Source organism: Haliotis rubra, unplaced genomic scaffold, assembly GCF_003918875.1.
Source record: "Haliotis rubra isolate DU_JTF1 unplaced genomic scaffold, ASM391887v1 Scf376, whole genome shotgun sequence".
NCBI classification, from domain to species: Eukaryota; Metazoa; Mollusca; class Gastropoda; order Lepetellida; family Haliotidae; genus Haliotis; species Haliotis rubra.
In genome coordinates, this window is record NW_025767053.1 from 762,099 (window position 1) to 1,050,456 (window position 288,358).

The following is a 288,358-nucleotide window of genomic DNA, read 5'->3' on the forward strand; positions in this document are numbered from 1 at the left end:
ACAATGTAGCTAGCAATGAATCAGTAACTACCACCTCTCAAATACCACGACATAGATGGCATGATAGGTCATATATTCCATACCGTGAAGACCCGGGTTAGAATATTGATCTTTAGTAACACATGCTTGTCATAAGAGGCGACTTACGGGATCGGGTGGTAAGGCTCGCTGACTTGTTTGACACATGTCATCGGTTCCCAATTTCGCAGATCGATGCTCATGCTGTTGATCACTGGATTCTCTAGTCCAGATTCGATTATTTACAGACTGCCACCATATAGCTGGAATATTGCTGAGTGCGGCGTAAAACTAAACTCACGTACTCACTAATAACGTCCAAATGTTGAATATTATATATTACGGTAGGTTGCACGTATATAACAATGGAAATATTCTATGTAAGGGCAAAACCACATCGTTATCATAAAAGGCTAGTAAAGAACTATGTCTTCAGTTTAACAGTGCTACATGCAAAACATGTGTACATGTTCTATATTTGTAGCAACTTCTGCTGGCAAACCGCCAAGCACAGAATACAGAAAGATTTCACTATCGTTCCAGAGGCTAGTGAATGTTTCTACATCCAACAAATCAATAACACTCTCAACAAGATGATCTCTTTGTCTTTGAGCATGTGTTTACAAACTGAAGTGACATCTGTATCATTTCTCAATGGTGGAAGAAGATAGTAAATAGGACGGATGAGTACCGTCTCATGCCACGTGTGGTAATGTGCCAGCTATACGGCGGTGGTACCAAGTACGGCTTTCATCCATGTTGTGAATGTGTACAGTCGAACCAGGACCTTCTGACGAGAGCAAGGTTTAGTGTTTCACGATCCCATACCTTGTTCTCTCTTTCAGTGTGGAACTGAAGGTTATGTCATTCACGTAGGCGATTAGTTCCAATTTCTAAGAGTGAAACTGATATATTGATACCAGAGGCGCCTCTGATTGTGCTGTACCTTACATTTTGAAGATTAAATATCGATAAAACAATTGTTCTGATTCCATGGCAATATAGTTAACACTCCTTTAATTTGATATGATACCTACTTACGTGTAGTGAGTGAGTGAGTATGGTGTTATGCTGTTTCAGAAATATTCCAGCAATATCAGGACAGAGACCACCAGGAATGTTCTTGAGACATGGTACCTGTAAACGTTATTAACTTAAACGTTAACTAAACGGCACTCCAAGTGCATACACACTTACACAATTATTAAAAGTGGTAAATTTGATTCCAAGAATGTGAAACTTGGTTATCGTAGTTAACTGGAATTTCACGAAACGCGAAAGTCTTCGATCCAAGTTGAAATTACATTCAATATGCAGATAATAAACACCATTTGTGTAATTAATGCAGTATATCCGTAAAACTGACTTGATATCAGCATCGCCTGGACGAACAACACCACGTTGACTGTTGTTAACTTCACGTGTACTGGATAACTGCCGGTAATCTGCAAATGTTTGGTAGGGGGAAGTATTGCAACAAACTGGATACACACAAACATCATTGCTATTTAGTTCACTCCAGATACTTCATGTGCTCACATAAACGTAATGGTGGAATCAGTTTATGGATAATGTATATTTAACAACAAATGGATGTAAGGTGAGACGCTGTCAGATGAAATGAAGTGTTATGTGAGATAGCATCCACAACGCGCCCGATTCCAAATATGATTCCTGTATTTCCACTAAGGGGGAGTGAGAATGCATGCGCAGAGTGAGAATGATGTCATAGTACCGAGTGAATTGATAGAGAAGCACAGTATTACGTCATTGTGAGATCAAGTATCCAATACTGGTTGAACTTAAGTGGTCTTGAATCCCAGGATGAGACCACATAAGACAGGATCGGTGCACTGCACTATGTACAGAAGCATTGTTATTCTAACTATTTCACTGGGGGTAGCCCCGCTGGTCACTGGTGAGAGTCGGGGTCCTATTGGCCCCAAACTCTGTGTGGAACTTTGTAACCAGAAGAAAAACTGCAAGGCTGCATTCTACGATTCACAGAATCTTGTTTGCCATTTTGAAGAGCCGAAGTCTTCAAGTAGGAAGGAACATATCACCCAGCTCATGACACGACGGGTGAGTTTCTTTAGAATATATGTCTGTTATTTGAACAGGATACATAACCTACACTGAGGAATATTACCAGTTATGTTACTTTCATAAAATCACTTCGGTGCAAACACTTACGGGGCCCATCCCAAAATCAACACATTTTTCATTTCTTATGTTCGTGGTCCTGTTTACCAAGAAAATACTGCACGAAAGAATACCTCCACTACTTTATGGGGGATTTTTTATTAAAATATTTGATGCATTCTTTAGATATAGTTCCAGTCCCAAGCACCCATCATCATACACAGATCAATCGTTTCATTACAATCAAGCTGTCAACACTGATATTTACTATTATTTGCACGCATACTGAGGACTCTTAAAAACATTGGATTATCTTGCGACATTCTAGTTTTCGAATCTGAAACAAAACGATTTAACAAGTTTCTAGTTATAATGTAATTTATGTGACCACGGCGCCCTTTTGGTAAGGTTATCTTTCCTTTCTCTTGTGCCGACTTTGGCGTATATTTTGTTGGATTATCATTTGTCTGTATACTTAAAAGGCACCCGTGATTTTATTGAAGTTGTTCCTCCTGTACGTTATCCGTATATGCTATATGAAGATCTGTGGTGTCACGTTATCACTCGGGCGTAATTTCGACCAAGACAAAAACTTAGCAAACCTTGAAAAGATTTGGTGTGTGAAGGCCGTCCACAAATTTAACCAAAATGATGGCACATAGTATGTGGAGGATGCCACGTGTTCCACTGTTAGTGAGTGAGTTAAGCTTTACGCAACTTATAGCAATATTCCAGCAATATCACTGTGGGGACACAAGAAATGGGCTTCACTCATTGCACTTGTGGGGAATCGAACCTGGGCCTTCGGCGTCACGAGCGAACATGTTTCGCTTGGACATTAACAAACATATTTGAACTAATTATTGCAGTACGTTTGAACCCAACAAGCTCATCCATTCACAATATATACTCTCCCAAAACAGTTATGTTACACCAATTTTCCAAACAATTTATTTACATGAAAATTACATCATAAATAGACGAATGTAATGAACATATAAGCAATGTAATCACTGTACATGATCACGGCTGTTCATGACTTTTTTGAAAAAGCAAACACTGAATACCTTGAAGTCAAGCATAAAGGGGGTACTCATTTCTCATCAGCGATTTTGACCCCCGCCGGCGTTGATAACGACAATGCATCACTGGCGTATTGAGGACACTAGTGTTTGAATGGTGCGTTGTGGTATATTCTGCCACTCATCCTGCAACGCTTGGAAGAGTTCCTGCAAAGTTTGTGGTGGTAGATTCTTGTTTGGATGTGTCTATCCAAGACGTCCCATAATGTTCAGTCGGCGCCAAACCCGGAGAACAAGAAGGCTTGAGCAACACATTCACATTGTTTCGTTGCAGGAAGTCCTGGCATACACGGGCAATGTGAGGTATTGCGTTGTCGTGCTGAATGATTCCGACATTGACGTTCATAAGCGGCACAACGTGTCGTTGCAGAATCGCGTCTGTGTATCGCAAGCAGTTTAGTGGCCCCACAATCTGTACCAAAGCAGTGTGACCACCATAATGTATACCACCCCCCACACCATCACACTGTCTCCACCGAATCTGTCTCTTTCTTGCACGCAGGTCGCAGAGAACCGTTCGTTACGGCGACGATAGACTGAATCTTGACTCGTCACTGAAAAGGACAGTTCTCCACTGACGGTGACGTCAAGCCCGATGTTCTTGACATCATTGTAGCTGTGCTGCAACATAACGTGGTTGCAGAATATGACGTCGAAGCGGTCGCATTGCTCGTAACCCAGCTTGCCTGAGACGGTTCCCGACAGTTTGGCTGGAGGCCCTGCGCAGTCCTGGGATCTGGTTCGCAGTACAGCTGGCTGTCTTGAATCGAATCCCGAAGGTGAAGTAACCAAATTTACCCATCCTGGGCTGGCGTTGTGACTCTGGGTCGCCCTGACCTTGGTCTGTCTCGGGTACTTCCGGGCATGTAGCTGGACCAAAGCCGGTTGGTTGTGCCCCCGCAGACACCTATTTGCCTAGCAACATCAGTTTGGCTAGCTCCCATCTGCAGACGCCCAGTGGCATTGTGTCTTTGCTCCTCCGTCAATTTTGGCATGTTTAGAAAGTCTCGGACACGGTTATGAAGAATGACAATGCTGATTTCACGTTTGCCTTATAGCCCATGTCCTGACGTCACAGCATGCATGACAAGAAATTTCCATATTTCACGTGCAAGTGTTTTTTTCTCAAGTTATTGCGTTTTCAAGTAACGTCAGTCTTCCGGTTGCGTTTTGGCGTCTTATTCCTTTTTCTCGTTTCTGTTTTTTTCGTTAAGCATTGAGTTGCTCACGGGGTCATATTATGTTTATCTTTTTATTTGCTTAATTTTGCCCATGTGTAACAAAACATTTTTGGGAGAGTGTTATCCATCATGTACAATGGCTGTGTAAATATGTGTGTAAATTGTACTGAGATACATCAAAACTTACATAACTGTAACATTGTGGAACAAAAGGGCTAGTGCGTATGTTATGGTCATCGTCATCAGGAAAAGCAGCATTAGAATAAAATCACTACATTAATGTCATGTATCTACAGACACAGACACACCAGAATGGAGTCCTTATCCAGACAAGAAAGAAGGGACCAAAGATTATTAATTTAATTACAGAGCAGCCATCTGGACATGGTCACACTTTGACAGGTACGGTTGATTGCATTGCATAAAATACATAACGCTCGGTTATTGTGTCCGGCTAGAATACAGGTTAATAAGGCATAAAGACAGGACACCGATATGTCGACCTTTGGAGGATTTGGGGACAGATATCAGGGGAGTGAGACAAGAAAAAAATGCGTATTGTCGAAACACAATCGTCATATTATTACTGCTTATTACATGTGATCTGACTGACTGACTATGGCTTTACGCCGTTTTTAGCAATATTCCAGCAAGATCACGGCGGGGGGACACCAGAAATGGACTTCACAGATTGTTCCCATGTGGGGAATCGAACCCGGGCCTTCGGCGTGACGAACGAACGCTTTAACCACTAGGCTACCCCACCGCTCCACATGTGATCTATTTTGAACCTTGATTAATAGAGTAGTAATTTATTTCGGTAAATCAGGCCACAGGCCCATTTTACAATTATAGTTTGACAAAGATGTTGATGTCACGCCACCAGTGCGAGTAGCAATGTTTAAGTTCTGCAAGTTATATCTAGTACAATATACATGTGACTATAAAATATGTAGGTTATTTAATGGACAATTGCTTGCTCCTAATTTTCAGAGCAAAGAAAGTAAACTTGACGAGGTTATTTAGCATGGAAGTATTTTTGGTGGTAAATACAAGTTTACATTTACACCCTGAAGGGAATTTGTAGTAATAACATGGCAAGAAATTTCTTCTAAGGTCATTATAGAATGGACACACTAGACAGACATGGTATTCTGTTTCTACATTTGGGATGATACAGAATGGACAAAGTCTTTCACGTCTAGCTATGCCTAATTTTCTACCCTGTGATATCATAAGATCACTACAGGATGTACGAAATTGGGAAAGAGTAATCCTAAATGCATCAATATTCACAGCATTTAGATAGTTTTCATATTCATTGGATAACTTGATTGTTTTGTAAAAATACAAGGAAGATAACTTGTCAAACGATTCAAAGAGAAACTGATTATCGATATCAATACACCGTGTTCTAAAAGTTGATAGAAATAGTTGAACGGAGGAAACAGATTGCCGGTTCCAAATTTCACCAAATCCATATGAACATAAAAGGTGTTTAACTTTAAGTGGCCAACAATCCAGACCCTTTTCAGCTCGGTTATACTGATATACATAACTATAATGAAAATTACTGTTTTCACTCTGGGATAATAAACGTAACCAATACTTAATTATTTTCAAATGTTGGTTTACCTTTAATGAGTACCTCCCCAGTTCAGCTCTCGCAACTATATTAGGGACAGGTCTTCTTAACTTTAATATGAGTTTACAGAATTTGTCATGAACATTCAAAATATCTTTAGAGGGATGGAATCCGCATATTTCTGAACCATATAATAGTATGGGCAGCACTTTAACATCAAAGATATGAAGTAACATTTTCAAGGGAAGTTTATGAAAATTATACACATTTGATTGTAACAAAAGTATTACTTTCCAAGCCTGATGAGACAATACCTTCGAGATTTATACCATGAACCAGAGCTAGACAGATGAACCCCAAGGTATTTATAACTGGGAACAATATCAAGCGGGCTTCCATTAAGAGAAAACTTTTCGTACTTTTTAAGCCTACCCGACTTACGAAACACAATAATTTTACTCTTGGATGAATTTACCTTTAGTTGCCACTTATTACAGTAATCCGTCAGTTTATCTAGTCTTTTTTGTAGACCAATAACAGTGCTATCGAATAAGATTATATCATCAGCAAATAAAAGTATGAAGAGATCAAGTAAGTCTAGATTAACACAATATTGCTTATCTATGCTCAGAAACTCTGCTATATCATTTACAAAGAATGAAAACAAGAAAGGTGATAATTGGCACACTTGACGTACACCAAAGAGGCAATCAACCATTGTTTACCAACACACATGATTTCACATTTTCATACATATTCTTGATAAGTCTTAACATTTTCCCCTTTACATTACCAGTCCACAGTTTGTAAAATAGGGATGGTCCATGCACCGAGTCGAAAGCTCCTTCAGATCTATGAAAGCGCAATAAGGTCTACCTTTGTAAAGTGATAAGTACTTATTAATGAAGGTGTCAATTACAAAAACATTATCAACCGTTTGAAAGCCTTTCCTAAAACCTGCTTGTTCAGGAATAATGATATTCTGATTATCAGTCCATTTCGAGAGTCTGTTACATAGGATTTTAGAAAAGATGTTACCAGAAGCCTCAAGTAGAGTAATTGGCCTAAAGTTTGCTGGATTATTACTCGGCCCCTTTTTGTGTATAGGAATAATGACACCTAGCGTCCACTGAGAAGGGTAAACACCAGTTGACAAAATCATGTTATAAAGTACTCTCAACATATCCAAGCATTGCCTAGGAGCATACTTGAAAAAATATATTGGGACGCCACTGTATCCAGGGACTTTCCCACAATGCATACTTGAGATTGGATCCTGAATTTCGTAAACAGAGATGTAATGATCAAGGCCATTATCGACATCAATAGTTGCATCAATGAGATTGTCAGTTATACCCGTGACAAAATCATTTACAGAAACATAGAAATTAAGTTCATTTGGATCATAGTTTGTACCATTAAACTGTTCTTCGAAGTCTGCAGTCCACGCAAGTGATGTAATAGTTCCAGACTGTGATTGTATCTTCGGTCTCAATAAGGACCAGAAAACTTTACTGTTATTACTCTGTAGCGATTGTTCCAACTTGTTCACAAACACATCGGTCGAGGCAGCCGATTTACGCAGGCAGAGTTCCTTATAGTGTTTCCGTGCCGAGATGTCGGTCAGTCGGTCGCATTCTTCATTGCTTGCATGAAATGCACGCAGCAATTGACGAGCTGTCAAAACCTGACAGAGTTTCAAACCTTTTTTCGCCCGTCCAAGCATGCAGCGCACATGCGTCAACATGGCGCATCGTCTTCGGGCTCGCTTCAACAAGAAGGATACATAGGTTGTCACAAAGCACCCTATTCTGGCCCTGTGGGCGTTCAAATCACACGTCATTACTTTCTTCGTTTGTTTGGAGGTTTCATGAAGGCTTTTCACACTTCAGTCATCATTAGCAGACTAGTAATTTCAAAGTTTTGCAGAGCTCTCCAAGCATACAACTTGTCTCGATACCCGCCAGGTGGCGCCCCTCAACCTTGATTAATGTAACTTAACAAATGATGTAATGAGTCAATCTAGTAATACTGTTTAAGATAGATATAATATTCAACAGAGTCATAGTGCAAATAAATGGATTCCCTTTGTGTAACATAAACTTAATTCGTTTCACACGACATCATCCTGTATGGACGTTTCAGAAATCAGAAGCAATCAATATATCCATTGGCCATCTTTCTCATGCCCAGTTCCTTCCTTGGGATGTCTAGTATCTTTACTGTCCTTCGATGAAAGGTTTTTACGTTCTAATTGTATTGATATGAATATAGATTTTAATTGTTCTCGTCACAATATGGCTGCAATATTGCCGATGTGACGCTAAATATTAACTCACTCAATCACACTCCTCGGAATGTCAATCCCATGTGAGCTGTCTACTGTATTGGTTAGATGACATGTGGAGACTAGTCATTTATCCATAATCATGCCATGTTTATTGTCATTTACCCCATGGTTACAGTTGACGATTTTCCCGAACCTGGATAAATTCCTTCCCTATTAAACTCTACCGTCCACAACCCCTGAAGTTAAAACGGGTATTAGATTTAGCCGCAATGCTTTAGAAACGTGATGACAGTGGGATGGCAATTCGTCAACTGACAATACCAGGACACACTGATACCTGCTTAAATCTGCTTCCTCGTTCCCTGCCTAGTTCACATAGAGAATGCAATTATGAATGCAGAATGCATCCAGACTGATATTGACGTATATATGACAGGTTGCGCATGTGCATGATAATTACCATAAGGACAAAACTTCCTTTGAACCATTTAATGGTTGCACAACATGTGACACTGCACAATTTTAAATTCCTCGCCCTTTTACCCTTGAGACAGGTAAGGTGAATGTGTAACGTCGGAGTAATGATATCCAGCCTCGACTGTCCTCAGAAGTAGGAAGATTTGGGCGTAAAGAGTTAAGTTGCTGTGAAAATAAATTCAATGGATGAAAAACACCAGAAACCTCTCAATATGTTCTGGAATAATTTTCCCTGACAGTAAAGTTTGTCACTTTAGAATTTAATGCAATCAGTTTCATGAACCGAAGGTATGATCTTGACTTCATAGAAGTGTAACACTAAATGTACAAACTCAGATATTGTTTTCGGTGCTACCTTTAAATGTCGGAGATTTTGTTTACAGAGGATGAACTCAAGAACAGTGGTTACAGAAGACCGATTACTCTCCCACGTGAGTGGCTTAAGTTGTATGCTAATGAACATACATGGTCTAATGCATTAGCACGCTGCAGAGCGGATGGGACATCACTGGTAAAAGCGGAAAACAACTTATTTGAAATAGGTATGGAAGTACGTCAATGTCAACACTGTGCAACGAATGGATTCATAGGTAAGTCTGGCTCATCAGAATGTTTGTTTAACTGATGTGTAATATTCAACTGGGCCTGAAGAATAGGCTACTGAATTCATCCACTTAGGAGATAAACATCATGTGTTGGCCAATTTCCGGGTGTTATTGAGTATTTGAAGCACGGGAATTCATTTGCAACCGACGGCGTCAGGCGGAGGTTTCAACTGAAATATTCCCGAGCTTCAAATACTCAATAACACCCGGAAATTGGCCAACAAGTGATGTTTATCGACAATGTAAACACAAAAGTAAGGTCCACACACGTTTTTGTGTCTGCACTCATTGACATCGAGTACGGGTACAGCAGTGAAATGTCATCAGACGCCCGTATCGGCTGTCTCCCATGGTAGCATCTGGAACTTCTCATTTGTGACGTTATTTGGACTTTACGTCACAATATGATTTTAATGACGTCATCACAGCTGACGACGTAACAATACAATGGTGTGAGCGATGTTTGTATGTATAAATACGCAGCGAATTTCCGGGAATCTAATACCATTTGATCACGTTTTTCAACCAATCAGATTAAAGAACACAGTGGCTTTTGGTTTACAATGCTGAATAATATGATTTAAACTGGGGCGGAGCATTACACACTTTGAAACCACACGACAGCTTAGAAGGTCATTTTGGAAGGAGATGGGTCAACATTCTAATGTGATGACTTATGACACTTACCAATGGAAGGGTGTCGTGTCCTCTCGTACAGGTTCTCAAAATGTTGTATGGATTCTTTATTTTGTACAGTTAAATAGCATATTGAAGTTGTTTGACCACCAGAACATCATTTGGAATTACTAGTTACCAAATGTTTACAAAGTAACCCACATGTGCATCGCAAGAACATTGGGCATTAAATCAAAGTCAAAAGTCAAAAGGAGTATATTTGTAATAAGGCCAAGGGCCTATGTACAAGAAATACACAACATAGTTAACAGAAATATACTAATGAAGTTTAAAGTGTTTCTAAAAACATCTTTCTTTTTATATAGGCATGGTAATGTAATACTGTAACGTTTGATAAGATTCTTCTGAGGTGTACATAATATACTTATAAAGTTATAAATCATTGTACAAGTGACATATAAGAGTGAAATGATACTCATCCTCTATAGAGGTGTTGCAAATGAGACAGAAACGTAAACCAGATTCAATTGATTGCCATCTACCTGCATTACAACGTAGTGGCAAGACATTGCATTACAAGTCACACTGACAATAATATTCATTTCACTACTCTTCAGTATAGGTTGGAATAACAACGTAGAGCTATTTTCCACACGTGTATTAACAAGTGTGTCCCGTATACCGTCCGTTTGAGTGGCCCTGGGTTGGACTGTTGCTGTATGTTTACATGCATGGACACCTATTATAACATGGATGTTTTGGATTGGTAATCTTGGGTATGAATGAGATTTGAACCAGTTAACGTGTGTTTTGAAATGGTCGATGAAACACAACCAATTATGCAATTGCACGAGAGATGCAGGATGCAGGACTCATGAAATTTTCAAAAAGCAACGACCAGTATGATCCTCTTTAAATGAAAAAAATAGAATCTTTTCATTTCTACTCAAAGGAAATCAATTAAAACCTCTTAAGTAAGAAATTTCATATTCATTCATTGTTCTCAAACAAGTTCTACATGCCAAGCCTCGGGGAAAATGACAGATGGAAAGCCATTGGTCTGCTTCAGGCTGGTACCTCTCATTGTTTGCACTAATGGCGACGGTTTCAGCAAAACAATCGAGTGTTAGACCGTCCCCGTAGTGGCCGGGCACCAGCAACAACCCCACGTGAAGACCGATGGATTCGAACCATGCACCTGCGACACAGGTACCAGCCAGAAACACTCACAGCCCGTACCTGGAAGCAGAGATGTATCTGTGAGAACAGTACAAGACGACGACTACGGAATCCATGCAAGAGGCCTAATCTGAAAACTTAGGAACTCCGCCAAATCATTCCTCGGACTTTCATCCATGCGAAGTGGCTTAAATGTGTCGGACGCGCAAGATCAATGTGTGTCAAGGCACATGGTGGACAATATAAACATGATTGAACCCCATGTTGTGTTCTCAGGGACTGTTTGTCGTTATTGTACCTTGAAACATTAGTCTTTCTTTTGAAGATATGCACGGATGTGTGTGTGTCGTTTACTTTTTTAGGGTGTGTGTTTGTTTGTCTGTAACTGCTGTATTTACATATATTTACAAGTGGGTGTCGTTTACTTCTTCTTAGACAATGCCTGGGTTGGTCTGAGGTATTCACAAGACAGAGGGGAGTTTGTATGGATGGACGGAACACCTGGACCTCATCTCAACAGAGGGCCGTGCAAAGATCAATGTTGTGGAGTCTTCAAAAAGATGAGAAGACGCGTTCTTGCAACATACTGCAACGCTTCACATCCGTTTGTGTGTGGATCTGGATAACATTTAAGCTTTGCCAACACTGGAATTAGCCAATTAGTCAAATATGCATGTCTCTTTTCTATCTGCATGTTTAACCTAAATTCAAAATGCGAGAACGTGACAGTTGCTAAGGTTACCAATGCTAAGGAAGGAAAGTGTTTGGCTATTGTGAACTTCGTGAAAGAGATATCAACAGTGTTCTTAGTTTATTCCTGACAATCGTAAAAGTACAATTCGTTAGTACATATACAGTTAAAATCGCAGTCCAGGAATAGAACATGGCACCAAACAGCGTGGTGAATTTTGTATGTTCTAATGTCAAGTATAAAAACTGAGAGAGAGAAAAATAAAGGATCACAGGAAAATTCAAGCTTTCCTTTATTAATATCCAGTTTTCATCACCACACCGCTATTCAAAGCTGGAATGAAAACTGGAAAATATTAAAGGAGCGCTTGGACTGTGATCCCTTATTTGTTTCTCTCAGCATATTATTTACATAGTTTATTTGTATATTCAAGTGTTATGTTTGATTGTTCAATGCGTTAAGACCATGACGTTCTTCTCAGTTTAGATTTAGACTATCAGCTGACATAGAAGATTCAGAATGTCCCTGTTGTACAATGTTCCTGTATTTGTATATTCATTTGTATGCTGTATGCATTAACACCATAACGGTATTCTTCATCCACAACAGTTTCAGATTACACTATTAGCTGAAGATTCAGAATGTACCTGTTGTACAATGTTCCTGTAGTTATTGTTTGTGAGAATGAATGATACACGATGTATGATGATATGTGAATGGGATATGATTTCCCAAAGATAAAGTATATGCCTGCTGGTGTTCAATAAAGTATTCCTTGGAATTTGGATTTTTGTGTTTTCACACAACATCGATTAATTATCATAAAGGGAAATAACTCTGGTTTCTCGTTTTCGTCATAATCTATAAGAACGTCGAGGTTATAGAACTGTAGCTTGTCATGAAATACAATATTTCAATAACTGAGAATTCAGACAGCAGAAGTAAACATTTCTTTGTGTGAAACTATTTGTGTGTTTAATACTAGTATTTTCTGCATTGTATTGTCGTCAGTCAAGCTACCAGCGCTACTTTAGGACTTGTTGTAACAGCGCTATTCAACAAAGAAAATGTGTTATTATGTGTCTATGAATAAATTCCGACAAAAGTGATTTGGCGTCTTCATTTCCCTTAAATGCTCAGTTTTAATGCGGCCCTGTGTTCCAACAGGTGCAAACGGAGGATCAAGTTTGCAGTAGACGTAAAACTGAAAAGGACTACTCACATAGAAACCTCATGCCTAGAACCAGAACAGACACTTCAAGTCATTTAGTACTGTTATTACGCCGACATGCATGTGCGTGTTGATGAACTGACTTACACAGGTATCAACTTAGGTCACATAACCAACACCAGTGAAGACCCGATAACCTACAGTGACACCAATAACCAACAATCAAGTACCGTTTATCCAACACTTGATAAGCTAACATTCGTTTCATCCATCATTAACAGAGGAAACTGATTAAAACACAAGTATTGAGACCTGGTAGTCACACAGTCTCATTCTCCAACACATATACTTGGAAATGGATGACAGAAATCACTTACAAGTCTCATTACCTAACCCAGCGACCAGCTAAGTCCGTGGTCATCTGAAATGGATGACAGAAATCACTTACCAGTCTCATTACCCCTACACAGGTCTGAAGCAAGACCAAAGAAAACATTGGAATGAGACCAGATTAGTATACATATATGTGCATATTTTTGTCTGTCTCCCTATTCTTGCATTATATTGAGACATTTCTTCATCGCGAAACGATCGTGCAGCACGCACTTCCGACCACGTGGCCCCATTATAAGGCCTTGGTACACGTGTCACTACACACACAATTCCGGCAACTCAAGTATGGATTCAGATGATTTTGTCACATAATCGGAAATTGTAAAGCCCATAGAAGAAGATAGTGATAGTATTGATTTTAATTAGCCTTTGACGACTCCTTGTCCGAAGCTGAATTAGAAGCAAGAATTGCTTAGGGGGTACCACAATCTACCAGATACACGTATGATTGGGCAATTTCCGTCTTCCCTAGGTGGCAACAGGAAAGACGAAACCGTCAGGTGAAATCGAACCTTAACATGCTAGTAGCATTTTTAGTAAGAATTGTCATGAAATGAGTGCAGAACATCTTTATGTTGCATTGAAATATTCTGTGTTCGAAGCCAGGAAGCACAATGGGGATTTATACCCATCTGAAACTGTGCATTCGTTATATGCGACTCTGCAGTCGTACCTGAGGGCCGAAAACATACGAACGGATCTCTTTGTTGGTGAAAAATTCATTCAGTCCAAGGCTGCGTTGGATGCTGTAATGAAAGAAAGGTCAGCGATTGGTCTGGGGATATCCAGTAGAAGCCAACTGAGGTATCTGCAGACGATGAAGAAAACGTTTTGTGGGAGAAGCGAGTACTCGGGGAAGAGACACCACATCAGTTGTTGGATAGTTTTGTATTTGACAGGTACGCTGACTGCTGATTTTTTTTATTCAAATATTTAAACCTCGAAAACTTAATTTTACCTTAAATATATTGAAACTATTATAACATTTACATTAATAATTTGTAAGTTATGCCCCTTGTTTACGATTATTTGAAGGCATATTTAACTTTGAATAACTCTTTGACGAATATTTATTCAAACCCTCCTATAATAAGACAAAAACTTAAAATTGCCGCGTCTTGGCACGGTAGCTACAATCACACAAAGATGACGCTTTGGAAAGAAATAGTTTGTTTGTATTGTTTTTGCCGCAGCAACATGAGTCCAATATTCTCAAAATCACCTATGCGTTTCTCTTTTTTAAGTGTATTTGTGAACAACTACATAATTTCACTGTAACGAACTGCAAACGAAAAAGATGCCCATTTCTATATTTCAACTCATTTTAGTTAAATACCAAATAGTTTTCTGTTGTTTTTTTCTAAATCATGAGAAAAGCAGTGTCCACTATGTGGTTTCTTTCAACAACAGCATGAAGCTATTAAAGCATCACTCATTTAACACATAACTGCAATGCGTGAAATTCCCGTTGTGGAAATGTCCACAAGTGATAGCTCAATTTTTTTTTATGATGGGATATTTATACAGTCACACATAGTCACAGTACTTTTTCCAAGTTTACTGCAAGTTGCTATACCCGCAACTGCGTGTTTGCTTCTATTCGTGTGGCCACCATATGGTCAGTTACCAATGGATTCGTTGGTTCTTTTAAGTGCATACGGTTGTGTACTGTACACTAAGGGTTGTGACAACACTGAAAGAGTCTGCACACAAAGTTGACTCCAAGGATTTTAAACCCGGTCACAGGTGGGCTCGATCCCGGCACCTCAAGCTGGATCACTAGCCTGGCGCCCTTAGCCAGCTCGCCCACCATGCCCCGATACTCAGCTGTCGCCAGTGGGAACTATGTGGAGAAAGTACAGATTAACAACCCATAGCTGCATAGTTATTTCCATCAATTAAACATGTCATTTAACGTATCACGCTTATGGAATGTATACTAATGCTTTTGAGCTGATCACATATTGATGTATTACGTATCAACAACTTTGAATGATTTCAACTGGAATGTGTGTCTATAAAATCACTTTTCTTCTATGTCGTCAAGCATTCCTGACAGGTGGAACACAGCCTTATGTCAAGGATATCTATGACTTCCCACGCTTCTAAATACAGTGAATGGGTTAATTTGATTAAACGCCGCTGTGAACACTATTCACGTTATATCACGATGTGTCGGCTTGCTGATGGAGTAAAGCACGAAGTGATGCTGTCTGCACACGTTTAACATTTTGGTGAGACCACGCACACAGAACAGAGAAGTTACGGTATAATCTGACTTGGCTTTAAGCAAGTGAACTTTATATCTAGGAAATCAGGTTCTTTAGACTGTTTCTTTCGAAGTTCGACTCTAAAGTATAAAAAAAATCTGACTTCACATACGACAACGCATTATCTGCTTTTGTTGTTAATACAATCTTAGTTGTTAATACAATCGTAGTCGTTAATACAATCGTAGTTGTTAATACAATCGCGTGTTACGTCATTTACTCATGCACGATTTTCCACAAAGGTATCATTCGTGAAGCCCATTTCTGCTGTCCACTGCCGTGATATTGCCTGAATGTTGCTTAATAGTGACGTAAACCATACTTACTCACTCACTCCGTAATAAAATGGTTGAAATACTTAAGAACATCTGTAGAAATGGAACTTTTTCGATGACTCATTTCACTCTAGAGACAGAAGAATGATAATGCCCTGCAGTATGAACTGAGTGAGTGTTATTTTATCTCACTTTCGTTAATGTGACAAAAATATACCGTGGTGGAAACTAGGTACAGGTTTCACACATTGTAACAACGTGTGAAGTCGTAGTATAGTTAAAATCTTACCAATTTAATATTCCTCATGCGCAACATCCTCGTCGTTAGTGAGTGAGTGAGTGAGTGACTCGGTAAATGAGTATGGTGTTACGCTGCTCCAGTACTATTCTCGCAGTATGAGCATCACCAGATTTGGGATTCAGACATTGTACCTACACGGCACTAAACGGTGCAATGAGTGCATGCAGACTTACATACTGTCACATGTGGTTCACTGGATTTCGAGGAAAGACGAAAAGTCAAACTTAGCAGTCCGAGTTGACTAGTAGTTCATAATACGAGAACGTTAGATTTTTCAATTCCAAGTTGACATTACTTTGAATATGCACATGCTTATCAACATTCCAATAATAATTTCCGGAATATTGACATATATTTCATCACTAATATGAACACTACCAAGCTGATTGTCATGAACATCATTCATTCATTCTATCGAGATTCTACCATAAAACCTTTGACAAAATCAAAACTGCATTCAACCAAGTAAATTAGCTTACAACGACATTTCAAATGTGTCAAAAAAACCTGAGTCAAAATAAAAACTTCACAATTCATATTGTAAATAAAAATATAAATTGTTATAGTAGACAGTTTTCGGGTATCATAATTTTAATCCCCAAGTATCGACCCAAGAAACCACAGTACATTTAAGTCAATCCAAACATGGACAATGGGCTGCAGCCGTCGGACTGTTTATGATTTACAGACTCGACTGCAACAAACTGGCACCACTACTGATCACCCAAGGCATGGTCGACCACGTGTGACGTCACAGGCGGATGACTATCAAATTATGTTACGTCACATCCGTAACCTTTTTTGACGGCAACAGGAAATGAGAAATGAGCTGTTTAGGGGTCGATTGTCCGCACAAACCATCCGAAACCGGCTGCGAGCTGCTCACCTTCGTGTTCGACGACCATATCGCGACCATTTTGACGCCATCACATCGAAGTCGGCGGACTTGTCATGGTTTGTAGTGCTTTCTTTGGGATTGCCTAGGCCTGTTGCCGACTTCTGGTCATCCGTGGGAACCTTAATGCTGCAGGTTACTGCGACCAGATGCTAGCACCGATCTTATTCCATTCATGGCAGTACATGGTCCAGGTCTGCACTTTCAACATGATAATGCCAGACCATATACAGCCATCATGATCAGGAACGCAGGATTCAACGTTCATGGCCGTCAAGGTCACCTGATCGCAATCCAATCGAACACATATGGGATGCTCTTGGCAGACGTCTGCGCACTCTCAGGAATAGATAAAGTCTGTAACCACATTTTTGGCATTGTGATTATTCTCCGTTCATCATATCGACCTAAACAGATAAACGATGACTTCTGTACCACATTCTTGTGCCCTTTCTTCAATAATAAAACCACCTCCGTGGTGTAGTGGTTAGAGCGTCCGCCCGGAGAGTGGGAGGTCGCGGGTTCGATCTCCGACTGCGTCATACCAAAAGACGTTAAAATGTGGTACTTGTTGGTACCTGCCTGACGCTCGGCATTTATGGGTACAACAAGGACTGGTCGGTTCGGAGTCAGTATTGGGGTGGGGTATTCATGCTTCACTGCGGTATGGTATCTCAGTGAGCTAGCACTATAAAACCAGCTTCAGTCTGGGCTAGTACAAGCAGCCGCACATACACATAAACACGCATGCACGTCGTCATATGAGCGAAATATTCTCAAGCACGACGTTAAACCCAATTTCACCTCACCTCTTCAATAATATATGTTATTTGGTATATGGTTGTGAAATGTCTAGTTTGACTCAGTATATCACAACCCCTTATGGCTGTGAACGTACACTGCAATGTCTCCTTTCAAATTGGCAGGAGCTAAAGACACACATTGCCCAACCCCAAACACCCCCTTTCTGCTGTACAGGATACAAGATTATCAGCGAAACTGCCTTTAAAACACCAGGTTGAGAATTTCAACGACGCCACCATGGCAGCTTGGGTTTAAACATCAAAACCTTCCTTGACTGCAACAAATGTGATATACCCACACCTATCTTCTTTAATCCTGGATAAATACCTCTTTATAAGATACTAATTACAACTGATTTAACAATACTCTCCGAGCAATGCAGCCCAGATTACACTTTTTAAATGATACCTAAAAGAGCAAACAAACATTATTGTGATACATTATGTAAATTCCGAACACACTGGGGAGACAACAATAATCACATTTTGGTAATCGGTCCACCAGCATCTCCTATGGTCGACCTCAAAAACCTACAACAATGGACCTTCTTCAAATAACTACAACTCTGTCTATACAACTAACTATACCCGGAGTAACGACCATTGGCCAATCACAATATATAATTCAGCACTTGTATTATCCACCCAAACTCACCACTGCAAACAGTAGACCAAACCTTATCATACAATGATTACATTGACAAAAACACAGTATTGGGAATCATCGTGCAGACCTAGCGGCCAAACTTGTAACTCACAACCATCTCCTCAGCTAAAGCGTCACACACGCAAAATACAATCTAAAACAGTAGTATTACATCAGAATTCACACTTTTACATTCATATTCAATATTGTGAATGCTCGTAGAGAAATCGTTTCACAAAACAACAATAAATGTTCCCCGTGTCCAAGATCACAAACAACACTCTGACCGTCATATAACCAGCTAGCCCAGGTTACTACTCCTTAAAACGTACCTGTATGTGTAGGTGTATCCCTCTAGCTTCAGGCCTTATTGTAATTATCAGCTCAAATAATATACTTCATCCTCCAGAGGAAGATAATTCTATTCATTTGTTAAAAGTTCATATTCACGCATGTCTAGTTTGCCAATTCCTGACATTATTTTTTAACAACTAACAACCAACGGTTACATTCAGGGGACACGTTTGTTTCCAGATTTTCTCTACCCTGCATATTTAGAACCATTTCTGCCACTGACCATTGAACAACTAAATTACATTTGTGTTGATGATTGTAACGACGAAGAAGAAAAAGATGTCCAATATATATTACACGCTGTTGTTTCTTTGTATTTCTTTATGCAAAACAGGATCGTGCAGTGAGGTACACACGCACACACACACACACACACACACACACATACATATATATATACGCACAAAATGTCCAGGTAGTACAGGTGTTCAGTCATAAATATTACATAGATAAATAAAAACAGAATGCCTTTTCCTCAAACATGTTTCGTTCTTTACTCTTCAGGCAGAGTAAAGAACCCTGAAGGGTAAAGAACGAAACATGTTTGAGGAAAAGGCATTCTGTTTATATTATATATATATATATATATATATATATATATATATATATATATATATATATATATATATATACTCTTAAAAAAGAAACTTGGCATAGCAAAGGTTTGAATTATATTAACATATTTGACACAAACCAATCCATGCTGAATTCCAGCATGTTGGTGAATGGTTGCCGACGACAAAACGTGTGAGAAAAGAAACGTTTAACAAAAACGTAACGTTACACTCACGCCTGCAGTGAATACTAAAACGCACCCCACATGAAATGCACGAGGGTCATGAAATATCACCCTGAGCGAAGCCTTTGACTGTAGGCTTCAAAAAGCCACAAAGACTGACAGAAGCTCAACGACACAACGCCATCGGCCGTTCACAAGGACGGACATCGCAGCATGATCCAGCCTGTCCAGGCAAACCATCTCAAACCTATGTGTTAATGACAGACCCAGGTCAGGTCGACCTGGAGATACCACCGCCTCCCAGGATCGCTATATCAGGATGAGACATTTTCGTTCAAACACCATGGCCGCATCATCCACAAATCCAAATCCCTGGACTGCTCCGAATCTCCGACCAGACAATGCGCAATGGGCTATGGAAAGCCATACTTTTTGCTAGAAGACACTTCAACGTCACGTCGTTCCCGACATTAGCGTGGTCTTTGGACCATGCCAATGCTCGATCTCACGATGCACGTGTTTGACAGGTCTTCCTCCATGAAAAACAATGTTCAGTAGTTGCCTTGGCCTTCTCAATCACCGGATTTGTCCCCCATTGAACATCTGTGAGATACTCTTGATCCTCAGACACTACAATTCAATTCAATTCAAAGTTTACTCTCATGAGTCGTATACATGAAATAGAGTAAAACAAATACATGTGCAAAACAATGAAACACATACATATTACATCAACAGAGCGTACGCAAGCCCCACTTCACAAAAAGAGCAAGTTTGACAAGTATTGGTTTGTATGTGATAGACATTAGTGAAATATATTTATCCACAGTGAGATGTTTACAATACTATGGAATTCGTAATTCGTTTAACTCATTGCATTCTAACATAAATTTCTAACCCAATTTTACTCTTGCATGATGTACACAATCTATTTTCTTTATCAATTTTATGCCATCTACCAGTTTCAATAGGGAGTCTTCCTCAAGGAAATCAATGTTCAGTTGTTACTTTGGCCTTCTCAATCACCGGATTTGTCCCCCCATTGAACATCTATGGGATACTCTTGATCGCCACCTCAGTCACTACAAGAACTGCACACAGCAATTCAGCAAGTGTATCAAAACATTCCTCAAGACAGCATTTGGCATCTCCTTTCTTCTTCACCGCTGCCAAGCTGTTATCAATGGCCAATGTGGTCTCACCAGATACTGACATTTTTACTCAGTGACCAAGTGTCTTACATAGCCCTCTGTGGTTTTACCAAACACTTTCTGGATAATCATGTTTTGGAAATTTGTAAAGTGATGAGTTTACTGTAACTGAGCAATGATGTCATGTTTGAATCAGTTATACGCACTCAGTAAGTAAGTAACTCCAAAACAGCATGTCAAGTTGGTTTTTTAAAGAGTATATATACCTCCTATTATACCTCATCATGTACATTTTCTGAATATTCACATGTCAATATATCACTTTAATCGAGCAGTAAAATCCATATAAAATCCATATTTGTTGCGCAATATATATTACTTACAGATTCCACCATATTAACATTACCACATCATGTAATCCATATGCAGGGCATCCACAGAGTGATGTGTACCGTGTTGGCTGCATTGCTAAACGGATACATTGATCGAGACAGTAATACATTGTAGCAAGACTATTCAGAGGAGGACCGTGTAATGTCATTGTCAGATCAAGCAGTATACACCAGATATCTATTACTGGTTGAACTTAAATATTCTTGATTTCCAGGATGAGACCATAGTCCACTATGTATAGAAGCATCGTTCTTCTAGCTTTGTCACTAGGGTTAGCCCCACTGGTCACTGGCGAGAGTCGGGGACCTATTGGTCCCAAACTCTGTGTGGAACTTTGTAACCAGAAGGGAAACTGCAAGGCTGCATTTTACGACTCGCAGAATCTTGTTTGCCATTTTGAAGAGCCGAAGTTTTCGGGTGGAAAGGAACATATCACCCAGCTCATGGCCCGACCTGTGAGTTTCCTTTGGAAAAAAATGTTTGTTATATAAAATCATTTGAACAGGATATATTATCAGTCTCCGAGTTTTTGTAGTTAGGAATATTTATTAGTCCTATTACTTTCTTGAAATCATCTTAATTTCTTAAAACCACTTGCTTGCCCATCCTCAAATCAACACATGTTTCTTATCGTATGATCGCAGTCCTGTTTACCAAGATAATTGAAACGAGTAAAAAGTATTGCACGAAAGAATACTCCCCACTACTTTATGAAGAAAACTCGATTGATGTATTTCACAAATATTCTCATAAACCCCACCAATCACTACATTTCAAGGCTTTTTGAAACATGAAATAACTGCACTCCATTGGGAACTGTTCAAACGACATTGGGGAATGTACTTAGAACAAGTTAACGTCATTCAAATTGTTCAAACGACGTCAACATGGATTCTACTATTATTTACCACCATTCTACTATTATTTATGTACTGTCAGGAACAGTCTCCCTATAATTCTATAACTCAACCCCACCGAACTCCTATGTATGTTGTAAAAAAGTCCAAGGAGACAAATGGACGACTGTACACAATCTTTTTGTAACGAATGTGGGAGAGAACAGTTTGCAACATGCCATGTTTCACACAGATTTTCCAGAATCTGTCATTCTGTGTAAAAAAGAGCAATTAAGATTAAACCAGGATTTGGCCAAAGTTTAATTTCATTTTACAAACCACTTCATGACCACTGGACGTTTTGGGGTGAGGTTCTGTGTAAATCGTCATCAGAGCAAACTGAATACATGAGGAGTGTTTATCTAAACAGGTAGAGAAAGAACAGAATGGGGTCCTCATCCAAACCAGAAACAAAGGATTGCAGATTGTTCCTGCAACGAGAGGGCAGCCCTCTGGACACGCCTGCGTCCTGACAAGTACGGTTGAATTCATTGCATTGTCTGAATACACAAAGCTACATTTTATTCCAATCCAGAATCCAAATTATTAGGGCAAACAGCATGGATACCCTCGAACTACTTTTTTGTCAAACGCGTGGAGAATTGAGGAAAAGTTCGAATTATGAATGATTAAAAAAGCAACAATGCCTATTTTCAAGAAATGATTACAATAGTCTCGTTATGCTGTCCATTATTCATGCATTTGTAACAATCAATGCTGATGTTAGAATCATAGCTCGAAATCCTACATAACGAACGTTTTCACATGTGAGAACACTTCACTTTGTTAGGAAGCATCCGGCTTTTAAGGTAATATGATGGACTGCTTTGAGGCTGTTGGTTGCTGATCCTCTTCCAACATCATCCGTCCGAGGTCAAATTCTTTGGGAAGATGTGCCACTTTTGCTAATTACTGAATTGGTTCTTTGAGGTCAAAGTCATGGCTACAAATATTTCATGGAAAACCCACCTTGAGTTTTCCACGACCTTAACTTTTGATATTCTAACACCGTTGCGTTTTCTGATTTGGAAACTATTGGCCATATTTGGTTTGATTCAGGATACCCACTAGCAGGATTCTTTGGAACCCGAGAATATTCACGATCGGGATGACCTTCTCAGTTACAGGAAGTGTAGCTTGATTATAAATCGACCAACAAAATCAGCTCCGTCTGCTTTAATGCGATGTATACACATGAGCACGAGATGTGATTAACCAGAGGCGCTTCTGATCAGAAAGCAAGCAGTGTATCCATTTGGCCATCTTGCAATGTTAGGTCCCATGAGAGCAGTTTACTGTATTAGCCAGATTACATGTGTTGAGTCGTCGACCAACCACAATCATACCATATTGTTTGGTCATTTGCCTTGGTTACAGTTCAGGATTAGTTTCCTGAACACCACTGTTGAACTCCACTGTCCACAATCCCAATAGTTAAAATGTTGTCCGTAAATGGATTGCTGTTAGACTTAGCCTTTTCAGCTTGAGAAATTTGAAGACAGCGAGGTTGCCTTTTTCATCAACGGGGAATGTGTTGGCACTTTCAAGGGATGTATGCGTGTGTCTGGATCACATACAGCCTGAAAGTATAGACAAAAGACATTCATTCTGTGTAGGCTCTGAAGGGATGAATATGTAACGTTGTTCCAAAGGATACCTAAACTTGACTTTCCTCAAACGTCCTCTGATGTAAAGTTGGTGGGATAGTTAGCTGTTTTGTTTAACTTAGCAATATTTCAGCTATATGGCGGCAGTGTGTAATCAATCGAGTCTGGAATATACAGTCCAGCCATCAACAGCATGAGCATCGATCTACGCAATTGGGATATGATGACATGCGTCAACCTAGGCAGCAATTCTGACCACCTGATCCCGTTTGTCGCCACTTACGGCAAGCATTCACGGGTACTCTTTCACAAAGAGTAAGATAAATGAGAAAATGAAATCAACGACCAGGGTTCCTAAAACCTGTGATAATGGATTGAAATTATTTTGCCCTGAACGTAAAATCGTTAACATTGGAGTCTAGTGCCAACACTTGCATAAACATTGGATATTGACGTCATAGATATCATAACACTATGTGTACAAGTTCAGATTTATTTTAGATGATACTCATCTACTTAAGAAGTTCGGGCAATTTGCTTTCAGATAAGGAGCTTGCAAACAAAGGTTACAGGAAAATATATCCGAACTCACGACTGTGGCTGAAGGCGTATGGAAAATCCCAGACATGGTTTGATGCACTGGCATGCTGCAGAGCAGATGGGGCAACACTGGTAAAAGCGCAGGACATGAGGACCCGATCGCGAATATCTAGTGCTGTTGCGGGTGGAGGTAAGTAGGGTTCATAAGTTGGGTTGTTTACGTCACTTGCTGGTCTGGTCTGAATTAATGGGGGGTTGGGTGGGGGGTGGTGTATGATTGCTGATTATTCTCACTGTACTCAAATGATGGCTTAAGATGTGATTTCATTTTGTGGCAGCGTTGATTAGACATTTGTGGGAAAGTATTTTGTTGTGAATTTAATCACATGTACAATGGATATCATGTTTTCTTGTTCTGTACTTTAGTTTCACAACAATTACACAATTCCTTGAATATGCAATAATTATGATTTCTTGTTTGGCTGAAAGAACCGTCAGATCCGAATCTATCATCCACTTAATTTCCAAATTTAACCACATCAAATTCCCTGAAGTTGTCATCTGTATTTCACTCTGGCCCGTGTACTCAGGTCACTATTTAGTCAATGGGCATGACACATGTATTTCCGAGAATCGGACAATTCACATTATGCAGCATATCCATAGTCCACTGAACCCCACTCCCATATTGTTTGTCAATGGACGACCTTTTCAAATATACCATTCCATTTCCATTCAATAACCTGTCAAGTAGGCTGGCTCGACCTTAAAGTGACATTGCATGTATGATGTTGGATACGAACAGTATTTGTTACTATCACAACAGTTGATAACCGGTAAAACCTTCACCTTAATGGTGCATGTTCAAATGTGTATGGTCCTACAATCGCTCGACCTACATATACACATAGCAAGAAATTTACATAGTTGTCATACTAATTATATGTTACTATTTACCACAGAAACGGTGCTTATCAAAACCTCAGTTTACCTTACCAGATAACCAGGTGTTAGAGAAGCACGTGCACAAGTGCCGACAACGTTATGGATTCATAACTTGTACTGTGCCGTCTCCATCCTTTCTCGCACACCTGGCTGTCCCTTTCTCTGCACTCCTCCCTCGTAACTTATAGTGAATTGTGTCGCTATTTTAATGATAGTTTGTTAAACAACTTGTTTATTTTTAGGACATAAATTCTACAAACATATCACAGAGTAGGTCTGATGTTTTGATTATGATCAGCGTTTCATTGAGTATCATATGTTTATTTGTTTTCGAGTTAGACTGCAATTCATCAGTCCGCTTTTGAGCCAAACGGACTATATATGGGGGTAAAAATGTTGCGGGATTTCATGACTGCATATCTGCTTATAATAAACCACGTGGTCGTTGTCCAAGGTGTACTTAATGTGTTGATCTTTGTGGTATATATGTATGCATGTGTGCGAAAGATGTGGAACAATTAGTGCAATTGAAGGCACTGACGAATATTGTCATGAACTACATATGGTAATGTTAATAAAATGAAATCACTCAAATCCTTTTTTGACATTTGAAGGGGTTTGATGTGGTTGTTGTATTTAATGATCGCATGGATGAATGGTAGACATTTAAAATTTTGCTGCCCATTATTACCATGAATACTTGGCAGTTATAATACATTAATGTATATTTTATGGCGTGTTTTAAGATTTGCATTAGTCTGTTTGATATTTTTGTGACACAGAAGAGTTTATATATGAAGAGTGATTTTGGATGATAATGATATGATATGGGGAGAGAAAAGAGTAGAGTGAGTGAGTGAGTTAAGAATTAAAGTCTAATCGGCAATATTTCAGCCATATCGTGACTAAAAACAAGCAATAATTCTAGAATAAATAAAAGGTAAATTTAAAAAATAAACTGTCAGCGAAGGACAGTGAAATCAACTAGAATATCACAGATATGAATACAAAACTAAGAGTAGAAGAGTAAACAAATATATACAAAACACGATATCCATTGTACATAATTCATAGCAACACCATTCTCATGATGATCACATTGACAGAAACTCTCTCTCTCTCTCTCTCTCTCTCTCTCTCTCTCTCTCTCTCTCTCTCTCTCTCTCTCTCTCTCTCTCTCTCTCTCTCTCTCTCTCTCTCTCTCTCTCTCTCTCTCTCTCTCTCTCTCTCTCTCTCTCTCTCTCTCTCTCTCTCTCGATTTTCCATGTTATATTTCAATGACAACCTAATTATACTAATTTTTAATGATGCACGAAAGGAACAAAATACCTCTGATAAATGTGTACCTTCAAACATGTTTATGTGTGAAAGAAAATCCCTTTTCAATCCCTTTGAAGACAAATCTTCAAAACAAAATAACAGCTCTCAATTGTTATCTTCAAGGTGACAACTGACACTCACAAAGACCTTCTTTCTAGTAAGGTCTCCCGTGACAGTGTAGTGACATACTGTGTTTATATTACCCTCTCAAACCTTTATATGGCAGCTTTACAGATGAGGAATACATGTTTTCCTTATGTACCAAAAAGTATGCTTTTGGAGATGCATTCACGTCTGTCCACAATGAATTGCTAAACCAATAGAGCACTCTAGCTAGCATCTAACATTATTCATGTTAACACTCTAGTACTTCTTTCGTGCTTGACAATGGTATAAGAATCTGTACTAACACGTTGCATCATAATATAATAAAGAAACGTCCTGTACTATTCACTATATCAAAACTAACAATGACCTAAGGTGGTAACAAAAGCAGTGTTCTTACTCCTCAAGTGGTATTTGCCAGTATCCTATTGCTATGTCCAACTTACTAAATTATTTCCTTTTATATTTTTTAAAGAGATCTTCAGGAATAGGCTGAAGTTTTCATCAAAGACAGTGATTGCATACTGTTTACGGAAATCAATACCGAATCTCAGTAACCAATCTGATTTACAAGGTAGAACAATTTCTGAGGCATAGTTAGATGTTGGAGTTCTACGACTCCAAGCTTGAGCATGTTCTCTATCTCCCCATCGATATGCTCTTCGCTGTCATTAGGTACTGTTTTCTTGAACATAAGTATGTATTTAAACCAAATTATCCCATCCACTTCTCTCTAGACTTTATCTGGGTTGGTCTAAGCTACTCACAACGCAGAGGGAAATTTTTATGGATGGACGGAACACCAGGAAATCAACTGAAGACAGCAGGACACACAAAAGACGGTTGTGGAGCCATCGGCGAGTATGAAATCCGCGTTTTAGTGAAAGATTGCAATGCTTTATATCCGTTCGTGTGTGGACTGAGTACTTCTGAATAGTATTGTAGTAAATCACTGAGAACTTGCCAATTCTGAATGTTTAGATTCATGTCTCTCTTTCAATGTCCGCGTTCAATGACAATTGTAAAAGTGAACAATCTGATTGACACTGAGAAATATAGTGTGGTAAGTGTGGGTTTATTCTGGAACTCGTCACACAGATATTCATATTGTTCATGGTGTGTTCATGTTAATCATAACATTGCAGTTCTTAAGTACATTTGAATTTGTTTTCTTGCAACTGGAAGAAAAGGACGAGACATACCCATTAGAACAGATAGTCAAGAAATAGACAATTTGTATGTACTAATGTTATGGAGTCTATATTATTTATATAGATTATTAATATATTCAAGCATTATGTTAATTTCTTGTTTGCATTAAGTCATTAAGGCCGAGAGAAGCACATGTGCGACAAATTAATTAGCTTCTCACAGCGAGAGCCGCACATGTGCAAGAGCAGAAAGCACCTCTTATTCAGCGAGAGCTGCACATGGGCGACAACAGAAAGCGCCTCTTATTCAGCGAGAGCCGCACATGGGCGACAACAGAAAGCGCCTCTTATTCAGCGAGAGCCGCACATGTGCAACATCAGAAAGCACCTCTTATTCAGCGAGAGACGCACATGTTCCTCGTACTTTTAAAAATTGCACTGTACCTATTATTTCAATCAGTTTAGTAGTACTGAGAAAAGATTAGCTGTTCGTACGAGAGTTGCTACCTTTAGCGTTAATCAGAAGAAGTATTTAAAGTGTTTTGATAGCAATTGCTAATCATTATCATAGGCTTATACAACGTTTGGCAAATGAACACATGTCGGCGAGAAAGGGGGTTATGAGATGTTTTTACAGAGGAAAGTGTCTGGTACTCTTCATTGGGAGTGCATACTAAAATGCTTCTTATGCACATTGATTGAATTAGATGTGATGGTTTAGAGGTTACTGAAGATTATAATTTCTTCAACTAACTGATAAATTGAAAACAATATAAGAAATTTCAAGGACATACAAAGAATTCAAACACAATAGAATAGTTTGAATTTACTTTCTAGGTCTTATTACGTTGTCATATTTCATATAATGAATCATAAACACAAATAATTATACATCAAAGCTCGAGTAGATTAGACATAAGTTACTAATTTAAAGCTTACTGAATTGTAACTAATTATTTTTCATAATCTAAAGTTGATAATGTTACGAAATCGAATATAAAGTGATAACTCGCGCCTTTGCATCGAATATATATACATGTCACTGAGAATGTTTACTACGTTTGTTACAAAACACAGTAGGTTTGTAATTCAGAAATTTCTTACACGTAGACAGAAGTAATATCATAACTTATTACATGTAAACCATACAAAGGTATTTCAAGGATCGTTGTTCAAGCTGATGAAAGTTTCATGTTGATTTGAATTGTCAGTTTTCTATGCAAATTACATGAGCATTGTGTAAGAACTTTTGTATTTGATCTCTGTAATTATCTGATCCGGTGTCATTATCACGTGCACCAATGAACTAAGTCTCTATTGATTCATCGTCAATATAAGCTGGATAGTATATCAGTTACGGTAACGATACACATGCGTATAATTATTCAATCAAATTACAGTAATGAGATAATTGAACACCTCTTTCGACATTGAAATAGCAGCCTCCGGCAGAATGCATATGTAGTTACGCGCTTGTTGAAAGGTTTGTCCCGTGACAAGTGTAAATAAACAGATGCGATGTTCTGTCATTGGACAACCTGCTTTATGGAGTCACGCCCCTCTCTGTAATGTTTATGCATGCATGCAAATCTGTAATCTTATGAACCTCGTTTACATTCAGTATGAATATAGGCACGCCCATCTTCATAAATATTTGGGGGGATTAAACTGCAAGTTTCTGCATTATAATAATTCAGTATCGTGTCACTTTTTGAATTCTATAACACGTGTACTTTAATTCTGATATTCATTCGTATCAAAGTGAAGATTATATTTACATGTACAGCAAACCATCATGTTTCATGTACTAGTTGTGTGCGTAAAATGTATATGAAAATAAATGCTATATCTACTCAATGGTTGGATTTCAATCACTTTGTTTTACTTATCAAAAAACAATGAAATGTGTTTTCGATCTCTGAGATCTATCTACTCCTATTTGTCTTATATGTATATTTCATACATCGTTACGGTGTGTATGTTACAATACACAAACTGTTACATGACAGCTTGAGTTGATAAAGCCGAAACCCAGCATAACCACTGATCAACGGTATAGCCAATAATCAATCTCTATCCAAGCTGTTGAGTGACCAAACGTGCTCTTCAGAAATTTCGCCCACGCCCCATCACCTGTCCTTTCCTCTCTGACAGGTATCTCATGATATGATTGGTCACAGATAACAAATGATCAGCCACTATATTGAACAGCTGAGATGCCGAACGTTCTATTCGGGAAATTTGATGACGCCCTATCACGTGACTCTTTGTTTTATGTCTATACTAGGAATATGTATTATACAAATTGTATATGTGTGTACGTATGATAACGTATGTTTTGTGCATTACCTCTAGATGAAACAAAGTGCCAAGCTATGAATGTGCTCTATGTTAGTCACAGACTAGCGTGATAGAACTTTCCTTAAAATATTCAGTATACACTAGAAATGTATCGGCAAGAACGCTAATATCGTACAAGTAATAAATCATGTAAGTAAATTCTTCTTTACAGTATGTCACTGTCATATATGTTTTGTAAACTTAAACCTCACACAATGATAGAAAGAAAGAATGTGTTTATGTATGTCACGTTTCTTACATACAAAAATACACACATATGTTGATAAAAAATAAATGTACAAGCCGCCTAAAGTCTACAAAAGAAACTTGCAATAAAATTACATAAAACCTTGCAATACATAATATGTATTCACACCTGCTTTCTTTTAACTTACATCTTTACGGCACAATTAAACATTCAGAGCTTGATTGTACGACTAGACAGTTTCCTGTCATCCCCGAAACCTACCAGGGAAATCAGGTGTGAACAGCACTAATTAGCCTCGCAACAATGAGCCGGGCAATCAGCGAAGGGATCCAGGTGTTGAGTGGTGAAGTGTCTCTCAGGCTTAATGAGTTAAGACCATCATGTTTTGTCGTCATTCATACCAGGCTCAGATTTAACCTAGCATGATGAGATGGAAGAGTCAGAAGCTACCTGTTACCATATAGCGTTAAACAACAAACAAAAGCTTCTGACTTAGTATTGATGTATTTTGAGTAATCATATAGGGAAATAGATTTTTCGTTTGCATCATAATCTACAAGAATACACGAGGTTATAAAATGGTGACTATGAAATGGTAATGAAATGCTATATTTCAAGGAGAGAAGAGTAACATATAGCTAACTTTACCAATAATTGTGTAAAACTATTGATATTTAATACCAGTATTGTCAGCACTGCATTGTTGTTAGTCAAGCTACCAGCGCTACTTTATGCTATGTTCACACTATCACGATTCGCGCAACGATTGAACTCGTGGTCTTACTCGGGGACTAATCCTGTTTAACCTATCAGATCTTATCAGATCTTGAGGTTAGTCATGGCAATCTTGTTGATCATAGACAAATTTTGGACGGTTCAAAAATTTTCTACGATCAACACGATTAATTGTCAATCGTGATCATCGCATCAGATCGTATTGCATCATACCAAAGCACAACTTATCGCATCAAATCATGGTTCTAAATCGTGGTGATCGGAATCAATCATGGACAAGACAAACACCACGCTCTGTTGAGTATGGAATCCTGGAAGGGACATTGTCGCGTTGTCGCCCTCTCAGAAACAAGGAAAATGAGGCAAAATTAATGAAGGTGCGACAATGCAGCATTTCGATCATTTGTCGCATTGTCGCATGTCACGGTTTGAATAATATTTGTCTATCCTTCAAATTGGCGACAATGTGACATAGCGACAATTTTCAAGGTCAAAATATGTCACGTTGTTGCATTGTCCCCCCCATCCAAGATGTGTAAAAAAAGCCTAAAATTGCATCACAATGCGATAGCGCGACATAATGAATATGTCGCCTTGTCACGTTGTCGCCCTTTTCTATTACTGGTGCGCATGTGTAGGAAGTCAATTAGTCTACACATGCGCAGAAAATGTTATACTCTATTTGGGACTTCACTGGTCATTTGGTACCTCCAACGGTTTTTTAAAATGGAGTCGCACTCGTATGGCAATGGGGGCCTGCTTTCCTTGAACCTAATGCAAATCTTTCATTGTAGCTTTGAAAACTATTTCATATATTGTAAATGTATTTAGCCAATCAAGTGTGTTTTAGCAGCAACACAATTTATGACCGTCACTTTACATTAAATGCGAGTAGATACGAGTTGATACGAGTAAATGCGAGTATTGACCCTTTTTCACGGATGCTCAGGATCTACTACGAGTTACTGCCGCCTCCACTATATCCTTCACAGTGTTGGGCTTCTGCTCTTGAGTCCTGAGGAGACACTTAAATCTATTGGGCAGGATCCCAAAGCCATTTTCCACCACTCTCCTACCCTGGAGAGTCTGCAGTTGAAAATCCTCTCTTGGACATCCTTCTTCTGCTGTATGGCTTCATGAGGTAGTTCCTGAGTGCAAAGGAGTCATCCCTCAGGATGAAGAGGGGCATGTGTTGGTGGTGATCAGGGTTTGCAGTCAGAGGGCAGTGTGGGGTGGAGTCTTAGGTCTTCCTCTTCCTTTCAATCAAGCTCGACCCACGAAAACTTGTTATCTGCATCCACCAGAACTAGGAGTGGCATCGAAAAGAGTGAGTGAGTGAGTTTAGTTTTACGCCGCACTCAGCAATGTCCCAGCTATATGGCGGCGGTCTGTAAATAATCGAGGCTGCCAGTTTGGGGTTCATTTCTGGATGGTAATGTGTTTGCCATCGAAGAGCTGTGGTGTTAACCTTGTTTAGTTTTGGAACGCTACTGGATCCTCCAGCCTCAAATGGGTTTGTAGGAGGCTGGAAAACTGACCAAACTGTTGTCTCCTCTCCTCTGTGAGCCATGGTCGCACCCAGAAGTGCCAGACTGCAACTCTCCTGGACCCTCGTGGTTGGAGCTGTAGCTGGTCTGGCTGGGGCTCGTCTTCTTCCTCTCTGGTGATAATGTAAGCATACAGTAATACTGCGAATGTCACGTTGTCATCCTCAACTCCTGCCATCATCAGTGGTTGTGGGATGTAGTGTTCACTCTGTAGAGGTTAAAGAAACAATGAAGTCCATGGTCAGTCGTGCTGTATATATACCCGTCGGGGTCTGATCGTAGCTCAAATCATGATCATCCTCGATCGTGAAGGTAAAAGATATCACGACCACAATCGTAACCTACCGCAACAGAGCGCATCACTTCGTGATGAACGTATCGGTATGTACCTGCACATACCAGATCGTTTCAAATCGGTGACTCCCATCATGATGATCGTGTCAGATCGCAACCCAATCGGGACAATGCTATCGACAATGACTCGATCGGGACAATGCTATCAGAACGTATGTGATCGTATTTGAACGGGAGACCAGATCGTGACAGATCTTGTCACCTTAAATTGACCAGTCGCGACACTATCGCATCCAAGTACAACAAATCGTCTCAGAACGTATCGACTCTCATCACCTCGTATCCAAACCTGAAATTTCAGAGAAGTTCCACAATATGCTACGAATAGCCAATCTTGGCGTTCGTAACGGATCGCACGACAGTGTGAACAAAGCATTAGGACTTGTCGCAATAATGCTTTTCTACAGAGAACATGCTTTTTTATGTGACTATGAACGAGAATAAATTCCTGAATGAAGAGTGATTTTGTGTCTTCATTTCACCTAAAACACTTTAAAATACAAATTATGATATGCTATCACAACGGCATCATGCATGTGCGTGTTGATGAACTGACACTCAGGTCTGAACCTAGGTCACGTAACTGACACCAGTGAAGATTTCCACTTGGATGGGACGCTGTTAACCTGCAGTCAATTACGACGAATCCAACACTGGAAAAGCCAATAATCGTCTTTATCCGTCACTAATGATGGAAACTGAGGGTATTGAGACCAGGTATCACCACAGTCTCTTTGTCCAATATTTCTGCTTTGTCGGGGATTGCAGAAATGACTTATCAGTGTCAGAACCCAGTGATCAGCTAACTCCGTGGTCATCTGTCAGGGAGAGCGCAGGCTGCAAATTGCAATGGTAGTAGAAATACACATGCTTACCAATCAACAGTTAATCAGTTAAACCAAACCGGTTTAATGACTTGTTATCACTGGTGGTGTACAGGTGCTTTTTGGTAGTTTTTGATTTCTGAATAATATTTTTGTTGTTTTTTCCGTTTCAAGAAGTTTGACTTCGACAGTAGTCAGTGTTGGTGCTCTTTTCCAGTGCAAACTTTAGAACTGTTCAATGTTTCTTCACCAAACTTGGTACATAGATAGATCTGGTGGTGAACTGCATTTCGATGGCAACAGGTTTGACTTCGACCCGATTTCGTGGTAGTGCTACTGTCTGGAGCAGAACTTAAAAAAAACTTTCAATGCTCTCCTTCCACTTTGCTATATGCACGCCAAAACATTTGACATAGTCATGGCTAGCTGACATATTCATATAAAGTATTTTGTCATTTTGGGGGATGTTGATGACTTTGTCTTCATTTTTACATTAATTTGGATATTACTTAAGTTCGGTACATGACGGGGTAACTTAACATGGATCATAGTCTTGCAATAAGTCAGGCTTTGTGTTATAGATGTGGTGTTATAGATGTGGTGGTAATTGTGCAGACAGTGCTGCATCTGATAAACATCCTACCCAAGACAACGTAAAGCATTACGCGAAGAGCTTGTAGAATATTTAAGCAAACTAAACACCCCAGTTGGAAAAGGGTTGTCTCAAAACTGAGTACTTGCAGTCCTTTTAAGAAGGTGTGGGAAAGAAGGTAAAAGGTAAAGGATCCACAAAAAATACATAAGATCTAATGATAAAACAATAAGATACAATATAGATATTGCTAATAAGTTGGAAGAAACAGAAAGCTATGATCCTCAGCTGCAGAAACATTAAACATCAGGAGGAAAAGAAAACTCTTCGTTTTACATCAAATAATTCTTGCTAAGGTTTTAAATAAAAATATCAACGATAATAACCTTTCATTCATGGGTACAAATATGAACACTGTTGAAAGACACAAGTGTTCCAAGGAAAACGGGTTTACGTTTTCTACAACTAAAACATGTTGTGTTCATGAATGCAATAAACGGTAAATTTACAGTGATCTAGAATTGCTTTTTTAATAAAACCCCAAAGAGGTTGTCAAATCAACCAAATTCTTTAGCATTATGCTGTATAGTAGTGTATCCTTTACCCCGCATGGAAAATCTAAAAAAGTAATGCTTAAAGGCACTGGATATTCTGAAAGTTGTGTCAAATGTTACATGGTGTGGGTGATTTAATTAGATCTAAACTCGATTATGGGTGGTTTTTTTACGAGTCAGTTTGCACATAATATCTATATAACATCAAGGTCTGAGAATATGTTTAAGTGCTTTCAGAACTTACCCCGTGGAATGTATGTAAGTGGAAGAACACGATCTATGTTTTTGTCTAAGAAGTCCGAAGCTTGCACTTCAATAATTACCAAACTTAAATCGAATCCCTCTAATCCAGCTTTTTTTGCATACTCAGTATCTGGACCTATATCTCAACAGGCCAATTACAATTCCTCCTGGTGTATGAGTATGAGAACAAAATTTGATAGTCAGATATGAACTTAAACGTGAAACTTGAAACGACATGTTGGAACATGCATTGAAGCAAGTGATTTTCGTTGAGTTTGAGTGAAATGAAACATTGTCAAAAATAGCGAAAAACGAGGGTTTTGAAACACACCAGCACCATGTGTGATTCCATGTGTGTTTTTCTGAGTCTTCGAGAGCGAGGTCTGTCCTGTACTCTACCAGTCGTCTGGAACCTGTTCCTCAGTCTGTGAATGACAGGAGACACCTGAAGACCGCGAGCAGCACTTCTTATGGATTCACCATCCTGTAACTATGCAATGGCCCTGCTTCGGTTGCGGGCGCTTAACAGTCTGCGCTGTGGCATGGTGAAGAAGTGGCTTCAATAATATCTGTAGCTTCTTTTAGAAGAAACGTTGTCACAAGCTGCATGGGAAGTCTGTCTTCCACATGCACAAGGCTGTTTGGTTTGGGGGGGTTGTATCAAACATGGTGGTGGTGTGTTTCAAAACCCTCGTTTTTCGCTTTTTTTGACAATGTTTTGTTTCATTTCACTCAAACTGAACGAATATTGAATCACTTGCTTCAATGCATGTTCCAATATGTCGTTTCAAGTTCCCATTATGCACACACAAAGTTGCATTTACCTTAGAGTATTAATGACCTCACGACATTTAAGTTTATATCGGACTATCATATTTTATGGTGTTCCCATACTTTTTGTTGGTAGTATATATACACAAATGGCTCGACAGAATATATCAGCTGCTGCTGTTGTGAATGATTGCACCCTCTCACTTAGGCTAAGAAATGGAAGTTATTTTCACTGCCGAAGCAAGGGCAGCTTTCATAGCCTTATAAACATATCAATAATTCTAGTAACAGACCATTTATCAGTTTTTATCTGACTGTGTTCCTGCTTGCAAGCGATTAAAGGTCGATAAAATGAACATCCATTTTGAATGAGATATTAGATTGTTACCTTGTATTATCAATGGCCGACAATGATATTGTTCTGTGTTGGATTCGAAGCCATATCGGACTAAACGGTAACAGTTAAGCTGACGTTGCAACAAAGATGCTCTAGAGAAATCAGTATCAAATACGCATCTGTATTATACTGATTGTGAACCTACTATTAGGTTATATGTTAATCATTGTTGGCAGTTAATTTGGATAAATAAACCAAACATTCAGCCATTGAACGATCCTTCCAATATTAGTGTCCCCTCCAATGTAGATAATGTTGTGTTACGTCTGTGCCGAATAGGGCATTCTCACTTTACCCATGCTTTCTTCCTACCCATGCTCCTTTGCGCATTCTTTGCCAATGTCATGTAACCATGTAACATCTACCATGTTGACGTAAGGCCCAAATTATTAATTCATTCAATTTCTTCTCTACTGAAATACCATTTCTCATAAAAGCAAGGCAGACAACAATTCCTAAAGACAGTCACTTTGGTTTTGTTTAGATTACCTGCATGCCTATTTAATTTACTTTATACGTAATGAGTTACAAGTATCTGACAGGGCTAAACCATGATTAGCAAACATTGAGGCAAACATTGCTAAAAGCAGGTGTAAAAATCTTCAATGCCCTGGACATTAATGATTCATGGTACTTCCTTTTAGGCGTTCAAAATTACATCATGTTTAAGAGAGCCAAATGCCTTGGAAAACCAATAAACAGACAATACATGTACATTTTTACCTCATATAATACAAAGTACCTTGCAAGGTTCACATTTGTATGTTTTAGAATAGTTTTTCCTGAATACAGCCTGACATGCACAAATTATATTGTTCCATTTAGAATGGAGGTGTGTACCAAACATGGTAAAGATACGCCTCTACATTGTTTTGGTTGTTTCTGTCACCGGATCAAAAGAATAGGCATTTGGAACTTGTACCCCAAATGGAAGGGAAGTCACTTCGATAGATTCTGATGAAGAGAGGAATGAGAAATGGGACAGTGAACTGTTTGGATATGTTTGTTTTTTTTGTTTTTTTTGCAATGCCATCCGATCTAGGGGGTGTATCTTTGAGTAAATTATCACTTATATATTTAGTACTTTCTGCTGAGATGTTTATTTACAGAATGCTGCCTGTAACTAGTGCTAGAGGCTCAACATGTTGCTGGTTATTGTGCGGGTAGTTAATGGAAATCTGGTTATGGTAGAAACAGTCCGTTTACTGAGTATTTACAGGCTCTCGTTATATAGCTGGAGTATTGCTGAATGCGAACAGCAGGTATTTATGCATGTTAATTACCAATCTTATAAAGAAAACATTGATAGACTATCATCTCTCAAAATATGCATATTTCAATGGAAGCTTAAGATGTCCTTTCATATATCACACGTATGAAAAGTTTATAAATGATTTTATGCTGATGATATATATTTGTGATGTCAAATGGGATACTTCAGTAAATGTTATGTGCATTCCTTGACGTCTGAGATACGATAGGAACATCTATAGTCTAAAATGAGGGATAGCGCTACACTACATAAAGGCGGACTGGTATTGCTGACAATGTCACTATGATATTTTGTATGGGTCACCAGCAGTCTCCCGTCCGTCTATAAAACTATTTTTCACGGAAACTACTAAACATATCAACATTATTTTTTTTCCGAAAACCATCCCGACGTTTCTTGCCATTACTGGAGCAACTTTGTTGGTTATTAAGGGAAAATATAGGTACTTCTACAGTCCGTTTGAGACAAAATGATACCGATTAATTTCAATCTCTAATACAAAAACAAATAGAGATAAAGGAATCAAACCAACGCGGAGTGCAATAAAAACAACAGACCAACTCTAGAAAACAATTGCAGAAGTTCTGTCACAAAAATAAAAAGTTGTTTAAGAAACTGTCATCATATATTTGTGCTTTTCCCCAGTTTGTTACAAGGGCGCAGTGGTAACTAAAGGAACAGCGCGAAAAGCAAGATGCACGTGCAACAAACTCTTGAGCTTTTGAGATGACATCCAAACTGCACCGGCCGTGCGCTGTATGATGTACTTAGTAAATTCCATACTTGGGTCTCCACCTGTCATTTTCTTCCTTGTTGAAATCATAGACTTTGTAAATCATAGACTGTATGTCGGGAACAAATTTCATTTTCTCTCACTTTATCAATCATCAGTAATCACAAGTCTCTGACGTCACTAATGCGCGTGCATCTCGCGTGCATCTCGCTATTAGAGCTGTTCCTTTAGTTGCCACTACGCCCTAGTCACAAACTGGGAAAACGCACAAATAAATGATGAAAGTTTCTTAAACAACTTTTCTATTTTTGTGACAGAAATTCTGCAATTTTTTCTAGAGTTGGTGTGTTGTTGTGTTGCCTCCGCGTTGGTTTGATTCTTTTATGTCTATTTGTTTTTGTGTTAGATTGCAATTCATCGGTATCATTTTGTCTCAAACGGACACTAACTAGCATCAAGGTATATATTGTCAATGCCGGGGTTTCAGCATTTTGTAAGAGGAAAGGGTTGTCAACACACCAGATTCATTTGAGGACGAATTCAACAATAATCTCTGTCAACACCCCCAAATTATTCTACTCGCATATTGTACACTGTACACAGTCCTGTTACTACTGCAATTTTAAACTGTTTGAGTGAGTGAGTGAGTGAGTTCGGTTTTACGCCGCACTCAGCAATATTCCAGCTATATGGCGGCGGTCTCTGTAAATAATCGAGTCTGGACCAGACAATCCAGTGGCCAACAGCATGAGCATCGATCTGCGCAACTGGGAACCGATGTCATGTGTCAACCAAGTTAGCGAGCCTGACCACCCGATCCCGTTAGTCGCCTCTTACAACAAGCATGGGTTACTGAAGATCAATATTCTAACCCGGACCTTCACGGGTATAAACTGTTTGAGAGGCATTCTAGAAGTTGTAAGCAATAGGAACGACATTGTCTTTGTTAGCCCTCATGCACCCTATATAAATATGGACTTTCGATTACCTGTTACTTGACGACTTACTGAAAGATGTCATTTAATGTATCACGCTTATGGAATGTATACTAATGTTGTCGAGTTGATCAAGTATTGATGTATTATGTATCAACAATGTTGGGCGATATAAACTGGAATTTGCGTCTATTAGTGTCACTTTTCTTCACAGTCGTGAGGCATTCCTTTCACGTTCAACACAACCTTATGTTAGGAGAATGTTTGAATGTTTATAATTTTTCATGCTAATAAATACAGCGAGTGAGTTAATTTGATTAAACGCCGCTGTGAACAATATTCAACTTATACCACGGTGTGTCAGCTGGCTGATAGGGGAATGCCCGATGTAATGCTGACTGCCGACATGTACTTTTTTGGTGAGACATGGAGACAGAGCGATTGAGCCATGGCTTTAACCCTGAGAGAGTGTAACTCTGACTATCTGACTCTCCAACTTCTCAAAATGCCACTTGCGAAGCTCGAGTGGGTAGGGCACAACGTGTCGAGACAATTGTTGCACAGGAAACAGTAAAATTGCATGGCTGTATTGAGTAATTGGGGGTCAATTACCATGGGATTATAAGTCAGAACAAATGGCATATTCTGGTTGACAGAAACATATGCTTTACAATGATTCCAAATTAAGTAAATTGTATATTTGTTTCATCGAGATGTATTAGATTAAGAATTGACGTCACTTACAAAAGATTGGCTTCTTGAATTGGGATGGGCTTTTGCATCAAGGGTGTAAGCACAGATCATGTTAGAAACATGATACTTGCGAAGTGGCAGTGTCCAAATATACTGCAAGCATCATCAACCACGAAAATATACCGAGGTTTGCAAATACTGATTCAAAACATGGATTTGAAAAGAATTTGACATTAGGATGTACCTTTTCATTTACCGCGGGTATTTGCATTCAAAGAATTGGCAACGGTTTATCTGGAAAATAACACATACTTCCAGCATACAGTCAGGAATACATCGGTACTAAGAATCTCAGCTGCTACTTTATACTATAATCAAATACCATTTATCTATTTACAATACGTATTATTCAACATTTATCTGACAATTCTATTTCTTTGAAAAAAAGAATTGATAATTGATATGGTTAAAAATACACTGACATATTGATCCCTTGTGATGGAAAAATCAATAGTCAAGTAAGGCATGCTTGAGCAGGATTCCTTCATCAGAAGGGATACAAAATGGACGATAAATCAATCAATCAATCAATAAATGTTCATGGATATATCTGCTGTGGCCAATACGACATCGTCGAATGATGACAAATATTGTCAAAGCCATATTTGATTTTAGTACATTTAGTGGGATCTGACAATGGAATTGTGTGTTTATGCGTATAAAATAACGAAAATAACTCGAAATTAGGAATGGTGAATATCCATAAGTCATATACTATATCCTGATATTTTTGTGACATGACACGTAAGAAAGTACACAATGGTATCTTTACAAAAGATGTGATGACAGGGAAGTACGATTTTAGTACAGCAAACGTTTGCGAATATTTTGTTTCAGAAATAGTTCCCAATATGAAAACGCATTCCACATTCAAGCACATAATCTATATGTGAAACTAAAATATACAAGAACCACCTATGTTGAAATTTGGGGAAAGGTTGTGTTTTACATTTTTTCTCTATCCTACATATTTATTCCCATCTCGTCCACTGCCCGGGTCCACGAACTGGAAAGTCAAGAGCTGCACGTTGAACAACTAAATGATGATGATGATGATGATGATGAAGTTCGGATTCGCTAGCAAGCATACCGTATATACAACACAGGAACTGATCAGCTAAGATATGTAAATGATATCCCAGCATTTCATTCACTTACTGCATCGTTGGGCTACAACACTTACGCAACCGAACGCTGCAATATTTCTCTGGGTGTTATGTTACAGTCAGTCGCGTCGTTTGCTGAACTCAGTTTTCAATAAGATTATGCATATTTCCTGAATCTTCATCTGCCATTGTCTCGCCCTAATCGAGCAGTAAACACCGTTTAATATACATTAATTATAAGCAGATTTCACTATGTTTATATAACCACTTGCATCTTCTGCACGAAGAGCATGCGCATAATAAGATTGATGTGATAGTGTTTTGTGTACAGCATTGGTAAACATATCAGTTGCTTGAGAGAGTATGTGAAGTGTAGGAATAATGCGTTCAGAGACGAAGCGTGTTATGTAAATGTGATCAAGTAATACACACCTTATATCCAATACTGGTTGAACTTAAATCTTCTTCATTCCCAGGATGGGACAACTGAAGACAGGTTCGGTACACTGCACTATGTACCGAAGCATTGTTATTATAACTATTTCACTGGGGGTAGCCCCACTGGTCACTGGTGAGAGTCGGGGACCTATTGGTCCCAAACTCTGTGTGGAACTTTGTATCCAGAAGGGAAACTGCAAGGCTGCATTCTACGATTCACAGAATCTTGTTTGCCATTTTGAAGAGCCGAAGTCTTCAAGTAGGAAGGAACATATCACCCAGCTCATGACACGACGGGTGAGTTTCTTTAGAATATATGTCTGTTATTTGAACAGGATACATAACCTACACTGAGGAATATTACCAGTGATGTTACTTTCATAAAATCACACATCGGTGCAAACACTTACGGGGCCTATCCCAAGATCAACACATTTTTCATTTCTTATGTTCGTGGTCCTGTTTACCAAGAAAATACTGCACGAAAGAATACCTCCACTACTTTATGGGGGAATTTTTATTAAAAAATTTGATACATTCTGTAGATATAGTTACAGTCCCAAGCACCTATCATCATACACACATCAATCGTTTCACTACAATCAAGCTGTCAACACTGATATTTACTATTATTTGCACGCATACTGAGGACTATTAAAAACATTGGAATATGTTGCGACATTCCAGGTTTTTCGAATCTGAAACAAAACGATTTAACATGTTTCTATATGGTTGTATGGATATAATGTAATTTATGTGACCACGGCGCCCTTTTGGTAAGGTTATGTCTAAACAACACAATAGCCTTGTTCATTTCTCTTGTGCCGACTTTGGCGTATATTTTGTTGGATTATCATTTGTCTGTATACTTAAAAGGCACCCGTGATTTTATTGAAGATGTTCCTTCTGTATGTGATCCATATATGCTATATGCAAGAGCTGTGGTGTTACGTTATCACTCGGGCGTAATTTCGACCAGGATAAAATCTTAAGAAGACCTTGAAAAGATTTGGTGTGTGAATGACATCCACAAATTTGACCAAAATTATGTCACGGAAGCTGAATTTTAAGTCCAATAGTAATAGACACACGCACTACAGCTATTTTGTAAACAACTTGAACTTCTTCGATAGAATACTACCGCTAATGATAATATCTGTCAAGTATTGGTTAAAACTGTTAAATATGCATCCATATCGTTTACCGAAAAAATGTTATAATATGATGTTATTGTATGATGAAAATGGACAAATAAAGTGGACATCTCATGTTGAGAACTTCTTATTCTCTATTGGCTTCGGAAACGTTTGGAATGCACAATATGTGGAATCTCATACGTCATTCATTCAGTCGTTTACCATAAGACTTAAAAACATATATCTCCAAACGAGGTGTGAGAAAATGTTTCATTATTCAAAATTTAGAAGAAAAACAATCTATTTAATGAAGGATAATAATCATGTGTAAGTATAAATAAATTTAGGCGATCACAAGCAAGATTCTGATGTTCATCTCACGATTTGTTGATTGAAAGCGGCAGATATAAAAATGTTAAAAAAGAAGATAGAATATATTTATTTATGTAATTCCCCATCATATATGTATATGTACCATAGGCCTGTGGCCTCTTCAGTACGAAATAAAGTTTGATTGACTGATAATAATAACAATAAGAACTTGTGGAAAACATATTTTAGCATAATTATAATCAGCTGCTGATATTATATGTTCAAATGAATAAAAGGAGTGATAATATATCTGGTCAGTTTAACTTAACTTCATCAGAATAACCAGACATTTTAGAATCACAAATGTGATTTTATTTTTCACTTGAATAGACAAATAGAATACTATTTGTAAGGTACACAATTGCCAGTACAAGAACAAATATACGTGCCTATTTTGGTTATCCTTTAAAATTTATCATATTTGTTTTCCTCAAACCAATTTTGTCAGTATTTATTGTAATATTTTGATGAAAAGAGCTACCTTTAAATTTGAATCATTTAGAACATACAGAATAATGTGAGTTTCGTTTTATGTGAAAAGGCAAAGTTTAGCAGTTTACGTTAGGACACATATAAGGAAATCCTCAACATATTGAATTCGTGGTGTGCCTTTCTTTGTATTGTTGTAGAGCATGCCTTGTGGCGATGTATAACTCAATGTACTATGATACCCTTTGGTTATTATTCAGTTGTTGATTATTTTGTACAGTTACATATGGACTATTACATGTATGGAGCAAGAGGGAGGTTATGGCAACATGGGGTTTATGTAATGAGACAACACGGATAATTCTTAAACAGGGAGGTTGTACAATCAAAATCAAGTGTACCCTCCACGTACTTGAAAGACTCCCTGTACCCTAAGACGCGAACGCACGCACGCACATAACACACAAAAACAACAACCAAAAGACAACGTCAGTCGACGTAACCACTGCAGAGTGAAAAGGTCGCCATTATTTCTGCAGAGCTACATCCAACTCACGCATAGTTTGAACCGGTGGTACATGTTCTTGTATCCGTCGTAATGCTACATGTGCTCCAAAAGTTCCTGTCTGTACTCACGGCGGGTGACGGAACGTGAGTCACTGCATTATTCTGAATGGAAGCTGTCACTGCACGAGAACGGTGTTGTCACCCATAAATACAGGTCTTGTTGCAACAGCTTGAATATCAAAATGGAGAAAGGAGAACAGCTTGGTCATGGGAAGTATTACTCAGACTTGGGACTCAGGATATGAGAAAGCTTCTTTAATCAGATACATGAGCAAAATGTCGCTTGACGATGATAAACAACGGCACTGGTTACAACTTTTTAACCTTGCTGTTGTACACCTGGCTGCCACCGGGCAGATGACTTTCGTTCTTGACGCCTTACGCCAAGACATCCTCTTGAACAGTTTAACAATATGAGTTTTGGGAACTCCTCTTTCTGACATACAAATCAAATGTAAATGTGTCTTGTGCATGCAAGTTTTGGAATATGGTCAACAAGTCTGTGCACCCAACAATTCTGTGCGCCCACCCTTCTGAGAATTTCAGAAGACATCAGTGATAGAGATGGCGCAACAAGAAGTGTTGGCAAGAAACATTTTGACAAACAGTTGCAAACCCACAGGAGTATAAATCTGTGTGAATCCCAATGTAGGAACAAACCCGGGACCCAACTCAGATGTGGTTTCAGGTTTGTGACTGAAACGTACTCACCGTCTGGTTGGAATCGAGGGTCTGCAACGCTGTCCATACAACTTTTTCTTGTGTATCATGTTCTTTGTTTAATTTGTTTATCAACTGCTAAATTACATCCACTAAAATATAGTTGACATTGACGCAGGAAATAAATGTCAAATAAATGTGTCTGTCTGTTTTGTTTTTGGCTTGGACATTAATAAACAGATATGAACTAATTATTGCACAACATAAATATTGTGTCTTTCTCTAAACAGACAGTGACAGAGCAGAATGGAGTCCTTATCCATACAAGAAACAAGGGGCCAAAGATTGTTCCTGCAATTACAAAGCAACCCTCTGGACATGGTCACGCCTTGACAGGTACGGTTGATTGCATTGCATTCAATACACAACGCTTGGATATTTTGTCCGGCCAGAAAGTAGGTATACTAAAAATAGGATACCAATATGTCGAACTTTGGAGTATTTGGGGACAGTTCTCAGGGAAATGAGACAAGAAACAGTGCATATTTTCTAAAGCCAATCATTATATCATTGCTGTTTATTACATGTAATCTATTTTGAACCTTGATTAATGTAATTTAACAAATGATAAAATAAATAAATCTGGTAATACTGTATAAGATACCTGTAACATTCAACAACGGTTTAAGAGTCATAGCGCAAATAAACAGATTCCCTTCGTGTAACATGATCTTTATCTGTTTCACACGACATCATTACCTTACATTTTGTGCAAGTTAAACTTATCCACAATACTCGATTCGATAATTATATGTTAACCTTTTATATTTAAGTTGATATTGAAGACGCAACGGCAGGAAGTCTAGTTAGTTGTGTATGTGTGTGTGGGGGCGAAAGGGGAGCCGAGTCCGGCACTAAACAAATAAAAGCAATTTGTACTCTCCATCGCGTGAAATAATCATTAGACAGCCATAATTACGAGAGATAGCTGAAAATCGATGTTGGCTCCTAATTATATCCTAACATAATCCCTTCGAGACCCAATTCACTACCGCCATTCGTATTGTAATTTGTAAGAACATAGGATCTGTACTATGATTTTTACACAAGATGTTTAGTGGATATGCAGAAACATTACCCCTTGTATCCCATCTGAGATGCACACACGACGCCGGACCGCCTGACACTGGTGCTAGAATGCTTTCCTCAGACACAGTAAAGATTCTCCACTTTAACGTCGTTTTTGTAATGCTTACAAGACAAGCTTCGGACGAAGTGCCACTTTTGGCGACGTCAAGGTCATGATGACAACTGATTGGTGCACAGGCATATGTTCCAGATAATATTGGTCTTTAATGGTCTGAGCAGGCCTCGCTGGAATCACTGAAATTAACCTGTACCGCCATGTTAGCTCTCTCTCTCTCTCTCTCTCTATAGGTCAAGCTGCGTGTGGACCAAACTTCCTTTGAGGCTTGCACAGCATTTTGCCACTGCGCAAATGTGACGTCAGTGTGTTGATACCGAGTCTTGACTGTCCTCGGAAATAGAGTGATTTGGGCGTAAAGAATTACATTGTTGTGGAAATGAAATCAATGAACGAAAGACACCAGATATTTGCAATATGTTCTGGAATAATTTTGCCCTGAGTGTAAAGTCTTTCACTTAGGAATCTACTTCAAACAGTTCCATAAACCTAACACAGGATATTGACTTCATAGAAATTATAACACTAAATGTACAAACTCAGATATTGTTTATGGTGCTATCTTTAAATATCGGACATTTTGTTTACAGAGAATGAACTCAAAGACAATGGTTACAGAAGACCGTCTTCTCTCCCACGTGAGTGGCTTAAGGTGTATGCGAATCATCAGACGTGGTCTAATGCCTTGGCACGCTGCAGAGCGGATGGGACATCACTGGTAAAAGCGGAAAAGAACAGCTTTGAAATACTTGATGAAATAACTGACTGTCCGGCCGTTGGAAGGATCGCATTTATAAGTAAGTCGGCCTCATCAGAATATTTGCTTAACTGGTGTGTAATATTTAACTGGGCCTGAATAGGTGAGTGAGTGAGTTTAGTTTTACTCCGCTTTTAGCAATATTGCAGCAATATCACCGCGCGGGACACCAGAAATGGGCTTCACCCATTGTACCCGTTTTGGGGAATCGAACCCGGATCTTCGGCGTAACGAGCGAACTCTTTAACTACCAGGCTACCCCGCCGCCCCGGGCCTGAATAGGCTACTGAACTCCTTTACTGTGAAATAATATGTGTGTTGTATTCAGTATGCATTAGATTGGGGGCCGGACGTTTGCCACACGATCGTTTAAAAGGTCAATTTGGAAGGAGATGGATCAATATTTTAGCGTGATGACACATAACACTTATTTATGAAAAGGTTCACAAAATGCTGTAAGAATTCTTTGTTTTCTGGGTTAAATGGCATATTGAAATTGTTCAACCACCAGAACATGAAGTGAAATTACTAGTTATCAAATGTTTACAAAGTAACTCACACGTGTATCACAAGTACATTGGCAGTTCTGTTTGGTTGTAGAGGGTATTTTTAGACCGACTGGTTTCCTGACATACGATTCAAAGCTCAAACGATAAACCTTGGCTTGTGAATACAAACAAACTTATACCCGTGCTACGTATATACCACCACTGATGACCTCTCCTGGTACACATACACTGCACCTTTTGAATAAAAAGGTACAAGCAGTGCGTCAACTAACAATATCCTGTGGCACAAAGATTCCTAAAAACCAAATATGTGATAGCTAAGTCTTATAGTACAGCCTCAATCCTTCAGCCATAGCACATGGCTTGTATGCATTTATTTTCCACTTTCGCCTTCATCTTCATACTACGTATTTGACACATTATCGGATAGGGTTCCCACCTGTTCCTGTGATTTCCTGAACTGTTCTGTGGGTAATTATGATGCTAAAATCATTAATCAAACTCACTGCATGAATGAAAGCAGTTTCATTTGACATACATGTGAAGCAGTATAAAAGCATTCGTGTGGCATACATGCAAAAACGCCTATGGCATCCTGTCACACTCATTAACCTTTGAAATAATTATGCGCTTAATATGCAAATTTTATGATCTTAACAGTTTGCCTGGAATATAATTCCTTCAACAAAAGGAAAAGATTCAGTCTTGCTTTGCATTTGTGAGCAAAAATGCTTGCACAAAGTAGCTCTTCACGCAAAATCTAAACGTCGCTCCATAAGGGTGATATTTGCAAAAATACGAATTTTTCAATTCAGCATTTCCATGAAATCCAACATTTTGAAATCCTGTGGTAGCATTATTAATCAATATATTGTAAAATGAGTTCATTGTATGGATGGAGAATGATAAATAAAACACATTTTTTTAAATATGAAATTTGCACCCATTGACCTTTGACCCCAACTTGTGACCTAATAAGGCATTTTTGAGCTTAACAAACAACAGATTCGTATAAACTACCCTAGAAAATGCTGTTTGCTTGCTTTTACTAAAAATGCCTCATGATTCACATTTCTGAAAACTTTGACTAGTCTATAAACTAGATTATAACTGTTTGAGACCTGTGCTTTCATGTAGAGTGAGTGAGTATGGTTTTGCGCCGCTTTAAGCAATATTCCAGCAATATCGGGGCGATTTCAATGTTAGAACTATAATGTGAAGGCAATTTATTTTTGCGAATACGCTAGCTTTGCCCCTGGTAATGAAATATTTTTAAGGTATTATTAAGATAACTGTATTTTCCAATGTCTTGTATATTTATTCAATGCAAATATGTTACATGTACAGTTAAAGTTCCACATTCATTCTCCTGAATGTGTAGTACATTTCGTTCTTAAAAACTATTTGTTAATTATGTTTTGTAAGAGTTCAAACAAGGCTGTCTTTTCTTTGCTCTCTAGCTCCATTCCCTGTTTCCTCTCTTCTCAAATCTTTCTCTCTCAAGTTTCAGTTCCTCCTTCTTCATATCCAGTTCTTGTCTTCTCAGCTATGCCTCCTGCTCTGACCTAGTTTTGAGGTAGTCTAACACGCTGGTACTACTTCTCCTCTTAGTAGGCGTTGTCTCATCCGAGTGATCTGACTTAGTATTGAGGTAGTCTAGTACGCTGGTACTACTTCCCCTCTTAGTAGGGGTTGTCTCATCCGGGTGATCTGACTTAGTATTGAGGTAATCTGATACTCTGGTACTACTTCTCCTCTTAGTAGGCGTTGTCTCATCCGAGTGATCTGGAATTAGAGAACACAAATAAATATTTAACACCCTACATGTCAAAAAAAGAACTAAAACATCGATAAACCATTGTTACTTTGCATAATGTTACCTAAATTCAGATGTTTCAGATTTTATATTTTATATTCATGAAAGAATCACTAACCTTTACCCCTCTTTCTGATTTCTTTTCCTTTATTCTCAATCGCAATTTTCTTCGACTTTTCCTCCTCACGATATCTATCCTCCCTCTCCTTGAGTTCTGTTATTTCGTCCAAGACAGCAATTTTTTCATCATATTCCTCAGTGTTGCCAGAGCTGGAAAACAATAATTATTATCAGAGGTGTGATATTGTAATGATCTACTAAACTTTAAATATCGATAAAGGATTACTCTAAGATTTCCTATTTAATTTAACTTGAATTAATTAGTGATTTCAAATTTAATGTAAAGTTTTAATCATAAATATCCTAGTGAAAACATGCAGTACTCTTTTTACAACCGTTTTTTTTGCATTTTTCAAAATGTATTGCGTCGATGCGTGGATTTAAAAAAAATAATATTAATATAAATAAATAGATTCGGGCTGTTTTTGTTATATTGGCGGCGGATTTTAACTGATCTACGTTTTAATTCAAATTTTATAGCCTATACTATGCATATGATGATTAGAATTTGATGTTAAATATACTGAAAGCCATTAAAAATGCAATTTGACATTCATACTTTCTTTACTCACACTAAGTTCAACATATATAAACCTAACTGGCAGATATGTGTAAAGTGAACATCTGTGAATACTTCCATGTGAAAATGTCCAGTCAACAACAACATCAGTGACGCAACAACGACATCACACAAAGGATGGGTCACTTGCAGTCAATATCGTGTGTGTCCACCGTGCGCTGCAAGACATGCTCGCAGTCTTTGGGGCATTGAAAGACACACATTTCTCAGGAACAGCTGTTAGATGGTCTGCAGCCTCTGATGGTCTGTGGTCTGATCATGATACCACCCCCTCCAAAACGATCATGTTCAAGGACACAGTTTGGCGCATGTCTTTCTCCTTTACGTCGATAAATCTGTTGACGTTCATCTGCAAAGGATAAGTTAAACCTGGGTTCATTTGAAAAAGTGACATCTGGCCATGTCCTGTTGCCAAGATTGGCCCCATTTGCTACCCATCGCTGTCTGGCAAGTCTGTGGCGATGCAATAAGGTTGGACCACGGTACGGGTGACGACACCGGATGTTGAAGGCAGCAAGGCGTCCTTGCACCTTTTGGGCGCTGAAATGACGTTGACTTGTCCCAATCGTCCTCCTTGCCTAATCATCAGCTGTTTGGAACCGACTTCTCAAGTGTGAAACTCGGATATTGCGGTTTTGTCGAGCTGTTATCACAGGTGGTGCACCAGGTCGCGGACGATCAGCAACACTTCCGGTAGCCCGAAAACGTTGTCTGAGTCGACTAACAGTGGATGGATGCACATTAAAGTGCCTGGCAATCATCACATCTAAAGCACCTTGGCTGACCATAGCGATAGCCTGATTCCTTTCGTCTTGTGTCAAGTGTGGCATTTTCTCAAAGTGATTGAGTTCCACAATTCCTTGTGCTTTTACAGGGCCTTGGTACAGGTAATGCATGTGCACAACGTGTATCATAAATGTGGTTGTGTTTACGAGGAATGTCTAAGGTTCAGTTTTAAGTATCAAAGTTCATGACAGAGGAATGCTCCGGGACTCGAACTCGAAATGGGCCAGAATAACAGCTTTCTATCCCTACATCCTCTGTATCGCAGGAAAAAATCTTCAATAGAACTTTTGTAAGTTTCAGGACAACAAATACCAATTGAGTTTTAATGGCTTTCAGTATATCATTTATTACCTTTTCAAATCTTCCGCAGTTTTTTTAATTGGTCTAACATCAAGTGCGTCCTCTCCCTAACTCCCCTAGCATCGACTCTGAAGTCTGACCGTGTGCTTGTCAAGTTGTCTGCTGCTGTTAGCCATTTTCCCTCGTCTTTGAACGGGTTGGCAGCCAACACTTCCCTCAGCAATTTAACATCGTCTTTTTCAGAAAACCTGACTTGCGTTTTGCGTTGTGCCATACCGAAATACGAAATTATTCACTAATGTACTGGTCACTAATGTATTACTGAATGATACCTTGATACTTATTTTAACATACTATCTTCACGATACAACAGACTATTCAGCTGTTTTTTAAAACAAGGTCACAAGTTTTCATTTACGTATAACATTACAGCAATCTTTTCATCATATCCCTCAGTGTTGCCAGAGCTGGAAAACAATTATTATTATCAGAGGTGTGATATTGTAATGACCTACTAAACTTTAGATATTCAGCTGTTTTTTAAAACAAGCTCACAAGTTTTCATTTACGTGTATCCTTCGAAGAAGGCGACAGTGGGAACTTGTAGGATGACAGGTCAGTAAATAGTGATGACGTTATACAAAGGTATTTTGCCCACGTGTATTTACGAGTGTGTCCCGTATAACTTTCATTTGAGTGCTCCTGGGTTGGACTGTTTGCTGTATTTTTACAGACATGTACACTCCGAGGGGCAGCTGTTGTAGCTTGGATACTTTTCATTGGTAATCATGGGAATGAAGGAGATTTGAACCAGTTACCGAGAGTGTTAAAATGGTCGATGAAACGCAACCAAACGGCTGCTGTTGCAATTGCACAAAAGCTGCATGATGTAGGAATCATGACGTTTTTAAAAAGAAATGTCCAGCATGGTTCACTACAAAGGAAAAAACGAATCTTTTCATTTCCTCCTATTGCAAATCAATTAAAAGCTCTTAAATCAGAAAATCATCTTCATTCATTGTTCTGTAACAAGTTCTACATGCCAAGCCTCGTCATTCATTGTTCTGTAACAAGTTCTACATGCCAAGCCTCGGGAAAAATGACAGATGGAAGTTCTCGTCACCAATGACTCATGTTCTTCCTCGAGATGACGGCAGGACACATGTCTTCAGACGCCAATGTTTCTGATTGAGTGAATGCTGTAAGTGCGTCAGAACAGCCCTGGTGTGACGTTTCCTCACGATAAAGCCACGACACATGTTGCTCGAGTCAGCATATTAATCTGAAATCGACATTGAAATCGACGAATGGTTCAATTATTTTCAGTCATTATTCTCTACCTCTGATAGCAAACCGGATCCAAAAAGACAAGACTGTATGGACGATACTGAGTCTATTCACCTTTCAGATGTCGCTTCAGACATACTGGATGCCCCAATAAGTAGAGATGAAATGTTAAACAGTATACAACTTCTAAAGTGTAATAAACCACCAGGAATATTTTACTTCCATATCTTTAGTCAGCATTATTTTCGACATTGGCAACTTTCCTGAATCTTGGTCAGTTTGCATTCGTGTTCCAATCTACAAACAGGGTGACCATAAAGATATCAATAACTACCGTGGAAGAACTGTACTTAGTATATTTGGCAAGTTATTTACTTATATTATCAACGACAGATTAGATAAATGGGCTGAAGTCATGATCAGATATACGAGGGTCAGGCGGGATATACAACAAACAGATAATATCTTTATGCTGCATGCATACAAAGATATTTCAGCTCAAAAGGTGGAACGTTCTATGCATTATTCGTGGATTTTGCAAAAGCTTTTGATTCTGTGCGGCGGAATAAACTATGGGAACTTCTGCAATCGCACGGTCTTACTAGTAAAATAAATAATATGTTGAAGAGTATATACAAAATTGTTAAAGTGTGTGTAAGGAATAATCATGAATTATCTGAACTTTTTATTGGTGTTAGACAAGGCTGCATTTTTAGCCCTTTCCTTTTTTATGTTTTTCATTACGTGATTGGCAGTGCAACAATGTGACACGTGTGCGAATGGGATCCAACTACACCTAAATACAATACAACTATTTCTGCTACACTTTCCCGATGATATTGCATTATTCTCTAGTACTGTTAGCGGTTTACAGAAAGCAGTCGAATTAGACGCATTTTCTGACCCATATAAATTGTGTGTAAACAAAGACAAAACCAAAATTATCGTCTTTAAGAAACGTGGACAACATTCTAAATGAGAAAAATGGTATTATAAAGGGCAACTACTCCAAAGTACCAGAGTTTATAAGTACCTTAGCGTATATTTCTCTAATAGCCTTTCCTGGTCCATACACAAAACAAGCGTCAGTACAAGCACTGACAATTTGGTGTTTGTGAAAATATGAGATCTTTAGAAGAAATGTCCTTTAACACATTCTTTAAAATCTCCGATATGAAGATAAGTCCAATACTTTTACATGGCTCTGAAATATGGGGATTACAGCAATGTGACAGTATTGAAAGAGGTCATTTATATGCATGCAAAAGGTTTCTTGGTGTAAAACCGAACATGTTGGTTTGCGGAGAATGAGGTAGATTTGCCTTGTATATATATTCTTCTATTAGAGCCATAAAGTATTGGGTAAGATTACTGCATATGCCATGCCACGGATTTCCGAAAACATGTTATGATATGATGAAATTGTATGCCGAAAATGGGAAAAGAAATTGGGTGATGGATATTAGAGCATTTCTGTACAAAACTGGTTATGGTTATGTGTGGTGTGATCACAATGTTCAGTGCCATTCAAATTTTATCATATCATTTACACAAAGAATGAAAGATATGTGTTTCCAATCTTGTTGGAATGATTACTTCTATCCACAAAATGTTTATACTATAATCAATGGAAATCGGATATACGTTTTGAAGACTATTAAGCCAAAATCGACGTAAAGAAGTATCGATTAGCTCTCTCTCTCTCTCTCTCTCTCTCTCTCTCTCTCTCTCTCTCTCTCTCTCTCTCTCTCTCTCTCTCTCTCTCTCTCTCTCTCTCTCTCTCTCTCTCTCTCTCTCTCTCTCTCTCTCTCTCTCTCTCTCTCTCTCTCTCTCGATTTCGTTGCTCTTCCCATGAATTATTTATTGAAACTGGCAGGTATGCAGGTATACAAAGAGAAAACAGAATACGTCAATTATGTATGTATTAAGATGAATACTGTTGAATGGAGATATGAATGGAGAGATGTTTACGACGTCATCCAAGGCCTTCAAAAACGATGTAGGAACTCCCCTAAATCGTTCCTCGGATATGAAATGATCTTCCCGGGACTTTCTTCCATGTTGAGTGACTTCAATGTGGCGGTAGTGCAAGGACAACGTTTATCAAAGCACAAGGTGGACACACTCGCTACTGGCAATGTGAACATGATTGAACCCCATGTTGTGTTGTTCTCATGAACTGTTTGTCGTTATCATTCTTTTGGATATGTGCACAAGTGTGTGTGTATGGCGTTTACTGTTCATTAGAGCGTGAGAGTGTTTGACTGTAACTGTTGTATTTACATATATTTACAAGTGGGTCTCGTTTATTTCTTCTTAGAGTATGCCTGGGTTGGTCTGCGGTATTCACAAGACAGAGGGGAGTTTGTATGGATGGACGGAACACCTGGACCTCATCTCAAGAGAGGGCAGTGCAAAGATCAGTGTTGTGGAGTCTTCAAAGTGATGACAAGATACCTTGTTGCAACATACTGCAACTCTTCACATCCGTTTGTGTGTGGAGTGGATAACATCTAAGCTTTGTCGATCACTGGAATTAGCCATTTCTGAATGTTCATATGCAAGTCTCTTTTCTATTTGCATGTTTAACCTTAATTCAAAATGCGAAAAGGTGACAGTTGCTAAGGTGAACAATGCTAAGAAAGGAGAGGGTTTGGCTATTGTGATACCTTGTGAAAGAGATATTATCATTGCTCTTAATTTATTCCTGACAATCGTTAAAGTACAATTCGTTAGTACCTATACAGTTAAAATCGCAGTCCAGGAATAGAACATGGCACCCAAAAGCGTGGTGAATTTTGTATGTACTAATGTCAAGTATAAATACTGAGTGAAAAAAATAAAGAATCACAGGAAAATTCAAGCTTTCCTTTATTAATATCCAGTTTTCATCACCACACCGCTATTCAAAGCTGGTGATGAAAACTGGAAAATATTAAAGGAACGCTTGGATTTTCCTGTGATCCTTTATTTGTTTCTCTCAGTACATTATTTACATAGTTTTTTGTATATTCATGTGTTATGTTTGATTGCTGTATGCATTAACACCATAACGGTATTCTTCATCCATCCTAGTTTCAGATTTAGACTGTTAGCTGAAGATTCAGAATGTACCTGGTGTACAATGTTCCTGTAGTTATTGTTTGGAGGAATGAATGATACACGATGTATTGATGACATGTGAATAGGATATGATTTTCCAAAGGTAAAGTGTATACCTGTTGGTGTTCAAATTAAAGAATTCCTTAGGACATGGATTCGTGTGTGTTGACATAACCTCGATGATTTATCATAAAGGGAAATAACTATGGTTTCTCGTTTTCTCCATAATCTATAAGAACCCCGAGGTTACAAAAATGTAGCTTGTCATGAAATACAATAGTTCAATAACTGAGAAGTAAGACACAGCAAACGTAACCATTTCTTTGTGCGAAACCATTTGTATATTTAATACTAGTATTTTCCTCATTGTACTGTCGTCGGTCAAGCTACCAGTGCTACTGTACGACGTCATGTAACAGCGCTATTCAACAGAGAATATAATATGTATTATTATGTGAATAAATTCCGACGAAAAGTGATTTAACGTCTTCATTTCCCTTATACTGAATTGTTTTTGATGCGGCTCTGTATTCCAACAGGTGCAAACTGAGGCTAAAATTTGTAGGAGAAGTAAAAACATAACCAGAATAATAAACAAACATAAATTTTAATTTATTAAACACTATCATGATGCCGCCATGTATGTGTGTGCTGATGAACTACTCAGGTCTTAACTTAGGTCACATAACTGACACCATTGAAGACCTGATAACCTACAGTGACACTGATAACCTACAGTGACACCGATAATCTACAGTGACACTGATAACCTACAGTGACACTGATAACCTACAGTGACACTGATAACCTACAGTGACACTGATAAACTACAGTGACACTGATAAACTACAGTGACACTGATAACCTACAGTGACACTGATAACCTACAGTGACACTGATAAACTACAGTGACACTGATAAACTACAGTGACACTGATAACCTACAGCCAAGTACATTTTATCCAACACTTGATAAGCCAACTATCGTTTTTATCCATCATTAATGATGGAAACTGATGGAACCACAGGTATTGAGAACAGGTATCCCCACAGGCTCTGTCTCCAACACATCTACTTGGTCAGGGAATGCAGGAATGACTTGTCCCAGTGTCATCTGACAGGGAGAACACATCACCGTGTTTTGATGCGAGGCTAATCGGCTCGTGGATGCAAATCGCCATGGTGGTGGAGAGAAAAATTGCTCACCAATTGACAGTTAATAATTTAAACAGACAAAACATGATTAATCATTTGTTAAAAGTAATGCAAGAAAACCTGACACACAAGATAGAAACCAAACGAAACAGTGGAATAAGATCAGATTAATATGTGCATGTTTATAAAAGCAGACGCAATTAACGCATTTTCTGACATTCAGTGATAGTCAAACTTTTGTGTCATGAGCCTTAATTTGTTTTAAAGTTTTGGCTTTACTGTCTACAAATCGCTGGTTAACAGATTGATGGCGCAAATCCAGCTGGGATACTATGCGTGAAGGGTAAGTACCATAAGCCCCATGGTCCAAATTTGTATAACATTCATATGTAACTGTATAACGTGATCAAGACACAATATGGCTGAAAAACTGCCGACATGACGTAACGTAAACTCACTCACCCATTGTCTGCTGTCCTTGTCTTGGTCAACAGCCGCATATTACACCCCACACCATGACACTGTCTCCACCGAATCTGTCGACCTGTCGATTACAATTTGGGGCAAAACGTTCACTTCCCCGACGGTAAACACTGTGACTCTCATCTCGCCGTTGAAGAAGAAGTCGTGATCCACCCAGTCCCGGACACTACGTCACCATCACAAGTGATTGCGCCGATGGAAGTCTCTTAAAACATGGGCGACAACAAACCTTCTTGGTCGAATCCCCACTTCACGCAATCGATTCCTGACAGCTTGGTCGGAAATTCTCCTCAAACCAGAGATGCATTGTGCAGTTTCCACGACAGTGGCAAGACGATGACACAAGTTAGCAACCCGGGCATAGCGGTCCTGGGCTTGGGTGGTAACTCTTGGACGGACGCTTCCCGGGCGATCTCGGGTGGAATAGGTCACATAGTGGTGCTCTCATGAATGCTGAAATGTCGGGCAACTGCAGACTGCGACTCTCCAGCTTCAAGGCGGCCTATGGCGATGTTTCGATTGGCGGCACTCTGTCGTGGCATGATGATTTCATCTTTTCCAGGCAAACTGGAATGACAAAATTAAACACAACGTTTGCCTTTTTATAGTGTTCGACACCACGTGCTTTTTCGCTTACTTGCACGTGCATTTTCCTTTGCATGTTTGTTTTTTATTGGTGACGATTTGGCGACTATTTCTTCAAAAGCTTATAAAACAAGAGAAAAAGTTAAAATTGCCGCATATTACAATCACAAACACAAAATGACTTTTTGGAAAGAAACAGTATGTTTGTATTGTTTTTGCCGCAGTTACATGAATCCTATATTCTCAATTCCCAATGTGTTTTTTTTTTGAAGAGTGTAATTGTGGACAACTACATCGTTTCACTGTAACGAACTACAAACAAACAAGAGACCCATTTCTATACTTCAATTCATACATACATAATTATACTTCTTAAATATCAAATAGTTTTCGGGGTGGGGTGGTGGTGGTTAATCATGAAAAAAGCAGTTTCCAGACAACCTTTAGATGCAAGTACGATTGTAAACAGTTCATTGATATTGTACATCAGAGTACCGTTAGTATTAAGTTTTTGTCATTCAATATATCTATATTATCCCGAGAGGGGTATATATCCTGAAAAAGCAGTTACTTAGTTCTAAGGTTACATACGATTTCCTGGTCAATATATTCGGAAAGATATATCGTGTTACATTGAACTGGTGTAGAAAATCGGAATCACATAGTGTGACGACATGACAGTGTTAGGGAGTCCTAAACTTTGTGGTTTCCTTCATTATGAACACCATGTAGCTATTACGTATCAATTGTTTTACACAAAACTGCAATTGCTGAAATTCTCGTTGAGTAAATGTCCACTTGTGATAGCTCAATACTCGAATGTCTCCAACGTAGTGAATGTGTGGACAGATTACCAATCCATAACTTCATGATTATTGACAAATTAAAAATGTCATTATCACGCTCGTGGAATGTATACTAATGTTTTCGAGCTGATCATATATTGATGTATTTCGTATCAACAACTTTGAATGATGCCAATTGGAATTTGTGTCTATTAAATCACTTTTCTTCAGTGTCGTCAAACATTCCTGCAAAGGTTAACACAACCTTATGCTAAGGGAATGTCTATGATGTCACAGTGAGTGAGTCAGTTTGATTGTGAACAGTACTCAAGTTATACCACGGTATGTCAGCTGAAGGAAGAAAGCCCGAAGTGAAGCTGTCTACATATACGTTTAACATTTTGGTGAGACCAACGACCATGGCGAGTGATGGACACAGAGACGTTACGACATAATCTGACTTGGCTTTATGCAAGTGAACTATAAATCAAGCAAAACAGGGTTTTTTAGACTTTCTTCGGAAGTTCTACTCTAGTATGAACACTCTTGGTTATTTCCGACTCTTGAATTATTTCCTGGCATTTGTCCTTGGTCATTGCCCCCAAATGTGTCCGACACCCCGTGAAGATCCTGGTTAGAATTGTTATTCAGTAACCTATGCTTGTCGTAAGAGACTTCTAACCTGATCGGGTGGTCAAGCTCGCTGACTGGGTTGACACATGTCATCGTATCCCAATTGAGCAGATCGATGCTTATGATGTTGATCATTGGATTGTCTGGTCCAGATTCGATAGTTTACAGACCGCCGTCATATGGAATATTGATAAGTGCGGCGTATACTAAACTCACTCGCTAACATGGAAACCATATAACCAGAACTCTGACATTTCAGGAAACATTGGCCACTCGATTCTGTGATGAGATTAAAGTCAACATTTTCCTTTGGACCATTATTCCCAATAAAAAACAGACATCTTTATTATCTTCTTAAACTGCCTATCTTTCGTCCACCGTGACGTTCAATAATTTCGTTTCGGTAACGTAAACCTGTCATTGACAATAACGACTTCCGTTCGTCGACGGTGTGACCGCCTCCGTGGTGTAGTGGTTAGAACGTCCGCCTGGAGAGCGGAAGGTCGCGGGTTCGATCCCCGACCGCGTCATACCAAAAGACGTTAAAATATGGCACTTGTTGGTCTCTGCCTGGCGCTCAGCATTCATGAGTACAACAAGGACTGGTCGGCTTTGAGTCCGTATAATGTGTCTGAGTGGGGTATTCATGCTTCACTGCGGCATGGTATCTCAGTGGGCTAGCACTATAAAACCAGCTTAAGGCTGCTAGTATAATATACGCAAAATATTGTCGAAAATGTGTGACATTGTGCCCTTAACCCACAGCATTCAGCAGCTTATTCCTCTCTGTTGCATATTTTTACAAAACCAGAACATACTTATCGCGACCAATAATTCAGCATTGTTGGAAAATTCTGGAAAGATATTTAGACTATATACAGGATAATGTGCATGGCTGAACTCAAACTACATCAAGATGAGCTGTATGACAGTTAGTGTCACCCTGGGTATCCAGCAGGGTTTGTACAGATTAGCAGCCATCACATTTAGTACCATTTAGGGCCTTTTCAAGGCACAATCAACAACTTTAAGGCTTTATAGAAATACATATAAAACATACGTATTGGAATAAACACGGCATCGGTGGAACCAACCATCAAAGATAAGTATGTTTTAACTTCGTCGCTGCCCTGGGAACGTTTACTTTTGCACATTGATTTTGATTAACACATATTGTCATCGCAAGGTATTTGTATAGTATGTAGCTTCCTGAACAATCATAACTTGACACGTTTTGCAGAATGTATGGCGATTCGTGAATCATCATTGTTCAAAATGTCCAGCTGTATAGTTACAAGTACACAAGTGCCAGACAGTGGCTGGTGTAAATTTGTTGATACAATGTGCCAGATCCGACCTGCCTATGATTACAAGTTTTCATAAGAAGTTTCCATAATTCCACTACAGTTAAAATTCAACCAACCCAATACATTTATTTCTGAATTTATTTAGCTTCATATTTACATCACACATTAAAAATATCACAACTAGATGCATTAACTGTACAGAAAACTAATACAAAACTGACTTGGAAGATACTGTTGTTTTCAGTCGACCTCCCGGAAATTATGTCTACAATTCGTCATATCACAGATTTTATATATGTACAAGTTTGAGACCCTCATTGTCAGAATAGGTGTTTAGTTAAATTCTTTAAATTTTTTCCAACCGAAATACTCTGATCAGTTCTTTTGCATAGTTTTAATTCATAGAGTTTCTGAAGTTCATTTTTCAAAGCATCTCCCTAAGAACCATGTTTTCATTCTAAAATTTCTAAAACCTGATGTTCCCAGAACCAAACCCCAACACTGTAACCACAGAGATTCACTGTAATCCAGAAAGGCATTTCTTCATGAAACTTCACACAATTAATCTGCATCATATTTGGTTACGCTACCATCAGGTGAGCTATCCAGATAACCAGCACATACATAATGACGACTTTCATCAGTCACCAAACTAGCTTATAATACCTTAAGGTAACAATAAATGGTTCATGCATTAAATGAGTCTGGACTGGTGTTCTAAACTGACACGATACAGTATAGCATCCACAGGGCATACATGTTGCCATAATACCAAGTTGTGTACACCATGACCAATATTATATATTAATTCTTCAATTAAGAAATTATGTTCCAGACTGTATAGACTTCTTTTCGCCTACATATATCAGGTGCTCAAGTCAGAATAGTGCCCATCTTATGTCTCATGTTGTCCATGACTTGCAATGTTCTAAGACCTCGCTGAGCTCAATGTCACAAACTGTCCAGACTGCCTGGTTCCTTGTGTATTGGGTGTGTCCACCTCAAAGATAGTGCTCAGTTCATGTCCTATGTAGTCTGTGGCTATCTCACCGGACTTGGCTGCATCATTCTCATCAGGTGACACACCAGGAACCCCTGTCAGCAAATTGGACCATGTTATCTTGTCATTGGCAGATTCAGAACCTGTCATGCTGACCTTACTCTCTGGGGATAAGGACTCCTCTTCCAGGGATAGGGATCCTGCATCAAATAATCGGTCTGGTAAAGCTACAGGAGGAGACCTACTTCCAGACACCAAGGATTCCTCTTCCAGTTCCATTGAGAACAACTTCGACTGATCTGTCAATGGCTTCTCTGTCAGAGAAGAAAGGCTGTCTAACTTTGCTCCAAGAGAAGCACCTGCAGTAGGTGTGGAGTCCATAAGATTAAAACGTTCGAATGTTTTAGGGAAATCAGAGGAAATAGAAAATTCTCTCAAAGCTGAAGGAAGGACTTGGTCAGTGGATGCTGAACCATACAGGATTGATGCTGCTGAGTCTCTTTGTGAATCAACAAAGGCTGCTCTTGGGGCAGGACGGATGTTTCCATCTGTTGGCAAGGATGCATAGGATGAGTCAGGACCACTGAAAGATGACTTCCATGTTCTTGACATGTCTTGGGAAAAGCCAGAAGTGTCCAGCTTAGAATTCAGGTTTGTCTTTGAATCCTGTATTCTCTGTTGCCCCAGCTGGTATCTCTCCAGAATCTCCTGTTTCTGTCTCTGCACTTCTTCTAACTGTTTCTTTAGCTCCTGCTGTCGCCTGTCAAACTCGTTCCCCGTTTCTCTGGCTCTTGATATCAAGGACATGCCTCCTGTTGATCCATCTGACCTCACAGACTTGCTTAGATTTGGACTTCCACGTTCAGAGGAAGACGTTAGAGTGATGTCACCTTCATCAAGGTCAGATGGTGCCAGAAGGGATATATCCCTTCCTGGAGTTCTGGTCAGTGATTCATCTGGATCCTCAAATAATAATGACTTCTTCACTCTTTCAAGTTTAGATTTTGACGTGTTAGCTGACATTTGGGACAAGTTCCTGCTATTGTCTTGGAAGTCATGCCTTAACACATCATGTACCAGAATGTCGCCCGTGTCAAGACTTCTTGGTCGCAAAGGATCACGTATATCAGCTAAAATTCTGTCAGCAAGAGAGTCATGCAAAGATCCATCTTGAGACCTGGTATCTAGTGAACTTGATGCCAGAGTAGATGTCCCCTTGAAAGTGTCAGTCCTTCCCATTGTCAGTGGATACTTTCTGTATAGCTCTTCTCGCTGTCTTTCAATATTAGCTCTGGTTTCCTCCAGAAAGTTCCTTCTCTCAGCATTCCCCACGAGAATTTTCTTCTGGTATTCCTTCACTTTGCTATCCAAATCTGAATTAGTGCTGGTGCCAAAAGTGGACGACAACCCTGAACGCAATCCTGTCTGAGACAGAGACAGATCTCTCTGACTTGACTCGATGATCTTCTGCTGATATTCCCTAACCTTCCTTACATGGTCAGCCTGCTGAGCCAGGCCAAGGGAGTGAGTAGCCATGTTTCGGGCACTCAGACTTGACCCTTGTGTGGAGCCAGTAGTAACACCACCAGCCCTCAACCCTTGGTACCCACGAAAGGTAGCACCTGGAATACCAGAGTAGTAGCCACTCTCCCCTACACCAAATCCCTTTCCATCTATCTGAACTGGCACAGCATGAAAGACACCATTGGGGATGGCTTGACCTCCAGAACCAAACCGATGTGATGCCAATGTCTCATTTCTATGATCTCTCTGATGATCTGGGACGAGATGTGGTGCACCAGAAGTGGCCTGGTTTGTGGTAAATTTGCTGATCCCATGTTGAGACATTAGTTGGTCAACATGAAACTGCACTTGTGTTGGGGGGATAGTTGATGGTTGTGGCCCTGTGGGAACTTCAGTGTTCTCATTAATCCCTGAGATCTGTTTGAATTTGTTGATCAGTCCATCAAGCTCCTTCTGCTTTTCTCTGCAAAAGAAAAAGGATACCTGTAGGTGCAGTTAAGTGAGCTTATAGTTTGGTTTTAGAGTAGTTCAGATTAGATTGTGTACAGACAGATCACCTATAGCTGCAATATTGCCCTGTGTGTTGTTAGAAGAATCTTGAAGGTACAGAATGCTACAGAACTTACTCTAACTTGACAACAATGACATAGTCCAAGTCACCATGTCTAACCTATGTAGGTCATGGGGAACATGGTTGGACTATCTGAAGCATCTTGAAGGTACAGAGGGCTAGAGAACTTACTCTAACTTGACGATCTTGTCTTGCCAGGCCTTTCTCTCCTTGTCTGTCTGCAATGGAGGACCTGCATCTGTCTGAAAGGGAGTCAACACCAGCACAGGTTGTATTAAGCTTTCAATATTAACATGAATTATACGAGGGAGTCAATACCAGCATAGGCTGTATTAGGCTTTCAATATAACATAACATAAGTATATAACAATATAACGTAAGTATCCCTGTTATTTTCATTTTACCTGAGTGTCTTGAAATTGATCTCGAGGTGACCTGACCACAATGTGGACCTGTTGGGGAGCATAAGTCCTTGAGGTTGGACTGTGGCCTTGAACAGTAGTGGATGGCAGGGGAGCAGGTCTCCAGGGCAGAGTACTCTGACAGTGGGGAGAGACCTGAAAGAATGAGTGAGTTTGAGTTGAGTGAGTGAGTGAGTGAATGAGAGAGTGAGCGAGTATGACAGCGAGCGAGCGAGTGAGGTTTTAAACAGATACAGCTAAAAGACACTAGACAGATGGCTTCACTTATTGTATCCATGTTGAAAAATGAACCCAGGCCTTTGATGTATTGATATATGAAGGCCTTCAACACTAGGGTAACTAGTCAGCAATGGCAATCTGTAACATGAACATGCTGTCTACACAATTAACTCCATATTGAGAAACACCATGATTAACTCCATAATGAGACATCACAGATATCTGAATACAACCTGTATTACACTGATAACACAAATATTATGAAGAAGTTTTAACTAATTCCTCTGAACTGATGAAATTAATAAAGCAAATTTCAGAGGTCCAGTTTAGAAATTATGGATACTTACCTGACTTAGCTACAGGGCTACTGAGAGACACTATTTGCATATGAAGGAATGGAAAATTGGCCTTCAATATGACAGGGCAGTGTATCAGCAAGCAAGCTTACATGCTTTACACAGCCATATGACTTTGACGAAGCATCACTCACCATTTGCAAGCTGAGCTGGAGGTTGAGGAACACCAGGCTTGACAGTCTCACCAACTATCTGACTGGTCTCAATGGCCGAGCGGCTGGCATGCTCATCCTTTTGTTCTTTAATACGGTTGAACAACTTCATGAGCGCACCATCTGTAACACAAACTCTGACTGGAAAGGACATCGTTACTAATATGGAAAATCCACTGACTCACATCTCTACAATATTCGGGATTATTCAGAGTGTTACATCTCCATATTACCTAAAGCAAGTATCTAGGTACCAAACGGGCATTGAGATGACAGAGTAATCTTCCTCATTCCTCTCCTATAAACTGTTGTGGTCGGTGTTCACCTCTGGGCCCATCATATATCAGGGCTCCAGATAATTTTTCAACGTCAGAGTACGTACTCCTTATTTGTTCAATATAGGAGTACTGGAAAACCTTAAGTGTACATTTAGAGTACTGAATGGAAATTAATGGACTATCAGTAATCTTGTGTTTCGTTTCATATACGCACCACAATATTGCTACTCTTTTGTAAACAGGTCAATAAACAATAAAACAATATTACTTTTTTCAGATAAATATGTCTGTAAAAGATTCTAAGACCGTACACCATTGCTGTGGTGCGTATCTGCTACGTTTTCTAAATTATTTCCTACTGTATCGTGCATATTTTTTATCCGTACATATGCCGATACGGCCCTTATCTGGAGCCCTGATATATAATGTCAACCAGTGGGAAATGTTTAAGAACCTATAGCCCAGTGATGGTGGCAACCATAATAACCTTTCTAATCATAGTTCCTTACCATTTTTCTTGAGCTTGGCTGTCTGATCTGAGATAGTGACATTGGTGACATCTTTGAGAGCTGTGACATCAGTGGATGGTTGCCGTAGCGACAGAGTGGTGGGTTGCTGGGATGGATCATGTGACTCGGTACTGTTTGGTGTGTCTGGGGGTGTCTGAGTGTCGAGCGACATAAGCACCGGTGGATCTGAAAGAAACAAAAGACTGAAGAAACACTTCAGAGAACCTGGGCTCATTCCTCCCTAGTTTACAAATGGTCCTGTATGTCAAAGCATCCCCATTCCCTATACTTAGACGAATCTACCAATACAATGTCATGCCAATTAAGATACGTGTCATCCCAGAGATAAGTTAGCTAGATGTCGTCATTTCAAGGCTGGCTATGACTCACGTTGGTCGGCCAAGTACATATCCTCAAAGGCTTTCTCCATGTCCCTCTGCTTGTTTTCCTTATCTTCCTGGCGTCGGTCTGGCGGCAGAAACACCTGCTTCTGTAACAGAAATACAACATTCAGCTCTACTCTGCAAAGATCCACTTCCACAGGGTATAACACTGTTGGCACACAAAGTAGTGGAGCTGGAGCCGACAATGACAATTTATAATGATTGATTTATCGAAAACAAATGCCAATCTTTGGGCCGATAGTTTGTTAGAACTGTTGAACAAGTGACACTTGTCCGATGGAAACAGGGACAACAATGATGATACAAAACATCACCGTTGTGGCTTTTTATGTCGTCCACTAAAACCTACTGGCAGATCAGCAACTTCCTCCTGTCTCCGTCGGCGGTCAGCTCTCTGCAGAAGGCTCAGGTCTTGAAGCATGTTACTGTACTCCTGAAACAAGATGTTGTACTGAATCACATAATGGCCTATCTTGTTAACGAAACTTATCATTCAAAAGACTTGGTGTCATGATCCAAGAGGTTTCCGATGTGTCACTTTGTTATTGAAGACAAACATGGTGGTAAAACATAAGCATCATATAACTTGGGTAGTTGACTGAAATACAAACAGTGCCCAGTTACAAAATCTACTTCAGTGAGTGAAACTACTTCGAAAACAATTTTAAACATTGTAACAATGACATCATGCAATGAAAAGACTGCAGTGAAATTGGGTTTAATGTCGTGCTTGAGAATATTTCGCTCATATGACGATGTGGATGTGTGTGTATGTGTAGGTGCGGCTGCTTGTACTAGCCCAGACTTAAGCTGGTTTTATAGTGCTAGCCCACTGAGATACCACGCCGCAGTGAAGCATGAATACCCAACTCAGACACATCATTCTGACACCGAGCCGACCAGTCCTTGATGTACCCATTAATGCCGAGCGCCAGGCAAGGACCAACAAGTACCATATTTTAACGTCTTTTGGTATGGCGCACTCAGGGATCGAACCCGCGACCTGCCGCTCTCCGGGCGGACGCTCTAAGCACTACACCACGGAGGCGGTCTACTTGTTATGATTATGTCAAATGTGTTGGTGTGTACATGGCAAAGTGAAAGGAGAGCACTGAAAGATTTTTAAGATCTGCTCCAGAAAGGAACACTACCACCAAATTCAGTTGAAGCCTAACTTGTTGCCATAGAAATGCAACAAGATGACATCCTCATAGTCACAGCCTAAGTCAAGTTAAAGGGGTGAGAAAAGGGGTGAGTATGAGATTGAATGAGTGAGTGGATGATTGAGTGGGTGTGGCTGGGGGCATGAGGGTTGAGAGGGTGAGTGAGTGGAGTGGACGGGAGGTTGAGTGACGGGGGTGGGGTGGGGGTGGGGTGAATGAGTGAGTGGTTCTGGCTGGTAGTGGAGAAAGGTGGGGTGAGTGAGAGGGTGAGAGAGTGAGTGGGAGAGTGTGTAGGGGTGGAGAGTGAGAGAGAGCTATCAGCCTGCATTGGTTTACCACATACAAGTCTCGTTTAGTTCTGAATTACTTACATGTCTCAGGTGCTCTTTCCGCAGAGCTTCATTTCCACGGATACGAGCCCTGACAATCCTGTCCTGGTCTGTGTGACGTTTCTCCTTCAACTCAAGCTTGAGTCTGAAGTCTTCTTCTTCCGCAGCATGACGGGCATCTGTCTGCAACATCATCAACAACAGAGGGCATAACTCACACTTCATCTCAGTACTTCCATGTGAACATACTCAGTCATCCTGCAAGTCGGAACTAAATGATTGTAATTCAGGATCAAGAAAATTCATATCATGTTCCCAAGTCCGTCTTGATCATATTTGACTGACAGGGTGCTGATTAGCAATGAAGTCAGAAATAGCTGTCTGTCAAAAGTCAGTGTCGGTAAACATCCACACTATAACGCTATCAGGTACCCTGTGTCATTCAGTTAACCAAGTCACAATCCTGACTACAAACTCCAATCAAATCACATCCTATAACATCATGACAGGCCATGGGAAATGAGAATCTTATCTTATCATGTTATAGTCTTTATTCATGTGAATGTAGGCCATCGGCCCATGGTACAACGTTATACATTGGCAGCCTTCAAGCTGTAGCGACGACGATTGTTAGCATAGAAGATGAACATGGCAAGATTTCTTAAAACATGAGGAGTAGCATTACTCATCAGTCGATTAAATTTACACAAGGTTGGAAGGGTGAAAGCATCGACAGGGGTAAAACATTTACATAGATCATCATAGGCAGTACAAATCAGTAAAATGTGGTACTCATTTTCTACATATTTACAGGAATACATTTCACACAATCTTGAGTTTTTTTGGTTTAACAGAATCTAACGGGAGTCCTCACATATTTATAAAGTAGAATGAATGAAACAGACTGAAACAGCTGAGAGAATTGGCATTTGACCAAATTGAGTCAGTTTCAAACACAATTCACAAAATCTAATATTTCTGATATTTCCCCCCCTCAAAAATTGAAAGCCTGTGGGAACATTCCTTTCAATGTGTTCACAGATATTGAAGCATAATGGAGCCATGTGATCATCTGAAAGGGGGTCAATCTATAGGGTCAGAACACACATTGTGTACAGGCCATTTTGCTCCAAGTCTTCAATCGCTCTCAGACAACATAAAGACCCATTATGCAATTTCATGTTTTATTTACTTGAAATGCGGATTAATATGCAAAATTAAAGGCATAGAATTAATTTTCAAAATAATTTCAAGGCAGAATCTAGAGTCAAGGCTTTTTAAGACAGACTTCAATTCTCGAATGAGGCCTGATATAAACAGAATACCTGTTCTTGAGGCGCGGCCTTGACAACAGCGTAATCTGGTATGTGATAGTGTGTCGTGGAGAATGCGTTCATGTCCGTCATCGGCACAGCTTTGGCTGAAACAAGATGAAAAACTGTCCTAATACAAACTGTCCAGCCTGAATATCCAACAAATTTGGAGATGTGTCAATTTCAGTATCTCCAAGCTGAAAGTAAACCCATATTTCACTGAGGCCTCACACAACAAGATCCAGCAGGAGTTTATTCTAATGCTTTTCATCTGACCAGCATAATTCATGAGGCCAGACATTTTCCCATAACTTGTTCCAGACAGTTTAAGTGAGGCCCTTGACATGCAAGAAAGGGAAGTAACTCTTTGAATTACAGCACTCACAGGGGAGAACCACAAGGACAGAGACAAAACATAAATGGACAAAATGGCAACAAATTGATAACAACGATGAAAGTGAGGAGGAGGAGGAGAAGGAGGAGTATAGAGATTAAAAATATATTCAGTTTCACGACTGTGTCACGTACGTTTAGCCTGCAGTGCCTCCTCCCAGGGGTCGGCTGGTGGTGGGGGGAGTGCAGCAATCTCAGCTGCCCTCAGTGCCTCTGTCTCAAGGGCTGCATGTCTGGGAAGGAACAGTACTGTGGGTCAGTTTCAACAACAGTATTACAGTATTGTAAAGATAGGGCAATAAATATCTGGATATGATGCTCCTGTATCGCAATACAACAATCAATAACATCACCTACAAAGATGTAATAACATGTGTATAACAACAGGAACTCTTCAAGAACCAGTAAAAGCAAAAGGCAAGGAAACAAGAAGTCTAATGATTATGTGATGTAAAAGAATCAAGTCTTGACCAGACAATCCAGTGATTGACATCTGAAGCATCGATCTATGAAACAAATACAATAACAATCAATAGTCAGCATGCCCGCTCCACGATGACATTTGTCGCGTACAATTACAAGAAACAGTTGCTAAGGATCAGTTCAAACTGAGCTTCATGTGTATCTCTTAACATCTTTTGGTACAGCAGCCATCATATCAGTGATCTCTGAGCAGACACTACATCCACTAGATCACAGAGGCAGTCACAAATATGACAACAGTCAGAAGACAAATGAAAAGTTTGCTGCACCTTCTACTATATATGAAGCTAGTTTCCATGGTTACCGTGCAATGATGTGTTTGTTATCATCGTAGTCCTTCAGTGCCTTGTCTTTGCGGAGATTCTTCAGCGCAGCCTGATAACGGCGGTTGGCTGCCTCCTTCCGCATCTGACCCTGTACAGCCTTCTCCAGCTCACAGTCTTTCTGTAATGAAAATTTAGAAGTCTAAATAATCAATGGAACATAGTCTTTTACTGTGGCAAGGTGAGGGAAATATGGTTTAATGTCACATTTCATGAATAGTACTTGGGCTCGCTGAAAACATCGATAATCAGAAATATCAGAATAATTATTAAGGATTATCGATGTTAAAAGTGATGTGAAATGTGTTAATATCTTTAATACTTGTGGGGTACTTTCGCTCAAATTTACTTTTCCGATATTTGTTGATAATCGATCGATATTTAGCTAATGATTATTGATCTCTATGATCCATATGGATATGTTATTTTGTAGTGACATGCATGTCAGGGTGTTTGGCTGTTGGGGTCAGTTCAGATGACTGTCTAAAAGTACCCTCAGGGGTTCAAATAATTTTGTAAAAGTCACTTGCCACAGAAAGTAACTTGTCCTGACCAATTTTCCACTTGCCCTGATTTTATGAAACAATAATGACAATGTAATTATGAAAGAATAAATCAACATGGTATTTGATGTTAATGTTTACTGGACTATTTATTGAAAAGTGATAAATAAAGAAAGATAACTCTACTTTATTATCATTGCGAAATTTAATAGCTACGTTTAAGCAGATAGGAAATTAAATCCAAGTTTATTTGCAGTTTGAAACCATAAGTGGAAATTATATAGTAGCCCACGGACAAGTAAGATACCATTATTTGATTGCCCCGAAATGAAAACTGACTTGTCCCGGGCGTCGGGCAATGGGATTTTTGAACCCCTGACCCTGTGGATGCTGAGATACCAGGCAGCAGTTTAACATGGATGTCCCATTCTGTGAGACTCCAGGCTGACCAGTCCTTGTTTTATCATCTTACTACCAGGCTGGGCTACAAGGACCATCTGCCAATGTCTTCTGGCATCACACAGTTGGGAATAGAACCACCAAATTTCCTCTCTATCAGGAGTGAGTGAGGTTAGTTTTACCCCGCTTTTAGCAATATTCCAGCAATATCACAGCAGGGGACCCCTGAAATTGGCTTCACACATTGTACCCATGTGGGGAATCAAATCCGGGTTTTCGGGGTGACAAGCAAATGCTTTAACCACTAGGCCACCCCACCTACCCTCTCTCTATGAGGACACACTCTATCAACTTGACCTAGTAGGAGCTCTATTACCCCTATGGAGAGTCAAAGATAGATCTTACTCAACACCTCTATTGCTTCTGGGTTAATTTCCAGCACTGTTATTCTTTTTTTTCAACATCTTTCTAATTATCTGTATTGTTTCTTTGTGTGTTTGTTGGTTAATGCCGCGCTCAGCAATATTCCATCAATCTGACCCTGGTCTGCAGATAGCCAAGTCGGAACCACACAATGTCACAACTGACATCATGACGGACATTGATGTACAATGATCTGCATCAACCGAGTCAGTGAGTCTGATCACACAAATCTTTTAGTTGCCCCATACAAAAAGTGAAGTAAGGTTGCCATTAATGAGTGAGTGAGTGAGTGAGTGAGTGAGTGAGTGAGTTTTACGTCAGCATCACTGCAGGGGACACCAGAAACAGGCTTCACACATTGTACCCATGAGAGGAATAAAACGCGGGTCTTCAGGGCGATGAGCGAAGGCTTTAACCACTAGGCTAACCGACAGGAACGCCTTTAATGACAAGCCTGGGTTGCTGAAGCCGTTCTAAGCCAGATCCTTATTGGGCTAATCTGTACGGTTAATGATCAATGAGTCTTACAACATTCCTGGCCGCCTTGTGTGCGGTGCCGATGCTCCTGAGGGAGTTTTCATACTGTTGCTCCAGACGATGCAGCTTTTCCAGTTTTTCTTTCTCAAGGTTATTCTGTAACCATGTCAACATTGTTTAGGACAAAAATGAGTTCACAAAAACAAAAAAGAAAAATGCCTGACACCTGAAAGTAAGTAATAGGTTTACTGTTATTAACCCAGGCTTTCAGTATTTGGAGGGCATGCTTTAACCACTCAGCCCACTATATCACTTGATACATGTAAACAAACATCAAACTTGATGAATTTCTTCTTAATCGACAAAAGCTACATTTAACAGTGCAATGATAAATACATTTTTTTCCAGTTTTTGAGAATTTAATGGAAGGATAAGTAAAACATTTATCAAATAAACTGCTACCTTTATTTCTAACATGGAATATATTCAATGACATGTGCCACAGACTTTCAGGGTTTTACATGATGATTCTTGCGTATTTGATGCAACAATTTTCTGAAAGACTCTCAATATATCATCATACAAGTCAAGCTTGATGCAAGTTTTATGAGTGACCCTCAGAATTCAGTTCAATGAAATCGATTTGATAAGTAAACGAAAATAGTTTATCACAAACTGCGCTGAAAATGCTCGTGTTATTAACAGACAGTACGGGAAGACCGAGTGGTTAAAACTAGAACTGTGCTGCAATGTGGTAAAGATAACAGCAAATAACATTTGAGTACGTTATTGCTATTATTAGACAGCCAATAGCAGTTGAGTACGTCATCCACTATATTTAGAGTATGTTTTGGTCATTTAAGCATTATCGGTCCTGCTCAGAAACAGGGGTTGCTTGACTCCTTTTTCATTAATGAAAGCAAGAGAAGCAAATCTCCTTACGTTTCTAATGATGATGCAAATAAACTGAGCCCTAAAACCAACTGCAAATCAGAGTCACTAAAATCATGACCTGTGATATGTGCATTCAGGCAAAAAAATAAAACGAACCCATTTACATTTATACTGGGGTTTGTTATGATTGAATTGAACGGTGAAATGTATACCGTATATTACCGTAGAAGAGGGCGGCTTATGTAGGGGTAACACTTCCGTCAAACTTTTTTTGTGGTGGCCAGTAAGAAAATGACATTGTATTCTTTCGCGTGAACGAAGCAGAGAAAACGACTTTGTCGGTGAAGACGTCAAATTTGCAATTAAACATCACTGGACAAGATTGTTTACCTTTTCAGTTCTAATTTGTTTTTGCTAGGCATTGTATTATGCAGGGATTAAGATTATCGTGTGTATTTGTCTCGTATATAGAGCCGGAAATAGCAATCAGCTGTGCACATGTTTCCCGGCGATCTAGTTAAAACATACCCAATAATATAACGGTATGAATTCTGATGCAGTCATTGGTAAAATATAATGTCTAAAACTATTATTTTATCAACAGAAATATATCCTAGCATTGTGTAATTCAGGTTTTACTCTATAAATACAAAATATGTATAATCAATACTAAGGTTATACGGACCCTCACGAACATGGTAAGCGGAAGTTGTACACGCATGTAATGAGGTGCCAGTTTGTTGACATGTGATCGTGCAGCTACAATAAATATGGCATTTAGGGAAACAATATATGTATCCATTTTCTGTCAACTACACTTCATTTTGAGGCGAGTAGACGCCATATGATTGTGATTTCTGTGTGTGACGTGGACTGAAGTTATAATTATCAGTAACTGTCAGTTGTCTGTGGTCTGAGTCGGCCGCGATTAGGACCCCATCGCGGAGGTCGGCTTATGTACGAAACATACCATTTTGATACTGATTTTAAGGGTCAAGGGTACTATTTATGAACTTATCATATAAATCACAATACAACACAAAACAACAAACTCTTTGCAAAACTCTTGCTTTTTTGATTTACACAAAGTACCACTAAAATTTTCATGACTCCCAAATATTGAAAATGACTCCCAAAAATAGATACTGTGAGTCACCATGACTCCCATTTTTCAAAGTCTGTGTAAAACCCTGGACTTTGGGCCACAATTAAGCCTTTGAACAGCTTCAGACGTTAAAGTCCCTGAAAGTAAGACAATATGAAAATGTAAATTTCATTTAGGGGTAGTGTTTTGTACTCGCATGTATAAATCTGTGATGCACTGAATCATTGGTCAACCTTGACAACACAATTGGCACCCCTGATCTTGGTGATGCTTTCTCACCCCAGCCAAGAGTTGTCGTATGACTAACACGTTACCATGGAAACACCCCAGGTACTCACCTTCACCTCACAGGTCAACTTGTCTACAAGTTTCGTCTTCTCCTTCCTCACATCGTTCCGGATCCTGGCTGCGTTCACCTTTGCCTGCTCTCGAACCTGATGTAGGAAAAAAAGTATTGTGCTTATTCGTTGTTTAACACAGCACTTAGCAATGTTTCAGCTAAATGGCAGTAGTCATTAAATAATTAAGTCTGGACCAGACAAATCAGTGATTGCCATATCTATCTACATGTAGTCAATTGTCTGTGATGACATGCATCAACCAAGGAAGCGAGGGTTGCTGAAGTCAAATTCTAATCATGCTAATCCCTATCTTCACGGGTTCATTGCATCATGACCGTAACACCAAACCGTTCAACCAGCTACACCATCCCCCATCATTCCACTTTGTCCTCAGTCTGTTTGATGCTAAGTGAGAGAGTGAGTTTAGTTTTACGCAACATCACGGCGAGGAACACCAGAAATGGGCTTCACACATTGTGCCCATGTGGGGAATCGATCTGAGGCTAAGAGTATGAGATATCTATACCTAACTTACTGTGTGCAACAGCAACTTAATCAGGTTGGCTGGTTGGTTGCTTTGTTGTTTAACGCAGCTATAACCAAGGTATTGAGTTAATAATCAGCTTTAAAATCTCTTGAATTTTCCTGTTTTACCAACAGTTGTTTTTCAACCATCAGTGAATTACTTGAATGATGCTGTGACCAGACAATCCAGTGATCAACAGTATGAGCATCAATATACATGTTGACATGTGTCAACCAGGACAGCGAGCCTGACCACCCAATCCTGTTAGTCGCCTCTTTCGACAAGCATAGGTTACTGAAGACCAATTCTAACCCGGACTTCATGGGTCGCGCCTTACCTGAACAAGTCGTAGCTTGCGTCGCCGTGCAGTCTCCTCCTTCGACAACTGTTCCACTTCATTAGGACTGAGTCGATACCTAATTTTGGTACCTCCCTTGTCCTTCATAGCAATGCTAAAAAGGTCATGAAGAGTTTATTCCAAACACATATACTGAGTGGCATGATAACTTAGTAACGCTGCTGGTTATATTGTTAAAGTACACTCAGCAATATTCCATCTCTATATGATAATGGCCTGTATATGTGTAGTAGGCCATCGAGTCACTTTGTCAGCTTGTCATTGACTGGGTTCACCATTGCAATTGGGACTTAACTCTCAATAAATTAAAACTTCTGTGACCATGGCAACCACAGACATAAAACAATTGTTATGCTCAATCATCCAAATCAAGCTGACATGGATTATGAAACGAAACAAAAATCTAAGGAGATTTCCATTGAGGTAACAATGACATGACTGCATTTAATTGTAAATAAATGTCTTAAATACGTAAACAACAGCTGATAATACCCTGACATCTGTGTGTTAACAATATCCAGTGACAAAAATACAACTTCAAATTGTGCGCTTAGATCTATTAATTCCATGTTGAACTCTTATTGATTTTAAATCTAATACATATTGAAGTGCAAACAGATCTCCGTTTGGATCATATATGGTAAAATCAACTTTTGATCACGTTATGCTTTGATTACCTGTTATACGACAGCAGATTGACAGTTTATTATGTTAATCGACAGTAGGGCACTTCAACTAGTGGGATGAATTTTGGCCGATATTTCCATCAATTAGTAACCCGAATTGAAAGAAGAGTATAACTGATGCCATGTGTCTGGTTGCATACGTATACATGCATCAATTATTCAGAAAAGACAGAAAGGGAACTGAAATACATACCAAGAGAAGAAATTTCCGCTAGCCGCTAAAGCACCAAACAAGTCCAAACATAACAAGTTTCAATTTCGCCGCTTACGGAAGTAGATCGGTTTCTGACTTTTTGTTTACAACATTCATATAATCATGAAAACGTATCTGATATTTTACGTGAAGGCAGTAGAAACAGGATATAACTACTCGTGGATGGGAAGAGTATTTTGTACAGAAGATTATGATGATTAGCGCGTTGCTGTCACAGAGCAGCGTTACGACATATGGTGTTGTATTTGCGCGCAACAAACATCGTTCCGGAAACAATGTTTACGTTCTAAGAATCGCGAGTTGCCCGAAGAAATCGTGACAGATTCGTCAACCTGTGGGTGATGTCGGATCGGGAACTCGAGTGATGTCTCCTTCTCATTTTTGCCTTAAATTATCTTGCAAACATCATCCATTTTAAAGTTTAAAAGATATTAAAACAGAACAACTGTTTAACCTATCGGGGTTTCTAAAATAAGAATGGCGGTGGGGTAGCCTAGTGGTTAAAACTTTGGTTCGTCACGCCGAAGTCCCGGGTTCGATTAATTCCCCACATGGGCACAATGTGTGAAGCCTATTTCTGGTGTGCCCCGCCGTGATATTGCTGGAATATTGCTAAAAGCGGCGTAAAACTAAACTCAGTCAGTCAGCCTTAAATAAGATCGGCAATTCTGACACCTCATTGTTGATGCGTTTCAGCAGGAGACTCTATAACATATAGTCTCCCTGGTTTCAGTAACATTTGCAGCAAACCCTTACCTGCCGACTCGCACGACTTTGGTTTGAGATTCACGCTTATATTACACATGTCACGCTCTCACGTCAAACTAGGCACTCACTCACTCAATCACGTCAAACTAGGTTCATATTAAAAAATGCACATTTTGACCACTTAAAATCACACTAACAGGTCTGAATCAGTATGCGAAATACAGGTACAACCAGAAATTATTGAGAATTTAAAGATTGTAATTTTGTTTGTTTTTTCACTCATTACTCACGTATTAAATGTGAATATTAGCAGAACATAACTCCAGTTCAAAGACAGGTGAACAGTTAGTATTTTGTCAAGTCACCATGGGCAGCAATGCAGGCTTGTATGCGGCGGGGCATACTACTGATCAAAGAAGTAAGAAAGTCGTGGTCCATGCTGTCCCAATATCGGACCACCTCTTCTTTCATTTCAGCAATATTTCAACCTTCGCTTCTTTTGTTCAGGTTTCATGCTTGGTGATGGAATTCCTCGACATTTCTGCCAACCCATTGCATGCAGCCCAGTTCTAATTGTCTCCTTACCGCCAGCCTCAGTTCCTCTATCAATCATATCCAGCCTTAAGTTTTCTAAACTCCTACGTTTGTTTTTAGAAACAAGGATACCAAGGCGCCTCCTGTCACCGACAGTAAATTTTCTGGGCCTACCTGCGCCTCCCAGGTGCTCAATGCCATATCCATTTGCAATATTTTTTCAAAACACGATAAACAGTGGACAAAGGATGCCTGTTCTACTTGAAATCACTTTAGCTTATCTGATGTCCTTGTTATAATACTCTAAAATCAACTTCCCTCTTCTCTAAATCATCGATACTGATCGAGGATCACTGAAAATGTCGTCTGCTAGCAAGTAAACAAAGGGGGATAACTCTTCACAAGCTAATGAAAAAAGGATTAACGGAGTTGCCTCTCTTGAATGAAACCAAGCACTTGATTTCTGGTCAAGGTTGTTTTATACTAGAAATCCAATTAGACATATTCCTAAAATTCTCAATAATTTCTGGTCATACTATAGTTTCCAAATTTTGCTAGCCAGTCGGGCTAGCTATGCCTGAAAGTTGCTATCCCACAAGATAATTCACTAGCCCAAAATTTGACTGTAGAAACTAAGCAAAGATTACAAAAATAGATGAGAATAAGATATTGTCGGCGCTGACACGGATTTCATTATTAAGCTGCGGATATGATGAACATTTTTCATAAGGCCATAATCTTGCATGATTTGAAAAGTGTATTATAACTCTAGCAAGTCGGAGAGAGTTATATGTTTACAAAATGACCCCATGAAAATTCACTAGCCAGTCGGACTGTGACTGTGGAGATTTACTGGCCAGACTGGATTTTTACTAGCCACGGGCTAGCGGGCCAGTGGCTATTTCGCACTGATGTTCTGAACACATCGTTGTCAGTGACTTTTCTGAGACGGGAATTTGTAATTATGCGTTCCACCCTGGACTCGGCGGAGCTTGCGGCCCTTGAACCACGGCATCTAGATCTCAAGCTCTTTTTCTATCTCTTGGGGTTGGAAGCCCTGCAAGCATATTCTCTATTCATTTATCCCTTCTTCCACAATGACAAATGTCAACCCGTTAAAAGAGACGCATTGTCCAAGTGCTTCAGTTGCGATTGCTATATGGCAGAGCAATAAATGGGTATGTGATAAAACGGCGTAGTCTCCAAATGCTTACAGTGACAAATGCCTACAGTGTAGTATAAACACAAGTAATGCACCAATGATTTCAAGCAGCAGTATCTTCTCCCCATTACATAAATGGAACATTCCAACAGACAAGGTGGACAAATGCCTGCTACACAATGAAAACATTCTGGGGGTTTTCATATATTTGTGAAATGGAACAATAATTGAATTCATATCTTTACATCTGACAGGGTCAAATATCTTTACATCATCTTATGCATATTTTGACTGGCAAAAATCTGAGAATTTGTTTTACTCCATCTTCACTAGTCGACCAACAGCACTGAGAAATACGCCTCAGGATCCTGGAGATAGACATCAGTGAACTTAAGTTCTTGCACCTTCCTCCACAGAGCTTGTGAATAGTGTGGCAGTAGCAAACCACGGACAGCACTATTTCGGAACACTGCTTCTGTGGCTCTGATGGCGGCGATTTCAAAGTCTGTTTGGATGCTAGTTGGCTGAAGTGGATGTCCAGTGGTCTGCAGTACTTTCTCACTCAAGAGTCTGTACAGACGTTCATACGTGCGGCGTTGTCGGTTTGGCAATAGACAAAACACTAACTGAGAGTCATCTTAAGGTGTCAATGAGGCCATGGATAACATACAGCTGGTCCCAGAGTGCAGGGCAGGAGTAAAAAGTTCCATCTATGTAAAGTGTGTCCACAACGTTGAGAAGCCTGAGCCGATCACTTGTTGCAAAACACACAGGATTCTGTCTTCTTCGCCATCAACACATAAAAAGGCTGTCCATCTACTGTCTGCTTGAAGATGTCTGGAAGACTGACGTCAGCAAGGAGTCAGCCTGTAACTGTACCTGTTATTCAGCCTGTACCTGTAGCCATCTAACACAACTTGCTGCCCACCTTTCTGGGACGTGTAGTACTCTACCTTCTTTGGATTCGCCATGATTTGAACCAAACTATGCAGAAATCCCATTTTATTTAAACATGTTTCCTTCTCAAACTTACTCGAGTACAAAATCTATTGCATGCTAAACAGAAGTAATTAAATTGCTTTTACATATATAGTTCCTGTTGAGAAAGATAGACAAATTGTATTGAAAACAATCAAAAAGGATACATATATAAGGCATTGCTTGTGCTGATATGATCAGATAATCTCTAGGAAGTTCTCATAGTGTAAACAGGTTAAACTCATTAGAGGTGGAAGTGACCACTTGTGTGCAGGGAAGCGTATGACTGCTGCTCACCTAAAACAACATACTCCGTAGCTATTATTGCCTGTAGGCATTTGTCACTGTAGGCATTAAGAGACCTAACAGATAAAACAAACAAACGAGGGAGCTAACTCTTACCTCCTTTTCTGGGAGTAAATATATATATTTTTTTATAATTAAGAGTACAAATGTGACTTCTATTTTTATCCGCTGTGCATTGCTGTGGTATGTGTTTTCATAAAGGTTTTCATAGAGGTGCAAAAAGACACTTTATACATTCTAGCATGAACCCTTTAGAAATGATCATGAGTGGCGTTAGTTTTCTTAAACCATCGATAAACACAATGAATCTTCTTGTTGACTCATCCACGCACGTTTAAGTGCTCTGGTGAGTAAGAGCGGAAAGCGGGGTACCAATTCACTTCGATAAGGACGAGCGATATAACATCGATGTTTTTTGTAGTTTGTGTAATAAGCTTGCCCAGAGTTGTCTCCCCTGTGGGTCTAAATTTGTTGTTTAACTATGCAGTTGATGATTATGTCAACAACTGTAGTTGACTTCCACCGATGCATCTGACAGAGTACGTTCCATTAGTCACAGAGGCGGGTGTTTATTATTTTTCATGGTGATAAAAATATCATAACATAAACAACATATCATGTGACTTATCTGTGTCAAAATAAAATAAACAAATAAAAGCAAAAAGCAGAACTAAGCGGTAATATTTTACTGGTCACTTACAATCCGGTATACAGACGCTGTCATAGTGTATGTGATATGTCTTCCCCGATCTGTGTGATTCCAGGCCTCGCTACCTGTTTCTGAGAGAGGGAATATTGCTTAAAGAACCACTAAACTTTGTTTTGTTACTCTTTTAACCATTACATATGAAAGATTTGTGGTTAGTCTTATGCGGAACACCAAATTTATTCTTTAAAACTTGTGGTTAATTAATACCGAGCGATTAAAAGTGGCCAAAAAAGTCGCCTGTCTCCCTCTCGCCCGCCAACGAAACCACAGACAGGTTACGTAACTCTGTCGCCAGAGCACTGTAGTGCTCAGTTATGTTCGTGCTGACGACCCTTTTGACGTTGTGAAGGATGCTATCTGTAAGTATGCATCAGATCGTGGTGTTACTGTCACGAACACCGTGCTGCTAAAACATTGGGACAGCAGATACCCAACCCAACCTACACCATCAGGTGGTGTTACTGTCACGAACACTGTGCTGCTAAAACATTGGGACAGCAGATACCCAACCCAACCTACACCATCAGGTGGTGTTACTGTCACGAACACTGTGCTGCTAAAACATTGGGACAGCAGATACAACCCAACCTACACCATCAGGATAGCTGTCTCCAGTAACTGTGCTGACGTCATAGCAGATGATGACTGTTTCTGGCCCGAAAACGTCAACTGTCGTGAGTGGGTGCCAAAGCAACAATGGTACGGTGATAACAGACAATAATGACCATGATGAACGTCATGAACATTTTACTTATGGCAATGACGCTCTCCCGTATTATCACTTGGAACGTTAGGGGTGCCGCTACGTGTCTAGACGAAATCAACACCAAACTAGACTGCACAGATGTGATGTTTATCAGTGAACATTGGCTACACACAGATCAGCTATCCCTCCTTACAGATCTACATACAGACTTCGATGTGTATGTTAAGTGTCAGGCTGATCACTCCTCACTCAGAGGAGCAGGAGGAGTCGCTATGTTTGTACGGAAAAGCGATAGTTACTCCACCTCTAGTTTGCACATCCCGGAGAGTGATCATGTGATTGGTGTGCAGCTAATTACGGATAAGACTCCGATGCACATCATAGGTGCACGTCTTCCATCTACTAATGTCTTGGACGGTGAAGAAATGAATACCCTCTTTGAGGCATATGACAGACATTCCTATAACGGTGAGACTGTTGTGGTCGGTGACTTTAACACAGATCTGCGTGACTGTAAATACATGAAATCTAGATCGAGAATGCTCCTTCGAGGCCTTGCATGAACGGAATTTGATACCTGTCATTCCCTTGATGACCCTACATTATATACTTATACAAGCAAATGTAGGGATATCAAACTATGATTGATTATGTTTTGTCAACACAGAGCATAGATGTAATGTCATTGGTTACGCCATAGATAACCGTCAGCCTTACAGTATATCTGATCACTATCCCATACAGGTATACTTAGCTCCAGACACTCGTCACCAGTCCTATGGTAACGCTCGTAATGTTAACTGGAGGAAAGCCAGTGACGTTGACTTTATGTTATATAGATATGAGACTGAGAACTATTTCAGAAACGTCTCATTCAATGTACATGATTTCTCCTCCCCTAAAGCATACATCGATTATTATCTTGATTACATAGTCAAATCACTTCACGCTTCAGCTGAAATTTCGATCCCCACAGCAAAATTCCAATCGCATTTAAAACCTTTACTGGAAAAACGATAATCTAAAACATTACCATAATTCAATGCGAGCTGCACGTAAAGAATGGGTCTCACGTGGAAAACCACGTAATAGTGACGATGTATATTATGTAAAATACAAACAAGCGAAGCGTATCTTTAGAAAGCAACATCGTCACTCCAAAAGCAAATTCAAAATGATAAATTTCAAGATATATATGAAGCTGCTGAAGTTGACATACAAGAATATCTCAGAGTTACAAAGCGTAACAAACGCAATAAAGATCATATACGAGTTTTATATTACAATGGTGACTCGTGCGACACACAGGGAAGATATATGTAATCTGTTTGGTCAGTACTTCAAAGACCTATCGCAACCATATCATGATGAATCATTTGATGTATCTTTACTGAGCATGTAAATAATTTTGTTGGTGATATCTTGTCATCCCCAGAAGACCATCGTTATTGTCACAAAGATGTAAATCCACTATTACTGTGCCCCTTCAACAATTATGAACTGTCTGTATCTATTAAACGTTTAAAATGTGGTAAATCTCCTGACCAGATGGAATCTTTAATGAACATGTTAAACGTGCGGGAAGATCGCTATTTCCCCATATCCTTACGTTGTATAACGCTATTGTTTCACATGAATATGTTCCCTCAGATGTTTAATATTGGTAGCATTTTACCAGTACATATAAAGGCCATGGTAAAAGTAAGGATAATCCCTCTAATTATAGAGGGATTACTCTTCACTTCTGTCATTGGTAAATTATTTGAAAGGCTTCTGCTGTGTAGAATTGAAAAGTGGGCAAAAGAATACAAAGGCTTTCCACACCCCTTCAATTTGATTTAAGAAGGGAGCTGGTGCAGAGATTGCTGCAGCTTGTGTTACGTGAAAGTATCTCTTACTATACGGAAAGAGACTCTACAGTGTATTGTACGCTTCGTTTATGGACAACGAAAAAGGCTTTTGATAGAGTTTGGCTTAATGGATTGTTTTATAAACTACATGTACATCATTTTTTGGAATAACCGGAAAACTATGGCGTCTTCTCTATATTATGTGCTCATCCATGCAATCTTACGTTATGTAATGGCCACTCATCCCACATCTTCCATGTAAGACAGGGTGTTGGCCAGGGTCGTGTTTTATCAGCCTGGATGTTTACGCTTTATATTAATGATTTGTTGCATGAACTCAATCACTCAAACTATGGACTCTGTCTCCCTTGGGGTAATACACCAGGTATTCTTCTAGCTGATGACACCACACTGCTTAGCTGTACTACTGAAGGGACTCAGTCTCTCTTGAACATTCTAAATGATTATGCAAACAGGTGGCATCTCAAGTTCAACGCATGCAAAAGTGCAATTATTGTTTTAACAGCATTTGCAACGGTGCTTTTCCAGACGTCTACATTGGCAGAAGCAACATCCCTGTGAAACAAGTGTTGTTTATGCCGGTGTGAACGTCTGTACATCAAGATCATCCTCTGCTCGCACTCTCAGGTATGTGAAAAACTGCGACTCATTGTAAATGTTAATCATAATCATGGCTTGTACTTTGGTGGTCTTAATCCCTTACATGCTGTACGCATTTGGCAAAATGTAATTCTACCATGTGCTTTGTATGGTTGTAATGTTTGGTGTGAGTTATCTCCCAAAGAATATGATATGCTGGAATTAGTACAAAAATATTTCTGCAAAAAGGTTCAAGGTCTATACAAACGATCCAGCTCAGTTATTGCCAGAAGCTGTTTGGGACTCATTTCTATGCAGCCATACATAGAGCAGCAAACCCTCATATTCCTCGGGAGATTAATACGTGCTGATATCAGTTTTATCTTTAAGAAAATGTTTTGTTATAGATTTACACAGTTCATGTGTGATGACGCTCCTTCATTACGTCTAAAGTGTAAGACCTCACCCATCTTCATCATATGTTGGCTTTGGTTAGAAAATATGGAATATATGACTTAAATATGTACCTGGAAACTTCTGTATTTCCCAGTAAACAACTATGGGCACATCAGGTTAAAACAGCTATTCATGAAGCAGACACCAAATGTATTATTTCAGAACTTTCTACAAGAGCAGCGCTAGCACGATATAACCTTACCTATGAAAATTGTCCGAGCAGGTTGTGGTGTCTTGCCTTAGAAAAGCATCTGTGCTTCTTTGATATTGCAGTTCTATTACACATCGGTACTTACGTAATTCAATCTCATGAATGTCTCTGTGGTACGTTTGCCTTTGACATTGTTAAACATGTATTTCTTTATTGTAAAGAAACGCAGTATGAAAGAGACAGACTAACTGAAGATTTAATCGACATTCTTGATGAAACGTTTAGTAACCTTTTGGAATAATGATGACGATATATTACTGTTTTCTACTTGGGGTCGCCCTATTCAGTGCACGAAGGACCTCGACTATGAAACATGGACAAGGTGCATAAGCCGAATATGCAGAACTATTAAGTTGTGGAAACGATATTTCTATGAATGTGTATAATTTCTGACATGTGTAAAAACATACACATAATACCATATGTATATATCCATATAATACCATATTGATTTACTTGTTGTAATGTACCTGTAAACCTTGTATTTATCTTCATATGCTATGGAGGAAATAAAGTATATCTATGAGGAACGATTTTCAGTTAGTTGTATAGAAAAATGTGTAGCACGGCTCATCATTTTGATGATTTCTCTCGACATCAACGACGACATGCCGAATCGTTGCTTTTTCTCGTGAATTGCTCCTAGGGTCAGGCGATGGGTGTCCCCATGCACAGATTTCCACAGGACCCCGCAGTTCGTGCTAAATGGGTTATGTTTGTGAGTTTTAGAAGCGAGCGTTGTGGAAGCCTGAAACGATATCTTACTTGTGTTCAGATCGCTTCACGGAAGTTAAAGAATCAAAACTACTTACTAATTCTAGTAAAAATATGCATATGGATTGATGACCATAAAGATTTTCTCCTGACACAACTTGTAACATAACGATTTCTTCCTCGGAAGTGAGTTTGTGGTCGAAGTAACAATAATATTGTAAGTAGTATTATATTAATAGACCCACAATCGCTGCCACGAGAAATTGTTATGTTATACGCTATGTCATGCAAAATCCTATTGGCCATCAATAAAATATAGTTTACTATTAGTAGAAGTAGTTTTGATTTTGTATCCCCGGTGAAAACAAAACCTAAATTCCATTTATCCCTCAGACTGGCGGATGTTCCCGATAGGGCGCCGCCATTTTTAAAATAAAAAAAATCTGTTAGAATTAATGAGATTATAGTTTGTTTCACAAGCTAGAAAAATCAAAACTACTTTCACTCGTAGTTAAATATGTATTGAATCATAACCAAACGGATTTTGCATGACACAACTTATAACATAACGATTTCTTCCACGGAAGCGAGGTGGGGGGTCAGAAGTCACAATACCGGCGCGACAAATTCCTTCTACATCTCCCATGGTTAATGTCCATCACCAGTATGTAGATACTAGTTAATGTGCGTCTGTATATTTGGTCTTGTAATCCTAATTAGTTTATTATCATACTTGTATGCATTTTGAAACTAAATAAAAGCAGACGATCTGCTGCTACTTATAAGTGAATTTATAACGGAACTGTAATATCTAGACATTTGATAGTTTGCCAATGTGAATCATAATTCGCACACACACCCTAGTGCATGTTATCTGTCCATTACACTTCGCGGCGAAAACAATGATTCTGTTGAATGCTACGACAAATGAATAAAAACAAAATGCAAATATTAAAATTAAAACAGATTAAAGTTATAGGAACAATATCAGGCCATTACCTTGTTCGAGGAATGTATCCATCAATATCCACAAAACTGTTCCAAATGATGTGTCTTTTAACAGTTTAATATACAAAAAGTGATAAATCTTTTTCAGGTATTGGTGTATAGTCTCATTGGTCACCCAAGATAGCACACCTGGCAACTAATTGCATAATGTCCGCCTTTCTTTTAAAAACAGTAATTTAGTTAGCCAATAATTGGCAATCAATCAATGTATTGCCGGTTAATCCTTTGAAAGAAGGACGTTGTTTTACGCAGACACCGACACGACAGAGTGTATTCAGTATAGATTAGTAAATCTACATACATAAACACTACCTTTTGACAATTCCGCTGTGTAAGATAAAAGTAATTAATCAATCAGCATGTTATCGGTTAATCCTTTGATCGATGTTTATAATGTTGAATATTTACTCAGACACAAGAAATGCCAAATGGGAACCCTTTGTCAAGGTAATCTAAGTGTGTTACCAATAATTATACCTGTTATAAATTCATTAACTGACCATCAAGTGAATGATGACAAATAACATGTGTAGGCTTATACCACCCAACACAGGTAACAACAAGGGAGTATTAATTGCTGTATTGCATGTGAAAACTTATGGGCCGACACTGTTTTGAGAATACAAACAGATTTTTACATGACATGATTAATTATCGAGGTAAAATGGGATCAATTTGACCAGCCATTATACAAATAGGGCCTAATCGACACCAATCGATTTTGACAGAATCGTCTATGAAAACAAGCTTGTAACTCGGAAACTAGGTGAAGCAGGAGACAAAATTAAATGACAGTAGATTGTGAGAACATATAGCTTTAATTTTCCCACAACAATTGTCACGATTTCAGGTTTGGCAAGCCTGTAAACAAGATAATTTAACCCCTAAAATGTAGATGAATTCTGCATCGGCCCCCAAAGCTATTCCTCATATGACGTCACAGATGCGCGCCGCTCTGATTGGTTGAAATTTCATTATCTGCGGTTAGAATTGTGCACTGTTGTCAAAAGGTCGATTTAAGTCAATTAAAGGTCGAAATCGAGTAGTTTTAATGACGGGTTTCACTTTTATAACGATGCCAGTTAGTGATTTATGTATTTGTACCCCCTAGGCTTTATGTGGATCTTTAATGCCGCATCAGCAATTTTGCAGTTTTGCGGCGATTCCTGCTGATGTCTTCACGAGTTACGAGAGTTACAGATATTACTGTATAACGTGACTAGCATGTGCTTGTATCAACACCACAGTGACTCCCACCTTAGAAATCGTTCCCCAGACAGACAACCTGGTTAACTGATTGGGTGGTCAGATACAAGCATATATGGTCTCCATATTGCACAGTTGCCAATCCACAACAATACAAGTAACTATACGTTTGTAAATACAGTGTGTATGGAGTGTGACGTACATACACAGAGAGAGAGAGAGGACGAGGGAGAGGGGCGAGAGAGAGAGAGACGCATGAGAGGAGGAGAGAGAGGGGCGAGAGAGGGGGGCGAGAGGGGCGAGAGAGAGAGGGGAGAGAGGGAGGGCGAGAGAAGAGGAGAGGCGAGGAGAGAGAAAGAGAGAGACTTCCAGGGCGGCAAGTTGCACGAGACTGTTATGCTTGACTGACGTTTGGTCGACAGTGTTGACTGCTACACGTACGGGACAGCACCGCTATCTTGGTAACCAAGTATCCGACAGCATTTGAACGTTAACATTGTTTTCGACTTTATGCGTATTACATTCGTCAGAGCTCAGATAAGGACCATACAATCAAAACCGGGTAGCCTAGTGGTTAAAACTTTGGTTCGTCACGCCGAAGTCCCGGGTTCGATTAATTCCCCACATGGGCACAATGTGTGAAGCCTATTTCTGGTGTGCCCCGCCGTGATATTGCTGGAATATTGCTAAAAGCGGCGTAAAACTAAACTCAGTCAGTCAGCCTTAAATAAGATCGGCAATTCTGACACCTCATTGTTGATGCGTTTCAGCAGGGAGACTCTATAACATATAGTCTCCCTGGTTTCAGTAACATTTGCAGCAAACCCTTACCTGCCGACTCGCACGACTTTGGTTTGAGATTCACGCTTATATTACACATGTCACGCTCTCACGTCAAACTAGGCACTCACTCACTCAATCACGTCAAACTAGGTTCATATTAAAAAATGCACATTTTGACCACTTAAAATCACACTAACAGGTCTGAATCAGTATGCGAAATACAGTACAACCAGAAATTATTGAGAATTTAAAGATTGTAATTTTGTTTGTTTTTTCACTCATTACTCACGTATTAAATGTGAATATTAGCAGAACATAACTCCAGTTCAAAGACAGGTGAACAGTTAGTATTTTGTCAAGTCACCATGGGCAGCAATGCAGGCTTGTATGCGGCGGGGCATACTACTGATCAAAGAAGTAAGAAAGTCGTGGTCCATGCTGTCCCAATATCGGACCACCTCTTCTTTCATTTCAGCAATATTTCAACCTTCGCTTCTTTTGTTCAGGTTTCATGCTTGGTGATGGAATTCCTCGACATTTCTGCCAACCCATTGCATGCAGCCCAGTTCTAATTGTCTCCTTACCGCCAGCCTCAGTTCCTCTATCAATCATATCCAGCCTTAAGTTTTCTAAACTCCTACGTTTGTTTTTAGAAACAAGGATACCAAGGCGCCTCCTGTCACCGACAGTAAATTTTCTGGGCCTACCTGCGCCTCCCAGGTGCTCAATGCCATATCCATTTGCAATATTTTTCAAAACACGATAAACAGTGGACAAAGGGATGCCTGTTCTACTTGAAATCACTTTAGCTTATCTGATGTCCTTGTTATAATACTCTAAAATCAACTTCCCTCTTCTCTAAATCATCGATACTGATCGAGGATCACTGAAAATGTCGTCTGCTAGCAAGTAAACAAAGGGGGATAACTCTTCACAAGCTAATGAAAAAAGGATTAACGGAGTTGCCTCTCTTGAATGAAACCAAGCACTTGATTTCTGGTCAAGGTTGTTTATACTAGAAATCCAATTAGACATATTCCTAAAATTCTCAATAATTTCTGGTCATACTATAGTTTCCAAATTTTGCTAGCCAGTCGGGCTAGCTATGCCTGAAAGTTGCTATCCCACAAGATAATTCACTAGCCCAAAATTTGACTGTAGAAACTAAGCAAAAGATTACAAAAATAGATGAGAATAAGATATTGTCGGCATGACACGGATTTCATTATTAAGCTGCGGATATGATGAACATTTTCATAAGGCCATAATCTTGCATGATTTGAAAGTGTATTATAACTTAGCAAGTCGGAGAGAGTTATATGTTTACAAAATGACCCCATGAAAATTCACTAGTCAGTCGGGCCTGTGACTGTGGAGATTTACTGGCCAGACTGGATTTTTACTAGCCACGGGCTAGCGGGCCAGTGGCTATTTCGCACAGTGGTCTGAACACATCGTTGTCAGTGACTTTTCTGAGACGGGAATTTGTAATTATGCGTTCCACCCTGGACTCGGCCGGAGCTTGCGGCCCTTGAACCACGGCATCTAGATCTCAAGCTCTTTTATCTCTCTTGGGGTTGGAAGCCCTGCAAGCATATTCTCTATTCATTTATCCTTCTTCCACAATGACATATGTCAACCCGTTAAAAAGACGCATTGTCCAAGTGCTTCAGTTGCGATTGCTATATGGCAGAGCAATAAATGGGTATGTGATAAAACGGCGTAGTCTCCAAATGCTTACAGTGACAAATGCCTACAGTGTAGTATAAACAAAGTAATGCACCAATGATTTCAAGCAGCAGTATCTTCTCCCCATTACATAAATGGAACATTCCAACAGACAAGGTGGACAAATGCCTACACAATGAAAAAATTCTGGGGGTTTTCATATATTTGTGAAATGGAACAATAATTGAATTCATATCTTTACATCTGACAGGGTCAAATATCTTTACATCATCTTATGCATATTTTGACTGGCAAAAAATCTGAGAATTTGTTTTACTCCATCTTCACTAGTCGACCAACAGCACTGAGAAATACGCCTCAGGATCCTGGAGATAGACATCAGTGAACTTAAGTTCTTGCACCTTCCTCCACAGAGCTTGTGAATAGTGTAAGTAGCAACCACGGACAGCACTATTTCGGAACACTGCTTCTGTGGCTCTGATGGCGGCGATTTCAAAGTCTGTTTGGATGCTAGTTGGCTGAAGTGGATGTCCAGTGGTCTGCTGTACTTTCTCACTCAAGAGTCTGTACAGACGTTCATACGTGCGGCGTTGTCGGTTTGGCAACAGACAAAACACTAACTGAGTCATCTAAGTGTCGATGAGGCCATGGATAACATACAGTTGATCCCAGAGTGCAGGCCAGGAGTAAAAAGTTCCATCTATGTAAAGTGTGTCCACAACGTTGAGAAGCCTGAGCCGATCACTTGTTGCAAAACACAGGATTCTGTCTTCTTCGCCATCAACACATAAAAAAGGCTGTCCATCTACTGTCTGCTTGAAGATGTCTGGAAGACTGACGTCAGCAAGAGTCAGCCTGTACCTGTACCTGTTATTCAGCCTGTACCTGTAGCCATCTAACACAACTTGCTGCCCACCTTTCTGCGACGTGTAGTACTCTACCTTCTTTGGATTCGCCATGATGTGAACCAAACTATGCAGAAGTCCCATTTTATTTCAACATGTTTCCTTCTTAAACTTACTCAGTACAAAATATATCGCATGCTAATCAGAAGTAATTAAATTGCTATTACATATATAGTTCCTGTTGAGAAAGATAGACAAATTGTATTGAAAACAAGCAAAAAGGATACATAAGGCATTGCTTGTGCTGATATGATCAGATAATCTCTAGGAAGTTTTCATAGTGTAAACAGGTTAAACTCATTAGGGTGGAAGTGACCACTTGTGTGCAGGGAAGCGTATGACTGCTGCTCACCTAAAACAACATACTCCGTAGCTATTATTGCCTGTAGGCATTTGTCACTGTAGGCATTAAGAGACCTAACAGATAAAACAAACAAACGAGGGAGCTAACTCTTACCTCCTTTTCTGGGAGTAAATATATATTTTTATAATTAAGAGTACAAATGTGACTTCTATTTTTTATCCGCTGTGCATTGCTGTGGTATGTGTTTTCATAAAGGTTTTCATAGAGGTGCAAAAAAAGACACTTTATACATTCTAGCATGAACCCTTTAGAAATGATCATGAGTGGCGTTAGTTTTCATCGATAAACACAATGAATCTTCTTGCTGACTCATCCACGCACGTTTAAGTGCTCTGGTGAGTAAGAGCGGAAAGCGGGGTACCAATTCACTTCGATAAGGACGAGCGATATAACATCGATGTTTTTTGTAGTTTGTGTAATAGCTTGCGCAGAGTTGTCTCCCCTGTGGGTCTAAATTTGTTGTTTAACTATGCAGTTGATGATTATGTCAACAACTGTAGTTGACTTCCACCAATGCATCTGACAAGTACGTTCCATTAGTCACAGAGGCGGGTGTTTATTATTTTCATGGTGATAAAAATACCATAACATAAACAACATATCATGTGACTTATCTGTGGCAAAATAAAATAAACAAATAAAAGCAAAAAAAGCAGAACTAAGCGGTAATATTTTACTGGTCACTTACAATCCGGTATACAGACGCTGTCATAGTGTATGTGATATGTCTTCCCCGATCTGTGTGATTCCAGGCCTCGCTACCTGTTTCTGAGAGAGGGAATATTGCTTAATGCCGCATCAGCAATTTTGCAGTTTTTTGCGGCGATTCCTGCTGATGTCTTCACGAGTTACGAGTTACAGATATTACTGTATAACGTGACTAGCATGTGCTTGTATCAACACCACAGTGACTCCACCTTAGAAATGTTCCCCACAGACAACCTGGTTAACTGATTGGGTGGTCAGATACAAGCATATATGGTCTCCATATTGCACAGTTGCCAATCACAACAATACAAGTAACTATACGTTTGTAAATACGTGTGTACGAGTGTGATGTACATACACAGAGAGAGAGAGGGGGGGCGAGAGAGAGAGAGGGGGCGAGAGAGAGAGAGAGGGCGAGAGAGAGGGGGCGAGAGAGAGAGGGAGGGCGAGAGAAAGAGAGAGAGAGAGAGAGAGGGAGAGAGAGAGAGAGAGAGAAAGAGAGAGACTTCCAGGGCGGCAAGTTACTGTGACTGTTATGTGACTGACGTTTGGTCGACAGTGTTGACTGCTACACGTACGGGACAGCACCGCTATCTTGGTAACCAAGTATCCGACAGCATTTGAACGTTAACATTGTTTTCGACTTTATGCGTATTACATTCGTCAGAGCTCAGATAAGGACCATACAATCAAAACCCCAAACGTGTTGTGTAAAATAAACACTGAACTATATGTTATCAATGAAAGGCTATAGAACCGAGTCCCAGAGTCGAATAACAAATCATTCTTTTCAAATCCACCAATGTTTTGGTACGCTGTTGCAAAAAACAGTAAAGCCATTTCTCAGATTATTCATTTAAGCTGCTACCACTGAGAGATCACGTGATCATATTTGGGGACTTAAAGAGAAATGTCTGCCACAAGAGAGTAGAGTGTGGAGTTTTTTCTTAAACAGATATTCTATTCTTAAAAGTATTGAGATAATATGGAACATAAATGATAGTAGCAGAACCAAAATAAGTGTTGACCTCTCTCGACCGTGGGGTGGCCTAGAAGTTAAAGCGTTCGCTCGTCACGCCGAAGACCCAAGTTCTATTCCTCACATGGATACAATGTGTGAAGATATTTGCTTAGTGTCCCCTGATATAGCTGACACATTGTTAAAGGCGTCGTAAAACCCAACTCACTCACTCGCCCGACCCGCCCTCTCATTTGGGTTAAAAACAAACCCAAACAAGCAATGTTTATTCGACAGTGATGTATTCGATACATGTATTCATAGGCAATACTACTTGTAGCATACCAACGGGTATCTCACGCCAGGTGACGCCGCCATTTTACTGTATACAGTGACGGACGTCGTAAAGCAGGTATTTTATAAAAGATGAAACTGTCGTGCTGCCCATTATCTGCATTTTTGTATTTTATTTAGTGCCTTCTGACATAATATCACATTCAGATAAATGCTTAGGGGTTGAATGTGGATAGTCAAGTTTTATTTATACTTAAATTGGAGAACGAAAAAGTTGTGATATCTAAACGGTTTCATTAAAAGCAATTATGTAAATTAAAGCAAAATTTTTTTTCGAGAATTATAAATATTCCAGGTGAAGGAATACACATTGTGACTGTTTAATTTGTGCGCATGACATGACATTCCCAACCAACAGGGAACGTGTAATCCCAAATATGACAAATGCTACAATTAACGGAGGGTAGCATCAAATCAGGGCCTGTCAATCACGGTAAGTGGTGGGCGAACGCCTCCACCCCTAGCCCCGTCCCCTAGCCCTGTTGTTACAAGCCACTAATTATAGTACCTCTAACCCCTCGCGGGGCTGTTCTGTTAGCTGTGTTCACTCCACTGTAACTGGATTAACTGCTAAGTATTAATTAACTCGTTAAGTCAGGTGTTGGTTGTGAGGAGGTGAGTTGGTTCTGGGACCGTCATACTTAAAGAAGTTCCACATGTCCAGTGGGTATTGTCCGTTCATCGAGAATCATACTGAATTTCTGTTGACTTGACTATTTTATAAGAGCAATATATCCTACGTCAAAACTTCAAAACACCTAACCTAACGAGCGTAGTAGCAGTTAATCCAGTTACAGGGGAGTGAGTACAGCTAACTGAACAGCCAGGCCTATGAATACATGTATCGAATACATCACTGTCGAATAAACATTGCTGGTTTGGGTTTGTTTTTAACCCAAATGAGAGGGCGGGTCGGGCGAGTGAGTGAGTTGGGTTTTACGCCGCCTTTAACAATGTGTCAGCTATATCAGGGGACACTAAGCAAATATCTTCACACATTGTATCCATGTGAGGAATAGAACTTGGGTCTTCGGCGTGACGAGCGAACGCTTTAACTTCTAGGCCACAAGTCAAAACATTGATTACACAACAGTCTCGTTTCCTGTTGACTGGGTCCCGTCCTATTGCGCAACTTAGTACAATAACCAGTCCAGAATTTTGAGACCAATTCATTTAACTGGATACATAATTATTAATCAGTATTATTTGATACATCTAGCACTTGTATATTGCAACACTACGCTCCTTCTAATCCTTGCAAACACGCCGTGCAGCGTGCTCTGTCGTACAGCGAGCTCTGACAAACGGAAACCTGGAAATCTGAAAACGAGGCTCTCCCGCTAGAAAAGTTTGGTGGTCTGGTACGGACTTCAAATTTTATCAATCACATTGTGCGACACCGAATTACACTGAATCAGCGCAGAAAACGCATAACAGGTGTAACCAGTGCCCCAGATGCATTGTGAATCATTTTACGACCTCATCAAACTGGGGCAGTCTGTGACGTCTTAGTTAAGGTCGTGCTGTCTACACCTGGCCATAAACTATACAAATACGATGTTATTAAAGTTTAAAATTAAAGTTCTTTGTAAATACCTCTTTCTTATGAAACAAGGAACTGGAATTCAGTGTAACCATAGTTGTTTGTGATGTCTATTTTCACTTAGTATTGGGATATCATAGAATATAAATGATAGTAGCAGAACCAAAATAAGCGTTGACCTCTCTAGACTCTGGGCAAACCGAAACATGAGTCTCATTAACCTATTCAGACAATGACCTACTTTTCAGCCGATCCGAATTTTCTCGTGTGAAAGTGAAAATATAGACATCACAAACAACTATGGTTACACTGAATTCCAGTTCCTTGTTTCATAAGAAAGAGGTATTTACAAAGAACTTTAATTTTAAACTTTAATAACATCGTATTTGTATAGTTTATGGCCAGGTGTAGACAGCACGACCTTAACTAAGACGTCACAGACTGCCCCAGTTTGATGAGGTCGTAAAATGATTCACAATGCATCTGGGGCACTGGTTACACCTGTTATGCATTGTTTGCGCTGATTCAGTGTAATTCGGTGTCGCACAATGTGATTGATAAAATTTGAAGTCCGTACCAGACCACCAAACTTTTCTAGCGGGAGAGCCTCGTTTTCAGATTTCCAGGTTTCCGTTTGTCAGAGCTCGCTGTACGACAGAGCACGCTGCACGACGTGTTTGCAAGGATTAGAAGGAGCGTAGTGTTGCAATATACAAGTGCTAGATGTATCAAATAATACTGATTAATAATTATGTATCCAGTTAAATGAATTGGTCTCAAAATTCTGGACTGGTTATTGTACTAAGTTGCGCAATAGGACGGGACCCAGTCAACAGGAAACGAGACTGTTGTGTAATCAATGTTTTGACTTGTGGCCTAGAAGTTAAAGCGTTCGCTCGTCACGCCGAAGACCCAAGTTCTATTCCTCACATGGATACAATGTGTGAAGATATTTGCTTAGTGTCCCCTGATATAGCTGACACATTGTTAAAGGCGGCGTAAAACCCAACTCACTCACTCGCCCGACCCGCCCTCTCATTTGGGTTAAAAACAAACCCAAACAAGCAATGTTTATTCGACAGTGATGTATTCGATACATGTATTCATAGGCAATACTACTTGTAGCATACCAACAGGTATCACACGCCAGGTGACGCCGCCATTTTACTGTATACAGTGACGGACGTCGTAAAGCAGGTATTTTATAAAAGATGAAACTGTCGTGCTGCCCATTATCTGCATTTTATTTTAGTGCCTTCTGACATAATATCACATTCAGATAAATGCTTATGGGTTGAATGTGGACAGTCAAGTTTTATTTATAATTAAATTGGAGAACGAAATAGATGTGATATCTAAACGGTTTCATTAAAAGCAATTATGTAAATTAAAGCAAAATTTTTTTTCGAGAATTATAAATATTCCAGGTGAAGGAATACACATTGTGACTGTTTAATTTGTGCGCATGACATGACATTCCCAACCAACAGGGAACGTGTAATCCCAAATATGACAAATGCTACAATTAACGGAGGGTAGCATCAAATCAGGGCCTGTCAATCACGGTAAGTGGTGGGCGAACGCCTCCACCCCTCTAGCCCCCGTCCCCCTAGCCCCTGTTGTTACAAGCCACTAATTATAGTACCTCTAACCCCTCGCGGGGCTGTTCTGTTAGCTGTGTTCACTCCACTGTAACTGGATTAACTACTAAGTATTAATTAACTCGTTAAGTCAGGTATTGGTTGTGAGGAGGTGAGTTGGTTCTGGGACCGTCATACTTAAAGAAGTTCCACATGTCCAGTGGGTATTGTCCGTTCATCGAGAATCATACTGAATTTCTGTTGACTTGACTATTTTATAAGAGCAATATATCCTACGTCAAAACTTCAAAACACCTAACCTAACGAGCGTAGTAGCAGTTAATCCAGTTACAGGGGAGTGAGTACAGCTAACTGAACAGCCAGGCGAGGGGCTAGAGGTACTACTTAGTGGCTTGTAACAACAGGGGCTAGGGGAACGGGGGCTAGAGGCACTACTTAGTGGCTTGTAACAACAGGGGCTAGGGGGACGGGGGCTAGAGGTACTACTTAGTGGCCTGTAACAACAGGGACTAGGGGGACGGGGACTAGAGGTACTACTTAGTGGCCTGTAACAACAGGGGCTAGGGGGACGGGGGCTAGAGGCACTACTTGATGGCTTGTAACAACAGGGGCTAGGGGGGGACGGGGGCTAGAGGTACTACTTAGTGGCCTGTAGCAACAGGGGCTAGGGGGACGGGGGCTAGAGGTACTACTTAGTGGCTTGTAACAACAGGGGCTAGGGGACGGGGACTAGGAGGCTTGAGGCTTGTAACAACAGGGACTAGGGGACTTAGTGGCTTGTAACAACAACAGGGGGGGGACTAGAGGCACTAGGGGACGGGGACTAGAGGCACTACTTAGTGGCTTGTAACAACAGGGGGGCTACTAGGGGGGGGACTAGAGGCACACTACTAGTGGCTTGTAACACAGGGGGGGGGACAGGGGTAGAGGCACTACTTAGTGGCTTGTAACAACAGGGGCTAGGGGACGGGGGCTAGAGGCACTACTTAGTGGCTTGTAACAACAGGGGCTAGGGGGACGGGGACTAGAGGCACTACTTAGTGGCTTGTAACAACAGGGACTAGGGGGGGGACGGGGGCTAGAGGTACTACTTAGTGGCTTGTAACAACAACAGGGGCTAGGGGACGGGGGCTAGAGGCACTACTTAGTGGCTTGTAACAACAGGGGGACGGGGACTAGAGGGGCACTAGGGGCTGGCCTGTAACAACAGGGACTAGGGGACAGGGACTAGAGGCACTACTTAGTGGCCTGTAACAACAGGGGCTAGGGGAGACGGGGACTAGAGGTACTACTTAGTGGCCTGTAACAACAGGGGCTTGTAAACTAGGGGACGGGGAGGTACTAGAGGTACTACTTAGTGGCTTGTGTAACAACAACAGGGACAACAGGGGCTAGAGGCACTACTTAGTGGCTTGTAACAACAGGGGCTAGGGGGACGGGGGCTAGAGGTACCACTTACTTGTAACAACAGTAGGCTTGTAACAACACTTAGTGGCTTGTAACAACAGGGACTAGGGGACGGGGACTAGAGGCACTACTTAGTGGCTTGTAACAACAGGGGCTAGGGGACGGGGGGGCTAGAGGCACTACTTAGTGGCTTGTAACAACAGGGGCCAGGGGACGGGGGGACTAGAGGGGCTAGAGGTACTACTTAGTGGCTTGTAACAACAGGGGCTACTTAGTGGCTTGTAACAACAGGGGGGGACTAGAGGGGCAGGGCTTGTAACAACAGGGGCTAGGGGACGGGGGCTACTACTTAGTGGCTTGTAACAACAGGGGCTAGGGGGGACGGGGGCTAGAGGTACTACTTAGTGGCTTGTAACAACAGGGGCTAGGGGACGGGGGCTAGAGGTACTACTTAGTGGCTTGTAACAACAGGGGCTAGGGGACGGGGGCTACTACTTAGTGGCTTGGGGCTAGGGGGAGGGGGCTAGAGGTACTACTTAGTGGCTTGTAACAACAGGGGCTAGGGGACTACTTAGTGGGGGGAGCTAGAGGGGGCACTACTTAGTGGCTTGTAACAACAGGGGCTAGGCGGACGGGGGCTAGAGGCACTACTTAGTGGCTTGTAACAACAGGGGCTAGGGGGACGGGGACTAGAGGCACTACTTAGTGGCTTGTAACAACAGGGGCTAGGGGGACGGGGGCTAGAGGAATGATGCCGGGCGAACGAACCGGGCCATATATGTCAGGCGGTTGAGATCGTCAGTAAGCCCCAAACAGAAGCAATGGTTTGTTCAGAGCGGGTAGACACAGTGGAAAGATGCTACGTAGGAAAAACCCTGTAACCCTGTCTAGCGAAAATATCATGCGAGTGAACATGCAGGACCTACAGGTGTGTTGTTTCGTTCCTTCCGGACTTTCGGTATCGACTGGTTGTCCCAGCGATCCTTATTATGTGTGAATATCGCTAAAATGTCCTGTGCACTAATGACACAGGTAAACAGAAAGGGAATTCCCTCGACTGTAAATGGGATTCTCCGACAGTCTGCACTCGAGTCCAACAACACGTACCCAGTTCAGCCAATGCAGGAAGTACAGTGAACACATCGAAGATTTAATTGTATTTATTAACGAACAAAAAAAAAAAAAATGAAAAATCTGGAGAAATAAACAAAATGAAAAATACAATATTGAATCATTCTAAATGAAACTGATAACAAAATATAACAAATGTCAATAAAATTCATTATAAAAGAGCATCCTTTGTACAACAAAGCTGTATATAAATTGCAAAAAATACCATTTGCGATTCGCACAACTTCATTTCAGAGGGGCGGTGGGGTAGCCACATGGGCACAATGTGTGAAGCCCATTCCTGGTGTCCCCCGCCGTGATATTGCGGGAATATTGCTAAAAGCGGCGTAAAACCAAACTCAGTCAGTCAGTCAGTCATTTCAGAAATATGGATGTTTAAGTATAACCTATTCATTTGGTAGACCCGTGAAGATCCGGGTTAGAATTGGTCTTCAGCAACCCACGTTAGGCATAAGAGGCGACTAACGGGATGGAGTGGTCAGCTCGCGGACATGTCGTACCCTACAATGCGTAGATGCTCGATTACTTACAGACCGCCATCATATAGCTGGAATATTGCTGAGTGTGTCAACAAACAAACAAACAAACAAACAAACTATATACTGGGTAAGTGACAGGACGCCAGAACTGAGATACTTTGAAGATAACAACAACATCTACCAACTACATGTACATACCTTAACAATGGAGGTACTAAGTACTTGGGCGACATAAACATTATTGGCGGGAGATCCTTAGTAAATTCGAACGAAGGATAAACATAAACCAAAAACAGAAGCAGGCATGTAGGTAAAACACGCCCACTTGTCTCCAGATTGAAAAGACGCTTTTGTCCACTATGGAGCGTACTCTGGTTCCTATGAAACAGAAACCCTGGTTCGATTCCGCACAAAGGTTAGCCCTTGTCTATGTCCCGTGTTCAATCCCCCGCATAGGTACAATGAAGGAAACCAATTTCTGGTGTCCCCCCCCCGCCGTAATATTGCTGGAATATTGCTAAAAGCGGCGTAAAACCAAGCTCGCTCATGAGAAGCAGGTGATGTATGCACACAACACAAAATAGGATCTATGAAAAGTGTTCTAAATACATGCTTATCCTCTGTCAATGACTGTTACATGCCGTTTCAGGATGCCTAAAGTGCATATATTTCTAACGTTATTAGATATTAAACTGAACGCAAATGCTTTTAGCACGGAGATTATGACTGTACTCTTTTGGATTATGATTCAAGAACATTGATTTGTATTAAATTGCAACTTAAAATATTTGTTCACTTCAAATTACACGACGATTGTAACGATTCAGAAGACATTGTTACAAGTGTGTTGTGCCTGTCTTTAGCAGCAAGTGATTCAAGCGCTAGTAAAATGCCAAGGGTTGTAACACATGGAAGAGGCAGTTTGAAGATGTCAGGATCCATTCGTGACCAATTCGTGTTATTTCGAGACAAGCAGAATAGTTTACGTTACGGAAAGGAGCAAGTGGTGACTAATAGCCTGCGTGCACTCCGTTACCACTCGTCCCGTTCCGTAAACTGCTACTAAACGTTAGTAGCTTGAATACAATTCTGTCCTTCACAGGCAATCATTGAAGCGACAGAGAAAGAGTCACGGGAGTCCATTTGGTACAATAGCAGGCTTATGATCAAAACATTTCTTATGTCATTTTATATCACTGTAACATTAATTTTAAAATATGATTTTATCGTAATAGTTGGGGTTTTTATCCATCTTAGGCAAGTCAGCAGTTCTCGTAGATGTTCCCATCTGAAAGAGAGGAATCAGTAAGCTGCTTTAAACAGTGTTTCTCTTTCAGCAGAGATGTCTCAGTACCATAGGAAATGATGCTGCATACAGACAAAATTTGGGCAAGAACTTCAACACAAAGCAATGTAGTGAGTGAGTTTAGTTTTACCCCGCACTCAGCAATATTCCAGCTATATGACGGCGGTGTGTAAATAATCGAGTCTGGACCAGACAATCCAGTGATCAACAACAGCATCCAGCATCGGCCTACGCAAATGGCATACGATGACATGTGTCAAATCCAGTCAGCGAGCCTGACCACCCGATCCCGTTAGTCGCCTCTTACGACAAACATGGGTTACTGAAGATCCATTCTAACCTGGACCTTCACGGGTCACAAATTAATGTACGTTGAGCACATACCGTAGTTCATCTAATTATTCCCAGGTCCCTAACAAGCGCCCGGGCCCAAATAAGCGCCGCGTATGTTTTGTATAAATGTATTTTCCCTTGATCCAAAAATAGATACATTAATGACTTGTCCATATACTCATAACTGCCTGTCCTCCACATGGCACGGGTTGATGGAGGTTATGTAATCGTCGAAGCTGTAATCAGGGGGGTTTCGTGTATATCAATATGTATTGGATTCGGTTTTAGAGGAATGTTTACAGACCAAAACAGCGCCGGGCCTCTAATAAGCGCCGGGAGTCCAAGTCCGTTGACAAAAAAATATTTGAGGAAATACGGTAGCTTGTTTTCCTTGTGTCTTGTGACCGAATTGTATATTTTAGGGATAAAATGGATCTCAGGATCTATACGGAAATGTCTTCACAACAGTACAATCATAAAGTGTGTTATTCATAGATTGTTTGTATTTTGTCAACTCACAACTTGTAAACATTGGCAACAGTATGAACTAAGTCGCTCTCTTATGGTAAATAGTTTAGAATTATGTATGAATTACGTATATGAAAAAGTGTATCTGGTCCTGCTAACATGTTTAAGGAAGGAGAACGGAAGGCAGGTGGTTGGGTCATCTGACTGCGTTATATAAACCACGTTGAACGATAATATTTCATGCTACCCGACTTGGTGCTCGGCTCTCGGGTAATTAATCAAGGACTGGTAGTTGCAGATTTAGAATGCCGTGTTTGGGCTGGCACTGTTCAGCCCACTGGGAATAGCACGTGCATGCACGTGGACATGTTAATTAAATACAGTTATAATAGCCATTTACGAAAAACACATAATGTCTGAAAGCACACGTAAAATCTCCAAATCATCATCGTCATCATCATCATCATCATCATCATCATCATCATCATCATCATCATCATCATCATCATTATGGTCATCATCGTCATCATCATCATCATCATCATCATTATGGTCATCATCATCATCATCATCATCATCATCATTATGGTCATCATCACCATCATCATCATCATCGGTTGTAATAAATACAGTTAACCACCCTGCAGATAATCCCTGTCAGTAGTTTGTTGTTCTAATACCTGTCCATTGTACAGAGTTAGAATTACCCACATACCGTTATGTCTCTTGCCTTTCTGCCCCTTCACTGGTTTGGGTTTTACTGCAGGCTTTACGTTTTGATAAACCCGTTCTTGAACAGTTGCTGTAAAGTGAATAATGACACAACCATTGTGCAACATTCCAGGAACATTCCAGCTGGGAACAATAGAAATATGTTGTATTTTGCACACAAATTACCCTCATTAGTAATCAGTCCCCACCTTGCCGCAGAATATTTGCCTGAGCCGTTGTCATGTTTTGTTGATGAAACAGGAAGACCAGCTTGATGGGTATCAATTATACCTGATTTACTAAATAAGTATAACTTAATTTAGCATAAGAGCAGCATTAAATACTACAATGGATTTGTAGTACGTTTTACTCATACACATACACTTACTCACATAAGTGAGATATTTGTTTATTTGGTGTTTGAAGCCGCACCAGGCAATATTCCACCTAAATGTCGGAGGTCTGAAAATAATCGAGCCTGGACCAGACAATCCATGATCAACATCATGAACATCGATCTACTCAACTGCGACACGATGACATGTGTCAAACCCAGTCAGCAAGCCTGACCACCCGATCCCGTTAGTCGCCTCTTACGACAAGCACAGATCAAATCTAACCCGGATCTTCACGGCTATTGATGGTTTTGTTGCAAACCAACGTAACCTCTAACTGCGACTGAGGATCTGTTCTTGGGTGAGTGGGTACATTTACATTTATCCTAAAAAAACGTGTTCCATAGGAGATATTGCTTGTGTGAGATCAAACGATATCTCCCAGGAGATATTGTTTTGACAGATTTTGTACAAAGACCTGGCAATGCTATGACGTCATGACTTGGATGACGTCACAATGCTATGACATCGCTGCACTGCAAATCTATTGGCAGTACAGTGTTCAGAGATTTGCTTTTTTAATTGAAAACTAACGAAGAGTGATTTTTGATGATAAATAGAATCTCACCCTCATGTCTTCTGATATAAAATATATCAACACTCGTTGATAAAAGTATTTGTAACTTTATCAACTCGTGGTGAGATTCTCTATCTCTTTATCTCTGTCACCGTTATCTGGTGCTTCAAGCCCATGATATGTTTTGGCACGTATGGTTTGCTGAAGACCAATCTTCACGGGGTTGCTATCCCCTTTTCTCATCCCAACATTCCCTCCAGCCTAATACAACGTTCTGGCTGACCTACCTGGGCTGTTCTGGAACATGATAGTGTCATAGGCTGCCTGCACAGTCCCGGGCCGGTGCGTCAGACCGCTGTAAACATTCTCAGGGGCTTCATCTGGAAACACACATGCAGAGTATATAGACCACCATGGCATTTACATATCATTTAGGAAACTATAACTATTTCTGGAACAGACATAAGACATAGATAAACAACACCCAGTTGGGTCGGATCCAGAGGGTGAGTATTTCCCGAAACTATTTTCTTTGAGGAGCATTTCCCCCTAACTTTAGGACTTCGTGATTTATGTGCAACCCCCTACCACCCTCCTCCTGCTTCTCCCAAATCCTTGATCCGCCCCAGGCCACCGAATATGTGCTTTGTCAGCATTAAAAAGACACTTCTTCAAGTTTGTGGGTTTAAAACGTCTGTTCGCATTATTTCACAAAATTACCAAATATTACATTTTACGAAATGTTGCAGAAAAGAGGTGATGACATCATCACATTTGAAAACGGCACTCTCAGCTTTCAAGTATATGATTATCAAACTCGGTAGAGTTTCTTTTTATCAACAATTTGCTCTCTGAAAGAATAGTTCGGCTTGTTTCTGTATCTAATATATAATGTTAGTATTACACTGAAATGATGGAATTAACATGGAAACAATTACTTCTGTAGTTTCACAAAACAAGGACACGGTTACCTTTATCCGGCGGCGGAGACGTGTCTTCATCACTGGAAGAAGAAGTAAATGAATTAGTAGCTGAAACACGACCCTAGAAGTTATTGCTAGTGAGAAAATCTGTGCTTCTTCTGAACAGTAAAGAACAATAAAGAGTGTTTAGTTTTAACGCCGCACTGGATAACAATTCACTCACACCAAGGCATGTTATCTGAATTCGGAGCTGACCTGAGATAACGCAGGTCTTGGACAATTACCACGCTTCTGAAACTGATTGGTACGGTTGTGGTTTTGCTTAACCAGAAACAAAGATGCGTACGAACGATTCTTTGTTTCTGCTTAGGACATAACGTAGCTCGTTGCCATATCTTTGATAACAAGGCCAGAAACGTCATGGGTCATTCGGTATTCAAGTTATATAGGTAGCATTTTCTCACAACAGGAGCCTTACCTAACCCCCTATCTTTACTCAATCACAATAACCCTAGTTCGATCTCTACAATGTTTGCTGACATACGGGGTAGTTCTAGATTCTAAGCTATGATCATACTTAGTAATCGGGTACACCCAACTCTGTTTAGGGCGCTTCTTCGATATGTAAAATGGTAGCCACCTGGTGTCGGATCTTTTGAACCCGTCTATCTCGTTCATTGTTGTCAATCATATGAACTTTGTCATTACCAGACGTTTGTTTGTTTGTTTGTTGTTGTTTACGTAGCACTCCCACTACATTCTCCACAGACAAATCAGTGATTGATATCATGATTTTGGGCTGTTAACTTCCTACCACAAAGCATGTAGATGTCGGGCAACAATTTCCGCTTTAATTATCCGTAACATATATAATCAGATATTTCCAGTTGGCTACAAAATGTCCTCGTCCAACCTCTTCCCTTAAAATTGTGAACATACCTGGACGACCTCGCCTTTAGGGGATTCGGACATGCTGTAAAAGATGTGTACACACTTTAAGCTTATGAGAACATCTTCCCTAGACAAATGGCGCCGAAATAATTCAGACAATTTCGACAATGAAACCTCATCGATCTGGAAAGCCTCGCCATGCCCTTGGAAACATTAACTAAGGTAATATTACTTTATTACGATGACTCAAGTATCTGGAATTTATTCAATCCGGACAGCCACTGGGAACAGCATCTTTAATATTATCAAGTGTGGAATTTTGTAAAACAAACATACATTCTCTCGAGAATGATAAATACAACTCTTCAATTTTCGCACATTTTTCAATTTACTCTGGAAGTTAAAACGTTGTGGATCCAGTAAACTTCATATTTTCCTATCGGGAAAAATACATTTAACCATATATGGTCTCTGATCTAACACAAATCCCAGTTCCCCTACCGAGACTATTACACAGATGATCCTGACTGTATTCATGACAAAGCTGCGACACTTACAGATGCTTGGGATGTGGGCACGGAACTTGTACACTAGGATTGGGGCACCCACGAGCAGCGCCAGTCCAATACACACAGCAATACCGACCCCAACTCCTGGACCAAGGCCTCCAGCATCTGGAATATAGTGTAGCATGCATGTTTATCTCCGCTACCTCTTGTACATGTCAGCCGTCATCGTGCGTGCATGCTTGCGTGCATGACGAACAATATACGTAACAAAAGCGATGCTGATTCAGAACGAGGACAGCATCATGTGCAATTTACGACGGGACATTTTGTGCACATACGGACGGGCACACGCACACGCACACGCACACGCACACGCACACGCACACATGCATGCAGAGTGAACCAACCTGGTATGCATACAGTAATCCATGCATGAAAATGTATATCTCGAGAATATCACAAGATAAAACACATTTTCTACACAAATGTTTGACATCATAGATACATATGTTGGGTATGCTACATCTGTGATGGTGTGGGGTCTTGTGCGTAGAGCACAGGTCACGAATCAGTTGAAGTTAAGCAACGTTGAGCGCGGAGAGTCCTTGAATGGGTGACAGTGTGTGACAGCTTGACTCCTGCGAGTTTCTAGGACTTCAGTGCTCCCACAACGAAGCACATATGTGATACTTATGGTCTCGCCTGTCAGTCAGTGAGTTTGTTCAAAATTACCTCTGTTCACCCAGCAGAAAATGGGTACCTGGTGGGATAAGTCATGTGACTATAATCTTCTAGCGCCTGACAGGCAACGTGGGTTATTCGGGGTAATAATGATCAGATTGTGCGCTTTGACAGGATAACTAGCCTGGAAAAGGCACGTTATAAATATTCTCATTATTGTTATAGGGCAAGCGATTGATATGGTCCCATGTCCAGCTGAGGGAAGAAGCTTTGCAAATCTAGGTGCTACTTCTACTCTGGATACAACTGTAAAACGTGAGGTGGTGAAAATAGGGCCTAGCAAGTCAACCGCAGAACATATTAATCTGGTGATAATGATGCCTGTTTTGTACGCATGTCACCTTCACGGTCAGCAAGACAGTATTGTGCCTTCACTGAGATCATGGACGAGGACAGGGAAGTCGCGGCGATGTTGCCAATTTACCGACATTTATTCAATTATATATTATTAATTGTTTTGTACTTGTGAATGATTCAGAATGATACTGGACAAAACGACACAACATATTTGTGTGTATCTAATATAAATAATTTTATATATAAAATTAATAACATTGATTGAAAGTAGTCGTCAACCAACGTGCTGAGGGACCGGTCATTATGTACTCTGGTGTTGGAATGTTATAAACATATTTTGAAACATAAATGTACGAATATAGTTAAATGGAAAAAATGCATATTTTGAAGTGTTTACCAAGAATAATACCTAATAATGATGATAATAGTCTATTTGTACTGCGCATTTCTCCATGCACAATGCAAGCTCGAAGCGCCCAAACAATCTGTGTATTACTATACCCCAGATAACCCAAGCTGTGCTAGAAGGTTATAGTCACATGACTTATCCCACCGGGTACCCATTTTTGCTTGGTGAACAGAGGCAATTTTGAACAAACTCACTTGCCTAAGGTGAGGCCACATGTATCACATGTGCTTCTTACCTACCTATGGTTTTCTGATAAATTTCCTGAGTTTCTGGACCCATGTTGTTGCTCCGCCGGTTGTTCCGTGACTGTACTTTAAAGGCGTACTCCGTGTCCGGCTCCAGACCCACCACCCTCCTGATGATGTTGGTGCCAGTACCCTGAGGTACCGGCTCGCTGGTCCAGTTACCCTCGGGACTCACACGGTAGTGGAGCAGGAAGCTCTGGGTGAAGTTACCCCCTGGGAAGTTGGGTTTCCATTTTAACCACACGGATTCGCTGGACGAGTTAATGGCGGAAAACTCCAAAGGAACCAAGGGGGGTCCTGGAAGTGGAAATGTATAACGCCAATGGGGGAAAATACCCATCTTGAACATACTCAAAAACAGATGTTATTTGGAGTAAAGGGCAATCAGAATGGGCCACTGAAAATCTGATGATTCAGGTGCGAGACATTTTGTCAGGCTGTTGTGGACATTGTGGCTCCACGTGTCCCGTCAGGACGTGTCAGATCCTTAGAGGCGTGGTCCATACATGTCCCAGCGAATGAGTGAAACAATTAGGAATAGTGATTGAGGGAGTGTGGCTTTACCCCGCTTAGCAATATTGCAGTAATATCAGAATACGATGTATCAATGTAGGGAATTGAACCCTGATCATCAGCGTGGCAAAACAATACCACAGAGCTACTGCCCTATTGATTTCCCAAATTAGTAATATTCAAGGTGAGCCTGACATAGAGGTCCAAAGATATTGATGTTACTTTCTGATAATAGCACTGCATGAATGGAATTAACGTATGCCTTTGTGTTATATGTTAGAAGCCTTGAATAATAAATACACTCAGTCAATTATTTGAGAAAGAATTCTCACAATAGTTTACCTGCTATGTGTTCTTTATTATGCTAAATAATGACATGATTTAAACATTTGATAGACCACAGTACCTGATGCAGATAGACTCAGCGATGTGTTTCTGCAGTCAATGGAGTTGCATGCCGTGATTGTATATGTTCCTAGCTGACTCGGCTTAACGTTCGTTAGTGGAATCTGGACCTGGTATCCCATATCGTGGACAATGCGTCCATGTACAGTCATCGCAACAGAGGTGGAGGTCAATGTGTGAGCTGGGTAGGTCAGGGCTTGGTTACCAAAATACCTCCTGATGGCTGTAACATTGGGCTTGCTGAACAGGCTCCAGGACAAGGTGACATTGGCACCAATTGCCAGTGAGTGGGAATCATATTTCACAAACACTGGCGCCGCTGGAAGTAGTAAGGGCAAATGAAATATGTAAGTCGGGATTCATTACAATAATTCTCTGAACAATAGTTCCGGTATAGTAAGGCGTGTCTGTCAAAAGTAGGAGTGGTACTTTTTCACTTTGTCACAGCCACTAGCACAGGTATGGTGCGGACTTAGCAGGATTCAGAGTCGGGGCGATTTAGGTGTTGTGTTACAAAATGCTCACGTTAGTCAGAAAGGGGTTGATGCAGCTGATGGAGATAATGCATTAAAGTTAGGATAGGGGATTCTGCATACAATATAAAATGTGACAACCTAGTACATATACCTCAGACTACCTAACCAGCCTTGTCTGTCGGAGTCATGAAACCAGCACTTACCTTTGACCATGACAGCTACACGTTTCCTTTGAGTAGAACGTATGCCGTTGGTTACAGAACATTCATATTCCCCGGAGTCTCTGTAGGTGACGCTTGCTCTCTGTAGGGTATATTTAGGTCCAGCTTGAGTCCCTTCGTAGCTGTTGACCCATGTTGTGCCCCAGTACTGCTTGTAGGGAGAGAAGGTGTAGGTGGCCGGTTGTCCTGAAGCACTGCATTCCAAAGTGAGAGTCTGGCCTTCTGTTAGCGTCACTCCTCTCATTGATATGTCAGGAGGGTCTGAGACAAAGAAGGCAGTCTTTCAGTATGTTACCTCAGCTGAGGAATGCTATACCATTTGTCTCATAACAATGTGATTCGGGACATATGTGTGTTTCTTCAGCGCCCCCAGACATTATTGCTCCTTCCCTGTAATGACCCACAACGGTGTTGTGATCCACGCATCACTTGCACAACATTCACCCAGTAATAAATGGTCAAGTTATATGGGCCCAACTGATAAACATGTAAACTAGGAGACTTTGTGGTCTTTCGCAAGGGACATGTCAATCGTATTTCCAAGTTATGAGTATTTTCCTTGTATCCATGAGTTAGCCGGATGTAATATCGCTTCGTCTGACCAATCACGCTTCAGAATCGGTTTAATCTAAATGTATGTAGTGGCACACAACTACCCTTCCACACATAAAACGGCGAAACAGAGGGCGAAGATATAAACCCAGGCTAAATGAAAATATGAAGGTTAAGAAAATATGAAAAGTTACACTACAAAGATTATGATAACTCAGGTACATAAGCTGCTCATATTATTGTGAGTGGAAATGTCAGCAATTTCTTTTCAAAAAATAATTTCATGACATTTTACTCATACAGTTTACTGTGACTGTAGCTGTGGCGTTTCCCTCCAGTGTACCGTATCCATTCACATTCACTCCCGCTGTGCACGTGTATACGCCCTGACTCGTCCGACTCAGGTTAGCCTGGTTGTAGTTTCTGGTGTATGCCACGATGCCAGAGTTAAAGGTCCAGGTGTAGGAATGTGCTGTAGGGTTGCTGTCAGCAGAGCAGGTGAGAGAAAGCGTATCACCTTCGATCTTTGTAATTGCACGGGTAACTGTCACCCGAGGCCTGTCTGTAAAGTAACCAAAAGTCAAGATAAAATAATTATTGGTTCACGTTTTCATGGCTATGGCCCGTGTTCATTTCAGGCTGTAATGGTTCCAAGTACTTATTCTAAAATCCGAACTAGGGTAGTCAAAATGGGTGCCACTCGGCGGCGTGATTACCTGTTCATGATGTTATCATCATATTGTATGGGTTGTGTACCTCACCTTGTGTGAGTGAGTTAGTTGTACGCCCCTTTTAGCACTATTCTGGCAATATATATATATATATATATATATACGGGGACACCAGAAATGGGCTTCACACATTGTACCCAGTGACCAGTGAACAACATAGGTATAAAACGCATGTGTGTAATGACATATATAGAATACATGTATGCAATTACACTTACAATAAACATTTAGTGTTTTAGATTGTGACATCATCAGCTGGGATGTTATGTTCGTGTGCTTGTTCTCTGCCAAACACTGAATCTTTACTCCATTGTCCGGTTTTGTGGCAGTAAATGTCCAGGTCGACCCCTGATGCTGATCAAAGACTTCTCCCTTCTTCCACTTGTAGATGCATGCAGGGTTGCCATGGTTACTGGATACGCAGGTAAGAGTTACACCCTCCCCTTCAAGGATATTGAGTGGGGAAACGTTCAATGTTGGTCTGGATGGAGAATCTGTAAATGGGATATATACCTGCATAATTATACTGACATGTGTACACTTGGCCAGCATATGTATCCACGCCTCTGTCCGTCTGTCTATCTGTCTGTCTGTCTATATGTTTCTCTCTCTCTCTCCCTCTCTCTCTCTCTCTCTCTCTCTCTCTCTCTCTCTCTCTCTCTCTCTCTCTCTCTCTCTCTCTCTCTCTCTCTCTCTCTCTCTCTCTCTCTCTCTCTCTCTCTCTCTCTCTCTCTCACACACACACACACACATTTTAGTACAGAATCGAAAAATTGGATATTGGATATTGTACAAATAGGCTGTGCTGTGTTTGAAACTTCTGGTGTTTATATTATAATCGAGTGAATACCCAACACAAATCACATTACAGTACGAGACACAGCCAGAGGTCCTGTTTTTTCTGAGTTCACCATATCTTGTAGTTTAGTTACGTAGATTGCAGCGGTGTCTCGGGACCAAAATACTTACAGACAACGTCGAGTTTCGCGTTTTGGGAGGACACGGACGATAGACCGTTGTTAGCTGTACAAGAAAACAGATCATTATTATTAGCAGGAGTCACTTCGTACGTCAGTGTACTGACAGTTTTTTTCTTCACGGAGCTCCCTTCCTGTCGCTGGGAGCTTTGTGACGTCACTTCCGTGCGGTCCTTGTACCAGCTCACACTGGCTGTTGGAAAGCTATCCGAAGTCTCGCAAACAAGAACAAGACTTGAGCCATCCGATGTTTGTATGGTTTCGTTACTACGCGTGATGTTGACGAGAGTGACCGATGTTACTGCACCTGAAATGATATTTCATTACACCTTTTTTAGTACGAGGTTCGGCAGAGATTCCCAACATGATTATGTGTGTCACTGTTAACCATATCGCGTCTTATCGTAAAATGGTCGGCGCTTCTATGTACAAGAATCAGGGTCTGTCAGAACACTGTAATGGATATTTCAAATAAGGAACAGACCTCCTATAACTGACTGACTGACTGAGTTTGGTTTTACGCCGCTATTAGCAATATTCCAGCAACATCACGGCGGGGGACACCAGAAATGGGCTTCACACATTGTGCCCATGTGGGGATTCGAACCCGGGTCTTCGGCGTGAAGAGCCAACGCTTTAACCCTTAGGCTTCCCCACCGCCCCCGACCTCCTATAAAGTAAGAAATACTCCTGCGTTTGAATTATATCAAATTTATTGCTCTGGCATGACCTGTTTTACATCATTGATTATAACTGTAAAGGGGAGACAACTCAGACTGTCCAATGTACGACAAAGCTGCAACAACCGGTAGCTATGTAAGGGACAGGCCACGAGCACTACATTTTATGAGAATAATTCACCCTCAGTGTTATGTGAACAGGCAAACAGACCTGACTGAATTTCAACATGCCCTTAACCGGAACAGGGTGGCCTGGTCGTCTAAAGTTGTCGACACCAAAATAGTCACTGTAATTGTTTTGTTTTTGTTGTTGTTGTTTACTGCTGCACTCAGCAATATTCCAGCTATATGGCGTCGGTCTGTAAATAATCGAATCTGGACCAAACAATCCAGTGATCGAGCATCGATCTACGCAACTGGAATATGTGAACATTAGTCAACCAAATCAGCAAACCTGACCACCCAGTCGCCTCTTACGACAAACATGGGTTACTGAAAAACAATTCTAACCCGGATGTCCATGCGTATAGTTACCTTGCACTACCATTGGGTTTCGCCTTAAAGAATGAGTGAGTGATAGACTTTGATAGCGTTTAAACGTAAACGTTTCCCCAGCAGTATTTCAGCTACAACACGGTATGACAGCTTGAAGTAGTGGGTACACCAGATGTATTCTTGGACTCATAACACTTTGGTTTGCTACTCGGGTATGAAAGTGACTGTTTTGAACGAGAAAATATGTTCAGGACGAAAAGATTTCGAACTTAGTTCTATTGGGGCCTTATTGCAGTGGTATAAATAGGGAACAGGGTGCCTTTCCACCAGCCGATCTTAGCCCTACGCCAATCCTACACCCCTAAAGTCCCAATCTTAGCGTGACGTTACGATCGGCATACCGTTCCACTAACCAATCTTACCCAAGTCAATCGTAAAGTTAAGATTCAAAGTCTAAGTTGCGCATGACCAACTTAGGATAGCTAAAATCAATCGTAGAGAAACCAAAATGCTGGCTTTCATATTCTATGTGAAAAATAAGAGCGAGCATTTAAGCGTGAGCGTCCCCTAAAATCCCCCATGAAATGAAATTGTATATTTCTGTGGTGTAAACAAACGCTGCACTGAAGCCTTACAAATGTCAGGCCAGTCTGACCACTGTCGTCATGGGAACACAACCGAGCGAGTCGGTGTAACACATTTGTACAACAATATTGCAACGTCATGGTTAAGAATATGGACAGCCGTGAAGTGAACAATGTTCTGAAGCAAAAACATACAAATATGTTTCATTTCACTGCGCATATTTGGTGGGGGATTCTAGGGGCAGGCCGCGTGTTATTCAAGACAACTGACAGATTCTACATACGTTATAGCCTTCTCACGGCTTGTGTATTCTGATTGACAAGGTTCAGGCATATTAAAAGCTCTGACACAATTGACATTTTTAAAGTTCAGACCTAAAACCAGTTCTCAGTATATTACTTATAATCTTGGCTGTAAATACTCTCGTGTAAATTATCTGTACATAGCGCTTTGAGCATGCCCCAGGGTGTGGAATAGGCGCACTATAAATATGCATTTATTATTATTATTATGCCTGATACCCAGCGTTCACACACACTTGCACCTGAAACCAAGGTGCTCACTACCCTAATATGTTGCTCTAGGTTTTATCTCCACGTTTACACTTGGTTGGAAAAATACCCATGAAGGCCCGGGTTAGAATATTGAACTTCAATTACACATGCTTGTTGTAAGAGGCCACTAACGGGATCGGGTGGCCAGGCTCGCTGACTTGGTTGACAAATATGTCATCGATTCCCAAAAGCGCAGATCGATGCTCATGCTGTTGACCACTGTATTGTCTGGTCCAGACTCGATTATTTATAGCTAAGATACATAGCGTTCACTAACATGAACGCTCATGTTAGTGAATGCTATGCATCTTAGCTAGATTATTTACAGACCGCCGCCATTTAGCTGGGCCTAGATTTTCGAAGCTCAATGTTAATGTATGGCACTTACGACTATCTTAGCGCTAAGATAGCTTCGAACATCTAGGCCCTGGGCTATTGCTGAGTGCGGCGTAAATTAGCTGAACGGGTGTAACTTTTAGCTAAGACGAGTGTAAAATTGGCGTAACTTGCTAAGATTGATCTTAGATAAGATCGGTTAGTGGAACGGCACCCTGCTCGTGATTTCGTAGAGTTTGTCGTACCTGGAAATTGAACTGGACCAAAGTCTTTAGTCTCGGTGTAAGCTTTAGCTGGGTTGAATGAGTCATGCTCAACAGATACCCGGAGCGTGACCAACTTGTCCTGCATGGCCGAATTGTTGCCCACCACGGTGACATTGCTCACCGTAAGCGTGTTGGAACCTTCACACGGGGTGTTGGTGTAAGTGGAAGTTAGAGACGCCCCTATGCTCTACAATAGTCCATCAGAGAGTTGAGTATGTGTATTTTTTTCCAATAACAATGAATACACAATGCCTTTTAGAAAGTGGTTAAATGTTATTTTTGAAATTACACTTTCTCATGGGTAGGAAGTGACTAGTAGTCGAAAGCCTCCTGTTTCACTTTTCAGGTCATGTATCTTCATCAAAGCGAAGTATGCAGGAGGTGGTTCTTTTCCTCATGCTGTGTTTACGCATATCGTTATTCGCTGCTATTATTCTACTCTTATCTTGCGAATAAATCCTTTGCAGTCAGCGATACTGTCATTGCTAAATTAAAATTTTTGAGACAGTCAACATGACCTCAGTAGTCCTTGTTGCCTCGACAGCCTGTAATTATTCAGTTGTAATCAACCTCGCACACAAGCGGATGAGCAAATGGACAACGGTCCACCACATGGGGCACAGCGACACGCACTCAGCCACTTCTTGCATCATCCGATTCACTTTATGCCTCTTACAATAGACAATATAACGCAGTGTTCTGGTTTCTACTCACCCCATTTAATACGTACATCCAGGATACATTGGCTTGTCCCTTCACACAGGGGGCGTTGAGGACAATGGTCAAGGTACTTGTTGGTGTGAGACTTCGGGGGATATCACTTCGTGTCGGGTTTGTGGTGACGCTTGACCATTGCAATAGTCCTGGCAACAAAAAGTATAACAAAATCCAATGACAATTTGGAGCTAAAGAATGCAGTACTTCGACTGAAAATGGTGAATGTGTTGTTAAATATTTCATGAAGAAGTATTAGACAAAACGCTGGTTTAGCGCCTGAAGAAGGGGCAAGGAAAAGCCCTAAACGTTGTGTCTACAATAACAAAGTTGACATTCATAATATTTCGTCTTATCCCTCAATATCAACTTCTATAGGCCTCTCAAGAACCCCCTCATGAAGAAGCTTTTCAATAATGTTTGTTTACTTATTCGGTGAGCCCCGCACAGTAACGATTAAGCTATTTGGCAACGACCAGTAAATAATAGAATCATGACAGGGCAATCAATAAATAACTGAGCTTGTTACTTAAATGAACAAAAGGTTTTCAGTCTACAGCGGTTTTGGCTCTACTACAATTCATTACACGAAGAAAAAGCATCTTCTGGAGTGAGTGAGTGAGTTTAGTTTTACGCCCCACTCAGCAATATTCCAGCTATATGGTGGCGGTACATCTTCTGGAAAGTGAATGGTCGACGGCTGAATTCCCCGTAATGTCAAAGCAACCTTCGATAGGAGGCGATACTTGTTATCCTGGCGCGGTATTGTGACGATAGAGCAAGAACTGTTATGCAAGAAGTCAGTGTAGTGTTTCTGATTCGGGCATTCATGTTACGAGGCGTTTGTGTGAGGCCCATTTCTGGTGTCTATCATATTGCTCCATTCTATGGACCCGCGGTTAGAGCGTCTACCGTCAGGGCAGTAGGTCGGTAGTTCCATCCCACCAGCGTTTTAACCAAAAATGTTAAAATTCGGTACTTGTTGTCACCCTGCCTTGCGCTGGGCGTTGAGAGTATATAACTAGGACTGGTGAAAACGGAGTGAAAACACTTTGTCTGTATACACATTAGTCAACGGTATAGTATCTTTGTGGGATAGGGCTAAACAACAGAATGTGTTCGAAGTACGAAGAATAAATACTCACGCAATCACATACAAGTCACACCATATGGAGATTATCAATTACCAGGTCGATTATCAGCAATATTTCAGCAACATCATTGCAGCGAACACAAGAAAACAGATTTACTGATTGTTATGTCTGAAATGAAAGCGGGGTTTCGGCGGGACGATCGAACGCATTTGGGGAATGGTATATAAAATATAATAAATTCCCTATACGATCATAGTTAAAGTCAGAATTCGGGAGCTTTGCACATCTCGTCTCTTTGGCGTGTCAGGACGATCTTACGTTTCAATGATTCAATAGACTACTTGATTCGCAATGAAATATTATTGTGCTAAAAACATGTTTACATGTTGATTAATAAGTTTTAATCGATTAGCGTTGACGGAGGAAACTGGATCGAAGTCAATTTAAACGATTTTCCATCTATGTTAGTTTCATATAAAAAACGATTTACGTCGAAACGTGGACTCTTCGATTTTATGTTTTAAAAGGCTTGACTAGGAAGTACTATTCTAATCCAACAGACCCGTGAAGATCCGGGGTAGAATAGGTCTTCAGCAACCCATGCTTGCCACTAAAGGCGACTATGCTTGTCGTAAGAGGCGACTAACGGGATCGGGTGGTCAGGCTTGCTGACTTGGTTGATACATTCCTAAGTGCGCAGGTCGAACCTGATGCTGTTGATCACTGGATTGTCAGGTCCTGACTCGATTATTTACAGACCGCCGCCATATAGCTGGAATATTGCTGAGTGCGGCGTAAAACTAAACTCACTCAATCACTCACTCTAATCCAATAATTGACATTTGTGAATGTAATCTGTCAATGATACCCGTATCGCTCCGCAAGCTACGTGCATACAAACATGTCGCCTCCTGACTCTCCGATGCGGATGTTTGATAGCAAAGTATTTTTGTGTGTTCGAATTATGCACATTTTCCTTGTTCCCACTTCTATTGGCAAGTTTCTTTGTACTTATATCATATGACTACAAAGCATCACACCACCAGCATTAAAAATCAGACAATGGTTAACATGATGTAAATTGTATTTTCCTCATCAAACAATTGTATATTGACCCATTCAAACGTAACACTTTCAGTGAAAATCTTTCAGGATCCCGTTACAGGGGGATGTATATTAAATCTGTGACTGTGATTTGGAAACCCCAAGTATTTGAATGCGCGGTAGAATACGATAATGAATATGAAAGTGGTTTGTATGAACGTTTAAATCGTTGCTGTTGGGCAATGTGCCGTTTCAAAACTAGGGATATTGAGTGCAAAATAACAACCTTGCAACGCTTCGATGGATACAGATTCTTGTACCGTTGTCAAGCGGGAGACAACGGTACAAGAATCTTATCGAAATGTCAATAAAATAAGTTGTTATCCATAAGTTTGTCATTGTTGTACTTCCCAACTTTTAAACGGCCACTCAAAGTAGCCAATCAGATTACCACGTTGAAATGTTAAAGGTTCAGAAAAATCTCAGATATTTAGATCTGTAAAACTTTGCAGATGCGTTAATCATCAAGTATATACTGAGATATAAAGAAACTAAACCTCTCAGTTGCGTGCTGAGATTGAATATGTCTCAGATTACTTTTATTATTTCCACATATATTAACTGTACGGTGCTTATCCCTTCGACGTGTTTTCTGGCCGAATGTGTATACTGAACAAAACAAGGAACTTCAAATTTGGAGAAAGGAATAACATTGAAACTGGGTAGTGCAAGGTAGTAGTATGGCACTGGGGCTCCGGCTGCAATTGCCTTGGAAGGTTAATTAAAATGTAATTCCAGCCTAGCAGCTAATGAAAAAATGGTGTTATAAGAATCTCATTTTCGCTAGGGTAACCCTTTTCTTCAGCAACCACAAACCCCATACCAAGACAAGTTGCAAAACACTGGCACCAAGGTTTAAGGTAGATCTTTGATGAGATCTTTGTTCTTGGTAAGAAAGGTTTGAATAATTTGTTGTCTGCCTTGTTCGGTTAATATTGTTTTCTCCTTTTCGCTGATGTCAGCGGTTTTCCTACACTGGGTTCGAATCTCTTCTTTCATCCGGTGGTACTTTGCAAATTTAGACATTATAAGAATCTCATTTTCGCTAGGGAAACCCTTTTTCCAAAAACCACAAATCCCATACCAAGACAGGTTGCAAAACACTGGCACCAAGGTTGCTCGAACTTCCATTTAGACATATGGAGTTGCTACAGTATACAATATACATTCCGACAACAACAACTATGGCAAAACAAATTTCAGCAACTTTCCAAGAAATGGGCATTTAACCTCCTACTGGAAAACACGCACGACAACAACCTCGTGTCCGATATCTTGACGGTAGACTATCTCGCCGGAAATCTCGGGGAAACCCACCTGCAACCACTCTCCGGTCTTCCAGCCTTTGTCGACGACCTCTACGTGTTTGGCAATCTATCTCACAAAGACATTGTGCAGCACAATGGAAGCGTCCAGTGTACGACGGGAGAGCATGGCCACAAGAAAAAAATCGTTGGACTACTTCACTGGATACTAGGCACCACCTACAAAGAGTATACCGAAGCAACCAAAATGTATGCGACACTTCTCCACATGTTGCAAAAGACGAGTGCAGAAGCTATTGCCAGCTCGATCCAAAAGATCAAAAGCGAAACCCAGCAGAAATTGCTCCGAGCATGGAAAGCCCAAAACGACAACGAAAACCCTTTTGCAGTCTTCGTGGCCAAAGTGGACGTTTCCGAAATCGCGATCGACCGACTCCAAGAGAACTTGTCCAATCTAGAAACAAAACAACAAGGCAACGGACTAGGGATCTACAGCATCGACTACACCCCAGACTATTCCGGCGTCATAGACCTCAAACAGCTCGTGCAATTCCTCTGTAGCCAACATGGATTTGTTGAACAAGGCGATCTCGTGGAAGCTATTGAAAGTGGAAAACCCACCATCCTGGACGACACCCACTCGGTTGGCAACCATGCTTGCACGTGGGTAGAGACAACAAAGTCTGGCAAAACAATGCGCACCAAGCTGTACAACAAAGTCGTTTGCAACTTCGAAGTCAGAGAAAATCCGAGAACCGATTGGTGGCCATTTTGCCGACTACGTAGATTTCCAAACGAGCATATCCGCAAAAGCTTTCTCCACCCAGACGTACAACAACTAGGTTGCAATCGCATAGAAGTGTCGCTGTATGCCTGTCAAGACACCGACATGTCCACCAACAGAGCAGAGAACGTTTTGCAAGACGTGTTGGAGTGGGTTTCGCCAGCAGGCGACGGTCTATTCGTAGTACAACCACCAGCAACACAGTGGCTTCGTCTTGCAGAAAAGATAGACAGCTGTTTGGTCTTAACCGACCGTCCACAGCAAACGATCTTGATCGCGTAGTACGCACATTCTAAAATGGGCCACGTGTCCGGAGTACACATTCGTCCAAGCAACACAGAATCCTGGGACAAAACCATCCACTTGGCCATCGGAGACTTCGGTTTTCGAAGGGTGCCAATATTCCGCATGGACATCCTATCGGTAGAAGGAGATACAGTGGAACTAGGCCCACGCTGATGCTATGCCAAAGGCAAGGACACCAAGACGGTGCTAGCTGCCAGCAAGAAGCCAACAGCTCTACATCCATCCGGCATGCATCCAGACAGATATCTCCTGACAGCTCCACACATCGAATGGCAATGGAGACAGAAAAAATGCCAAAACCTGGGCAGAGAAGGATCCGACCAAAATTTCCAAGAAATGCCAAACATAGCGGCCAATCGCAAAATTTCTACTCTGTCTACACAAACACAAGGAAGGAAATTGCTGGAGCTACTGGAGTCAGAGAAGGCAGAAAATTGGCAACGAAGAGCCGAAAAAGCACTACAAAAGGAAATAAAAATCCGGGAACAATGAGCAGAACTACACAAAAAGGAGATTGAAGCTTTGCAAGATAGTTTTGCATAAGCCACAGCTTACATAAAAAACCAAAGACAATCCCAACTGCTTGTAGAAAATGCTCTCCGCAATATGGATACAAACAAAGTATGGGCAATTACCGACCGAAACGGCATTCTAAGCTTCCGAACCACCAACAGTTCCACATGCATCGTCCTCCAATCGCCAACAGGCGAAACGAGCCCTCTTTGGACTACGGCAGGGCTAGAAAGAGTACTACAACAACACGACTCCTACTTCGAGAGAATGAAGACAGACTGTTTCGAGCGACAAACATATTAGTTGGTAGAAAAGGATTTCTCTCGAGACAAAGTGTACGAACACACCCTGCAAATCTAGATCGAATCCTCCGAAAGATCATTCTTTGACAAAACTGGCAAAGAGATTTGTTGGAAGAAAATACAGGTAGTGGCATCTCCTATGGGAAAGGAGTATTTGGACGAGCACAGGGAATAGAGAACATGTCGGAGTACGAAGCATATCTAGAACTACAAAAGGCTAGGAAATCCATCGCCCAGGTATCTTCACCAAAACACCCGCTATCCAAAAATGTGTCGACTTTTCAGCAGGGATCTATGCCATTCACAGGTTTGCAACACAGATATATCATGGGGCCGAGCAAACTATCATGTATCTCCAAGCGCTGGACGAAAATGGAGCGCCCAAAGATGATGTAGACAGCCGACAGCAAATAGTCTAGTCTTGCCCCAATTGTATAGTTTTCTAGACAGACCCTCCGACAGCTCGCCTAGTATATTTGCAGATGCACAATCACGGGCTTGGGGTTGCAAAGGACGAATGGACTTGTCTAGGCTCGTTTTCGTATTCCAACTACTTTTCGTCGAATTCTTGGTACGGAAAGTAGGGCGCACACCTGGCCGAAAAAAACAAACGCATCGTTCATATAGCCTACTACAATACTTTTTTTCCAAATAGGCTGCATTCCACATGGTATACAAACCATGCGTTTGTCTTTTTGGGGCCGGGCGTGTGCCCTACTTTCCGTACCACGAATTCAACAAAAAGCAGTTGGAATACGAAAACGGGCCTAGACAAGTCTATGACTCCATTCGTCCTTTGCAACCCCAAGCCCGTGATTGTGCATCTGCAAAAAATACTAGGCGAGCTGTCGGAGGGTCTCTCTAGAAAACTATACAATTGGGGCAAGACTAGACTAATTGCTGTTGGCTGTGGAAACAGTCTGTCGACTTGTACTTCTAGAGGTGGTGTTGTGTTGTAGTTTCTATTCGTACGATTGTAGCATTCTTTTTGTTTGGTGTTGTGCTAATTGGCCCTAGACTACATAGAGCTGGGCTTTGCTTTGTCGACAGATCTATATCCGCTACGGCACTGTACATCCAATATCCTCGTACGGGAATGTCTACATCGTTTTTGGGCGCTCCATTTTTGTCCAGCGCTTGGAGATACAGGATAGTTTGCTCGGCCCCATGATACATCTGTTTTGCAAACCTGAGGATGGCATAGATCCCTTCTTTCTAGATATTCTTCGTATTCCGACATGTTCTCTATTTCCTCTATCTTCCTGTGCTCGTCCAGATACTCCTTTCCCATAAGAGATGCCACTACCTGTATTTTCTTCCAACGAATCTCTTTGCCGGTTTTGTCGAAGAATGATCTTTCGGAGGATTCGATCTAGATTTGCAGGGTTTGTTCGTACACTTTGTCTCAAGAGAAATCCTTTTCTACCAACTAATATGTTTGTCGTCCAAGATATTTTTATGGATTAAACTTCTTTTTTAATTTCTCTCACGACGTTTCGAGACCATTCCAGGTCGTGAGAGAAATTAAAAAAGAAGTTTAATCCATAAAAATATCTTGGACATCAATGTACAACTTCTAAATGCCACTGAAAGACATAATATGTTTGTCGCTCGAAACAGTCTGTCTTCATTCTCTCGAAGTAGGAGTCGTGTTGTTGCAGTACTCTTTCTAGCCCCGCCGTAGTCCAAACAGGGCTCGTTTTGCCTGTTGGCGATTGGAGGACGATGCATGTGGAACGGATGATGGTTCGGAAGCCTTGAATGCCGTTTCGGTCGGTTATTGCCCATTTGTATCCGTGTTGCGGAGAGCATTTTCTACAAGCAGCTGGGATTGTCTTCAATTTTGGATGTATGCTGTGGCTTATGCAAAACTATCTTGCAAAGCTTCGATCTCCTTTTTGTGTAGTTCTGCTCGTTGTTCCCGGATTTTTATTTCCTTTTGTAGTGCCTTTTCGGCTCTTCGTTGCCAATTTTCTGCCTTCTCTGACTCCAGTAGCTCCAGCAATTTCCTTCCTTGTGTTTGTGTAGACAGAGTAGAAATTTTGCGATTGTCATAGCATCAGCGTGGGCCTAGTTCCACTGTATCTCCTTCTACCAATAGGATGTCCACGCAGAATATTGGAACCCTTCGAAAACCGAAGTTTCATATGGCCCAGTGGATGGTTTTGTCCCAGGATTCTGTGTTGCTTGGACGAATGTGTACTCCGGACACGCGGCCCATTTTAGAATGTGCGTACCACGCGATGAAGATTGTTTGCTGTGGACGGTCGGTTAAGACCAAACAGCTGTCTATCTTTTCTGCGAGATGAAGCCACTGCTTGGCTGGTGGTTGTACTACGAATAGACCTTCGCCTGCTGGCGAAACCTGCTCCAACACGTCTTGCAAAACGTTCTCTGCTCTGTTGGTGGACATGACAGTGTCTTGGCAGGCATACAGCGACACTTCTATGCGATTGCAACCTCGTTGTTGTACGTCTGGGTGGAGAAAGCTTTTGCGGATATGCTCGTTTGGACAATGTACATAGTTGACAAAAAGGCCACCAATCGGTTCTCGGGTAAATTTTGGTTGCTTCGGTATACTCTTTGTAGGTGGAGCCTAGCATCCAGTGGAGTAGTCCAACGATTTTTTTCGTGTGACCGTGCTTTCCCGACGTACACTGGACGCTTCCATTGTGCTGCACAATGTCATTGCGAGATAGATAGCCAAACACGTAGAGGTCGTCGACAAAGGCTGGAAGACCGGAGAGTGGTTGCAGGTGGGTTTCCCCGAGATTTCCGGCGAGATAGTCTACCGTCAAGATATCGGACATGAGTTTGTTGTCATACGTGTTTTCCAGTAGGAGGTGGTGTGCGATCGATTTGCTGCATCGAATGCCCATTTCTTGGAAAGTTGCTGAAATTTGTTTTGCCATAGTTGTTGCTGTCGGAGTGTATATTGTATACTGTAGCAACTTCATATGTCTAATTGGAAGTTCGAGCAACCTTGGTGCCAGTGTTTTGCAACCTGTCTTGGTATGGGGTTTGTGGTTGCTGAAAAAAAGGGTTGGCTTAGCGAAAATGAGATTCTTATAATGTCTGAAATTACCACCGGATGAAAGAAGAGATTCGAACCCAGTGTAGGAAAACCGCTGACATCCGCGAAAAGGAGAAAAACATATTAATCGAACAAGGCAGACAAAAGATTATTCAAACCTTCCTTACCAAGAACAAAGATCTCATCAAAGATTAACCTTAAACTGTTTTATAGATATCAATAGAACAGATTAACTATAATGATGAGCCCCATCCACAAAAAAATTAAGATATACAGATGGAAAACCAACATGCGTACAAAACATTTAACACCATTTTTTTCATTAGCTGCTGGGCTGGAATTACATTCTAATTAACCTTCCAAGGCAATTGCGACTGGAGCCCCAGTGTCATACTACTAAGGTAGTTGACATGAGCGAACACCATAAAGGCCAGGTTAAACCAAACACATCCCCTCATTTCAACAGTGGTGAACCACGCGGGGTGCATGCAGCACCTACTTTCGTGAAAACTCGTGCTCGGTCATGTGACCTCTATAGCATGTGCAGACCAGGAACGTGGTTATTATCCATACCAAACGAAACCGCTTGCGTGCTTCCCATCTACGTGCCCGGCGTTCTTATGTTGGGCCGATTCTGACATAGGTAAACCGTAATAAACAGCTGAGTTGACACGGAGTCTTGAAAATGCGGGTATTGACGTCATGGAGTGTCCATTGAGATCACGTGATCTCAACGCTCACTAACCACGTATGGGATGCTCTTGGAAGAAGCCTTCGTGCCTTGAGACGTCGACCCAAGAATGTTCAAGCAATGGCACAGGTTGCCTGATGTTGTGTTAGGCAGTCAGTGAGAGACCGTTGTCTTGCTGAGGGAATGCTAGAATGGTCCATACGCGGTACTGAACAAGCTCAAGAACCATATATCTAGTCCCTGTGAAATCAAAAGGTGACACCAACGAGCAAAAAGGTGTCCCCTGAGGAGAGTCCACCAAGCGCATCTTTATGCCTAATCCTAAGTACACCCTCATTATGCCCAGAGACCAGATTTATCCACTAGCAACACGCTTTGTTTTATATGGGTATGTTTAGGACATAGAGTAATACATCTGATTTTTCATTTTTCTTAAGTGTATTTATAAAAACCTTTGGACAAATACTGTTCCGCTTAATACCAAACTTCGGACGGGTATCATAGATATCTTGCAAAGTAGATATCTACATATTTAGTATTTACAGACAACCATCATGCAACATAGACCTCACTATATAGCACAGGAATACGTTTTACCAACATGCTGGTTACGCAATGGGAAATTGCGAAACAATTTCAGGGATATTCGTTAATTTCGTCTCTACCAAATTAAAACCGCTACCTGAGCTCATTTGAATCGGCATTTCTATTTTTGCCCATCCGTGTCGACAGAGCCACACCCCATAGTCCCGGAGTTCCTGGAAAGGCTGAATTGTGAGGGTAACCTGTCGTGTCTCTGTCGTCGTGGAGAGGCTGTAGTAGGGATCCGTGGAGTTACAGTTTTCATCACTCAGAGAGCATGTTCCCACCACCGTGTCGTTCAGCTCGAACTCCACGGCCGATGGCGAAGACGAGTCAAGCGAACAGGTCAGGTTTAATGGCATGTCGTCGACAGCGATGCGTCGATCCATCGTTAGAGTGATAGCTGAAAATGAAGACATTTCGAATCTTAATGAAACAGAAAATAAATTACATTGACAGTGATACCAGAATCCCTCATCACACGGTTTTGAAACTAGAAAAGACTGAGGTGTTTTTTTGCGTTTGATTTGAATCCAGTGTCAAAACAGAAGTCCCAGAAATATAATGTCTCGACGGGAGTCTTCACATGTATCCTATCAGTTGGTTGATCGTGAAGCCAGTACGTTCCGGTTGATGTAGTAACATTAGACTTAACAGAGCCTCACAGGAGATATAGCACGGGTAACCCTGCTAGGTCTGACAGGTAGTCTGGGGGAATGTAGCAGAAACCACTCGATACTGTCCAGTCTGACCACATGAACCCTTTAATCTCACCACCCAAACCCTTTAATCTTACCACCCGATACCCTTTAATCTCACCACAGGATACTGTCAAGTCTGACGACAATACACTATAAAACACGGGCTATAGATCGCCAACAACTGACGGTATATCAACCTAACTAGGGACCATGGGGACTTACAGTACCTTTGCTACCTACATGGACCCTAGTTGGATTTACACCATCCTATCAAATGTTAGCGATTGTAGACAAGTCTAGCCATAAGATAAACTGACATATATACTGCAGTTAAAATAATAGTAAGTTTGAAATTTACTTTGAAAGTTTTAGGACTTACGTACCCTCGCAGGGGGCTATAATTTTATAATACTTTAACCCCCTTCGAGGTCACAGCCACTAACAATCTCAGGTGTTAATTTAGACTCCTAATCATAAAACATTCTACCATTTACACAACGTTAATCAACATTTATCTTAAAACTCTATTTCTTTTTAAAAAAAAAGCAATAATTAAATCATAATTTACACTAAAAATATCCTTCAATGTTTTGACATTAAAATACTTATCCCTTATGATGGAAAAAATCAATACAGTCAAGCAAGACATGCTTGACCGTAATTCTTTCATCACAAGGGATGCAAAAACCTTATAACGAGCAGAACAAGGGCGAAAACCAAATGAGTAGATCACCATTGCAAAGATTAAAATAAGAATGTCTCGTGTTGTTGTATTGAGAATTACAACACAAATTGCTTCTATCGCAACAGTGAACTAGTGAGTGAGTGAGGATTTACGCCGCGTGTAGCAATATTCCAGCAACATCACGGCAGGGGACACCAGAAATGTGCTTCACACATTGTACCCATGTAAGGAATCGAACCCTGGTATTGGGCGTGACGGGCGTTGGCTTTAACCACAAAGCTACCCCACAGCCCCCTCTGTCTCAACAGTCAACACAAGTACATACATGTATCTATACAGACCTGACGAAGCAGTCAGTATGCCAAGCAGACAGAAAGCCAGTAGTGGTTCGGTTGGGACCATCTTGTTGTGTGCATCGCACAGTAGTTCTAAGCAGGAAGTAAGACACACAGTGTCACGTGTTACGAGTTTCCTGGTACGATCTGTTCCACTCGGCTGCTTCCTTTCAAGCGAGTCCCGATCTGTTCCACTCGGCTGCTTCCTTTCAAGCGAGTCCCGGTCCCAGATCGAATTCCATGCTGGGCTAGAATCCCGAATTCTCTTTTTTAAAGATAACTATAACTTTTCACACCTCTGCTTGTTGGTTTGACCAAAATGTTGATAAGCATTCACTTTCATCGATTTAGGTTCAACCACGTTAAGCCCTCAAGCCATAATAAATTTACATGCGCAATATTGCTTAACTAGGTTTTCCACCCAGCTCAAAGGGTTTTTATTAATAACAAATTATGAGAAATATTTATATACAACGGGCGAATCTTAAAACAACATGGTCTAAAGTAAATTCAGTTCCTATGATACCCATCGATGTCAGTTTTATCTATTTTCGGTTCATCAAAATTATTTTTGGGCGGTGGGGTAGCCGAGTGGTTAAAGCGTTGGCTCGTCACGCCGAAGACCCGGGTTCGATTCCCCACATGGGCACAATGTGTTGAGCCCATGTCTGGTGTCCCCCGCCGTGATATTGCTGGAATATTGCTCTAAGCGGCGTAAAAACTAAACTCAGTCAGTCATAATTATTTTTGCCTTTTTTCAAAATAAGTTAATCTATATGTTAAAGGCCAGTGATAAACTAAAACAACATGATAATGAATGTGATGGGATATAATACAAACACGAGGAGGCCAGTGATAAACTAAAACAACATGATAATGAATGTGATGGGATATAATACAAACATGGAAGAGGCCAGTGATAAACTAAAACAACATGATAATGAATGTGATGGGATATAATACAAACACGAGGAGGCCAGTGATAAACTAAAACAACATGATAATGAATGTGATGGGATATAATACAAACATGAGGAGGCCAGTGATAAACTAAAACAACATGATAATGAATGTGATGGGATATAATACAAACATGAGGAGGCCAGTGATAAACTAAAACAACATGATAATGAATGATAATGATGTGATGGGATATAATACAAACACGAGGAGGCCAGTGATAAACTAAAACAACATGATAATGAATGTGATGGGATATAATACAAACACGAGGAGGCCAGTGATAAACTAAAACAACATGATAATGAATGTGATGGGATATAATACAAACACAGGGGGAGGCCAGTGATAAACTAAAACAACATGATAATGAATGTGATGGGATATAATACAAACATGAGGAGGCCAGTGATAAACTAAAACAACATGATAATGAATGTGATGGGATATAATACAAACACGAGGAGGCCAGTGATAAACTACTAAAACAACATGATAATGAATGTGATGGGATATAATACAAACACGAGGAGGCCAGTGATAAACTAAAACAACATGATAATGAATGTGATGGGATATAATACAAACACGAGGAGGCCAGTGATAAACTAAAACAACATGATAATGAATGTGATGGGATATAATACAAACACGAGGAGGCCAGTGATAAACTAAAACAACATGATAATGAATGTGATGGGATATAATACAAACACGAGGAGGCCAGTGATAAACTAAAACAACATGATAATGAATGTGATGGGATATAATACAAACACGAGGAGGCCAGTGATAAACTAAAACAACATGATAATGAATGTGATGGGATATAATACAAACATGAGGAGGCCAGTGATAAACTAAAACAACATGATAATGAATGTGATGGGATATAATACAAACACGAGGAGGCCAGTGATAAACTAAAACAACATGATAATGAATGTGATGGGATATAATACAAACACGAGGAGGCCAGTGATAAACTAAAACAACATGATAATGAATGTGATGGGATATAATACAAACACGAGGAGGCCAGTGATAAACTAAAACAACATGATAATGAATGATGTGATGGGATATAATACAAACATGAGGAGGCCAGTGATAAACTAAAACAACATGATAATGAATGTGATGGGATATAATACAAACATGAGGAGGCCAGTGATAAACTAAAACAACATGATAATGAATGTGATGGGATATAATACAAACACGAGGAGGCCAGTGATAAACTAAAACAACATGATAATGAATGTGATGGGATATAATACAAACACGAGGAGGCCAGTGATAAACTAAAACAACATGATAATGAATGTGATGGGATATAATACAAACACGAGGAGGCCAGTGATAAACTAAAACAACATGATAATGAATGTGATGGGATATAATACAAACACGAGGAGGCCAGTGATAAACTAAAACAACATGATAATGAATGTGATGGGATATAATACAAACATGAGGAGGCCAGTGATAAACTAAAACAACATGATAATGAATGTGATGGGATATAATACAAACACGAGGAGGCCAGTGATAAACTAAAACAACATGATAATGAATGTGATGGGATATAATACAAACACGAGGAGGCCAGTGATAAACTAAAACAACATGATAATGAATGTGATGGGATATAATACAAACACGAGGAGGCCAGTGATAAACTAAAACAACATGATAATGAATGTGATGGGATATAATACAAACACGAGGAGGCCAGTGATAAACTAAAACAACATGATAATGAATGTGATGGGATATAATACAAACATGAGGAGGCCAGTGATAAACTAAAACAACATGATAATAAATGTGATGGGATATAATACAAACATGAGGAGGCCAGTGATAAACTAAAACAACATGATAATGAATGTGATGGGATATAATACAAACACGAGGAGGCCAGTGATAAACTAAAACAACATGATAATGAATGTGATGGGATATAATACAAACACGAGGAGGCCAGTGATAAACTAAAACAACATGATAATGAATGTGATGGGATATAATACAAACATGAGGAGGCCAGTGATAAACTAAAACAACATGATAATGAATGTGATGGGATATAATACAAACACACGAGGAGGCCAGTGATAAACTAAAACAACATGATAATGAATGTGATGGGATATAATACAAACACGAGGAGGCCAGTGATAAACTAAAACAACATGATAATGAATGTGATGGGATATAATACAAACACGAGGAGGCCAGTGATAAACTAAAACAACATGATAATGAATGTGATGGGATATAATAATACAAACACGAGGAGGCCAGTGATAAACTAAAACAACATGATAATGAATGTGATGGGATATAATACAAACACGAGGAGGCCAGTGATAAACTAAAACAACATGATAATGAATGTGATGGGATATAATACAAACACGAGGGAGGCCAGTGATAAACTAAAACAACATGATAATGAATGTGATGGGATATAATACAAACACGAGGAGGCCAGTGATAAACTAAAACAACATGATAATGAATGTGATGGGATATAATACAAACATGAGGAGGCCAGTGATAAACTAAAACAACATGATAATGAATGTGATGGGATATAATACAAACACACGAGGAGGCCAGTGATAAACTAAAACAACATGATAATGAATGTGATGGGATATAATACAAACATGAGGGAGGCCAGTGATAAACTAAAACAACATGATAATGAATGTGATGGGATATAATACAAACACGAGGAGGCCAGTGATAAACTAAAACAACATGATAATGAATGTGATGGGATATAATACAAACATGAGGAGGCCAGTGATAAACTAAAACAACATGATAATGAATGTGATGGGATATAATACAAACACGAGGAGGCCAGTGATAAACTAAAACAACATGATAATGAATGTGATGGGATATAATACAAACACAGGGCCAGGATAAACTAGTGATAATAAAACAAAACAACATGATAATGAATGTGATGGGATATAATACAAACATGAGGAGGCCAGTGATAAACTAAAACAACATGATAATGAATGTGATGGGATATAATACAAACATGAGAGGCCAGTGATAAACTAAAACAACATGATAATGAATGTGATGGGATATAATACAAACACGAGGAGGCCAGTGATAAACTAAAACAACATGATAATGAATGTGATGGGATATAATACAAACATGAGGAGGCCAGTGATAAACTAAAACAACATGATAATGAATGTGATGGGATATAATACAAACAAACAGGAGGAGGCCAGTGATAAACTAAAACAACATGATAATGAATGTGATGGGATATAATACAAACACGAGGAGGCCAGTGATAAACTAAAACAACATGATAATGAATGTGATGGGATATAATACAAACACGAGATACAAACACGAGGAGGCCAGTGATAATAAACTAAAAAACATGATAATGCGATGTGATGGGATATAATACAAACACAGGAGGCCAGTGATAAACTAAAACAACATGATAATGATGTGATGGGATATAATACAAACACGAGGGAGGCCAGTGATGGCATTCCCTTAAAGTATGGTACTTGTTGGTCCCTGCCTGGCGCTCGGCATTAATGGGTACAACGAGGACTGGTCGGCTCGGAGTCAGTATAATGTGGCTGAGTGGGGTATTCATGCTTCACTGCGGTCTGGTAGCATCAGTGAGCTAGCACTATAAAACCAGCTTCAGTCTGGGCTAGTACAAGAAGCCGCACATACACATACCCACGCATGCACGTCGTCATATGAGCGAAATATTCTCAAGACTTTTGACAAGGTTTGGCATAAGGGAATCATAGCGAAATTAGAAGCTTATGGTATTAAGGTTAGTTACTTGATTGGTTTTCCAGTTATCTTGACAATACATTACAGAGAGTAGTTATAGACAATTCCAATTCAGATCTAAAGAAAGTCACTGCTTAGGTGCCACAAGGATCTGTCCTTGGGCCATTACTGTTTTTAGTTTACATAAATGATATCATTGAGGGTATCAGTAGAAACATTCGTCTTTTTGCCGATGATACTTCGGTATATGTTATTGTTGATAATCATGTTGTTACTGCCGCTTCCTTAAATAATGACCTAAACAGGATCTCTCACTGGGCTGAAATATGGCAGGTTAGCTTTAATCCTGGTTTTATTCACTCGCAGAAATACCGGTAATCAACTTCCAATTCCTAAGCTTAAAATGCATGGAGTAGACATTACTGAAGTCGGCTACCATAAACACCTAGGAGTAACCTTGCAATCAGACTGTAAATGGAACTCCCACATTGGTGAATTAGTTAAAAAGGTTCGTCCATTGGTAAATTGTCTACGTAGTTTTAAATATGGATTATCTAGAAAATCATTAGAGCAAATATACAAGTCATATATATTACCAACGTTCGATTACTGTTCGCACCTTTGGGATAACTGTACCAAAGAACAAGAAAAACTTGTCGAAAATCTACATTTAGACGCAATGCGGACGATTTGCGGGGCAGTTAGAGGAACAAGTCATGACTTAATATATAAGGAAACTAACTCCATGCCCCTAGTTGACCGTAGACAAATTAGCGAGTTATCATTATTTTACAAAATGGTTCATCATATGACACCAGTTTATTTAACTGATCTACTGCCCGAAAAAGTATCACAGTTAAGTGACCATAGATTAAGAAACAGAAAAAACATTCAAACTATAAGATGTCGTAGTGATTTGTATAGCAATTCGTTTTTACCAGCTACAATAAGACAATGGAATGATTTGCCTGAGAATATGTACGATATTGAAACCATAGGCCAATTAAAAAATGCATTCCAATCATCAAAACCACCCAATTTTATTATATTTGATAAAAACTTTGGTACACGTTTCTGACAAATTATCCACTCACGCCTCAGACTTGAGTGCAGTAATTTGAAAGCGCACATGTTTGAACGGCACATTTCAGTTGATCCATTCTGTTCCTGTGGTCACCCCTATGAGGATACTTTACATTATTTCTTTACTTGTCCTAATTATTCTAACATCAGACATCGCATGTATTTTTACGAACATGGATATAATTTAAATTCTGTCATAAATGGTAATCCAAACAAAAATGAACTTGTAAATCCTTTCATACTACAATCTGTCCATACTTTTATAATAAAATCGCATAGGTTTGATAAATGATTAATAATGTTTAATTCGCAGGTTGCTTGCTTTCCTATCATGCTGCATATTATTTAATATTTGTTTTATTCATGTATCAATGAAATGGAGAGGTATTCAAATAAGCCATTACGGCTTGTTTACCAATCCTAGTTCAATTTATTTTAAATAAAATATGTTTACACTAAATACTCTCAAGCACGACGTTAAACCCAATTTCACCTCACCTCTTATAAATTGCCCTTGGATTCATGCTCATTGTATACAACCATTTTGGGCATTTGTAGGAAATTGGCTATAGATCATCTGCATGTTCATGGTAAGTACGATAAGAGATAGAGCTCATCAGTAGTTTGTTCCGGCTGTGGTCTTCTAGAAAACACATTATCTTTAATTAATAGCTGATAATATGTCACCACATACTATGTTTTCCCAAATGCTACGTGATATGCAAGCCTACGTTCTATCAATATAAACATCACGTCGGAGGGCGTCTTGGGTACATATCTGCGGAACCAAACATTCATGGCTTGAAATATAAACATGTATATCAGTAGATCCAAAGTGGAGCAGGTAGTAAGTTAACGTGAAAGGAAACACAGTGAAAACTACACTACGTCTCATATGTCAATAAACACACTGACTTTTTAATTAAACCTGCGTGGGTAACAACGTGTGTGACTGTGACATTTGTCAGTGAAATCTGTTTCAGCAGGCACCAAAAACATTTCAACGAACTGTAGAGAATATTTACAGAACGCTTCCCTAAATGGAATCCTGACAGTCATGATGTCATTGCCAAGTGATAAATTCAGTTTTATTGATCTGTATTGAAAGGATATGATTGAATCCACTTTTAGTCCATTGCATTATGCTCGCTTTTAATTTTTCGTTAAAATATGAGATTAAAATTGTGTGTTATTTTTATAAATCTTAGGATTTCCTTTCTACAAAAATACAATGTTTAAATTTTTTCACTGTCTATAAATGTAAACGAAACCACATTATGTTTGGCACCCTGAAGTTTATTCCCACTTGTGGAAGCATAATTAGTTGTAGGAGAATACTGTTGACAACAATTGTCTCCCTTTGTGACCCTGACTTACCAACTCAACATGAGAGTGTTGAATTGCAAAACATGAATATTTGAAGAAAAAGGGCCGTACCTTGTGGATATCAAGAATGACTAGAAGGCGTGTGTCACAATACTGACGACACGTCTCCCTATATATTTGGATCAAAACTTTGTAAAATGGAAGTTCCATCATGCAAGTGGAGATCACGTTTGCCAGACAAGCACATGCAACAACACAGCCAACTTTAAACTTCTTATAAAATCACCACATGTATTTTACAGGATATTTCAGTTTAAACTTGACATGCCCTAACACGCTACATGGAGTGCATGCCAAAAGCTGGTACAATAACAAGCAAAATGCAGATAAGACACAGTTACAATTATTATCATGAAGAAACTAAACACAGAACACCTTTAATCAATCAAGCATATAAAGTACCATTTCATTATTCAAAGAATGTCGTAAATATTTTCGACAACATTCCTTTCGTAACTTTCGTAAGAATATGCTTCTATTCAAATGTCAACAAATTGGCTATACTCACTTTTCTAATTGTCGTCTATAATGACACAAATGTTGACGCAACGTTCCTTCCCGTACCCTTATATTCAACGTTCAAAGACAATGGTATGTTTAACTTCACCTTGAATGTTTTGGGACTATCGTCCCCCCACAGGAGGACGCCCACCGAAGTGATACTTCTGAAATATTGCTAAAAGCGACTCGCAAACTCACTCTACAGAACTGAAATATTCTCTCTTTAAAAAAACAAAAAAACAAATACAGACCACGCCTAAGTATAAGATGTCGATGTTGACGTGTACGGGCCATCATCAGAACGGTCTATTTGCCGGAATACCATGGCAATACCGTTCTCAAGGTACAGTGATCGGGCGGATGTTGTTCAAGTGATAAACACGATCTCCCTTAAGTGAGGTGACACACATATTGCCATCTCCCAAGTATGGCCTGTCTGCCGGTATTGGGACGAGGTTTACCGACGGCGTATTGTCCGGCGCCCACTGAAGTACCAATGGTCGTGTCTCTCTGGCATGTCATGAAGAGGTCGTGACTCGTCATGCAGTGATGAATGTTGACAATAGCTGTCATACCAGTACACACGCCATGATCATAATACACGTACATGTCCAACTAAAGCGAACTATGCTTTTAGCTCATAGTGAACTAAAACCTTTCTCCCAGTCCTACCTGTTTTCTTCTGGAATTTCTACGATTAGATTTTTTGAATTTGAGAACATTATTGATCGTTCGAGTTAATTACTTACAAGTTGTAATTGAGATTTCCTCCGCCCACTGAATGATTATGGTTAAACTGTTTTAAACTTGAAATAACATGTCAGATATATGGATCAACATTAGATGATATAAAAGAAAAACATATAAAATATGCTTTCATTTATTATAGGCTAAAGACCATTTTTGGATATTACAGTTTCGTCAGTTTTAAACAAATTGGTCAGTGTTGCCATCTTTATATCGAGGACAGCAACGCTAGATTCTAATGCACTTGTAGCTTCCACGTCTCGTCTTCACACACCTAGTCTCGTCACGACATCTCTGTGGACACTGCCGCCATTGTCTCTAGATAACAGAATGAATGAACACGTGTTTAACATATATGTATGTATTACCTTTACAACAGACTTGCTGCTTTCTACACTACGTCTCATTTTACGGCAAACAAGGCCAGTGTTCTCTATTTCAATCTTAGATATAATTCTGTGTCGGTTTTAATGGCAACGAGAAATATTATGGGTTTTTTTTACTATTGATTTTTATGATTGATAATATCTGGACAGGTTTCGTTTTAAAATATGAACTATCATATCTGGACATGTTGTTTATCGAATATGTTATGCTTCTTCCAAAGTTCAAGCAGTTCGAATAACCAACTGCTTGGTTGTGTTTCTTCGAACACTTGAACACACTCTTTCTCTAGTTCACATACAAAATATAATTGCCAATAAAAATACCATGTGACAACACCTTTTGCCTCTGAGTATACGTGTAATACAAAGCTATATCAGTAAACCATATTGTACTCAGAAATCATGCTCTCCGTTTATATATATACGCTTCTTATGCAACATTGATCAATACTGCATCAAATTACGACATGGAATACAAGAGTAACTGGAAATAAACTTGGGACCCAGAGCAAATGAACTATACCAAACTTTGAACTTTGATAATACCACTGCATCACTGTTTAATACCTTTGTGTACGGATCGATATACACGTGTCGCGACAACAAAGTGAGTAGAAAGGTATTATTGCTTTTGTAATCAAAATACTAGTAATGTTTATGATAGATCAAGGCACTTAAAATCTCTGCATGTACGTAATGAGTGAGTGAGTGAGTGGGGTAAGATTTAAAGTCACATCGGCACATTTCAGCCATATCGTGACTAAACCTAGTTCGAGCATGTACGTAATGAACATGGAAACGGTAATGTATTCGTTTGAAACAATGGAGCTGGAAATTACCTGTCGGAACGGCACCCTGAAGTGAACATCGGACGGTGCTGACACTGCGGCTGCATTACTCCACGACACTTGACAAAACAGGTGCTCAGCGTTATACACGTACGACTTGCATCCTGCAGTTTCTCTGCACAGGAGGAAACACATTTGAATTCCGATGTTATTTTTAGATGGAGGTAGCGTTTCGGAAGTCTTCGTGATCATACTAAAAGATATTGTGTTCTTACAGTGATACTGATCGAATACCATGACGATGAGACCAAGTACCAAGACTGTTCCGCTCATGCTGACTGGACCGTTCAAAATAGCTACCTTACTTTTGCATCCAAACATAGTCAACATCTGAGGGATCATCTCAAACGTCCTAGTCTTTGACACGGTCCTAGTGTCTGGTAGTCTGTTTATGGACGTTGTTGGTACATACCGTACGAATTCGTTAAGAGTTTAAAAGGCTAAAAATGTTTCTACCTTTTCTCAACTAACGTATTTCGATTTAAAGGTTTTCTTCTGACAGCTTTGCATGCGTTTTGAGATGATGTCTTCTTCGGGTGAATGTTTGTTTATGGTTGTACATTGAACATGTGTCAACAGGACCGAGGTTAATATTTGATAAATTGTGATCTACAACTGACAATAGCCAGAAATACATGTACCATAGACAGATTCGAACTCTTATCTATGACATATGCCACAATAAACCAGGGCAACACGAGACAGAAATCAGAAGGAGACAGAAATCAGATAAGACAGTGTTTACGTTGTTACTACCTGAATGCTACCGATGGTGATGTTTGATACGAGCCATAGCTGCTGTGTGCAGAAAACAAGTAAACGGTTGTCATTCAAGCCGGCAATTTATGCCTGAATGCATGCATGATGCACGTGCATCTCGATTTCGATGTTGTGTTTGTGCAAACTCTTACCTTTCCACAAACAAACACATTTCTAACTTCAATCTCAAGCAATAATTTATTGGGCAAAACAGGCTATCCGACCACGATTCATGGTTTCCTCAAACTTGACTTCCGTGTATATTTAAAACAAAATAGGTTCAAATACTCCATTGATACTTCAATGTCATTTCGAATATTACGATATTTCTTTTGTCTTTCAGTATATGATTATATTTCATAAATTAAATCAAATTACCAAAATGTTCATTTCTGAATGAACAAACTGGGAACACTTTGCAAATGTATGATGATTGATGTCATGCCCGCCCGCGATCACCCAGGACAATAGGGCTTTGATGGAGATGTTCAAGTTGATGTGAGCAGTGTGTGATACGGCAAACATTTTTAAAACTTGAGTCTCTCAACGGGCGATTTGAGGGAGTCTTGCCGAATATTGAGATACGGTGTACGTGGACAATGTCTAATCTGACTTGTCTCCTATGAAAGTGGTCTGATGAAAGGTGGCAACATGATTCGCCTTTAGAGCAAGATTCTGTAGGGGATGGTTTCGAATCAGTCTAGTACCATTGCCGCTGACCCGGGGCGTCTGAACGGGATCCGTCATCAATGGTTTGGTTTTGCTTGTACCTGTACCTGCTGATCTCATATTGATTGTGGAACAGTGTGCACACATTGGCCGCAGCCCGTACATGTTTCAGCCAATCCCCAGACAACAAAGTACAACAACTGTATGGGCTTTTCTGACCCGGTGAGATGGGCAATCTTCTGTAGTCTCTATCATAGGTATTGGCCTCTCATCTCACGTTGCATCTCAAGTAACAAGGAGACGGCCAGTATTTGGAGATCATTCTTGTCCTGAATACTTAGCCAATTTCGGAAACTTTACCATTGTTCCAATGAGTTGAACATGTTCCCTCGGTCTTTATCGATATAGGGGATGTGTGGTAGCCTAGTGGTTAAAGCGCTCGTTCGTCACGCCGAAGATCCGGGTTCCATTCCCCACATGGGTACAATGTGTGATTCCCATTTCTGGTGTCCCCCGCCGTGATATTGCTGGAATATTGCTAAAAGAGACGTAAACCCAAACCAACCCACTCACTCACCGTATTGATATAATCACTTATTTTATATGATAATGCCTTTGATTTTTGTACTGCCATTCTATTGTGTACTTTCAATGTAATACCTTTTGCATTGATTTATAAACGTAGAGAATGTTAGAATACAAATTGTTACTTACGTTACATTTCCATGGTGGCGGTTGGTTTCACACAGAGCATTTTACGGACTGATTTCTGGTGAACATTTATCTTAAACCTGGAAATTAACTCGAAGCAGTAGTGAACAGCAACATAACAGTGCCCTCCAAGGCTATTTGTCATCAGCAACTATCGTTGCTCTAATACCCTTTTGGTGCAACATAACCAGTGTCACTCAGATATCACTGTTGCCTAGCAACCATTGTTTCTGTATTTCGTCGCCTGTGACGTCATGAAACAAATTGAACGTGGCGCCAATGGAGAGGACCGTCACACTTGCTTACGTGTTTCACTGCACACGCGTACATGAATAAAATGGATGATAAATATATTATTATACAAGCAAGTGTTCCATACGACTTATTCGAAAAGCGTGCAAAATTATGTATTGCTCTCGCTCGGATAATACATATTTCACACTCGTTTCCTATAATATGGCACTGTTGCTTGTGCAATAATCTCCACATATTTCATTTGTGTTATCAACTGCCTAGTGGTCAATATAAGGCAAGAGGAGACCTAACTATATTAAGTTATCAGAGCCATCAAACTGGTCAACTGTACTGAGGCCTGCCCGTTTGGTTGTCATGCCGAGGACCCTAGTTCAGTTTCCACAACGTGTGTAGCCCATTCCTTCTATTCACAGACGTAGCATTGCAGGAATATTGCTAACAACGTAAAACCAGACTCACCTTCTCACTCAACTTTCAGTTGACAATACGTTGAAGTACCCATAACTGAACAGTCATTTATTATTAGTGGTCAGTGTTTCTGCCGGTCAGCTGATGTTCCAGAGCTTCAACATAACCTCAGCAGCAGCAGCATTAGTGATGAAGGGTCCTGTACTAGTAATTAGAATCAGAATATCAGCAGGAGGTGTAATAAAAACGATTGCGTGGGTTTTACTTTCAACAAATACTAGCGACAAAACCCTCTCCATATAAACATAAAATCTCAAAGCGTTGATTTCCACACGTTTACGTGTCAATAAACAATTGAAAATCGGCCATCACTCATAGCCGACAGAACCGCTGTATTGCCATGGCAATAAACAAATACTGGAATCTGTTTCGAAAGATAGTCAAGACAGATTCTACATCGGCGAGGACGTTTCATATTTCTAATCGCCCCTTGATATGAGTAGATCTCTGATACTATATGATGTATATGACATCTATCTTCTGTATGTCTGTTATCTACTTGTGACAATCTGCGTATTTCTGGCACTGATGTTATTGATCGATTCCCCGTGTCTGGGGCCAGGACACAGCTGCTCGATAAAAACACAGCATGAAGTTAGCTTCCTTTTTTGGTTTTAACGAAGTTGCCCACTTGTTGGTACAATAGTAGTATCAAATATTCCATGTATGACAACATTGCAAGCAGTCAGTAAACACAGTTTAAGACAAGTTTGCAAAAAGTCACTAAACGTTAGTTGTGACGACATTGCAAGAAGTCACTAAACATTAGTTATGAAAACATTGCATGAAGTCACTAACATTAGTTGTGACGACATTGCAAGAGGTCACTAACATTAGTTATGACGACATTGCAAGAAGTCACTAAACATTAGTTGTGACGACATTGGAAGAAGTCACTAAGCATTATTATCTCAATATTTAAAGAAATCACTAAACATTGCTTATGACAGCATTGCAAAATGTCACTTAACATTATCATGACAACACTGCAAGCAGTAGGTAACATTATTTTAGACAACATTCCAAGAAGTCAATAAACACTAGTTATGACAACATTTCAAGACGTCAGTTAACATTAATTTGCAACATTGCAAGCAATCAGCTAGCATAAATTATGTCAACACTGCAAAATGTCACTAAACATTAGCGGGGGCGCCTTATTCGTTGTGCACAGCTGTGTTACCTGGACGGGCCAGAGTGAGTGAGTATCACGGCGGGGAACGCCGGAAATGGGCTTCACACATTGTACCCATGTGGGGAATGGAACCCGGGTCTTTGGCGTGACGAGCGAAGGCTCTAACCACTAGGCTACCCAACGGGCCAGAAACGTATGGATGTTGATTCGAATCCAGGTTCGACCCGATCGACCATTTTTGACCATACCCGTGCTCGGGTGTTCCATCGAGACAGTAAAACCCGCGGTCAAAAGTAGTTTACTCAATCCACTCACTCCGTTTGCCATCCTGATGACACCAAGGCTTGAAGTTCGCAAAACACGGATTCTGTGATTCAGCGATTCCTGATTCGAACCAGGGCCCTTATTCTCGAAACGTTCGTAGCCCTAAGAATTCTTATCTTTGATCGTAGCCAATGTGTTAAGAATAGGCTTAAGAGGTTCGTAGGGCTTAAGAAGTTTCGAGAATAGCTAGTCAGGACACTTTTCAGGCACAAATGTCAAAGTACCGCCCCAATGCGAGGTTGAAGTATTTTGCTTTTCAATACAAATTGCGAAAGTTGCATTTGTTTGCTTGTGCTAAAAGAAACCAAGATGCTTATTCTGTTGCGTATATTTAAAACATCTTTTGATCGCTGTTCCTTTTTTTACAATTAGGGATTAGTTACCAATTGTACCCATCTTAACTGCACTTGTAGGTTGTCATTATACAGCGGTTTGTTTAATCGGAACAAAACATGTCATCGTGACCCAAAAGCGTACATCGAAGCTCACGATGTTATCACAGGATTGTGTGGTCCAGACCCGATTAGTCACAGACTGCTGCCATATAGCTGGAATATTGCGGCGTTAAATAACCAAACAAAACAAGAAACGTCACGTTTAATGATTTTAATGATTTTAAGCTTTTAATCGGCGTTAATAGATTTAAATTTCACAATGTCATAATGCACATTCTAACACATAAAACACAAAATCGTCAAGTCAAATATTCTGTGGTATTAGAGAGAATGAGCGATGTTTGTATCACTCAATATGAAAGCTGATGAATTGTTAATATTCATTATATATTTATAAAGCAATATTCAATAAAACCCTTGACAACTTCTCATATGGGTAACTGATAACAACACTGAAATCAACAATATACACAAAATCTTGATCACCTACACACCACAACCACAAACTTGATCAAAATGTCTTTTGGTTGAAATGTATATACGAAGCCTACGCTCTTGGACTGACTGACTGACTGAGTTTGGTTTTACGCCGCTTTAGCAATATTCAAGCAATATCACGGCGGGGGACACCAGACATGGGCTTCACTCATTTTCCCCTTGTGGGGATTCGAACCCGGGTCTTCGGCGTGACGAGCCAACGCTTTAACCACTAGACTACCCCACCACCCCCCTACGCTCTTGGAGGATACCCCACTTGTGTCTATGCACTGATGTACATTGATCAAAAGTTCAGCTTATAAAGGATGTCTCCACTACATTAACGGATCAAACAAATTTGACCTTTGACCTCCAACATGTATGGTCAATACGACATGCCGACGTCTACAGGCACGTCTTCCTCGTCCAGTGGACTGACCGCCTGCCCGATGAGGCAAAGCGCAGTGGTTCGATTACCCAGTCAGCGTGTCAGGCTCAAATACAGTCAAATCCCGATGAGTCGAATCGCTGGGGACCAAGTAATAAATTCGACTTATCGATGTATTCGAGACATAGGTATGTCTATGGGGTAGAAAAAAAGACGATTCAGCCCTAATTCCTCCGCCCAAGCATTTGTTTATCTAATGATTTCCATATCACTAATAGGGGCACCTTATCAGTTCTAGTCTGATTAGCACAGACAGTGATTTCCGTAAAATCACTAATCTGCCTTTTGAACTCACTCGTCAATGTCGGAAAGGTGTGAGCCGCGCTGGTTTGTTAATTGGATCAGTTTGCTACACCAATCAACTTCTCATTGACTGACTTCGGCTTATGTATACAAGATTGCTGTTGTTTGAATCTCATGGGACCAAATTTCCTTCTCGAGTCATCGTGTGTACTTATGAGACGAATTCGTGTAGCCGGTATTCAAATGATGACAACTATAACAGGGAATGGTCGTGACCGACAGGTACTTCGAGTTAAGCATAATATTCGAGACACCGGCATTCAACTCATCGGGATTTGACTGTATCTTAAGATACTTGTTGTTGCCCCGCCTGGGGGTGGAATAAGGGAATAAAACAGACCAGTCAGCTTAGTATAGGTGGAAGAGCGTATATCATTTGGTTAGCCCCATAACCACACACCCCAGTAGTTGTACGCGCGTCGGTAAACCCCATGTCATCTCATTTCAGCTTACAAATCTAAACAAGTGAGACACGTGGGTTATTATTTTACGTAGTTGCTCCTCCATCATTGGCAAATCAGACACACTAACACTAAAACACGCTGACTAAAAGACGCCAGATGTTGTTGCCTGTTTTCTGATGACGTTAGGTAATCATTGTTCGTCTAGAGGCTGCGGAGATGACATGAGGACATTTTTTATGGATATACAACTTTACAGTTGTTTCGACATAGATTCTGTATTATCACTGCTTGCATGACAACGCCATTAGAATCTATGTCGAAACGTCGCCTATACCGAATAAACAAGTTGTATATCCATAACAAAATGGCATCATTCTTCATCTAACACGTTGACGATAGTTACTCGTTGTTCTGTAACCTCTTCATTTTTTTCCTGAAAAAGAAACCTTTATGTTAGTTTCCACAGCAAACATCCACCTGAAAGTAAAACGATTGCATGTTCTTTAAGTATCACATGTTCTATGCTCACACAAGACTGTACTTGTGTTTCGTCATATGAGCGAAATATTCTCAAGCACGACGTTAAACCCAATTTCACCTCACCTCACCTGTACTTGTGTTTGTATATTACATATCACAGGTAATGCTGACGTGAGAGAGTGCAGTTGCTGTATAAATCATTAAAAATTGTTTTACCCAAATTGTTGTCCTCCATCTCGTAAAGCACATTTTCCTCCATGACTGAAGGAAAAAAAGAAGAAAGATAGATCAATTGATTTAGTAAGTGTTTGTTTGTTGATAAACGCTGGTAAGAAAGATTCTTATACCGTAGCGTCTCATCATATATAATAAAGAAGTTGGTATCCATAAAGTATCTTACTTTCTTATTACTCACCAACGTCTAAAATGAAGATCAAACAGAAAAACGCTGCATCTAGAACTACGTGGCGACGGTGTGGAACAGACGTACCGTTGACCTAAGGTCCAACATAACCAGGAACGTCCAGACTTATTGAGTCTATGGACCTTGCATTATATGTATTAAACAAATCCCCGATTAGTATTGGGTGATGTGTACCCACCCTTACCGAAACTACCTACGTGTACATGATGTACCAGATTTCGACGAAACATAACTAAAATATGATACACCATTAACCAGATAATATGATGTCATAAAATGTGATACACCATTAACCAGATAATATGATGTCATAGCATGTTGATATCACTATTTATGTTCATAAGTCGTAGAAGAAATAACTATACGTGTATACTCATGGAAAAAAATAAGGGAACACATGAAAGTACAAGTGTTTCTTTATTTATTTCCAGAATTTCACCCACAGTGCAATATATATCTTGCGACGAAACCTGGAAAGAATAAAGGCACACTTGTACTTTCATGTGTTTCCTTATTTGTTTCCATGAGTATATGTTACTCACCTATTTTGTCTGTGGCTTGGGTCACTGTGTCACTTGTCCTCTCATACAGCAAGTTGTCCTCCATCACTGAAACACAGCAGGTGTAACATTGGAAACCAGATTCCGAGGATGTGCACATTGGGTACCCCGGACATGCAGGAAGGTCACGGAGACTAGATAATTAGTGAGTGAGTATGTTATTTTACGCCGCTTTTAGCAATATTCCAGCAATATCACGGCGGGGGACGCCATAAATGGGCTTTACACAATGTACCCATGAGGAAATCGAACCCGGGTCTTCAGCGTGACCAACGGACGCTTTAACCACTAGGCTACTCCACCTCCCCCTCGGCACAATACAAAGACTTAAAGTAATACAGATCATTGTAGAGACCATGGTGATCTTTCCCATATTCTTCCATCAAAGCGTCACTTGGAAAGCAAGATTACAAATTGAGATGTTTTAATGGGGACGATATAGGTGTTTTGACATTTGCAGTTTACGGGTTAAATTGTGAGATGGCCTTTCCTTTATTACTTGTCTTTCGCGAATACAGATTATCGTAAAATGCCAGTTAAATGAAACACGTGACGGAATATCTTAAAATAATGCAATTTACTGCGATACATTTAGTGGGGTCAAATGTATTCATTAATGCGATCTCAATAAGGTCTCGGTGTTTTGTGATCACCTGAAGCATTTGTACCATCTAAGTAGAGTCTAAAAATGTAGAGTTCTGTGAGACAGTCGCACTGAGCGAGTGTCTGTGTCTTCTTGAGTTTCTCTATGTCTGGTGTTCTGCAAGACACTGTCATGTAAGAGACTCTGCAAGACACTGTCATCTTGTCATCTAAGCGAATGTCTCTACGCGTGGTGTTCTGCAGGATCAAGCAGATCAATTTGTGCATGTGTGAGTGATGTTCTGCAATGTATGTCTACCTGCTTTTGTTGTATTGCCTGCTGATTTCTGCAAGTACGGTTCTCCCGGCTCGTACAATACGTTCCTCATCTGTAGGACTAGAGGAAGAGAAAATACGTTCGGTCAGTGTCATTATCATAACATCATCATCATCCTCGTCATCATCATCATCGTCGTCGTCGTCATCACAACTACCACCACCACCACCACCACCATCATCATCATCATCATCGTCATCGTCATAATCATCACCATCATCATCATCGTCGTCGTCGTCGTCGTCATCACCACCACCAACACCACCAGCATCATCATAATCATCATCATAATCATCACCATTATCATCATCATCATCATCATCACAACAATGGAAGCCGGACATTACAATGAGAATAACATTAACTGCAGATACTCGTACCTGAGGAACTTTGTGGCACGCGTCTTTTGCGCACGAATGCAACAGTGGCGACCACAACAGCGCAGATAGCGACACCTCCAACAGCTACGCCAACATATATATGCCAGGACTTCGCTTCTTGTGTAACCAACGTATTTGAGACAGTTGCTGTGTGGAAAAAGATAAACTCACTAAACACTGATTGAACTAATCACGTGCTTGTCAAGCGACTGTTGTATAATTTATTCTGTACAGGTGATATTTACAGTATATCATCCAAAACTGTGTTCCACAGGAAATATCGCTTGTGTGAGGAGATCAAACGATATCTCCTAGGAGATATCGTTTTGACAGTAGATTTTGTACAATGCCCTGACAATGCTATGACGTCATGTACTTGATGACGTCACAATGCTATGACATCGCTGCACTGCAAGTCTAATGGCAGTTCCATGTTCGGAGATGTACATTTTTCATTGAAAATTAATGAAGAGTGATTTTGGATGATAAATAGAATCTCACCCTCGTGTCTTCTGATATCAAATATATCAACATTCATTGGTCAAAGTAAAAATATCCTCGGCAAGCCTCGGATATTTGTAACTTTATCAACTCGTGTTGATATAATTGATATCAGAAGACACTAGGGTGAGATTCTCTATATATTTCAACCAGAATATATAAAAATTAAATGTACAAGATGGCATCATGGGCACTAGTGCTTCTTGTCGACGTTATCGCTCAGAGTTTTGCTTTAAGAGACACAGATGACACCGGTTTCTCGCAGATTTTAGCTATGTCGTCACTAGTCCACGTCAAGGAGTTTGACAGGCGTCAAATCGGAATTAGTTCAATTCTGCTGTGACGTCACTTGGTAGCTAAACAATAGGACTTAGTCGTCTTCAGTAGTCTTCTATTGCGGCTACACCGGTTTAGAGGTTAATATAAAGCATGTCGCTAAGACGTCCATTCACAGGACTGGATGATTCCTTTGTTCTAGAAAGGTCGTAGCTCGTCTCTGGTCCACGTGTCGACGTTGAAACCATACATCATGTACATCTGCCACTGTAACGCCACACGTGACGAGGCTGAGGTCAGTCAATGTCAATACAGTGTTCGGGTTGAAATACGTAGCACGTCAAAGAGCTGAAGCACAAGTAAAATCCTTTGCTGATGGCGTGCTACACTTCGTAATCACTCTTCATTTGTATACGCCCGTTTCTTGTTGTTCTGGCCGTGGTAACCAACAAGCTCATCATACAGTTTATACAAATTATTTGTTTGTTTGTTAGTTAAAGCCGTACCAGAATATTCCTGCGGTTTGTAAATAATCGAGTCTGGACCAGATAATCCAATAATCAACAACATAAGCATCGATCAGCGCAACTGGGATCCAATGACATGTGTTAACTAACTCAGCGAGCCTGACCACCCGATCCTGTTATTCGCCTCTTTCCTTAAGCATGGGTTGCTTGACACTTATTCTTATCCGGATCTTCAAGTGTTTTATGCAAACTAATGAAGAACTTCCATACCCTTGATTAAACCTTTTCCGCCATGTGCCAAATGGCACTGCAGGATATGCGAGATTGATCATACTTTGCCATATATATTTATATTAGTTATTCATGCTGATGTTTTAGACACGAAATATATTCATGTATTCATACTTAGTACTGTTACGTAATGTATTTCATCTTATTCTCGTTTTTCTCCTGTAAGCATTCGCCTGTCAAGTAAATAACATTCTATGATGATAATAATTGATCCTAATATTCCTCAAGCAGCTGATATAGCATGAAACAGCGAATCTGTTCATAGTTTTCTGAATCATCTGTATGCGATAAAAATACATCTATAGAGAAAACCAACGTTGGTTTACAAAATATACAGCACTTACACGACTCTCCAGAAAACCTGTAGACGTATGTGCTCCCCCTTCCACTGTTGTCCGACACCGAGCAGGTCACGTGTATGTCTTGTATGAGGTCATCAGCGTACAGCGTTATGTTTTGATGGCACAGTCCGTTACACCTGGAATACGTATGACAATGTTAATAAAGCAGAGCATTGTAGATCACTGAAGACCTTTGTACTTAGGATGTTGGTGCTCATAGTATAGATATTTCACCTACCGTAGTGTCATCAGTAGCAATTACCTGTCATACTCCATGATAGACGTGCTCTGATCTACACTTGGAACACTGACAACAGTCCAGGTGAAGTTGTCTCTCTCCTGACATCCTCCGCTGCAGGTGAGGGTAAAGTTGCCAGAGAAGTCACTTCCGGTCTCCTTTTCGCCTGATATTGTCACGTTCCTCCTGAAATCTGTAACATTACTCTAACGATGTTAGGCGAAGCGATCTAATACAGACATAAATGTATTTCATATTACACGAAAATTTCAATGATTTCAAGTCGCCTATTCTCAAAATATTAGGTCACAAAACATATTTGTATCTGCATATTTGAGGAAAACTGTTCTTATCTGGAATTATGCATTGTTTTCTGCTATTGTAATAACTCTCTCTCTCTCTCTGTGTGTGTGTGTGTGTGTGTGTGTGCAGGCGTGTTATAATATAAGTTGTTCACTGGTCTCGAGGGGGACATGGGTTGATGTACCCTCGATGTTTGTTTATGTTCCCCGAGCCCGAAGGGAACACCTTACTGTTAATTTTGAATTGTTTGAACCACGGGTATAAATCTTTTTGTAGCCATCACTAGATTTTGCTGACAAGAAAAATAGATTTAGAGTTATCTCCCTTCCATCGATTTGCATTCGCAAAACATCGGGAATTTCCGTACATCATACGTGATTCAATGTTATTCAAGATAAAGAATTACTACCACGAAGTACCAAATGAGTTGCCATTGACAGTGGGGTACATTGAAAATAATAGAAGAGCGCTCAGCCAATCAGAAAGCGACATTTATGTCTAAGGTAAGATAATAATGCGTATACATCTGTAAGGGTTGCACTCCTGTTCTTGTACCGACTTTATGTCTGTTACTGTATTGGCTAATACCTGCCGTAAAACATACGAACCTGTATCAAGAACGATAACTCTTACTGAGTTGCTGTGCGTTCCTGCGATTTTGCAGCTCCACAGTGTGTTGTGGTTGGAGACTGAAGTGTTGTAAAACGTGACCGCGTGGTACTGACGAGTGCAATTCTCAGTCAGATTCTGGGTTAGTTTGGTACAATGAGTTTGTAAGTCTATCTTACATGACTCTCCGAGTGTAAAGCACAGTTTACCATCCAAGTACCAGGAAGTTAAGGACAGATTGTATCTATTTGATGAACAGGCTAAGGTGAAGGTCGATCCCACGCCAGTTACTGGTTGATCGGTAGACATGAAAACTGAAAAGTAATCAGAATCTCTTAATTCAGGGGTTCCATGAGCACTAGTGTGTCCTGCATCCAGGTGCTTCCATAATTGACGTCTATAAACTTATGATATATGTAGCACAACATCACAGGCCGTCATGATATAGCTGGCTGGCTGTGACACAAACAACACAAGCCGTATTGATACTGTTGTCTGACGTTGACGTTGGCCGTGGGGTGGCCTAGTGGTCAAAGTGTCCGCTCGTCATGCTGAAGGCACGGGTTCGATTCCCCACATGACGCCTGATATTGCTGGAATATTGCTAAAAGCGGCGTAAAATCATACTCACTCACTCACTGTGACGCAAACACCAAGTGGACAAAATCGATTGTTATAACAGAACCATTACTCACATTTGTCTTCTGTTAGTGCTGTAACTGTTGAGCCGTTACTATATAGGTTCCCTTTCTTGCAGTACCAAGTGTCATTGGATGCGATGTTCCAGACAGTCAGACTCTGGTACAGGTACCCATACCCGACAGTCATATTATGTCCAACATCAATCAGTGTCTCATCTGTGCACGTTTTAATATCCGTTCTTGTTCTATTGTCAATGTCTCTGACCCATGTCACATGTGTTGCGTTCGGGCGACTCGCCTCGATTTCACTCCATGTACAGACGAACGTGAATGGACGTCCGATGACGGCAGGATCTGACGTGGTATACAGTACAGGCTTTGCAAACCCTGAAACATGACAGACGTGTGTCAGTGATATGTTATGTTTGGTGAGTGTGAGGAAGTATGGGTTCACACGCGTTTTTTCCTAGGTCCCGGTCATCTCAAGGCGGAGAGACGCCAGAACCTCGTTATCTAACATCAGAGCGGATGTCGAACGCGGATGTGCGTCGCGATATCCTTGTAATGTGGCGATGTGAATATGTGATGGAGATGTGTGCTAATCCAGAAGATAGTAAGAATGTAGTCCTGCAAGTCGTCAGTCAGAAATGGGCTGATGGAAGTGAACAAATTTGAGAGACCAAACTCAAAAAGTGAGTCGGATTACGAGTGAGTTAATGAGAATATTTTTTTTGCAGGATGGGATTAAGTGGGTGCATGAGAAAATAAGATTCTGATAAGAGAATCAGGAAGTGAAAGTTAGATAGTGAGTGAGTGAGTGAATCAGAAACTGAGAATCAAGCCGTGAACGGGGTTCAGAAAGTGAGAGAATCAGTAAGTGGAAGTCAGATAGGTAAATGTTAAGCCAGAAAATAATGAGAGAGTCGGAAAGTGGACAGACGAGAGAATCTGATTGAATCTAACAGTGAGGAACTCAATAAAGAGAACAAACGAATCCAGTCAGAACGTAAGCTAGTGAGGTATATCTGCTATCGTGGAAGTTGAGGGAGTAGGCGAGCGAAGGCCTGAAACTAAGAAATGTATGTGAGTGACCTGGAAAGTAAATGAATGAGCGTCGGAATTAAACAATGAGAAAGCAAGAAAGTATGAGAGTGAGTGATCAGAAAGTTACTAAGAGACCCGAATATGTGACTTTGCTGAGTCAAACAGGCTGTTGTGTATCTAAGTTGGTATTTTGTCCCGAGGTTGATTTCCAGCGTATACTTTTACGAATGAAGTCAGCGCTATTGGAATTTCACTCACGAAAATATGTAACAACCTATATTACTAAAGCATAATAGAATAAATAAAGATTTGACAAATGAAGGGCCCCTGGGCTATTTATAGTGCAATACCACTCTACAGTCGCACAACAGGCAACCAGGAAGTAGAAACAGTCTTAATAACGTTGACACATATTCAGCAATGTTAACTAACGGTCATGTATGTCACGCTGTTCGTAAATGGGCACAGTTTTAATGAAACCCACGAAAACGGATAATGGTGCCAACCATTGATCAGGAGCGACATGGGATTCGAATCCACAATCGTTGGATCCTGCCTTGACCAAGATATGCAACTCTGTTTTCCAAGTATCACCATTGCCAGCACCGATTCCTAAATGGCGGTACTACTGTACGGGACATCATATCACGTACAGAGAGAACGGGATGAGTGTAATCCTAAAGTGGGCGTCCTAAACTACAGGCAGTATACGGAAACTGACAAAATAAACATTCTGTTTGAGTAAATAATGAAATAGCAAACCTTGATACATTGTGTGGACTACCCAGAAGTAGAAGACAACAGTCACCGCCTTCATTTTTTACTGTACACATCAGGCAGCTGGCGAGACAGCCTAAACATCACCGTTAGCTAAATATAATATACATCCTAGTGTGCACTTTCCTGATACGGTATCTTCCGGGGATCACTTGACTGAAGTTTCCGTTATCATCTGAGGTGAATTTGAATCTGCTCGGTTTCTGGGAGTATTTTCTGTGCCTGGACCTAAACTCTACACCACTTTCTGTTCCTGGTACTACTTTCTGTTCCTGGTACGACTTTCTGTTCTTGGTACGACTTTCTGTTCTTGGTACTACTTTCTGGTCCTTGTACTACTTTCTGAAACTAGGTTCAGTTGTTTCTCATATTTTCTTTTCCCAGCACAGCGTTTTGTAACTGGTGCTGCTTTCTGTTTCTGGTACAACTTTCTCTTCCGGTACAACTTTCTCTTCCTGGAACTGCTCTCAGTTCCTGAAACTACTTTCAGCTCCTTGTACTACTTTCTGTTGCTGGTACTACTTTCTGTTCTCGGTACTAGTTTCTGTCCCTGGGAATACTTTCTGTTCCTTGTACTACTTTCTGTTCCTTGTGCCACTTTCTGTTCCTTGTACTTCTTTCTGTTCCTTGTACTTCTTTGTACTTCTTTCTGTTCCTTGTATTTTTTCTGTTCCTTGTACTACTTTCTGTTTCTGGTACTTCTTTCTGTTCCTTGCACTACTTTCTGTTCCTTGCACTACTTTCTGTTCCTTGTACTACTTTCTGTTCCTTGTACTACTTTCTGTTCCTTGTACTACTTTCTGTTCCTTGTACTACTTTGTACTTCTTTCTGTTCCTTGTACTTCTTTCTGTTCCTTGTACTACTTTCTGTTCCTTGTACTTTTTTCTGTTCCTTGTACTTCTTTCTGTTCCTTGTACTACTTTCTGTTCCTGGTACTACTTTCTGTTCCTGGTACTTCTTTCTCTTCCTTGTACTACTTTCTGTTCCTTGTACTACCTTCTGTTCCTTGTACTACTTTCTGTTCCTTGCACTACTTTCTGTTCCTTGTACTACTTTCTGTTCCTTGTACTACTTTCTGGTCCTTGTACTACTTTCTGTTCCTTGTACTTCTTTCTGTTCCTTGCACTACTTTCTGTTCCTTGTACTACTTTGTAGTTCTTTCTGTTCCTTGTACTACTTTCTGTTCCTTGTACTACCTTCTGTTCCTTGTACTACTTTCTGTTCCTTGTACTACTTTGTAGTTCTTTCTGTTCCTTGTACTACTTTCTGTTCCTTGTACTACTTTCTGTTCCTTGTACTACTTTCTGTTCCTTGTACTACTTTCTGTTCCTTGTACTACTTTCTGTTCCTTGTACTACTTTCTGTTCCTTGTACTACTTTCTGTTCCTGGTACTTCTTTCTGTTCCTTGTACTACTTCTGTTCCTTTCCTACTAACTTCTGTTCCTTTGTACTACTTTCTGTTCCTTGTTACTTTTCTGTTCCTTTGTACTAACTTCTGTTCCTTGTAATTCCTTGTTCCTTGTACTACTTTCTGTTCCTTGTACTACTTTCTGTTCCTGGTACTTCTTTCTGTTCCTGGTACTACTTTCTGTTCCTTGTACTACTTTCTGTTCCTTGTACTACTTTCTGTTCCTGGTACTACTTTCTGTTTCTGGTACTTCTTTCTGTTCCTTGTACTAACTTCTGTTCCTTGTACTAACTTCTGTTCCTTGTACTACTTTTTGTTCCTTGTGGTACTAACTTCTGTTCCTTGTACTACTTTCTTTTCCTGATACAACGTTCCGTTCTTCGTAATGATTTTGTTCCTTACATTGCTTTCTGTTCCTGTTTCTACCGTCTGTTCCTTGTACTATGTTCTGTTCTTCGTACTTTTTTATGTTCCTGGTACTACTTTTTGTTCCTTCTGCTACTTTCTGTTAGTGTTCTTACTTTCTGTTCCTGGCACTACTTTCTGTTCCTTGTTCTACCATGTGTTCCTTGTACTACGTTCTGTTCTTGGTACTACTTTTTGTTTCTGTAACTGCCTTCTGTAAATCCTCCTACTATCTGTTTCTTGTAATACTCTCGTTCCTGGTACGGTATGTACTGTTCCTGATGTTGCGTTAGTTCTACATCGTTCCTGGTACTACATTTTGTACCTCGTACTACTTTCTGTACCTGGTGCTATGTGTACTGCTTGTGTTGCTGGAACTGGTTTATGAACCTCGTCCTACCTCTATTTTCTGTACTCCATGTACTGTTCTTGGTATTACACTGGTTCTACATTGTTCCTGGTACCAGGTTCTGTTCCTGGCCCTACGTATATATTGTGTTTGGTGCTATATTCTGCATTGTCCTAACAACACTGAAGCATGATTGAACATATTTTGAACATACTGAAATCCGTCACGGTAAGGAAATGGAAGAGGCTGAAGAGGAGGAAGACATGGGTTGTAAATTCGGGCGATCTTCTCCATGGCAACATGCCGGTCTGATAACAATGCTCAACGACACACGTCTCTGGAGCTTTGATGACCAATGGAAACAAGTCGTCCACTCGCATGTACGTATAGTATGACCAGAAATTCTTGAGAATTTTAGGAATATGTCTATTTGGATTTCTAGTATAAACAACCTTGACCAGCTATCAAGTGCTTGGTTTCATTCAAGAGAGTCAACTCTGTTAATCCTTTTTCTTTTTCTTTTTCCTTTTTCTTTTTTTTTATTATAGGATATTTATATAGCGCACATATCCAGGCAGCTAGCCCATGCTCAAGGCGCTGGTATTTTTCCCTCGATCATTGGATGTCAATATCAACGGCACATCGTATTATCAATCTCAACTCCCTGGGGAGTATACAACTCTTGCAGCCACTAGGCGCACCGAGTTATTGTGGCTTTCTCATCCTAACGAGGTACCCATTCACAGCTGGGTGGACTGGGACACATAGTCACAGTACTTTGTCCAAGTTCACTGCACGTTGCTGTACCCGCAACTAGGTGTTTGCACGTATTCATGTGGCCACCATCTGGTCATATACCAACGGATTCGTGGGTTCTTTTAAGTGCACAGGGTTGTGTACTGTACACTAGGGGTTGTGACAACACTGAAAGAGTCTGCACACAAAGTTGACTCCAAGGTTTTTTACAACCGGTCACAGGTGGGCTCGATCCCGGCACCTCAACCTCGCTGGATCACTAGCCTGGCGTCTTAGCCAGCTCGCCCACCGCACCTCCATTTCATTAGTTTGTGAACAGTTATCCCCCTTTGTTTACTTGCTAGCAGACGACATTTTCAGTGATCCTCAGTATGGATGATTTAGAGAAGGGGAAGTTGATTTTAGAGTATTATACAAGGACATCAGATAAGCTAAAGTGATTTCAAGTAGAACAGGCATCCCTTTGTCCACTGTTTATCGTGTTTTGAAAAATATTGCAAATCAGGTAGGCGGATCAGGTAGGCGCGGGTAGGCCCAGGAAATTGACTGTCGGTGATAGGAGGCGGCTTGGTATTCTTATTTCTAAAAACAAACGAAGGAGTTTAGAAAACTTAAGGCTGGATATGATTCATACAGGGACTGTAACTGTCGGTAAGGAGACAATTAGAACTGAGCTGCATGCAATGGGTTGGCAGAAAAGTCGAGGATCACCGATCATGAAACTTGAACAAAAGGAGCGAAGGTTGAACTGGTGCTTACAGCATAGAAATTTTAACTGGGACAATGTGATTTTCTCAGATGAAAGTTCTGTGTGGCTGTTTCCTAATACACTGAAATTCTGGACCAAACAATCTGAAAAACCTTTGTATCAGCGCCCAAAGTACAGTCCGAAATTTAACGTGTGGGGTGGCATATCTGTGTTAGGGGTAACGCCCCTCTGTGTACATCTACTTATTACTGAAATATGTATGTGGGAGAAGAAGAGAGAAAGACGAGAGAGAGTAATAGAGAGACTGATAGAGTGAGAGTGAAGGGAATATGAACAGTGAGCGGTACACAGATATTCTCGAGGGTCATTTACTTCCATCTGCTCACGTGTTCTATGGAAATGTTTGGATTGTCCCCCACGACAACTACCCAAAACATCGTTCAAAGCACTCACAGGCCTGGTTTCGGACCAAAAATATGACATTATTAGATTGGCCAAGCTATAGCCCTGACCTAAATCCAATAGAGAATGTTTGGGGACTTATGAAGGAAAGTGCCAATAAGAAAAATCTGACAAATATTGCTGAAATGAAAGAAGAGGTGGTCCGATATTGGGACAGCATGGACCACGACTTTCTAACTTCTTTGATCAGGAGTATGCCCCGCCGCATTGAAGCCTGCATTGCTGCCCATGGTGACTCGAGAAAATACTAACTGTTCACCTGTCTTTGAATCTGGAGTTATGTTCTGCTAATATTCACATTTAATACGTGAGTAATGAGTGAAAAATATAAAAAATTTACAATCTTTAAATTCTCAATAATTTCTGGTTGAACTGTATAATGCCGTGACATGTGTATGGTGTTGATACGAGACGGGTTATCGTTATAAGCGGACGTAAAATAATTGAAATTGAAACGCTCAAACGAATATCGAACACTTTACCATTTGTAATAATGTCGAACACAAGTCGCCTCCTTTCGCTTATAACCTGTCATTTGTCAAGTCAGGGTAAGAGAATGATATCAGATTGCATCTATATATTTTGATTGGATAATATACATTGCCAGTCACTTCCATATAGCTAGCTGTGACGCATTATTGGATAAAGGTTATTGAAACATTATTGTGTTAAAAGAACCCAAGTTGAAGTACTATTATGACTGATAACTGTAAACAATTATTCGAATATTGAAGACAAACACTTTGATATGAATAACTATTACAGCAACCTACGAACAAACCGATTCTTAAAGTCTTATGAAATGTTTAATTGAAACAATCTCATAATTATTGTCCACCCAAATGAATGAATGGCTTAAGTATCAGCAAATGAACCGGATCCATCCATCCATCCATCGATCCATCCATACACACACACCACACACACACACACACACACACACATACATCGAAAACAGACTTTACTTTTATTTGTGAATTTCAAATTGGAGTTATGATAGTTTTCATCATGTGAAATAATGAAGGGTTTGCGCAGTCTCATCACGTGAGATCTGGTCATGAAGATGATGTCGATGATGATGTCGATGATGATGTCGATGATGAATATGCTGCTGAGCCCACTTGTATCTAATCTCATAGGATTTCAAGAGTTTGTTTGATCTTGGAAAGGACAGGCAGGCTGGATGGTGCTTCATTTCAGTGCTACCTATACACCACACTGGAGGGACAACAGTGCTGAAGATATAGGGAACAGTTACATAAGCAACGTGAGACAGTGACTAGAACTGTCATTGTGAACATCACCACAATCATATGATCCCAAAGTATCTAAAGTCGGGCGCCAGGGAACTCTTCCGTGTTGGGAGGTTGTAGCAATACAAACACTTCACAATTCATCACTAACACTTGACAGTCATTACATACAGGATATAGTAATTATCTCTGATATTACGACGTTGACGCGTGTTTGCACCAGCAAATAGTGGGGCCATTCTGTATGGAGGTTTCCTCTGTTTCAGTAACGTTTCAGTCAAGTTCTGTATGGGCCGCGGAAGGTGTAGCAGGTCAGAGATGAAGAGGCATCGGGAGTTCTTTGTCGTCATAGTTACCTGGATCCTCAGTGGAGAATTACAGCACGTCTGTGGTGAGTTCGTTCCCTAAGATTCAGATCTATACATCTACTTATTACTGAAATATGTATGTGGGAGAAGAAGAGAGAAAGACGAGAGAGACTGATAGAGTGAGAGTGATAGAGGAAGAGACTGATGTATACAAAGTGTGTAAACGAGTATTAGTGCAAGAGTTTAATATAAATAGTTTTGTGAAAGAGTTTAATATAAATAGCTTTGTGAAAGAGTTTAATATAAATAGCTTTACGCCGTTTTTAGCAATATTCCAGCAATATCACGGCGGGAGACACCAGAAATGGGCTTCCGACATTGTACCCATGTGGGGATCGAACCCGGGTCTTCGGCGTGACGAGCGAACGCTTTAACCACTGGGCTACCCCGCCACCCCAGGTAGTAAACGAGTGAGGGGCGAGTGATAGAGGTACAGAGAATGAGGGAGAGGGTGGGGTGGGAGAGAGTCATACAGGTAGAGAGAATGGGGGAGAGGGGGAGAGAGAGACAGAGTAATGGAGATAGGGCTATAAGGTAGACAGGGAGAATAATGAGAAAGTATAGGGCTGAAAGAGAGTGAAGAAAGCGCAGGTTAGCGAAGGAGAGATGGAGGGGAGTGAAAGAGGGGGTTATGGGAAATATATGGGGAAGGGGGGTGAGGAAGGTTTAGAGGGAGAGGCTTACTTAGGGGTGAAGGAGGAAGACAAGTGTCTCTGTAATAGCCTTGTGCCCCCCTTTACCAACAATGCACTCAAGTTAGATAGGGATATCTACAGTGTTCTTGTCTAGATGATGATGATTGTTTTAAATCAAGATACACAAACAATATAGCATATGGAATATATGTTGATACCCTGTACATTAATTGTTTTGTTGTCAAAATCTTATAATTTGACAATTTGAATAATTGCATATCTAGATGGAGTATCCGTCTGTTTCCCTGGCGTCAAGGGCAGAGGTCCCAAGTTTATACTTCCTGAATGGGAGCGGGTTATATTACTGTCAGTTAGACAATACAGATGAATGGTCAGAGAGGCGAGACGACATGGGAAATAGATGGAGGGAGGAGATGTGACCACAGAGTAATAGGGTGAGAGACATGGAGAGGAATGAGAGAGACATGGAGAGGAATGAGAGAGACAAAAAGTAAAGGAAAGGAAGAGGAATGTATGTGTTCGAGAGGTGAACAAGATAGATACATGGAGCAGGGATGGTGTAAAAGAGACGTGAGCGGCGAGAGGCGGTGTCGCTGAGGTGGCGGAAGGATTGTAAGTAAGAGAGGGAGACAGTGAAGGTATGATGACATACCTCCTATCTGTACAATCAAATAGAATGTAGCCCCATGTCACAACTTCTACTCAACGTAACGTGTTTTGTTTCCCGAGACAAATGACAACAAATCTTACTGTACGCATGTGAATTTAAATTGCATACAGTTATATTCAACGTTATAATAGCTAGTAAAAGTTTTACAGCAATTCTCAGTTAAAATGTATAATTGCCAGTGGAAACTCGCAAAAAAATTGTTTCCTGCTCGGTAAATTCCATTACTTTTCATGAAGTACAAGCATTAGAGAATCTATTACTAGATATTCAGCACTCAGACACAGACAATTACACTGCAACAGCTCTTTAGACTACTGTACCCTGAAGTTACAATGAAATTTACGTGACGGCACCCAAGTCACAATAACCAGCTGCCTTTCAAATAGCAATACATTGATATTTTCAAAAACAGCAGAATAAGATAGACAATTTCACATGTCATTTGTGTCCATCATCCGAGCGTGTTCTTTATTATTTCAGATTTTTTATACTAGGTATGAAGGGATTAGCCATTGTTAAATTTCATACGCTTTTTCAAGGATAGTGCTAAAACAAAAATTGCTGCGTTTCATATTTGATTATCACCTGTTACCGTGATACTGTATCGTCAACCAATAATCACACATGGTGGTCCCAACGATCTCAACAGTCACCTGACCCCTGAGGGTCCGGGTTAGAATGTGCCTTCAGTAACCCATGCTTGTCGTAAGAGGCGACTAATGGGATCGGTGGTCAGGCTCGCTGGTTTGGTTGACACATGTCATCGGTTCCCAATTGCGCAGATCGATGCTCATACTGTTGATCACTGGATTGTCTGGTCCAGGCTCGATTATTTACAGACCGCTGCCATATAGTTGGAATATTGCTGAGTGTGGCGTAAAACTAAACTCACTCACCCAACTCTGCAGATCGGTGCTCATGCTGTTGATCACTCGGTCGTCTCGTCCAGACTCGATCATTTACAGACCACCGCCATATAGCTGGAATATTGCTGAATGCGCCCTAAAAATAAACTCACTCGCTCCCTCACTCCAAACTGTGAAAAAAGGAACACCTCCAGCTACCAACAATGTCAACAAGAACATAATGGAGTCCCTGCATCAATAAATCTTCAAGACTAAACGAATTAATAATTATTCTAGACCAATCTCTGTACATAAATAATAAAATGTAACTGCAAGTTCAAGGTTCCTAAGCACGTACAATGCACATTTACCCTACCTCATGTAAGAATGTCTATCTCTGATTGATTCACGTGACCTTGAACAAATGGTGGACGGAAAAAAGTCATGGAAAAAAAAGTCATTGGAAAAATAACTATTATGAAACATCATGTTCTCCAGTTATTTACCTTGTTTATACTATATTTTATATGTTTCACTTTTATCGTCAATAATGAAAAAAATGTTCTCCAGTTATTTGTTAAAAAACTAATTCAACAACAACTGTTATTTAAACGTCCTGTTCTCCATTTACTTTGTTTATACTATTTCGCTTTCAAGTTAATTATTCCTTTAGTGTGACGCTGTAAGCAATTGGATCTTATCAAAACAGGAGAAATGAACAGAGTATTATCTGTTTAGTTCTTAACGGATTGTGGGATTAAAAGTCACAAGTCACATGATAGCTTTGAGCTTGACGATATCACACCGATTAATGAACTCATGGGATTATCAGTTAATGCTTTTACTCATATGGCTTCCTTCTAGCAGCTAATATAAGACACGCTGGCCGTCAGACTGTGACTCCAACTCGTCACGCCATTGGCTGGAACATTCGGTTAAATAAAATATGCTGGGACAACAGACTGATGTAGTGCTGTTGCAGATGAAAGTGTTATGGTGATATTTTCTGATGTCATGTATTTTACTTGAATGATTACATTAATTTTATAAGTTCGGTTCAAATGTGGTAGTGCTGTTGATGATAATATTGTTATGACTTGTTAAATAAATACATGATCAATACTAACCCTTTTTGAGTTTATGACTTTTTTCCTATGACTTTTTTTCCTACAACCCAACAAATTACCGTGTATGCCGGGTGCACGGTCGTACACTGCTTGGGTGGTGTTGTGCAAACCATCAGGCAGAATATATCAGTTATACCCACCCCACGGAAAAAAACATGCATCCACGGCAGTCAGTGAACCGTGAAGCAGTGGTTCAAATCGACTAGTCAGTACCATGTTAGTGAAATATATGACTGAATTTCAGCTTGTTTTGATGCTATATTTACAGAAAGAGAGATTTAAGATATTTTTGCCTAAGGTTATGTATGTATATTTTGACCCTCTAGATAACAGTGTCTCATAAGCCTGTTAAGGCTGGATGTATGTAAAACATTATGTGTTTATTTTATATGTATTTTATATCTTTTTTACATACATGGGACACTTTAATAAACTATGTCTATCTGTCTGTCTGTCTTCGTTAAGATACATTCTGTGTACTATTATGATGCGGGGTATACGGTGACTTTTGCCTCCCGTTTTATCCACCTAGCCGAAGGCTTAAGTGACAGTTTGCTACTACTTATGATAGGAAATAATTTGACGTTTTTGTGTATCCAGTTCTTGTGTATTCTGTTATATTATATATGTACTGGTGAGGTATAAATAAAAGCAATGTTTTGCTTGTTTACCAAACCAGATTCTCTGAGAATATAAATATGTTTAAACCATATGTTCAAAATTGAAATACAATATGAACATGCACACAATAGCAAAATTGAAAGGCACATCTTGCCAAACAAGGTTTTCGAGTGCACGTCTTGAGAAGGGTCAAAGTTCCTATTCCTATCTCAGTAAACAGGGTTGTTCAATCACACATATATACACACCAATTTAGCATGACAAATAATTTAATGCACGAAAGAGAACTTAACACCATTTCGACACCTTATAAAACAATCAATTTGCGATTCCCTTAGAATGTGCGATATGTTGCTGTTTAAAAAACACACCCTCACCAGCACATGTATATCTCACACCTAGCCCGGTGTGATCAATGGATTGTATATATTGAAAGCAAAATACACTTGAAAGTCGTGGCTGTTTAACTCCAATACACAAGACCAACGGACACAGCCACTTTGTCGGCGCAAGTTGTCGCAGGCGCTTTGCGGAAATTACGTAACTGAACGCGGAGATACACTAAACGTCATCGTTCCGCTCCGTGACCTCGTCTTTGCGAGCTGCACTGAAATACTCAACTGAGGTGAAACTCAGAATGATGAAATTGGAAATGAGGAAGAAACCAGGTAAATCAACATGTGGATGACAACACAATAACTTGAAAATCTCTTATGAATTCGTATGACAATGCAATATCTGTTGAGACTATGCTAATTTGAACAGCGGAGGAAGTTATATGGTTATACAACTTCTTTATTATAATGTAAGCGGCGTTTCGGCGGTGTACCCCCAGCAGGCAGCAGTGGGTTACCTGGGATAAGAGGACACACATGAATGAGCGTGCAGGGCATGTTGTTCCGTGTGTAATATGGTCCAGGGTATTTTGGCTGCCCATAAAATTGACGCTGTGACTTCATTCATGTATTCCAACATACATATTATCATCATCATCATCAATCTCATCAACAGTATTATGAAATACAACCATTAGGCAATATTAGCACTACCATCATGCTACAAACATACATTATTACAAAATATCACATTATACACAATATCACAAGCATACATCATTATTCATAGTCCCACAAGGTGAGACACACCGTAAGCAAGTAGAGTCTCGACACCATCTTGCAGCAGTCTACCCTAGCCGTTCTTCAAGCTGGCGATATTTGTTTTTCTTAGGTCTCACACAACCACCACCCTGCAACTGCATCAATCTTATTTCTATGTAGTTCTGTTGTGACCTTAAAGGTCACATGCAACGTAAAACACAACTTTGCAGATTCTGATACCTTTCGGTATGGACTTACCGAAACAAAGCGTCAAAAATGCAAATTCAACTTATAAAGTTGAAAAATAACGCGATGAAAAAAAAAACGCGCGAAATCGGAGTTCAAACGTTTCACTAATTTTCCCCAGACTTTTCTGGGGAATACGGGTTTCAACAGCTGGGCTGCGCTCATAGCACGTGCGCAGTGAAATAGGTTTCACGCAACTTGGAAGCGGGCTGTCTGGTGAATACTCGGTGAAGGCTTTGGTGTGAGCTATTTTCATAATGTTTTGTTGATATCTCACAGGCGCGAGCTTTTTATATGTTATGACAGTAAATAAACTGTTTATATAATTTCATTTGTCTATTTCACCACACGTTCTTCTTACCGAGTCACTTTCTCAGTTCGATACTTAAAAGCAATGTCATTATTTAACTGTGATATAGATATGTCGCTGTCACAGACAAAACTCAATGTTTTGTTAACGACACCTGTGTGTCTGCCTGCCTGTCTGCTAATGACAATATTCAATACACAACTGCGATCACTGACCACATGCAATTTGAACTTAACACCAATCAGGCTATACACCATAAACAAAACGCATTGATTTATGGCCCGAGTTCGGTCTCTGTCACATTATGTAATTACACAGACAGGCAGGTGTGATACTTGAACACATGACATGTTATGATGTCTGTTGATTGCAAAATGTTATACACAAAAAATGAGCATGTATTTACAAAACCCAACATCTCTATATATACACACACAATGAGCCGTGAAGGCGGCATCTGCTAATGAACCAGCCGTTACACTTGAGTGCACACCCACCCGCTCTGACTGGGTTCGGTATCCCGGCTGCTTCGTTTCGAGGGAGGTAAACCCAAGTACAAAATATTGCACTTTTGATTTGCGATTATACGCTTATAATTTTGTTTATTTGTTTTTTCATAATCAGCAATGCATATTATATGTCATGAAGAAGTGATAATTGTGTTTTAATTATGTTTGATTTTTTGGTTGCATGTGACCTTTAACAAATTGATATGTCAACAAGATAAGTGATGTGTTGAGTTTAAACATAACATCAATCATTAATTTAATCACTCACTCGTATTAGTGTCAGTTCAGGTGAACTGTGTTCACCAGCTCAGGGGTAACTTAAAAGTGTATCACCTGTTGTTTCAAGAGATTAGCATGGTTCAGTGACCTGAAACCTTTAAGCAATATCTGCTGGCAAACTGGGGACACCCTGTTTCGGCGTAGCTGCTAAAACCGTTATCAAGCAAGTGATGTCTACTGGGTAGTCCCGTAAGTTAGACCTTTGGGTCGAGGTAAAAATCCTTGGATGTTTGATGTTGTGACGACGGTGTTGTTTTAAGGGAATAGGACACTAGCTTTCTACCAAATGTAGAATGTGTTAACTCAGCTCACTCAGGAAACGAAATAAGACACGTGTACCAGAATGTGAGTGAATTTGCCAGTTATGGCAAATGCACAATTAGACTTCAAAGTTTTCCCTACATTTCGTGGTGGAAGATACCTTTGTGTAAATGGTTATATGTTCATAGTGAAAAAGAGGAAAAGGGGAGAATGCATGCACAAAGACTGCATACAGATCAACACTCTCAACTGTCTTAACGACATAGTTTCTAAAATACCAAGAGACCACAACCACGGACCTGTACATAACGAAGTCAAGGTAAATCTTTTCGGCTGTAGCAAAAATATTGACAATTTCTTAAAAGATACAAAGGTAAAAGCAAACTCAATCTTGAATATATTGTGTATTCCTCATTGCCTAATGTAAAGACTACATATTAATACTATGGATATTTCAATGTATAGTTTAAACATGTTTTCTTCAAGTTATCATGACGGGATTGGCAAACAAGCATAAACATGCATGTCAATGCCGCTCCATAACAATAATACATTTACATAGATAGTGATGTTTAATGTGTGCAAAACATAATGTGTGCAAATCATAATGAAAATCCACAAGGGCAATATTAAAAATAGTGCATGCAACTTACTCTCTGGTGTCCTCCGACCAGTTAGACGTCCCATTTGTCAGACACGTTATATCAACAAAAGCTATGGTTGGTTGCACTCATGTACACTGCACTGTTACCTTTATTGGGTAATTGATTGATCCAAAGTTATGAGCATAAGAATATATTTAGCGATATAATCAATAGGGTTGTAATGAATTGCAATTATTCCGAAAGCAATTGATCGATGGTAGAAATGAAAAACTATCGATGCATCGATAGTATGTGTGACTATCGATAGTTTAGTGATGGTTATTTATTCTTATTAAATATTTGTGTTGTTTTGATTTTTTAAATTGTTTAGGTGCAAACTTGCAGCTTCATTGAGTTTATGTTTTAACTGTTTACTCGATCATGGTTTCAAGTTTCTTGTCAGTTATTCATAGGGGGAGCAGAGGAAGCCCAACAGCGCGTCGTAACCTCTGTTCCTCTGGGAGTAACTCAATTAATTACATGGGAAATCTATAATCCTGTTTTGATCAAAGTGAACATTATGAACACTAAGTGGGAGAAGTCATGCTCCTGATTTGATTAAACTGAGCATTATGAACACAAACTGTGAGAAGCCGAAGTCAATAAACATTAGTATTCTGATCAAAGTATTTATGCACAAAAAGTAACAAACTCATAATTAGTGTTAAAATATACCACTAACCACTAATATGAAAACATCTCGTTAGTCTATGGGATAGGTCTATTACGTCAGTGGGTAAAACTAGGTTGTAATCACAGTCACTCCTGATTGATCCAAAGTTGTCTGATAATTGGCGTGTCTGACAAATGGGATGTCTAACTTATGAGAGCAAAACATACATGGAATAAATTTGCAGGTGTTTAAAGCAGCGATCAGGCAATTGGAGACCCCCTTCTTCATCTCGGTTAAATGTGTGTTTAGCAATAATAAATCCTAAATAAAAAACAACTTGCTTATATATACAGGGTGTACAGGAGTACTGCAACAGTCACACTGGATTGACATGAGTGACGATAAGAGCTATCGGGGTAGGTTTGTATGTTGAGGTACAATATCTTCTTATAAGTTTTCATTACTATCAGTTCATCCCATTAATGTCCAGCTCGTTAAACAACACAATAAAAATACAATTATTATAATAGACTCAATCAGCGGGCCCCAGCCGTTAAAACACCAAAATAACCAATCTAAACAAATAAATGAAATACTGAAAAGTACCAAGAATCTGCACGCCTCAGGTAAAAAGGTAGAGTGCTAAAGTGGCAGAACCAGCAAAATAGTGCCAATCTTACTCTGCTCGATAAATCAGAATGCTCTCAGTGTTATCATTGCCATATTGTGTGTACCTTGCATGTTTATTTATGTGGAATTGCTTCATTTTTCTATTTAAATAGGGGTTTGTGGGACGTGGGGGGTACTTCCTAAAACCTCGGGCGAAGAAAAGCCGTGACGGGCAAACGGGAATTACAAAAAAATGATCACAAAATATTAAAACGAAACGTGCGAACCTGGGTAGGTACACCTCGGAAGTGTGGGGTTGCCCACGATAGAATTTATTCAACAATGAATACTATGACGACATACCAGTGTCACGTAGAATAAAAACACAGTTTTGACGGGTTTTTTATCCTTTGTGAGAAGGTTTGACAAGGCCTACGGCTCCTGAGTGGTGACGTGTGACGTCCTGGGCAGGAAGTGACAGTGTATTGACTTCTTTCCTTAATTACCCAGTTGGGGCTCCCTAATTGACCTTTATTTGTTCTGAAGCAGCATAGACTATTTATTTTATTTGGAAGTGGTTATTGTCGAATGTCAATCGGATTGACAAGACATATTTCAATACAGTTAAAGCTCTCACAATACTGTTTATGTTACAAGAATTACAAATGAAAAGTAATATTTCATATTCAACAATTTCTTAATTTTGACTGTTCCGACGTGTATGTTTTGATATTATCTGTGTGTACACGCATACCATTGACGATCCACATTTCCAATTGCACTGAGTTATTTCGCATGTTGTACGTTAACAAATTAATAAATAAGCTACTGTACTGTACAGGAATCACTGTATCATTGAAGCAGTATGTCAGATACAGTTTCCAACACAAGGTAGTACCTTTGTGTTGTTCTGTGAAGCCATACACGTCGTCATATGAGCGAAATATTCTCAAGCACGACGTTAAACCCAATTTCACCTCACCTGTGAAGCCATATCACATAAAAATGATAGAACTCTGGATCATTCGCAGATTGTTGCGAATCGGCATTTTTGACAATATTTTCAGTCATCACTCGATCCTGAACTGGGTCGCCAGTGTTATGCCCTTGGTGGTAAAAAACGATGCTTTTTCATTGCTTCTGTATTCTCAAATCATCTCCTATACAATATCACGTCATACTGTAGTTAGATAACTTGTTCCATGGCATTACTTCTAATGTTTAAAGTGCCTAGTGACTACATATGATGATGATTATGAGTTTAACGTCGGCTTCTGGCTGTAGCCAATGTCGCCGACGGGGTAGGTGGGAGCTAAAGTAATAATTAATATGTTTATAATAAGGGATAAACCACCATACCCCAAAAATGTAAATCATGGAGTGTTAAGTTAAGTGAATTTTGAATGAAAACGGCCACAAACATGATAATAAATAAAAAGCCGTGATTATGAAGGGAAAAGAAAAAATAATGTAGTTTGATTTAATTAGATGAGAAGAGATGAGAAACAGAACTAAACTGATAGATATAAAGGGGTTGGTTTGGGGTGGGGGGAGCGAATTGTATAGAATAGTGGGAGCTTGTTTTGGAAACAGTTAAGCTGTTTATAATTAAATAATGGGTAAAGAAAGAAAAAGGGGTTAAAGGGGTGTGGGGGTGGTATGGGGGCATTGCAGGGGGCAAGGCAGGCTGAGCGTGTGTAGTAATTGAGAGGCAGTAGTAAGCTTGGTTGAGTGGCCTTGACTGAGGAGCTGTGGGCGGCCTTGACCGTGGAGTTTGTTATGGTTGGTGCTTGAGATGTGCGTGTGTGTGTGTGTGTGTGTGTGGGTGGGGGGGGGGGGGGAGGCGCGCGGACCTCGGAGGAGACTGTAGTTGTTGACGTGTATAGCATATGGGGCATATGATGTGAGTGCAGATAAGCTGCTTGTCTTAAATAAGGCGGCTTATTAAGGAAAGAAAAAGGGGTTAAGTTGGTTGTGGGGTGGGGGTGGGGGAGGGGGTTGTAGGTGGCAATGTGTGAGTATGTGGGTTATGTCCTCTTGTGTATTGCAGTGTGTGCATAGGCCATCTGGGTGTCTGTTTTGCTTATATAGAGTGTAGTTTAGATTTGTAGTGCCTGAAATTAGCCTCTTTATGGCCGTGTCAATGCTTTTAATATTTGAGTATGTGGGAATCTTTCTTATTGGTGATTTTATGATAGATGTGACCCAAGTGGATTTGTTTGTGTTTATGTTGTGGTGGAAGTTGGTGGATAACATGTTTGTTTTAATGAGTTGTTTGATTTTTGTTTTGGATGTATGGAAGTTGATGTTTGGTGATAAGTGGGTTGTGGCGAGTTTGGCTGCAGTGTCTGCAGTGTCATTTCCTGTGATGTTTGAGTGGCAAGGTATCCATAAGAATGTAATATGTTTATTTGAGCGTGTGAGTGAATCGGTTTGTATTGCTATATTGTGGAGGAGGTAGGGTCGAAATTTGGAGTGCATATTGTGTAGTTGTTTGATGGAGTTGAGTGAATCGGTGAGGATAAGGAAATTATTTTGGGGGGAGGGAGGGAATTAAATGAAGTGCAGTGAGGATGGCTGTTAGTTCTGCAGTGTTTATTGTGGTGTGGTTGGTGTAGTGGAGATTTGTGGTAATGGGGGGGGGGATTTGTTGGACATGTATGCCGAGGCCTGTGGCTTTATTTGGGTTGATTGATGCGTCTGTGTGTATGTGGTAATGGGTGGGGTAGTTTGTGTTTTTAATGTAGTTGTTTGTGATGTTTGTGATGTTAGTTTTGTTGGTGTCTTTAGGTAGCTGTTTGAGGGTGGTGTCGAGGGTGGTGTCTGTGGTGGGAGGAGGTATGTCGTGAATGTAGCTTGTAATGGGAGGTGTGTGTTGTATGTTGTTTAGTTGTTGTGTTAATAGTAGATTGTTGAGGTGTGTAAGGCAGGGGGCAATAGATGGTTTAAGTTTGAACTTTTTTTAGAGTGGACTTGTTTATGTTGTTATACTTGTGTGTGATGTGTTTGGTCGGTGGTGGCTGGAGGTGCGCGGACCTCGGAGGAGACAGTAGTTGTTGGGAGGTAGAGATGGTGTGACATAATAAAGGAATAGAGAGGCGCGCGGACCTCTGAGAAGACAGGTGGTTGGAGAGAGAGGTGAAGTTATAGATATCTTGATAGTGAGCAGAAAGTGGATCGAGATTGCTAGGTTGATAGGTGGGCGCGGACGTCGGAGAGGACATTCACGCACATATAGTGAATTTGAAGTGACTACATACCTATCCGTGAAACAATTAAGTAATGAAACAATAGGCGAGAGCTTTCAATACAACTGATAGCTCATGACAGGTAATTAATGACAGATGGTCGGATTGGGGTGTGCTGATAGTTATAGCCCGGGAAAACCATTTTTAAGAAAACAAGAGTTGAAAATGGTTTGGCTCAACCAGCAATGGGTATGGTTGAGTGATCGTGTGAATGTGGGTCTCCCGGCAATGCACTATGTTACCGTAAATAATGCAGTTTTTTTTACCATCGCTCTAAATTAGTCGAATTAAGTCAAAATGAGTTGAAATTTGTGTCATGATTCCATTGTCCATTTTGTCATCCTTGGCATATATTCATAACAACTGCATGTTAAATTGGGCGAATCCCTTGTCAGAAAGTGCCCACAGTGCGGAGAGTTTCTTGACTTTTGTGAGTCCAGATTTAAACTGTGACGTGTTTATTACATTTGACTATTGAATACTGTCCATTTCATATGAAAACCAGTTTCACTTTAAGCATAGCGGGTGCTGTAACCAATACGACAGCATTGGTACAACTTAGCTGAGAATGATTTTGTTGATTTTGGTTCTGCAATACGTATCAGACGTTCTATTCTCTCTTCAAACTGCTCACCGAGTAAAGCTGCAAAATTGCTGATGAGGCGTTAAGCAGTTTTACTCTCCCTTTACCTGTATCTCTCTGTGTGTCTCTATCCGTGTCTCGTCTCTGAGTGTCCCTCTCTCTCTCTCTCTCTCTCTCTCTCTCTCTCTCTCTCTCTCTCTCTCTCTCTCTCTCTCTCTCTCTCTCTCTCTCTCTCTCTCTCTCCCTTCTCTCTGTGTCTCTTCTCTCTGTGTTTCACTATGTCTCTCTGTGTTTCTCCTCCGTGTCTTTTTCTGTGTCTCGTCTCTGAGTAGCTCTCTCTGTGTCTCTCTCTCTATATATGTCTCTATCCGTGTCTCTTCTCTCTGTGTGTCACTCTGTGTGTCTTCCTCTCCGTGTCTTTTTCTGTGTCTCGTCTCTGAGTAGCTCTCTCTGTGGCTCTCTCTCTATATATGTCTCTATCCGTGTCTCTTCTCACTGTGTCTCTCTGTGTGTCTCCCTCTCCGTGTCTTGTTCTGTGTCTCGTCTCTGAGTGTCTCTTTCTGTCTCTTCTCTCTGTGTCTCACTATGTCCGTGTGTGTGCCTGTGTGTCACTCTCTCTCTCTGTCTCTCTCTCTGCCTCTCTCTATCTCTCTCTATGTGTCTCTCCTCTGTGTGTCTCTGTCTTTCTCCACGTGTCTCTTTCTATGTCTCTCTCTTCTCTCTGTGTTTCACTGTGAATGTATCTCTCTGTGTGTGTGTCTCCGTCTGTCTCTCTCCTGTGTGGCTCTCTTTCTCTGTCTGTTCTCTTTGCGTCTTTCTCTGGGTCTCTTTCTCTGTCTTCGCTGTGTCTCTCTCTGTCTCTGTCTGTGTGTCTGTCTCTGTGTGTGTATCTCTCTCTCTCTCTCTCTCTCTCTCTCTCTCTCTCTCTCTCTCTCTCTCTCTCTCTCTCTCTCTCTCTCTCTCTCTCTCTCTCTCTCTCTCTCTCTCTCTCTCTCTCTCTCTCTCTCTCTCTGTCTCTCTCTCTCTCTCTGTCTCTCTCTCTCTCTCTGTTCTCTCTGTGTTTCTCTCTGTGTCTTGTCTCTCTGTGTTTCTCTCTGTCTTTCTCTCTGTGTCTCTCTCTCTCTCTGTCTCTATCCGTGTCTCTTCTCTCTGTGTGTCACTCTGTGTCTTCCTCCGTGTCTTTTTCTGTGTCTCGTCTCTGAGTAGCTCTCTCTGTGGCTCTCTCTGTATATATGTCTCTATCCGTGTCTCTTCTCACTGTGTCTCTCTGTGTGTCTCCCTCTCCGTGTCTTGTTCTGTGTCTCGTCTCTGAGTGTCTCTTTCTGTCTCTTCTCTCTGTGTCTCACTATGTCCGTGTGTGTGCCTGTGTGTCACTCTCTCTCTCTCTGTCTCTCTCTCTGCCTCTCTCTATCTCTCTCTATGTGTCTCTCCTCTGTGTGTCTCTGTCTTTCTCCACGTGTCTCTTTCTATGTCTCTCTCTTCTCTCCGTGTTTCACTGTGAATGTATCTCTCTGTGTGTGTGTCTCCGTCTGTCTCTCTCCTGTGTGGCTCTCTTTCTCTGTCTGTTCTCTTTGCGTCTTTCTCTGGGTCTCTTTCTCTGTCTTCGCTGTGTCTCTCTCTGTCTCTGTCTGTGTGTCTTTCTCTGTGTGTGTATCTCTCTCTCTCTCTCTCTCTCTCTCTCTCTCTCTCTCTCTCTCTCTCTCTCTCTCTCTCTCTCTCTCTCTCTCTTCACGTCACGCGTCACCCTAAACCTCACGTGCACTTTATATCGTGAATAAACCACGTGTCCTTGTTATCTTCCCCAGGATGTGGTGGGAACTTCACGGGCATCACCGGCGCCTTCACGTCCCCCAACTACCCACAGAGATACAGCAACAAACTTCACTGCACTTACATCGTCGATGCAGGAGCAACGTTGATCACGCTCGTGTTTGAAGAGTTCAACATACAGAACTATAATGATTATGTCCACGTATGTATGTTGTTGTACAATCCGTGGAAATATCTGAATGTGCAAGCTGGAGGTTTTACTTACACGTTAGTGAGTGAGTGATTTTAGCTCTACGCCGCACTCAGCAATATTCCAGCTATATGGCGGTGGTCTGTTAATAATCCAGTCTGGACCAGACAATCCAGAATAACTCGGGAACAACAGCATGAACATCGATCTACGCAATTGGGATACGGTGACATGTGTCAAGCCAGTCAGCGAGCCAGACCACCCGATCCCGTTAGTCGCCTCTTGCGACAAGCATGGGTTGCTGAAGATCAATTCTAACTCTGATCTTCACGGGTCTTACACGTTAGTATAGATAGCATCGACTTTGATGCTGTACTTCAAAATGACGAATGTTCAAGAAGTTTACCATTGTCGGCGCTCTCATACAACAATTGAAGTATATATTTCTACTTAATTAGATATACACCAAGTGAGCCGTTGACCGTTGGGCAGATACGTGTTTATATATATGTATATATATATATGGTAAGTAGAAATGTTCACTATATGTAGGTGATGAACAGCTGGGCCAAATATTTATGTCATTGTGACTGAAAATCCACTTCAGACCTTAGTGTGCATGACCAGAAATGGACTCAGGCTTCAGAAAATACTGAAGGTTCTGTTCTATGTTGTAACCATATTAGAAGACATCTCTTTTTGAACCACAGGTCTACGATTCTGCTGGAAATCGTTTGAGCCGTCTACAAGGAAACAGACGAGGTTACATCGTCCAGTCCGCTGTCCTCTATCGTGTTGAGTTTCGTACGAATCACCGGGGCACAAGAAAAGGATTTAAGGCTGTATGGGCAAGTATGTTCCGTCTCCAATTATGTAATTTTTATATTTTTCTTTGAAGTTTTGTGTTGTTTAATGGGGGTCGGTGGAAATAGGTTATAAGACGAGTTGGGAACCGACTGAGTCGTGACTATGTCGACTTGTGCTTACAAACAGTATATCACGTTTAATATAAAGTCTGAAAAATTATACTGACAAAATCCACGATGCACATCTTCACTGTGTGAAACTCAGGGTTAACAAATCAGCTCAACTGATTTTATTTGATAGTCACAAGGTATTCGAGCATAGGAAGACGTTAAACGTATTAGGTTAATAGGCGACAAAGTTAAGAGTATATCTCAGTGAATGTATCTTTCATTGAATCTTTGTGTTTCAGAGACCATAACGGAACACGCCAGGTACGGAGGTTATGCCACTCTGTCCTGGAATCTGCCACAGCCTGGAATCAGGGAGTTCACTGTGTGGAACAACAGTTCGGGAGAATACATACTTCACATCACTAACTACAACAACGTCAGTGCCGCCAGTGAGAAGTTGGCGTCCAGGATAGACTTCATCGGGAGTATAACACCATCAGGTACAGGACTGTTTAGGTTTGTCATTCGCGATATTATTTGGGAAGATGCAGGTCGTTACGAGTGTTACAGAGGCTCCATGAGTGGAAGAGGAGCTAGGATCCCTCACTGTGGGCAGGAGCTGACTGTACTGGGTAAGCATACTTCAATACACCTGCAACTTTTGCGAAAATGTGAAGAAAGAATGCATATTAAGTATTTTAATGATACATGTTTTAGAAATCGTGTAATTTTGTGAAAAAAGTACAGTGCTGCCGCATAGTGGATTCGAACTAAGTACGAGGATTACAGAGTTCCTGCTGCGGTATTGACCGTTGGCTGCTAAACGCCGCACTCAGCAATATTCCAGCTACATGGCGGCGGTCTGTAAGTAATCGAGAACCGACAAGATATCCCAGTGATCAACATCATGAGCATCAATCTACGCAATTGGGAGACGATGACAACCAAGTCAGCTAGCCTGACCACCCGATCCCATAAGTCGCCTCTTACGACAAGCATGGGTTGATGAAGATCAGTTCTAATCCGGATCTTCACCGGTGTCATCATACATTGATTAACCAAACAAACCATTCCAGCAGGTAAAACACACATGTGTAGAACATGAACAACTGTTTTGGCGTCACCGAGGAGAGAGTAACTACATAAGATATTGATGATTTAACACAGGACAGTTCAGGTGAGGTGAGGTGAGGTGAAATTGGGTTTAACGTCGTGCTTGAGAATATTTCGCTCATATGACGACGTGCATGCGTGTGTATGTGTATGTGCGGCTGCTTGTACTAGCCCAGACTTAAGCTGGTTTTATAGTGTTAGCCCACTGAGATACCATGCCGCAGTGAAGCATGAATACCCCACTCAGACACATTATACTGACTCCGAGCCGACCAGTCCTTGTTGTACCCATTAATGCCGAGCGCCAGACAGGGACCAACAAGTACCATATTTTAACGTCTTTTGGTATGACGCGGTCGGGGATCGAACCTGCGACCTTTCGCTCTCCGGGTGGACGCTCTAACCACTACACCACGGAGGCGGTCTCACAGTTCAGTGATGACATATATGGTATATGGTTCTTCTCAAGGATGTGGTGGACACTTTAACACAGTCACAGGTTCCATGACCTCACCCAAATACCGGGACAGCAGAAAGGTGCGACTTTCATGCATATACACTATCAACGCTGGGTCAACCTCCATCACACTTGTGCTTGAGGAGATGAGCACGAGGGGCTATCTCAGGGTAAGTTCCTCCACCTACGCGCTTTATCTGAACAGTGTAGGTGGACGAGTAATGCTGTCAAGTGGTGCGGCCAGGGTTCAGGTCCAGGAACTAGACTGCCAGTTGTCAGATTTCCATCCATTTGGAAGAGGGATTACTGAGTAAGTGAGTATAGTTTTACACCGCTTTTAGCAATATTCCAGCAATATGTCGGCAGGGGCCACCGGAAATGGGCTTCACACATTGTACCCATGTTGGGAATCGAACCCGGGCCTCGGCGTTAGTAGTGAAGGCTTTAACCACTAGGCTACCCCGACGCTCCGTGATCACTGAGCGGGTTTGATAACTGACTCTGTGTGTTGGCGATTAGGTTCCTGACTCTGGGAACGTGGGTTCGACTCCCCTGTTGTACTCAACCCAACTAAAGTCCTGGAATATGTAATTTACTAAGAAAGTGTAATCCCAACTATAACACGATCATTTTATCATTTTCTAATTGGCATTGTTTTTAGAATGGTGATAATTATTGTCAAACGTCACATTTATCGAGTTTATAGTTTTTCTCCTTTCGTCTGCGGATACAAGTGATCTGATTGTGGAAATATTTACTGTTGACGCTGAAACCTGGTGCCTAACAACGGAGCGATTACAGGCGAGTCATCTACAGATACAGTTAGAGGCCCAGTAACGAGATTCGTTCGCTTGTAATTCCAGGTTGTTGATGCCTCTGACAATACGCTTGAATTACTGTATGGGAACAACACTGGATATATCATGCAGTCCGCTACGTACTACCGTATTCTCTACAACGAATACGAACCGAGCAAAGGATTCAGAGCAACATGGTCAGGTCAGTTGCAAGCACAACTCATGTTATTAAGAATGACGTGTGTGTTCATGGGCAGTGTTAAACCCATGTTTTTGAAGCACTGAACTGCCATTAAGGTACTAAGTGATACTTCTTTCAACCATAAACTACGCGCCATGTGAGCAGATTATCATGGGCATCTATCTACGCACTAAGGAAACGATGACATGTGTCAACCAAGTCAGCGAGTCTGGCCACCTGATCCCGTTAGTTGCCTCTTACGGCAAGCAAGACGACAAATTCGAACCCTGGTCTTCAAGGGTACGTCAAGTTCTTGTTTGAAGGTCACACATAATCGTCTCTGACGACATACATGACAGGTGATGTCATCTTCAATTATTGACTTGTATTATACATGTTCGTGTTCAAATGGAAACGTTTTCTTGACATAGCTGAGAAAATTAATTATGTTGTACGGAATGTAGTAGAGAGTGATAGAAAATAGCTACGTTGGCTGAAAATTGTGTCATCAATATCACTAACCTTTGAGAGGCAGAGGTGGTATGACAGCTTGACAGTGATGAGCTGATGAGGTGGTCCGAAAGCTGGACAGTGATGAGCTGATGAGGTGGTCCGAGAGCTGGACAGTGATGATCTGGTAAGGTGGTCCGAGAGCTGGACAGTGATGATCTGGTGAGGTGGTCAGAGCGTTGGACAGTGATGATCTGGTGAGGTGGTCAGTGATGATCTGGTGAGGTGGTCAGAGCGTTGGACAGTGATGATCTGGTGAGGTGGTCAGAGCGTTGGACAGTGATGATCTGGTGAGGTGGTCAGAGCGTTGGACAGTGATGATCTGGTGAGGTGGTCAGAGCGTTGGACAGTGATGATCTGGTGAGGTGGTCAGAGCGTTGAACAGTGATGATCTGGTGAGGTGGTCAGAGCGTTGGACAGTGATGATCTGGTGGGTGAGCGTGGTCAGAGCGTTGGACAGTGATGATCTGGTGAGGTGGTCAGAGCGTTGGACAGTGATGATCTGGTGAGGTGGTCAGAGCGTTGGATCTGGTGACAGTGATGATGATCTGGTGAGGTGGTCAGACCGCTGGACATTGATGATCTGGTGAGGTGGTCAGACAGGTGGAGAGTGATGATCTGGTATGGTGGTCAGACCAGACCTTGGACAGTGATGATCTGGTGAGGTGGTCAGACATGATCTGGTGGTCAGTGATGATCTGGTGAGGGTGATGATCTGGTGAGGTGGTCAGACCGCTGGACAGTGATGATCTGGTGAGGTGGTCAGACCGGTGGTCAGTGATGATCTGGTAGACCATGGTGATGATCTGTTGACCACTTGGACAGTGATGATCTGGTGAGATGGTCAGACAGTGATGATCTGGTCAGGTGAGACCGCTGATGGTCAGAGCGTTGGACTGGTGATGGTGGGTCAGACCACTGGACATCTGTGAGGTGAGTTGGACAGTGATGAGGTGAGGTGGTCAGACCGGTGAGGTGGTCAAATCGTTGGACAGTGGTCAGTGATGATGATCTGGTGATGGTGGTCAGACCGTTGGACAGTGATGATCTGGTGAGATTGTCAGACCGTTGGACAGTGATGATCTGGTGAGGTGATCTGGTGATGTGGTCAGACAGACCGCTGGACAGTGATGATCTGGTGAGGTGGTCAGACCACTGGACAATGATGATCTGGTGAGGTGGTCAGACCGCTGGACAGTGATGAGCTGGTGAGGTGGTCAGACCACTGGACAGTGATGATCTGATTGATGTTCGATGCAATTCCCCAATTTGACTTGTACCATAGTTCCCGAACTGATTCAGATGCTCCCTTGACTAACTCTTCTATATATTGATGACGCGTGCCACCGGTGTGGTGGGATACTCTCACCTCTTCGCAAACATCTGATGTCATCACTATTTGATTGTAATTCCTAGCCACATACTCCTTGCTAGGACGGAATTATGCAGTCAACTGCCTCTCCTTACCGCTAATATTGCATTGGTTGTTTTGATACAGTTTATTTTTGAGTCAATGTTTGATATGTAAATTGTACATTACACATGTATTGATGTCTGACATGTTTCAGTTACCACAAGAGAGCACGCCAGGTACGGAGGCTATGCCACTCTGTCCTGGAATCTGCCACAGCCTGGAATCAGAGAGTTCACCGTGTGGAACAATGATAGGGGGAAGTGTATACTTCACATCACTAACTACAACAATGTCAGCATTGCCAGTGAAGAGTTGTCATCTAAAGTGAAATTCACTGGCAATATCACATCCTCTGGAACAGGGCTGATGCGATTTATTATCACTGGTGTCAGATGGGAAGATGAAGGCCAGTATGTTTGTTACAGAGGTCCACGGGCTTTCAGAGGGACCAGGATATCCAAGTGTGGACAAGAGTTGGAACTGCTTGGTGAGAGTTATAGCATTGTTTGGTTTTGCTGACCAATGTAATAATAACGGCCATTTATAAAGCGCCTGTTTCCACTCACTTGTGCATGCATAAAGCACTAACACATTACCCTGGAGAACCCAAGTTGCCTGTGAGGTGATAGAAGGTTAACAGGCACAGGACCAATCCCACCGGGTACCCATTCACTGCTGGGTGATAATGGCAATATCTTGTGCGTTTAATGAACATACTACCAAACTGACTGAAAGTTTCACAGGTAGATTTGCTTAGTTCCTTGCCATCTAGTTATGTCTTTCTCCTCACACAAGCGAACTGACTTTTCCCATGCATTGTCCATGGCTTTCTGTAAGCTACAAGGCCGGGTATTTCCTCTTCCCAATCATCATCGTCATCATTGCTATCAACCCCATTTACAGATCAAAGGGGAGGTTGGTTAGCCTAGTGGTTAAAACGTTTCCTCGTCACGCTGAAGGTCCGGGTTCGATTCCCACATTGGTACAATGTGTGAAACCCGGGTTCGATTCTCCACATCTGTATAGACGCTGGTTAACTAAATTTAGAACTTCAAACCACAGGTTGCCCATTGAAACAGGACGTTGGTACGGCATCGAACGATGTAATAGAACCTGCCAACTTTGTACATCATCTGTCTGTGATGTCTGTCTTCACTTTCTATTATACTGCCCAGTACTCAATGCCCTCAGACATCAATTTCTTCCCCAATATTTCTGTAAGCATCCTACTCTTGAAAACTTAATTTATCTAATGAAATATGACTATTTACCACTTAACTCTAAAATTGCCAAATTTATCAAAACTGGACATTGCTCAATGTTTTAAAATGTGCCAAATTGCTGTATGTTCTCTGTGTCACTATATGTGATTTTTGAGAATAAAATTTCTGTTCTGTTCTGGTACAATGTGTGAAACCCATTTCTTGCGTCCACAGTTAGATATTTGCAAGCGACATCCCCCACGTGTGCCATGTTTTCCTGAATCCTGTCAATGACATTGTTTCGTTGGATTCAACATATTGACATGTTCGTGTTTCTTGGCGTTCATACTACTGAAGTTGTATGCAGGCTTTCTCCAAACAATTTTATTGCTACCTACATATTCTAGGTCGAGCTAAGGAATGACCCTTGGATAAATCACCCACAAAGGTGGCAGTTTCCCTTATAGAATATATGTCAAACTAGTTTAAGGATCGAGCCGCGCTATCTTGTCACCTTCACCATCATCATTATTATCATCGTCGTCGTCACCGACGTTATCATCAGCATCAGCATCAGCATCAGCATTATCATCAGCATCGGGGTTTGGGGGTAGCCTAGTGGTGAAAGCGTTTGCTCACCACGCCAAAGACCCGTGTTTGATTCCCCACATGGGTACAATGTGTGGAGCCAATTTCTGGTGTCTTCAACCGTGATATTGCTGGAATATTGCTAAACGCGGCGTAAAACTAAACTCACTCATCATCATCACCATTCAACATTTGGTGTGTTAATTCTGCTGCAGGTGGTTGCGGCGGTTACTACAGCGCGGTATCGGGTTCGTGCACCTGTTCCAATGTTTCGTGCGACTACAATGGAGAGTGTGTCTACATCATTGACGCCGGATCAGCTCTACTTACGTTGGTTCTTGACTATTTCACAACTCCAAGCTCTTTAGGACGTATCAAGGTAATCTAAATGAACTCGAAATGCACGTATGCGTATTTCATATGAGACGTATACAGGATTATGTTATCAATGTCTGAGTGAGAAAAGGCCGGCTCTTATACCAAGGTGTCCCTAAGGAGTACGGGCCAAGTATGAGGCAATGTGGATCGAGGTTCGCCACAATCACACGTCCAGATTTGCCAGCACCGTCCTCCTGAAACAGATTTCTCTCGAAACCATAAAGATCTGCATTGCATCACATCGGAGCTTTTCTTCCGACATCAAGATGGAACAGAAACACTGGTTAAAGAGTCGGTAGACATTTTATAGCCTCTACTTCTCTATCACTTGTGCTTTGCACACAGCAGTCACCATATATTCTTGTAGCCATCAGTTTCAGTATGTTTTTAGCAAAGAAGGTTTGGGGATAGATTTTGTGAAATTATTTGCTTTGTCTTCACTGAAAGAAATCATGTCCATTATCCTTAATTTCAAATACATTTAAGTGACGTCGTTCAGCTCAGGCGTATCAGCTATAGTCTTTAAATCCTAGGTATACGACGTATCCGGAAAGCTCCTGGCTGCGTTACAAGGAGACAAGATAGGATACACCCTACAGTCATCCACGTACTACCGGATCCAGGTCGATTGCTGTGATTATGAATCGCCGAACAAATTCAAAGCAACATGGTCAGGTGTGAAATAGTTGGGTATATGTGTGCGGCTTTGGGTGGGTGTAATGAAGGTGTGTGTACGAGATAGGGTGTGGATATGTATGTGGATGTGGAAGAGTATATGTGTATGGTTTGTGGTTGCAGGGACGCTTCAGGATGTGAATTGGGTATAGATGTGCTGGTGGATGTGGATTTAGGTGTGTATGAGTGTGGGTGTGGTTTAGGGTGAGGTATATCAAGATATGAGATCTGCGTGGTTTGAGAGTAGATTTGGCCATAACCCTTAAAGATAATCTCTGTCTCTATTAATGAGTTTGAATAAATAGTGTGTTTGAGTTTGTTTTTTTAAAATCTACGATGTCCAGTCTCCCATCATTTCTTGCTAATCCATATTTGTCCAGAATTCCTGACAACACATTGATGTTCTGTGTATCTATGTTTCAGAGACCATAACGGAACACGCCAGGTACGGAGGTTATGCCACTCTGTCCTGGAATCTGCCACAGCCTGGAATCAGAGAGTTCACTGTGTGGAACAACAGTTCGGCAGAATACATACTGCACATCACTAACTACACCAACGTCAGTGCCGCCAGTGAGAAGTTGGCGTCAAGGATAGACTTCATCGGGAGTATAACACCATCAGGTACAGCGCTGTTTAGGTTTGTCATCCAGGACGTCACTGGAGCTGATGCAGGTCGTTACGAGTGTTACAGAGGTTCCATGGTTGCAAGAGGAGCTAGGATCCCTCACTGTGGGCAGGAGCTGACTGTACTGGGTAGGAATACAGACGCAGTTTGTCGGGCTTTCTTATTTTCAAAATCTGTTAATTCTTGTTAGTATAAACTTGGTTGACGTGGTTTCCAGAACTAAATATAACACACTATGTATCGCACAAACCATTGACGACATTCTTATCAGAGTAAAAATGATTATATATAGATTATATATTTACTATTCTGAATGAAACTGTATTATGTCTTCAGCGCCACAAAGATGTAAACCAGAAACGTTTAGTGATAACATTTCTTTAAATATTGTGCAATGCCGGTCACTTGTTGACTAAAGAATGAAGTGTCAAGGGAAATCGGGAATGTATGGGTTAAATAACTCACGGTCACTGATCTACATAATATGTTCATTATAGAAATAAGTCACGTGTCTTGTGTTTATGTAAAACTAGAAAACATATTGTCTAAATGTCCCTTCATGTCGAACAATAAAATAGAAGCTCCATCCTCTTGTGTCTACGTTTCCTATCTAAAAGGGAATATAGCAAGCCTTCCTAAAGGTGTACCAGAGTCTTAAACAACACGAACTCAAACTTTGTGTAATCAGTGTTGCAGCGTTGAAGACTTTAGTAAAGGTGTGAACGGATTCCTAGGAAGCTAGGAGAAGCCCTTCATGGGAAATCAAGCAAATGCATTCTTGTCGTAACCGTTTCTTCCCAAGGCTGCGGTGGGCACTACAACACGCCTTCAGGATCCTTCACATCTCCCAACTACCCTGGGGAATACAACAACAGTCTGTCATGCATCTACACTATAGACGCTGGGTCTACATTAGTGACGCTGGTATTTGAAAACTTTCTGACCGAGAAATTTGAAGACTTTGTTCAGGTATGTGTCAGAGACCCGAAGAAATCAGTAACTACAGAACTCGATTTATGGTTGTCCGCAAACTTCAATTATACACTGTGGCTAGTGTTACTGTTAAATAATTACCGTGACAACAGGTTTAAGAATCCCCATTGAACCAGCAAAATATAACACAGACAAGTCTAAAATATTCAATAATATATTGAGCAAACAATGAGCTAGATTCAATGAATCACAATACAGATTTCTAGTACAATGCAATTGAGTCACAAATCTTAATTAATGGGTCACATATAAAGTATTAACTCACCAGAGTCGTGGTAACCACAGTGAGATCAGATATTCTAAATGGAGCTTGTTTACAAATGAAAGCAGTCAGGCACGAAGTGTCAGGGTCAGACGATGGCGATGTGACGAAGGACGAAGGCAAACTCCAGTGATATCGAAAGTCTCCGTGTAATTACGTGTGTTTGTCCGTTTGTCAGTCCTTGTGTCAGTCCTTGCCTTTATATATACTCATACAGATTCTCGAACTTTCCAGCAAAGCATGGCTGTATCATTAACCACTTAGATCTTTCTCGAAACATGTTGAACATTGGACATGACGATGTCAACACAAACATCCGATCAAGGGAGGTAACTCTGGAGCGCTATCATAAAGGCGTACCGCTAAAAATAGTATTGCCATTGAACATATATGACGCCAAATGTGACCCACAACCAACACTCAAAACTTTAAACATTGTGATTCGTAATTATTATCACCTAACCAATGTTATTACAAATTACAAAAAAACACTCCCGTAACACCAGATACATACATGTTGTCGACTACATGCAGTTAGATATCTGTAGTATGCTGCTACATCATGGGTACAGAGGTGGTTACTAGTAATACAATGTCAACGCATCCAAGAGCATGTAGGGACCGGAATGGAACATCTATCACAGGCATACCCAGATATTCGTAACTTATGTTGTTTGGTGTCTTGTAATCTTAGTGTCGTGTGACCTTTAATGCCATGTAATCTTAGTGTTGTGTAATGTTAGTGCCGTGTAATCTTAGTATCATGTAATCTTAATGTCATGTATTGTTCATAAGAACGGATAACCATAACTTATGCACGTCTTTACAACCTTGTGGATACAACATAATTGGGGAATGGTGTTTGCAAAGAGCAATTGCAGTGCGAATGTATGTATGTGTGCGTGCGTGCGTTAGTGTGCCTTGTGTATTTGTAAAGTGGCGTTTTCATGATTCTTGTGCCTTAAGGTCTACGATGCCTCCAAAAACCTTCTGGCGTATCTCCATAAAAACAGAACGGGGTATGTGCTCCAGTCGGCCATTTACTACTACGTCAATTTCACTACAAATGATTATGGTGCACGAAAGGGCTTCAGAGCAACATGGACAGGTAGGCAATACGTTCCTTGAAATGCTGAGAATGGGTGTGTTTGTGTGTTTTCGGGTTTTTCCCTATTTGTTTGTTGTTGTTTTTTGGTATTTATTTGTTTTCGTAATTTTGTTTTTTGTTTAGTTTGTTTTTGTTTTCGTGTGGAGAGTGGGGTGGGGGGTGAACAGGCAATCGGGTGATTGATATAGTGAGCAATGAACCAGGAAGTCAGGTACATACAATACACCACAGAACCTAACCATCTAATCCACCATCTGATCCACAAGATCAGGACAGGTTGCTGGGGCCCTATTTGTACGTCGAATACACAAGAGGGAGCAGTTGCGTGGATCAGTGTCAGATGTGTATGAAGCTTTGCAGCTCCTGATCAACCTGACAATAAACTGTGAATTAGAACGATCGTTCACCTGTAAGTGCACTTCGATCATGAACTTTAGGGTAAGGATACATATCCTCTACCACGGCATTTATTGAAAAGCTGAAAAAAGACACTCACACCTCTCCTTACCATAAGAATCTTGCATTGAGTGTTTTAATGAAGTGTAAAGTTACGGAATGTAACTTGTACATTACACATGTATTGATGTCTCACATGTTTCAGAGACCATAACGGAACACGCCAGGTACGGAGGCTATGCCACTCTGTCCTGGAATCTGCCACAGCCTGGAATCAGAGAGTTCACCGTGTGGAACAATGACAGGGGGAAGTGTATACTTCACATCACTAACTACAACAATGTCAGCATTGCCGGTGAAGAGTTGTCATCTAAAGTGAAATTCACTGGCAATATCACATCCTCTGGAACAGGGCTGATGCGATTTATTATCACTGGTGTCAGATGGGAAGATGAAGGCCAGTATGTGTGTTACAGAGGTCCACGGGCTTTAGATGGGGAGAGGATACCCAACTGTGGACAAAAACTAGATGTGTCTGGTACGAGTAACCACGTATTCATAATCCACTGGAGTTCATTTGGCGTTCATTTACGTGTCCCTAGACACCATTTAGTTCCTCGAGAATTAGGGTCATATGCATGAACTAGCCGTAAAAGCTTATGTGTTAAAAAGAATTGTGCTCTTTTCGGAGGTTTTTGCCAAGGTCAAAGCAAGTTCGTGTCTCTTAGGATAGGTGGGGTAGCCTTGTGGTTAAGACTCGGGTTCGATTCCCCACATGGGTACAATGTGTGAAGCCCATTTCTGGTGTCCCCCGTCGTGATATTGCTGGAATATTGCTAAAAGCGGCCTTAAACTAAATTCACTCACTCACTCACTCGTTTCTCTTAGCAAAGTGCTGAATAATCAACAATCGTTTTTTAAAACTAATTCTCTTTCTAGAAACGTTGATATAATTTTAACATTTGTTTTTATTTTTTTCATATTATACTCAAACTGCGCAGATTGTATTTTATTACTCTTACCACCCCAGGTTGTGGCGGGTACTTTAGCACAACCCCAGGCGTGATTTTCTCACCAAACTACCCCGGCAAATACGGCAATTACCTGACTTGTACCTACATAATTGACGCAGGATCAACCCTAGTTACATTGGTTTTTGAAGATTTCCTTACTTACAACAGCGAAGATTATGTCAAGGTGGGTGCACATATGGTTCGCTTGTTCAACTATCAACCACGCGAGGATCCGGGTAGAATGAGTCGCCCCCCATTGTTGATGATACGAGGCGAAGTGGGAGTTTCGGGGGTCAGGGTTGATGTAGTTGTAGATGTCGTGTGTAGGTCCATGTTCATGAGGTTATAATCAGTTATTTGATTATCTCTTCCAGATTATTTACATACCGCCGCCATATAGCTGGGATATTGCTGGATAGGGCGTTAAACAACACACCAACTAACAAACAAAGGCATTGACGATGTAGTTATGTGCGTCTTTGCAGTAGCTACGGTAATGTCTCTGTTTGAGACCGGGAATTGTTTTTTTCTGCTTTTCGTCAGAATGGATATGGATAATATAAAGAATAAGCTACCTCCACCTCAGAACACGACGACACTAGGTATAGATTTACTTTCTAAATACCGCTATTCTTTGGATGGCAATCTAGGAAGATGTGGCAGCTTATATTTACGGTTCCTAACGTGTCCGTGTCTGCGTTTCCAGGTACACGATGCGTACAATAATCTCCTGGCCCATCTCACAGGCAACCAAACAGGGTACATTGTTCAGTCTGCCTCTTACTACAATGTTTACTTCAATACCATCAGATTTAATAAAGGGAATGGATTCAAAGCCAGATGGTCAAGTAAGTAAGTGTAGTGGTTAGAGCGTCTGTGATGAGACCACCTCTGTGGTTTAGTGGTTAGTGTGTCTGTGATGAAACCACCTCTGTGGTGTAGTGGTTAGAGTGTCTGTGATGAGACCACCTCTGTGGTTTAGTGGTTAGAGAGTCTGTGGTGAGACCACCTCTGTGGTGTAGTGGTTAGAGTGTCTGTGATGAGACCACCTCTGTGGTTTAGTGGTTAGAGTATCTGTGATGAGACCACTTCTGTGGTGTAGTGGTTAGATTGTCTGTGGTGAGATCACCTCTGTGGTGTAGTGGTTAGAGTGTATGTGATGAGACCACCTCTGTGGTGTAGTGGTTAGAGTGACTGTGATGAGACCACCTCTGTTGTTTAGTGGATAGAGTGTCTGTGTTGAGACCACCTCTGTGGTTTAGTGGTTAGATTGTCTGTGATGAGACCACCTCTGTGGTTTAGTGGTTAGATTGTCTGTGATGAGACCACCTCTGTTGTTTAGTGGTTAGATTGTCTGTGATGAGACCACCTCTGTGGTTTAATGGTTAGTGTGTCTGAGATGAGACCACCTCTGTTGTTTAGTGGTTAGAGTGTCTGTGGTGAGGCCACCTCTGTGGTGTAGTGGTAAGAGTGTCTGTGATGAGACCACCTCTGTGGTGTAGTGGTTAGAGCGTCTGTGATCAGACCATCTTTGTGGTGTAGTGGATAGAGTGTCTGTGTTGAGACCACCTCTCTGGTTTAGTGGTTAGTGCGTCTGTGATAAGACCACCTCTGTGGTTTAGTGGTTAGATTGTCTGTGATGAGACCACCTCTGTGGTGTAGTGGATAGAGCGTCTGTGATGAGACCACCTCTGTGGTGTAGTGGTTAGAGTGTCTGTAATGAGACCACCTCTGTGCTGTAGTGGGTAGAGTGTCTGTGATGAGACCACCTCTGTGGTTTAGTGGTGAGAGCGTCTGTGATCAGACCATCTTTGTGGTGTAGTGGATAGAGTGTCTGTGTTGAGACCACCTCTCTGGTTTAGTGGTTAGTGCGTCTGTGATGAGACCACCTCTGTGGTGTAGCGGTTAGAGCGTCTGTGATGAGACCACCTCTGTGGTTTAGTGGTTAGAGCGTCGGTGATGAGACCACTTCTGTGGTGTAGTGGTTAGAGCGTCTGTGATGAGACCACCTCTGTGGTTTAGTGGTTAGAGCGTCTGTGATGAGACCACCTCTGTTGTTTAGTGGTGAGAGGGTCTGTGAAAGCAATGTGTGATATTTATTGACACGTCAACATCCCCAACTGATACCTTCTTTATGTGAAGTGAGCCACGTTTAAGTGTCCAGTTAATTGGCTACAATATTCAAAATATGTTTCTGTGAACCTTTCATTGAATCATTGTGCTTCAGACACCACAACTGAGCACGCCAGGTACGGAGGTTATGCCACTCTGTCCTGGAACCTGCCACAGCCTGGAATCAGAGAGTTCACAGTGTGGAACAACAGTTCGGCAGAATACATTCTACACATCACTAACTACACCAACGCCAGTGCCGCCAGTGAGAAGTTGGCGTCCAGGATAGACTTCATCGGGAGTATAACACCATCAGGTACAGGGCTGTTTAGGTTTGTCATCCAGGACGTCACTGGAGCTGATGCAGGTCGTTACGAGTGTTACAGAGGCTCCATGGTTGCAAGAGGAGCTAGGATCCCTCACTGTGGGCAGGAGCTGACTGTGCTGGGTAGGAATCCTGTTATATTAACATCTTCCCGGCCATGAAGTTCCTCATCCTAAAGTTCTTACATTCCCCGCAAGAGCAGTACGTCCTCCGTTTAATTAACAAAGATAATCATCATAATATGGTAGGAACCCTGCTTGTAGTAATGGAATGAATCATGCATGTATTTCACTCAAATGGAGTAAAACTATTACATTTAACCGCCACCGTGTCGAACTTTCGGTTGTTTCGAAATATGAGTTTGGTCCTTGCATATTCCTTAAAAAGTCACTCTGCAGTTGTGTTGATTCTTGGATGTAGTTCCCTTCAGCGTCACCACAGTGGTGTTCGACTGTACAGTAGGTACTTTGAAACCGATGCACACTCACAGGTGATTTTAGTTTTATACATTGCACAAATGACCAAGCAATCAGCTATAGGTCAGAACAGATCTACCGTGTACGACTGTACGTCCGCTTTAGCGACATTGCAATCGTTTCCGCTGGTTTTGAGTTCGAGTCCGAAGGCTGTAGTGAGTGAGTGAGTTTAGTTTTACACCACTTTTAGCAATATTCCAGCAATATCACATGTTGCCGGGAAATCACAGTTTACGACTCTTTCCCAATACTCTAGCAATATCACGGCAGAGGACACCAGAAGTGGGTTTCACACCTTGTACCCATTTTGGGAATCGAATCCAGGTCTTCGGCGTGACGAGCGAACGTCTTAACCACTAGGCTAGAACTATGGTTATGTGGGCAGTGAATGGTTCAGTGAAATTTAATTTTGACTACAAAGGGCGAAACAGGGCTTAAGGATGATACATGTGGTGTGGTGCTGCTGGCGATTTAGTGTCCAGATTAATCGACACCCGTGTCCATGTAAAACACTACAGTTATTGTATTACATTGTTTCTCATATGATTAGCAGAGAGCAGTATAGTCCAGTCAAAATGTGGCAACTCAAAATGATTGGTACAGAAATGATTTGAGTGTTTTCAAAAATGTTTAAGTTATAACTAATGACTATTAAAAATTCCTCCCTTGAAATATGATGCTAAGTCCTATTGAAGGTGGTAAAAAGTTGAATAATTGAAAATTTCAGAGAATAATTTTTAGAATCTCATATTGAGACACAAATATACCTTTTTATATATATTTTCAAAGAGAACACAAGGTACTACTAATAAATGGATTAGAAAAGTCAAATAATGTTATCCGAAGTCCTATTTTGGGGTAAAGGTTAAATAGTTGAAATTTTCAGAGGATAGTTATAAAAATTCATTTTGAAACACAAATGTACTTTTAAATATATATTTCCAAATAGGATACAAGGCGCTACTAATACATGGGCTGGAAAAGTCAAATAATTTTAATAAAACCATAGATATAAGACTTTTCAAAGCATAAATTGTCTATTTTCAAGGAAAAGGAACTTCAGGAACATGCAATTTAGTTCCTCTTTATGTCTCATCAAAGTTATGATTTATCTTAAAGAAACTTACTATCCTGTATGAATATGAAGAAGCTGTTCTCATATATTTCATAGTACAGATGTCTCTATGTTGTATATGTAATAGTCGACAACTTGTATGTCCATCCGAAGGTAAGTCTCTAATAATAAATATTTCATTCCATATCTCTACAACTAATACATATTCATTCACAAAATTTGAATAGAGAGAGAGATCAAGTTATGAACTTGAACCCTGTGCTATTTTTAGATCTTGAAATGTGTATTTGTTGTTTCCATGGCAATAAGTTTGACTTTGTACATGGTAGTATACTTGCAACGACTATATACAAAGCCAGAAGGAGTTCAAGTAAGAAACTATGTGGTGCCTTTGCTCTCCAGGTATTTGTCCATGACAGTAGGTTTAGGTTTACTAAACGAAGAGTGTTTTTATTGCTAAAGACTGAAATCAACATCACTATTTATCTGCTGTAACCTCATGGAACCGACTGAAGTACAGAGGATCAGATCATGCATGACGGAACTTCCATGTCAGCATAGGGGGGACAAATTATAACAGTAAATCCATTACAGTGTCCTATGCGAGATATTATCTGTCAAATACAACCAGCTTACTCCCCCCCCTGAATATGAATCTGTGTAGATGGCTTGACTCTGGTTAACCTAATATATGTGGCTTGTGGAAATGTGTACCGATATTGTAATTCTTTGTCTGAACGCTCACAAACACATAGGTTGAGCAAATACAGCTTTGAGTGTAAGATTCAGCTTGATCAAAGGCATGAAGGTGACAATACTGAGAATGATACAGTAATGGTGACCCTGAACACCAAGGGCTTTTCATTGGGGTGACAGAGATACCATTGGTCTCAAAGTCTGTATATTTGAAGGAATTTTGAGTATCATGCTGGGTGAGAATGCTATTCCAAGCAAAACTTAACAGTAACAGAAGATATTCTGAGTAAAGGAAGTCCAATAATTTGAAGGGTTGTGTTCAGGCTAACTTAAATATTTGAGATGTGGTTGGGTGAGGTGATTGATTCAACGGTGCTTGCAATAGTTTTTTCACTTACCGGTACATCGAATGGTACATAATTTCATGACATTACCCTCAACGAGATTTAATACCATGGGAGATATAGTGATCCCTGTGTCAGTCAAAAATCTTTTCGTTTCCTGAGAAAACATTTAAGACGGTTGATAAACAAGCCTACACCACCTACTATTAAAGTATTAGAAATACTTAAAGTATCTGTCCTTTTATAATTTCATTTTACAAAATACCAATATCATTCATTTTTAGTGGCAGTTAAAAGAACAATACTGGTTGTACTTTCAAAACCTTTCAAGAGCTTTTAACAAGAAGCCTAGCACGGCGGGGGACACCAAAAATGGGCTTCGCACATTGCATACATCGAACCCGGGGTCCTCAGTTTGACGCGCGAACGCCTTAACCACCCGGCTAGAACTATGGTGATGTGGGCAATGAATGGTTCAGTGAAATTTATTTTGACTACAATGTGCGAAACAGGGCTTAAGAATGATAAATGAATTGTTTGTCCTAAATAATGCTGTGGAAGTGGAAGGATACGCCGTCGACAGTCATCTTTATCTTATATCCGTTAAACCAACCTGGATTGTTTTATGAAATTTGACTTCATCCCGTTATGTCATCTGTTAAATTGCACTAAACTCACCCAATCCTAAGAGCAGAACGGTGGGGTAAATTAGTGATTAAAGCGTTCGCTCGTCACGCCGAAGACCTGGATTCGATTCCTTACATGTATGCAATGTGTGAAGCCCATTTCTGGTGTCCCCCGCCGTGATAAGCGGCGTAAAACTACACCCACTCACTCCTACTAGTATCAACAATCATCCAGCTAAAATGTTGTTGGTTCAGGATGCGGCGGGTTCTATAACACAACTTCCGGCTTCTTCATCTCCCCCTACGTCTACAGCTGGTATGAAACACATCTGCCTTGCTCCTACACCATTGACGCCGGAACAACGTTAGTGACGCTTGTGTTGGAAAACTTGGAAACTCATGTTCACGACGTCATCAAGGTATGTATACCAAATACTCCAAGACATTGCAGTAAACATTTAAATGATGTTTAATGTAGAGAAGTGCTTTGAGCATATCCCTGTGACGTGGGAAGGCGCTATATAAATGGCCTATTATTATTATTATTAGAGTAAGAGATATTGAGTCCTGACCCCAGCAATCCGGAGTCGCCAGGCCATTACGTATGTGTTTGCGTTTTAATCGACATTCCTCCTTCTCTTAAAGGCGATGGGTCAGCCTCCTGGTTAAAGCGTTCGTTTGTCACGCCGAAGAACCGGGTTCGATTTCCTACATTGGTTCAATGTGTGAAGCCCATTTCCCCCCGCCGTAATATTGCTGAAATATGGCTAAAGTGGCGCAAAACGTGGTTTCCGGGCAACAACCAAAAACCTCAAAGGATAAAATCCTTTGTAGATACGAGACCAAACATATATATAAACTTTATAAACACATATGGCATATGCGTTGGCTATCGGAGATTGGGTTTTATAACCGACTGTCGGAGACGTGGATAAATCATTAAGGCATTTTTATTCAGATCAAAAGATTGTCTAAAATACAGAATATCAGGATGTGCCACTCACAGGGCAGCACTGGAAACAACTGAGAACACATTTAATGAGGAAATTCTAGATATCAGTATTCATGTAACGTTTATGCCTCCACTGTTGAGGGCTGTTTTCTCCACACTACAGCACATTACTAGTCCAGTAAAATTAATGGAAAAAATCACTGAACCTCAAACAAATTGGTACAGAAATGATTTTGTGTTTATGTCATTTGCGATATATGTACTTATGTTTACAATATATAAAAAGTCATCCCTTGGATGTTGATACTAAGTGGCTCTTGGGGGACAAAAACTATGAAAAATGGAACTTTTCAATTATATTTTCTATCTGAGAAAAAAAGTCCAGCAAATGGTATAAAATCATGCTAAAACAGACAACTGAAGTGTACAACATAGTAAATAATGAAAATAAAAACCGAAAAGAAAATTGGATTTTGGACACTCCAGCGCACTGGAGACGAATAAATGAGAGTTATCTTCCATTTGTTACAAAAGATTGAAGTAGCAGGTTGGAAAGAGTGAGTGAGTGAGTTTAGTTTTACGTCGCACTCAGCAATATTCCAACTATATGGCGACAGTCTGTAAATATTCGAGTCTGGACCAGACAGTCCAGTGATCAATAGCATGAGCATCGATCATTGGGATACAATGACATGTATCAACCAAGTCAGCGAGCCTGACCACCCAATCCCATTAGTCGCCTCTTACGATAAGCATGGGTTACTGAAGATCAATTCCAACCTGGATCTTCACGGGTGTTAGGCTTCTTGTTAAAAGCTCTTGAAAGGTTTTGAAAGTACAACCAGTATTATCCTTTTTACTGCCTGTAAATATGTAATAATATTGGTATTTTGTAAAATGAAATTACAAAAGAACAGATACTTTAAGTATTTCTAATACTTTAATAGTAGGTGGTGTAGGCTTGTTTATCAACCGTCTTAAATGTTTTCTCAGGAAACGAAAAGATTTTTGACTGACACAGGGATCACTATATCTCCCATGGTATTAAATCTCGTTGGGAGTAATGCCATGAAATTATGTACCTTTCGATGTAACGGTAAGTGAAAAACTATTGCAAGCACCGTTGAATCAATCACCTCACCCAACCACATCTCAAATATTTAAGTTAGCCTGAACACAACTCTTCAAATTATTGGACTTCCTTTACTCAGAATATCTTCTGTTACTGTTAAGTATTGCTTGGAATAGCATTCTCACCCAGCATGATACTCAAAATTCCTTCAAATATACAGACTATGAGACCAATGGTATCTCTGTCACCCCAATGAAAAGCCCTTGGTGTTCAGGGTCACCATTACTGTATCATTCTCAGTATTGTCACCTTCATGCCTTTGATCAAACTGAATCTTACACTCAAAGCTGTATTTGCTCAACCTATGTGTTTGTGAGCGTTCAGACAAAGAATTACAATATCGGTACACATTTCCACAAGCCACATATATTAGGTTAACCAGAGTCAAGCCATCTACACAGATTCATATTCAGGGGGGAGTAAGCTGGTTGTATTTGACAGATAATATCTCGCATAGGACACTGTAATGGATTTACTGTTATAATTTGTCCCCCCTATGCTGACATGGAAGTTCCGTCATGCATGATCTGGTCCCTTGTACCCTCAATAGGTTCCATTAGGTTACAGCAGATAAATAGTGATGTGGATTTCAGTCTTTAGCAATAAATACACTCTTCGTTTAGTAAACCTAAACCTACTGTCATGGACAAATACCTGGAGAGCAAAGGCACCACTTAGCTCCTTACTTGAACTCCTTCTGGCTTTGAATATAGCCGTTGCAAGTATACTACCATGTACAAAGTCAAACTTATTGCCATGGAAACAACAAATACACATTTCAAGATCTAAAAATGGCACAGGGCTCAAGTTCATAACTTGATCTCTCTCTCTATTCAAATTTTATGAATGAATATGTATTAGTTGTAGAGATATGGAATGAAATATTTATTATTAGAGACTTACCTTCGGATGGACATACAAGTTGTCGACTATTACATATACAACATAGAGACTGTACTATGAAATATATGAGAACAGCTTCTTCATATTCATACAAAATAGTAACTTTCTTTAAGATAAATCATAACCTTGTATGAGACAAAAAGAGGAACTAAATTGCACGTTCCCGAAGTTCCTTTCCTTTGCAAATAGACAATTTATGCTTTGAAAAGTCTTTTATCTATGGTTTTATTCAAATTGTATGACTTTTCCAGCATATGTATTAGTTGCGCCTTGTATCCTATTTGGAAATATATATTTTAAAGTACATTTGTGTTTCAAAATGAAGTTTTTATAACTATTCTCTGAAAATTTCAACTATTTAACCTTTACCCCAAAATAGGACTTCGGATAACATTATTTGACTTTTCTAATCCATTTATTAGTAGTACCTTGTGTTCTCTTTGAAAATATATATAAAAAGGTATATTTGTGTCTCAATATGAGATTTAAAAGAAATTTCAATGAAAATTTCAATTATTCAACTTTTTACCACCTACAATAGGACTTAGCATCATATTTCAAGGGAGGACTTTTTAATAGTCATTAGTTATAACTTAAACATTTTTGGAAACACTCAAATCATTTCTGTACCAATTATTGTGAGGTTTTGTCACATTTTGACTGGACTATACTGCTCTCTGCTAATCATATGAAAAACAATGTAATACAATAACTATAGTGTTTTACATGGACACGGGTGTCCATTAATCTGGACACTAAATCGCCAGCAGCACTACACAAGGTGTAGGCGATATTCGACAAATACAATCACTGTGGTCACCATCACTTTCCAGTATTGAGGGTTAGAGCGTCCGCCCTAGAGCGGAAGGTCGCGGGATCGATCCCCAGCCGCGTCATTCCAATAGATGTTAAAATATGGTACTTGTTGGTCCCTGTCTGGCATTAATGGGTACAAGAAGGACCGGTCGGCTTGGAGTCAGTATAATGTGTCTGAGTGGGGTATTCATGCTAAAATGCCGCATGGTATCTCAGTGAGCTAGCACTATAAACCACCTTGAGTCTGGGCTAGTACAAGCAGTCGCACATACACATACACGCACGTCGTCATTTCAGCCGAATATTCTTAGTATGACGTTAAATCCCATTTCACCTCACCTCACCTTCTAGTATTGAGGGACTCCAAAGCAATTCGATTTCACGATATGCTAAAATAAAGTGATAAAAAGGCTTAAAAATGATGCCATTTCTACAGGGACAACTCTACTTGCAGAAGAATGAGGACAATTTTGACAACGACATTAGAATCTATGTCGAAAGGTCGTCTATACAGAATAACACAGTTGTATATCCATAAAATTATCCTCATTCTTCATCTTGTCTTCTTCTTCATGCCAATCCAAAAATTCTACTTGCTAAAATTATGTACATTCTGCATATACAACTTTTTGAAAAATAACCCTGTCAATGTATTCTATGACAAATTGACCTGTTCTGTCAACCTATTCTACTGTCACATGCTAGAATATGCCACATAACAACACGGTGCCATGTTGCAGGTGTTTGCCACAAAAAACGCATTGCCTTGTTGCAGTTGTATGCCACATAACAACACGGTGCCTTGTTGCTGGTGTTTGCCACATAAAAACAGATTGCCTTCTTGCAGGTGTTTGCCACATAGCAACACTGCGCCTTCTTGCAGATGTTTGCCACATAACAACACATTGCTATGAAGCAGGTGTTTGCCACATAACAATACGGTGCCATGTTGCAGGTGTTTGCCACAAAAGAACACATTACCTTGACGCAAGTGTATGCCACATAACAACACGGTGCCTTGTTGCAGGTGTTTGTCACATAACAACACATTGCCATGTTGCAGGTGTTTTCCACATAACAACACATTGCCATGTTGCAGGTGTTTGCCACATAACAACACATTGCCTTGTTGTAGGTGTTTGCCACATAACAACACATTGCCATGTTGCAGGTGTTTGCCACATAACAACACATTGCCTTGTTGTAGGTGTTTGCCACATAACAACACGGTGCCTTGTTGCAGATGTTATGCACATAAAAACACGGTGCCTTGTTTCAGGTGTTTGCCACATAACAGCACGGTGTCTTGTTACAGGTGTATGCCACATAACAACACATTGCCATGTTGCAGGTGTTTGCCACATAACAACACGGTGCCTTGTTGCAGGTGTATGACAAGTCCCACTCACGCCTGGCGTATCTCAGCTACAAGTGGACGAGGCACATCCTTCAGTCGGCCACGCTCTACAGGATCTGGTTTATAAAAAGGCCAAGGTTTAAAGCCGCATGGTCAGGTCGGAAACACATGCAGATATGTTAAATATCATTGTTATTGTTCAACAGTAGCACGTGCATATATACTCAGCAACAGAAGTTCTGTAACGCTATTAAAATGGTGTAGAAAAACACATAAGAAAACGAAGTTGATACAAACGCTTTTTGTTGGATTTTGGTCTGTAATGTGCCATGGTATTTTCCTGCCCTGAAGTTGGCATTGTCCGGGTGTTAATTCCGGAAGTCTGGCAGCGGAAGCTGCGCAATTGTCTGTTGTGAGATGGCGACCAGTGAACACATGTCAAGCGATGTTGACTTATGTTATCGCTTAGTGGTTCAAGAATGAAGGGTCTATGGACAAATACACAAGCCTTTTATTTCATAGAACATACATAAAATTTTGACCTGCTAATGACAACTTTAATTTCGGATTAGTGACAATTTCAAAGGGTAAAAAACACTTATCTGAATGCTGGGGGCAAAATGAAAAGTCCAAATCTAATACCGGGTATGACCACCAACAGAGTTGATACAGGCAACACACCTCCGTCGCATGGAATTAATCAGTCGTGTATGACATATCGTTGTGGGATGTTGTCCCAGATCTCACGAAGACGTTGTTGCAGTTGCTGCAGCGTTACAGGCGGATTTGGTAAGCGTCGCAAGCCTCTTTTCATTGCATCCCACACATGCTCAATAGGCGACATGTCCGGTGACTTAGCTGGCCAGGGAAGTACATCAACATTGTTCTGAGCCAGAAAACGTTGATCAATACAGGCAGTGTGCGGTCTGGCGTTGTCCTGCTGTACCATCATCCCTGGTCCATGTTGCCGTATGAACGGTAAAACGGCTGACTGGAGAACCTTATCCCGATATCGCTGCCCTGTCCGATTACCAGCGATGATGAGAAGGTCTGTCTTGTGTGTAGCCGTAATCACGCCCCAGACCATCACGCTACCGCCTCGAAACCGATCAATTTCCATGACACAATTGTCAGCATAACGTTTGCCACGTCGACGGTAAACTCGCACACGGCCATCAGCTCTGTGAAGCGAAAATCTGGACTCACCAGTGAAGAGGACATGATTCCCTGACGTTGTGTCCATCTCACATGCTGTCTTGCCCACTGTAGACGTCGTTGGCGTTGTTGTAACGTCAAAATCGTCCGTCTTGATGGGCGTCGTGCGATGATCCCTAAACACCGTAAACGTCGACGAACGGTTTGTGGTGATATCCACCTCAGTCCAGGGATGGTTGCTGCCGTGACTGCTGCTGGCTGGAAGCGGTTCCGGAGGTGTGTCTGTCGAATCAAGCTGTCTTGACGTCGGGTCGTACCGGGGATCGACCACTACGAGGACGGTCTCTGACGTGATTTGTCTGTTGGTGTCGTTGCCACAAGTTCCATACTGTGTTTCGATGGACATTGAATCTGTGAGCAACTTCTCGGTATGGAGTACCGGATTGGAGCATTCCAATAACTCTCAAACGTTCATTTTCTGTTAGCCTTGGCATAACAATTGCTTAATTCTGCTGAGAAAGTTAATGATTATTCAGTTTGCACTCCTTCAACGTCATTCCAATAACTCACCAACGTTCATTTTCTGTTAGCCTTGGCATAACAATTGTTTAATTCTGCTGAGAAATTTGATGTTTTTTCAGATTGCACAACGGAATGAAACATTCTCTCCTCTACCCAGGTTGAAATATCCACAGTCTAACTCATTCTTCACAAAATTTCTCGTGTCATTTTTTCATGATTTGCAAACATTACCTTGACAGATGCGTTTGGATACTCTGCCATATTGCCGTGAATCCGGTTTTTGATAATTTGTATACAAAGGTGACGTCATATATAGAGATTATTACACTCGCAAGTGTGTCATACGACTCATACGAAATGAGTGGGAAATTTTCCATAATACATGATTTTGCACGAGTCTCTTATAAGTCATATGCCACATTTGCGAGTGTAATAATTTCTTTATTATCCAGCTATGTATGTGAAGATCCATCAGAGAATATTAAATTTCACCGTAACGAAAATCCCGCAAGCCGAAACTGTCGTGGCTCAATAATGCTCGCCATCGAGGTCAGTGAGTAAGTAGGTTTTACTTGTCAAAATAGTGCACACTTACGACTCCAACTTCTAACTATAGAACATACTAAAGCTATAATATAATATCTGTCAATCAACATCATCAGTATATATTTACAAATACTATATCGGCATTGCTATCATGACTAACCTAACAAAGTATTTGTCGCCGAGGATCCATACAAGCTGTCGGAGTAGTGACGATGTCATATTTCGACCAATCAGCTACGGCTAAAGTGATATATGCATATGTGCACATGTTGAAATTATTTACTCGGTTATCTCAACCATATGGATAATACATATTGTTAGCTTTATTGCATGTTTCTCGATGTCCCTCATGTTGTGTTATGGCGTCATCGGCTACAACGAAGCACACGTGATACATGTGGTCTCACCTTAGGCAGGTGAGTTTGTTCAAGGTTGCCTCGGTTCCCCCTGCAAAAAATTGGTACCCGGTGAGATAAGTCATGTGACTATAACCTTCTAGCGCTTCACAGGCAGCTTGGGTTATCCGGGATGATAATGATCAGACGCTGATTACAGCGTCCATTGAGTAACTAGTCAGATGGATTTTAGGCGCTTTATAAATGAAATATTAATAATATCATTAACTTTCATGATGGTTTCAGTGACTACGACGGAACATGCAAGATACGGAGGGTACGCCACTCTGTCGTGGCCCCTACCAACACCTAGTGTTGAAGAGTTCACCGTGTGTAACAGTGCATCGTCAGCGTGCCTCCTTCATGTCACGGGCTACGTGGATACTGCCAACTTATCATCCAGGGTGAGATCTATGGGCAGGTCGTCTTCATCAGGGTCGGGACAGTTCCGATGGCTGCTGTATAATGTCACGTGGCAGGATGAGGGCTACTACCGGTGTCACAGAGGTTCTCCTGGTGCTAGGGGATCTGTAATCCCGAACTGTGGACAGAACCTTACAGTGCTAAGTAAGTGCAGTTCTGTATCTCCCGGGTCTCAAAGACAAGTAGAATTGGTCTTCAGTAACCCATACCTGTCGTACGAGGCGACAACGTACCCTGATTACGTAGATCGATGCTCATGCTGTTGATCACTGGATTGTCTGGTCCCGACTCGATTATTTACAGACCGCCGCTATATAGCTGGAATATTGCTGCGTGTGGCGTTAAACAATAACCAAACCTCAACAATAAGTATCGTGATGATGCAATCAGTCATTCCGACTCACTTCCATCTGTATAGGCCACATCGATACTTTGCTGGAAGACCATGTGTATTCGTGAAACCTAAATGTTGTAAAAAAACTGCAATGGGTTAGTCTATAAATGTGTGGCATAAACAAACAAACCTTATCACCAGGTACTCAGTATTTGTATTAATATCTACGGGTATACAAACAATGTTTCGACAGAACAGTCAGTCTTCGTTGATCTGTTGTAGGCAGTTAGGAGATATTATTGTATGAATTCCCCTGATATTTATATACATCTCAGTTTAAAGCTTTTACCCTTTAACTGGTATGGAACTACGGCGGGTCATTTCAAATTTCAAAAGGCAGTAGCTGTATCTCAGTTCTTCTGTTACAGCCTGAACATCTTGCAAGTATAGGCAATGTTCTGGAGAACGTGATTTATAAATGTAACATCAGATTTTATTATTTAGTTCAGTATCAAAGAATCATAGTCTTGAATAATTCTCAACCAGTGAAGATCTGTTTAGAATTGGTGTTCTGCAAACCCATGCTTGTTGTAAGAAGCGACTAACGGGATCGGGTGGTCAGGCTCGTTGACTTGGTTGACACATGTCATCGGTTCCCAATTGCGTGGAACGATGCTCATGATGTTGACCACTGGACTGTCTGGTCCAGACTCGATTATTTACACACAGCCACCATATAGCTGGAATATTGTGGCGTAGAACTAAACTCACTCACTCGCTCTGTTTGAAAAGCCGTGGTATCAGTAGGTGTCAGTAAGAGACACTCTGTGACTCTCCAATCTAGACACGTTTGGCGTAGACGTGTGTGTCATGTTGGACTCCATGGATCTGGCTGAACAAACATGAACTCTTCTTGGGGGACACTCCCTCGATATTGAGGATCATAAACTGCTACACCCTGTGGGACTATTCTTCCTCTCCAGTGGACTCACTTGCCATTAACATTTAACTTACTTTCCCCTACTGCTCAGCTACAAATCTCCAGGTTTGGAGGAGCTAAAGACACTCACTCACTCACCCATTCAGCGTGCGAGTAGTTGACGCTTTCGGTTGGGCAGGACAAGTTTACCCTTGTCGGTAACACCGGGTGTCCACACAGTTTCTCAATCAAATAATTGTCACATGGCCCTACCCTTTTGCCCCTTCAAACGATAAGATTAGTAAACTGTTTATATGAGTGAGTTAAAATTTTACGTCACATCGGCAATATTTCAGCCATATCGTGACGACAAAAATTAATGCAGAATAAATATATTTATACAGTTTTAAAAACCTGTCAGTGAAGGACAGTATAACGATTACATTATTACAAATGAATTTAAACTAGTTTGAGTTCAGTGTAAAATTTTAAATCATTTCTAAACAACACGATATAAAATCGGGCTACAGATCGCCAGGAACCGAAGGTAGCTCACCACACTAGGGACCATGGGGACTTACATTACTTTTGCTACCTGCATGGACCCTAGTTGGATTTACATCATCCCTTCAGCTGTTGGAGATGGGTTTTTTAGCAATTTATCCATATATTAAAACTACAAACATTCTACGATTAAAATTCTGGCAGTGATCAACATACATTGAATGATGCGGCCTTTAAGTACCCTCTTCTTATGTGCACCATGGTCTTATAATTTTCAAGGGTGGTAGGGTAGCCTAGTGGTTCAAGCGTTCGCTGGTCACGCCGAAGACCCGTGTTCGATTCCTGACATGGGTTCAATGTGTGAAGCCCATTGGCCTGGTGTCCCCGCCGTGCTATTTATGCAGCGCTGGTAAACGCGGCGAAAATCCATACTTACTCACTCACTCATTATTTCAGGTTTCACAGACCTTCTTTGTGTTTCAGCGGCTACAACAGTGTACACTAGCCCGGGTGGAACTGCCTCTTTCTCTATGAAACTACCCAGGCCTGGAGTGAAGGAGTTTACAGTGAGACGATGTCCATACTGGATGGATGACCTGGCAGATGGGTCAGAAGTGTTCCGTGTAACCGACTACAGCAGCGTGGTGACAGCCAGGGAATACGAGTCCAGGGCATTGTTTACAGGGCACATCACATCATCAGGAGCTGGAGTCTTCGGTTTCGTCTTACACAATGTCGACATGTGGTTTAAAGAAGGAGATTACTTTGGTGTTACTAACCAATCTGGGTCTGGAGAGTCCGTTGGTGGACAAAGACTTGTAGTTCTGAGTGAGTCATTGCACCAAACACTATTGTAATCATTACCTTTGGTTTATACAAGAACGTTAGTGTTGTACATAGAATAGAATAATTAAATGGCAATATATAACCGTGTCGTGTGATTGTTTCAGAAACTTCTTCTCTTCTTCTTATATATGGACTACTGTACGCCTCGGTATTCATCACTTTCTTTATTTATTTTATATATATATATATATATATATATATATATACAATATATAACAAATTTATGGATAACAACTTCTTTATTTTCGTGAGTGCGACGTTTCGATACAGATTCTTGTACCGTTGTCAAGCAAGAGTGATACATGAAGTGTAGGAGCTGCATATATATACTGTATATAACAATGAAACAACATAATAGACAAAGGAAACAACATAATTGCCATGATTGGCTAAGCAGTAAGCTGATGAAGCCAGTAAGTACATAAAGGATAGTGAATGGAAGCCAGAGATGTAGTTACAATGAGATGTTTATACAATGGATGCGATGTTTATACAATAGACTGGGCTTGGTGGAGGAGTGGATCATAAGCAGATGGAATGAAGTATCCTTGGTCACGGTTGATGGTAGGCTTGTGGCGTTTGATGTGAATGGCTTCTGTGAGCTTGCGTTTAGTGAAGTCCGTTTGGTTGTTGGCGAGAATGGTGATGTCGGACCACTCTATTTGATGATTGGGGTTGGCTTTGATGTGGTCAGAGATAGCTGATTTGGTGTCGGAATTAGCAACAGAGGTGCGATGTTCTTTGACTCGGGTGTTGATGGGTCGGGATGTTTCACCTATGTAGCATTGTCCACAATCACAGTCTATTTTGTAAATAACACATTTCGGGTTGTTGTTGTTGACGGTGGGTTGTTTTCTTCCGTTAGCATGGAGGAGGCTGTTGAGGCTGGAGGACGCTGAGAAGGTAGTGTCTATTCCTGCCTGTTGTTTCAGGAGTCGGCTGATTTGGTGTGATGGTTTACCAATGTAGGGAATGGATATCTTGATGGGGGCTGATTCTGGTTTAGATCTTTTGGCAGGAGGTGAAAGCGTTGCTTCGATGGTTCTGTTGACTGTTTCAGGTGGGTAGTGGTTGCGTTCTACAAAGACTTTCCTCAGGTGTTCAATTTCTTCCTGTAGGTTTGTTGAGCAGATGTTTTTGGCTCTTCTGGTCAATGTAGAGATGACGCCGGTCTTGACTTTAGGGGGGTGGTTGGAGTTGTAGTGGATGTATTGATCTGTATGAGTTGGTTTTCTGTACACGGAGGTCTGGAGTTGGTTGCAGGAGGTGCGGGACACAAGGACATCAAGGAAAGGTAGTTGGTTGTTCTGCTCTGTTTCAATGGTGAATTTGATGCGGGGATGTTGGGTGTTGAGATGGGCGAGGAGCTGCTTAGGATCTTGCTGAGGTTGGAGGACGACGAAGGTGTCATCCACTTTGCGGTACCAGCAGGACGGTTTGAAGGGTGCAGTTTCTAGGGCCTTCTCTTCCAGGTCGGCCATGTAAATTTCTGTTAGGATGGGGGATAGTGGGGAGCCCATGGGAAGTCCGTGGATTTGCTCATAGATGGCATCGCCCCAGGTGAAGTAGGTGGAGTTGATGCAGGCGGAGGTGAGGCTGATGATAGAGTCGGTAGAGAGGCTGGTGTTGAGGGGTTGTTGGAGCCAACCCCAATCATCAAATAGAGTGGTCCGACATCACCATTCTCGCCAACAACCAAACGGACTTCACTAAACGCAAGCTCACAGAAGCCATTCACATCAAACGCCACAAGCCTACCATCAACCGTGACCAAGGATACTTCATTCCATCTGCTTATGATCCACTCCTCCACCAAGCCCAGTCTATTGTATAAACATCGCATCCATTGTATAAACATCTCATTGTAACTACATCTCTGGCTTCCATTCACTATCCTTTATGTACTTACTGGCTTCATCAGCTTACTGCTTAGCCAATCATGGCAATTATGTTGTTTCCTTTGTCTATTATGTTGTTTCATTGTTATATACAGTATATATATGCAGCTCCTACACTTCATGTATCACTCTTGCTTGACAACGGTACAAGAATCTGTATCGAAATGTCGCACTCACGAAAATAAAGAAGTTGTTATCCATAAATTTGTTATATATTGTACGTCTCAACTTCTAAAATGCCACTCAAACAAGTTATATATATATATATATATATGTATATATATAATACATAGATAAATAAAAACAGAATGCCATTTTCTCCAACATGTTTCGCTACAATCTCCCTGAAGAGTAAAGAACGAAACATGTTGGAGAAAATGGCATTCTGTTTTAATTTATCTATGTAATATTTATGACTGAACACCTGTACTACTTTGGACATTTTGTGCGTATATATATATATGTGTGTGTGCGTGTGTGTGTGTGTGTGTGTGTGTGTGTGTGTGAATGTCTAATTCAATTACATATTTCGACCAACTGTTCCCGTGTTTGTTCCGGTGGACACTTGACTTGCCCTTGCATGTGTTTATGTGGCTGTAATGAACGGGCAGAATACGGCCACATTTGTCGCTGAGATTTCCAAAGGAAGGATATTACCGCTTGTATTTACATTGACACACGTTATCAAATAAGAGTCGTATTTGCTTCTGTGTGTGGTCTACTGTGTTCTGCGATATATTTGAATAGTTTTCGATAGAAATGTATATGTTGCCATACTTTCATTTTACACATTCAATCCATTGTTACCAGAAACTCAAATCCCGTATATTGTGGCCTCGTACGGACGTCGGCCGGGAAGCATCAGCTTGTCCTGTCACGTGATCTGCCAAGAAGACAACCAGGAATGTCCCCCGGAAGTGTCGGTGACCTGGAGGAAGAATGGGGTGGTGCTGGCTGAGGGATATCATAAGGCTGTGGAAACCTGGGGGTGGGAGAATAATATCTGCAGCTACTACAGCACGCTGTATGTGAGACAGTGGAAGCCAGGGGAGAGATACGAGTGTCACGGTGTGGTGGAACACACACTAGTCTCAGGGTGGAGTGAGGAGTATGTCGTGGAGTCAGGTGAGTCTCGGTGTGGTGAAACACACACCAGTGTCTTGGTGGAGTGGTGTCAGGTGAGTCTCGGTGTGGTGGAACACACACTAGTGTCAGGGTGGAGTGAGGAGTATGTCGTGGGGTAGGGTGAGTATCGGTGTAGTGAAACACACACTAGTGTCAGGGTAGAGTGGTGTCAGGTGAGTCTAGGTGTGGTGGAACACATTAGTGTCTAGGTGGAATGGTGTCAGGTGAGTCTCGGTGTGGTGGAACACACACTAGTGTCTAGGTGGAGTGGTGTCAGGTGAGTCTCGGTGTGGTGGAACACACACTAGTGTCTGCGGGGAGTGGTGTCAGGTGAGTCTCGGTGTGGTGGAACACATTAGTGTCTAGGTGGAGTGGTGTCAGGTGAGTCTCGGTGTGGTGGAACACACACTAGTGTCTAGGTGGAGGGGTGTCAGGTGAGTCTCGGTGTGGTGGAACACACACTAGTGTCTGGGGGGAGTGGTGTCAGGTGCGTCACGGTGTGGTGGAACACACACTAGTGTCTGCGGGGAGTGGTGTCAGGTGAGTCTCGGTGTGGTGGAACACATTAGTGTCTAGGCGGAGTTGTGTCAGGTGAGTCTCGGTGTTGTGGAACACACACTAGTGTCTAGGTGGAGTGGTGTCAGGTGAGTCTCGGTGTGGTGGAACACACACTAGTGTCTGGGTGGAGTGGTGTCAGGTGAATCTCGATGTGGTTGAACACACACTAGTGTCTAGGTGGAGTGGTGTCAGGTGAGTCTCGGTGTGGTGGAACACACTAGTGTCTGGGTGGAGTGGTGTCAGGTGAGTCTCGGTGTGGTGGAACACACACTAGCGTCTGGGTGGAGTGGTGTCAGGTGAGTCTCGGTGTGGTGGAACACACACTAGTGTCTAGGTGGAGTGGTGTCAGGTGAGTCTCGGTGTGGTGGAACACACTAGTGTCTAGGTCGAGTGGTGTAAGGTGAGTCTCGGTGTGGTGGAACACACACTAGTGTCTGGGTGGAGTGGTGTCAGGTGAGTCTCGGTGTAGTGGAACACACACTAGTGTCTAGGTAGAGTGAGGAGTATGTCGTGGAGGCAGGTGAGTCTCGGTGTGGTGGAACAAACCCTAGTGTCTAGGTGGAGTGGTGTCAGGTGAGTCACGGTGTGGTGGAACACACACACGTGTCTGAGAGGAGTGGTGTCAGGTGAGTCATGGTGTGGTGGAACAGACACTAGTGTCTGCGTGGGGTCAGGAAACACACACATTACAGCTATGCAACGGTAGAGAACACCAGTAAATACACACATTGCAGCTGTGTAAGTGTAGGGGATACCAGGAAATACACACATTACAGCTATGTAACGGTACGGGACACCAGTAAATACACACATTACAGCTGTGTAACGGTAGGGGACACCAGTAAATACACACATTACAGCTATGTAATGGTAGGGGACACATTCTTTGGGGTTACGGTATGGGACGAGGGGTGACGAATGACTACCGATGAATGTTATGTGGAAAAATACGACAAAATGCGTATACGGATTGATAATTTTCAGTTCATCCAAATCAAATATTGTTTACACAATACGATACTCAAACATAGACGTGTGATTATGCTCTGGTCAGATAATGTATTCATGTTTCAGTGTGGCCGGACAGTGACACAAAGTACACAGTAGCACGTGAAGGGAACAACGTCACGCTCTCGTGGTACATGCCTCTGTTCGGGCGCAGTGTTTCTGTTAAGAGCCCGGATTATATAAACTTGTTTTCTATGGAGCTGACTAATATCTTTGTAACAAAGACGTACTATCCACGGTTGAAGATTCTGGGTGTCGTCACCTTGCCTGCTGCTGTCGTTGTGAGGTTGAAACTCAACAACGTTACTGTCGCTGATGCTGGCGTATACGTCTGTGAACAAACTAGAACTCCGCGGTGGAAACACACCCTGTTTGTGTCAAGTACGTACCGTACGAAGTGTAATCTGTCGTTATATATTGCGTACATCAGATTGGCATAGTTTATCAAGTAATCATTCATTACATATTGCATACAGCATGTTAATGCAACAATGGGCAGGTAAGTCTCGCGAGGCGCTACTTCCGGATTCAGCTGTCCCGTGACAAGCGTATATTCAAGAACCAGTTCTGGTTCCAAATTGCGCGACCGCCAAATATGAATTTACTAGACCGGACCAAGTGTACAACCATTGCTGTTATAACTGTTGACAGTCGTCATAGTTGACTTATTTGAGGATGCTTAAATAGGATTTTGGATTATCGGTTCCTTACTGTCAACTGACAACCATGAGACCATTTGAGAAGGTATGAAACGTTGTTCGTCACCGGAAGTACCTGTTTATGTGTCCTATAAGGTAATCATTCAAGACGTTTCAAACACATTAGCTTATTATCACACAAGAAATGTTGCATTGGTCATAAGTTTGGAGAGGAATGTGAAAATATAGGGCTCCCATACAATACAACTTCTTTGATTGGCATTCTAGAAGTTGGGTAGATAAAGGATGAGGACTATTTTTATGGATATACAACTTCTTTATTCTGTATAGGCGACGTTTCGACATAGATTCTAATGTCGTTGTTAATCACTTGCTTGACATTAGAATCTATGTCGAAACGTCGCCTATACAGAAAAAAGAAGTTGTATATCCATAAAAATAGTCCTCATCCTCCCATACAATACGTTGAGAACTTTGAGGAACGGTTGTATGAAATATTCGGACAAAGACTTGGGAACTCCGAGGCAATGACTGTTTGAATAGTCGTCTATATAACGGGAACCGGCCAAGAACTGGAGGAAAGGCATTCTTCTTGTGGTGCCAATACCCTTCATCCACTTGTTTACATATTACGGTATCTGCATCCGGCATTCAGAAACCTTCCTCTTCATTTCTATTACATAATGTGTTATAGAATTAGTCCAAAAATCTAGTGTATATTCACACCACTGGTTATTGCTGATCATTTTCACAGGAACACCAACGACTCCTATAATGGCTTACTCCGAGTTTCAACAGATGACGCTCCTGACATGCTTGTCGAGATCACGGACACTTCCTGAAGATTATCCTACGAGACTGTCCTACAGATGGCGTACAGAAGGTCCTGGTCGTGAGGGCCAGGTGAAGGAAGGGCCTTCTTTACTAATCAGTAAGGAGGATACTGGCACCACACACTTGTGTCAAACTGACGAAGATGGTGCGGTAACGACCTGGACCTCTGACCGACCTCTGTGTATGTACTTATCTTCTTTACGATTGGACTTGTAAATATCCTGGTTAGAATTGGTCTTTAGCAACACATGCCTATCGTAGGAGGAGACTAACGGGATCGGGTGGTCAGGCTCGCTGACTTGGTTGACAAATGTTATCGTATCCCAGTTGCGTAGGTCGATGCTCATACCGTTGATCACTGGACTGTCTCGTCCAATCACGATTATTTATATAGCTTGGCTATTGATGCGAGGGGCGTTAACAATAAAAACTTTATCATTACAGGCAAAATTATGTATTAATTAATGAACTATTGTGCATAAGCTCATAGATGCAATAGATATTGCTGGTCTTGTGATTGTCAGATACTATAATTAACCTCTAGAGTTTGTTTAAAAATGTTTCTTATCAGCGAAAAGGAGTAAGGTACGTTTGAAACAAGGAGTTGTGACTAAATGGTGTTTTACAGACACAAGTGTAGTAATCGGATTCTCACACCTTAAAATCACCACGTCAATCGCACACCATTTTCGAACCGAAAGGGCATATAAGTCGTCTGTTGACCTGACTGCAATGGCACATTAAGACAGAACGGTCACTTTAATCTGCAGTCTGACTACTGCTCACTTCTCGCACCGATTGTGATCCTCCGCACACACTTTCTCGTCATGTTTGTGAAATATCAAGGAGCAGGTGATGAAGTAAATCTGTGATCATTTCTGAAAATGACTAATTTGTCAGTACATTACCTAATTTATCTGTACATTACCATCAGGAAACGTAGTCTTTCATAATCTGGCCTTAGGTCATCACCATTGGTCGGCCAATTCTAACTGACACGTGTTGGTAATAGTAATATCACATCACTTTCACACCCAGGCGTTTTTAGAAGGGAAACGACAATCTTTGACATCAGTATGTCTGTATGTAATTCTATCGCTCGGTCAGTGTATGTGTAGGGGCAGTGGGGTAGCCTAGTGGTTAAAGCGTTCGCTCGTCACGCCAAAGACCCGAATGCGTACAATCGATTCCCCACATGGGTACAATGTGTGAAGCCCATGTCTGGTGTCCCCCGCGGTGATATTAGAATATTTCTAAAAGTCGTGTAAAGCTTAACTCACTCACTCAATCAGTGTATGTGTATATAGGTATATTGCTTCCACAAACAGTGTGTAGGTAATCATGATCAGGTTACGGTGTATACGTGTACGATAAAAACAGTGTTATATTATATACTTAGTATCCATGTGTATATGCATGACGCATACAGATGCATATGTACACATCGCGCAAATGTACAATGTATAAACACTTAGTAAGGGCGCGCATTGTACATGTACAAAGTTTAATAAGGCATTTAAGTAGAATTGCGTATAACAGATACGGTTATAAAGGGTGAGTGAATATGTTTTATGCCGCTTTTGGGGAGACCAGGAATTTTGCTTAACACAGTATACCCAGGAACCCGTGTCTTCCGCATGATGAGTGACCACTCTGATCACAAGGCTAACCTAATGCGAACTACAGTTAGCGGTTAGTAATTGGTTCGATATAGCCTAATGGTTACAGTACACACGTACAGGTCCGTCTCCTATTCTCGCGGGTTTCCTGTTCTCGCGGATCGTATTGTTTATCACCGGGCTAACGAGTGGTAATTCACCTGATGGATCCAGCAGCTGATAGATGTAGATGTAAGAGAAGAAGGCCCTTCATTTAAAAACAACAAGCAGTCATACGATAAGAATTGTTCGTGTTATTTTTTCAGCAGATATCCGTAAGTACCGCTAGAATAGGAAACGCCTTCCTATAACACGTATATCAAAGTATCTTTGTGTATGCAATGCAAACAATCCGGTGACCATTATCCTTTTAGATGAACTCTTCATCACTGACCTGACCGTGAATGACCAGGAAACTGTGGTGATGGACGACAACGGGACGCTCAGATTCACGTGCAGGGTCACAGGCTACCCCCGAGCTACAGTCTCCTACATCGTGAACCACGACAATGGAGAAACACATGCTCTGTCTGATTGGCGTCACGACGTCACCATCAGCAGCATCAACTCCTCCTATCATGGACAATACACGTGTGCAGCATCCAACATGATGGGAGTCACCCATGGAGATGACCATCCTGTATTTGTTAAAGTCAAATGTAAGGATTCCTGCAATGAATTAGATTTAGAAATTCCGAGGGTGGCTGGCTTAATATATTTGATATCACAGGTGCGAGAGTGAGATTCATTTCTCTAAACATTTTTGTATGATATAATTAATATCGCTAAAGAGATTCAGGAGCCAAGATTAGTGATGTCATTATACACTGACGTGTCGTGTTTGTTATTTAACGCCACACTCAGCAGTATTCCAGCTATATGGCGGCGGCTTGTAATAATTGTGTCGGGATCAGACAATCCAGTGATCAACAGCAAGATCATCGATCAACGCAAATTGGATGCTAACATGGGTTGCTGAAGGTAACCGATGGCGACACAATGGAATGCAAAGCATTTTGATGAATTTCATTGTAGCACTACATTCACGGAATATCTCCTGTGTGTTTGATATATTCATGTTTGATAAATAGACTTAAAGTGTACCGTGTAGAGTGAGTGAATTGGACTTGGCACTATTTTGAACAAAAACTCCAATATATAATTGGCCTGTACGTGATGTCTATCAGTTTATAGACAGAGTCTGTACTTCATACGTCAATATTTCAGCGAGTCCAGTAAGAATGGACTCCGACACAGATTCCCTAACAGTGCGTTACAACAAACACGACATGACTGGGACGTTTGTCATCCGGGCTTACCCAGAACCAAAGTTTGACAAGATGTACTTCTCAAGGAATGAAAACACGATTGTGGACATTTCAAATCGACAAAGACCTAAACTCTCCGTGGTCCCTGTTAAAGACAACTTGTTCAGGTTCACGTTCACAATCACCAGAGTGCTGAAGGCTGAACTGGGAACATACAAAGTTTCCATTGGCAACGAGATGGGGTCAGTTGATGTCTTCATCCGGCTGCTGGATGGAGGTAAGTGACCCTGGTAGTGATTCTGGATACTTCTGTATCTTGTTCAGTGTAAATAATAATAACTGTACATTTGATAACGAGACGTCTGCGATCATGAACGTTATTCCACCTGCACATAGGCAATATCTCAGTTTCTTTGATAACGAGACGTCTGCGATCATGAACGTTATTCCACCTGCAAATAGGCAATATCTCAGTTTCTTTGATAACGAGACGTCTGCGAACATGAACGTTATTCCTCCTGCACATAGGCAATATCTCAGTTTCTTTGATAACGAGACGTCTGCGAACGTGAACGTTATTCCACCTGCAAATAGGCAATATCTCAGTTTCTTTGATAACGAGACGTCTGCGAACATGAACGTTATTCCACCTGCAAATAGGCAATATCTCAGTTTCACACACGCCACTAATATTGGTAGACTGAAACATAGCCAGGTAGAGAGGTTTTCCAAGGTCAGATGCAAGTTTACTTGTGTGAACTTATTCATTATTTTCCATGAGCCATATACCATCAGTTTCTGCCATTAAACCATCATTATGTATTTCATCATGTCAGATTCATTACTACTGCAAATGTTCCAAGATTCCTGTTTTTCTTTGAAAGACACGGGAGCGACAAAGAGGAATCTGTACGTCATCATGAGCCCTCTGTTGATCGTACTTGCCGCGATAGTGCTGCTTTCAGTCTTCTTGTTGCCTCGGAGACGACAAAAGAGTAAGTAGCATAACCTACTAGCATATATACTAGTATAGTAAACCCGGAAATAACGTTTAATGGTATTAGATAGATTGCTCTGGTATGAACTTCGTTTTACCGATAAATGGCGTGTATGACTTCGGGGTCACGCCATTTTGGGGGGTGTGACTACATCTCGTCTGTATTGGCTTGAAAAAGGTCTAGCATTAAGGAAGGTGACACATGTCATTTTCACTGATCAAGCCAAGTTCTTCAATCAAGAAAAACACGTGGCCAGAGACGATATAATTCCAGCAGGAGAGAAAGCTATAGCATCGTTGTATGTCGGTGTCAAGGAGGAAACGCTTGATTCTCTAAGATACATTCGTTTCGGTGACAAAGTATCCAAGCGTGCTTCTCCTGTGGAACCACAAACTCTATCGCCGACACCAGCAGCTGCGGGTTACCACAGTCACCGTGTGTACTATCAGGTGATGGCATAGAAGGGAAAACATCTCAGCCTGGACCTGGAGAACTGGGGTTGGCATGGATGGAAGGTGTATGTCAATACAAACCGATCAGCCAGCAGCACTACCAGAACTACTGGATGTGATTAGCTGCAGTTGCAAGAATGGGATCTATGTGCAGGAAGTAGGGTCTGCATTGCACCACCATGCGCAGAAATGCCAAGTTGGCTGATTTATCGGAAGACGATGAAAATGACGTTTAACCTGTGACATAGACGTTTCAACCAGAACTATTCATTTCAATATAAATTGTTTGTTACAGAAGATATTCTCACCTGTTTTTAAGGATCTCTATCCTATTGTACATGTAAACCACACTGTGGGTGTATATCAATAAACTAATATTCGGACGTATTCTGTTTGTGTATTTTAAGGTTGGGAAATGCAATTTCACAAAATGTAGCCTAAGGAGAATACTTTTGGCCTAATTTCGTAACAACCTGAAGTCCATATTTTGTATTTTGAAATAAACTTGACAGCAGTTCTTTTAGAATATACCCTAGGACCATGGTATAGTCTAAATACACTGTTTGCGATTCTTATATGACGTACGTTTCATGCTTTAATGCCATAAATGTGGAAACCGGGCTTCCCCGAAAAGAATTTCTAAACCCTTCCGGATTTTGTACAACCTATAGCAGTATTTAACCCAAATTGAATGTTCATGTTTATGTCATGACCATACAGCAAAGCTACCTTTATTTCGCATGAAAGATACCAATACCTGGAATAATATGCATGAATAGAAATATAATGTTAGCTAATAATATCGGTGAAAGTATTCATCATAAAATATAGGACACCACTATAAGATGTGTATGCATGACGTATAGTTCACATTTCGTCTTGTCACGTAATTCTGTTACATTTTCAGAACCGAGAGTATCAAGGTAAGGAGTTAACCTTACAACATATATATACAAGAGGTTGTGAAAGAAAACAAAGCCGCTTTTAATAGAGTAATAATCTTTTTTGGCCTGTGACCATTTAGGGCGGTGTTTAATAGAAACTTAAGGGTCGATGGCGTAGCTTAGTCGTAAAAGCGTTAGGTCGTCACAAGAAAATTCAGGGTTCGAATACCGACATGGGTACAGTATGAGAAGCCCTGGGCCCTGTTCCTCACAACGATCGTATCGCAAAGATGATCGTAACTCCCATACATTAACATAGACTTACGACTGTCGGACGGGGCCCTGGTCTCCCTGGTATGATGTTGCTGGAATAGTGTAGAACGATGTAAAGCATTACACTCACTCGCTATTATAAGTACTTAAACCTAACAGATTCTATTTAGTATTAATTAATATAATTTTCTACTCCTCTGTTGGTAACGTCAAATTGTCAAATGTTCATAGGTTTAATTCACCTTCAAAACGTTTGCCGACATTACTTTTTTCAGCATTCCCCCTGTGACAGATGAATGCATGGGCGGTATTGGATTGCAAACATTCTCTCCCAGCGACAGCCGCGATGTTGAAGCCATCACTGATGATGACGGTGTTCAGCACGATACCGCTGTTGGTCACCAGGGACCAAACTAAGATGTGTCAACACATAATAACGTGGAAGACATCCCCCTTGGTGATGTTGCGTCTTCACCCGGACACCTGGATGTAGAACTGTAATAACTGTGATGTTGGGTGGCTTATGTACCAATCTTCAGACATTTCAGATATTCCCATCCAGTAATATCATTTAGCACAGGCTATTGAAAGGGTCCTTTTGGCGAAATATATAATTATATATATATATGTAAATATAATTATCATTATATACATATGTGTGTGTGTGTGTGTGCGTGTGTGCGTGCGTGCGTGCGTGCATTTTTGTGTTAAGAAGGCTGATTTTAGAGATTATCAGAAACGTTTCCAAAATTTAGTCTTCCAACTAAGCTGATTTTCTTTGGACACATCGATACAACCAGTACAAACAGTTTCAGAAAATTATGCCGCGTTAACAACTCATACGTGTTCCTGGGAAAGTGCAAAAAGTGTCGTTTTAAATCTGATTTTGACACATTTGTCTATTGGCTCATATCAGAAGCCCAAAGAGAAATATGCATGGCAGGGTGTCTGAAGTTTAAACAAACTGACTGACTGACTGACTGAGTATGGTTTTACGCCGATTTTAGCAATATTCCAGCAACATCACGGCGGGGAACTCCAGAAATGGGCTTCACAAATTGTACCCATGCGGGGATTCGAACCCGGGTCTTCGGCGTGACGAGCCAACGCTTTAACCACTAGGCTACCCCACCGCCCTCCCTGAAGTTTAAACATGTATGATATTTAGCGTACTATTGATTATCAGAAAATAAAAACCCATTGGGCCTTTTTTCACCCCCTCCTCTGTATTGAACCGTAAGTCATGTTACTTACGGTATAGAAGTGTCGGGCATAATGGACTTTTGACACGAGTTCTGTTACAATACCTACTGAATTAGTCATAAAATCGCGGTTTAATTACATAATGGCACTCCCAAACGATAATGGAATACAATAGCTATCGTACAACTGGTGTATGTTGTTCCATCTGCCCCATCAAGTGTATTTCAATAGGAACAATGCATATGCGTGTAATGATAGGAGACACTTCTCATCACCAGGTCTCGTTATCGCAGGAATATTTCCTCACCACTCATATCCATAACGATGAATTAATAATACAGTGGTGGTCCATTGTGGTATATGCGATGATGAGATGGAAGGTTTGAGTTGTATAGAAGTGGTTTAGTGGTGCTGATAAAGAAGTCTAGCTGTGATATATGCGATGATGAGAGGAAAGGCTTGAGTTGTATAGAAGTGGTTTAGTGGTGCTGATAAAGAAGGCTAGGTGTGGTATATGAGATAATGAGAGGAAAGGTCTGAGTGGTATTGAGGTGGTTTAGTGGTGCTGATGAAGAAGTCTAGGTGTGGTATATGAGATGATGAGTGAGAGGAAACTTTTAAGTGGTATTGAGGTGGTTTAGTGGTGCTGATAAAGAAGTCTAGTTGTGATATATGAGATAATGAGAGGAAAGGTTTGAGTGGTATTGAGGTGGTTTAGTGGTGCTGATAAAGAAGTCTAGGTGTGGTAGATGAGATAATGAGAGGAAAGGTTTGAGTGGTATGTGGTGGTTTAGTGGTGCTGATAGAGAAGGTCAGGTGTGGTGTATGAGATGATGAGAGGAAAGGTTTGAGTTGTATAGAAGTGGTTTAGTGGCGGTGATAAAGAAGGCTAGGTGTGATATATGAGATGATGAGAGGAAAGGTTTGAGGTGGTTTAGTGGCGGTGATAAAGAAGGCTAGGTGTGATATATCAGATGATGAGATGGAAAGGTTTGAGTGGTATTGAGGTGGTTTAGTGGCGGTGATAAAGAAGGCTAGGTGTAATATATGAGATGATGAGATGGAAAGGTTTGAATGGTATTGAGGTGGTTTAGTGGCGATGATAAGGAAGGCTAGGTGTGATATATGAGATGATGAGAGGAAAGGTTTGAGTGGTATTGAGGTGGTTCAGTGGCGGTGATAAACAAGGCTAGGTGTGATATATGAGATGATGAGATGGAAAGGTTTGAGTGGTATTGAGGTGGTTTAGTGGCGATGATAAAGAAGGCTAGGTGTGATATATGAGATAATGAGCGGAAAGGTTTGAACGGTATTGAGGTGGTTTAGTGGCGGTGATAAAGAAGTCTAGGTGAGGTATATGAGATGATGAGATGGAAAGGTTTGAGTGGTATTGAGGTGGTTTAGTGGCGGTGATAAAGAAGGCTAGGTGTAATATATGAGATGATGAGATGGAAAGGTTTGAATGGTATTGAGGTGGTTTAGTGGCGATGATAAAGAAGGCTAGGTGTGATATATGACATGATGAGATGGAAAGGCTTGAATGGTATTGAGGGGGTTGAGTGGCGATGATAAAGAAGGCTAGGTGTAATATATAAGATGATGAGATGGAAAGGTTTGAATGGTATTGAGGTGGTTTAGTGGCGATGATAAAGAAGGCTAGGTGTGATATATGAGATGATGAGAGGAAAGGTTTGAATGGTATTGAGGTGGTTTAGTGGCGATGATAAAGAAGGCTAGGTGTGATATATGAGATGATGAGAGGATAGGTTTGAGTGGTATTGAGGTGGTTTAGTGGGGGTGATAAAGAAGGCTAGGTGTGATATATGAGATGATGAGATGGAAAGGTTTGAATGGTATTGAGGTGGTTTAGTGGCGATGATAAAGAAGGCTAGGGGTGATATATGAGATGATGAGAGGAAAGGTTTGAATGGTATTGAGGTGGTTTAGTGGCGGTGATAAAGAAGTCAAGGTGTGATATATGAGATGATGAGAGGAAAGGTTTGAGTGGTATTGAGGTGGTTCAGTGGCGGTGATAAAGAAGGCTAGGTGTGATATATGAGATGATGAGATGGAAAGGTTTGAGTGGTATAGAGGTGGTTTAGTGGCGATGATAAAGAAGGCTAGGTGTGATATATGAGATAATGAGCGGAAAGGTTTGAACGGTATTGAGGTGGTTTAGTGGCGGTGATAAAGAAGTCTAGGTGTGGTATATGAGTTGATGAGATGGAAAAAGGTTTGGAGTGGTATTGAGGTGGTTTAGTGGCGGTGATAAAGAAGGCTAGGTGTAATATATGAGATGATGAGATGGAAAGGTTTGAATGGTATTGAGGTGGTTTAGTGGCGGTGATAAAGAAGGCTAGGTGTGATATATGAGATAATGAGAGGAAAGGTTTGAGTGGTATTGAGGTGGTTCAGTGGCGGTGATAAAAAAGGCTAGGTGTGATATATGAGATGATGAGAGGAAAGGTTTGAGTGGTATTGAGGTGGTTCAGTGGCGGTGATAAAGAAGGCTAGGTGTGATATATGAGATGATGAGAGGAAAGGTTTGAGTGGTATTGAGATGGTTCAGTGGCGGTGATAAAGAAGGCTAGGTGTGATATATGAGATAATGAGAGGAAAGGTTTGAGTGATATTGAGGTGGTTTAGTTGCGGTGATAAAGAAGGCTAGGGGTGATATATGAGATAATGAGATGGAAAGGTTTGAATGGTATTGAGGTGGTTCAGTGGCGGTGATAAAGAAGGCTAGGTGTGATATATGAGATGATGAGAGGAAAGGTTTGAGTGGTATTGAGGTGGTTCAGTGGCGGTGATAAACAAGGCTAGGTTTGATATATGAGATAATGAGAGAGGTTTGAGTGGTATTGAGGTGGTTTTTGAGTAGCAGGTGATAAAGAAGTCAAAGTGTGATAAGAGATGATAAGAGATCAAAAGGTTTAGATAGGTATTAAGATGAGATAATGAGATGGAAATCAAAATTTAAATGAATGATATAGTAATGAAAGGTTTAGGTGAGTATTAAAGAAGTTAAGTGGCAGATGTCATGGGAGTGTGGTATAGAGATAATGAAGGAAAAGGTTTAGGGTATTAGGGTGGATTAAGTGGCAGTGATAAAGAAAGGCTAGGTGTGATATATGAGAGATAAGAGGAAAAGGTTTGAGAGTGAGTATTGAGGAGTGGTTTTGAGTAGGAAGAAAGGATTTATATAGGAATGAAGAATGAGAGGAAAGGTTTGAGTAATTGAGAGTGTGGCGATGATAGAAGGCAAGGTGTGATGCATGAGATAAGAGGAAAGAAGAATAGAGTGGTAGTATGAGGTGGTTTAAGTGGCAGTGATAAAAGAAGGCTAGGTGTGATATAACATAATAAAGAGATAATTTAGAGAGGAAAGTGGTTTAAGTGGCAGTGATGAAAGAGTCAAGGAGTGTGATGAGATGATAAGAAGGAAAGGTTTAGAGTGAGTATTGAGGTAGGTTTAGTGGCGGTGATAAAGAAGTCTAGGTGTGATATATGAGATGATGAGAGGAAAAGGTTTGAGGTTGTATGGTTTTGATGAGAAAAGAAACAAGGTGTGATATAGGATAATGAGACAAAGGTTTTAGTGGTATGGAGGGAGGTTTAGTAGCGGTGATAAAGAAGTCTAGGTTTGATATATGAGATAATAGAGAGGAAAGGTTTGAGTGGTGATGAAGAAGGCAAGGTGTGAGATATGAGGATAATGAGAGGAAAGTTTTGAATTGAGAGGTGGTTTAGTAGCGATGATAAAGAAAGTCTAGGTTTGATGATGAGATGTGAGAGAAAGGTGGTTGAGTGGTGATAGAAGAAGGGAAGGATATATGAGAGATAATGAGAGGAAAAGGTTTGAATGGTATTGAAGGGTGGTTTTAGGAAAGATGATAAAGTTTGAAGTGGATGGAAGGAAAGGTGGAGTGGTGGAAGAGATAATGGAGAGAAAGAAATCTAGGTTTGATATATGAGAGAAGTGGATTGAGTGGCGGAAGGTGTGACATATGAGATAATGAGAGGAAAGGTTTGAGTGGTATTGAGGTGGTTTAGTGGAGGATGATAAAGAAGAGGATAGGTGTGATATATGAGAGGAATAGGAGAAGGTTTGAGTATGATGAAGAGAGCTAAGGAGTGATGATCAGAGATAATGAGAGAAAAAGAGTTTGGTGGTATTAAGAGTGGTTTAGTAGCAGTGATAAAAAGTCAAGGTGTGATATATGAGATGATGAGAGGAAAAGATGGAAGGTGGAAGGAGTAGAAGGTAAAGGAAGTGTGATATAAGAGATGATGAGATGGAAAAGGTTTGAGTGGTACACAAAGGTGGTTTAAGGCAATGTCAAAGAACTAGACATGAGACAAACTAAGAAGAAAAGTTTAAGTGAGTATTAAGTGGTTTAAATGGCAGTGTCAAAGAAGTCAGTGTGGTATATAAGGACAAGAAAGAAGTTTGAAGTAAGTATTGAGGAGTGGTTTTAGTATGCAGTGAGAAAGAAGCTAGGTTAATATACGAATGATAAGAAGGACAAGGTTTAGAGTGGAATTATAGGTGGAGACAAAAGTGGAGGTGATGGAGAGACAGAGATAATAAGGAACAAAGGTTTAGATGGTATTGAGGTGGTTCAGTGGCAGTGATCAAAAGAAGGCTAGGTGTGATATAAGAATGAGGAGGAAAAGTTTGAAGTGGTATTAAAGGGTGGTTCAGTGGCAGTGATAAAGAAGGCTAGGTGTGATATATAGAGATGATGAGATGGAAAAGGTTTGAGTGAGTATTGAGAAAGTTCAGGAAAGGATATGGCTAGGTGTGAATGAATAATAGGAAAGGAAAGAGTGAATGAAGAAAGTTTTAGTTGCAGTGAGAGGCTAAAGGGTGATATATCAGAAATATGAGTGGAAGAAGAGGTAAAAGGTGTGCATGAGATAGGTGTGAAAATAGATGAGGAAAGAAAGGTTTAAATAGTAAGGTGGTTCAGGAGCGGTGATAAAGTCAAGGTGGAGGGAGATGATGAGAGGAAAGGTTTGAGTAGTATTGAGGTGGTTTAGTGGCAGTGATAAAGAAGGTCAAATGTGATATATGAGATGAGAGGAAAGGTTTGAATGGTATTGAGGTGGATTAGTGGCGGTGATAAAAGAAGGAGATATATGAGGATGATGAGAGGTGGAAAAGGTTTGAAAGTGGTATTGAGAGGTGGATTAAGTGGCGGTGATAAAGAAGGCTAGGTGTGATATATGAGATAATGGAGAAAGGTTTGAGTGGTATTGAGGGTGGTTTTAGTAGTGGCGGTGATAAAAGAAGGCTAGGTGTGATATATGAGATAATGAGAGAAAAGGGTTTGAGTGATGAAAGAAGGCAAGGTGTATATGAGATGATAAGGAAAGAAGGATATATGAGAGTAATGAGATAAAAGGTTTGGATGGAGAGGTGGTTTGAGTGGTGATAAAGAAGGCTAGGAATATATGAGATGATGAGAGAAAGGTTTGAGTGGTGGAGGTGGTTTTTGAGTGGCGGTGATAAAGAAGGCTAGGTGTGATATATGAGGATAATGAGGGAAAGGTTTGGAGTGGTATTGAGGTGGTTTAGTGGCGGTATGATAAAAGAAAGGTGTGATATATGAGATAATGAGAGGAAAGGTTTGAGTGGTATTGAGGTGGTTTAGTGGCGGTGATAAAGAGGCATAGGTTTGATATATGAGATAATAGAGGAGGAAGGTAGTATGAGTTGTGATGAAGAAGAAGGCAAGGTGTGGGATATGAGATGAAGAATGGAAAAGGTTTTAGTAGTATTGAAAGGTGGTTTAGTGGCGGTGATAAAAGTCTAGGTTTGATGCAGAGGATAATGAGAGGAAAGTTTGAGTGGTGATGAAAGGTGTGATATAAGAAATGGAGAAAGGAAAAGGTTTGAATAATTGAGGTGGTTTATGCAATGGCGATGATAAAGAAGGCTAGGAAGTGTGGTATATATGAGATAATGAAGAAAAAGAGTTTGAAGTGAGTATTGAAGGTGGTTTAGTGGCGGTGATAAAAGTCAGGTTTGATATATGAGATAATGAGAGGAAAAGGTTTGAGTGGTGATAGAAGAAGTTGGAGATCAAATGAGGATAATGAGGAGGAAAGTGTGAAAGGTGGTAAGGTGGTTTAAGCGATGATAAAGGCTAGGTGTGATATATGAGATAAGGAGAGGAAAGGTTTGAGAGTGAGTGATGAAGAAGGCTAGGGTGATAGGAGATAATTAGAGAAAAGGTTTGGAGTGGTATTGAGAAACTTTGATGGTGGTGATATCATAGGTGTGATATATGAGAATGAGAGGAAAAGGTTTAAGTGGTATTGAGGTGGTTCAGTGGCGGTGATAAAGAGGCTAGGTGTGATATCGTAATGATGAGAGAGGAGAAGGTTTTGATGGTGGTGAAAGTGGCGGTGATAAAAAAAGGTGTGATATATATGAGATAATGAGAGGAGAGGTTTGAGAGTATTAAAGGTGGTTTAGAGGCGGTGATAAGAAGGCTAGGTGTGATATATGAGATGATGATGATGAAAGGTTTGAATGGTATTGAAGTGGTTTAGTGGCGATGATAAAGATGGCTAGGTGTGATATATGAGATGATGAGAGGAAAGGTTTGAATGGTATTGAGGTAGGTTAGTGGCGGTGATAAAGAAGTCTAGTTGTGATATATGAGATGATGAGAGGAAAGGTTTGAGTGGTAATGAAGAAGGCTAGGTGTGATATATGAGATGATGAGATGGAAAGGTTTGAATGGTATTGAGGTGGTTTAGTGGCGATGATAAAGAAGGCTAGGTTTGATATATGAGATGATGAGAGGAAAGGTTTGAGTGGTATTGAGGTGGTTCAGTGGCGGTGATAAAGAAGTCAAGGTGTGATATATGAGATGATGAGAGGAAAGGTTTGAGTGGTATTGAGGTGGTTCAGGGGCGGTGATAAAGAAGTCTAGGTTTGATATATGAGATAATGAGAGGAAAGGTTTGAGTGGTGATCAAGAAGGGAAGGTGTGATGTAAAAGATAATGAGAGGAAAGGTTTGAGTGGTATTGAGGTGGTTTAGTGGCGGTGATAAAGAAGGCTAGGTGTGATATATGAGATAAAGAGAGGAAAGGTTTGAGTGGTATTGAGGTGGTTTAGTGGCGGTGGTAAAGAAGGCTAGGTTTGATATATGAGATAATGAGAGGAATGGTTTGAGTTGTGATGAAGAAGGCAAGGTGTGATATATGGGATGATGAGAGGAAAGGTTTGAGTGGTATTGAGGTGGATTAGTGGCGGTGATAAAGAAGGCTAGGTGTGGTATATGAGATAATGAGAGGAAAGGTTTTAGTGGTATTGAGGTGGTTTAGTGGCGGTGATAAAGAAGTCTAGGTTTGATATATGAGATAATGAGAGGAAAGGTTTGAGTGGTGATGAAGAAGGCAAGGTGTGATATATGAGATAATGAGAGGAAAGGTTTGAATGGTATTGAGGTGGTTTAGTGGCGATGATAAAGAAGGCTAGGTGTGGTATATGAGATAATGAGAGGAAAGGTTTTAGTGGTATTGAGGTGGTTTAGTGGCGGTGATAAAGAAGGCTAGGTGTGATATATGAGATAATGAGAGGAAAGGTTTGAGTGGTGATGAAGAAGGCTAGGGGTGATATATGAGATAATGAGAGGAAAGGTTTGAGTGGTATTGAGGTGGTTTAGTGGCGGTGATAAAGAAGGCTAGGTGTGATATATGAGATAATGAGAGGAAAGGTTTGAGTTGTACAGAAGTGGTTTAGTGGCGGTAATAAAGAAGTCAAGGTGTGATATATGAGATAATGAGAGGAAAGTTTGAGTGGTATTGAGGTGGTTTAGTGGCGGTGATAAAGAAGGCTAGGTGTGATATATGAGATAATGAGAGGAAAGGTTTGCGTGTTATTGAGGTGGTTTAGTGGCGATGATAAAGAAGTCAAAGTGTGATATATCAGATAATGAGAGGAAAGGTTTTAGTGGTACTGAGGTGGTTTAGTGGCGGTGATAAAGAAGTCTAGGTTTGATATATGAGATAATGAGAGGAAAGGTTTGAGTGGTGATGAAGAAGGCTAGGTGAGATATATGAGATAATGAGAGGAAAGGTTTTTAGTTGTACAGAAGTGGTTTAGTGGCGGTGTTAAAGAAGTCAAGGTGTGGTATATGAGATAATGAGAGGAAAGGTTTGAGTGGTATTGAGGTGGTTTAGTGGCGGTGATAAAGAAGGCTAGGTGTGATATATGAGATGATAAGAGGAAAGGTTTGAGTGGTACTGAGGTGGTTTAGTGGCGATGATAAAGAAGGCTAGGTGTGATATATGAGATGATGAGAGGAAAGGTTTGAGTGGTATTGAGGTGGTTTAGTGGCGGTGTTGAGGAATGGATATAGCGGCGAAGGTGGTAACGAAAATTAAATGTTTATATATTATTATTATTATTAATATATTATTATATATTAAGATGGGGACGTTTGTTCGTTGGTGAGGTGGGCGCAGAAAAAGTAAAAATGTAGAGATGGGCGTAAAATTGGGGTAGGGGTGGGGGTGACTACGGATTCAATGGGCTTTAGATTCACATGATTAGTAATGGTTGTGAGTGAGTGAGCATGGTTTTACGCCGCTCTTAGCAATATTCCAGCAATTACACGGCGAGGGACACCAGAAATGGTCTTCACACATTGTACTCATGTGGGGAATCGAACCTTAGTCTTAACCACAAAGCTACCCACCTATCCTAAGAGACACGAACTTGCTTTGACCTTGTCAAAAACCTCCGAAAAGAGCACAATTCTTTTTAACACATAAGTTTTTACGGATAGTTCATGCATATGACCCTAATTCTCGAGGAACACTGTGATTATGCCGGGAATCGAACCCGGGCCTTCGGCGTGACGAGCGAACACTTTAACCACTAGGCTACCTCACCGCCCCTGAGTGGGTTGTGAAGTACAGGAGAGGTAAGGATAGGCTTTGTAAGGTGTGATGAGGATGAAAGCACATGGAAGTATAGGTGATGGGTTGGACAATAGATTTCCCTACTCTTAAGTTAAAATTACGAGCTGATTAACTATATTTAGATACTACTGTCTAAACAGACATCCATATAATTATACCAAGTGCTTTTTACACATGTACGTCTAGCACACTCCTTAATCACACACGCACGTACGCACGCACGCACACACAGAGAGATACATACAGGGACTATCCAACATATATACCTTCTGTCACACACAGTTATATTCAGACATGAACATACCTCAGATATTAAGGGCATACACCAACACAGAACAATGTCTGTAGTTATCACATAGTGAACACCATACACCACAGCCCGCCAACGGGTACCAACAGTCTCCAAACCACGATCCAGTGCACACCCAGCCAGACACCCCCAACCCACCTCCATCCCAACCCGTACAACGCAACCAACCCCACAACAACACCCAACACAAACACACTCTAGTACAGGAGCACATCTAGACACTAAAAAGCGAGCATAAAAGCACATATGTCACAGATGCAATACATTGATCATGACTAGTGCAGCTATTGTTCTGGTTCTTTAGAAACTATAACACACCTATTTTATGATTGGAGCAAGGTTACTTCTATATGGCAAAACCTTGAAAACTGGCTTAATAATACTCTGGATGAAAATTTAAAGTTCCCCAGCTCTGAGCCCTGCTCGGATTTGGCCAGAAAAATAATGATCCAATCGACATGATTCTCATCCTTACATCTTTAACTAAATATCTAAGCAGACGCCAACCTTTCAGTTTTTACAACAGGTGATAAAAAAAAATGTTCATGAATCGATCTTTTTTCAAATTCTGGTTAAACATGAGTCCATGTACCAATGTAAAAATGGAAAAAATAAACAAATTATGAAAAAGGTGTCAGATATACATATGTGCACATGCGCACACACTCATATATGTACATATGATACACGTAGGGTCAGAAGGGATTAGCGTCAGATCACGTGAGACACCACGAATGTTCAAGTGAACAATAGCCTGTTTGAGTAGCATCGAGTTACACAGTTCATATGATCACACGAGCACACAGCCAGCAATCTCCCAGTACAGTGGGTGAACGAGATTCAGGTAAGTACGATACAACAGGTCATTCTGGCTTTTCTTTACCTTTTAGATCAGAAATGATCTTGATGCTGGGTCAGTTTTAATAGGCAGAAGAGGCGTTACTCCGAGTGTACCAATACCACCCTAAATCATGACACTTCCGAACCATTTTACAGCAACGATCACCTCTTGATCGTATAAAGCTGGAACTGTGGTTCGTCCGTAAAAATCATATTTGAAAAATCTTTACCCTGCATTTCCGTGCACGACTAGAGCCTTTTCTCCATATGCGCTGCTGTTATTAATGGGATTTTATTTGGGGCTCGCTTGACATACCCAGATTACTTCAAAGACCCATTCTGATACCACAGGGGTTCCTTGATGTGAAACCTTGACGGCAAGTTGTTTGGAACATAAATTTTGGGTGTACCGCTGCAAGACACGCGATCCGTCGCCTGAGAAGCACGTCGTCCCAATCCAGCCTTCGCTCTGACCCGAATCCAGCTTCAAAGTTCTTCAAATTGCTGTAGATTGAAGCCCGATGTAAACCTGTGAAATTAACAAGTCCTTTTACTGATTTTATACCAGATTCATAAACGCTAGGAGTCGATTTTAGTTGCTTTGTAACGTCATGCTAACTAAAGCTTCAGTGTCGTCTGCTTGCAATGAGGTCACATGACCAAGCCGTCTGTGAACTCAAGGGAGATAATCCCGTAACAACGGCATAAACTACAGCTGTTAAAACACGTATTACAGTTTAACTGACAGCCATACTTCAAGCTTTAAAATGGGTAAAAGATAATGAACACGAAGCAATAATTTTTACTGATTCGTTGTCAGCTGTACAAGCAATTCAATCAGGTGTACAAGGTCCACGCAGTGACATACTATACGACATCTTGTATCTTGATACTGTTTTAAACTCCATGTACATCAGCTGTGATATTGTTTGGATTCCTGCACGTGCTGGTGTAGCTGGAAACGAAGTAGTTGACACACTTGCTAAGATAGCTTGCAACAGACCACAACCAGATATTCATTCAATTAAGCCCATTCCAAGAGATTACTAGTTTGTCATTTCATCTTCAATAACTACATCTTGGCAAAATAATTGGGATAATGAAACTACAGGTAGACACATGTACTATACTTGTCCTGTAGTAAACAAATATTTTAAAATTCGTCGGCGTTGTCGCAGAGATGAAGTTGTTTTAACTCGTCTCAGGCTGGGACATTGTGGATTAAAGGCATATAGAAGTATTTTAGATAAAGACCTATCTCCTCTGTGTGAAAGCTGTAACTTACACTGCCCAGAAACAGTTCAGCACTACTTCATTGACTGTCCAGCTCATGAAAACCCACGTAAGACTCTTAAAGAAACTGTGCTAAACACAGCCCAAAATACTTTTTCAATGAACGCAATACTTGGCGATAATTTAATGTATGGTTGCATAAAAAGAGCTGTATTAGACTTCCTCGTTAAAGCGGGTAAGTATGACATAATTAACTGAACATAAATATAACAGTTTGTTAAGTGTTGGGCGCACATAGGCCTTTTAAGGCCCAGGGTTGCCCTAAAACCTTATCTACCTACTACCTACCTACCATCAACTACAGACAGAATCCGAGGAAAAATATGCTTGTCGCATTTTGTCTGCTCGCTACTACATATATGATGATATTATCTATTCATTTCCCTTTTTCAATATTGGAGATCTTCGCTTTGATGTTCGAAAATTTGTTTACTGGTATTCGACATATATTATCCCAAATTTGAAGATATGATTATAAAATATCATATTTTACAAGCTTATATCAATACTTCATTGCTCCAGACTTGTAGATTTTGATCCTGTAATCTGATATGAACAATAGTATTTGTTGAGGGGGTGGAGAAACCGTTTGCAGTTTTCCGAATATTTCTGAAACCCAGGTTATCCAGATCATATTTTACAAAATTAACCAAATCATGTTTCTGATCTTCATAACCTGATAATAACATTGTATTTACATTAAAGCCCAGTATCAGACCTACATCGAAGACGCTCAGACAAATAGCACGACACCAGGGATCATTTTGGACCGCGCCATTGCGTCATACGTGCATTGAAATAACAAATGACTCATAGCAAACATCAGGGGCCCTAATGGCGCATATTAATCCCGCATGGCTCAATACAATGCAATACCTGGGCCTGATAAATCATAAATCCTATTGACCTCAGTCTCACCATGATTTGTCTGTCCAGCTGACACGGTTATGTTTAGATATAACGTTACAAATCATGATGATTATATATTAAGATAACATTTCCTGATCTGCTGGACGTTGTCTCATATGCAGAGACGAAGATTACCGAGTGTACTTTTTCGTAATCTGAGTCGCAAAGTACAATGTGCATATTTAAAACAAGCTGGTGTGTATTACTTTGATACACCTGACAGTTGTGGTTGGATATATTATACGGATGGAAATATTTAGTCTCCGACGGGGTTCCTGCTCTCGCCGCTTATTTTATGTTGACATATTGTAGTCAAATTCCAACAAGTAAATGGTTTATTCCCATGAAGGCGACTCGTAAAACACAGCAAGTGATGCGTGCAAGGATTATCGCTGTGGTCGAAGTTGGAGAACAAAAGATGTTTCTTGTGATTACAAGCATCTGGGCAAGAGTAAATACGTAAATTGAAAAGTACACGAAACAAAATAAAAACGTCATTGCCATTATATACAATACATACATGGTTTTTCTATAATTGTACATAAATACTTAATATTCTTTTTTTCAAAAATATAGATAACATAAAAAAAAATATACAATTCATTCAATATATACAATACAATGAACTAAAGTAAGGCTCTTGTGATGAATGTTTACTTTTCTGTCAGCTAAGGTTACTTTCAAGACGTCAATAGCGTTTATCTCACCAGAGTTATTGTAATTAACAGGGAGTTGGTTAACTACCGAACGATTTACACATGAATTCGCTGTTTTAGAACAGTGATACTATCAGAAAGGTGTCAGAACGTTCATACTTCCAGAATGGCAGTTGTGCCTTCCATTCTGATGGAAGATTGAATAATTTACAACAGAAGAACTAACAAAATGTAGGCAATATGTGTATGCTCAGTAGGTGAGAAATACCAACAATGTTGATTTTGTGGAAAGCAGTTCATTGAGTAAGTATTGTCCTGGCACGACCCATACTGAGATAATGCCGGATCTCGCTGTCTGTTAGAGGCCCTTCTCCATGACCGAAGATACCAGCGCCGTCCAGGAAAGCACAATGCAGATGTTGCTTTTGATGTTGATGATTCAGAACTGGACGCCTGATGGCCCATCAGGACATCACACCAACAGCCTTAAGACGGTTACGCACTGTCTTGGTTGACAAACGTGTGTCACAAGGAGTTGCTTCAAACGATTGATCGTGGCGAAGGGTTCACGCCTCAAATAATGGGCCAGATTGCGATCTGTCGCTGGAGTGGGTTGCCCTGGCCTTGGTCGATCTCTGACAGAACCAGGATGTTGGTGTTTCCGGGTAGGTTTACTGATGACAGAGTGACAGTTACCAAATTGATGTCCGATGACCTTGAATGGCATGACAGCTGCATGCATACCCACCGTCTGCCATCTCAGCACCAATGGAAGTCTTCTCGCCATAGTAATATGTATGGATGAAACGAATTGAATATTTACAAGTTTTATACCCTCGAACAACCGGACAGAGATGCTGCTTTTCATGATAGCACTGAAACCTTATTTTTCATTACCTGAAATGTGCTACTACACAATGGCATCATTAACTTATCATAACTATAATGAAATATATCAGGAGCTACCATGTGTATAGATTAAAACATATATGAAGACAGACAGTGAAATTGCATAGATGAATTGCGTATTCAAGTAGGGCGAGTTGACGAGGTATTTCGGGTGTTTCGTATTTACACAAATGGAAAGTTTTAGTAACAGTAAATGTTCTGTTTTCATTGCATGCGGTTTCCGACTCTACACAGCAGGAAGTCATCCTGGCAGTATCATTATTCCATAGCTCATCTTTCCATTCCCTATGGAGTGAGTGAGTGAGTTAGAATTTAACGTCACCTCGGCAATATTTCAGCCATATAGTGACCATTCCCTATGGAAGGTTTTATAAACATCTATAAAAATACAAATAGACAGTTTGTTTTTTAGTGCTTTATGCTATTTAATAATGAATCTAAAATATTCTACAGGTGCGCCGTCCAAGCATCACCACAAAACTGAGCCAGTGGACAGTTTGTGTACACGGCTGAGTGTCTTACTAAACCGCCTGGCTTGATTTCCTCGTGTCACAGTGTGGACAGTTTGTACACAGTCTCTCAGGTTGCAGTGTACACTGTACTGAGTGATATTGAGAACTGCTATGTTTATTGTGACCCAATGTGCTGTGAAGATCAGGATGTATTCAATGGTTTTGCTGTGAAAGTAAGATCTGCTAAATATGTCCACTCCACTGGGGCACTGTGACAGTATATTGCGTTGGTTAAAATTTCGAAAACGTCATTTGGTATACCAGCTCCGTGGCTAACTCATGTGATCAAGCCAGTATTTGGAATAGAAAGATAAACCCACTTGACCCGACCTCTTACAGACACAGTCCCTCTTTGCAAGGATTAAAGATTTTGCAAAAGTATATATAAATTTGAGATGACCCCCGACTCGAAATGCTTTTTGAGTCGGAGGTCATCTCAAAAACAATGTTTTATCATCGTTAATCCTCGCAAAGACACGAGGGCCTGTGCTTACAGACCATTATAGTTTTGAGTTGCTTAGGGAAGCTTCTTACGAGTATACTTAATGCAGTTTTGTTGATCCTATTTTCAACATTGTTAGTCCCTAAACTGACTGACTGAGTATGGTTTTATGCCGTTTTTAGCAATATTCCAGCAATATCACGGCGGGTTAGTCCATAAACATGTATTTAGATGTACAAACTTTGAAACAGAACGTCGTCTTTATATTGATGAATGTTTTTTTCTAAATGGCCAAATATGTTCAAATATAAAAGTTTAATCTGCACAAGAAAAATGTCAGAATTGAAAAATCTGTCTAAATATTTACATATTGTTTTTGAAAAGTTAAAATAACCTATGTTACTGATATCACCATCCTTGTCAGCTTATGTAATATATGTATATCTTTATTCTCTTGCACAACCGTGGGTGGTTTTGAGAAAATAAACTTGACTTGACTATCTTCACTTTACCAAACGGAAGTTAACCGAAGCCATCCACATCAAACGACACTGACTCCCGATCAATAGAGATTAGGGTTATTTCATCCCCTCGGCATACTATTAGTTCATCAACCAGCCCTAACTGCATAACTACATGTAGTACCTCTCCTACAAGTCCAACCTCTCCTGCTCTGTACATCCCACTGGCTTCTACATGTACTCCCTTGTCATCACATTGCTACTGTACTTCCCAAATAACTTCTTGTTGTTCTTGTTAATTATATGCTGTAGTTCATCTCAGTTCATATATTCACCAAAAACCACTCACAGTGGTACATATGGCAGTTATATAGTGATACGTGAATTATGTAATATTGATACGAGGCAATATCATTGAAGTTTTGAAAGGTTTACATAAATACATATAATAGATTTGCTTAGCTTATGAACAACTGTGTAATTTCTTTCCATTAAAAGACTATGCAGTCTAAAGTAATTAGGTCTTGTACAACAATACTTTGGTAATAACTTGTTTCGAACTGCTAATATAGAATTACACACAAAAATGTAATGGTACTCATCACCCACTTCACCGGAGTTACACATCAGACACTTTCGGTCATTAAAAGGCAGACAAATGGGTTCTTTAAAATGATTTTACAGTTAAATTCCTATGCAAAAATTAAAAAAACTTCATATGCCATAATGACCGTATGTTTATACAATGCACAAGTGTAGCTGGTTATATTATTAATTTTAATATGCTGTGGTGATGTGCACCCAAACCCGGGCCAACTTGCACTTCCTGACTTAAAAATAGTTCATCTTAATGTGCGTAGCTTAAGAGAAAAAGTTGCTTTAATCCAGGCAGAATTAAGTGACTATGATGTTATATGTTTAACGGAAACATGGTTGAATGTCACAATTGATAACAATAATATTCTTATACCCGGTTACCACGTCCCTTTTAGGAAGGATAAACCATCAAAAGGTGGAGGTGTTGCTATCTATGTGAGAGAGCACCTGCATGTTACACATGCTGATCAGCTGTCTCCCTTAGGGTTAGAAGCGATCTGGGTTAAAGTTATGTGTAAAATCAAGAGCTATTTGATTGGAATTTTTACAGAGCAGATAAAAGTGATCTTTATTGGGAACTAGTCCTCCAATCAATTGGTAATGGCATTGACATGGGCATAGATACTATTATTGCTGGTGACTTTAACATCAATATACATAACCAGACTAATAACATGATTGACAATCTTCTTGATACATATGATTTACAGCAACTTATCACAGAACCAACAAGGATCACCCAAACAACTAGTACGTTAATTGATTTAATCTTTGTTTCAAACCCTAATTGTATTCGCACCTCGGGTGTACTTGATCCTTTTTGCAGTGATCATTGTCCAGTTTTGTCTCTGTTAGGGGCTCTGATTCAACTCCTTTAAAATTAAAAAGGAAAGTGTTTTACTATGATTTAGCTAATACTGATGGAATGAATCGAGGCCTCAACAACGTCGACTGGGATACCATCTTTAGATGTAATGATATTGATATTCTAACACATGAATTTGTTGATGTCTTGAGAAATATATGTGATATTTATGTCCCAAAAAATGTGGTAACTATAAGACCTCGGGACAATCCATGGATGAATAGTGCTATAAGAATACTTATCAGGAAAAGAAATAAACAGCATAAGAAAGCAAAGACTCGAAATTATGATAAAGACTGGCAAAAGTTTAGGCTTCTACGGAACAAAGTAACAGCAGCTGTGAGAGCAGCCAAATTGAAATATATTTCTGATTTAGATGATCAGATCAATCAGGGGAGTAATTCTAAATTTTGGTTGGCTTTAGTGAACAAGTATATAATCCAAAAATGGAAATTATAAGAAACTTCCTTCGATTATTTATAACGATAATCTGATCAATGATAATAAAGATAAAGCAACTATATTTAATGAATATTTTGCTAACCATGCACAAGTTGATTATCCTGATAAGGAGACTCCCACACGTGAATGTAAAGTAGAGACTTCACTTGAGACTATTGTATTGACTACGCAAGAAGTAAGAGACATCCTATTTTCAGGTGATATTTCCAAAGCCAGTGGACCAGACAAAATAGGTAACAGATTTATCAAAATAATTGTGCCATCCCTTTTTACTCCACTTACTAATCTATTCAATTTATCATTAGAACATTGTAAATTCCCAACAATATGGAAGGAAGCTATTGTCATTCCTATTCATAAAAAAAGTACATGTAGTTTTAATGAATGTAAAAACTACAGACCAGTAGCGCTTACCAGCTGTTTATCAAAGGTATTTGAGAAATGTATTTTTAAACGTGTTTCACTTTTTTTTAGATAATAACGTATTGACCAATTTGCAGTCAGGATTCATGCCTGGGGATGGTACTGTATACCAACTGACATACTTGTATGATTTTATACTCCGTGCATTAGACAACGGCAAAGAAGTCAGGGCAGTTGTCTGTTACATAAGCAAGGCTTTTGACAAGGTTTGGCATAAGGGAATCATAGTGAAATTAGAAGCTTATGGTATTAAGGGTAAGCTACTCGATTGGTTTTCCAGTTATCTTGACAATAGATTACAGAGAGTAGCTATTAACAATTACAATTCAGATCTAAAGAAAGTCACTGCTGGGGTGCCACAAGGATTTGTCCTTGGACCATTACTGTTTTTAGTTTACATAAATGATATCATTGAGGGTATCAGTAGTAACATTCGTCTTTTTGCCGATGATGCTTCGGTACATGTATATGTTTTTGTTGATAATCATGTTGTTACTGCCGCACCCTTAAATAATGACCTAAACAGGATCTCTCACTAGGCTGAAATATGGCAGGTTAGCTTTAATCCTGGTAAGACTGAAGTTGTTTTATTCACTCGCAGAAATACCGGTAATCAATTTCCAATTCCTAGGCTTAAAATGCATGGAGTAGACATTACTGAAGTCGGCTACCATAAACACCTAGGAGTAACCTTGCAATCAAACTGTAAATGGAACTCCCACATTGATGAATTAGTCAAAAAGGTTCGTTCATTGGTAAATTGTCTTCGTAGTTTTAAATATAGATTATCTAGAAAATCATTAGAGCAAATATACAAGTCATATATATTACCAATGTTCGATTACTGTTCGCACCTTTGTGATAACTGTACTAAAGAACAAGAAAAACTTGTCGAAAATCTACGTTTAGACGCTCTACGGACGATTTGCGGGGCAGTTAGAGGAGCAAGTCATGATTTAATATATAAGGAAACTAACTCCATGCCCCTAGTTGACCGTAGACAAATTAGCGAGTTATCATTATTTTACAAAATGGTTCATCATATGACACCAGTTTATTTAACTGATCTACCGCCCGAAAAGTATCACAGTTAAGTGACCACAGATTAAGAAACAGAAATAACATTCAAACTATAAGATGTCGTAGTGATTTGTATAGCAATTCGTTTGTACCAGTTACAATAAGACAATGGAATGATTTGCCTGAGAATATGTACGATATTGAAACCATAGGCCCATTAAAAAATGTATTACAATCATCAAAACCACTTAATTTTAAATTAATATATTTGATAAAAACTTTGGTACACGTTTCTGACAAATTATCCACTCACGCTTCAGACTTGGGTGCAGTAATTTGAAAGCGCACATGTTTGAACGGCAAATTTTAGTTGATCCATTCTGCTCCTGTGGTCACCCCTATGAGGATACTTTACATTACTTCATTACTTGCCCTATTTATTCCAACATCAGATATCACATGTATTTTTACGATCTTGGATATAATTTAAATTCTGTCCTAAATGGTAATCCAAACACAAATAAACTTGTAAATTCTTTTATTTATACTAAAATGTGTCCATACTTTTATAATAAATTCGCATAGGTTTGATAAATGATTAATGATGTTCAATTCGCAGGTTGCTTGCTTTCCTATCATGCTGCATATTATTTAATACTTGTTTTATTCACGTATCAGTGAAATGGAAAGGTATTCAATAATCCATTACGGCTTGTTTACCAATCCTAGTTCAATTTATTTTGAGTAAAATATGTTTACACTTAAAAGGCACATGATGCCAGCGTCCTCCTTCAACAGGAAACTTAGTATTACCAGTTCTAAATTTCAAAAGAGGTTGTGAAACTCTAACTGGTAATAAAATGTAGTTTTCAGCACCAAAAAAAGGTTTTATACAATCATATGTTTTACCTTTAAACGATAAAGATTTTTCATATTGCCATTGTGTTATAAACTGATCTGTTAGAATTTGTTCAAGTTTACAGTGGAGCCAATTCCTTTTAACACAATTCTGATTATACCAGATATATGATAAACCACAATCGTCTAAAACAGATTTAACATAATGTAGCCAAGCTGGCTGGTATTCAGTACAATTGTCACCTGTTAATAATTTAGTGTACACTTTACGTGTAAGTTTAGTTTGGTTTTCATTATCTAAATTTTACACGAATAGGATAATACTCAGTCTGTTTTTGACAATAATGCTTAAAGGAAGGCGTCCCGTCTATAACACATAAGCCGGGGTACTTTTCCTTAGATAAAATACCTTCTTAATAACAATCTATGAACTAATTGTAACTTTTCAAACTTCCTAGGGCCCCATATCTCACAACTATATGATAATATTGGTACAACCATATGGTCGAATGCTCTAGCAAGACAGTCTGGCGGTAAGTGTACATTTCTTGCTTTAGCTAACCACCAAACCATTGCTTTCAGACCTTGTTCTCTTAAAGATTTAATGGCAGCATTATATTTCCGATTCTTATGAAAATTTATTCCAAGGTAAGTATAAGTGTCAGACATGTTCAAAAGTACGTCACCAAAATAAAATTTCTGAAAATTCACCTTTGCAGTTCCAGAGCCAAATACGACTACTTTAGTCTTTTCGATATTTAAGTTTAACTTCCACTTTACACAATATTCTCTAAACATATTGACATACGCTGTAACTCATCCGAATTTCCAGCAAATAAGACCATGTCATCAGCTGGCGGTACATACTCGTCCTCATGGCATCGTACGTGGGAATCAGTCTCAGAAGGGCGCCAGGTGCTACATCTGGGTTTCTCCGCAACTTGGCAATTTAATCTTGGTAGATCTGAGGAATGTGGGTTGTAGCGTCAGATCTGACCCGATCGCGGAGCTTGGCTTTGAATTCATCAACTTCAGTAACGCAGTGGGGCACAGTGGTTGTGACCGTTGGCAACAGCGTTGATCATGTCATCCACTGCCATAACATGGGCACTGCAACCAGGTTGTGTAAATTTCGAGTATGTCTTCTCTGCCCTCCTTCTGTTAACTCTGAACTTGTATCCCTGATGATAGAGATGTCTACCACCACGAAGGTTGTCTATCAGCGTCACACGTGCCAAAGCATTCGCCATAATGATAGGATGAATTCGTTCGTTCTTTCGTTTGTTCATTCTTTGAAGATTTAACAAGCACAACCAGCGTAACCGATTTCGCACTTGGTGATGAATTCATTCTGCAACTGACTTATATTCACCAACGATACTAATTGCTTAACTCAATACACAGCAAAAATAACTGAGTTTCCGATCTTGCGGAAACCTAATGGATACTGGGTAATGTAGGTTTCCGCTAGGTTTCAGTATCCGGAAACAGACAATGCGAGTTTCCGCATAGTTTACAAAACTGAAACTAACAAATCTAGGTTTCCGTCAAGTTTCTACAACTGAAACTATCATTATGCGTTTCCATTTAGTTTCAGTTCGCTGAAACATTCATAGCAAAATGACTTAGTTTCCGCTATTTCGGAAACCTATTGGATACTGGGTAATGTAGGTTTCCGCTTGGTTTCTGTTGGTTTCAGCTTAGATGATATGGCAAACTTAGTATAGCTTTGTGCTGTTCCATTGGGGGACTATATTTGCTTACTGTTACATTTGCAAGATAATTTCTATATATAGAATCCTTCTAGGGTCCATGCAGGAAGCACACGTACTGTACGTGCCGTAGTCCCTAGTATGTTGATCAACCTTCAGGTGTTGGTAATCTATAGCCCACTTTTATACTGTACCGTTATGGTGTTTATGGTTACATGCCAGTTTTTAGTGTACATTTGTGATAGACTAGTTATTTTACTGTCCTTCGAAGACAGGTAAGAAATAAGTTTGTTTTTATTTCATGTACACATTTACAAATTTAGAGTTACGACTTTCATAGTCACGATATGGCTGCCGATGTGACTTTGTAACTCACTCACTACCATTCTGCATAACTTGTGAATGTACCATTTATTATATTTTACACGAAAAACAACAAACACAGTAACACAGTCACTGTTATGATTCATCTGTTTCATTATTTTGAATAACTCACATTTCAACAGAACTCAACAATGTATGTGTGTGTGTATGGCCACATCAAGAGGGAATCTTCAGATTTGGAGAACACAAATTCTGTATGAATATGCAAATACAAATATGTTAAAACCCTACAACATTTTATGCATATGATGAAATGAGGTCTACTAGTGCAGGCATATCATATTTGCTGTGGTATTTATTAAACAGATTTCAAATTAACATTCAAATGTTTATTGTATGAAAGGTCATGGGCCCATATACATATACATGAAGTGTACATTTGAAGCTGCCTCAATGTATCTTAACATACACACACTAACAATCTCACATAAAAAGACTTGGCAACTTGCTGACAATCATGAAGCTTCTGTTGCACTCATACTGAGCAGACAGCAATCCTCTGATCTGGTACATATGAAGCAGAGCCTGAGTTGAGACATTTGTTTTGTCACACAGAGAAAGGGGAAATATAACCAAGTTGATTACAACAAGGCTTGAACCAGTCCACAACCGCAAACAGATGGTGTATGCTCTACTTAAGATCTGTGGGTGAATATGAAGAGTCCTGGTTGATGTCTGGCACAACATCGTTGCCATCATCATCATCCCACACAGACTCTGTATCATCCTGCAAATACAATACATACAATGCTTAGTAAAACTACAAAAACAGCCAAAGTAACACATGTATACATATTCAAAAACATGCACAGTGGTACATCTGATCACAATGAAATTATAAAATTAGAACGACTAATTTGTAGATGTAACCAAAAGATTTTTTTCACAATCACAAAGGAAAGATCTGTAGTATACATGTATATTGTTTCTTCCATTGGACATGTCACTTATTTCATTGATTGGTACCAGAAAATACTAGCCAACCCAGTATTCTGAAGCAAATTGTGGTAATATTTATTACTGTTACTGTACTCATATTCAAGGTAACATCTACTACCAAATCGCCAATTGAAATCTAAGCATAGGTAAAACGGTACATACATATTTTAAATAGATACGAATCCTGTTTAAACACCGAATGTAGCACCTGATTATATATGTGATCTTATTCATTTCAAATTGAAATAACCAACTCAACTGAGAAAAGCATACAAAACCTAACATTTCCCATGAATGAAAAATCGTGGGTATTTCTTAGTTTTATCAACCCACTAAGGAAACATTCAAAGCAATATAATAACATAAAATATTATTTTTATTTTTTAATGTGACCTTTACTTTAATTTAAAAACTGTAAAATGTGTAACACAACTTATTCACTTTCAGTTACAGTTACATATCTGATATACAATAATTAAATATATTCATTATTGATATATGATGGATAGCAAAGGGACAGATCAAACTGAAGTCCTTAAGTGAAACCTATGAAGTGAAGTATCTTTGACGACTAACCTGATGAGAAACTGCCGTCCATTCCAGACGGATTCCTTGTTTCCTTGAAACAAACGACTGGCAGTGCGGACAGAAAACTGGGTCTTTTTCTTGGAACTGAAAAACATATCAACTTATGATTACACTGGAATCCACGCACTGTTACATTTGATTGATTTATTATTTTTACAAAGATAAAGAAATTTATTCTATGTATCTATTTAGTGTTTACTTGTTTTTGACTAAATGCTGATGAATAAAACATATTGTTTTAAGATTTCCTTTAATGAAATTAGGAGCATGGTATGGTGTAACTATAAATGATTACCAAGCCAAGCCTCTGTTCAATCTCCAACAAGTCAGTGGATCCACAATACGTATCTGTAAATCAAATAATTGAAACAATGATTCTTTTAGAAGTGTTATACGTGACTTGTGTCAATGCATTGTAAGGCTAAGAGGTTTAATAATTGATTACACAAATTATTACACAAAGCTATGAGTGTAAAGTATATGTAATAATTGTTTTAATGGTTATAAAATGATAAAAAAGATGAACTGGTATAATTGGATCAATACCGCCTTATAGCTGGAATATTGCTGAGTGCGGCGTAATACTAAACTCACTCACTTAGATATGTTGAGCTGACATTACATATAAACTAGTAATATATACTGCAAAATTAGATAAGTAAACTGATAATACATGGGAATAGTATACGTAGATCTAGGTGTAAAACTGAAAAGAATGAACATGATATAAGCATATCTAATACACTTGCATGTTTTGAGCTCAATAGGTATATTACATGTACTTACATGATGAAGTTTTACGTCCAGCAGAAATATTTTCGTATACTGCCTACTCCTGACAGAGTTTTGAAAAGTCACCTATTTGCCACTAACACAAGTTCCCATGAGTAGGACTCATGAAGCTCGATCAGGGTGCCGTTCCACTAACCGACCTTAGCCCTACGCCAATCGTAAACCCATAAAATCCCAATCTTAGCGTGAAGTTACGATCGGCATACCGTTCCACTAACCAATCTTACCTAAGTCAATCGTAAAGTTAAGATTCAAAGTCTAAGTTGCTCATGACCAACTTAGGATAGCTAAAATCAATCGTAGAGAAACCAAAATGGTGGCTTTCCTATTCTATGTGAAAAATAAGAGCGAGCATTTCACCGTGAGCGTCCCCTAAAATCCCCCATGAAATGAATTAATTGTACATTTCTGTGATGTAAACAAACACTGCACTGAAGCCTTACAAATGTCAGGCCAGTCTGACCACTGTCGTCATGGGAACACAACCGAGCGAGTCGGTGTAACACACTTGTATTGTACAGCAATATTCCAACGTCATGGTTAAGAATAGGGACAGCCGTGAAGTGAACAATGTTCTGAAGCAAAAAAGATACAAATATGTTTGACTTCACTGCGCATATTTGGTGGGGGATTCTAAAGGCAGACCGACTCGAATATTTATAGCTAAGATACATAGCGTTAACTAACATGAACGCTCATGTTAGTGAACGATATGCATCTTAGTTAGATTATTTACAGACCGCCGCCATATAGCTGGACTACTGCTGAGTGATCGGGACCGGCTACAATCGGCCTAAAATCGGTTAGTGGAACGGGTGTAACTTTTAGCTAAGACGATTGTAAAATTGGCGTAACTTGCTAAGACTGATCTTAGATAAGATCGGTTAGTGGAACGGCACCCAAGACTTTTAAAGTAACGTGAATATGTTTTCAGATTTATTCACTGTTAATTATCCTAGACCTACATGTTGATGCTTGACACTGAGGAGGAGCAATTAGTGCCCATTATGCGATGAAGAGACCCTTAAGCCCATAACAGCCCACTGTTGTCACTTTGGGTACTCACATTCAATCTGCTCATTTCCACCTTACACGGTTTCCTTTGATGTCGGCAATGTAAACAAATAAAACAATGGCGACCGGATCACGTCCACGCGAGACTACCTAAATCATTATAAAAACACACAGCTGACATTTTATTTGTATAGTGTATGTTTATTTTGTTGTATAACACGGAAAGATATTGTCAAACTGTAATGTTAGATTTAGATTAAAAAAAACAACAAAGTGTTTTTCCCGTAAGTCTTTGCGAGACGCCATTTTCATAGTCGCCTCAGTTTCCCTCAAAGCACTGGAAGAGAGAATTCGCTACCAGGAAAAGAAAGATGGAAATGGCTGCGAAAAACTCGCAGTACCACGACCCTGTCAGGTAAGACCAATTTATTTTGTTATCAAATAACGTTTTATGAATTATTTACTTTACGTACAGAAGTCCGGATTGGTAAACAAGTTAATCCATCGAATTGATTTAAACATATTTTTATTCATGAAGATGAATTGGGATTGGTGAACAAGCATTACTGCTTATATTAACACCGCTCCCATGCAACATATAATACTGTAATCGCATATATTTTCGCGGGGTGCAATTTTCGCGGGAAGTTCACAAAAGGCCTGTTCGCGCAGTTGTTTTTTCGCGCATTTCAAACACCTGAGTGATGGTATCCATCACAACGTTTTCACAACCGATAGACATGCAATGATCAAAGCTAGCTGCCATAATTGAATCGCGTTTGTTGTCAACATGTGATCGTCCAGCTACACTAATTATGACTTTTGGCGAAACAAAATATGTATACGTATCCATTTGCTGTCAACTACACTTTATTTTGAGACGTGAGTGGACGCAGTATGTAAGTGATTGCTGTGACGTAAGTACATTGTGTTGAGAAATTACCGGTAGGCGAACATCTGTGGACCTCTTGACATTGTTTGATCTCGTAATTTGTAAACATGGACCGGGAATAATTGCTTTGATGTTGTTTTCTGAGAGAATAAACAAATTGCATGTTGTTCCTACTTGAGTATTTGCTTTGATGTTGTTATCTGAGAGAATAAACAAATTGCATGTTGTTCCTACTGGAGTATTTGTCATGACTTCACCATGAATATTTCGCTTGGTATGGTTATTGGCGCACAATATTTTGCGCTAAAATAACTACGATTACAGTACAACATGAAAATGGAGGTTTTGACGTCATCGATACTGACCATTGCATAAATATAATATTTTTAAAATGTATAAATATATACAGATTACATGAAATACAACTATTCTCTAAGTAGTCATAAGTTAGAGAGTTACAGTTGTGTGTGTCGCACAAGCCATTGTAGAAATATAAATCAATCATGAGAAGGTTGTTGAGTAAATTTAATTATTTTCCTGAGAAAATTTAAAGCGTTGTGTCTTGGTTATATAATCGTGGACGGATTCAACTATTTTCTGGTTTACACAGGGAGTAAGTTCTCTGTTTCCCTTAAGAATCGTATCCAGGTTAAAACCGGTAGTGTAAAAATACCTATTAAGTCTTATCCGAGTATAGTTACGGCAAGGGAGGAAATAGTGTAGGGCGTTTTCACTCTGATGTCCACAAGAACAACAAGGGCTGTCTTTTAAATGTCTGTTATACTTATCGGCGTTTAGGTCGCTACATCCGAGCCTGGGGCGACAGTGAACGATTTGGCAAAAACGACTGCCATAATTAAGGTCAAAGTAAATCTTATTTTCAGTTTTTGTAATTAGGTTTTTAAATTCTGTGAGATTACATGACGCTTTGGTAGGGCATTCCATAAATTTATTGTCGAATCTATCGAATTACAGCCACTGGCCATAGGTATTCGTCACTATGCATTTTTCGACTTACATGTTAATTTGGTGCAGCTAGAAATATGTCTTGAATTTATTTAATATCCGTTTGATATTGTTTATATTTTGCACATGGGTCATGAATTATCTCAGCTACAAAGACATAATTTCCGTTTTATTTTCAATTCAGTGCGTGTCATGGTTATGGCAATTCTTAACATGGCGGTCTATGGGGAAAGATACGCAATGTTGTATATATGTTGCTCATTTCACTACAATGCGGAAAATTATGTATCTGTGACCAAGATGATTTCCTAACGACCTGCAAAATTTGCCAACCAAATATTGAAAACTGAATTAATGAAAATTGCACAGCTACACTAAAATAGCATGCAAGTCTATGAGAATTTTGCCGACTGACGTATATTTAAGTCCTATGACTGTATAAACAGTTTTGCTCGAACTATTTTCAAAGGTTGGTGAAGTAAAATAAGTGTCTATCTAAAAATATACTACAATTTTGAAAAATACAGCAAATAAATTATATATTAATGGATTTGTTTTATTCATTTAAGCTGTTGTGAGGAAACATGTGTCACGACTGCTCCTGGAGGAAAAGATCACCCTCTCTTACTGAAGGTATGTGTTTATGGTACTACGAAACATAGACATAATTTCACTTTGTATATTTTATTATTATGCTTCCCTAGATACATTTTCACAAAATGAACCATACTAAAGTTGCATTTGCAAATGGATTTGAATAACCGGTAACTTAATCATGATTTCAAATTGTACCAAATAAATCTTAACTTCACACCTGTGTGAAAATTGCAGTCAAACTGACCCCTTGATTTTACAATACCGTAAATACTCCAAGGTTATGTCACATGAGATAACTTAACTTCATTCATCAGGATGTTTATGTCAGGCCTTTCAGTTACTGATTGCATAACCTAAAGTGATAAATCTGTAGTTTGCTTTTTGATGATTTCTCGACATCAACGACGACATGCCGAATCGTTGCTTTGTCGTCAAATGCTATTTAGGTTTGTTTTCACCGAGTTACAAAATCAAAACTACTTTCTACTGGTAGTAAAATATGTATTTTACTGATGGCCAATAGGATTTTGCATGACATAGCGTATAACAAAACAATTTCTCTCCTGGCAGCGAGGTGGGTGTCAATATAATACTACTTACAATATTATTGTTACTTCGACCACAACCTCACTTCCGAAGAAGAAATCGTTATGTTACAAGTTGTGTTATGGAAAATCTTTATGGTCATCAATCATATACATATTTTACTATAACTAGTAAGTAGTTTTGATTCTTTAACTTCCGTGAAGCGATCTGAACACAAGTAAGATATCGTTTCAGGCTTCCACAACGCTCGCTTCGCACTCACAAACATAACCCATTTAGCACGAACTGCGGGGTCCTGTGGAAATCTGTGCATGGTGACACCATCACCCGACCCCTAGGAGCAATTGACGACAAAGCAACGATTCGGCATGTCGTCGTTCATGTCGAGAAATCATCAAAATGATGAGCGTGCTACACACTTTCTATACAACTAACTGAAAATCGTTCCTCATATGACGTCACTGCAGTGCTCTGGCGACAGAGTTACGTAACCTGTCTGTGGTTTCGTTGGCGGGCGAGAGGGAAGCAGGCGACCTTTTGGCCACTTTTAATCGCTCGGTATTAATTAACCACAAGTTTTTTAAAGAATAAATTTGGTGTTCCGCATAAGACTAACCACAAATCTTTCATATGTAATGGTTAAAAGAGTAACAAAAAACAAAGTTTAGTGGTTCTTTAATCCTTTGAAAGAAGGGCGTTGTTTTTACGCATACACCGACACGGCAGAGTGTATTCAGTATAGATTAGTAAATCTACATACATAAACACTACCTTTTTGACAATTCCGCTGTGTAAGATAAAAGTATTAATCAATCAGCGTGTTATCGGTTAATCCTTTGATCGATGTTTATAATGTTGAATATTTACTCCAGACACAAGAAATGCCAAATGGGAACTTTTGTCGGGTAATCTAAGTGTGTTACCACTAATTATACCTGTTATAAATTCATTAACTGACCATCAAGTGAATGATGACAAATAACCTGTGTAGGTTTATACCACCTAACACAGGTTAGAACAAGGGAGTATTAATTGCTGTATTGCATGTGAAAACTTATGGGCCGACACTGTTTTGAGAATACAAACAGATTTTTACATGTCATGATTAAATATCGAGGTAAAAAAGCACAGAAATGGGATCAATTTGGATCAGTCATTATACAAATAGGGCCTAACGACACCAATCGATTTTGAGAGAATCGTCTATGAAAACAAGTTGTAACTCGGAAACTAGGCAAAGCAGGAGTCAAAATTAAATGACAGTAGATTGTGAGAACATATAGCTTTCATTTTCCACAACAATTTTCACGATTTCAGGTTTATACAAGCCTGTAAACAAGATAATTTACCCCCTAAAATGTAGATGAATTCTGCATCGGCCCTCAAAGCTATTCCTCATATGACGTCACAGAGACGCGCCGCTCTGATTGGTTGAAATTTCGTTCGCCGGTGAGAATTGTGCACTGTTGTCAAAAAGGGTCGATTTAAGTCAATTAAAGGTCGAAATGAGTAGTTGTAATGACGGGGTTTCATTCATAACGATGCCAGTTAGTGATTTATGGAGTTGTACCCCCGTAGGGTATATGTGATCTTTAAAACTCGAATGAATGAATGGGGAAATGCAAAGAAAAGTAACGTGTTATTGTTTATTTTCAGCAAAGCTGATGATGAGTCTGGAAACTTTATAAAGAATGACCAAAGATGGTCAGCAAGAACATGTGAAGGTAATTTTGACCTATCTGTAGTGACTTTCATTATAAATAGTAAATAATTTCCAATAGTGTAGAGACAAGGTTTATGGATGTCAACTCCTTTATTATGTGAAAACATGTTTCAGAGTTGACATCCGTAAACATTCATGTCTTGTATTAATCACTTCTAAATACACCTCAAAGACTTAATGGTGTAAACATACAGTCACTACTGGGTGAATATACTTGTGCCTTCAACAATACGACTGACTGACTGATTTTAGTTTTACGCCGCTTTTAGCAATATTCCAGCAACATCACGGCGGGGGACACCAGAAATGGGCTCAACAATACGATCTGTAAGAGATTGAATATAGCAATTTGATGAAAATCTATTACTAGTACCATTATAACTACTGTATATAGAAAATGCAATAAATCTTCAGATATATATATGTATATATAACGTATTACTACCTCTGGTCTGGGAAGCATGTAACTCCAGAGCAAATGTTGTATAGATTGTGTGTCCTCTTTAGAAAATAAGATATTTCATTCGGTCAATGAAGTGTGATGAATTGTATAATTACAGTTTTGAGAAAACTAATGCAAAGTGTGATTGTTCAATTTAGTTCTCTTTTATTCAAACTTCCTTTTGGATTACTCATTTTAAATCATCCTTGGCATTGTCAGTTTCTTGTTGATTGATGTTTGTGTAATTTATCAAAATAACCTAGCAATTCGTTATTACCTGCCATTTTCAGAAACCTGCACAACGCCTAAACAGAATTGCATCTATCGATTGGCCAGATAGACGAAAGAAAAAGGTAGCGACAACACTCACCATACACATGACATCACCAGTCGTGAGTGACGAAGATGACGTCAATTAGTTGCATTCCGCCCCCTTTGTCTGGGAGTCCAGCAAGCTTAGGGCATACACGACGACACTGAACTTGGAAAGAATCTACACCTCCACTGCTCTCGTCAAGGCCAACATGAGATCGAGGATGAGGCATCCAACCAAAGTAACAGAGGGATCTCCGCCCAGGGATGCCCCTTATTGGGCTAACTGACCAACTCTTGCAATTTTCAATTTCATAATGTAATTTTTATTTTATTTTATTTTTGTAGTGTAAGCTGTATGTTGTGTTATTGTATGATGTATATCAAAGTGGATGTTTGGAGATAGTTGTGACATAGAGTGTTTGGCTGAATGCCAAATGTCCGATGCAGCTATGTTTTATTACTGTGTTAAGTTGTATGTTATTGTTTTTCACCATTAGCATGATTTTAGAAATAAATTTCATATCTGACATGCTATTTCAGGATAATTAGTGAACGAAAGTTTAACTGATGAACAATTACTACTCTGTTATAAATGATATATGATTTCTTAAACTGGACTGAGTTATTCCAAAATGTTTTGCTCTGTTTTTTAGTGCTATATTACTAGTTATATGTATGATCTTTATTTGCCTTAAATGCTAATTCATGTTCATGTTGAGAAAATAAAAAAATTAATCTTATTATATATTCTGTTTTTCTTTAAGTAAATGTCATGATAATAACAAATTGCTTGTATTGTTTTTAACAAGAGTTTATGATATGAATAAAGAAGAATGTTTACATTTAGCTCTTTGAAACGCATATGAAAACCTGTGAACCTGAAATTGAAACCGGTAACTGAAACTATGCGGAAAATATGTCGGATTGTTGGTAACTGAAACTATGCGGAAACTATGTCGGATTGTTGGTAACTGAAACTATGCGGAAACTATGTCGGATTGTTGGTAACTGAAACTATGCGGAAACTATGTCAGATTGTTGGTAACTGAAACTCTGCGGAAACTTTTTGGAGTCTTAATAACTGAAACCTTGCGGAAACCTGATGGATTCAAAGTTAACTGAAACTCAACGGAAACTTCTTGGAGTGTGGGTAACGGATACCTTGCGGAAACCTGTTGGAGTGTGGGTAACGGAAACCTTGCGAAAACCCTTAGAAAGTGGGTAATTGTAAGTTTCCGTTATTGCGGAAACTCAATGTAAAAGAACGGAAACTCACTGGATTCTAGGTGGAAACTTAAGTTTCAGTCCACTTTCAATCAGAATTCATTCTGCAACTGACTTATATTCACCAACGATACTAATTGCTTAACTCAATACACAGCAAAAATAACTTAGTTTCCGTTCTTGCGGAAACCTAATGGATACTGGGTAATGTAGGTTTCCGCTAGGTTTCAGTATCCGGAAACAGACAATGCGAGTTTCCGCATAAATTACAAAACTGAAACTAACAAATCTAGGTTTCCATCAAGTTTCTACAACTGAAACTATCATTATGCGTTTCCATTTAGTTTCAGTTCGCTGAAACATTCATAGCAAAATGACTTAGTTTCCGCTATTGCGGAAACCTATTGGATACTGGGTAATGTAGGTTTCCGCTAGGTTTCTGTTGGTTTCAGCTTAGATGAAATGTCAAACTTAGCTTAATGATATACCCACTGGATTATAATCAGTTATTACTCTCAAAACATCACTACATAATATATAAACACTACACTATAAACACTATAAACACCATATAACCCGACAAAACCAAAGTCAACAAAAGCAGTACAGCACCTGTAGAACCTGTAAGTTTACAGGCAATTACTCTCAAAACATCACTACTTAATTATCTAAACACTACCGGGGAAGTCGACAATAGTGGTACAGCACCTGTCTACAAACCGGGACTCAGTTTGTCCACTTCCCGGGCGGACACCCTCACAATCACATGCAAATGCTCATAAATATCTCAAAGCGCTCGATAAAGCTAACGCAGCACACCCCGGGAACCAGGCTGGAAATAGTGGGGAACGACAGCACTTTATCGACCGGTCCTCTGTCAGTGACTATCGGAGGTGTTCGGTGGAAAAATCAATAAAAAAAGCGACCTGACTACCAGCAACCGCACTGTAGTGTAATCTAAAATGCATGAACAAAATACAAATTTGGTTTTCTGATGCATAATCAACAGATCATAACGCATCTTTCAAATCTGACAGATGCCATTGTCACTGACCGAGGTTCATCCTGGCACACGTGACACAATCGAATCTCAAGGTGAAGGTCATTTGTTCTCAACAACTTGTATATACTGTATGTGTCTTTGACACCCTAGGCGTCGGCTGTCGACGCGAAGATCACTGGCAGTGCTGGGATTGTTTTAGCTGTAGAGGAGGCCGTAATGAGTATGTCGTGTAAGCAAGGAACCCGCATCAACTTTCCCTGCGCTGTAGCTGAGACGGGATCTAGGTAGGTCTGTGTTGATCGCTGCGGCTGATAACGGTTCCATGGTTTCATAATGGTGCTTGGCAGTCGGCCTATGGCGTTGAGCTGTTGGTAGTCAGGGCATGTTTTCACTGGTCCCACAATTGTGATTGAAGGGAAATGAAAACTCCTTGTTTTTATAGCCCAACAATATATTTCATGTTGGCTGTTTTGCCGCCTGGATTGTGTTGCGTTTTCCCCGCTTGTTCCATGGGTGTTTTATTTATCGTATTTCACTCTACAAACCACTCGCGATGCATGTTAAAAGAGAAATTCATGGTATCCACAGTGTATGAATACTGACTTTAAAGACTGTACCTAATAAGTGTAGTATCATCAGCAAGTAATATACATGGCAATCTAACATCATCTATACGGGACGGGGGGATAGCCTAGTGGTTAAAGCGCTGGCTCGTCACGCCGAAGACCCGGGTTCGAATCCCAACAAGGGTACAATGTGTGAAGCCCATTTCTGGTGTTCCCGCCGTGATGTTGCTGGAATATTGCTAAAAGCGGCGTAAACTCAGTCAGTCAGTCAGTCAGTTATCTATACATATGCCAGTGTCTACCTGCCGGAGCTCAGGTTTGAGGTCATTTATGTACACAAGAAATAGCCAAGCTGAAATAACACTACCCTGACCGATGCCTTGTCCCACAGAAAAAGTATCAGACTGTTCACCCTTATACTGAACACATGCTCACATTGATGTGTAGCAGTGACATAACAGAGATCACATATCACCTCTGGTGGGGGCATACAAGATGGGGGAGAGTGGTGGGGGTCACTCGTTTTGTTCTGGGGAGGTAGGGGGTCATTGGTTTTGTACACAAGAACTAGGGGGAGGGAGGTGGCAGTAATTTTGTACATAGAAAATATTTTAAAGTATGGGAAGGGGGGGGGTCACTTACTTTGCGCATACATTGGGGGGGGGGGTCATTCACATTGTACGTTGCTTCTCCATAAAAACCATAACACCATCTCCCACTCCCAAGTCATAAATTATAAACGGACCCCTACGTATAGTGTTCGCAGAGACTCATAAAACGTATTCACATCGGTTACACGGGTATTTTCTAGGTCCAAGTACAGATTCTAAGTGTGGCGACGTCGGAATTCTCGCTTGACCTGCTTATACGATTTACATGAATTGAAGTTCTCCCCCCTCGGTTTATCCTCGCACAACCATCGCCGCCTTTCAACGCGCATGTTAAACTGTTTTCAATTAATCATTAATACATCCGAGATGTTTTAACATATCCCCCAACCTCCACCCCAAAAATTAATGTGGAAAATATTGCTGCGTGCAGTGAAGTAAAAAATCATTACTGTAAAATATAGTGGTAAAATTATATACATTTGTCGCTTAATAACAGTGATTATACCGCGAATTCAATTAATACTGGATTGGGATTGGTTAATTAAAGTCATTCAGAGGTACGTGATACAGGTTTCTGATTTTCCGTGCGCAGTTATACATAGTTTACGGTAATGCACTATTTTCGTCTGTCCACAAACATGGCGGACACTAAACAAACTACCGATACCTCAATAGATACGACTATGTTGCTGGCGGAAAATACACAGATATCTTTGAAAATGAATGTAGCGATTATGCGATTACTTGCATAAATTACAGAAATAGGTGATAATACGTACAAAATTACTTTACAAGCATAGAAACAAATATTCAGTCGAAGAAGATCAAAACATCCTCTGCTTTCCGAATAAAACATTCTAAGTAAGCTTTGGCTCAGTATTATTCTAAGCAGTGTAACGAATAATACTGAGCCTAAGTTTACTTAGGCTGCGAATAACCAAAATGAGCAGGAAATATATGTTTACGTTGATTCTATGTTATGTCAGCAATAGACTGCTACATAAATTCCCATAAATGTATTATCAGATTTCTTTGACGACGTGGCCACTGATCTTGATCCGGTAATGTGAGTGAGTGAGTTAGTTAACATCGAACGTCAAAGGAAAGACTTCCGTCGACACAAATATAGACAGTTAGGTAATCATGGTTATTAATTGAAACAAAACGATATATTTATGATAGATATGTACTGTTTCAAATTTAGCGGTAGTATAACAATTTCAGAAGCTGTAAAATTCACTTAAAATCGTTCTGTCATATGGTGGAAAAGATGATTTAGCCTAGTCACGGTCTCTCTGATCCCGCACTGTTTGATCTAAGGTAGTCTATCGAAGAGTGATTAATTACCTTCCCGTGTTTATGCCAGAGGTAGATGCACACCCTTATGTCCTGTTACAACCTATCAAAATATATCCCCCAAATCCAATTTTTGTCTGCAGCCTCGTGAACATGCCATCGAATCCGATTCAGTATGGATCCACCAGGTCACAGTACACTTTCCAAAATGTTGAAAATATCATCCGTAGAATAGAATTTGAGCACAATGTAGACACATGAGTGTGTAAGAGCCACCACAATGACTTTCCTGTTGCACGTTGGCATAGAGGTGCGTGAAATCGCCAAGCTATGCGTTCGGTTTTAAATTATATTTAGAGCTATTATAATTCCGTAATTACCTCTAATTTCAAGGCACAGCAGGTTTATCTCCTAAATACACTAGGTGTTCGCTGAAGGGGGAATGTCCCGCTGTACAGACATCTCCCGCAACACAAACAAAAATTATGATTATTTGATAGTTGTCTGGAGCAGAACAGCCGTGCTGAAAGATCGTGATAACATAATGACAGACAGACAGACAGATTTGTTTATTTAAGTCTCACCTCACATGTAAAAATACAAGACATGTACAAGCTTGCTATATTACAGAAGAAAAGTGAGCCACCCGTTTATGAGAGACTATCGTAAACTTTAAGAACAAACATGAATATACACCACGATATATAATATATAAACATAGCACAGACAGTAAGGCACACTATGGTAAAAGGTAGATACTTAAAGGGGGAGAATCATTTCTTAAACAATGACAGATTACGTTTTTAAGCAACAGTTTGCACGTTTTGGCGGTAAAATGAACAATATTGGGATTTGACATAATAAAAACCAGTTTCTGTACATCCGTAAAATTGCTAAAAGTATTGCACCCATGATTACAATGTCTAAAAAGGTCTAACCGATCAGATGTATATAAAGGGCAGTGTGATACAACGTGACTTTCATCTTCAACTGAGTCTGTGAAGTTAAAACATGCCCCCTCAATGATAGGTGGTTCATCTATCTTCCTGTTTCAATCCGTAGTGGGGCAACTCCACATCGAAACTTTCTGATAGCTTTTCTATCAGTCCTGGCTAATTTGTCTGGTACGAAGGCTTCTGGGGTAACAGACGATTTAAAAGTACGATAAAAACGCAGTTTATTTCCACCGTTACTGGAATTGCTTCTTTGTCTTGATATTTCTTTCCTCCAATTTTCTAAGAAGCTCTCCATGATTTTAGCAATGATCCCTCCTGATATGAACTGCCCTATATAATAAAATGGGGTAGTCCCATGCTAGTCAGCTTAGTGTGCACTCTCTGTTTCCAGTTGTTCTTGCTACTCACAGCTTTCTGGTTTGCCCAGATAAAAGTAGGTCTTGTGAGCTGTGTTGGAGGCGGTTGTAGAACTTGTAGGGGTGGGTATTGCAGTGAAGTTTCATATTGCGATATATTGCGATGCGAAATCATATATTGCGATATGTATTGTAATATATTGCACGAAGTTTTTTTCTAATATAAAATTGACTCATAATCGAGTTAATGCTTTATTATAAAGCAAACACACAACAAATTCACAATGTTTGATTAAGCTTTAATAACAACTTTTAATCATGACAAAATAAAAAACGTGAACTTTTTCAACCCAACATGCTGCCATGCGTAAACCTTTGTCCTAGTATTTGTTCGTTGTCGGATGTCACCATTTCACAACAATCTCATGACTTTCGGTGTGAAAAACGGAAATATCCGAAGATTTCCGAGTGTTGCAAAGTTTTCCTAATGCATGTCAAAATACCGGTTTTCAATCAGCGTTTCATGTCTGAACCGGTAAATACCGGTAAACCGGTTGTAATTATATTGCACAGTTTTAAGAACTTGGTGACTATATCCCACTGTCGGACACAAGGTGGAGTCTAGCCCATATCCCCCGCTACAGCAGCGTTAGGCGCGTATTGGTATAGTGCGATGAAAAATCTCACGGCCCGATTCTGTATGGCATTCTCGGCAGGTATAGCATATGGACCCAGATTGCTGCTCCATAGGATATCGTGGACCAAACCATACTAGTTTGTTTTCAGACATGTTTAAAATTTGTATGTTTCTCTTTTTTGCGAACTGCCTTTGCGGTGGATAGAGTTTCGAATTCTGCAGGAAAGGTTGGATTCAGAGTCCCGTCTTATCAAAAGACGTTTCTGTTCCTGGCGCACAGCATTAAAGTGTTTAAAGACGGGCCGGTCGTCTCGGCGTCAGAACACTGAGAAGGAAATCCATGTTAAACTCCAGAATGATTCATCCACAGGTGATACTGCAGGAGTGTACAGGAAGAGATCCCGGACGTAATGAGGTGGCCCACAAAGCAGGAAGTAGTGTGCGGTACGTTTCATCCTGATACCCTCTCTCTCTCTCTGTCTGTCTCTCTCTCTCTCTCACACAAACTCTCTCTCTGTCTGTCTCTCTCTGTCTGTCTCTCTCTGTCTGTATCTCTCTCTATCTGTCTCTCTCACTCTGTCTCTCTCACACTCTCTCTCCCTCCCACTCTCTCTCTCCCTCCCTCTCTCTCACTCCCACTCTCTGTCTGACTCCCTCTCTCCCTCCTCTCTCTCCCACTCTCTGTCTGACTCTCTCTCTCTCTCTCTCTCTCTCTCTCTCTCTCTCTCTCTCTCTCTGGCTCTCCTCCTCCTCTCTCTCTACCACTCTCTCCGTTCTCCTGTCTGTCTCTCTCTCTCTCTCTCTCTCTCTCTCTCTCTCTCTCTCTCTCTCTCTCTCTCTCTCTCTCTCTCTCTCTCTCTCTCTCTCTCTCTCTCTCTCTCTCGGGAACAGAGACATGGTAAGGCAATGGCAATGAAGATTGATATTAATGGGGATGGGGTTTAAATGCAATTATATAATTTGTATTTATGAAATTGTGTTTGGAATATCACGGTGGATGAGCCGACATTCTCGTGTTGTGACTTTATGGGAGAACGAAATCGCACACAATACTCTTTGTTACAGGTGCGGTCATATTGTCATCATGTTTAATACTGGGAGTCATGGTAACGGGGGTGAGGGTCACGGAACTCCACAGACTGCTGCCAGGTAAGACATTGTTACAAGCACCTGATTAATGACTTCATTATTCTTTATGTATAGGGAAATAATAACGTACAATCCGATATACATACAATATCAGCTGCCGGAATCTATTCTTGCATAAACACCAAATAATCTTGAAGTCACAAACATGGTACAGGACCCTTAGCCTCATTAGCTTATTGCCTCACCACATACGAATTAAGCGTTGGCAGACGTAAGTGTTACTCAAGATGTTGGTTCCGCCAGCTGTGGGTGTTTGGTATGTTTACTCTGTAACCCGAACCCTTCAGTGAGTTTTCCTGAAGATTATAACAGACGCTGAACCTGGTAATATCTAGACATGCTTTATTTAGGTCGTAAGCATTACTGTAAGGGCTGGCGGAAGGGGAAATAATATTGTTCTGTGTCTGTGATACAGACTGGGACAGGACATGGCAAAAAAGAATTTGGACAACAGACCATTGTTTGGGTCTTTTAATTGTAAATATGATTCAAATAGCTTAACCTAGATTTTGATATTCTTCGATTGTATATTTGGTTGAAGCTGGCAAACATACATTTATCCAGAGACAAGAATGAAAGCTTACTTATAATTCAAAGGTATAGCACCAGTATCCATTTTGTCTTTAGTCTAATACCCATCCCTACATACGCTCAATAACAAGTGTTTCCAGGTCTGTGGTTTAGGGGCCCGTATTGCAAACCTCGTGCGTTAGCATATGTTGTTGTTACCTTTGACCTTACCAAAATATTTTTTTGCAATGAGCATATATGTAATATTATTGTCCACAATTTTAAATCATGGTCTGAGCATTCCAAAACTATTTTTTTTATGAAAATCAGTCAATCCAAATCAGAGTTATTAAATTAAACCACCCAGTTATCGGTTAAAATATTGCCATAACTGACATGACATGTTACACCTTAAAAGGGCCTCTGTACGGTAGTCACGCACGGTAACTGATGATAACCGGCATTAAATCAAAGCTAAATCGTTCCTGATTGTGAAAAATCACAACCCATTCGGTCGCCCGAACTGCACCACATTTTCATCATTTCGGGGGTCTGGCTTCTAGACCATGTAGTTTCAATCACCAAACCTTTCGTTTTACAGCTTCTTTTTCTTAACATGCTCACGTCAAAACTGATTTAAATTCTAATCGCTGATTAAAGAATCTGACATTAATTATTATGTCAAATTATCGTTACCATGGCAACCATGTTATATTTCAGCTTAAGTAAGAGAGTAATAAATACGATGCTAGATACGGCAGTACTACTGCAGATGATATGTATGTGTATGTCGTAAATGTTGCTGTCACGCTGGGTATTAATACTGGCTGGCTGACTGACTGAGTATGGTTTTACGCCGTTTTTAGCAATATTCCAGCAATATCACCGCGGGGGACACCATAAATGGGCTTCACAAGTTGTACCCATGTGGGGAATCGAACCCGGGACTTCGGCGTGACGAGCGAACGCTTTAACCACTGGGCTACACACACACACACACACACACACACACACACACACACACACACACACACACACACACACACACACACACCCTGGGTATTTATACAATTATATGTGTGATGTGTGATTTCCTCAATGATCAGAAAGCATGTATGTAGCGTGGAACCGGCAGATGCCTACAGAAGAAAGTGTTTGCCCTACCTGTAACTACGATGTCCCGTGTCTATAAAAGTGGGATGTAATGTGGGGATGAATGACATGTACTTTATCTTCGCCAGTTTATAATGATACATATTGTGATTTTTCACAATAATCTCTCTGGCTTTTTAAACATAACCGGTATTTCCATTATTGTATTAATACAGCAACATTCTTCGAAGTTTCTCCATATACCTCCGTCAGATACATTGTGCACTACCCTTTCTCTTTTGATCTTCTCAAAGGACTGTTACAAGTTCGAAGAATCCTGGTCAAAGTAGAAAAGTCTATTCCCTATAATTCTGTAACAAACACATTGTACACTAAATGGGTAGAGCTTCCGTTCGGGGGAATATCAGATGAACAACGATGCAATTATCTCCAATCTTGTAGAAAGCACGCCACTTACTTAGGAAAACAATAACCCACTGAGATATTGCATTCATGTCGGAATCAATATTTTCGGAACCTATCAGATCTGAACTTGAACATGCGAGGTCTTCGTCAATGTCAGGCCAAAGTTCTACAAGATATTTAGCAACACTGGGGCGTAATAGTCTTAGGCCTGCTCCAAAAAACGGCATATATATCTTGTGAGAATGAATTCCTCGACGGGGAAAATTACAGTAATGCAACATCACATTTACTTCTGTAACATTTGCTTTCGCAATATGAGTTTATGGATCATCAATTTAAACAGGACAATCAAGACGAATTTCACAAAAGGCACGAAGGTTCACGATGCCTGTGGTGTACTCAGAAAACGCACCCGCCTGTGCTACGCGGTCATAATCGCTACACGATAAAACCACTTTTCATTTCATGTCTCACAGAATATATAATTTGATATGACATTGTTTGTTATCGTATACTTTTGCGTTAGTGAAACAAATGAGGACAACTTCATGTATGGTGTCATTACAACAGACCGCCTCCGTGGTTTAGTGTTTGGAGCACCCCTTCCCCTGGTCGCCTCGGAGTCAGTATAATGTGTCTGAGTGGGGTATTCATGCTTCACTGCAACGTGGTATCTCAGTGGGCTAGCACTATAAAACCAGCTTCAGTCTGGGCAAGTACAAGCAGCCGCACATACACATACACACGCATGCACGCCGTCGTATGAGCGAAATATTCTCAAGCACGACGTTAAATCCAATTCCACCTCACCTCCCCCTTATTACAGCAAAGGCTGAGCGGAAGGAGAAATAACATGGTTCAGGCAGTGTGAGACTATTAAGAAAGGTCACATGCAGTGCAGTAATATTCCAATTATGTACTGCCACAAAATATTTTACAGTAGTGATGCGCGAGCTGAACAGACTTAAGAAATTTCCAGTTGGTTCGTGTAGCGTACTTGGCTGTGCTCCAAGAGAGATAGAGTGCTGTTCTATTGGGACAGCTAGGGACACTTGCGAGGACAAATGGGCACATCATCGCCCTTTGTTCACAAGTGAACCTTTTAATCCCTCGAAACAAACACCTCACAAGATTTGCCAACACCGCAGACAAGGCGTAACTGATACTGGTAGCAAGAGCGAGTGCAGCTTAATAAGGCGTGTTAGCTTGCGTAATACTCTTTCTTTGTCAGGCTCTTTTTGTGATTAGAATATTAAGGTCATGTGAACGTTGATTTCAAACGTACTAAAATGTGTGAAAATGAAATTACATGAACCAAGTAATTCACATGATGGAAACATATGGTCATCGTGCTTGAGCACAGGTAACATGAAGATATATGAACCGTTCATATACATACCCCTGAAATCCGGTATGATACATAAATGTCTAAGGTCTGTGAACATTTGCAAATTTGCAAATTTACATTTGTTTCCCACCGAAGTAAATTTACATGTTTCCAACCCGAGTAAATCGGAAATTTCAGCATCCATTTAAATTCAAAGAAATGCATCGGAAATACTGTATAATCATGTATTTACTGGGGTATCTGTTTTGGAAATACCTGACAATCCGGTCATGGCATACATGAACGAGGTACTTGTGCATACGAAAATTTACGATGAGCATATGTTTCAAAGGTATAGATTTGCATGAAATATATGCCCGAAGTTAGGAAATATCTGGAAACATACGTAAATCCGGCCATATGATGTATTTCCTATTGTATTTACGTGTATTTCAATGGTTTACTATCCGGCTGTTGGTCCTCTGAAGGAAAACAGTGCGTTTACAGATTTTTATGAAACTAGAAACATAATATTTATGCACACTGTTGAAAGACGTGATTTGTCTACAAGAGCAGAAATTCTTCCTTTTGAAGTAACGACAGGAACTTATCTTATTTGTTCGTTCTGGAGTGAGTGAGTGAGTATGGTTTTACGCCGCTGTCAGCAAATATTCCAGCAATATCACGTTTGAGGACACCAGCAATGGGCTTCACACATCGTATCCACGTGAAGAATCGAACCCGGGTCTTTGGCGTGACGAGCGAACGCTTTAAACACTAGGCTACCGCACCGCCCCTGTTCGTTCTGGAAGTCATAATGGGCGCGGATGGAGTAATGTTCCGCATACTAATATATAGGATATTGAGCTCATCTTTAGTTTGATAAATGATATATACAACACGTCACAATTGTATTCTAGAAAGACAAAAGTCCAGAAGCACTCCGCACTGTGACCAGTTTCTGACAAAGGATTTGACAACATTCAATACCCAGTTATCATTAATATATACTCAAAATGAAATGAAACATTTTTCGTAAACTCAATATTTAAACTACCTCGCCCATGGGCGAGACTAACTACGTTTTGCTCAAAACAAATGCTTACTAAGTTGTATATGGATGAAAGTATGTTTATAAGTATCATTACGCAAAATTTAACTCATTCTAACTTAATTCGGCTAATGTAGAGCGTTATTAAAATAAAACAATGGCCCATAGGCGAGTATATTTACATTTGCTCAAAACTCATTATTTTATCATATTAAATTGCAAATGAATGAACGTATGTTTATAAGTATCATGATCCGAATTGCAACTCATTTTAAATAAATCCGCAAAAATTAGAGCGTTATCCCAATATCTCGCCCATGGACGAGCATAATATTTTTTCCCCAAAGCTCATGCTATTTGCTTTGCACTTTGCAAATGGACGAAACAGTTTTACCTACTGGCGAGTGAAAACGTTTCAAAATTCATTTGGTTTGGATTGCAATAAACATTTATCAATGTCTATTACTACACTGACACTTGACAAAATTCTTTCTACGTGTTATGAAATCACAACACGAATTGCTTCTTCGTGTTATCCTTATGATTAAAGTTCACAAAAAAACAAGACGAAAATAAATCACTGATGATGAAAACGATTTACTTTTGAAGCAGCTGACACGAACATATACAGTTGTTTTGTTTTACTATGTTTACTATGTTTGCATAGTATACGTTTGTATTTATATAAAGTATGGAAATTGAGAGACAACACTACTTACCCATAAGTACTTAGCCTTGCAGTTATTGCTGGTACACTGTAATGTCTCTATAGTATACGTATGTGTTTATAGAAAGTATGGACACTGTGACCCAATACTGTTAACCAAAAGCACTTAGTCCTTCAGTTATTACTGGTACACAGTAATTTCTCTATCCTGCACAGTAAATGTCTGTATTTATAGAAAGTATGGACACTGTCACCCAATACTGTTAACCAAAAGCACTTAGTCCTTCAGCTATCACTGGTAGACAGTAAGGTTCATCATCATTTATAGCCAACAATTTATAAATGCATTTTGTTGTCCATATAATATTTATTACACATTTGCATACCTGTGCCTGCTCTGCAGCTATATTCTCACTCATTTATTATATGATATCACCAGGAAAGTATGTATCATGGGCCCAATGTCTCCTTATTGAATAAATCTGTCTGTCTGTCTGTTTTGTTTTAAACATATTTTATGCGTTTTATATCACCTAATTAGGACTTAGCTATCTCCTAATTAGGACTGAATATCTCCTAATTAGGACTTAAGGATCTTATAAATACGTTTGAAAAAAGTCAACCAGTAGTCATTCACTTCTTCTGTTTGGGTTTAGCATCTTGGATGAAGTCATGGATGAAAGCATATCCATTTGTTTCACGTTGGGCATGCAGTATTCAGAAATTTTGTCTTGTTTGGTCCATGTAAATGGCATCATTATCAGCATGAAGACTTTGAAAAGGAAATCAAAAGGACTGAATCTGTTTAGGCGAAGACATAATAGTGATATTGCAGAAGTTGCTATGTTCGTAGTGAAAGAGGTAGAAGAATCAGTGATTATACAGTGCCATTTAGAAAGTGGTCAAATGTAACATGATATATATGGGATAACACTTTCTTAGTGAAATACAAAATCTAGTACTTTTGTTGGGTTGAGTCCAATCCGGTATTCGAAGTGAATGACTACTAATTGACTTTTTCAAACATATTTATAAGATACTTAACACCTAACTAGGATATATTAAGTCCTAATTAGGAGATCATATCACATAATTAGGAGATAGCTATGTCCTAATTAGGAGATAAAAAAATTCAGACTGTGGCACTAGGACGCTTCCGTACAGCTGCTTCCAACTGTATTAGTTCACATTTGGGAAGAGCAATTGTCCTGGACAACGGAAGCATATAAAGCACTTGCTAGGATTGTACCAACCATATCTGTGGCCAGTTTTGTAATTTGCATAGGTCGTCATTCATTGAGTGCTCGATGTGCTTAATATCTGGAGATATGACAAAGATTGTATCATCTGCGAATAAACGTAACAATTTGTTCATTTAATTAATATATATCAAAACTAATAACGGCCCAAAGAACTGATCCCAGGGGGACTTACGTTTGTTTAGTGGAGACTTTCTGGCGTCTGTTAGTGAGATAGCTATGCAACCATTTAAGCTGGTTATTATTAATGTCATGCTGTTTGTGTAATAAACACTTATGCCAAACTTTGTCAAATGCTTTAGAAATGTCTCAGAAAACCATACAAAAATGCCCGTGCTGATCTAATGACTTGGTGGTATATTTCAAGTAGTTTGAAGACCTGGTATAAATACTGACTGGTATTTGCATGGGGAAGTTGGGACCTAAAAGATAATTATGCAATCTTTTGAAGACGATACTCTCACATATCTTACTGATACATGGTAATAGTGATACAGGTCTGAAATTGGAAGGCAGAGATTTATCACCTTTATGTATTGCAATGACATGTGCCAAATTCCATTGTTCTGTTAATTCGTGCTTGAGCAAGGACTGACTGACTGACTGAGTTTAGTTTTACGCCGCTTTTAGCAATATTCCAGCAATATCAGGGCGGGGGACACCAGAAATGGGCTTAACACATTGTGCCCATGTGGGGAATCGAACCCGGGTCTTCGGCGTGACGAGCCAACGCTTTAACCACTAGGCTACCCCACCGCCCCCCTTGAGCAAGGACAAATTGAACAATAAACACAACGTGGCGGCTATAGAATGACAATATGGTTATGGTTATCTGCACCACTAGCTTTATATGTTGAGAGTGACTTTACCAAATCGTTTATTTCAAGTAATTGAAAGTTTGTCCTTATTTCACAATGTTCATGATGTTAACTAACAGTAAACGGAGCACATATATCAGAATGAGCAGGCGATTGAAGACGAAAAAAAATTCAAATGAATAAGATCTACAAGAAAGTGAAACGTCTAACCGAGACATTCTTCCACATGACAACGAAGCGTAGGTGCGTCCAAGGCTCAGTACGTGCATGGGTGTCCTCTCACTAAGCCAGATTCTATCAAACCAGGTCTCTCCTATAGCCAGAGTGGGATTTGGCTGACTAGGGTTAGTGTTTTGATTACACTTAGTCCAGATGAGCCATAGTTTGTTCCAACAAAATGCTCAATTAGTGAAATTTGTAATAAAGTGAGATACATGTACATTGATATATGATATTATTTGAATTGGTTGGAAGGGTGGTTTAAACATATTTATTTCATGATAAACAACAACAAATTTTTCATGAACTGGATTGGTCAACAAGCTCAAAAGAGTAGATTATTATTCAGACTAAACGCCGCTCGGTAAGGGTCATCTAGAAGTATCGGCAAATAATCGTTACGTTTATTCTCTTGCTAGTCGGACTGGTTACAGAGCTGCATGTATACCCAATAGATTGCAGGAATTTCATGTCATTGTATGAGGTGAGGTGTGCTGAAATGGTTCACGTTCACTACTACAGTTGTTGAGACACTTGCCGGTCTGTCTGTCTGTCTGTCCGTCCGTCCGTGTGTTTGGTGTTGTGTGTGTGTGGACGTGTGTTCTGTGATTGTTTTTGTTGTGTGTGTGCATGTGTGCGCGCGTGCGTGTACGTGCTGGTGGGCGGTATAGGCACTACTGTTACTCTTCTCCACTGTACCGGTTTCATAATGCCTGCCGCCCCCCACCACCACAATGCCGGCAACATTTTTAGTGTTCTAAATGGAACTGATGCTATACATATTAATTTACTCTTCCTGGATGGTACTATGAAGACAGGTACATATTCCCCGTGTCGCTGCTGGTATTGCGTTCTATGTGTACATACACGAACAGGATCTCCTATTGAACATAATATTCAGTTTTCACAGGAAATCTCATTTGTCCGTGTTAAAGTGGAACACCACGCCATCTGTTACCAGTCACCTCGTTACGTTACTGTCATGGCTGCTGCACACACACGAACCATTATTGGCAATATAATGCAGTTGTATAACCAAACCATCAAAATAACTTTCTGTCAGCATGACAATATTCAATTAACCCATGACTGAGCATGCAGGAGAGTATGAAATGTAAGATAAATGTAATAAATATATGAAAATGATGGACATATTTACACACCTCTGTCATATTTGATGATTTTAATTTTTAAATATATTCTTCTGTTTTAGGACCTGCGAAGGACTTACAATCAAATGGTAAGTACATTTCAAACGTTTGTTTCGTTTTGGTTTGGTTTATTGTTTTACACGGCTATATTTCAGCTATATGGCGACGGTCTGTAAATAATCGAGTCTGGACCAGGCAATCCAGTGATAAACAGTATGAGCGTCAAACTAAGCAATTGGGCTACGATGACGTCAACCAACCACCCGATCTCGTCAGTTGCCTCTTATGAGAAGCATGGGTTACTGAGGACCAATTCTAACCCGCATCTTCACGGGTGGGGACCAACATGGGTCCCTGAAGACCAATTCTAACCCAGATCTTCACGGGGGAGACAAGCATTGATTCCCTGAAGACCAATTCTAGGCCAGATCTTCACGGGGCAGACACGCATTGGTCCCTAAAGACCAATTCTAGGTCAGATCTTCACGGGGCAGACAAGCATGGGTCCCTGAAGACCAATTCTAGGTCAGATCTTCACGGGGGAGACACGCATGGGTCCCTAAGACCAATTCTAAACCAGATCTTTACGGGGCAGAAACGCATGGGTCCCTGAAGACCAATTCTAGGCCAGATCTTCACGGGGCAGGCACGCATTGGTCCCTAAAGACCAATTCTAGGTCAGATCTTCACGGGGGAGACACGCATGGGTCCCTAAAGACCAATTCTAAACCAGATCTTTACGGGGCAGACACGCATGGGTCCCTGAAGACCAATTCTAGGCCAGATCTTCACGGGGCAGGCACGCATTGGTCCCTAAAGACCAATTCTAGGTCAGATCTTCACGGCGGAGACACGCATGGGTCCCTGAAGACCAATTCTAACCCAGATCTTTACGGGGCAGACACGCATTGGTCCCTAATGACCAATTCTAAACCAGATCTTCACGGTGGAGACACGCATAGGTCCTTGAAGACCAATTCTAACCCGGATCTTCACGGGGGAGACACGCATAGGACCTTGAAGACCAATTCTAACCCGGATCTTCACGGGGGAGACACACATGGGTCCCTGAAGACCAATTCTAACCCGGATCTTCACGGGGGAGACACGCATAGGTTCTTGAAGACCAATTCTAACCCGGATCTTCACGGGAAAGACACGCATGGGTCCCTGAAGACCAATTCTAACCCAGGGTGCCGTTCCACTAACCGATCTTATCTAAGATCAATCTTAGCAAGTTACGCCAATTTTACAATCGTCTTAGCTAAAAGTTACACCCGTTCCACTACCCGATCTTAGGCCGATCGTAGCCGGTCCCAATCTTACGATCCGATCCAAGCTTAGACGGAGACTCTTTCGTTAGAGAGATAGAGGAATGCGAGGCATGAGTTATCTCCCTTTGCATAGTTTAGCAAATGATGGAAGTAGTTTACGAACCAACTGAGTGAGTGAGTGAGTTTAGTTTTACGCCGCACTCAGCAATAGTCAAGCTATATTGCGGCGGTCTGTAAATAATCTAGCTAATTAAGATGCATAGCGTTCACTAACATGAGCGTTCATGTTGGTGAATGCTATGTATCTTAGCTATAAATATTCGAGTCTGGACCAGACAATCGAGTGATCAACAGCATGAGGATCGATCTGCGCAGTTGGGAACCGATGACATGTGTCAACCAAGTCAGCGAGCCTGACCACCCGATCCCAATAGTGGCCTCTTACGACAAGCATGGGTTATTGAAGTTCAATATTCTAATCCGGGCCTTCATGGGTATATTTCCAACCAAGTGTAAACGTGGAGGAAAAAACTAGAGCAAAATATTAGGGTAGTGAGCACCTTAGTTTCAGGTGCAAGTGTGTGTGAACGCTGCTGGGTATCAGGCATAATATAATAATAATAAATGCATATTTATAGTGCGCCTATTCCACATCCTGGGGCATGCTCAAAGCGCTATGTACTCATAATTTACACGAGAGTATTTACTCGCTCGGTTGTGTTCCCATGACAACAGTGGTCAGACTGGCCTGACATTTGTAAGGCTTCAGTGCAGTGTTTGTTTACATCACAGAAATATACAAATTCATTTCATGGGGGATTCTAGGGGACGCTCACGCTAAAATGCTCGCTCTTATTTTTCACATAGAATAGGAAAGCCACCATTTTGGTTTCTCTACGATTGATTTTAGCTATCCTAAGTTGGTCATGAGCAACTTAGACTTTGAATCGTAACTTTACGATTGACTTAGGTAAGATTGGTTAGTGGAACGGTATGCCGATCTTAACATCACGCTAAGATTGGGATTTTAGGGGTTTAGGATTGGCATAGGGCTAAGATCGGTTAGTGGAACGGCACCCAGATAATCACTGGCTTTCTGTGCGTGTTTCAGCTCCCTGTTACACATCAAGAAGGGCGGAGCAGGTTGTGTAGGGGGGCTGCGCTAGAAGGTTTTAGCTGCTAGAATTTGATCTGATGTCCCCAGATCTTGATATTTGATCATTTCTCTGGTCTACTTGTCAGAGGGATAGTACAGAAAATACGGAATTAGCGAGTGTTCCTTATACAGTGATCCGTGTTGCGATTGTGAGCAACGACCGACCATCGTAGACACACTCAACAAATGACAGAAAGTCACCGACAACGTGCCACAACACCACCAAACCTCCTTGTCGTTGTATCCCATATTGCGAAGATCGATGCTCATGATGTTGATCACGGAATTGTCTGGTCCAGACTCGACTATTTACAGACCGACCGGCGTTAAACAACAAACAATCAACAATCATTTACAAGCAAAATCTTTTTCAATTGCACGGTTTCTTTTAGTTTATGTTTTAAACACACCTGGTACCATGATGTCCAGAGGTTAATTTAAAAGACTCGCATCACAGTTCCCCTGGATACGGCAGGTATTCGAGGCTGATTATTCTGTCGAATTATTTTTTTCTCTGGTCTGTTTTTCTAATGATCCTAGTTCCTGTAGAAGACCACACTCTTCTGGACAGCGCAACGATAGACACAAGTAAGATATCATCATCATCATCATCATCATCATCATATTATCATCATCACCATCGTCATTCTAACTACTATTCGAGTTTAGAAGCCTATACAATCATTCAATGCTTATCGTGAGTGGGTGCGGGTTGTACCACAGCAGTCTTGCATTGAAACAACCAGCTCTTCACAAATAACCCGTGAAGGTCCGGGTTAGAATGAACCTTCAGTAACCCATGCTTGTCGTAAGAGGCGACTAACGGGATCGGGTAGTTTGGCTCGCTGGCTTGGTTGACACATACATGTCATCGGTTCCCAATTGCGCAGATCGATGCTCATGCTGTTAATCACTGGATTGTCTGGTCCAGACTCGATTATTTACAGACTGCCGCCATAAAGCTGGAGTATTGCTGAGAGCGGCGTAACACTAAACTCACTCACTCACTCTTCACAAATGTTTCACCGGCGAAGTTACAACACCATCCCAGATTGTAGTTGTGTTATAAACCGCTAATGCTTCGCTAAAAGATCAAAGGCGCGATAGCGATGTTTTGTTAGTGTCGATTATGTTAACAAAGTGATTACAGCCATGGTTTTTGATGATGTAAAGTAACCAATGTTCAGCTTGAAAACTGTATAAAGTCGAAGAGTGTATAACGAGCGACGAAATAAGATTAATGGTTTCTTTCGAGTTCGTTATATCCGAAGTCTACTGTGCACCAGCATTCACAGCAAGCACACAACACATCTGTGATGGTAAATTACATTAAGCTGGTAATCGTGTTTGCCGACATCATCAAGGTGCGTCAGGAATAAGTTCCTCGTGAATATACAACCAATGCTTAAACAAATTCAGGACGTTTTCGTTCAAGTTAAACATCCTCTCTGTTTAACTGCAATGAATCGTCCTATTTGTACTTCCAATATAAGTTTTGATCACATCCAGAGGAAGCTGACTAGCCACGTGACCTTCTACAGGTGCATAGTGGGGCTGTTGGCGTAGACCTAGTCAGTGAACATTTCATTGTGGGTGTTTAACTTTAAGTCAAGAACTTTACGACAAGCAATGGTATTCACCGACAGAAGCACCTGCAGACCACGAAGCTGGACTGTACCGTTTGCAACTTCTCATTCAAGTTTATGTCACAAGTTCGCATTTATGCAGGTTCCATACTCTATGACATGAGGCGGGAAGCTGCTATCGCACAGTTCTTGCTCATGCGAATGTAAATTCAGGCGATAACAAAATCCGGAATGTGAAGCGGAATGCGATTCTTATAATACCAACACTACAGGGATGCTCACCGAGCAAGCAGCACAGTGTGTCGTGACGTCGGTTACCAAGGATACGTGTGATTATGAGGGAGTAGACAAGAATGACGAAGTGTACATTATCGTACTGTCAGCGCCTTTGATGTTTTAGCGAAGCATCTTAGAATTAATGATGCTATTGAAAAGGAGAATTTATTATCATATTTCTATGGTGTATGTTTATAAATGAAAGTTACATGTATTTCCAGTGCAGGAGGAGATTTCCAAGGATGTTCTTCTGAACGACTTCAAGACGAAACTTAAAGGTAAATTATTGACTTAACAGTAATAATAAAAATGCGAGATAAGGAAACACCAACAAGCACCCACCCTACACAAACTCGACAACTGCAAGAAATCATGAGCTCGGGTATAAAAGGCACTTCATTACTGGATGCTGTTTTCAGATCTTCAGACTGCGGGATTATGGAAAGCCAACCCGCCTGTGCAGCCATGCAGCCGGACTGGAGGATGTGAGTGGTCCAGCTATACTTACATTACACATACCCGACCCTGCTGTGTGGTAGGGACTAATAGTCCGGACATTGCAGCATCAATACATAACTTCAGTTGATGTACCTGTATAGTCCTGGCGACATTGTTACCACAGTTTTGACCCGTGAAGATCCGGGTTTGAATTTATCTTCAGCAACCCACGCTTGTAGAAAAAGGCGACTTTCGGGATCGCCGGCTCGCTGACTTGGTTTACACATGTCATCGTATCCCAATTGCGTAGATCGATGCTCATGCTGTTGATCACTGGATTGTCTGGTCCTGACTCGATTATTTACAGACCAGTGAAGATTCGGGTTTGAATTGATCTTCAGTAACCCATGTTTGTCGTAAGAGGCGACTAACATGATCGGATGGTCAGGTTTGCTGACTTGGTTGACACATGTCATGGTATCCCAATTACGTAGATCAATGCTCATGCTGTTGATCGCTGGATTGTGTGGCCCAGACTCTGTTATTTACACACCGTCGCTATATAGCTGGAATATTGCTGAGTGCGGCGTAAAGCTTAACTCACTCACTCAAAACAGTATAGACTAACATAGGCACTCCTCTTGTTTACAAAAAAAGGATAGGGGCTTAAACAGGGAGAAAACGTTAAGAACCTGTTTAAGTCCAAAGACTGACTGACTGACTGAGTTTAGTTTTACGCCGCTTTTAGCAATATTCCAGCAATATCACGGCGGGGGACACCAGAAATGGGCTTAACACATTGTGCCCATGTGGGGAATCGAACCCGGGTTTTCGGCGTGACGATCCAACGCTTTAACCACTAGGCTACCCCACCGCCCCTTAAGTCCAAAGAAGGAAGCGAGCCTGTTACGACGTAAATTGTAATAAAAACGCAAAATGTAATAAACTTGACGTAGATTGTAATAAAAATTGACGTAAATTGTAATACGCAAATTGTAATAAAAATTGACGTAAATTGTAATAATTTTCGTTGCGGTAAAATGTAATAAATATTTACGTAAATTGTAATAACAGTTTTAATCACTCGTAAATACGTGGGTGTTTGTTTTTCGTTGCATTTCATACATCAAATAAGCTTGTAAGGGCGATAACTCAATAAAGAAATGATGGTAACAGAGCCATTAACACAGACCAGAGTCTATACCTGCCCAGTGTTACCTGTGAATGCCCGGGTTAGCATTGGTCTTCAACAGACCGTGCTTGTAATAAGAGGCGACTAACGGGATCAGGTGGTTGCTGACTTGGTTGATGCATGTTGTTGTAGACATAACATCAAGGTATGATTATACGCCGCAGTGATATTGCTTGCATTCCTACATACTGTCGGTTGTCGGTTCAAGCTAAAACATGATTGAAATATTTTCTAATTTACAGTACTAAATATTCCCACAAGTTACAGAATAAATGTTATTCGGTAAATAAAGTATCCTCGGATTATGTTTTGAAGATGAATTACACTTACTTTGGCTCTAGTTGCAAGAGAGAAAGTTTAACATTACAAATACTTGTGTAATGACACATGTTGAACTTTTGTCTTGCTCCAAAGTTTGCACATATACAGCCACTTTTACGATCCCTACACTGGCTGCCCATCTCAGCTAGAATTGAGTTTAAAGTTCTTGTACTCGCATACCAGTGCCTTAACGCTATCGCGCCATCCTATTTGTGTGAACTTGTAAGCCAGTATAATCCAACAGGAACTCTCAGATCCCAGTCCCAAATTATGTTCTTGTAGCGCCATGAGCATACCAGCTGGCGTGGAGTTTAGCGCTTTACAAATTCACTCATTATTATTATTATTATTATTATTATTATATTGCATAATGCAATTTCACACAACAAACCAATCAAACCAGATTGAACTTCACGAAATTTTCATTATCAGCAGAAATACATCGTGATGTTCCTGCCGCTGGAGCTTCCATAGTCAGCTCTTGCATAACATATGTGCTTACTCAGCATTTCCTGATGATGGAGTATCTGTGAAACGTCTTCTGAAAGAATTTAACAAAGGTTATCCATTGTAGGTTTTATGTATTTATTCAAATCTTCTTCATGGGAATTTCGGTGAGGGTAGCCCTTTGGTTGAAGCATTCGCTCGTCACACTGAGGGTCCGGTTTCGATTCCCCACTTTGGTACAATGTGTGAATACCATTTCTGGTGTCCCCCGCCGTGATATTGCCGGAACATTGCTTAAAGCGGCGTAAAACTAAACTTACTTACTCACTCGTAACCCATCGTTCCTGACCCTTTTGCAGCCTTACCGTGCAACGACACTGCGTGCAGCAGGAGGCCCTACCAAGAGTATGAGGCCAGGTTACACAGTGTCCTGAAGCCTGTAGAACGTGTGAACACAACCCTGAGGGATCACATTATGGACTTGATGAAGGTGAAGACTCCTGTCAGGCGGGTTGTCATAGCAACAGGAGCGTCGTCCGATCACTTCCTTGAATCTCAGGGCCTTGTTCGAAGCCTACATCAGAACGTGTTTCCTGAACTGAACAACTACACCTTTGTGTACTACGACCTTGGCCTAAAGCCAGAGCAGATTGAACAGGTAGATACCACAGGTAGTCCCAGGTAACAGCCCGGGGGGGGTGATGAAACAAGTCCCACGTGTAGGGTGTTACAAAGTGATTCTGCTTCACGAAGTGTAGTCACCGTGTGACTGATCCATTCGAAAACTACGGTGGGGTAGTCTAGTGGTTAAGGCGTTCGCTCGTCACGCTGAAGACCCGGGTTCTATTCCCCACATGCGTGAAACCCATTTCTGGTGTCCTCCGCCATGATATTGCTGGAATATTGCTAAAAGCGGCGTAAAACTAAACTCACTCACTCACTCATTACTACAATGTCTGGTTGTTCATGTAGCTGAATAACCGTGAAGATCCGGGTTAGAACTGATCTTCAACAGCCCATGCTTGTCGTAAGAGGCGACTAAGGGGATTGGTGCGTCAGGCTCGCTGACTTGGTTGACACATGTCACCGTATCCTAATTGCGCAGATCGATGGTCATGCTTTTGATCAATGGATTATCTGGTCCAGACTCGATTATCTACAGACCGCCGCCATATAGCTGGAATATTCATTCATTCATTCATTCATTCATTCATTCACTCATACATATAGTCTCCACCTAAAACTGATCCGTCACTTACTCCGTGTTTTTCCGCTCCGGTCACGTTCAAACTTCATCCATATCAATATTGTTGAATTCTGTCATAAAATATTTAGACTTTGGTCACAGGTTTGAAATGTTGGAAATGAGCATTTCTGATTAAGTCGCCAGTGTTGGTATCGTAATGGACCTAATCCCGTCTGCAGTACTCAGTGACCTGCTCGCACTTTCACTTGATACTTTGAAAATGTAACGAAGAGACATTTATTGATCAAATAGCCAGATTTACACTCGCGTTGATTCATGGATAGAAAGGGAAGTGCACGATTTCATTTTGTATATTGACTGATTATTTTATTCCTTGATTCACAAACTGAAAATGCCTAATATTCCACTCGTGAATGAAACGTTTGTTTATCGAAGCCATTTGCAATCATCACCCATTCGTGTGCACACACAAAATGTGACGTCATCTTGTTTCGTGGATTACGTAGTCGGTTACTATCTACCACTATGTACGACAGCCCATTGCAAGTATTGGCACCTGGGAAAGCAGACGCCGGAATGTGAGAATGTTTGTGTTAACGGTATCTTTTTTACTTGACATTTTGTAAAAAATAAATTATGGTATTAGTGTCATTTGTGGGCTATTTGTCTCAGTGCTTGAAAATAAGATTGTTTATTTGCGTCTCGTGCAGAGATTCGGAATATTTTTGTCAGCGAGGCGTGATATTGTACGTACATCAAAAGTACCCCCTTTGTGACGTCATACGAGCGTTAATTTACAAGATACATTGATAATTGCCGATCCACGAATCAAAGCTATCCACGAATTTGGGTGACGGTTCTGTACAATTTGTTTCCTATTCTGCATGTACCTCACCGATGAAGGTCTTTTACTGAATACTGAAACACGATTGCGTGGTTGAACTTCTTCTTTTCGTCTCAAAATTACATAATCAAAAGTACATAATCTCCGTTTGTATGGCATCAGAGTAACAGTATCAGATTCGACCAAACGGGAATCATGTGAAATTAAAAAGAGCATATGGTTTTATACCCGGTATTTTTACAATACACAATACACAAGAAATATCCATGAATGCAGACTTGTTCTCGTCACTATATGGCTGAAATAACGCCGATGTTACGTAAAGCCCAACTCAACTCAAATACAATACACAATACAAAGACACAAATGGTTGATCGTCAGCAACTTATGTATTTCTTAAAAGGCAAGTAAAGGGGTCGCATGGCCAGACCTAGTGACTTGGCTGATGCATCAGAATACCAACTGCGTTCTTCGATGCTCATGATGTCAATCACTGGATGACTGCTCCAGAGCGATTATTTACCATATTGTACAACAGAAGGGACCAATATGTAAATATTGTTCGACCCGCACCAACTAAATCGTAAGGCATCGGGTTCCTTTCAGTCAAACGACCAAAATTCTTTAGGGACAGATGTTAATCCTACATACAGTGAATTACATTTCAGCTGAAGAAACACTGCCAATGTGAAGTACGACGGTATCCTGTTGAGAAGATGCCAACCATACACAAGACGCTCCGATGTTACACATGGAAACCATTCATAATTCAGGTACCGTTTTGAAGGATCTAGATAGTAGGGCTGGAAGACCACCCTGACTAATCCAACAATAACATATATATCTTGACTTTCTTCTTCTTTGTCTATATATATAGTGGCACATCAACGCATCTAGCTTGGTCCCTCCCTGTGCTTTCTTTACGCATCTCCCTCAGATCGATCAGTTATGATATCTGCTGATCACTGGATTGTCTAGTCTCGATCATGTACAGAGCGCCGCCATATGGCTGAAATAATGCTGAATGCAGCGTTAAACCACAAACACAAGCGTGTATCATCCATCGTGTAAAACCTGATACACTGTTGGGTCGGGGAATATGTTGTGGGAGACATGGCCCCTCTACGTCTCGCATCCAGTAACACTTCTCCCCCTTTATAGATCGATATTGTGTATGTATATATTTACCTACCAATACCTCTATTTCTTCAGCCCTTTAAGGTATGTTTGTCAACTGATATATGTATATATCATTTTAACACTGTGGAGGTATTATGACAATGCTGTTGTAGGTCCTGTCAACATTGGTCATTGATAAAGATAATGATAATTTAACAATTTCCTGAGATTCCGTAAAAAATATTGGCTACTTTATTCTTTCAGGCAAATATTCACTTTGCTGACATTTTAATTTGGGCCGATGCATCTATACGATTTTCAAAGTCGATTATTGGACCCCTTCTCAAAGACGTGAACATAAAGGGCGCCATCATGGGATTGGACTCACCAGTATACTCTGTGGCCGATCATGTGCAGAAAACTACCTTCGACCATTTCGGTGAACAGACATGTGCTTTCGCTCAAGTTGGCGAGATGGCGGCAACGTTTCTAGCCTTTAAAAACGAACGTTTGGTCAGACAGGCCATACTCAAGCCTTGGATAGCGTGTGCCTTAGATTCCAAATGCATGTGTCCTTCCAACCCAGAGAAACTTATAGTGTGTCATACGAACATTAGAAAATATAACAAGTGTCACAGGTTTGATCAAGCTGCTTTGAATATAATTCTAGCGAAATTGTTCTGGGGCAATGGGCGGTCATTTACACCATCCAGAAAATACTTTGACATACGGAAAGAGGATAGAGTGCACTATTTTGATAAGTTAGGAAAATGATGTTCGGAAAAGGTTTTTGTGTTTGAAATAGTAGTTATTTGTATGCAATACACAGGCATCGTTTCGGTGGGAGGCCAGTGTTGAACGCCCATGATCCTGGTAGAAGACAGTGGACAAATACCACGATTTTCGTTGTGAAAACGGTACAATATGAGATACTGTATGGTGTTATAGCGGGACAATATGAGAGAAACGATACTGTATGGTGTTATAGCGGGACAATATGAGAGAAACGATACTGTATGTAAACGGAGACTTTGTACTAATATGTCAAAAACTCAAATTGTGCACTTCAGACCTCCATCTACAAAGCAATGTGAATATAAGTTTCACATTGGAGAAGATCAACTGGAATATACTGGCTCCTACAGATATCTAGGTCTATTGTTTACAGAATACTGTGATTTACGTTATGTAGTGAAACAACTCATCAAGTCTGCATCGTGAGCTGTGGGGTATGTGATGGACAAGTTCTACTGAGTGTTCACCCAGCGGTGCGACCATATTGGTTATCCTGTGCTGAGTTACTGCTCTGGAATCTGGGGTGTCAACAAGTACATGAAAATGTGTGTGATTCAAAATAGTGTTTCTGGGAGTCAGCAAGAATTCAGCTAATCCGGCAGTGCGAGGCGACATGGGGTGGCCCAGTACAGAGTCCACATTGAGGTAGCTCATTTGTGGTGCAGGCTTCAGTGGATGGAACCCAAATAGGCTCAATAATGCTATTCACCAGTGGTCTAAAACTGGAGGGAAATCCTGGGAAAGGAAGGAGTGAAAATATTAGAGGAACTTAACCTAATGGATGTGCTCACTACTATCAACGCGGAACATATTCTGGGTCATCAACAATATTAGAGAAAATCTGTCAAATGAGCATTCGAAAAAGCTAGTGGCCTGCTAGCTAAATACCAGTTGATTGTGAATCGGGCCAGTAATATATTGTTAAAGCTATCCCCACTGGCTAGCTGAAAATCTCAGATAGTGTGTTCTTTGTTAATGCGCATGAATATTATGAAGTCAGTTTTTAAAGTGTTAAAAGTCCATCCGCAAAGGTTTCGTGATATTTATTGCCTCTTGTCACACGCTATAGAAATAATGTTAATAGCAGGGCCAGTGACGTATGATGATGTTATTTACTTAACTAGTCCTCCCTGCCAGTGACGTATGATGATGTTATTTACTTAACTAGCCCTCCTAGCCAGTGACGTATGATGATGTTATTTACTGAACTAGCCTTCCTGGCCAGTGACGTATGATGATGTTATTTACTGAACTAGCCCTTCTGGCCCGTGACGTATGATGATGTTATTTACTTAACTAGCCCTCCTGGCCAGTGACGTATGATGGTGTTATTTACTTAACTAGCCCTCCCTGCCAGTGACGTGTGATGATGTTATTTACTTAACTAGCCTTCCTGAACAGTGACGTATGGTGATGTTATTTACTTAACTAGCCGTCCTGGCCAGTGACGTATGATGATGTTATTTACTGAACTAGCCCCCTGGCCAGTGACGTATGATGATGTTATTTACTGAACTAGCCCTCCTGGCCAGTGACGTATGATGATGTTATTTACTGAACTAGCCCTCCTGGCCAGTGACGTATGATGATGTTATTTACTGAACTAGCCTTCCTAGCCAGTGACGTATGGTGATGTTATTTACTGAACTAGCCCTCCCTGCCAGTGACGTATGATGATGTTATTTACTTACCTAGCCCTCCTAGCCAGTGACGTATGATGATGTTATTTACTGAACTAGCCTTCCTGGCCAGTGACGTATGATGATGTTATTTACTGAACTAGCCCTCTTGGACAGTGACGTATGATGATGTTATTTACTGAACTAGCCCTCCTGGCCAGTGACGTATGATGATGTTATTTACTGAACTAGCCCTCCTGGCCAGTGACGTATGATGATGTTATTTACCGAACTAGCCCTCCTGGACAGTGACGTATGGTGATGTTATTTACTGAACTAGCCCTCCTGGCCAGTGACGTATGATGATGTTATTTACTTAACTAGCCCTCCCTTCCAGTGACGTATGATGATGTTATTTACTGAACTAGCCCTCCTAGCCAGTGACGTATGATGATGTTATTTACTGAACTAGCCTTCCTGGCCAGTGACGTATGATGATGTTATTTACTGAACTAGCCCTCCCTGCCAGTGACGTATGATAATGTTATTTACTTTACTAGCCCTCCTGGCCAGTGACGTATGATGATGTTATTTACTTAACTAGCCCTCCCTTCCAGTGACGTATGATGATGTTATTTACTGAACTAGCCCTCCTAGCCAGTGACGTATGATGATGTTATTTACTGAACTAGCCTTCCTGGCCAGTGACGTATGATGATGTTATTTACTGAACTAGCCCTCTTGGACAGTGACGTATGATGATGTTATTTACTGAACTAGCCCTCCTGGCCAGTGACGTATGATGATGTTATTTACTTAACTAGCCTTCCCTGGCCAGTGACGTATGATGATGTTATTTACTTAACTAGCCCTCCTTGCCAGTGACGTATGATGATGTTATTTACTGAACTAGCCCTCCTGGCCAGTGACGTATGATGATGTTATTTACCGAACTAGCCCTCCTGGACAGTGACGTATGGTGATGTTATTTACTGAACTAGCCCTCCTGGCCAGTGACGTATGATGATGTTATTTACTGAACTAGCCCTCCCTTCCAGTGACGTATGATGATGTTATTTACTGAACTAGCCCTCCCTGCCAGTGACGTATGATAATGTTATTTACTTTACTAGCCCTCCTGGCCAGTGACGTATGATGATGTTATTTACTTAACTAGCCCTCCCTTCCAGTGACGTATGATGATGTTATTTACTGAACTAGCCCTCCTAGCCAGTGACGTATGATGATGTTATTTACTGAACTAGCCTTCCTGGCCAGTGACGTATGATGATGTTATTTACTGAACTAGCCCTCCCTGCCAGTGACGTATGATAATGTTATTTACTTTACTAGCCCTCCTGGCCAGTGACGTATGATGATGTTATGTATTTAACTAGCCCTCCTGGCCAGTGCCTTTCAAAATTAATTCATGCATTCAAATACTGATAAACTGAACTGGAGAATGGAAGTTATGAATCGTAACTAAATTGAGGACATATAGTTTGTTTAAGCATGATTTGTGTAGTGAATCATGCGTCACATTCCCACGAGTAAAATAGATCAGCTGACGCATCCATGAAGTGTGGATCTCTAAAACTAACCTTACAAACGCGCAGATTCACCTCATCTCCAGTCACAGCTGATGAACGTTACTGCAAACTATGCAGCACTCAGTGCAGAAGATGAGAAACATTTTGTTACATGTTGACCTCTCTACAGTGACATCAGCCATGAACTTCTGTCTCAATTATCCAAAGAAGTGCCTGAATTTGATTATTTGGACTCAAACGGCATATTGATCTGTCTAATGCAGAATATGGATTTTAGTGTGATCAAACCAAGTCTAAACATGTTTTTAAGAAGAAAAAAAGTTTTTTTAGTAATAATTTTCAAGTAATACTTGCTTTTGTGTGAATGTATGGTAGTGTGTATGCATGGTTTTGTGTATGTATGGTTGTGTGTATGTATGGCTGTGTGTATGTAGGGTTGTGTGTATGTATGGCTGTGTGTATGTAGGGTTGTGTGTATGTAGGGTTGTGTGTATGTAGGGTTGTATGTGTGTATGGTTGTGTGTATGTATGGTTGTGTGTATGTAGGGTTGTATGTGTGTATGTATGGCTTTGTGTGTATGTATGTATGGTTGTGTGTATGTATGGTTGTGTGTATGTATGGGTGTGTGTAGGTTTGTATGTATGTATGGTTGTGTGTATGTATGGTTGTGCTGCTCTTCCCAGCGTCATGGCAATGGAGCTGACACAAAATGACCGAAGCCGTCATTAAGTAATTAAGATCCAATAAAAACAATACACCCGTAAACCTCATGTATAAACTCACTAAAAGTCGGACCACATTTGTTAAACGTGGATCTACACAAACCTTTCCTTGAAAAGAACACCATATCAAAACATGTAGAAACAAAATGTACGTTATGTATGGCTGTATGTGTATGCATATATGAATACTATTTATTGCTTAAGTAAGGATGTGTTACTAATTTTACAGTATAAAATATAGGTCAGCCTTGGCCGTATGGTATACTATTGGTCTGTTATTTGTTCTCGTTTTGTGTATATGTGTGTAACTATCGACACTTAAATAAACAACTGCCTCTCCCTGAACTGAACAACTACACCTTTGTGTACTACGACCTTGGCCTAAAGCCAGAGCAGATTGAACAGGTAGATACCACAGGTAGTCCCAGTCTGGTAACAGCCCGGGGGGTGATGAAACAAGTCCCACGTGTAGGGTGTTACAAAGTGATTCTGCTTCACGAAGTGTAGTCACCGTGTGACTGATCCATTCGAAAATGACAAATTGTCCTCAATACAGGTGTAATTCTTGAACTAAAATATTCCCGTTTATTGAAAAAAATGAAGGTCACAGTCTTGTTTGAAATATATGTTTGGGCTTACAGTTTCATTATTACAAGGGGCGGTGGGGAAGTCTAGTGGTTAAGGCGTTCGCTCGTCACGCTGAAGACCCGGGTTCGATTCCCGACATGGACACAATGCGTGAAACCCATTTCTGGTGTCCTCCGCCATGATATTGCTGGAATATTGCTAAAAGCGGCGTAAAACTAAACTCACTCACTCACTCATTAATACAATGTCTGGTTGTGAAGATCCGGGTTAGAATTGATCTTCAGCAGCCCATGCTTGTCGTAAGAGGCGACTAAGGGAATTGGGGGGTCAGGCTCGCTGACTTGGTTGACACATGTCACCGTATCCTAATTGCGCAGAACGATGCTCATGCTTTTGATCAATGGGTTATCTGGTCCAGACTCGATTATCTTCAGACCGCCGCCATATAGCTGGAACATTCATTCATTCATTCAGTCATTCATTCATTCATTCATTCATTCATTCATTCATTCATTCATTCATTCTCCACCTAAAACTGACCCGTCACTTACTCCGTGTTTTTCCGCTCCGGTCACGTTCAAACTTCATCCATATCAATATTGTTAAATTCTGTCATGAAATATTTAGACTTTGGTCAGAAGTTTGAAATGTTGGAAATGAACATTTCTGATTAAGTCGCCAGTGTTGGTATCGTAATGGACCTAATCCCGTCAGCAGTACTCAGTGACCTGCTCGCACTTTCACTTGATACTTTGAAAATGTAACGAAGAGACATATATTGATCAAATAGCCAGATTTACACTCGCGTTGATTCATGGATAGAAAGGGAAGTGCACGATTTCATTTTGTATATTGACTGATTATTTTATTCCTTGATTCACAAATTGAAAATGCCTAATATTCCACTCGTGAATGAAACGTTTGTTTATCGGAGCCATTTGCAATCATCACTCATTCGTGTGCACACAAAATGTGACGTCATCTTGTTTCGTGGATTACGTAGTCGGTTACTATCTACCACTATGTACGACAGCCCATTGCAAGTACTGGCACCTGGGAAAGTAGACGACGGAATGTGAGAATGTTGGTGTTAACGGTATCTTTTTTTCTTGACATTTTGTAAAAAATAAAATATGGTATTAGTGTCATTTGTGATCTTGGGCTATTTGTCTCAGTGCTTGAAAATAAGATTGTTTATTTGCGTCTCGTGCAGAGATTCTGAACATTTTTTGTCAGCACAGGCATGATATTGTACGTACATCAAAAGTACCCCTTTGTGACATCATACGAGCATTAATTTACAAGATACATTGATAATTGCCGATCCACGAATCAAAGCTATCCACGAATTTAGGTTACGGTTCTGTACAATTTGTTTCCTATTCTGCATATACCTCACCGATGAAGGTCTTTTACTGAATACTGAAACACGATTGCGTGGTTGAACTTCTTCTTTTCGCCTCCAAATTTCATAATCAAAGACACAGAATCTTCGTTTGTATGGCATCAGAGTAATAGTATCAGATACCCAGTATACCCGGTATTTTTACAATACACAATACACAAGAAATATCCATGAATGCAGACTTGTTCTCGTCACTATATGGCTGAAATAACGCCGATGTAACGTAAAGCCCAACTCAACTCAAATACAATACACAATACAAAGACACAAATGGTTGATCGTCAGCAACTTATGTATTTCTTAAAAGGCAAGTAAAGGGGTCGCATGGCCAGACCAAGTGACTTGGTTGATACATGCACCGAATACCAACTGCGTTCTTCGATGCTCATGATGTCAATCACTGGATGACTGCTCCAGAGCGATTATTTACCATATTGTACAACAGAAGGGACCAATATGTAAATATTGTTCGACACGCACCAACTAAATCGTAAGGCATCGGGTTCCTTTCAGTCAAACGACCAAAATTCTTTAGGGACAAAATGTTAATCCTACATACAGTGAACTACATTTCAGCTGAAGAAACACTGCCAGTGTGAAGTACGACGGTATCCTGTTGAGAAGATGCCTACCATGCATAAGACGCTCCGATGTTACACATGGAAACCATTCATAATTCAGGTACCGATTTTTAGGATCTCAATAGTAGGGTTGGAAGACCACCCTGACTAATCCCACAATGGCATATATATCTTTACTTTCTTCTTCTTTGTCTATATATATAGTGGCACATCAACGCATCTAGCTTGGTCCCTCCCTGTGCTTTCTTTACGCATCTCACTCAGATCGATCAGTTATGATATGTGCTGATCACTGGATTGTCTAGTCCCGATCATGTACAGAGCGCCGCCATATGGCTGAAATAATGCTGAATGCAGCGTTAACCACAAACACAAGCGTATATCATCCATCGTGTAAAACCTGATACACTGTGGGGTCGGGGAACATGTTTGTGGGAGACAGGGCCCCTGTGTCTTACATCCAGTAACACTTCTCTCCCTTTATAGATCGATATTGTGTAAGTATATATTTACCTACCAATACCTCTATTTCTTCAGTCCTTTCAGGTATGTTTTTCAACTGATATATGTATATATCATTTTAACATATTATGACAATGCTGTTGTTGTTCCTGTCATCATTGGTCATTGATAAAGATAATGATAATTTAACAATTTCCTGAGATTCCGTACAAAATATTGGCTACTTTATTCTTTCAGGCAAATATTCACTTTGCTGACATTTTAATTTGGGCCGATGCATCTATACGATTTTCAAAGTCGATTATTGGACCGCTTCTCAAAGATGTGAACATAAAGGTCGCCATCATGGGATTGGACTCACCAGTATACTCTGTGGCCGATCATGTGCAGAAAACTACCTTCGACCATTTCGGTGAACAGACATGTACTTTTGCTCAAGGTGGCGAGATGGCGGCAACGTTTCTAGCCTTTAAAAACGAACGTTTGGTCAGAGAGGCCATACTCAAGCCTTGGATAGCGTGTGCCTTAGATTCCAAATGCATGTGTCCTTCCAACCCAGAGAAACTTATAGTGTGTCATACGAACATGAGAAAATATAACAAGTGTCACAGGTTTGATCAAGCTGCTTTGAATATAATTCTAGCGAAATTGTTCTGGGGCAATGAGCGGTCATTTACACCATCCAGAAAATACTTTGACATACGGAAAGAGGATAGAGTGCACTATTTTGATAAGTTAGGAAAATGATGTTCGGGAAATGTTCTTGTGTTTGAAATAGTAGTTATTTGTATGCAATGCACAGGCATCGTTTCGGTGGAAGGCCAATGTTGAACGCCCATGATCCTGGTAGAAGACAGTGGACATATATCACGATCTTCGTTGTGAAAACGGTACAATATGAGATGGACAATACTGTATGGTGTTATGGCGGGACAATATGAGATGGACGATACTGCATGGTGTTATAGCGGGACAATATGAGATGGACGATACTGTATGTAAACGGAGACTTTGTACTAATATGTCAAAAACTCAAATTGTGCACTTCAGACCTCCATCTACAAAGCAATGTGAATATAAGTTTCACATTGGAGATCAACTGGAATATGCTGGCTCCTACAGATATCTAGGTCTATTGTTTACAGAATACTGTGATTTACGTTGTGTAGTGAAAGAACTCATCAAGTCTGCATCGCGAGCTGTGGGGTATGTGATGGACAAGTTCTACTGAGTGTTCACCCAGCGGTGCGACCATATTGGTTATCCTGTGCTGAGTTACTGCTCTGGAATCTGGGGTGTCAACAAGTACATGAAAATGTGTGTGATTCAAAATAGTGTTCTTGGGAGTCAGCAAGAATTCAGCTAATCCGGCAGTGCGAGGCGACATGGGGTGGCCCAGTACAGAGTCTACATTGAGGTAGCTCGTTTGTGGTGCAGGTTTCAGTGGATGGGAACCAATTAGGCTCAATAATGGTATTCACCAGTGGTCTAAAACTGGAGGGAAATCCTGGGAAAGGAAGGAGTGAAAATATTAGAGGAACTTAACCTAATGGATGTGCTCACTACTATCAACGCAGAACACATTCTGGGTCATCAACAATATTAGAGAAAATCTGTCAAATGAGCATTCGAAAAAGCTAGTGGCCTGCTAGCTAAATACTAGTTGATTGTGAATCGGGCCAGTAATATTTTGTTAAAGCTATCCCCACTGACTAGCTGAAAATCTCAGATAATGTGTTCTTTGTTAATGCGCATGAATATTATGAAGTCAGTTTTTAAGGTGTTAAAAGTCCATCCGAAAAAGTTTCGTGATATTTATTGCCCCTTGTCACACGCTATAGAAATAATGTTAATAGCAGGGCCAGTGACGTATGGTGATGTTATTTACTGAACTAGCCTTCCTGGCCAATGACGTATGATGATGTTATTTACTGAACTAGCCTTCCTGGCCAGTGACGTATGATGATGTTATTTACTGAACTAGCCCCCTTGGCCAGTGCCTTTCAAAATTAATTCATGCTTTCAAATACTGATAAACTGAACTGTAGAATGGAAGTAACGAATCTTAACTAAATGGAGGACATAGAGTTTGTTAAAGCATGATTTGTGTAGTGAAACATGCGTGACAGTCCCACGAGCAAAATAGACCAGCTGTCGCATCCCTGAAGAGTGGATCTCTAAAACTAACCTTACAAACGGGCAGATTTGTGTATGCATGTTTGTAAGTATGTAGGGTTGTAAGTATGTATGGTTGTATGTATGTATGGTTGTGTGTATGTAGGGTTGTATGGTTGTGTGTATGTATGGCTGTGTGTGTAGGGTTGTATATGTGTAAGTATGGTTGTGTGTGTGGAACGAGACTCACACGCGTGTGACCAAGTTTCAGCTGAATTTGACGAAAAGCGTTAGGGTTGCATACTTAGAAGATGTGTAAATTTTGAATTCGGAAATTTGACAGAAGTGCTCGGGGGTGAACTACAGGATGGTTTAGTTGGTACTTATTTTGTTATTTTTATGTTTTGTTTTTGTATTTTTTAAGTTAGTACTGTTTTATTTTTATGTTTTGTTTTTGTATTTCCTGAGTTACCATTATCTGGTTATATGGGATTGTATGCGAAGTAGAAGGCCAGTTTTGATAATAATTATACCTAAGGCTTTGAAGGTTTGGGTGTTGTTTAGTGAACGTGGAGTGTTAGGTGAGTGTTTGTGTCCAGTAAACTCTGGAGCACCATTCTGTGTTGCTGGTAGTATATGCAATGAAGTGGACGTGCGCGGGCGTTTCTATTTCGTTGCACTGTGTGAATGTGTCTGTTTAGAATTTAATTTGGTATGACCTGTTTGTAATTTGGCTATTGTCCTGAGAATATGTCTGGATTTGTTGAATTTTTTAGTGTTTTAAGTGTTTTTATTTGATAGATTGTTTAGTTATGATTTTGAATTTTGTTATTTACTTTGTCACTTTTGGAAGATTGTTTTTTGTGGGGACAATATTATTTTAATTATATATTATTATCTAAAATCAATAGCCTTTACATGGAGCACTTATGAAAGAACGCAGTCGCCAAAACTAACGCCCCAGCTTCACAGGAGGGGTGAATAATAAGAAAAAAGGCTCAGATATATAGATGGAACACATCTGCATCATTTATCATGATATCACACAGATCATATTAAAGTCACATCGTTTATGTTCACTGTCTGTCTGTCTGTCTGTGTTTCCTCTTTCTGTAACAGACTCTCATTAATTAAATGCTGCTCTTCCCAGCGTCATGGCAATGGAGCCGACACAAAATGACCGAAGCCGTCATTAAGTAATTAAGATCCAATAAAAACAATACACCCGTAAACCTCATGTATAAACTCACTGAAAGTCGGACCACATTTGTTTAACGTGGATTTACACAAACCTTTCCTTGAAAATAACACCATATCAAAACATGTAGAAACAAAATGTACGTTATGTATGGCTGTATGTGTATGCATATATGAATACTATTTATTGCTTAAGTAAGGATGTGTTACTAATTTTACAGTATAAAATATAGGTCAGCCTAGGCCGTATGGTATACTATTGGTCTGTTATTTGTTCTCGTTTTGTGTATATGTGTGTAACTATCGACACTTAAATAAACAACTGCCTCTCTCTGTTAGAACGGGGCAATATTAGATAAACCGTGCTGCGTGTTGTAAGAACGGGACAATATGAGATAAACCGTGCTGTATGTTGTAAGAACGGGACAATATGAGATAAACACTACTGTATGTTGTAAGAATGGAACAATGTGAGATAAACCGTGCTGCGAGTTGTAAGAACGGGACAATATGAGATAAACGTGCTGCGTGTTGTAAGAACGGGACAATATGAGATAAACCGTGCTGTATGTTGTAAGAACGGGACAATATGAGATAAACCGTGCTGTATGTTGTAAGAACGGGACAATATGAGATAAACACTGCTTTATGTTGTAAGAATGGGACAATAAGATATAAACCGTGCTGCGTGTTGTAAGAACGGAACAATATGAGATAAACCGTGCTGTATGTTGTAAGAACGGAGCAATATGAGATAAACACTGCTGCATGTTGTAAGAACGGGTCAATATGAGATAAACCGTGTTGTATGTTGTAAGAACGGGTCAATATGAGATAAACACTGCTTTATGTTGTAAGAACGGAACAATATGAGATAAACCGTGCTGTTTGTTGTAAGAACGGGACAATATGAGATAAACACTGCTGTATGTTGTAAGAACGGAACAATATGAGATAAACACTGCTGCATGTTGTAAGAACGGGTCAATATGAGATAAACCGTGTTGTATGTTGTAAGAACGGGTCAATATGAGATAAACACTGCTTTATGTTGTAAGAACGGAACAATATGAGATAAACCGTGCTGTACGTTGTAAGAACGGGACAATATGAGATAAACCGTGCTGTATGTTGTAAGAACGGGCCAATATGAGATAAACACTGCTGTATGTTGTTAGAACGGGACAATATGAGATAAACACTGCTGTATGTTGTAAGAATGGAACAATATGAGATAAACCGTGTTGTATGTTGTTAGAACGGGACAATGTGAGATAAACACTGCTGTATGTTGTAAAAACGGTACAATATGAGATAAACACTGCTGCGTGTTATAAGAACGGGACAATATGAGATAAACCGTGCTGTATGTTGTTAGAACGGGACAATATGAGATAAACACTGCTGTATGTTGTAAGAACGGGACAATATGAGATAACACTGCTGTATGTTGTAAGAACGGAACAATATGAGATAAACACTACTGTATGTTGTAAGAACGGGACAATATGAGATACACCGTGCTGTATGTTGTAAGAACGGGACAATATGAGATAAACACTGCTGCATGTTGTAAGAACGGGACAAAATGAGATAAACCGTGCTGCGAGTTGTAAGAACGGGACAATATGAGATAAACGTGCAGCGTGTTGTAAGAACGGGACAATATGAGATAAACGTGCTGCGTGTTGTAAGAACGGGACAATATGAGATAAACCGTACTGCATGTTGTAAGAACGGGACAATATGAGATAAACCGTGCTGTATGTGGTAAGAACGGGACAATATGAGATAAACACTGCTGCATGTTGTAAGAACGGGACAATATAAGATAAACCGTGCTGCGTGTTGTAAGAACGGGACAATAAGATATAAACCGTGCTGCGTGTTGTAAGAACGGAACAATATGAGATAAACCGTGCTGTATGTTGTAAGAACGGAACAATATGAGATAAACACTGCTGCATGTTGTAAGAACGGGTCAATATGAGATAAACCGTGTTGTATGTTGTAAGAACGGGTCAATATGAGATAAACACTGCTTTATGTTGTAAGAACGGAACAATATGAGATAAACCGTGCTGTATGTTGTAAGAACGGGACAATATGAGATAAACCGTGCTGCGTGTTGTAAGAACGGGACAATATGAGATAAACCGTGTTGTATGTTGTAAGAACGGGACAATATGAGATAAACACTGCTGTATGTTGTAAGAATGGGACAATATGAGATAAACACTGCTGCATGTTGTAAGAACGGGACAATATGAGATAAACCGTGTTGTATGTTGTAAGAACGGGACAATATGAGATAAACACTGCTGTATGTTGTAAGAACGGAACAATATGAGATAAACACTGCTGCATGTTGTAAGAACGGGTCAATATGAGATAAACCGTGTTGTATGTTGTAAGAACGGGTCAATATGAAATAAACACTGCTTTATGTTGTAAGAACGGAACAATATGAGATAAACCGTGCTGTATGTTGTAAGAACGGGACAATATGAGATAAACCGTGCTGTATGTTGTAAGAACGGGACAATATGAGATAAACACTGCTGTATGTTGTTAGAACGGGACAATATGAGATAAACCGTGCTGTATGTTGTAAGAACGGGACAATATGAGATAAACCGTGCTGCGTGTTGTAAGAACGGGACAATATGAGATAAACACTTCTGTATGTTGTAAGAACGGAACAATATGAGATAAACCGTGCTGTATGTTGTAAGAACGGGACAATATGAGATAAGCACTGCTGTATGTTGTAAAAACGGTACAATATGAGATAAACCGTGTTGTATGTTGTAAGAACGGGACAATATGAGATAAACACTGCTGTATGTTGTAAGAACGGAACAATATGAGATAAACACTGCTGCATGTTGTAAGAACGGGTCAATATGAGATAAACACTGCTGTATGTTGTAAGAACGGAACAATATGAGATAAACACTGCTGCATGTTGTAAGAACGGGTCAATATGAGATAAACCGTGCTGTATGTTGTAAGAACGGGACAATATGAGATAAACCGTGCTGCGTGTTGTAAGAACGGGACAATATGAGATAAACACTTCTGTATGTTGTAAGAACGGAACAATATGAGATAAACCGTGCTGTATGTTGTAAGAACGGGACAATATGAGATAAGCACTGCTGTATGTTGTAAAAACGGTACAATATGAGATAAACCGTGTTGTATGTTGTAAGAACGGGACAATATGAGATAAACACTGCTGTATGTTGTAAGAACGGAACAATATGAGATAAACACTGCTGCATGTTGTAAGAACGGGTCAATATGAGATAAACCGTGCTGTATGTTGTAAGAACGGGACAATATGAGATAAACACTGCTGTATGTTGTTAGAACGGGACAATATGAGATAAACCGTGCTGTATGTTGTAAGAACGGGACAATATGAGATAAACCGTGCTGCGTGTTGTAAGAACGGGACAATATGAGATAAACACTTCTGTATGTTGTAAGAACGGAACAATATGAGATAAACCGTGCTGTATGTTGTAAGAACGGGACAATATGAGATAAACACTACTGTATGTTGTAAAAACGGTACAATATGAGATAAACCGTGTTGTATGTTGTAAGAATGGGACAATATGAGATAAACACTGCTGCGTGTTGTAAGAACGGGACAATATGAGATAAACCGTGCTGTATGTTGTTAGAACGGGACAATATGAGACAAACACTGCTGTATGTTGTAAGAACGGGACAATATGAGATAACACTGCTGTATGTTGTAAGAACGGAACAATATGAGATAAACACTACTGTATGTTGTAAGAACGGGACAATATGAGATAAACCGTGCTGTATGTTGTAAGAACGGGACAATATGAGATAAACACTGCTGCATGTTGTAAGAACGGGACAATATGAGATAAACCGTGCTGCGAGTTGTAAGAACGGGACAATATGAGATAAACGTGCTGCGTGTTGTAAGAACGGGACAATATGAGATAAACGTGCTGCGTGTTGTAAGAACGGGACAATATGAGATAAACCGTGCTGCATGTTGTAAGAACGGGACAATATGAGATAAACCGTGCTGTATGTTGTAAGAACGGGACAATATGAGATAAACACTGCTGCATGTTGTAAGAACGGGACAATATGAGATAAACCGTGCTGCGTGTTGTAAGAATTGGACAATAAGATATAAACCGTGCTGCTTTTTGTAAGAACGGAACAATATGAGATAAACCGTGCTGTATGTTGTAAGAACGGAACAATATGAGATAAACACTGCTGCATGTTGTAAGAACGGGTCAATATGAGATAAACCGTGTTGTATGTTGTAAGAACGGGTCAATATGAGATAAACACTGCTTTATGTTGTAAGAACGGAACGATATGAGATTAACACTGCTGCATGTTGTAAGAACGGGTCAATATGAGATAAACCGTGTTGTATGTTGTAAGAACGGGTCAATATGAGATAAACACTGCTTCATGTTGTAAGAACGGAACAATATGAGATAAACCGTGCTGTATGTTGTAAGAACGGGACAATATGAGATAAACCGTGCTGCGTGTTGTAAGAACGGGACAATATGAGATAAACCGTGTTGTATGTTGTAAGAACGGGACAATATGAGATAAACCGTGCTGTATGTTGTAAGAACGGGACAATATGAGATAAACACTGCTGTATGTTGTAAAAACGGTACAATATGAGATAAACCGTGTTGTATGTTGTAAGAATGGGACAATATGAGATAAACACTGCTGCGTGTTGTAAGAACGGGACAATATGAGATAAACCGTGCTGTATGTTGTTAGAACGGGACAATATGAGACAAACACTGCTGTATGTTGTAAGAACGGGACAATATGAGATAACACTGCTGTATGTTGTAAGAACGGAACAATATGAGATAAACACTACTGTATGTTGTAAGAACGGGACAATATGAGATAAACCGTGCTGTATGTTGTAAGAACGGACAATATGAGATAAACACTGCTGCATGTTGTAAGAACGGGACAATATGAGATAAACCGTGCTGCGAGTTGTAAGAACGGGACAATATGAGATAAACGTGCTGCGTGTTGTAAGAACGGAACAATATGAGATAAACGTGCTGCGTGTTGTAAGAACGGGACAATATGAGATAAACCGTGCTGCATGTTGTAAGAACGGGACAATATGAGATAGACCGTGCTGTATGTTGTAAGAACGGGACAATATGAGATAAACACTGCTGCATGTTGTAAGAACGGGACAATATGAGATAAACCGTGCTGCGTGTTGTAAGAATGGGACAATAAGATATAAACCGTGCTGCGTGTTGTAAGAACGGAACAATATGAGATAAACCGTGCTGTATGTTGTAAGAACGGAACGATATGAGATAAACACTGCTGCATGTTGTAAGAACGGGTCAATATGAGATAAACCGTGTTGTATGTTGTAAGAACGGGTCAATATGAGATAAACACTGCTTTATGTTGTAAGAACGGAACAATATGAGATAAACCGTGCTGTATGTTGTAAGAACGGGACAATATGAGATAAACCGTGCTGCGTGTTGTAAGAACGGGACAATATGAGATAAACCGTGTTGTATGTTGTAAGAACGGGTCAATATGAGATAAACACTGCTGTATGTTGTAAGAACGGAACGATATGAGATTAACACTGCTGCATGGTGTAAGAACGGGACAATATGAGATAAACCGTGTTGTATGTTGTAAGAACGGGTCAATATGAGATAAACACTTCTTTATGTTGTAAGAACGGAACAATATGAGATAAACCGTGCTGGATGTTGTAAGAACGGGACAATATGAGATAAACCGTGCTGCGTGTTGTAAGAACGGGACAATATGAGATAAACCGTGTTGTATGTTGTAAGAACGGGACAATATGAGATAAACACTGCTGTATGTTGTAAGATCGGGACAATATGAGATAAACACTGCTGTATGTTGTAAGAACGGGACAATATGAGATAAACACTGCTGTATGTTGTAAGAACGGGACAATATGAGATAAACCGTGCTGTATGTTGTAAGAACGGAACAATATGAGATAAACACTGCTGTATGTTGTAAGAACGGGACACTATGAGATAAACCGTGTTGTATGTTGTAAGAACGGGACAATATGAGATAACCCGTGCTGCGTGTTGTAAGAACGGGACAATACGAGATAAACCGTCCTGTATGTTGTAAGAACGGGACAATATGAGATAAACCGTACTGCATGTTGTAAGAACGGGACAGAATGAGATCCTGGCATATACAAGAGCAGTAGCGACACTACTAACTGAAGTGGGAAGTCTACCTCGACTGGGCTGCAGTGCTTTATTCCTATCAAAGAAAACGCAAAATGAATATAAAGATGAACAAGCAACAGAATGTAGACAATATGTCCTTAAATGCAGTTGTCAAATAATTATGTTAATCGTATAAAGAATATTTTCTTCATGTGGTGATCTGACCTAATCGACTCTTGCGGACACAGGTATACAATACATGAACATTTGAAGCTTCTCCACATGACAACACTTCTACACATCAGGACAGTTGCAATAGGACTCAACCAATCAGAGACTCACCTGTACATCAAGGTTCCGTTTGTTTGGCCCAAGCAGCCTCCACGTTCTTGGGGTTACACTGACTGAACTTGAGTTGAACATCTGTTTTTATCTATATTCAGTGGCATGTCATGAATGTATAAATATACACACACACATGCACACATACACGTATACACTCAACTGCATACATGCAAACACTCACACACAAACATACTGAACAACCGATAAAATACTGTTTTCTAAAGCAACTTCAAGCATAGAAGGCAGCAGGGTGTTCGCAGTAGTGTACGCCAGCAAGGTGTTCTTAGTAGTGTACGCCAGCAAGGCGTTCTCAGTAGTGTACGCCAGCAAGGCGTTCTCAGTAGTGTACGCCAGCAAGGTGCTCGCAGTAGTGTACGCCAGCAAGGTGCTCGCAGTAGTGTACGCCAGCAAGGTGCTCGCAGTAGTGTACGCCAGCAAGGTGCTCGCAGTAGTGTACGCCAGCAAGGTGCTCGCAGTAGTGTACGCCAGCAAGGTGCTCGCAGTAGTGTACGCCAGCAAGGTGTTCTCAGTAGTGTACGCCAGCAAGGTGTTCTCAGTAGTGTACGCCAGCAAGGTGTTCTCAGTAGTGTACGCCAGCAAGGTGTTCTCAGTAGTGTACGCCAGCAAGGTGCTCGCAGTAGTGTACGCCAGCAAGGTGTTCTCAGTAGTGTACGCCAGCAAGGTGTTCTCAGTAGTGTACGCCAGCAAGGTGTTCTCAGTAGTGTACGCCAGCAAGGTGTTCTCAGTAGTGTACGCCAGCAAGGTGTTCTCAGTAGTGTACGCCAGCAAGGTGCTCGCAGTAGTGTACGCCAGCAAGGTGTTCTCAGTAGTGTACGCCAGCAAGGTGTTCTCAGTAGTGTACGCCAGCAAGGTGTTCTCAGTAGTGTACGCCAGCAAGGTGCTCGCAGTAGTGTACGCCAGCAAGGTGTACGCCAGCAAGGTGTTCTCAGTAGTGTACGCCAGCAAGGTGTTCTCAGTAGTGTACGCCAGCAAGGTGTTCTCAGCAGGTGTACTCAGTAGTGTACGCCAGCAAGGTGTTCTCAGTAGTGTACGCCAGCAAGGTGTTCTCAGTAGTGTACGCCAGCAAGGTGTTCGCAGTAGTGTTCGCCAGCAAGGTGTTCTCAGTAGTGTACGCCAGCAAGGTGTTCTCAGTAGTGTACGCCAGCAAGGTGTTCGCAGTAGTGTACGCCAGCAAGGTGTTCTCAGTAGTGTACGCCAGCAAGGTGTTCTCAGTAGTGTACGCCAGCGCCAGCAAGGTAGTGTACGCCAGCAGGTGTTCTCAGTACGCCAGCAAGGTGTTCGCAGTAGTGTACGCCAGCAAGGTGTTCTCAGTAGTGTACGCCAGCAAGGTGTTCTCAGTAGTGTACGCCAGCAAGGTGTTCTCAGTAGTGTACGCCAGCAAGGTGTTCTCAGTAGTGTACGCCAGCAAGGTGTTCGCAGTAGTGTACGCCAGCAAGGTGTTCTCAGTAGTGTACGCCACGCCAGCAGTGTTCCTCAGGTGTTCGCAGTGTTCGCAGTAGTGTACGCCAGCAAGGTGTTCTCAGTAGTGTACGCCAGCAAGGTGCTCGCAGTAGTGTACGCCCTCAAGGTGTTTTCAGTGTTCTCAGTAGTGTAAGGCAGCAGGGTGTTTTCAGTGTGTAAGCCAGCAAGGCGTTCGCAGTACTGTACGCCAGCAAGGTGTTCGCAGTACTGTACGCCAGCAAGGTGTTCGCAGTAGTGTACGCCAGCAGGGTTTTCTCAGTAGTGTAGGCCTGCAGTTCTACTATTGTATGTATTGAAGAATAATATATCACCCCCAGACGCTAACCAGTCTCTATTTTCTCACAAAGAGATTCCATTTCGAGTAACTGCAAAATAATGCTGGAAAAGTACATGAAAATCACTGACGACACCGGGTGTTCTTGAAAAGGGTAAGCATGTCCAGCTCTACCGGTAACACAGCCTCTGCCTCAGTTTGTACAAACTATGAGTGTTTGTATTGTTTATTGGCGAACAACCGATAAAACACTCTTTTCTAAAGCAACTTCAAGCATATGAATTACGAAATACAGTTCACTCTACCCCCATGTATTGTGCAATAAAGTACAATATTTTGCTGAACTATTATATTTAAAGCACGAGGACGCACGCGTTATGATAGTTCAGGACAAAACTATATTTCAACACCATACATGGCGTGGTAGGAACTGTACTTCTTTTCTAGGATGCCAAATTTAATATTTTCCGAAGATCAATCTCCGGCACAAAACAGACCGAAAAGACGACGGTGTCGGTGACCTAAATTAACAATCCTCGGTGAAGGTTAACTGCTCTTCTATTGCCATGTGTGCCCTTAGATCGACGCACGTTACCAAGAAAACAAATAACATACAGTTTGAAGACGGTGAAACTTAAAAACATCTTTTTAAGTAAATCGGAGATTATCATAAGCAAAATGAACGCCGCATTTCTACTTCCAGTGTTCGGACATTCTTTTATTTATTAATTTACCATCTAGACCTCTGATCTGGGAAAACTCTCATCCATGAATATTGGTCACCATTTCTACGCTGATGACACTCAGTTACTTGATTCCTTCCTGCCTCAGAATGCTTTGATTGCTGTCTCTCATATGGGTATCTGCA

At 40.4% G+C, this 288,358-nt stretch overlaps 6 protein-coding genes and 1 long non-coding RNA gene across 15 annotated transcripts; 3 read left to right on the top strand and 4 right to left on the bottom strand.

Moving 5' to 3' along the window:
* Positions 1-60,337: 60,337 nt before the first annotated feature.
* Positions 60,338-76,049, bottom strand: LOC124286120 (centrosomal protein of 295 kDa-like). Of its 2 annotated transcripts, XM_046722462.1 has the most exons (15): positions 75,562-76,049; positions 74,662-74,776; positions 73,796-73,891; positions 71,510-71,614; positions 69,638-69,777; positions 68,986-69,083; positions 68,470-68,564; positions 67,187-67,327; positions 66,002-66,085; positions 65,639-65,738; positions 65,249-65,434; positions 64,444-64,584; positions 63,717-63,869; positions 63,484-63,554; positions 63,066-63,204 (listed from the first exon to the last, which is right to left on the bottom strand). In XM_046722462.1, exons 2-15 carry the CDS (start codon positions 74,767-74,769, stop codon positions 63,184-63,186), a joined length of 1,539 nt encoding a protein of 512 aa, XP_046578418.1. In that variant the 5' UTR covers positions 74,770-74,776; positions 75,562-76,049; the 3' UTR covers positions 63,066-63,183. The 2 variants fall into 2 exon arrangements, with proteins under 2 accessions (XP_046578417.1, XP_046578418.1); XM_046722461.1 differs by lacking the exons at positions 65,249-65,434; positions 65,639-65,738; positions 66,002-66,085; ... (6 more) ...; positions 74,662-74,776; positions 75,562-76,049 and having other exon boundaries at positions 60,338-63,204; positions 64,444-64,564.
* A 22,414-nt stretch (positions 76,050-98,463) lies between these two features.
* Positions 98,464-125,411, bottom strand: LOC124286108 (nephrin-like). Of its 2 annotated transcripts, none has more exons than XM_046722448.1 (16): positions 125,305-125,411; positions 123,678-123,980; positions 113,903-114,051; positions 113,168-113,375; positions 110,265-110,579; positions 109,514-109,789; positions 108,866-109,126; positions 107,995-108,273; positions 107,317-107,634; positions 106,392-106,694; positions 104,754-104,870; positions 104,245-104,278; positions 103,354-103,385; positions 102,670-102,762; positions 101,475-101,561; positions 98,464-99,940 (listed from the first exon to the last, which is right to left on the bottom strand). In XM_046722448.1, exons 1-16 carry the CDS (start codon positions 125,363-125,365, stop codon positions 99,915-99,917), a joined length of 2,862 nt encoding a protein of 953 aa, XP_046578404.1. In that variant the 5' UTR covers positions 125,366-125,411; the 3' UTR covers positions 98,464-99,914. The 2 variants fall into 2 exon arrangements, with proteins under 2 accessions (XP_046578404.1, XP_046578403.1); XM_046722447.1 differs by having other exon boundaries at positions 103,354-103,387; positions 104,232-104,278.
* A 14,517-nt stretch (positions 125,412-139,928) lies between these two features.
* On the bottom strand, positions 139,929-156,237 carry LOC124286127. Its single transcript, XR_006900954.1, has 3 exons — positions 156,224-156,237; positions 151,791-151,792; positions 139,929-140,525 (listed from the first exon to the last, which is right to left on the bottom strand). It is a non-coding gene; the product is annotated as an uncharacterized LOC124286127 (long non-coding RNA).
* Positions 141,140-149,753, bottom strand: LOC124286126. Its single transcript, XM_046722467.1, has 10 exons — positions 149,601-149,753; positions 147,849-148,181; positions 147,153-147,467; positions 146,266-146,434; positions 146,007-146,140; positions 144,128-144,274; positions 143,730-143,807; positions 142,811-142,876; positions 142,061-142,105; positions 141,140-141,797 (listed from the first exon to the last, which is right to left on the bottom strand). The coding sequence occupies exons 1-10, from the start codon at positions 149,653-149,655 to the stop codon at positions 141,787-141,789; spliced, it is 1,353 nt and encodes a 450-aa protein (XP_046578423.1). The 5' UTR covers positions 149,656-149,753; the 3' UTR covers positions 141,140-141,786.
* LOC124286125 lies at positions 155,216-211,361 on the top strand. Its single transcript, XM_046722466.1, has 28 exons — positions 155,216-155,350; positions 169,451-169,617; positions 170,316-170,457; positions 170,822-171,154; positions 172,105-172,262; positions 172,956-173,091; positions 175,149-175,481; positions 177,000-177,163; positions 177,696-177,837; positions 178,261-178,593; positions 179,268-179,434; positions 180,687-180,828; positions 181,430-181,762; positions 182,255-182,421; positions 182,944-183,085; positions 184,465-184,797; positions 188,147-188,310; positions 193,082-193,208; positions 195,916-196,236; positions 198,333-198,677; positions 201,404-201,718; positions 203,351-203,665; positions 204,698-204,958; positions 206,810-207,094; positions 207,663-207,980; positions 208,588-208,698; positions 210,061-210,076; positions 210,586-211,361. The coding sequence occupies exons 1-28, from the start codon at positions 155,248-155,250 to the stop codon at positions 210,725-210,727; spliced, it is 6,015 nt and encodes a 2,004-aa protein (XP_046578422.1). The 5' UTR covers positions 155,216-155,247; the 3' UTR covers positions 210,728-211,361.
* Positions 211,362-236,844: 25,483 nt separating this feature from the next.
* On the top strand, positions 236,845-269,918 carry LOC124286094. 7 transcript variants are annotated; one of them, XM_046722424.1, is made up of 10 exons: positions 236,845-236,859; positions 248,945-249,018; positions 249,640-249,723; positions 258,306-258,332; positions 261,214-261,261; positions 262,757-262,813; positions 262,955-263,020; positions 265,293-265,591; positions 267,653-267,757; positions 268,368-269,918. In XM_046722424.1, exons 2-10 carry the CDS (start codon positions 248,985-248,987, stop codon positions 268,875-268,877), a joined length of 1,230 nt encoding a protein of 409 aa, XP_046578380.1. In that variant the 5' UTR covers positions 236,845-236,859; positions 248,945-248,984; the 3' UTR covers positions 268,878-269,918. The 7 variants fall into 7 exon arrangements, with proteins under 7 accessions (XP_046578380.1, XP_046578379.1, XP_046578377.1 ...); XM_046722423.1 differs by lacking the exon at positions 236,845-236,859 and adding an exon at positions 244,269-244,359; XM_046722421.1 differs by lacking the exon at positions 236,845-236,859 and adding an exon at positions 244,310-244,436.
* A 3,110-nt stretch (positions 269,919-273,028) lies between these two features.
* Positions 273,029-276,714, top strand: LOC124286097. Its single transcript, XM_046722428.1, has 3 exons — positions 273,029-273,195; positions 275,360-275,464; positions 276,064-276,714. Exons 2-3 carry the CDS (start codon positions 275,408-275,410, stop codon positions 276,571-276,573), a joined length of 567 nt encoding a protein of 188 aa, XP_046578384.1. The 5' UTR covers positions 273,029-273,195; positions 275,360-275,407; the 3' UTR covers positions 276,574-276,714.
* Positions 276,715-288,358: the final 11,644 nt, after the last annotated feature.

What these genes read in the sequence shown, in the direction of transcription:
- LOC124286120 (XM_046722461.1), bottom strand. An exon ending in ATCAATTTCAAGACACTCAG is followed by an intron (nt 63,555 to 63,716) that starts GTAAAATGAAAA and finishes ACTCCCTTTCAG; the next exon opens with ACAGATGCAGGTCCTCCATT. An exon ending in GACAAGATCGTCAAGTTAGA is followed by an intron (nt 63,205 to 63,483) that starts GTAAGTTCTCTA and finishes TTTCTTTTGCAG; the next exon opens with AGAAAAGCAGAAGGAGCTTG.
- LOC124286108 (XM_046722447.1), bottom strand. Translation starts at nt 125,365, where the DNA reads ATGGTCCCAACCGAACCACTACTGGCTTTCTGTCTGCTTGGCATACTG. An exon ending in CATACTGACTGCTTCGTCAG is followed by an intron (nt 123,981 to 125,304) that starts GTCTGTATAGAT and finishes CTTCATTTTCAG; the next exon opens with CTATCACTCTAACGATGGAT. An exon ending in GCTGAGTCTATCTGCATCAG is followed by an intron (nt 106,695 to 107,316) that starts GTACTGTGGTCT and finishes TTCCACTTCCAG; the next exon opens with GACCCCCCTTGGTTCCTTTG.
- LOC124286126 (XM_046722467.1), bottom strand. Translation starts at nt 149,655, where the DNA reads ATGAAGGCGGTGACTGTTGTCTTCTACTTCTGGGTAGTCCACACAATG. An exon ending in AGCACTAACAGAAGACAAAT is followed by an intron (nt 147,468 to 147,848) that starts GTGAGTAATGGT and finishes ATTACTTTTCAG; the next exon opens with TTTTCATGTCTACCGATCAA. An exon ending in TCTATCATGGAGTATGACAG is followed by an intron (nt 146,141 to 146,265) that starts GTAATTGCTACT and finishes TACGTATTCCAG; the next exon opens with GTGTAACGGACTGTGCCATC.
- LOC124286125 (XM_046722466.1), top strand. Translation starts at nt 155,248, where the DNA reads ATGGGCCGCGGAAGGTGTAGCAGGTCAGAGATGAAGAGGCATCGGGAG. An exon ending in CTTCAGAGCAACATGGACAG is followed by an intron (nt 180,829 to 181,429) that starts GTAGGCAATACG and finishes CACATGTTTCAG; the next exon opens with AGACCATAACGGAACACGCC. An exon ending in ATTCAAAGCCAGATGGTCAA is followed by an intron (nt 183,086 to 184,464) that starts GTAAGTAAGTGT and finishes ATTGTGCTTCAG; the next exon opens with ACACCACAACTGAGCACGCC.
- LOC124286094 (XM_046722424.1), top strand. Translation starts at nt 248,985, where the DNA reads ATGAGGTGGCCCACAAAGCAGGAAGTAGTGTGCG. An exon ending in CTTCAAGACGAAACTTAAAG is followed by an intron (nt 262,814 to 262,954) that starts GTAAATTATTGA and finishes TGCTGTTTTCAG; the next exon opens with ATCTTCAGACTGCGGGATTA. An exon ending in ATGCAGCCGGACTGGAGGAT is followed by an intron (nt 263,021 to 265,292) that starts GTGAGTGGTCCA and finishes ACCCTTTTGCAG; the next exon opens with CCTTACCGTGCAACGACACT.
- LOC124286097 (XM_046722428.1), top strand. Translation starts at nt 275,408, where the DNA reads ATGCCTACCATGCATAAGACGCTCCGATGTTACACATGGAAACCATTC. An exon ending in GGAAACCATTCATAATTCAG is followed by an intron (nt 275,465 to 276,063) that starts GTACCGATTTTT and finishes TTATTCTTTCAG; the next exon opens with GCAAATATTCACTTTGCTGA.